At 39.7% G+C, this 269,780-nt stretch overlaps 6 protein-coding genes across 17 annotated transcripts; 3 read left to right on the top strand and 3 right to left on the bottom strand.

Moving 5' to 3' along the window:
• Window positions 1–49,376: 49,376 nt before the first annotated feature.
• On the bottom strand, window positions 49,377–53,646 carry LOC121358776 (N-acetylneuraminic acid phosphatase). The gene is made up of 2 exons (XM_041477223.1): window positions 53,404–53,646; window positions 49,377–53,206 (listed from the first exon to the last, which is right to left on the bottom strand). Exons 1-2 carry the CDS (start codon window positions 53,491–53,493, stop codon window positions 52,511–52,513), a joined length of 786 nt encoding a protein of 261 aa, XP_041333157.1. The 5' UTR covers window positions 53,494–53,646; the 3' UTR covers window positions 49,377–52,510.
• Window positions 53,647–56,600: 2,954 nt separating this feature from the next.
• Window positions 56,601–76,306, top strand: EIF2AK2 (eukaryotic translation initiation factor 2 alpha kinase 2). 2 transcript variants are annotated; one of them, XM_041477178.1, is made up of 16 exons: window positions 56,601–56,871; window positions 57,383–57,509; window positions 60,951–61,065; window positions 62,181–62,347; window positions 63,243–63,345; window positions 65,042–65,124; window positions 65,924–66,014; window positions 66,453–66,481; window positions 66,651–66,788; window positions 67,226–67,345; window positions 68,439–68,546; window positions 70,048–70,240; window positions 72,864–72,989; window positions 73,550–73,645; window positions 76,023–76,085; window positions 76,187–76,306. In XM_041477178.1, the coding sequence occupies exons 2-16, from the start codon at window positions 57,406–57,408 to the stop codon at window positions 76,304–76,306; spliced, it is 1,656 nt and encodes a 551-aa protein (XP_041333112.1). In that variant the 5' UTR covers window positions 56,601–56,871; window positions 57,383–57,405. The 2 variants fall into 2 exon arrangements, with proteins under 2 accessions (XP_041333112.1, XP_041333111.1); XM_041477177.1 differs by having other exon boundaries at window positions 57,315–57,509.
• Window positions 76,155–84,562, bottom strand: GPATCH11 (G-patch domain containing 11). Of its 3 annotated transcripts, none has more exons than XM_041477180.1 (9): window positions 84,169–84,559; window positions 83,838–84,064; window positions 82,938–82,979; window positions 82,738–82,858; window positions 81,937–82,027; window positions 80,683–80,787; window positions 79,833–79,914; window positions 79,181–79,266; window positions 76,155–76,539 (listed from the first exon to the last, which is right to left on the bottom strand). In XM_041477180.1, exons 1-8 carry the CDS (start codon window positions 84,213–84,215, stop codon window positions 79,211–79,213), a joined length of 771 nt encoding a protein of 256 aa, XP_041333114.1. In that variant the 5' UTR covers window positions 84,216–84,559; the 3' UTR covers window positions 76,155–76,539; window positions 79,181–79,210. The 3 variants fall into 3 exon arrangements, with proteins under 3 accessions (XP_041333114.1, XP_041333113.1, XP_041333116.1); XM_041477179.1 differs by having other exon boundaries at window positions 76,155–76,512; XM_041477182.1 differs by lacking the exons at window positions 76,155–76,539; window positions 79,833–79,914; window positions 80,683–80,787 and having other exon boundaries at window positions 78,722–79,266; window positions 84,169–84,562.
• A 71-nt stretch (window positions 84,563–84,633) lies between these two features.
• Window positions 84,634–140,289, top strand: HEATR5B (HEAT repeat containing 5B). Of its 4 annotated transcripts, none has more exons than XM_041476913.1 (36): window positions 84,634–84,892; window positions 87,371–87,539; window positions 87,964–88,175; window positions 89,749–89,857; window positions 90,791–90,940; window positions 91,415–91,586; window positions 91,950–92,107; window positions 93,071–93,320; window positions 94,805–94,960; window positions 96,373–96,623; window positions 97,074–97,185; window positions 98,353–98,505; window positions 98,796–98,895; window positions 99,662–99,771; window positions 100,683–100,846; window positions 102,891–103,066; window positions 104,317–104,422; window positions 105,813–106,003; window positions 107,522–107,681; window positions 109,921–110,110; window positions 111,401–111,570; window positions 113,875–114,019; window positions 114,747–114,986; window positions 116,824–117,075; window positions 119,019–119,200; window positions 120,286–120,354; window positions 122,522–122,701; window positions 123,374–123,611; window positions 124,248–124,508; window positions 125,442–125,569; window positions 125,756–125,900; window positions 130,374–130,643; window positions 132,326–132,550; window positions 134,549–134,634; window positions 137,549–137,762; window positions 139,338–140,289. In XM_041476913.1, the coding sequence occupies exons 2-36, from the start codon at window positions 87,414–87,416 to the stop codon at window positions 139,640–139,642; spliced, it is 6,156 nt and encodes a 2,051-aa protein (XP_041332847.1). In that variant the 5' UTR covers window positions 84,634–84,892; window positions 87,371–87,413; the 3' UTR covers window positions 139,643–140,289. The 4 variants fall into 4 exon arrangements, with proteins under 4 accessions (XP_041332847.1, XP_041332846.1, XP_041332848.1 ...); XM_041476912.1 differs by having other exon boundaries at window positions 134,483–134,634; XM_041476914.1 differs by lacking the exon at window positions 122,522–122,701 and having other exon boundaries at window positions 134,483–134,634.
• A 2,969-nt stretch (window positions 140,290–143,258) lies between these two features.
• Window positions 143,259–213,028, top strand: STRN (striatin). Of its 6 annotated transcripts, none has more exons than XM_041476917.1 (19): window positions 143,259–143,669; window positions 156,560–156,663; window positions 163,870–163,943; window positions 167,050–167,128; window positions 168,993–169,157; window positions 180,532–180,667; window positions 182,512–182,647; window positions 186,485–186,595; window positions 188,907–188,993; window positions 189,533–189,676; window positions 191,849–191,985; window positions 196,406–196,581; window positions 197,549–197,596; window positions 198,258–198,379; window positions 199,226–199,393; window positions 201,606–201,746; window positions 204,032–204,136; window positions 204,984–205,070; window positions 205,157–213,028. In XM_041476917.1, exons 1-19 carry the CDS (start codon window positions 143,364–143,366, stop codon window positions 205,324–205,326), a joined length of 2,496 nt encoding a protein of 831 aa, XP_041332851.1. In that variant the 5' UTR covers window positions 143,259–143,363; the 3' UTR covers window positions 205,327–213,028. The 6 variants fall into 6 exon arrangements, with proteins under 6 accessions (XP_041332851.1, XP_041332850.1, XP_041332854.1 ...); XM_041476916.1 differs by having other exon boundaries at window positions 204,029–204,136; XM_041476920.1 differs by lacking the exon at window positions 186,485–186,595 and having other exon boundaries at window positions 204,029–204,136.
• Window positions 213,029–218,452: 5,424 nt separating this feature from the next.
• Window positions 218,453–269,576, bottom strand: VIT (vitrin). The gene is made up of 19 exons (XM_041477100.1): window positions 269,364–269,576; window positions 255,201–255,270; window positions 253,411–253,476; window positions 252,289–252,445; window positions 250,277–250,410; window positions 245,614–245,691; window positions 242,244–242,324; window positions 240,297–240,497; window positions 239,748–239,798; window positions 235,020–235,058; window positions 234,862–234,918; window positions 234,192–234,254; window positions 229,917–229,964; window positions 225,464–225,526; window positions 222,662–222,809; window positions 222,365–222,468; window positions 221,646–221,872; window positions 219,048–219,561; window positions 218,453–218,716 (listed from the first exon to the last, which is right to left on the bottom strand). The coding sequence occupies exons 2-19, from the start codon at window positions 255,229–255,231 to the stop codon at window positions 218,538–218,540; spliced, it is 2,241 nt and encodes a 746-aa protein (XP_041333034.1). The 5' UTR covers window positions 255,232–255,270; window positions 269,364–269,576; the 3' UTR covers window positions 218,453–218,537.
• Window positions 269,577–269,780: the final 204 nt, after the last annotated feature.

The following is a 269,780-nucleotide window of genomic DNA, read 5'->3' as shown; positions in this document are numbered from 1 at the left end:
ATTTTATGAAATACCTTTCAGAGCATATTTTTCTTGACTTCCACATCTGGTCATTTTATGCAGTATGGAGCCCCACAAGGCTTGATATTGCACCTATTTACTTTTTATGCATATATATTGTTTCTCAATGCAGCTTTTCACTACAGAGCTACAAGGCATGGCTACATTAGTCATTCTTCCACAATTCTTCTTTCCTGATGTGTCACATTCTTCTCCTTCATGCTGTGCTTGAGAGAGAACATTGATAGCATGCAAGGTTTTGATCAAAAAAATACTGAACCAAACCAAAGTGATATTTTTCCACTTTTGTTGTTTATGTGACAGCATTTACAGTGTCTATTTATAAACTCTAATCTGTGGCACTGAATGTTGTTGGTCTTCCTTTTCCTTCTTCTCTCCAAGAAGTTTCTGACTGTCAGTCAAGTCTTCAGGCATGGTTCTTCCCAGTGGCAGCATCAGGCCCAGCTGGATCCTTAGAGGCTGTGGTTGGCAGGTCTCCTCTGAGCCTTGTCCCCTCTCAGTGGTGTGGTGGGGGCTCCAGCAGAGCTCAGTGCCAGAAGGGGCTGGCCTGGGGACAGACAGGGCACCATGAGGACACCAAACTTGGCATGCCAGTACACGCTGGTGTTGCCCAAGGCTTTGAGCAGTGAGAGGGCCTCGCAGCCATGCAAGGGCAGGCTGCTTCCTCGGATCATTTAAGCCTTTTCTAAGCTACTCAATCTGCATGTCTTGGATACCATGAATGTGCATACAGGACTTGGCCATTGCCTTGGGTTTCCAAAGCAGGTGGTTTTTCTGAAGTCTGTCACAGTCAGCCCAGTCTTTTTTCCTCATGGCCTCAGACTAGTGAATCCCAGATCCTATTTTTTTATAGTTGATACAACCTGGTCCTTGCTGGAGCAGCAACAAACTCATACGCAGCTATTAGGGAGAGATTTGCTGCCAGAACTCCTGCTCTCAGTCTTTTTTGACAACTAAGTGTGATAAAAACAGTTGAGATCCAGATCTAGACACATTAGGCTCACCTGCATTTCTTTATATGAAAACTATCTGTTTCTGCCCCAGCTCTCTTATTACATCTTCAGAAGTCTGTGAATTGTTTCTAGTTTTGGATGAAGCTTTTTTTGCATTATAAAACAATAAGAGACCTCTCCAACTCACTGATGTTGCTCAGATGGGTAGAGTGGCTCTGGGAGGAAAGATGAAGTAGGCCTGAGCTGTGGAGAATCCAAGTATTTTAGTTTTTGGAATTTGGGCCTCTCTAAAAATTATGTGCATTGCATGAATGAGACATTGGGTCCACTTTCATGCAAAAGTGTTCAGATGAGGATTCCCACTTACAGCAAGTTTTATCCCATGTAGTATGGCCCATTCACAGCAGTCTTCAGTTTTTCCATCATGTCATATCTATGACAAATAAGATTATGCTGTGAAATGCTGTGAAAAGTATTAAACACATCTTGACATTTGAAATCTGAGTCTTTGCTTTCACTAGAACAAAGCTTGTATTCTCCTTGGGCCACTGTAATCACTATTCCTTTTAGGAAATACGTTTCTAAGATGGATTTGAAATAGTAATGTTGAAACCTAACAATAACTAAAGAAAAGTGTTTGAACAATAATGATTTGCGCAGCTCTGCAACATTTGCCGTCAGCAATGCTTTAGAAGAGGAGTAAAGTTTCTGACTTGAAAGGAAAGAAGGCAGCACTGGATTTAGAAGTGTCTTAAGGTGACTAAATGAATTACTCCTGTTTCATCTATTGACATGTGAGGTGGGAGCTGCTTTTGTTAGTGACTGACAGCACAGAGTCACCTAGGAGAGCACCTGATAGTCTAATTTACTCATTGCCTTCCTCTACCTGACAACTAAGAAGTCTACAAGCAAACGATTTTCTAAGGATGCCTCAGGCTGATGCATAAAAAAAACTGGCTTTGTCTGGAACATGCTTGATCCAGCAATTTGATCTCCATGTCTTCAGATATTCCTCACCAGGCATGATACATCAGTCCCCTTCTGACTGCAGAGGTAGCAAAGCTTCCTCAGTTTCCCCTTATAGCACATGAAGAGTAGAAAGAGGCTTCTTCTGCCTCCTTCAGTGAATCCAAACTTCCACAGAGAATTAAAAGATTGATGCTTTTTCATTTGGGATGGCATAAGCAAAAGGGAATATGTAAAATTGGACAACATGGTAAAGCATTTAGAGCAGTTAGACTTGTTGCTTTTCTCGCAACACAGGAGCAAGGGAGATGAAATATGAGAAATCCCAAATAGATGAAAGGAAATGTATTTTATGTAGCATACAGCTGGAGCTTGAGACTCATTGCCAAGAAATAACAACTAGACTCAGGAGCGAACAAGACTGGGAAGAGGACTGGGTACTTCTGTGGGCAGTGGTAATTTTAGAAGTACTTTGAAAGGGCTCAAAAACAGGTTTAGAAGGGATGTAAAGCCTAAGATAATTGTGAAATTTGCATGGATCAACCCCCTCAGATTTAAACATACAAGTTCAATGTTCTTCATCATTTGATCTTTTGAGCCTGTAGGTAAACATCCCTGTAAACCTCACTGGTTGCAATTTTCCCATGTATTGAGAGCATGCATAGCTGCGATGGGGTGCTGCAGTTACTCAGACAGCACTTTGTCAGTGTCTAGTCTGGGTTTTTCCAATCTTTGGGTTTTCACTGTCATCTTCTGGGAATAATTCAGCCTCTCCTTCTTCTTCAAGATTTTAGACAGGTAGGAGAGCCTGTTCCCCTGTAGGAAATGTTTGTCTGGGGGATTTATTTGAGCAAGTCCTGAATGATCATAACATCACGTAAGTTTTGAACAGAATAGGATTTTTGTGGCTGGCCATGATTTGTATGTTAGTTGTTCACCTCCAGATCTAAGTGCTTCTTCTTCAAAAAGGCAGGTTCGTTTACTTGCTGGATCAGAGAATCACAGAATTTTCTGAATTGAATGGGATTCATAGTGATCATTAAAGTCCAACTCCTATCAGATCAACCCTAAGAATCACACCATATCTCCTCTAATAATGCAGAAGATGAGATTTATTGATACATTATTTTGTTCCCATAAAGATGTCAGCCTGCAAGTTTCTTCTCCCTCTGGGTGATTGCATGGTCATCGTTTGCACATTTCCAGCAATTTTTATCTCCTCAGGGCATGTCTCTTTTGAATGCAGGGTTGTGTCAGGAGGTTGAGACGGAATGTACAGGTAAGGTGAAGTTCTTGTAGGAGACAAAATACCTGGCTGTTGTCCCCATGTCCTTTTGGTAAGACAAGAGGGAAGAGTTGAGCAATGTAGACCCACAGTTGTATCATCTGTGTCACCCACACTGTGAAAACTAGATCCATGAGCAAGGAAAGAAAAGGAAAGCTTGTTTTGTCATCTGGGAAAAAATGCTTAGCAAACCACAGTGAGGCATTTCAGACTATCTTCTTATTTATTCTTGAAACACTTTTATTTCTTTTTAACATTAGCCATCAAACAAAATATTTGAAGTTTTTAAGGAGCACAGTTACTTTTTGCTTTGTAAATAGGAGCCTAACTTATTCAGCTATAGCTGTCTTTGTGATCTGTTTTTTGATTCAATGGAAAAGTGCTGACAGGTGTTGTCAGGCAGTAATTAATTCTTTCAGCATAACTGTCCAGGCTCTCGAATGATTTATTTTGTGTAAAGTATTTGGCAAAAATGGAATCTACTTAATCTGTTTAAATAACAAGAGAAAATCATTAAACTAAACTTTGCATGCTGCCTGCCTGGGTACTGTGTGCTGGAATGCAGCACCTTGCCACTACAGTGAGAGGTGCAGAACCAAATAATCTGATACTGAAAAAGGTCTCATAATGAGCGATTTTCTCAGTGAGAAAAATGACAACCCTTCTTTTAGGTCAGCACCAAAACCATAGAATCATAGAATTATAGAATTGTTTAGGTACCTCTAAGATTTTCAAGTTCAACCTTTAACCAAGCATTGCCAAGTTCACCACTAAACTGTGTCCCTAAGTGCCACATCTACATATCTTTTAAACACCTTCAGGTATGGTGACTCAACCACTTCCCTGGACAGCTCCCTTCCAGTGATTGATAGCCCTTTCTGTGAAGAAATTCTCCTCATACCCAATCTAAACCTGCTCTGGAGCAACTTGAGGCCATTTCCTTTTGTCCTGTCTCTTGTTATTTGGGGAAAGAGGTCAAGCCTCATTTCACTACACCCTCCTTTCAGGCAGTTGTAGAGTGATAAGGTCTACCCTGAGCCTCCTTTTCTTCAGGATAAACACCCTTGGCTCCCTCAGCCAGCTCCTCACAGAACTTGTGCTCCAGACCCTTCACCAGCTCTGTTGCCCCTCTCTGGACACGCTCCAGCACCTCAGTGTCCCGCCATAATGAGGGGCCCAGAGCTGGACACAGTCCTTGGGGTGTGTGACAGTCACTGTCCTGGTCCTGCTGGACACTATGGCTGATACAGGCCAGGATGCAATTGACCTTCTTGGCCTCCTGGGCACACTCTGTTTCATGCTCAGTGACTGTCAACCAGCATCCCCAGGTCCTTCTCCTCAGGCTGCCCAGCACTTGACCTAATTGAACACCATGCATTTGGTGTCACCCAATAGATCTACCCTGTCCCAATCCCTCTGCAGAGCCTTCCAGCAGATCCATGCTCCTGCCCACCTTGGTGTTGGCTGCAGACTGACTGAGGGTGCACGTGATCCTCTTGTCCAGGTTGCTCACAAGGTTATTAAACAGGACTGGCTGCAACACTGAACCCTGGGGAGCACCACTTCTGACCGGCTTCCAGCTGGATGCAACTCCATCCACCACCACTCTGGGCCTGGGCATCCAGCCAGTTTTTTACCCAGCAAACAGTGTACCTGTCCAAGCCAAGAGCAGATGCTTTCTCCAGGAGAATGCTGCAGGAAATTATGTCAAATTCTTTACCACAATCTGAGTAGACAACATCCTGTCCTGGTTTTGGCTGAGATAGAGTTAATTTTCTTTCTGGTAGCAGGTACAGTGCTGTGGTTGGGGATTTGGGATGAGAATGATCTTGGTAACACACTGATGGTTTAGCTGTTACAATGCAGTGCTTACTCGAACTCAAGGACTTTTCAGTTTCCCCTGCTCTGCCAGTAAGGAGGTGCACAAGAAGCTGAGAGGGAACATGGCTGGGACAGCTGACCTGACCTGTCAGAAGGGATATTCCATGGCAGGAATGCCATGCCCCATATATAAACTGGGGGTGTTACCTGGAATTGGGTTGATGGCTGCTTGGGGAGAATGGCTGGGCATCAGTCAGAAGCCAGTGAGTAGTTGTATTGTGCATTGCTTGGTTTTTTGAGTCTTGTTCCTTTCTCTCTTTGTGTTATCTCCCTTTTCATTACTGTTATTACTAGTGTTACTATATTTTATTTTCTTTCAATTATTAAACAGTTCTTAGACCATGAAGTTTTTTTTTTTTTTTTTTTTCTGATTCTGCTGCCCATCCCTCTGGGGTGGGGGAGGTGAGCCAGTGTCTGTGTGATAGTTGCCAGCTGGGGTTGAACCATGACACATCCACAAGGTTTGTGGATCCATCATTGTTCTTGTTCTTGTTGTTGGTTTTCACTGCTTTAGAACAGACTACAGCATTAAAAACAAAGGTCTTCATTCCCCATATCCATTACTTGGTTCTCATGAGAAGAAACCCGTGTCTGCCTGTTATAATAAACTGATGTACCAGATTATGGTGAAGTTAATTGGAACTGACAGTATAATAGGAGCAACTGCAGCTTAAGTTGCAATAAATTTGTTTGTTTATAGATGGGATTTTGCAACAAAGGAAGTGTTTTATAAATCAAAGAGATCTCTCACCAAACTTACCTTACTGAGGAGTAAAACGTTTAATACCTAGAAAACCTAATTGTTCTGAGAAAGCCATTTATCTATTTTTTTTTTAATAGCTGACAGATGAGCATTTTGTTTACTTGAGCCAATGCAGCACTGACACTCTTTAATTCAGTCCCACAGGACCATAATATGACAGGTGAATGCCAGTTTCTTCACTTCCTTTTTGCTTTTAGTAAATTTTAGGACTTTTCTGGTTTCAGGAAACACCTGGGCTATCAAACCAGGAGGAAAAAAGATCAGAAAATACTAAATAATTCCCACTATGCAATCTGGAGATTAACAGAGAAAATGGCTTATTTTATTAAAAACAGTATAACCATTCATTTAAACCATTCATTTAAAATTATGTTATGTATTTTAAAATATCACAAAACTAAAATAATTATTATGGCTCAAGTCCAACTCATGTTTTTTCATTCTTGGGTTGACAGTTTTGTTTTTGTTTATCAATCCTGACAAGATGAATCCCATCAGGATGGGATCCATGCTGTCCTCTCTACATATGTGCCAGTCTTGATTTCTAATTTGAAACTTGATCACAGAATGGTATAGTAATTATCATCTTTTTGTTACAGTTATTGGGCAAACATTCTTCTTAGCAAGGCATTTGGGACATGAACAGGCTTGGATATACACTTAGAAAGCACTACCGGGAATTTTCATATCACGTTTTTTGCTATTCCCAGAAAATGCATATTTTTCTTTTTGATGGATGGACTATGAGTGCAGGCTTCACACGTAATTGTGTTTTAACCTTCTCTAAATCTACTGGTATTGGTTAATGAATATTTTAAATTATTTTAACAACAAAATATTTCAAAATGTGTACAGCAGAAAGCAATGCTTCTCTACCTGATGGATTAAGAAATATGGAGCTATATTAATGCAACATTAATGCATTAATGTTACAGCATTCTCCTTTCAGTTAATAGACTATAGATCAGTAATTTGCAGCTTGACCATGAGAAAGTTATCATCTCTTGCCCGCTGCTTAGATGAAGTTGTTTGCTTTCAGCGCTGCTACAGGCAGGCTGCACCAGAGCATTCCCCTTCTGATGGTCAACTTGGCTGGATCTTCTCCTGCCATGGCACTTGCCCCTGGGCATTAAATTGCAGCAATATAATATCTCAGTTTTAATTTTGTCATGATAAACTCCTTCAGTTTTCTCTTGCATCAGGCATTCCCATTCTCTTAGCATCTTTGTTGTCCTTCCCTACCTGTCTCAGATGGAATCCATTTTTCCTGAACATACAGACAGCAAGATCTTTGTGCACCACTGTAGCTAAGGTTTTACTCATCTGTGACATTAGCAATAACACTCTTGTTGCTGGAAACTCCCTCAGTTTTTCTCTGCAGGCAATAATACCTGACATCACATTCACCATAATGCAGCGTAGCTGGCAGGACCCAGCCTAAAGTGTACCTGTTTTACAGGTACAATGTCATTGCCACAGAGAATCACTACCAAGAACCCACCTAGTCATTTTTAATGAATTTTCATTTGATAGATAAGACCTGTAATTAAGGACTGGATAAGCACTGTGCCAACAGGCTCTCTAGATGCCAGGAGAGATAGGTTGGGATAAGGAATGGGCTGTGCCTCTCTGAAAATCAACAGCAAGTTTTCCTCAGAAGCTCATTCTCAGGCTTACCTCAGGTTAGCACATTACATTTTGATTGCTGTGGTGTTTTGTGCTTGTTAAAAATCTCCATTGGAGGGAGCCTGTTCAAACCTGCCAGCAGCAGGTTTTTCTTTCTTTTCAGCAGTTTCTGAGCCTGGGGTGCTCTCAACTGGCTGCTCTGTGACTTCAGAGTGTTTGCAACTTGTCCTGGTTTTGCTGTAAACCTGCCAGGAAAGGGACACTTCCAAACATACTTTAAAATATCTTCTAAAATTCTAAATACTTTCATGAAAAGCAAGGTTTTGTACAAAGAGTCTGACAGTGGCAAGGTTTTATGGTCTTCAGGAGCAAGGTTCACTGTTGTGGAGTATCCCCAGATGGGGCTTGCGGCCTATCTGCGCCATGGAGTGCTGGCTGCAGCCTCCACCTCCTGCAAAGTGTCCCTCTTTCCTCCTTCCAGGACTCTCTCATTTAAAATGACTTAGTTTTGCTGGCACTAATTGAGCTCATTTGGACTGAAAGGGACAGGATGGCTCTCACAAGCCAGGAGGTGGCAGCCCAGACAAGGGAGGGCGGAGACATCTTGTCCCCACTCAGCTACATCACTCCGGGATGTCTGTCTGCAGCCAAATGTTGCCACATGCCAACGCTGTTGGGAGTCTCTTATCTGCATTCATTCAGGGCCTGCTCTCTCTTCCTTGAAACTGAGGTTTGAAATTAAACATCATGTTCTCTATAAATAATATTAATTGGCAGCAAGCTCATTGAATGTGGTCTTTTGCAAACAAATTAAAACCTGCTATAGCGAATTTGAGGCTGTCCTGAAACAGGTTCACTGTTGCAAGTGGACTTCAATTTTGTGCCACTTCACATGAATGAGTTTAAAACTGGTCTAGCAGGGCACTGCCTTTCTTCCAGGCAAACCCCTCTCAGGCTCTCTGTAAGGGTGGCTGAGTTCCACAGCCAACACTGAATCTGTATTCTCCATCCTACAGGGTATTTGGCTGGAGCTCTAATAAGAATCATTTAACTGAGCCTGCAGCAAGAAACTCAGAAGAACATGTCCCTTCATTAGTTGCCTCCAGGGTTTGTCCATGCTCTTACCTCTCCATGATAAATACATTATGTCTGTTGGCTGTGGAAGCTTAATTATGAACCTTACAGTAAGCACTTACCTGTAGCTTTGGAGTGGTGTTTCATCCCATCCACTTCAGTGAGATCACTTCTGCATGTCCTTCTAGATGTACAGAAATACTTGCAAAAGTCTAATCCATACTGGGATTTTTCTTTGGCTCTTTTTCCTATGTTACTGTCAGTGAACTGTACTGCAAAATCACCTCCACAATTTCAACACAGCAGAAATGGAATCACCTTAATAAAATTAGTGCAGTAGGTGCTGGAACAAATGTTTTTAAAAATGGGATATCTGCTCATGGGATTGAAGGGGACGGAGAGATTTGAACAATTAAGAAAGATAATGAAAGCTACAGTTCAATTTATTTTACAAATGTTTGACTCTTGAAAAGAAACTTTACTTGATTTTATTTAATGTAACAGAGAGCTATCAATTTATCATTTGAATCTGTAGAAATGGGGGTTAATGCTAGAAGCAGTTGGCAACCCTTGAAATTTCTCCATATGGGACTTCAACTTAAATCTGGAAAGAGACTATTTACACAAGACAATGAGGATCTTGCAAGCCCTCATAAATTCCTTTCATTGCCATTCCTCTTTTACCTTACCACAAACCTGTTTGTGTGCCACAGAGACTGCTCCAGCCTGATCAGAGTGAGCATCCACATGCACTTTTTGAGTATCTTATTTTGGTTTATTTTAAATATCTACTAAAAGTAAATGACAATTAAATGTAAGAGGAGGATACTGGCTGAAGGAGTGAGTCTTACATGGCTCCTTTTCTGCAGATTTTTTTTTTTTAACTGCTATCTCTCTTTATGGCTAATTCCTTTATAAATATAGGGCAGGAAAAAACCTATCAGCATCTACTGGTTAAGCATGAAGCACCTTTCCAGACTAGAAAGCATAGTGTTATTCCAGTACAAGCTTAGTCAGATATGGAGAAAAAAGTAAATATTAGGGGAAAAGAAGGGATTTCATTTAAAAATCTCTCTCTATGTCAGTTGATTTAAAAAAAAAAAAAAAAAACAAACCTTAAAAGATCCAATTGAAAACAATGTGAAAGAAAGTGCAAGAGATGTTATTAATGAGATTGTATCTGCTGAAATTGCCTAAGTACTTACACAGGTTGCTGAAAGAAATTCGATGCTTGATTCTTTTAGACTATTTGGATGTTGCCAGAGGTGGTGTTCTACCTGCCTACAGGACATGATCTTCAACTTCACATCTTAAAAATAAAAAATTAAAATTTATATTAATCATCTCATCTACAAGCTACTGGTACTATACATGTCACTGCAGATTAAATAACTCATTGGCTGGGTTTCAAATAGTAGAAAACAAGGCTCTGCTCCCACATCTTCCCTTTCTATCTCACTGATTAGACTGCTGTTTGCATTCTTTTTATCCCATCTGGAGTCTTCAGAGCAGAAGGGATTGTTTAGCTCTGGAAGATTAAAATTGGTCTGATGACAATCTCATGGAAGTTTGTCTTGTTTTCATGCTGGCATTTTAGAATGCACTAGGTTTCCATTAGGCCAGTGTGGGCACCACATCACTGGGGTGGGGTCAGCTAGCCAGAAATGACTCATCATGGCCACACTTGGTCTGGTGCTGAATGGTGCAGGCTTGCTGAGAGGGGTAGGTCCTTTGTATTTCCTGTGGTACGACCACAGGGTAAGACCATTTGACCACTGAGTAGTAGATTATATTCTTCTACTTCAGGCTTGGCTTTGCTGTCTCCTTCCTTTGATGATGTCCTAAAGGAGAAAAGAACCTTCGGGGCTTGAGAAACTAGAGAGGTGTATCCAGGAGCAAGGCAGGTTCTCCATCACTTCATGCATTGTGTACAGTTCCATGTTTGCAAAGAGGAATGTTCCCAGGGCAGAGGGGTTGGCATGTGAGCAGGGTCCCTTCTCATCCGTGTGACAGAACTTACAGTGACCAAATTGTTTTGAGCATCCTCTCTACTCTCCTGTTGCTTACTGACAAATCTAGACTACCACCTGCTGAAGGAATTGTCTCTTCATATTGTGATGACTTTCATTGTCTGATTATGGGCAGGGCTCTGGGCCTGGGGACTATTGCTCTGCAGACTCTACCTGCTAGATCCTCTAGGAATTTGCTCATCCATCCTTGAATCACTAATTTCTCATACATGTGGGTTTGAGACATCTGTGCAAGACATATAAAATAATGCAGATGTGTATGTGTATCTATAGGATACACATAAACTTCTAGGTGGCACCTAGGAGAAAAGAGATCCAGAACATGGTTTAGATGCTTCTAAACACTCATGTTTAAGCTACTGCATTGAAATCCAAGGTGTCTACCCCACAAAAACATCCTATAATAGAGTAATTAATCTGTGAAGGGCACAGGAGGGCTAATAATTACCCATAAATGTTGCTTTTGTTTATCTTACAGAGAATAAATCAGGTTTCTGACAGCAGTTGTTGTTCTTCCTGATGATCTTACTTGCTTTACATTTTTTTACATTTGTGTAAGTCTTTGTATCACTAAGCACATATCTGCAGCTTGACGTCAGTTCTTTGTGGGGCTAGAACCAGGCAGTGTTTTGTGCCCTTGCAGATGGAGATGGCAGCGTGCAAGGCTGTGCCAGGCTCCTAGAAGCAAAGCTGCCTTTATTGCATCTCTTGGACCTTCCAGGAAACATAGAGAAAGGGTGTCTTACAGATCAGTTGCTTCCCAAATAGTCAGAATAAGCAAACTGATTATTGGCAACCTGTCATTCAACTGTTGATGAAAGTACTAAATTGTATTATTTAATTTGGTTCTACAAGACAGTTATCATGATGATGTGAATCATCAGTCTGAGATGTATCAGACTGATGTGTCTTTTGTCCAGTCAGTCTTTTGACTGATTGTACAAAAGAAGTATTACAATCTTAGCTGTCTAAAACATTACCCTTTGCTTTTACTGCAAGTTTTATGAAGAAGCTTCCTATGAAGATTTTTAAAGAGAGGAGACTGAGACCTTTTTAGAACATTTAGGTTAAATGTTCTCTCTTTCTAGATGTCTGTACTGCTGACAGTTCCAAAAGTTAATATCCTCTATCATAAATTATAGGAAAGCGGACATCTTCCAAGGACATCCACAGCAAAAGCTTTGTGTTTCATGAATTGTTTTTGTATGCTACTTCAGGATCATAAAACACACAAAAATCTTCAGTCTCCTATGCAAATACTGGTTTTATATATATCTTTGCATAAATATTTTGAAAAGCATTGGCTACTGTTTGAACTTATTTCTTATTGCCTAGCACTGGCTATTTAACCACTCTTCCTCACCTCACTTTATCTGTGGTCCAACAATGCATTTTACTTTTCTGTTCTGAATTGCATCAGACTTGCACGTGGAAAACATAGTGTTTAACCCACCCCAGAAACATTTTTCTCTGAGACAGGAAGATTATTTTACTGTGGTTGAAATTCCCTTTTCAAATGTGAACTATTTTATTTTATGGAACAATGAAAGGAAACTACACTGACTCCATATGAGCACACAAGTTGTAAAAATGAAAACTGACAGGAAAATACAAATAAATATCACTGAGCATGTGATGATTGTTGAGTTTAAGATCATATTTTATAGGACTTGTTAAGGAGTACAAGAAGAGTAAAGGGAGAAGCCTACAAGTCAGCCTGCCTGGGAGAGCAGATCATTAATGCAGTTTCAGAGACACCTCTATGTGGAGTGGTTCTGAGAAGTACCAACAGAAAAGATATTGCTGGTGTTTACTGCAAACTGTAAATAGCCAGGGCAGAATAAAAATAGCATTTTAGATAGAAATGTGATTAATTTTTATCAAACCCACAGATCCCATTACATCCAAACTCAAGGACCTTCCTTGTTATGGAATATCACCTGAGTGATGCTTCCTAGCAGATTTTCCCAGGTCTTATTAATTTTGGTTGGAATCTGTGGGAAGGCAGAGGAACCTGTTTAGGCAGTAGGTAGCTGAGAAAGTCTGGAATGGAGGCTTTCCCCCTCCTTACCCAAGTCATATGGTGCCTCAGAAATGTTTTCTATTTGCTTTGAAAAGGAAATTGTTATGCACATTAAGTGAACCAACACACACTGCTGGAGAAGAAAGGTTAATAAAGGAGGGAATAAAACTTATGTTATCTTTACCATGGATGAAAATGAAGACAGCTGGAATATAAAATGTGATTAGAATACAACTTTGTACCTAAAAGTGTGAAATCAGTCTCTCCCATCCTACTCTGTCCTTCCTAACCTTCATCATTGCCCTGCTCACTTTGGGATTTTCAAATGATGGTAATCTTTGAGGATTTACTCCTCATTTGCACTGCTCCCATTCAGGCATTTTTTCTGTAATCTCTTCCCTATTTTACTGCTACTTCAGCATTCCTATGAAATCTTTAGTCTGGATGTTGACTACTCAACTTGTGAAATACTGAAATATCTTCTGCTCAGCCTCCATTTTTCACTTTCTTCCCCAAATTGTATTTGTCCACTTGTCCTGCCTTGAGCAGACATCCCTCCAGCCATGCACATACACACACCTTTTGGCTTTCTCCTCAGGCTGCCTTTGCTTTTTCCACCCTATTCTACAGTTTTGGTTTTACCTTTTATGGTCCTGCAGGCAAACATCCTGTGGCATTTCTTCTTGCTTCTTCATCTGTTATCAGTGTTTCACTGGTTCTCTTTTTCCACCCATGTCCTTCATGCAAAACTCAGAAAAGAGCAGCAGCCAAAGAAAGATCTGAATAAGGACTGTGGGTATTACCCTCTTATACCTTAAGCAGTGGAATGGTTCAGTCTAATAAATTCTGAATACAGACATGGGAGTTATTAGAGAAGAAAATAGCATTACAACATCCCCTTTAAAGGGGTACTCATTAGTGCAATGAAGACCTAACATGTGGGCAAGTGCTGATGAACCTGCTTTATCCCTTTCGAGTGCATAAAACTGTAAGAAATTGTAATAAATACCCATTTACTCATTCAGGCCTAGCAGACTTGAAAAATTGTAAATCTCATTTCCATGCAATGTCATGCATAGTGTGTTTTATGTGAAGCAATAGGCTATGTCATACCTCCTGTTAATTGAAGGTACAAAACCAGAGAGCTGATAAGGATTCCCATGAGCCTGCAACTCCACTAGTCACTATTACTTTTCAGGCATAATCTCTGTTACACATTCCATCACTAATATGGTAAAAAAAAAAAAAAAACCAACAAAAAAAACCAACATTTATTCTTGGAAAATGCCCGTCAGTGTTGCAAATGACTGTGATCAACAGCTCGGATATCCTAATTGCAGCCTATTAGAAATAATGAGATTTGCATGGTAGAACCCAGAGAATTACACGGATAAAGGAAATAATTCTCATCGTAAAGGTTAATATAAACATATACTGGCTGTGAGTGCAAGGGACACATAAATTGGTGGCTCATTACTGCAGACTGACCCATGGGTAGGAATGTCACCCAGCTCAGAGGCTTTCCCAGGAAGTTTGGCTGCAAAAGTTACAAAAGATAAGGACATGCTTGTGGAATCCACTAAACTAATGAGAGCTGAAAGTTGTTTGAAATATCCCGATGACCTCACAGATGGGATGCTTATTAAGGTATCTGCATCAGGCTCTTTTTTGTCTAACAGATTGTTGTAAAGCTTTGCTGAGGCGTAGCCAACAGTCCGTGAAGGTGTCTCCATGCTTTCTGACATACTAAGGACTGGGGGTTTTTTTTTTAGGTTAGGTTTTTTTCTGAATGAATTCAAAATGAGAACCAACATGCAGATGCAATTTTTGTTTGCGAGTAAATTTGTGGAATAGCACATGCGAGGCAGTCAGTTGTGATTACTTCATCAACACGGGGTCTGCCCGCTACCTACGTGCCTATCTGCTCGAGTGCGCTGGTCAGGAGCCAACTGCAAATTTAGGTCTTGGAAGTCTGAAGAAAAGCGCTTTATGTGCAAGGGTCCCATGAAGGCTTCATAATGCAATTAAGCCCCATTTTAACAAAAGCCTTGCCATTTTGCTGAGGCATGACATGAGTAATTAAAATATCATTTTAAAAAAGACAAATGGGTGTTCTTCTCTGCTCTCTGATATTGTTTGAGACAGATGGGAGGAAAAGATTATGATTTTTGTTTGTTCCAAGGTCCTTTGAGTGGAAATCACAGGCAATGCAATAAGCCTGCAGCAAAACATACCTATGCAAGCCCCTAAGAGGATCCTAGAAATGAAACAGTAACAAAACCTCTATCCTTCCCTTCTGGAAAGAAATAAGTTTTAAAGCGCTTTTTCTTTAGTTTGTTGTAGATGACTGTGTAAGTATACAAGTGTTTTAGTAAAATCTAGGCATGAAGCAAAAGGAAATGCATAGTACAAATCGGTACATAGATTTTGCTTTTAGTGAAATGGTGCTGGAATGGAATGAGACTATGATGGACCAAGCAAAAGAGTGAGAAATGACCCTAGGGTAAAAGAGGGGAACTGTAGCTTTAATGATTCCTAAAGATGAGAAAAGAAACATAAATTCAGGAGGAGAAATATTATGCAATGTGTGTTGAAGCACATTTCAGTCGCTCTTCTCTTTGACTGTTTTTGCTAAAACACCATGACATGTAACCGTTGCAGTGCTTTTGGCCAAATTATGATGGATATCTCATGTGAGGCAGAGGCGTGGTGGATATTGCATTCAGCTCATTTCCCTAGATTGGGATGGAGTTCATTGTTGCTATGAAATCCATTGTTTTAGAATATATTGTCATATTGCAGTGAGATGTTCACTGCAACAAGGAATTCAGTAATAGCCCAGGTGTTACCAAATCCTACTGCAATGTACTGCATGGGCAAACTTACATTCAGATTTAAAAGCCTAATTTTAGGTTCTCAGATGGAAAAGATAGGTGGAGAGAGAGAGTGTATGTGAGAGAGAGAGAAAGAGATAGAGATGGAAAATCTTGTTAGGAATATAGTAAGTGAAAAGAAATTGGAGACCCACTGAACACAGCACCAACTAGGTCTTTTTGGGGCCACACAAGTCAATAAATCTCTTCAACATGTGTCCTCTGACCGTCTGACAGTTTCCTTGGATCACTGTCAGAAAGGATCACAGCAGCAAGTCACAGACACAAACCCACCATTTTGCTAAATTACTCCAGTGACTCACTTGGCCTTTCCCCATGGGTCTGTTCCTTTGCTGTTCCACAAAAACTTCCATGGTTTCAGCTGTAGTGAGCAGGAGTTCTCCCAGGTGATACATGAGTGACCCTAGTCCTCTCCCCACACCTTCTTCCTGATGCAGGCTCTGCTCTGAATTAAAACAGCAGAGAAACTCAGGATTGGTGATAAAGCAAAAGTCAGGGAAGATTACTGTTGTGGCTCTGCTTGCTCCAAGCTGTGGAGAGGGGGTGAAGGAGCTGATGGGCATCAGGGAGTTCCATTTCCTGCAAATATCTTTAGCAGTGTGAAAACCATCACAAAGCCTTACCCTGGCTGAAGTGGTGCTTTCGGGGCAGCATGTTTGTCTCTGTGAAGGTGCATGAGTTAATGGGAGGAGGTGAACCCTGCATTCTCCATAGCATTTTTCTCCTTCCCACTCTTCCAGCCAACCTGGTAGCCATTTTGATGTAGGAGTGATGCTTCCATCCAAACATGGTGAGAACCTTAGGTTAATGTTGATTTTTCACGTGCTGAGGCATTAAAATCCAATCGGTTTTTATATACACTGTGAAGTATGTTCACATAAGCTATTAATACATGTGCATGCATCAGGCTATTGCTATGGCAATTCCATTATGCTAAAAAATAAAATTTAAAAGTATTCCAAAACTGATATTCTGTTGGTCTGCAACTTCCATAATTATCAGAAAAAGGACAAGGTTCTGGGTCTTTTGAGAAATTACTGAAGACAGTGAGGGAAGGGCAAAAATACTCAGACTTGAAAGTTGTCATTTTAGGCACCCCAGTAATTCTGCTGTAGGACACAAGACACCATGTGTGTGTGTCAGGGGAGTAGTTGCTCCAAGGACTCAAGTCCAGAAAAGGTTGTAATTCAGTTTTTATAACCCTGTGCAGGATCTGAACTTCTGAACTCAGTATTATCCTGTGTTTGTCCTCCTGCTAATGTGCCCATGAGCAGCTGTGATACCATTACATTTCCATTTTCCCCAGTGTGCTGTCATGCGGTTCCATATTGAAATGAAATGGAAAATGATTTATTGTGTAGGATCAGGTTTTTGTCCTCCACAGTGTATGAATGTAAATCTAGGGTGATTTCCCATGCTCCTGGAACTAGGTTTTGCTTGAAAAAAAAGTCTAGAATCAACAAAAGGGAAAACCACTCCGGAACACTAGAAAAATAGGAGCATTTCTGTGTGCCTTCCTTTGTTGGTCCAACAGGGCTTTGCTGATGTTGCTAATGACTGTGAAATATCTTACACGTAAATTCTCTAAACCCCTTCTCCTAATTACATTTCATAATTCTGTGGAGCTGAATACAAAAATGATGTTAAAATAACAGTCATATGATACCTCTAAATTCTTGATGTGAAGCTATTGAGAGTTCAAGATAACAGATAAAAAAGAGCTATTTTACAGAACAAAAATTCCTGAGAAACAGGAATTGATGATAAAACTTTATCAGTATTGCAGCAAAAATCTAGACAGTAGAGAAGATATCCAAGCACTGAAATAAATGGGCCAGTCTGGTGTTAACTGAGGCACAGATGAAGTATACATCATTAAAATTATTAAATGTATGGTAATTGATGTTGTTCTAAGCTCATATTTTATACTGTTACTCTCGGGGGATGAATTTCTGCCAATCTTATCCACAGACCCAAGAAAATCTCTCTCCCACTGGGACTCTTTAATTTCATGATATGCGATACTTTTTGTCTGCAATAACATCAGAGTTGTTTGTCTTCTTATTTTAGATTGTAAAATTTCAGGATGCCTAGCTGTATCCCATGTATAGCCCATGTCATTCCAGGGCTTGTGTCTCCACTGGGGCTTTCCAAACCTATTGCAGCACAAATCATAGTAAATAAATATTATTTCTTTCTCAGAAGAAAAGAAGTATCAACAGCTGGGTTTTCACTTTGTCTCACTCATCTAATGAGAACATAGTCCATTCTTGACACAAGAAAGTTACTGAGAGGTGAGTGATGAAAAGAGTTTATCCTCAGTAGAGGATCACAGAAGATGTGGCCAAAGTACTAAGACTTGGATAGATTTTTGTCTGTGATGTTGGCAGACACAATGTTCTTACAGCCAAAAAGATATCCAAGGGCTCATGTGGGACTGATGAGGAAAAGGTCATGTATATGGCATTTCTGGAGAGTTTCAAAAGCTTGGGAATCCATTGACTCCTACAAATCCTGACCACTGATTTTTGCTTCAACAGTTTATATTAGCAGTAAAAGCAGGAAAGGATGATAAGAACTTTCTAAAATGTTAAACCTTCCTTTCTGTTAGCCAAATAAATACTAAGAAATGGGACAAATGAAGGATGGTCATTTATTTGTGATTTTTGCAGCCAGTGCTATTTGTAAGTGTCCATCTGGGCTGATCAGGGAACCTGGGAAAGAAAACGAAGACAGCCTTTGCTGATCAACTTACTTTTTCCCAACTGGAACAAGAATGTAGGTTGACAGGTGAAACAGGATCCTGCAAAAAGATGGAATGGCTGAAGTGGCAGCAGTCAGTCTCCAGTATGGCAGGCAGCAGTGACTTTTTGCATCATGGCATTGCACACTTGATACTGTGCCTCCAAATTATTAATTTTGAGGATAACAACCTCCTTCATGGTGCTGCAACCTGCAGCACAGGGGTGATGGGCACGCCTTCAGACTGAATCACAGCACAATGGCTGAGTTGTTTTTTTAATCCTAAAGAGAGCTGTCATTAAAAGTTACTGAAGCCTGACTTTTCCTCGCTCTTTGTCAGCCCCCCTCAGCCTGGGCTGCAGATCCTGCGTCCTTTGAAACCATCTGAGCTCTTTTTGTTGTTTTTTGGTGCATAATGATGCCAGGCGTGTCTGCTGCTGAGGAGGCCCAGCAAGACCCAACGAAGCGTGACTGGTGGAAAGGCCAATACAGAAGTAAGCTGGGAAGCAATCCCCTGCAGCGTTCCTTGAGCTCTCTCTGCCTGCTGGGATTACAGCTGCTTGTGAAGAACCCAGTGCTCAGTGCTTCCTTTGCCAAGGGTAGGGTCCAACTCAGTATTTGGTGTCATGTAGGACATTGGATAAAGCAAGGGGTTTGAGACTTTATATTTAAGGTTATTGACATTATGTGACTCAGTTAATGACACAATGCTTTCAGCTGGTGAGGGCGGTCTTGTTAGCCAGGACATGTTGCTTCAAAATCACAGAATATATCATTTCTGAAAAGGTTGCCTGCTGTCAGAACCACTGCTTTCTTAGGTATTTACTTTCCCACTTTGCCACACTGCAAGTATTAATTGTTACTTCTATCACATATTATCAGCAAGAAGCTGACAATAGGATGTGTAATGAAGCCACTTTGTGTCAGCATTAAAATGGGCCTGTAATTGGTATTATACTCTAAACCCTGTGCAGAGAGAACAATTTCTGTCTTTATAGAAAATTACAGCATCCAAGGGATTTTTACTGGAAATTAAAAAAAGTTAAAGAAGCTTGGAGCATGGAGTCACCTGTCACAGACCCTGCCCATGCAACATCTGCACTGTCCATTTCTCTCTCTGCTCTGCAGATCCACACTTGCTTGCATCCTGGGATTGCCACTCATGGCTGTGCATTGTTACTGCTGTCTTTTCGTTTCTCACATGCAGGGCTGGTGCCATTTGTTGAAGGGGAGAAAAGAAACAAATTCTGCTAATGACTAATTCAAAGTTCATTCCTTTCAAGAGCCTTTATATTTTGTAAAATCTGGGTACAGCAAAGAGATGGTCACATAGAGCAACCTCTCCCTGTAACTGGGAGCAGGAAAACACTTGTGTCTGTATCCCTAAGGGCCTTTGGCAGTTTCCCTTGCATTTTATGACCCATTTGGTGCCAATGAGGAATCCTTATTTTCTGTGCTTCTAATGTGCTTTCTACACTGGCCACCAGCTGAAATAAAACAGGAATCAATGGGTTTTTTAACTCAGCTCCCTTTATCTTTTAATTATTTGCAGTGTGCTTCGTTCCGTGCTCCTCCCAACTTCTGCTCTTCCCTCCTGTGGACATCCTTCAAAAAAGTCAAACTCCAGAAACAATAATGATTCCAAGGTGCTCCTGCTGGCATGATTTAAATTGAATTAACCCAATAATTTACAAATCAGAAAAATCTCTTGTTTTTAATGGATGAAAGCATTGGCTATAAATTCTGAGTCCTTCTGTGCCAAATTAAATGTGGTCAGTAAAATCTTGATCTTTTCCTGAATTTACAGTGGTGTATGACAATATGCAGAGTACATCTGTCTACAGATTTATGATTCAGTAAATTTCATCTGCATGGTTCAATGGTAATTAAAATAATAAACACCATGGAGTCACCAGTTCACCCATATAATTTCTGAGAGATGAGGTGAACCGTCCAAAGTCTATCCAAGAAAAACAAGTATAGCCACTGAAGTCCCTTTTGCTGTTTCTTTAACTCCTGCTCGTTTCTCTGTTTCAATTCTTCATCTGTCCAAGCCCAGATCTCTTACTAATCAAATCACTGGCACCATTCATTGTGAAAAGCTTTTCAACATTACAAAGACCAAGTGGAGACACAGTGGGTGGATGAGGAAAGCATGTCTTTACTCCTCATCTCTCATCTGCATTGTCAGTGGGAGACCCTGAAGTGAGCCTCTCTTACCCATCCAGCCCCAACCAATGGCTTAAAGAATTACCCCTGGAAATTAAGCTTAGAGGACAAATAAAATCATCATTAGTAGGAGTATTTAAATAAATTTGTTTGCAAAACTGTATTTGTGCGTCAAATTGCCAGGATAAGTCTATAGCTGCAGCATCAGGCATCAGTGAGGTATTTCTAGTTAAAAGGAAGCAGCTGAGACTGCTCATCTTGTGTAGGGTGTTACCAAGTCAAGAAAAGTTGCCTTTACAGGATCAGAGCTGATAGTCACCTGGCTGAGATATAAGACTATAAGATATTCAGGGACCTACCACATTTATACAGACTAAGTAAGACTATAAACTTGCAATCAGTGCAGAATTTAACTGTTGCTGCCTTTCTGTCCATGCTACAGCCCATGCTGTTAGCTCAGCAAAACACAGGATTATCCATCATCTGCTCTGCTACCAGGTTCCCCCACTGTGGCAGCTTGATTTGCAATTTCATATTCACCTTGTATTTCTACACCAATCCTCATTTTTCACATTTCTCCCAGCATCACATATTCCAAGATTTCTTCATTTCATGGACAAGGTATATGAATATAATTTGCCCAACAGAAAAGCTAATATTTTTCTTAGTCATGTCAACTGGCATTAATCCCACAAATGTAATTTTTTAAGTTTGCATAGCAGAATAACCCTATTGATTTACTTTCTTCCCATTGCTTACTACTGCTGCCATTGTACTGTTTCTCAGCTCTCAGAGGTTATTAGCACAGGTGTTAAAATTGTTTTCCAGTATCTTTCATGAAAGTTGTAAGTTTAAATAGAAGAAAACGCATGGTTGTGTACTTGGTCCACTATGAGAAACATTATCAGATTATCATGTGGATAGATCTCTGAAGTTGGCTGTCCAAAAGACAACACGTTTTTTGCTCCAGTCATCTAACAAGATATTATTTTGCAATACAGTTATGTATACTGGACCAAAATACTCCCCTTCACAGTTGTATTATCCAGAAGATCAAGAATGTGTTTGTGCTCTGGGTGAGAGGGACAGAGATCTATAAAAGGGGTCTTATGGCTTTGAAGATGAAGAGGGATTACACTTCAGGTCAGGAATTAAGATGGCAAGGAACAGTTGTCTAATAAACTGTCCCAGTCATGGCCATAAGTGTGCCGGAAACTGGACTGGCATTACTGGCCACCAGGAGGTGGTGAAATCATGTAGAGGCACTTCTGTCCAGAAATGCTGCTCTTGGCAAGATCTAGGACAACTAGCAGCTGAGTAAATCCTGTGAGGACCAGCTTCATCCAAAAGGTACAAGGACAGGTCAAAGCCATTTCTGCACCTATTTTTTTCCTTTTTGAGTACTTTCTTTGGGGCTGTAGGATACATAGCACATGTCCTCACTATGAGTATCTTAAAATATATTCTATTCAGAGGCAGAATGTCCTAAAATATTAAAATTATTTCAGACATTTTAAAGAGAAAAAAATGGCACAAAACTAACTCATAAAGACACTCATGCCACCTCCTGAATGAACTCAGGGATAAAATAGTGTTGCTCATCCATAACACACAGCTCTGTAGATGTTTCATGGACAAAAATGTATTTGTACCACTGCTGAACTGGCTGATAGCTTGTGTGTTGGAAGGTGCACAATCAAACTGAAATTCCAACACAATTCCTCTCCTCTGAAAAGTGGCTGCAGACAAGAGGGCATGAGACCAGCAGGTTTTTTAGCTACCAACCTGATCTCTTTGGCCAAAAATTGACAAAATAAAGTAGGACTGCTCAAAATGTGATTGTCTGGGTTTTCATGACAACTCTAGTTGCTTGGATGGTTCTCTCAGCTTCACATTCAGTAGTGTTGCTCTGGCTTACAGGCTGGGATTTATACAAAGTCTCCAAACAGCAAGTGTAGCCAAAATGAGACAGAAGATTTTATACCATGAAAAACCATTGAATTTTGTATCTGTTCCACCTAAACCCATAAATTTCACATCTGAACACATCTGCATGAAAAATAGCTATGGTTCCATAGCAGTCAGCTGAAAATTGCTTTTGCTGTCTGCTATAGCACATTAGATCGAAGAGGTGTTAGGCCAGGCCTGACTGCCATTATTAACACTACACTTTGGCGAAAGATTTCTGCTCTAGGACAATCAGGAGAGCAATGAAAAAAATTAATTTACCATACATTGCTGGTTGTTTTCTCATTATTATCACTCTAGTTTTGTGTCCTTCTATTGTTTTTGCATCCTCTAATTCTAGCATGCATGTCAGTTTTTATCCGAAAGATACTTTAAATTGTTCTCCTTCAATCTTAGGCTTTTTCTTCCTTCTGTTACTGTATGCTCATGTGAGAGCAACACTTCACTCTCTGGATTCCACCTCCTAACTGCTGCCAATGTTTAGGGTCTGTGAATGAGGTGATGTTCAGTTTTTTGTAAGATCTGGCACAGGACAAGCAGAGATACTACAGGTAATACCTCTGTGCCTGTTCGACAAAGCCTGGTCTGTGATGAAAACCAGAAAGTCTGTGTTGAGTGAATAAATAGTGATGGTAGTAGCTGTAGTCTGTACACAGCCTGTGTACAGATGGTCATTAGGGTAGGTAAATGTTCTAAAAACCTAAGAAGCTTTATTTTATACTGTAAGGTTATATTTTCACTAAATGAGAACTTCACATTTACTTCTGGGGGAAAAAACCAACCCTGATTTTCACAAAATATTCTGTAGCAATCCAAACAGTAACAAAAGCAGTGTCGCTTAAAAAAGAGAATTAAAAATGAAAGCACATGTTAATGTAAGAAAATAGATAAAGTTAGCATGTAATGACTGAGATTAGAATTTATCTTTTCACTTAGAAGACATCTTTTTCTTACTAGTATTCAGCATATTCTATTCTATAAAGATGCCATACAGTATCAAACAGGTTTCTTACCAGTTTTCACAAAATACTGAGCAAAACTTCACATCTATGAATTATTTTTGTCAGACTATTGTTTCCCCTCAGCAGTTAAAAAAAAAAATCTTTAAATCTTAGAGGCATGTTCTTGGCAACCAAGATCTGATTTTATAGGGATGCATGGAGCTGTAAATGTACTGAATGCCTCTTAACAGTGATTCACATGGGCTGTACTCATTCAGTGGATTTTCAGTTATAGCCTGTAGGCAGTATCACAGCAAGGACAGCAGATACTGTAGAATCATCACCTTTCATACTTGTTTCCTCATTTACTGGTGGATGGTAGAAAAAATGTCAGTAAAGCATAAAAGGTCAGCATGTTCTTTGGCAGAACTGAGAACAGCAGATATCAAAACAGTCATACACAAATCAATGAAGTGCAGTGTGCAGGCCAGCTATGACTGCATATAAAGTTGACTAAATCTCAGTCAGAGTAAAATCCAGTAAATTTTAATATATATTTAATTTCAAAGATTTGCTACTTAAAAATGAAACTGTAGACTCAGAAGATCGTGTTTGGAAGAGGCCTTAGAGGAGATCTATATGAACTCCATTCATCGAGAAAGGGCGATCTGCATTTAGGCATTACCTGAAACGGTTTGTCCAGTGGGTTTCTGCAAACTTTCAGCATGCCTAATGAGTGTATTCTGGTATTTCAGGACTCCTGTCAAAAAGGTTGGGTTTTTCCCAATACATAAATTAAATCTTCTTTGTTACAAATTTATATAATTTCTTTTTATTTTCTCTGGGTAACTGTGGAGACAAGTTTATCACAGTCCTCTCTCTCAAATAACCTTTAGAGCAATCCTTCTGAAGATTGCTATCTAATCACCCTCCCCAAACCTGCTGGTGCCTGGGGTAAGCAAGAAAAATCTTCTCTCATAGTCAATGCTTCAGTGTCTTTTAACCCAGACTCTCTCTCTCTCCAGTTTCTCCATGTCTGTTATAACCAAACACAATGTGGCATTTGAGGTCTTTTCTGGGAAAGAGAAGAAAACTGTTGTTATCTCCTGTGAGATATTCATGATGCTGCTATTAGTACAGTTGAGATGAATTAACAACATGAAATTATTACTTCATATTCTGCTTAGAATCAGCCTCAAACCCCAGTCTCGCTTTTGGACCAAGCACTTACTTGCATGCTTGATTTTTCTTTCTCAAGTATTGCACCATGCAATCATTTAAGAATGTCATCCTTGTTTGGGTTTTGCTCTTTGTGATCCCTCACAGTTAGCTTGAATTGTAGCCCTTGATGCCTCACAAACCTCCAGCATGGTGTGTTGCATTTCAGCCCACTCTGTCCTCTCAGCTGTTCACTGGAATATTGATTACTTTGCTCAGGAAAGGCCCTTGCAGGAGCCCATATAAAGAGGGGCACCAAATTCCTGAGGTGTGCTCCTTCAAGCTGTATTTCCAACCAGCTGGGTGCATTATATTTCCACCAATGTCCATTAACTTTCTTTTGTGAGTATCATGTGATGCTACTAAAAACTGAAGTCAAGAAATACCTGAATTTAATGCTCCCAGCTTATCCACCGAGACTGTTCTTCGGATCCCCACACTGATTATTTTCAATCTTGCTGATGCCTTCTAAATAATTCCAAACTGATTTCATAGTTGCTTGTTTGATAACTCTTGCTGGTATTGAGTGTAGAATCACTGGTTTACCGTTTGCTAAGTCCTTGTCAAACACAGGCACAATGTTTGATTTTCTGTCACCAGAATGGGCACTCTTGCTGCCTCCCTTCTTTGGTGGTGCCAGTGTTTCCCTCTTAAGTGACACTGAAAAGGGAAAATATCTACAGAGCTATATTCTCAAGTTATGAACAGAATCTTGTTTTTCAAAAGGAAAAATAAATGAAAAAATATTGTGGCTGATTGATCCCAGTTTTCAAGGTGAGGGGAGAAAGGTGTGAGTGTACTTTGGGTGTGGCAGAAAAGACAGTAAGAAGACGTGTCTTTACACAGCACATTATTCCCACTGTTAGTCCTTGACTTCTAACAACCTTTTTCCACCTGAAAAGTCTCTCTTTCTCTCATTTTCTAGATCAGTTTAATTTCTCTAAGAGTGTCCTGTGAATGACCCACTTCCAATGCTTTCTAGAAACCCAGCTACAGAATATCAGTGAGATCTGATTTGTTTGCATATTTGTTGCCTTCAGATAACTCTAGCAAGTTTGTGACACATGATTTCACTTTGCAGAAACCCTACAGCTTTTCATCAATATGCTAAATTTATCCATATGCCTACTAGATGTGATCTTCAGAATGTTTGTTATTTTGCCTGGTGTACATCATATTTACTTACCTGATTTTCCTATGAATTTTTTTTTCCTTTTTTCATCTGCAGTGAAACAACCAATTTTTGCATCTAACAGCACCATTTTAATGGCACACCGTTTATTCACTGGTTTTAGCCCAAACAGCTGAAATTCATTGTGTTACAAGACTTTTACAGTAGATTCTTTACATTTTCTTAAGTGCTCAAGCACTGATTTAATGTGTTCACAGACATCATTCTGTAGTGTAAATCCAGATCCTGAAGTAGCAGAGATTAACATGGCTCTGGTGTTTTCAGCATTGTGTTAGAGTTAATAAAGATAACACAGGTGTTTACTAGTTCCCTGTCTATGTAATTAGCACGATGGCTTTTTAATTTGGGTATCGCAGTCCATCCACAAGACATCACGTTTGATTAATGCCTCCTGCTGGAAATTGCCCTCCCCCCTCCTAATAACCCAAAGTTGTTCTCATTCTCTCTCCCTTGCTCTCCTCCAGCCTGGTGTCCCACTAGAAACATGTCAGTGCAGTGTCTTTTCACCAAGTGTAGAGACCTCTGGTAATCTGCCTCCAGGATGCCTGGCTGTGGTCTCTGAACTCTTTATGTGTTTGTTAGTTCTTAAAAAAAGACGTGCAAGTGTTATATTCATGGTGCAATGGTTCAGGTCTTAGAAAACACCTTCAGCAGAGAATGGGCAGGTAAGAAAGGGAGTTGCAGTAAGCAGTATTTTCCTCCATTTAACACCTTTCATTCACCAGGAAGGGATTACAGAAAGGAGCATTACTTCCTAGCTCAGGGATTTACCTTGTTTCTGAAGCAGCTCCTGAAAGCCAGCAGAGATGATGTGTTGAGGACTAACACTCCAGAATTTCCCATTGTGTTACTGCATTATGGCAAAACTGGAGCCAGCATAGCGTGACTGACTCGCTAATCCCAAGGTGTAGCGTGCCAGGACAGTTGCCAAGTTTTCAGACTACGTCTTTGTTGTCTTTCAGGCTGCAGATTGCCAAGATATGTGGTTTTGGCTGAGTGGAAGCGCTTTTTGTTTCAGTATGTCAACATAGCAGGCTGGTAGATCAAAACATTCTATTACTGAGTTCCGACATGCATGGGATACTGGCAAAGAAAGTGGTTTCTTTATCACTTCAACAACCAGGCAGTACAAGATGTGTTCCTCTGTGAATGTTTGCTTTTGATTTGTTATACGTTTAGGAATAATGAAATGGTGGCAACTTATATCTCAAATGTGAGGTCATGGGCAAAGGAGAAAGTTGTTCATTGAGGAAATGTGGATATTGACTGCAGGTCCTCAGACCAGAAGTCTGCAGAAATGTGATGTTTACATATTCATTCACCATTCAATATGCACTTGCTCTCAAGACTGAGTGGCCTCTATCTATGTGCTGCAGAGAATTTCTGTTTTGGTTTTGCCTTCCTTGTCTGCCTGTTATGGCACTGGCACCAAACATTCTTGTGTTTGCTTTTTATTAATGCTTTGTACTCCGCATCCTCAGTGCCCTTGCTGTAGTACAATTGTGTGGGTAGCCAGTCTTCAGCAAAGGGAGACTTCACCATCTGCCAGTTCTGAAATTGTACGATGTTCAGCTTTATCTCCCAGGGAAGCCCTAGTTCCTTTTCTTCTCTGGACCTCTAAAAGGCCTTGTGTAGAGTGACTACATTGGCTAGAAAGTCAGTGCTCACCTTGGTCCTGTGAGTGAGTCTGGAAGACAGCCACTCCCCTGCCATAAGTTGAGACTGCAATTCTTCAATGTTCACCACTGAATATGCTGGATAATAAGAAGATTTAATGAACTCTAGCAATTTCTAGTCTGTCCCTTCCTTTAGGCAGCAAGAGGCAATATCATCCATAAATATAAGCAGTTTGGTTTTGATTATTCTTTCTGATACTTCTGATTTGTTTTGTTCAACCAGGATTTCCTTCTGAGTTTCACAGAAGGAAACTGTCTGCTTTTCAACTATGGTTGAAGCTTGTGTCTGACCAGGAAAAAAAATTATGTGAACTCCACTAAAATAAGAAGCAAAACCATAAAACTGATAATTTGAAGACTTGGGACAGCTTCTGGATATATGAGTTATAGAAAATAAATAAAAATACTGCCTGCAAAGTCTGGTGTGACTTCACTCTAAAGCACCCTGTTGGAGCTGACCACCCCCAAGCTACCCAAAGCTTCTTTGTAGAACACACAGCAAGGACATTCATGACCAGGTTCACCCAGGTACAGTGGAAACTTGCTGATCCCATGGCACTCACATGTACACCATCTTCTGCTGAAGAAAATTTCCTAGCAAAGACTGGATTCCAAGATTCAATGTCTGATTAAAAGGGAAAAAATGTTTTTGGTAAAGCAAGAATGTTTGTAAGAAATTAGAGGCAGACTTAACCCCTGGGGGGATTGACTCTGTTCCTGTTGCAGTCGCTGCCCAAAAGATGGTGGTCCAGAAGTCATCAGCTGATTTAACTGAAGGTCTGAAGGAATCACAAAGAGTTAGTGAGGAAATACAAATCCACAGGAGATTCTGGTAAAATGTGTTTCATGGGGAATGAATCACATGAAAAACCTGTCTGGAATTCAGCAGTGATATGGAAGAAACAGAGGATTCTGGCTTACTGAGGACACAATTGCAGATGGCACAAAAATCAGAGTAATAGGAATTAACAGCTAAGGAGGGCCAGAGGGGGAAAAAAGAGCACCCTCTGGCTCCTTTGTTGTGATAGAAGCAACCAAGTAGTGAGAAAGCCTGAGCCAAGGGGTCTGTATCACTTCTGTGGGTGCTCAGGAGGCTGGTACCAAAGGGTGTCCATGTCAAGGGTGGCTTGCCCAAGGGGACATATTTGGGGGCCACAGAATGCTGAGCACCCCAGCACCAGGAGTGTGGAATGGGAGAGGAGGGCAGAGCCCTCCTGATGACAGATGACAGATTCCTTTGCCATCAGTGCCTGCCACTGGGCTGGGGCCAGCTGCAAAGGGCTGGGAGAGAGCAGTGATTTGGGTGAGGGGAGGCTGATGGGCAGGGTACATTTAACTAATTGGAGAGAAAGGGTAGAGAGAATTCAGTAAATTCAGTCAGAATCTGAGTGTGTATGTGAAGGGGAGGATACCTGAAACTGTGGGGCTCTTTAATCTAACAGATAAAGGTATCGTTTCTCAAAGCTGAAACCTGCCAGATTTAACACTGGGCACAATTAGCTGCTGAAATGGGAGGAGTTGAGAAAATCTCCAGCACCTCGAGTCCCCATGCCAAAGCTTGATGTTTCTGCCAGGAACAGACCATTGCTCAAGCACAGATGGGAATCAAAGATCCCAGCTGCTGAACAAGAGTTCTCAGGTCACGCTGTTCCAGAAAGCCAGCTGTACCATCACCTGCTCTCTGCAGCATTTCTGTCTGGATTTGTGATGGGCATTTGAAACCAGGATCAAGTCTGTTGGTCACTGCTTGTTGGGACACTGCAGTCACAGCTGAAAGTTGTTATAATCATCATGACAATCACCATCATTGTCCCTATTCCTGCTCCCATTGTTAATTGTACTAATGTAGATCTGGATCACCTCGTACTGAGGGCAGTAGTAGGGACACTGTGTAGCAACTAAAGCAACAGTGTTTCTTGACCCAAAGAAAAGTTCTGTGCCTGTTAATTAACCAATGCATAATAGAAATTGCCTATCAAGCTTCCCTGTCCCTTCCCCTCTTCTCTTTTTTCATCAAATCCTTATGGATCACAATAGTTTACTATCAAAAAAACCCAAAAACAAACCTATCTCAGAAAAGTAACTACTTTATTTGTCTGTTTCACTGAATAGTGGAAAACCTAATCTTTACTGCCCAACTGGGTGTGTTTGGCTGTTCCTCAAACTAAAACAAGACTAAGAAGATTAAAGTGGAACTTGGCTCAAGATCAGGTGAATCAGCACATTTATAATGCCACAAAATGGCCTGCAGGATGGCCTTCTCTTCTGTAATTACACAGGGATTTTATGTGTACAGGCAAAGGAAGTAATTTGATTTATCTGTTCTAATTAAATATATGATGTGAGGAAGCAGTGATATGTCTGTTTAAAACATGCTTTAGGTTCTTTTGGTGAGAAAGTGAATGAGACTGTAAGTACTATGGTTTAATGTGACTGTAACTTTCCCATTAATACTCACACCCTTAAATGTTATTTATGTAAGAAACTGTAATGGCAGGTTTGGACTGGCATTTGGAATGAAATTTCATGCTAAGAACTGTACTCAGAATGAATGCATTTCCAACTTTTTGTATTACATGAGCTGATTTTTTAGTCCCTTGCGAGTCACTTGGGGTAAATCCTCCTATCCATGGAAATGAAATGAAATCCAGTTACTGCAGAACCAGACCAAGAAAGATATTTGACAAAATTAATTCCTACAAACTGCAGTGGAAGGCAAGTATGGCCCACATGTGGCCATGGTCTCTTTTATCTGAGAAACAGGCATGTTTCCTTAGGAGGAGTATTTGAACACCGACATTCAGTATTTTTTCTTATCTATTGGTGAATGCCTGATCACAAGAGTTCTGCCTTTGGTTTCAAGAGCCAAGGTCAGGCCCGAGCTCTAACAGTGTTAATCAGAAGTAGTAAAGAAGAGGAGGATTGTGGTGAGTTAAAGGAAAGGATTCATGAAGTCAAATTTTCAAATACTGCTTAAAAATGTAACAAGAAAGTGAATCAGGTTCTCTATTGTACCTGTCTTATCTAGGGCCAAGACAAGCTGAAGTATTGTTTGGGGAGAGTCATTAAAATATAGTGTCAGTGTTTTAAGACCACTAATGATGTGCTGTCTTAACAATACACTATGTATTTTGCAGATCTTTTCACATATTTATGTGTGTGACTTTTTGAAAAGGACTGGGATTCCTAAAACCTGCTCAGTCAGTGAAGAGGACAAGGGCTCTAGAGGGAAAAATGGTTTTGTGCTCCAGATGCCTGTTTGCTGTAAGCTGGAACTATTATTTAATTATGTGTTGCTGGTTTGTAGTGGAGTGAGTTTTGCAGAAGGACTTGATGTTCCAGCTGTTTAGGAATGAGAAATTATGGTGTAAATTGGACAACAGCTTTGGGGTTTTTTGTTCTTTTTGGGTTTGTTTGTTTTTTTGGGGTTTTTTTGGTTTTTTTTTTTTTTGTTTTGTTTTTTTTTTGTTGTTGTTTTTTTTGGTTTTTTTGGGTTTTTTTTTTTTTTTGGGGGGGGTTGGGGGGTGGTTTTCCCTTTCCTGAGGATTAGAGCTAGGCTTTGAGGAAGGAAATAGAATCTGAGCAAGCTTTTGTCCTGCTGACTGGTGTCATGCCCAGGGAGACATACCTGGCTAATAGCTTGTCCTGGGAACTTAAAATGAACATAAAAGAGAAAGGGTATTACCTGTACCATCCAGGAAGGCTTTGGCAACATTAGCCTGGAAAGCTACCAAGGGAAAATGATATTTCTGGAAGAAATTAATGACTTACTCAGCTCCTTAAGCTGGTGGTGCTAATGAGTCAGAGTGCAGGGCATCTTGGTTATGTAGTTGAAAGCTTTCTGCTGACTGTGAGAAATGGGTTTGCCAGGGCAAAGCCCATCCAAAACTTGCCAGCAAGACAGGAAAAGGATGAGGCAAGTACATCTGCTTCTGACTTTCAGGAATGGGGTGCACAAATACCCATGAAGGTGTCTGCTGGCTGTAAGTTTGCTCCCCAGTGCTGTTTGAGAGGTGCCCCATCTCCTCCCAGTGCCCTTTGTACCTCTGCTTCCCCAGGATAACAGCAAAGGCTCCCATCTTCAGTTTCACCCTGTACCCCGGGGTGGCTGACATACAGTTCATCCTCCACTGCCAAGAAACCTGTTGTTCTCTGGAAGGTGACTGTGACTGCCCTAGATTCCCTTGTCCAGGTTGTTGATAAAGGTATTAAACCAGATTGGGCCAAACACTGAGCCGTGGGGAGTGCCACTTGTTGCCTGCCACCAGCTGGATGTAGCTACATTCCCCATCACTCTCTGGGCCAAGCCATCCAGGCAGTTTTTCACTCAGCAAAGGGAGCATCCATCCAGGCCATGAGCAACCAGTTTTTCCAGGAGAATGCTGTGGGACACAACACTGTAGTAAAGTCCATGTAAATAAATCCACAGCCTTTCCCTCACCCACTAGGTGGGTCACCCTGAAATAAAAGGAGACCAAGCTGGTCAGGAAGGACTTGCCTTTCATAAATCCATTCTGGCTGGGCTTGATCCCCTGGCTGTTCTGTACATGCACTCAAGTTGTTCTGCTCCATAACCCTCCCAGGCACTGAGGTCAGACTGTCAGACAGACTTGTAGTTCCCCAGACCCTCCTTATGACCCTTCTTGTTGATGGGCATCAGATTTGCTAAATTCCAGTCAACTGGGACCTCGTTGGTAAGACAAAACTTCTGGTAGATGATGGAAAGTGGCTTGGTGAGCAGCTCTGCCAGCTCCCTAAGTATCCTTGCGTGGATCCCATCTGACCCTGTAGACTTTTTCATTTCTGAGTGGTTCAGCAGGTCACTGACCATTTCCCCTAGAGTAATGGAGGCTTTCTTTCTGCTCCCCATCACTGTTTTCCTGTTCAAGGGGCTGAGTACCCTTTGGACAACTGGGTAGTCCTCACTATTAACAACTGAGGTAAAGAAGGCATTAAGTACCTCAGCTCTCTTCTCATCCTTTATCACTGTGTTTCCCCCTCCATCCAGCAAAGGATGGAGTTTCTCTTTAGCCCTCCTTTTGTTGCAGGTGTATTTAAACATGTTTTATTGTCTTTTATAGCAGTAGGCAGATTAAATTCTAGTTCATGTTTGGTCCTTATTTTCTTCCTTCATAATCTGCTAATATCCTTGTAGTCCTCCTGAATTGTCTGCTCCTTCTTCCACAAGGCACAAATTCTCTTTTTTCCCCAAGTTCTAGCCAAATCTGGAGTCTGTTCTGAGTGTTGACATAGTTTTAACCTCAACTTTCCTTAACCCCTACATCACTGTGCTCCCACATGAGAAACTTGCCATTTTTTGCTTCAAAATTTGCTGCCTCGCACAAGAGACACAAAAGGTGAGCAGTCTATGTCAGCTGGATGCCTACCTTTTAACTGCTGAGAGCCAGAAGGTGTGGGAGGAGGTGGCCTTCTTACAAAAGGTGTGTAAGAAGGCACCAGCTGCCATCGGATAAGCAGGTGTTTTACACCCACTGTGAGATAATCCCTGAGGTACAGGCCATGAAACACCTTGCAAAAGAGCAGTGCCAGGGATTGCAGAGCTTCTCTGTGTATTGAGCAAAACCTGTTGGAAGCACAGATTTTTCTCACATCTACATGCTAGTGATACAGAGACCAGGGCACTCTCTTGTATGCCAGCTCTGAAATCCAAACGTGGAAAATTGCTTTCTCATTCTCTCAGCACAGCACACAGGGATTTCCCACACAGCCAAGTGAGAATCAGCTGTAATGGAAAGGCTGCTGGGGACTTTGTAGTTCAGGAGGCTCCCTTGTTTCCTCCTCTCCCTGGTCTCTGCTGTGTTCACTGACACCAGAGAGGTCCTGCTCACTCTGCCCTGACAGCTGATCTGGATCCATCACTTGCTTTCCAGGGCACCCCTCAGACACCGTGGTGTTCCCTCCCCAGTGTCTGTGGCTCTGTGACCCAAAGAGGGCACAGCTCAATGGCACTCATGCAAGCTGCTATGGGCAGTGCCTGCTCCTGGCTACTGGCTGCTTCATCCTCTCTCTTCCAGCCTCTCTGGACCTCTTCTGCTAGGTCTGTAAAACATCCTGTTCAATCACTTTCAGCTGGTTTTAACCTACCTTGCCATATATATATATATATATATATATATATATATATAACCTTGCCATATATATATATATACTCAAATCTGCCCACCTACAGCTTCTGGTAAGACTCACGTGACATACCAAATACCCTCCTGAAATCCTTACTTGCTGTACAAAACCTCTTCACTCTTCACCCCATCCAGTATAATCCTATTCCCCAGATTACTGCTCCATTGCCGGCCTCTGCTGACAGTGATAAAACATATGGACTGCTCACTGTGTGCACACAGAAAATGTGCTAGGGAGACTCACGGCATTGCTGCTTCTGCTGCAGCCTCCTGCTTTTAATTACAATTCCTAAATCCAAAACACTCCTTCCTGCTAACTTCTTCTTGCTACTAACGCATCTGACATCTGACAGAAGGCCTTCTCATATCACCTGTAGGCTGCAGGTTAGCCATACCTGTGGTTTTAGCTTTTCTCTGTCTTGCAGTGCTTCCTTTTCTTTTTTACTTCCATCATGTTAAGCAGAAAAGGCAGGAAATCTTAAAATGTGGCAGATCAGCGATTGTCATTCTCAGGAGCTTTGGTCAATTCAGCTGGACTTCTGTTGAGGTCTTGGGAGCATGAGCACAATGTTTGAGCTGGGGCAAGCTGGTATTCAAAAACCTGGAATTTTCATTGCCCCACAAGACCCGTAGGGAATGATAAAGTGAGTAAAATTACAGGTACACATTTCATCCCTGAACTTATCATATTGAACAGTGACACTGTGAACTGCATGATCATTCATCAGTGATCAGAAACAAGCATGGCAGTAAATAGTCCATCACTACTTTTCCCTACCAGGAACTGTGGGGCTCGTGACTCCTTAGAAGTGTTCTCCTACCCCTAATTTTAAGTTTCACCCAGTGGCATGGTCTGTTTGTGAAAAGAAGGTCTTGGAGAAAAAGACCATTGGGAACACCCAGTGGTCTTACAAAGACAAAGTGCTTTGAGAAAACCCAGCTCTGATGTAGGAAGCCATAAAAATAAATTGTTTAATTATGGAATCTGTCCATATGTATAGGTTATGTCTGTCTGTACACACATACAGAGAGAGAGAGATGGATATATCCACACCTTACACACTTTGCTCTTTCAGTTTTCTTGTTCACCTAAGGTTCTGTTTCAGAAATTTTCCACCTCCTGCTTAACCTTCCTCCTTCATTATATAATAAGCATTTGTTGCTGCCTGATGGCATCTAGTTCAAATACCTAGCAAGATCAAACTCAGGAGAAAATAAATGGGAGTCACAAGGCCCTCTATAAAATAGCCTACACCTTTCATGGACTGGAATGGATGTTTGTCAGTAATGAGGCACTGTAATTAAATTAAATAAGCCTTGGCAATACCTCTGCCATATCTGCCTGTACAATGCTCCCCTGAGCAGCAAAACTCCCACGGGAAATTAAATCCACTGTATGTGCATTAGCCAGCCTTATTGTTTGAGTATTCCTGCAGCTGAGAAACCCTCACTACTGTCTCCTAAACAAAGGGAGGGAAGGTTTTGGGCTTCTCTGAAATTTGGGTGCATTTCAAGAGCAGACACCACCTGGGTCGCTCTGACATGCCTGTCCTGGGGTGCAGGTGACCACGACAGGCAAGAAGGTGGAGAAGACACCTTGGCTCTTCTCCTTCATTGCCTCCCCTGCTGTGGGCTCTTTCCCCTCCAGCACATCTAAGCATGGGTATAATGTGAATGAAACAATAGTAATAATAGTAATCATCATCATCATTAAAACACTGAAAAATCATGCTGCTTTCCTAGGATGAAAAGGTGCAAACAAAAGTTGTTCTTTTCTCAGGAGATTACTTAGTCTAACTCCTCAAGTGGCCATGGTGGTCCTCCATGATCCATTGAAGTGGTGGTGAGCTTTCTGATTATTAGGAAAGTCATGAGTGCCTGAGGACAGCAAAGAGCATTCTGATGATAATGCTGTCATGACAACTTCTCTCTTTGTCACAATAGGTGTTTTGGGGGAACTCAGTGCTTCTCAAGGATTTTTTTTCTTATTAAAGGCCCCTGTCACCCTACAAAAGTGTTGTGGGGTGAGAGAGGAACTATTTTGTCAGCATGTTTTTACCTAAAAGCACTACCACTTTCCATATCCTTCTGAATTATCTGCAATCCATACTGTAGTAATTACTCACTTGTTTTTGTTGTCTTAATGTAGTTTTTCTTAAATTACCTGCATATTAGACTGGAGAAAAAAGACTAGAAATGTGTGAATTAATGATATCTAAATTCCCTCACTAGACAGGAAAAATGAAAGCACAGTTGCCTACACAATGAATGCAAAGTGTTGGTTTGACATCTTTTACTTTTTAAAAATAATTTAGCCAAACTCAGCTTCAGAGTTTTCTTTGGAAACCAAATTTTCCAAACTGTTTCCCAGATGTAATCAGTATTCTCATATCTTTTTCAATCTGTTAGTCTTGAGATCACACTTTTTTATAAACAAGGAGTTAAAAAATTGCTTGTATCTAAAAGTGATGTAACACTTCAATTATTTCTAAGACGAAAGCTATCAAACTGTTTTCTGCTATTAAATATGATGGTAAGGGTGACAACATAGCATTGTACTCCAGTGTAATTAAGTTCTTCCCATTTTCCCATGAAACTTAGCTGCTTCAAAGTGTATTCTCAGAAAATGCTAACTTGTTCAAGCCATGTAAATTGCTCCAGAGTGAAATAGCTTCTGCATTACCCTCATTTTCATATAATTAGCTTTTTTAGAAATTTTTGGTGGATTTTTAAAAGTAGGACAAAAAAAAAATCAAGAGAAATAACTGGGAATATTCAGTTCAGTAATGAGAATCTCAATTAGAATATAAGACAAATAAAAAATAAGAATAGTAGTAAAGGAATTAAGAGCCTTTCAAATGAAAGAAAAGTAGAGATGACTATATTGCTTCAGGTTTGAAGAGAAGGTGTATGCAAGGTGAAACACTACGGATACATGCAGACAAGTATGGTTTAGACACCAGTTCAGCATCTTTTCCTAAAAGAATAATGACCCAAAGGTATTTTAAAATTTCATTTGATCACTACTTTCACAGAGCATACGTACAGGAAACACTAAAATGAATGTCAGTTTGGTAGACAACTCTAAGAATAGAATTGACAGACAGAATTAGTAAAAACCAGAATCAAATCAAGTACTTACCAAAGAAAAGTAAATATTCCAGAGAGCTGAAATAGTCTATCTGTGTGCAAGGGGTCTGTGTCCTCTCTCTTCGCTGCGTTCACAACTGAGCGCTCCACAGCGTGGCGGGAGCTGCTGAGCGTGACTCCTTCCTTGTCCCCTACAACACCTGGTGCTGACAGCTGGTGGGAAAGGGGAGTGGACTTGGTACACTGTTCTTCTGATTTGCGGGGTAATTCCTGCAGTGCCATTGTAGAAGTCAGAAAACACCCGAATATCAGTTGTGTGGAGAGAAAGAAAGAGTGCAAGAGAGGAAGAAAGAGAGAAAAGAGGAAAGAGAGGAAATGTAGAAGAGAGATAGAGATTGAAATAAAGAGAAAGAAGGAGAGAAATAGGGGAAGGGGGAGAGATACAAAAAGAGAGAAAGAGAGCAAGAAAGAGAGAAGGAAGGAAAGAAAGGAAGGAAGAAAGATAAATAAGGAATGAAGGAGAGAGAAATGGAGAAAGAAAGAAAAAGAACCAGAAGAGACACCCCTGCCATGGAAGCTTGGTCAGATGCTCAGCTGATGTACACCAGCAGAGCTTATGTGGGCCTACTCCAGCTGAGATTAACTTGGATCTTACCTGTGACATTTACACTTCCTAATCAAGTCAAAGTTTAATACTGCAGGGATGAAGGAATGGTAAATGCAGCTTTCAGTTACTGTGGAGGAATTGGGAGTCCTGTTAAACTACGTGTCATCTTGGGACATAGCAGTCGGGCCACCCTCCCCAAGGTGTGCGGTGAGTGACATAGGAAGAGGTGTGCTCTGTTCAGCCTGGTGAGAGCTGAGACTGAGGGATGTCTTTTAGGAGCTACTAATTAATATAGTTAGCTAATTAATATGCACTGTTGCTGGTTTTCAGAGAAAACGCTTTGGGCTTTGTCACCAATGGAACAAGTTGGTTTTTCTAGACTGAAGCACAGAAGCAAATGAAAACATATGCAATGTGGGCACTTAGGTGACCTGAGCTCCAAAATAAAATAGGAGCTGCTTCACCTGTGACCTGGGCTATGGATAGGTGATCCTGCTAACCCCTGGCAGTGGTGCTGGTGAAGTCTCTGGACACACTAAGTTTGCTAAATGAAACTCCTCAGTTGTTAATTCGTGCAACTTCTTTCACATGCAACTTCTTTCACTGCAATTACTTGCATTCAGTATTGCTGTAGGATATTTGTCCTATCTGCTGGATTTCTTAAAATAATGAACAGTGTCTTGGCTTCAATGCCAATGGGTTATATAAAGGACTGTGCGGAGCTGCTGATTAAGGGGAAATCCCAAATACAGGCAAAATAATTTGAGACTCATTTGTGGTTGAACAGGCAAGGGCAAAAATATTGTTAATCATATCAGATTATAATTTTCTTTAAAAACAGATTAGGTTTTCATGACCCACGGCATTAATTTTAAATAGATATCCTTATTAAAAAGATCTCTGTGGGTAGATGTGTTTAGCTGAGTTTGAGGTCAACATGCTGTGAGAAAATAAGTAACTTAGTTAAAAATCTCAAAATATGAGATTTTCTTGCATCTGGGATAAGGAAGTTATTTTTCTCTTTTAGCAGAAGAATATAGCCATCAGAAAAAGGTATCCTATCATCATTAGGACAGTTCATCACTTTGAACTATGCTTCATAAATCAGTGAATTTTTCCTTTTGCAATTTAGAAAGTTTATTTAGAACTCTTGCTCCTTGGGGTAGGAACTATATCTCCTTAGATCCAAGTATAATTTAGTGTGCACATCTCTGCATTTTTTTTAACGGTGTATGAAACGGAAATGCCTGTCAGCTGTTGAGAACTATTGTCTTTGCAGCTATGCTGTCATGGCACACTGGTTTCATTTAATATTTTATCCAGTCCTTTTCATACACATTGCAGCTCTTTTATTTGTTACTCACTGATGCTCATCCTGATTATATTAACAGCACATTAAATTCCTGTCCAGCTATGGTTTCACAGTGCAAGGAGCAGCTCTCAGTGCAAACCTAGTCCCTGATGATCCTCAGCCCCAAGCTGGTGATTTGTGGAGTTCTTCTTTTGGTCTTTCCATGGCGATTCTGGCTGTCTAAATCCTCTTCCAAAACTGGGGGTCCCTAGCATAGGGAACATTTACCTTCAAAATTATGCTGTATCATTTAAATTTAGTCATATAACCTGAAGACATTTTTATTCAGTTTTAAGAGTTATATACACCAGTTGGAGGTGGTGATAAACTCAATTAACTAGCTGCTGTAAACCTTATTTAAATCAAATTAAGTGCATTTCTGCAGCAGTTAGCATCTATTTCATTAACTGTGATTAAAAACTGCTTGGGAGTTAAATTGGTGTGACTTTGAATATAGATAAAGCCAGGGGAAGACAGAACTGGCAGCTGAGCCTGAACCAGACTGGAAAGTCTGGAGTTCTTCTTTGTACCCAGAACACCAGGGCTTTGTTTCTTTTAATTAAAACTGGGATCCTACAGAATGTAATGGATGTTGTTTAGAAAAGCTGCCCACTTGTTTCTGATAATTGGATTTTTCTAGCCCAGATAAATATCCTACTATGCCATTTCACTGAGTCCAAGAGGATTCCTCCAAATAATTAAAAAATGAGTGCTGAAGACTATAACCACCTCATTAAGATAAACTTACAACAACATCTTGGGTTCAAATAAGGAGTTCTTTTCTTTTTTTTCTGGAGAGAGGCCACAGTTTGTTTAGCTTGGCAGCAGCAACAAACTGATTTTCATGTATGCAAAAAAGCCATTAATGCTGAATCACTGTCTCTCAAGTAACAGGAAATTGGACTAGTACACTTGTACAGGGGTCTGCAGAACCTAATTTTGAGGTGGTTACAGCAAACAAGTAATGAACAATAAAATGTAGGTGAAAGTGTAAATGTTTCAACAGAACTTCTGGCATGTAGTCTCACACCAAACAGAGACTGTCAAACACACCTGCCAATACTTGATGCTAGAAATAATAATTACTCTTTTTATTCATCAATAAATGAATAATAATAAATGTAATAATAATTGCCATTTTATTGTTTATGCTCAATATATTATGTAGAAATATATGTAGTAACACATATTAAGAAAAATGATGGATTGCTATATCAGCTGATCAGCTGATATTATAACGACAGATCTAATTCGTGAGCCATTTTTTGTTAGTCTGCATTTCTTCCTAAAGAAAATATACAGAAAATTTCCGATACAATTTATTCCTAAAAGATATACCTAGGAAAGCTGGCTAGACAATCTAGGAAGAAGTTGTTGGAAAAACTTCAGTGGAAAAGTATTTGCAGACACTGGAGGAAAATGGGAGGGTTAAAAATGTCCATGTGAATGTTTTAAAAATAAATTTAAATTACCAGAGCTGTAACAATGAACAGAGTCAGGGGGCCATCTGCATTTGGTAGCCAAGAAGGCCAATGGAATCCTGGGTCCATTAGGAAGAGCATTGCCAGCAGGTCAAGGGAGGTGATCCTGCCCCTCTGCCCAGCCCTGGTGAGGCACATCTGGAGTGCTGAGTCCAGCCCTGGCTCCTCAGGACAAGAGAGACATGGAGCCCCTGGAGTGGCTCCAGTAGAGGGTAACAAAGGTGACCGAGGCTCTGGAGCATCTCTCTGATGAGGAAAGGCTGGGGGAGCTGGGCCTGTTCAGCCTGGAGAAGAGGCACTGAGAGGGGACCCCATCAATGCCTGGGAGTATCTGAAGGGAGGTGCCAGGAGGATGGAGCCAGGCTCTGCTCGCTGGTGCCAAGCAATAGGACAGGAGGCAGTGGGCAGAAACTGATGCACAGGAACTTCCACCTCAACATGAAGAAGAATTTCTTTACTGTGTGAGTGACTGAGCACTGGAACAGATTGTCCAGAGAGGTTGTGGAGTCCCCATGACCAGAGATATTTCAAAATTTTCTGGATGAAATCCTGTGCCATGTGCTCTGGGGTGCCCCTCTTTGAGCAGGGAGGCTGGACCAGATGAGCCACTCTGGTCCCTTCTAACCTGACCCATTCTGAAAGCTGTGTGTGCTTGTGTTTATCACATAGGTGAGTGACTGAGGCTCAGCTTAAAACAGGTACAAACCTAAGTTTAAATCTGAGAGCAGATGGATAGTCCTTGCACCTGTTGAAATCTTAATAGTCTCACAGGGCCTTCACTTGCTTTGTGAAAGCTGGTTTTCAACTGGTACTTGTGCAGTGCATAGCTTTACTGAGAAATTCTTCTCAGTGTAATGTTCAATCAAAAGTTTTAAGTTTAGTAATATCACATTTGCAGAGGTGAATTTTTAGTGTGTACTTATAGAAATATATTATTTTAAAGCACTATTTTAAAAATGTCTTATTTCTGGCTCCAATCATCAGCAGTACCTTGTTTACTACATAGGTCATCTGTCTGGACTTCTGTGAGGCTTTTGACATGGTCATCCATGACATCCTTCTCTCTAAATTGGAGAGAGATGGGTTTGATGGGTAGACTGGTTCAGTGGATGAGGAATTTATTGGATTGTTGCATTCCAGGGCAGTGGTCAATGGCTCAGTGTCCTGATGGAGATCAGTGACAAGCGGTGTTCCTTAGGGGTCTGTACTGGGACCAGCATTGTTTAATATCTTCATCAATGACATAGATGTAAGAGATTGAGTGCACCCTCAGCAAGTTTAAAGACGACACCCTGAAAAATGGGATAACATTCAGAGGACTATGGACAGGATTGAAAAGTGGCATAAGCTGAACCCAGAGCATTCTGTTCAGCATATTTTTTTGCATGTTCCCTCCACAAATTAGTTTATCCTTTCAGAAACCATTTATATTTTGGAAAGCACAACATGCTGTGGGAATTAATTCTGCATTTAAGAGGTAGGATGTCCCTCTTCCTGAATTGATGTAATTCCCGCTTGCCTTGCACTCACCTGCAGAGATCCTGGGTGTCAGTGCTCAGGATTTCTCCACTTTCTTCCAAGCATTGTTCAGGCTAAAGCACTCACTATGGACTGTGTTCCTCTGCATGCCAGACTGCCACATGCTGACAAGCACCTGCCAGCAGCTATGGGTTTTGTCCTGGGAAATTCCAGGTAAACATGATCCCTCAGCCTCATGCAGGTAACAGCTGCTACTTTTGCTCAAAGGGAGTTCCCTCTGACTTTGATCTGTAAGAGAGGACATCACCCCTGCTTTGTCTCACTACAGTGAGGTAAGGCAGTAGCTAAAATGTTTGTCAAGGCCATGTGATAGCAGTAACTTCACAAGCAGCAGGTCAGATTTTTCCACTGCTTTCCTCAGTTATACACACTTTACTCTTAACAAAGATCTTCTCTACACACTCCACTGAAAGCACAACTGGAGTCTGAGCCAAAATACAGCAAGTTAGGATAGGACAAATGCCAGCTACTTCTCTGGTATGACCTGTGGAAATCTGCAAGCATGTTGGATTTTTGCCTTTCCACCTTCTAAATTTGCTGTCTTCAGTGCAAGGAAAAACAGTAAAGTTTTAGGAGGTGTGCTTTTCATTGCACAAAAAATAAATATTATTTATTATTTGTTAGTTATTATTTATTAACAAATATTATTTGTTAAAACAAAAAAAATTATTAGCTGTGATTACTTTAGGCATGATACACTGGCCACCCTTCTGTGCTTATTTTATGCTAGGCACTGGAGAAATGTGTAGTAAGACTGGTCACCCAAGGGAGCTTAACAAACAACTCCTGAAAAGTGGGTGAGATGAGAGAGTATCTGGATAGGCAGGCAAAGCAAAAGGAGGACAACAAATACAGCATGAGGCATGAAATTTCTAGTTAGTCATATGACACAGCTACACTGACCATTTATACTCACTATTCCCGACTTTAAGCACCAAAATTTTGATATTTCATGTCATTCTGGCCTGATTAAGGCACAAAGATCCATTAAAAGCATTGTATTCCCCACAGCTGGTGGGTGTGTCAAACAGGCAGCCACTTAGACAAGGTAGCATCCTGCCTTCTGACCATCAAAGAAAGATCCTGGGGATTGTGTAAGAGCATTTTCTCTGTGCAAACATCTGATAATACTATTCAACATTTGAAAAGACCTCCTCTAATACTAGGGCTATTGAGAAAGCCCCAAAATGTTCCAAGTGCTTTTAGGACAAGATGCAGCCAGTGCAGAAATGTGGGCATTCGAGTGTCTACTCTAATCCAGAAGTACTTGTCAGAGATGCTTTCCTGGAGGAATACTTCTGTACAGCTGTGCTCTCAGTGTGAGAAGAGCTGCTGAGTACAAGTGAATATTTTGAGCCACTCCAAAGCACTGCTTATTCTCATTTTATGGATAGGCCCTGCCACCATGCTGCTGTCCTTGGCCTTGGAGAGCTTCAGGGGAGGCTTTGCCTCATGTTCAATGGCCAAGGCCATTAACCAGGGCTGGACATATCAGGTTGTGAGCCATGTCTCAGCCCCAAGCTTGCTGTGTGTTAGCCAGTCACTATTTTGCTGAGTCTTGTTTCCATCTCTGCTAAGCTGGAGACAGCAGCATTTCTGTACCTCACAGTGGGAACACCCTTTATTCTCTCAGCATGTTCTCTTTGTCATCTTATAAACTCTGTCAGGATCAAACCTAGGGATTCTTATACATTTCCCTGCTCTGGTTGACTGGACAAGTAGCAGCAGGTCCAGCCGTGCTGCTGGAAGTCTGGCAGCCCTGGAGCTGCAGATGGCTCACCAGCATGTTGGGCACCCCTCCTGTCTACCCAGCAAGCATCTACTGAGAGCCAAGTCTGTGCTGTATAAAACCCACTACACCATGTGGCACGGATTTCTGAAATGCAGAATCCCACTGCAGACGTTGGTCAGTTCCTCTGTGTTTTCAGGGCCGGTGTGATGGCTGGAAGGAGGCAGCCTGTGATGGGGCTCTTGGCTGGGCTGTTGCAGGCTGGGGCTGGGTCTGCTGGGAAGCTGGTCCCCAGCTGCCACCTGCTGAGCCTTGAGGAAACAGCAGAAATCCCTGCCCGTGCTCCAGGCTTCCTCAGGCGGGGACCTAAAGCCATCACTGTGTGCCGAAATCGAAAACAGTAGCCAGGGACAAATGCTAAACACTCTGTCACTGGGCATGTGAAGAAAAATCAGCCACTTCTTCAGGTGTCCAAACAGGAACAAGGGTGCTGACTGTAGAACCAGCCTGAGTTGCTGGTCTGGGGGCGCAGATGAGAAGTCCAGAGTGAGAAAAATACAATGCAATAGAAGATAACAGCTAATCCTTTACACTAAGTCATAGAAATACAGTGTTACTGTGTTTATATTTATAGGAAGAGGAGTTCATCAGGAGACTTTTGAAATCATAAAGATTCTACTGCAGCATTAGCTGCAGGAGAAAAACTTCCTTTTCTCTTAAATAAATCAAATACCTTCATGATTTAAACCAAATTCAGCTTAAGCACAAGTGCACCGGTACTTTAGAGAGCTGAATTTTGTTTGGCACCATGATGCTATAATAAACTTGTTGCTGATCCTGATCATGATGCTCATTTTCAACTGACTGTTGTGTAGTTTGCAAAACACGCCACAGATCCTCATACTTAAAATAAAAATAATACTTATCCACCTATATCAAAACTTCTTCTAAGCAAGGCTATTTTGCCATATATGTTTACAATGCCCAGCAAAATGGGATCTTATAATAATTTATGATGTCTGGAGAGTAGTGTGAATTGAAAAGAAAACTGCTCTGACCTAGGTTATGCGTACCAGGTATATTTTTAAAATAGTGCCTGAAGAAAAAAATAAAGAACGTTGTAACAAATAAATAAACAACCACCGCTAACAACAAAACAACAGCAAAAAACCATGGTTTTACCTACATCTAACAAACCTCTAATGCCACCTGCTGGGGAAACACTAAAAGTGAGAATGAAGTCTCTAGCAGAGTACTAATTGCATTATCTTTGTTACTGATGTCTTTCAAAATTTTTATTGTATGAAAAAAAGCTGAAAAGATTTTAAGAAAGTTAGACAAGTAGTTGTGAGTATAATCAGGAGGGTGTACTTTTAAGTACCCAAATGATAGGAGTTTCTTTTCAACCATACTCCAAACACTGGCTACTTGCAATCAAGAAATAGTCCTATTATTTTCTCTTTCTTCACTCCTAAATTGTCAATCAAAAAATTCTGAAATATATTTGAATTTTTTAATATGCAAAAAATAGCTTATTAGCATCTCTGACTCCTTACGGACATCACTTAAGACTCAGCAATATAGAAAAAAAAAAGCCATTTTCTTAATCAAGCCCCATTATAGAGCGAGTACATACAACCTCAAATGCAGCACTGGTCCTTCTGAAGACAAAATAGAAATAGGAAACAGTGGGGCCTATTTCAGAATATCCTTAAAATGTTTTATGCCAACATGAACCTGCTGATATCTGACAAGCAGCTCCTGATGTTCAGGTGGAAGTTCCTGTGCATCAGTTTCTGCCCATTGCCTCCTGTCCTATTGCTTGGCACCAGCGAGCAGAGCCTGGCTCCATCCTCCTGGCACCTCCCTTCAGATACTCCCAGGCATTGATGGGGTCCCCTCTCAGTGCCTCTTCTCCAGGCTGAACAGGCCCAGCTCCCCCAGCCTTTCCTCATCAGAGAGATGCTCCAGAGCCTCAGTCACCTTTGTTACCCTCCACTGGAGCCACTCCAGGGGCTCCATGTCTCTCTTGTCCTGAGGAGCCAGGGCTGGACTCAGCACTCCAGATGTGCCTCACCAGGGCTGGGCAGAGGGGCAGGATCACCTCCCTTGACCTGCTGGCAATGCTCTTCCTAATGCACCCAGGATTCCATTGGCCTTCTTGGCCACAAGGACACACTGCTGGCTCATGGATGGCTTGTTGTCTACCAGGACCCCCAAGTCCCTGTCTGCAGAGCTGCTTTCCAGCAGATTCCTCCCTAACCTGTGCTGGTGCCCAGGGTTATTCCTACCCAGGTGCAGGATCCTGCATCTCCCTTTGCATAATTTCTCCTCTCTGCCCATTTCTCCAGTCTGCTGAGATCCTTCTGAAGGGCTTCAGAGCCCTCTGGGGCATTGGCCACTCCTCCCAGCTTTGTGTCATCAGTGAACCTGCTGAACTTGCTCTGGCTCTTCATCCAACTCATGGATGAACAAGTTAAACCTCTGGAGGACACCACTAGTGACAGGGCTCCACCTAGACCCTGTTCCACCAATCACAACTGTTTGGGACCTGCCATTGAGCCAGCTCTCAATCCACTGTCTACTCATCCAGTCCACACTTCCCGAGTTTGATTATTAGCATATTGTGAGAGACAGTGTCAAGTGGAGAATACAGGCCAGTTACAATTCTTCTTGGCAGAGTCTTTGAAAATCATTACACAGTATTCAAAAATATCTTGTTTCCTCATCATTCACTGGTAACAGAATTTAAGCTGCAGAGAATGATGTTAAGTCAACCTAAGAACTGCCAAGGCTTGTAAAATGTGGGAAATGCAAATCCTAAAGCCAAAGAGTTGTTTTGTTTTTTTTTTTTCTCCCTGTGTTTTGCCTACATCTCTTGCATGCTACTCACCCTGCAAATCTGTACAAACACTGCTGCTCTACAGAAAAAAAACAAATGGAAAGTCAGTTTTATGGACAGAGCACCATTAAGCAGGGGTACAGTTTTCAAAATAAAACAAATAGAAACTGTGAACTAGATAGATTTACCTCAGAGTAAAGTGTCTCTGAAGTAGGAGCTTGTTTTCATTTTGAGATACAGCCTAGAAATACAGTGTAAAATTATAATTATACAGTAGTAAGACGAACCTCTGGCTGCAACAGTAGCAGTGGCAGTTTTTAAAACAGACTACAATGTGTAACAAAGTATCAGGATAAAGATAACAAATATATCAAAGTAGCTTAGACATCAAGTTGTTAGGCACTTTTAAAGTACTTTCAGATGAGAGGGATGGAAGCAGAAAAGTACTTTTACCCAGTTACATTTACTGAAAGTAAAATAAACAAGCTGTTTGTGTCGGTTATGCATTTTCTTCCTGAAAGGAAAAAAAGGACTTGGAACATTCAGGACCCTTCTCATTTAAAAGTCTGTAACAAAACACAATGGAAGGCATCAACAGTTGGGAAAACAAAGGCTGTCAGTCCATCCACTGCAGACTTCCTGATAAATCCTAACCCCAGTGCAATTTAACAGGCACATCATTAACAGCAAGGACCACTCCACTAGCAGCACAAATGAAAACTGTTAAGCCTGACTTTATTAAATAGACAGACCTACGACACTTTAGTAAGCAGACAAAAACAGCACAGTAACTTTGAGGACACTCATTGACCTAATTAATGAGAAGAATAAAATAAAATAATTTACTGAGACTCTTAACACTCACAGAAGAACTAATAAAACAGATACTTGGTAGTTGATGTGTTTTGATATGTAATGGTTTCACTTCCAGATGGACCTTTCTGTTACACTGAAAGGTCACTGCCTCAGGGAGTCTGTAGATGACGAAGAGATTTTGTTTGGAGGTGCTTTTTTCTATTTTGTTTTTTCACCCCCAACATTTTTAGGTTTTTTTCTTTTTTTTTTTTTTTTAATGAAAAATTCTCCTAGTCTGTATGATATGAATGGAAGTTTGCTTGTAGGAAAGACCATTTAAAACATATACATGCTTGCAGCACACAGTTGCTGTGAAGCTGATATTTAAAATGACCTTGCATCAGAAGATGGCTGTGTTCCAGTGGTTTTATTGTGGTCCTCGGCCAACTTTATCCCAAATACTAGATATTGTTGTGATTCAGAAAGATATGGAAATACAGCTGACAAAACAGTTGATGAAGATGAATAAGCTGAGGAAGGAGAAGTGGAAAGCAGATGTCACGTGCAGATTATCTTACAGAAATGAGCATGTAAATCTTACTTAAATTTGTGAAGGTCCACTGATGTAAATGACAATATATTTCCCATGTTAAATCAGACCCTATGAGACATTATCTTCTGGTTTTTGGCGAAGTGTTAGCTTGAGAAATATGGTTTGCACTTTTGAAGAACTGTAATTTCATATATTAACACCATAGATTAATTTCATATATTTTAAGTACCTTTTTTTTTCCCTGGCATTTTAGGGCTGTTCAGCAGAAGGCTTTCATGCAACCTTGCTTCTAGTAGATGAAATGAAAGGTCAAAATATGATATAGGAGCAGCAATGTGATTCTCTGTTCTGGGTCCCTAGCAACATAGGCAAAAAGTTGCAGTTTTAGCTTTAGGCACAGCTGACATCATCTCTGCATTGTTGTGTCTCTTGTATGTGCACAGCATGATCTGGAAAGCAGGGTATAATGGAGACAATCCCACTGCAAGGCTGATGGCAAAAGCCATGCACAAAAGAACGGTATATGCTACGTACAGCACAGATACATCGCCTTTCTCTTTGTTGTATTTCTCAACATGTTCAAATGATTTCCAGATGACAAGTTTTGGTAGTATAGAATTAAGGTGGGATTTTAAATTGGTTTTTAGAGGCCTCACAATAACCTGGCACATTTTAGAGCTGAGGCTGAAAAGCAAATCGCTACATATGTGAAGAGGAGAAATTGCTGATGGGCCAGACTACTTCAATTCAGTTCAAAGCCCTAACACTGGTGTCATGTAAGAGAAACTTTAGAGGAAAAGACAAACTGAGTTGGTTGTGGTTAGCTGGGGCACAGCAAGTTGTCTGTTGTCTCTTTTTCAGGAAATAAGAAAACCTTACACTGCAGGGAGTAGGAAAATAACCTGAATCCAAACATCTTACCTCTTTGCATTAATTTAGTACTCTAATGAAAAGTGCTTGTTTCCTGTATAAAACATTCAGGTCACTTTCTAAGATGCCTAAGAAAACACCCTCACTTCTGAGGCTGTCACTGTCCAGCTTAATGCCTTACATATACAAGGCTTTCTCCACAAGGTTCTGCTGTGCAGGTGTGTGATGCTGCAGACAGCTTGCTGCCATGGCCAAGTGCCTGTGATAGAAGCTGAGCCCTCCTTTACTGTGTTTAATGTCCTTCTCTTATCTGCAGTGACTTAAAGTACCTTCTACTTTTCCACCTATCTCCACAGGTCCAGAAGATGGACTATTTGTTCCATTACCCAACAGAAAACAATAAGGGAGCAGCTTGCTTTTTTGCAGCCAAAAAAAACCACAAGGTGAGCTTGCTTTTCTGCAGCCAAAAAAGCCACAAGGTGAGCAACCTCCCACTCTCCTCCTCGCCTAAGTCACGGAGGTCAATGTAGCAACAGCTCAGATGTGGCTTTGTGCACCCATAACCTGCCAGAATGGGTCCCCTGGACTTGAGATTTCTGTATTTACTGATCTTCTCTGTCCCTTCTTATGCAGCAGGCAATGCCATGACGTCAGGACACGTAGGCTTCTGTGAGCTGGCATTCAGCTTGGCAGGTCAGGTTCAACTACCACTGAACTGCAGCTGGCAATTCAACATACACAGTCTGGCTATGAGTCTTCATAAACACGTAATTATGATCCAGCCTCTGTTTGAAATTACAGAAACTATACCAGTGACCACATCTAAACTTGAGGTCATGGATTTCAAATCCTAATTCTGTGTTATTTTAACAAACAAACAGAACTCTTCCCTCTCGTTGTAAATCAGGTCTCAAACGTATTTATCCACAGCAATTCAGAGTGTTCAAACATACATTTTATAAACAAAATACTTTTATTGACTAGTACATGGGTTATTTTAAATCAAGAATTAGAATACAGTTGGTATTAAACTATTGTTTCAGTTCATTTCAATGAAGTCAAAGTTACTGTAGATTAACCTCAGGAGGTAATAGTTATCTGGAAAAAAAAGGTTTTAAAAATATAGATGGAATTTCCTTTTCCTCTTTTTATTTTTTGTGTTTTGGCAATATAGTTTAAGCTAGAAAACTTATCTAAGAGAGCATAACACTAAGCAAAACCAGAACTTAATGAGAACTGTTACTAGTCTGTTTAATTGTTTTGCTCCTGCTTCTGATGTGAAAATTATCCCATCATTACATTTATGTTTCCAATTTACTAGATATAATTATTTTTCATTATCCTTTCTGCAACAGCTCTATCTAAGAGAAACATCTTGAGTATTTAGGGATACTCCAGACACCTAATCCAGTTTATTGGGTAACTGCTTTTAAGAATGGCCCTAGATAGAGAAAAGTCTTGTATTGTTTCTCCTTGTTTTATAGAAGCATCATAACAGTGTTTCCCTCTCTGGACACCAGTAGCCACACTCAGCCTGGTACAGAACTCAAAAATGAAAAATATACTCGGGTGTGGCCTCTAGAGACCCCACTGTCATCTGAGTATGCAGTTACTGTGGTTTTTCAGAGTCAGAGATGAAAAGAAATGGCTGGCCATGTGCAAAACAAAGATCAGTCTCTTCTAAAACAAGAGACCCTTTATACAATAAGCAGGCTCGGCATGCCACTTCAGAATGATGCAGTGGCAAGAGAATATGAGCCTCAACCTAGATTTAAAAATGGTAACCTGGTGCAATATATACCTATATATTTATGTATCTGTATCTCCTTCTGTCTCCACAGACAGACTTGTGAATTATTACTATTTGTTACTTTAAATATCAGCTGTATCAGAAACCTCATTCTGACCTAAGTTCTACTACCCTGCTGCTGTGCAAACAAGGCAGAGTCAGTCACCCTGTAGCTCCTTTGGGATGCTGTTGTAAGCAAAGTTGTTGCTTTTGTATTAGATGGTATAGTCAGATTACTTCAGGGATCCCTCTAATATTTTGGATACTTTTCCATTTTTACACAGTATCGCTGACAGGATCAATGATCTTTATTATTCTTGTCTCAATCACCGGTTCTAAGAAATGTTACTAGAAATGCTTTGCTCATCAGCTAAACCAGTGACTGCTTCCATGCTCTTCAAATGCAAACCAAAGTCTTAACTTAGGCCTCTTCCTTCAGAAGGTGTGACAAGTCAGTGCCACTGGTTCACGTTACTGTACTGCTGTAATTGGATTGTTTTCAGTATATGCCCATTTCCTCAAAGGAATAGGTGGGGTCTGTCTCTGTACTCTTCCTTGACCTGATGTCTCAACAGTCTTGGCCAGGTAAGACAATGAATGTGGACTGCTTTACCTTTTCTAATGGACAGTTGGGAAAGGGGTTCCAAATTTATTGAATATTTATTTTCTTTTTTCCCTCCTCCTCAATGTAGGAACAACATATTTTGATCCAACCTAAACTCCTTGTCAAATAATTTAACCCAAACCAGTAACAGCCTTCTCTAAACTGACTGTCATCCTATGCAAGACTCAACTGCATTAATTTAGGTTCCTTTGTTTAATTTGACATGAATGTTTTTTGTATATAGAATTTCTTCTACACACCCATTTCATAGTAGATTTCTGTACTTCTAATTGCTGCCCACATGCCAGACACTCTTCTGCCAGTAGCCTAATACCCCTTTTCTCAAAAGATCTGTCATGGAATTTTTCTAAAATATAAAATTTGATTTCTCATATATGGTCTGATACTCATCCTGGTGAATATAGAGCAAATAGGGCTGAAAACCACAGACTTGCCAACAGGTGTTTACATTTCCATTTAATATGAGAATACTTCCCCATTATGTAGTAAGAATATGAGGCACAGAAAAAAATTAATGTAATGATCTGGGAAAGAGAAACCTTACTGTTTCAGACAGTCATCTCCTACATGTAGTGGAAATATCACATATACCTTATGAAGTTGTATACAGTACTGTAATACATAGGACATAATTTTCCAGTTTCCTGGAAGAGAGTAATGAGAGCCATTTACAGACAACTAGCTTGTATTTTCTCCAGAATAAATCACATGAATTACACATGCAAACTGGAGTAAGGAGGGATTATACAGCAGTGCCATTAAAACAGTCAGAAAAGCCACTGATCCTACAGTTGAATCTGAATAGTCATACACCTGAACAAGACCAAGAACAGTTTCTCCAAGAAGTCTGATCAAAATTCACTGATAACATCAGACAGAACAACGATATTAGCTTCTGAAGAATCTGACAGTACAGTAGCACTACTGAAAATATCCCTATTTTATCCATTTCAACAAAAATCATAATCTGAATTACAAGTATACTGCATATCTGCATAAGCACCAAGATATTATAAAGTAGAAGCTTATTAATCAAGTTCCTCTGATAAATGGTCCCCGATAAAAAAGCAAATTTTTTATGTATGTTTAAGTAGTTTTGGCAAGAGATACAAGTTCCATAAAAGAAAAACCACTGCAAAGTCTGAAAAAAAATCTAAAACTTTTAAAAAAGTTTAAAGGTAGAGCATTTCTAATAGTCTGAGAAATAATAACATTCACTCCAGTTCCTGAGATAAACTGTAGATCAGTTGTGAGGATTTACCAGATTGTACCACACTCTCTTTGTCACCTTCTCTTACACACCGCACACAAGGTCAGAACTGAAGCTTCTGCCAAGCTTACATGTCAGCAAAGCATGTGAAAGCTCAGAACATCCAAATTTTCTTTTCCACTATATATACAAGAGACTGGCAACTTCGGTCAGAGACAGACAGACTTCTGTCACGGTCTGTCAAAATAATTTCCAGACAGAGGCAGTGCCTTTAAATTAACTTGCATCATTTAAATTAATATAATTCTGTGCTTCTGTCTGGTTTTCACTGACAACTGTGCTCTTATTCGTCCCTCTGCTGTTTAAAAGAGACCACAGATGAGTTCAAACTCCTAGGGTCAGACTTTTAAAAAGAGCATCTGTCACCTAACAGCTCAGCAGGTCTCTGTATGCTGGAACCATCATCAATGTGCTTCATTTCTACTAGCCATACGGTCAGTTTCTAACTTAGCATTAGCGTTGTGCTCCATCTTCTGTAACACTGCTGGAAGATCCAGTACAGAAGCAATAACATAATGAGGTACAGGGGAGGTATCTACTGGGGCAGTCATTGCTTTGTTTAACCAGACCGTTGCTTTCAAGCCAGCATTCAGGCCTCCTTGAATATCTGTGTCTAGAGAGTCACCGACCATCACGCACTCTGCAGGCTGCACCCCCAGGAGATCGCAACAGTAATGAAATATGGATGGCGCCGGTTTCTCCTCTTTCTGCTCTCCCCCCACAACGATGGCATCGAAGTAGGGCTGGCAGGCGCACGCCTCGATCTTCTCCCTCTGCGTCTGCCGGTCGCCGTTGGTGAGGAGCAGCAGGCGGAGGCCTTTCCGCAGCTCGGTGAGCATGGCCCGCGTGTCCTCGGCCAGCGTCAGGTGCTGCAGCCGCGTCGTCTTCCACAGGTAATAGCACTCGGCCGCCAGGTCGCGGTTCGCCTCCCCCCCGATGGTCTCCTGGATCGCCTCCTCCCAGTGCGAAATCCGCAGGTCTGTGATGCACATCTTGGCGGGATCGTGGCACTCCTTGAGGAGCTTGGCCTGGACTTTATCGCAGACGGCGCGGGCCTCTCCCTCCCCGTAGTGGTGCTTGGACTGCAGGGCGCCGATCACCTGCAAGGGACGCGGGGGCGCGCGTCAGGGCGCTGCGGGGCCGCGCGGCGCGCTCCCGGGAGCGGCGCCCGGCCGCCTGTCAGCGGGGGAGGCAGCAGGACACGCGCGGCACCGCAGACCAGACCAGACCAGACCAGACCGGGCCGGGAGCCGCGGTGGCCGCGGGCCCCGCGTCGGAAGGGGGACAAGGGCAGTACCTCCTCGATGGCGCGCCGCCCCGCCGCCGCCGTGTCGATCAGCGTGTTGTCCAGGTCGAAGAACACCGCCTTGACGCCGTGCAGCCCCATGGCGCCGCCTCCCGCGAGAGCCGCCCCGCTCGGACGGCGGAGGGGAGCACCCCGGACCGCCGGCAGAGCCGCCCGGACCGGGCACAGCGCGGCGGGGCCACCCGGGCCCGCCCCTCACGTCAGGCCCGCGGGGCGGGGGCGGAGCTCGGCGCTCCCAGGTGCCCCTCCCGTCCCCCAGAAAAGGAGGGTTGGAGGCGCGCAGGGCTCTGCACTGGGCTATGAGGAGAGCCTGCCCGAATCCCGGCAGCCTGTGAGGGCTGGGGATGGCGCCGGGCAGGGAAGCAAGGCCGCGGGAGCTGCCGTGCCCCGGCTGCCGCTGGCAGTGGCGGCGCGCCCCTCGCCGTGCCGGCCGTGGCGGGCGGCGGCTGAGCCCGGGAGCAGGAGCGGCTCTGCGGGGCGCCGGGCGTGGCGTGGGAGCGCCCGCGCCGCGGTATTTGGGGTGTGTGTTTCGACGTTCGGTGTTCTACTTTGGATTTTTCCTTCTGTGTAGGAATGCTTCCTGGATGAGGCAACGGGGCAGCTGGTTGGAAAATAACCTGTTGAGATGCTGCCAGGGAACAGCTTTGGCGTGAAAGAATTCCCCCGCAGCGCTTCCACCCGGGCGGGCCTGCCCGCTCCAGGCTGTTGGCGGCAGTTTGGCCGGCTGTGCCAGCCCCGGGCCAGCGGCTGCTGCCGCTGGGGAAGCCTGTCCCAGCCTTGGGAAAGGCCAAACAGGACCCTCCACGGGGTCGCAGCGTGGCGCCCAAAGATGCCGAGGTCTGTAGGTTTTCACTCCGAAGAACATTCCGTGAACAGAGACCTGCACGAAGGAGGAGGAGGACGCGCCCGCAAAAGATTCGGTTCAGTTCAGCTTTCCCAGCTTCCCTGTTACCTTCTGGAGCATGTCCTTCTGTAGTTACTTCTGGGTACAGCAGCCACAACATGGGGATTAAATCATCTATCAGCCAAGTGTTCCTAATAAAGCCAAAGTCAATAACTCCTCTGTAACTCCACTATTTTGAGAATCCGTATAATAATGGATCATTTGAAAGTCCAAAGGTCAATATTTTATAGAGCAAATGAATCTCAAAGGCATTCGAATGAAAGCCTTGTCAGCTTTATAGAACAAGATTTTTAGGTGTATATACCAAAGGCTGTTTCAGAATTGATGATTTTCCCCAATGTGAAGTTTAACAGGCTCTTGTTCATTGATAATGTTTTGAGAAACACAAGGTATTTTTTAACAGCTATCTAGCAAATTTTCTTAATTTGATTTGTGTTTAATACTGCTAATGTCAATTTACTGCAATGATTAATGTCTATTAATCATTAACTGCAGTTCACGAAGCTGGAGGAAAGTTTCTTTTACCAAAAAACTGGAAGTTCGCTGCAGGTCACTTTCAGTTCTAAAAACCACACCTTTGATAGTAATCTCCTTATCTGATAGAAGACACTGAGTCGCATGCAAGGCCAAAGTAATTATGCCCAAAATCTTGGTGTATGGCAAGTACAACTATGGAAGACAAGCCTTCAAGGAGAGAGGTGGATTCTGAGAAGAAACAGAGATGGCTAATGATCCTGTAGTTAAGGCAAAAAGAGGATTTTTAATGACTCTAGTTGTTTCCAATAAAATGTGTTAGTTTTGCTTGAAAAGACAGAAAAGGCATTAGGCATGTGGATTTCATGTGCCTCTACTGAATTACTGTTTTTCAGAATTTACATAGAAAAGTGATTTAAAAATAGCTGAATTTCTAGGATTTATTCTATTTAGGAAGATGGCGTTTGACTCAGAGAGCCCTGCATTGCGGACAGTGAGCGGTGGATCCTATGTGTACTTTAGGGAAAAGGAACATTTACATAAGGTTAATGTTTGTGCTCTTAAAGATTATTTGGACCATTTATCTATCAGCAACTTTCTCCTTGTTCTCCTGTTCCTTGTTCTGCAGGCTCACTAGAGGCTGGAATTCCCTTGCAGAAGCTGAGAACCAGGAAAAGAACAGTCACTGGAAACCTGAGTAGGAGACAAACTGAAACATAAGATAGATGCACATTCTAGAAGTGATAATGTAAGAATGCCAGTTTGGTATCTTTAAACAAGGAATTGCTCTGGGTATCTTGTAAAAAGGAAAAACATCATAAACACTTCCAAAGAAAACTTGTTGTCCATACATAAATAATAATTTGTGAATTATTCAACTTGTATCACAGTTTGTCCTTTTTTTGCTACAAGATGTTTATGTTTAGGAGTTCAACATTTGGAACTCACTGGTGGGTTTTTCCTGCATCTCCACTGGCGTCTCAGTGGGTTCCTTTTTGGTTGTGTTAGCACTATGTGAGAGCAGGTGAGCTTCCTGGGTGCCCAAGCTGTTTCCTCATATTGAGGAAGACCTAAGGCTTACTGCTGTTTTCCTTTTCTACAGCTGTCTGGTTTCTGCTGCAGAGAGACCTTGCAGGGGGTGGAAGTCAAATCTGGGTGATCAGGAGTAGGTGACCTGTGTGCTCAGTGGCAATAATTTGCTCCATCCTCTACATCTAGCTCTGGAAAACTAATCTTGGAGATTTTTCTTTCCCACTTCCACAGAATATATTAATTTGGTGGCTGATTTTTTTTCTTTATCCCAGTAAGAGATTTTTTATGAAGTACATTCATGTTCAGTGATGCCCATAATATATTTCAAGCTCAATGTGTTGAGGAATGCTTCTCACCCAGGTGTCTTGGCCTGCAATCCGCCGATTGAAATACAGATTGGGCTCCTGGCTGGAGCTGGAGACAAGCGGCCATGAATTCCCAGCCTTTGGGATAACAAAGGACATGAAGACAAGTGACTGCAGCCAGGTGAATGGACAACTGAGGGTAACGGGTGGCCGGTGACTGCCGACCTTTTGGATAAGGTGACTCCAGTGCGTTGTATGAACACGGAGCAGGGGGACAGAAGACGAGAAGGAAGAGCGGGACTGACGCCCCGGGGGAGACTGAGGATATAAAACTCTGGGGGTTCTTGGGCTTGAGGGATTTGGATGTATTTGTGTGCGCGCTGCTCTCCGCTGGCCGGGCTGCTGAGCTGTAGCGTGTGGTTACTGTAACAGGAAAAGGCGCCAGGGGGTCAGGGGCAAGGCCGGGGGTCAGGTCTTCGCGAAGGCGCTCGCTTGCCTGGGAGCCCCGGTTCCCCGTCAGCGCAGGAGCGGAGGCGCCGCTCCTTGTGCCGGCAGAGCCCGGCTCCCCCCGCCTCGGGCCACATCCGACCCGCTCCCTGCGTAGCTCTCCCGCCCTCGGCTGCCTTTCGCTTTCGTTTTCTTTCTAACGCGGGAAACGAAAGTGGGCGGGGTGTGCGCAGTGTGCCGGGCCGGGCCGGCTGGTGGAGCGCCCGCGGGTCCCGGAGCGTCGGCAGCGGCTCGGAGGTACCGGCGGGGCGGCGGCGGGAGGAAGGGCAGGGGTCCGTGCCGGATGGGTGCCCGCAGCCCGGCTGCGCAGGCCTGGCCCGCCGCGCTCGGTGACGGCAGCCTGGGGTCATCTTGGGTCCGTGTGGCTGCGCCTGGCGTCATCGCCGCTCCAAGGGATATGTTCCGTGCCGTCCGGCTCTCTTTTGCGGGAGCCGATTCTAATTCTGGAGAAACGTTGCTGATTATTTTCTTCCCACAGAAATCAGTGAATGATTCAATCTTTTTCTGTTACGAAATCTGCTAAGAAGTCTCTAATCACTGAATTCTCCGCTCTGCTAGCTAAAACTCTTATTCCAAGCAATGATTTCCAAAACTTTTGGAGACAATCACTTGAATTCGAAATTCGAATTCGTTTCCCATGAACTTTGTTACTGGCACCAATTTTCTATTTTATATCATAGCAGTGACCATCTACGAAGATCAGGTACTATCTAGAGCAACAGACACATCTTTGAATGTTACTTTGCAGCACCTATTGAAGATTGTGTCAAAATGGATCGTGAGTGTATGACGAAGATCAACCATTACTGTCAAATGCATAAACTTTCACTGGTCTATGACCCCGTCAATATGACCGGCCCATCTCATGATCCTGAGTAAGTTTACTTTGTATGTCAATAACTAGCACGGCTCTTCCTGCAATGAACAAACTGTAAAGCTTTAAACTGTAAAGTCAGAAATATTAATTTGCTGAAAGCACACGTGTAGTGGGAAAGCTGGTTGAAACCATGAATTGAATGGTAGGTGCACGGGGAAGACATCATGTGATACAGTTTAAGGAGAAAACTTATTTCAAGGGTGATGGCTCTTTTTCAGAAAGTGCCAGCAATGCACCTGTTACTTACTAGTAACTATTGTATGTTATGTATCTCCTCTCAGAAGGTGGATTGGGTCACAGCAAGAATTTAAATTATGATTTGAATGCTACAAAGCAAAGTGTTTACAAAGCATTGTTGATTTCTAGCCAGAAAGATTGGATGTATTAACTGATTGTGTACTAATATATTTAATATGTAGTATATTTTTTAACATCTCTTACAAGAAAAGGATCTTTTGATTAAGAAGTTTTGCTTTCCCTTTTAGAGACAATGACAGGTGGTGGAATATATTTTATCTTTTAACATTGATACAGTGTATTTTTTCCCTTGCCAAAAGTTGTAGGTACTCAAGATCTGTAATATTTCCTTGTGTGATTTTTTTTTAAAAAAATTTTTTGCTCGTTTGCATGAAGACAAGCCTTATGCTAATAATTAATACATTTCTTTTGATGTGTTGCATGTTGTCAGATAGCACTGTCTATGCAGATTTATTCTTAAATCTGTCTACCATCCCAGAATAAATTAATAGATATTATCTGGATCTCAAATGTTAATAGTTATCTTATTTTTTTACCCATGTGGCTCATGTAATTCAAAAAAGTAACTCTTATTTCAGTAAAGACCACAGCTCTGATCACACAGCAACACCTTCATTCTTCAAAAGTGATGGCATGGAACTGACAGAACATACATTCCAAGTTGTTTATCCCATTTGTTGTGGTTTTTCATTGTTTTTCTGTGGGTTCTGCTACATTCACAAATGAAATTCAGCCCATTGTGTGACAGTGGTATCTCAGAAAATCCTGGATAACTTGGGCTATTCCAAGGATACAGTAACATGTCTGGCCGTAGTGATGTGCGCTGTAAACCTTCTGTCCCCTTATGCTGTCCTTTCCCGGTGTTCTGCCTGCTAACTGGATGCATTGACCACTGCTGGTTGTGAGCTAGCTCCCTAACTGCTGTGCTGTGTCCCATCTCATGAGTCACCTTGCAGTTGTCTGAGGCACGTGCAGAGATACTTCCCATCCTATCATGGTTCTGGTGCTGTGGCTGCTTCCAGTACTGTGTCTGACAGGGCCAGTGCTGGACACAATGTAAGAAGGTTAAAGGAGACCAGGGTGGCTCAGTCCTGAGCTTTCTTGGTCTGGGAACACAGAGAATGGACAATTAGGCCATTCAATCCTGCCTAAACCTGTCAAGTCTGGGAATTACTTATTAACTTGGGGTTCTGGTGAGCTCTTCACTTGTGACCAACTCATGTAATGTTCCTGCAGGTAATCCTGAACTTGGTCATGGAGACGCACTGCAGATTTCCTCAGGATGCTTAAATAAAATGGTGTATTTTTGATGCAGTGTCATAGCTGAATGTGTGTAGTATTCAGCACTTAGGTATGGGTTGACTGACAAACTCCTTCCCAAAGAACAACCTTTCTTACATGTTTTGTTTTTTCTTTGTTGTTTCCTATGTGTAGAGTATATGGCACACTAAGGGGGTGCCTTTTCCTACTGTTTGCCTCCTTAAGATTTCTTGTTAAGCCTTGCTTACACAATGAGAGCAAGCACTTCATTCTGCATCTTAATTGTTTCCCACCCAAATATTTAATTAAAGGGAAGTGGAAAATGAGGTTGGAATAATGAAAAAAGTGAGTTCCTAAAGTCACTACACTATTTGAGACCAATTTTCCCACAGAGGAGCTCACAGTGCTGTACCTTGACTGTGTGAATCCATCCTGTTGGCTGTGTGCTGCAATCTGAAGCAAAGAGATGCTCTGAGGCTCTAATGATCACTTTAACTTGGTGCAAGTGTGTGCTGCTGCCACAGGCAGAAATCCAGTTGCTGTTTTCTCCTCTGTTGCCTTTTGTGCAAAGGCAGTAGCAGAAACATCAGAGGATTTGCAGCTGCAGGACAAGTTGGATCTGTAAGGACTGATTAGTTTGAAATCCAACCATTCGTTATTAGGGCACAGTGGTGGGTTCACCCCAGGAGGCAGTGAAACCCCCAGCTAACTACTCACTTCCCCCCAGTGGGCCAGGGAGAGGATCAGCAAGGTGAAAGGGAGCAAAAAGTTGTGGATTGAGATAAAGACAGTTTAATAGACAAAGCATAGCTGGATGTGTGACCAAAGCAAAATAAGGAAGTTGCTTACTCCTTCCCATCAGCTGGCAGATGTTTCCAAGAAAGCGGGGCTTCATCATGTCCGATGTGTACTTGGGAAGGTAAACACTATAGCCATGGGTATCCCCTCTTCCTTCTTCATCTCCCAGCTTTTATTGCTGAGTGTGATGCCATAGGGCATCCCTCTGGCTACCTGCCGTGGTTGTGTCTCTTCCCAGCTTCTCACATATCCCTCCTCTGCTTGCTGGAAAGCCAGACTGGGAAAAAGAAAAGAACTTTGCTGCAAGCGCTACTCAGCAGTAGGTAAAACATTAACTCTGTGTTAGTTCCAAAGCCACAACACAGCACCATTCTGGCTGCCCTGAAGAAGGGTAACCCCATCCCAGCCAGATCCAGTACTGTTGGTCCTGAGCTGCATCAGATTGCCATTCTGAACTCATGGAGTTGCCATATGGGAAGCAGGACATGCACAGTTGTGGAATGGAGGGACAGAGAGGGAAGGGATCAGCAGTTGAGCAGAGAAAGGCAGGACTGGGGCCTGTGTTTGTTTGTTGGTAATTTTTGTTTGTTTTTTTGTTTTGGTGGGGCTTTTTTTTGACTGCCTTTAAATTCATGTCTCACAAGCACCAGACGTGGTTTTTGCTCTTATTAAGCAGTGTACATCACAGGGTGTTAAAGGTGAGTGTAATGTCATGTCTGGTTTCAGGAAACCAAAATAAGCTAATCTTTCCTCTATGTTGTGTCACTACTGAGATGTGTCTTGGTGTTAGGGCTTTACAATCTTGCTTGTAACAGTGCTGACCTCATCCATTCTTATGCTTTTAAAAAGTAAATTATTTTTATTTTAAAAAGCAGTTAAGCAGTTAAAAGTACTGTTGGAACTAATCAAGTGTATGCATTTGTGACTAGAAAGGAAAATTTTAGAAGTATTTATACTGAAGATTATGATAATCATAGGTTTGATATTAAAAAAACCACATTAATGCTTCAGTACTTCCCATAGTGTATCCTATAGTGCTTTGTAGATAATAAACCCCAAAGTTCTGATAAGGTTATTAAAGTATGTATGTAGCAATGTTTTAGACAAGTTTCCTTCATTGCAGGTTCACAGTTGTTGCCAAAATAAACGGTAAGGAATATGGTAGAGGCACTGGTAAAAGTAAAAAAGAAGCAAAAGCAGCAGCAGCAAAAGAAGCATGGGAAATTATTAAGAAAGAGGTGAGTAAATAGTAGGATTAAGTTTGGGGAGTTACTATCACATGTAATGTAGTAAATGTTAAAGATTAATATCTGAAAGTAGACTTTTGATAAAATGTTGTTTAATTTGAAACAGTTTTTAATTATTCAAGCTGTCTTTTTCTGTTTTATTCATCACTTTTCTACTTTTTATCACAGATTTTTTTTCCTTACTTTTTTTTCCTATAGGGTTGATATCTAATACTGTGTTTCCGCCTCTGCTATTACAGGAGGATAAGGAAATGTATTTGCATTTGTTAAGCTGCCTTGGTTTATCCAAAGTGGGCAGTGGTCCTTTTATATCTTGACAATTGTTCAGTGATTCAATGTCTTGAAAACATTTGTAGGGAATTACTCAGTGTGTCTGTTGCCACTCTGCTAAAGAAATTGCTTGCTTTCACTTGTTATAATTAATCTTTTTTTCGTTTTTATTATGTTCTTTACAGTAGAGCTAGTTATATACTCTAACTTTCCTTGATTAAGTCTAGGTTTGAATTTTGCTCCTTGATTTTCTGCCAAGTGTTTTGCCCTTCTTTATTTGCTGTTCTTTATTTTTCTTTTTGACTTTGAATGCTTCTTAGCACCTTTTGAGTGAAATCTTTCCTTACCTTTTTCTGTATGGCTTTTGTTGTGTCACTGTCATTACTTTAACACAATTGCTGCATGTCTACTGATAGGTTACTGATGTTGACTAATCATGAGACAGCTGAAAATCCTGCTTTCCCCTCTTGTACATGCACAGGAGTGTTTGCAGCCCTTGCTAAATGGGAGCATCAGCAGCATCCTGCTGCCATCCCTTCTTCACAGCTTGTTCCCTATATTTTCCTAAAAAGGGTGGGATGAGGCATGGTGAGAGGTTGTTAAAGGCAAAAGTGTAGTACTTGGAAAGCCAGGTTTACATTTATTCAAAATGTAATAATTATGCTTGGTATGTCTGTCCTTTGCCACAAAGGACTCGGTTAATGGAAACTTGGGATTTCTTAAGAGTGTTTTGAAATGTGGACAAACCTTGCAGCTATATTAGTTCTTGTGCACTGTTTATCTTAATGTATTTTTAAGCTTAAGTTTTCAAGTTACGCGTTTTGTTTGTTTTATAGCATAAGAGTCCCTCAAATGTGGAAGCTGCAGAGTTAATGACAGCTCAAACAACCTCCTCACCTGCACTGAACAAAGATTATGTCAGCCTATTAAATATTTTTTCCCAAAAGACGCGTCACATAGTTCAGTATCCTAACACTCGTACTGGAGATGCCCATGCTCCCACGTAAGATATAATTTACCTTCCTGCTTACTTCTAATACTTTTTGTGTTTACTAATGCTCCCATTAGTTATCCTTGGTCATGTTAGCTGAATCTTTAGGAGGAGTAACACCATCTGCCTGAGAGCATTATCCAAAAGCTTCTTGAGCTCTGTCAGGCTGGTGCTGTGACCATTTCCTTGGGGAATCTTCCAGTGCCCAGGCACCCTCTGGGTGAAGAATCTTTTCCTGATATCTGACCTAAACTTATCCTAACTCAGCTTCATGTTCTCTCTTTGAGTCCTGTCACTGGTTACCAGAGAGCAGAGATCAGCGCCTGCCCCTCCTGTTCCCCTCAGGAGGAAGCTGTAACTGCAGTGAGGTCTGCCCTCAGTCTCCTCCAGGCTGAACAGAACAAGTGACCTCAGCTGCTCCTCATACGGCTGCTCCTCAAGGCCTTTCACCATCCTTGTTGCCCTCCTTTGGACACTCCCCAATAGCTTAATGTCATTTTATATTATGGCACCCAAAACTGCACACAGGACTTGAGGTGAGGCCACCCCAGAGCAGAGTGGGACAATCCCCTCCCTTGCCTGGCTGGTGATGCTGTGCCTGATGCCCCCCAGGACAGGGTTGGCCCTCCTGGCTGCCAGGGCACTGCTGACTCAGGTTCAACTTGCCAGGGACCAGGATGTACAGGTGCCCTTCTGCAGTGCTGCTCTCCAGTGAGTTATCTTTAAGGCACAACAAATTAGTTACCTACCATAATTAATTACATTAAATGTATATGGAAAATGCTGTCCTGAAGATGTATACTTCAGATTTCCATTCTGTAATGTCACTTGATTGTAGTGTTTAAAAATCATAAATTGAGACTTGTTATATGGGATACAAGACTCGATTCCCTGTTGTATTTTACAGGTATTTTGTTAGCTGTACAATTAGTGGTTGTTTGTATGGAAGGGGCACTGGACCTTCCCTAGGTGCTGCAAAACAAGCTGCTGCAAAGGAAGCATATGAGAAGGTAAATAAGGAAAGCTCTCTGACACTATGTGCTATATTTAAACTTTTCACAGAAGTTTAAGTCTTTGAACCAATTTCTTTGTTGTATTTAAAAGCATATTCCATGTATACCACTGAAGAAGGAAACAATCCATATTGTTAGTAGAATTTATGTTGTCCTTCTTTATTCAGTTCTGGATTAAAAAACCCAAACTGTTAACAATCAATATCTCTCTGTGTTTCAGAATAGGTCTGATATGTTGTCATTCAAGGATACACACATTTTAAAAATTTTAAAATTCCAACTTGTATACCAGTTGTCTTCTGTGAGATGTGTTGTTAAGCTGGCAGGCTATGAACATACTTCTTTTACTGTGTTCTGTTGGATCAAAAATCTGTTGTGTAATGTGAGAGGCAAAAGCAGGAGTCAGAATCAACAGGATTTGCCTTCTGTAGTGTTCCAAGGCAGAGTCCTATGAAACAATTGCTGACACCATCCTCTGGAGAGCACAGCTGTTGTCTTCATGTTGGCAGCTGTTATTTCCACATGTGCAAAAAACTATCAGAATTCCAGTAGTGATTCAAACCCACTTCTGAAATGTACAGAACATATGAACTAACTAAATGGAGGGTAGTTTAAGGGAAAGAATGGCAGAATAGGGGTGGGAAGAAGCCTTTTTTACTTTTAAGTACTTTTAAAATTATTTGGATATTACTGTGAATTTCAAATGCTTTTAGAATTGTTTTTAAGTCAACCACGTAATTAATTAATGTCGTATTATAGCTCTAGGAGCCTTTATTAATATCTTCCTTTGTTGCAAACCCATGGATTTTTTTGTTTTCATTGAAGTCTGAAATTTATTACCTCAAACAGAACCTGTATACTATATAGTCTAAATTTCAGTTGAGTTGTTTTGGGTTGGTTTTAATTTTTATTAATTCTCAGTGATGTCTGGGTAACAAACAAAATGTAATCTGGTAAAAAGTAGTAAAGGTCCAGTACTCCTGTATTTAAGAAAAAGGGGGCTTTCATTTAAACATAAACCCTGTGTTTTTGTGTCCATGATACTGTGATGGAGTACCAGGAAGCATGAAAAAAGAAAAGAAATTTTGTTGACTTTTTGTGAGGTGGTTGTCTGTGTCCATTGAGGTTGTTGCTTTTAATGTTACTTTTGTGCTCTTATGACATCGGTAGTGGGAGGAAGGGGAAGAACCTCTACTAAGTATTTGGGATATCGTTTTTTTAATTCAACCCTAATTTAGTTATGAGTTTTGGAGTGTTTTCATGCTGAAGACATTGAATGTCAATTTGTACTGACTCAGGTTTTCAGTTCTGCTGATTACATATATCAAAGGCTACATATGTCTCATTTTCCACACAGCAGTTGCACATGCAGCAGACAACAAAGATGTTTGCTTTCCATAACTCTTACTCTTATCCTGTTTTTGAATAGAATCCAGACTCTATTTTGTAAATGTGTCTGTATAGTACCCTCACTGTGATAGGTTCCTGTGTTTTCCTTTCTCTGGGTGGAAATTGGGCAGATGCCTTTCTTCTGCAGGGCTTTGAATGTTTAGTGCAGTTGCCAACTTGCTCTTAGGATCCTGTAATCTTCCCTCTGCCCTCTCTGGACAGCATCTTTTGCACTAGAGATTTGTTTATGTGATTTTGTTAAACATTCTTGGCTTTTTTTTTTTTTTTTTTTTTTTTTCCCCAGATGGAAACTGAAAGATCTAACGGCAGTTCTACATTTAGCAAAGACAGCAATTCCTCTCAAGTGCCAGCTGAGTCTGACTCAGAGTAAGTTGGGTTCACTGCTAAAGTGATAACAATGTATTTAGTCATCTTATAGGGTAATGTAATCTAGTTCTAAATAAAATATATAATTTTATTGTTTTATTGCAGTATAAAGCTATCTAATTTTAACTTCTGTTCCTTAAACTTCAGAGCAAAGTTTGTTCTATTTGTGCAGTTTTATGTGAGTCTGTATGGGATAGCTTATAGTAAGTTTAGAGCTTTCTGATTTGTTCACATTTTATGAAAGCATTTCAGAAGCATTTTTTCTGTGATGTAAATACTCATTCAATCGCATTATTTCATGCCATTTTAACACTCATTTTCCTATTGTGACACTCTTGTGAACTCTGTATAATTCAAATTCAGTACTCTCCAGTGCTCCGTATTCTGCTTGCTTCTCTCCCTTTTTTTCTTTTTTGTTTTCCCCCTTTTTTCATTCTACATGAATCTTCATTTCCACCAAAGGGAAAAATTTGCTTAGCAAAAGAAACTGAATATGCATTAAGTTTGATATGTGATTTAAGAAACAGCAGTTTACCTGTAGTGCCACTGCCACTTTTACATTCTTCTATCTTCTAGATATCATAGGCTCATTTTATAACAGAAATAAAGAATATTACAAAGTCTTGTTAGTTTAATAGCTTTCAAGCAGGATGTGTTGTAGTTTAAATCAGTCATAATTGTTAATGCTTTTTCAGTTTTGCTTTAAAAACCCTGTTTTTTTTGGTATTTCTTTTCTTGTGAGAATAATTTTATTTATTGTTGTGTTACTTTCACCTAAAAATAGTCCATTATTTTCCAGTAAAAACAGCATTGGCTTTGCTGACTCATCTGCAAAGTTGGTAGAAAAAATGAATGACATGGCAATATGTGAAAAGCCTTCACCTTTTCAGGTATAGTATGAAATACATATATTACGTAACTACATTTTAGACCCTGAATAGGGCATGCTTCTTGTTGGAGTGTAACATCAGTTTGTTGTTTTATCCACTAATCATTGGAAAATACATGCATTTTTCCTAAGAATGTTCAGTAATGCTAACCATTAGTCATTTCCTTCTGTATCAAATTTATGTAGTGTTTAAGAAATGCCAGTACTCCCAAGAAAAGGGTCAAACTAAGCTCATTATTTGTAACGATAATGTTATGCATGTTTTTGCATATGTGAAAAACACTGAGCTAAAATTCATTCTTATGACATTGTTTACATAAGGTATGATCATATTTATAGGCAATTCCTAGATACAGTATCAGACATGTTTTAAACAGACTGCAGTGAAAAAATTCAAGATACCTCAGTTAGGCTTTTTTTTTTTCTGTTTTCCATGTAGAAAAATGCACAAAGTTCGAAGGCCAAAAGGTATGTGTTTATTTCTAGATTGCTATCTCCTGTAAATAATATATACCTTAAATAAATTTATTTTTTCTATCTCTAGTGAAGAAATGCTGCTATTGGCAGGTATATTTCTTTTCTCATCATGTGTTAGAAAAATGGCTCATTATAAATTTTGCTTTTGTCCTCGTTAAAGAAAATTGGCAGCTAATTTTGCTTATTTTGTAAGAAACAAGAAAGAGGGAGCAAATATATCACATTCAAATGAAAGTTGGCCAGATGTGGACACAAATACTGGAGAAGAGAAGGGGAGTCCGCACACTGTCAATAAAACGTAAGAAGGATTTTTTTTTAATTAATATTTATAAGGCAAGAACAGCATGTATGAATCTAGGTTTGTTTCTTTATTTGCAGTAGAAGGAGGGAAAATACTGCTGTGAAAAGAACTTTCAAAGAAAATTGATACTAGACTTTTTTCCTAGAAATTTCAAATCTAGCATAGGAATTGACAAGCAATGGTATTTAAAGCATTTAAAGCAAATGTCATTCATGTGAAGATGTGAGGGTAGTTACCTGACATGCCTGGAAAGGTCAGTTTCCCTTGTTTTCATCTCCAAGGCTGTGATTTAGACCTGTAGATTGGTCAAATGATGGCTGCAGGATGATATTGCAGTAGATGCATTAAATCTGTCAAGATTATTTTTATATCCTTAATTGAAAATTAAGTATAATTGTGGTTTTCTTTTTTTTTTTTTTTTTTTTTTTCCAAAGATTCCTCGAACATTTTGAAAAAATAGAGCCTATTGGTGCAGGTGGTTTTGGGAATGTTTTCAAGGCAACATCCAAGTGTGATAAGAAAACCTATGCAATCAAACGAGTTGAATTCACAGAGTATGTACTGAATGCTTATTTCTGTGTTTTAGGACAACCTTAATCAATATGTTAATACTTTATTTTCTCTCTTCAACAATACGAGGAGCATTTAGGTGATTTTCATTATTAATTATCTGTCCTTTCTAGTAAATTGTTTTCTTTATTTGCAAGTGAACCTGCAAGTGGTCCTGAACCTTTGTTAATTTTTGCATGTAATGGGTTAATTTCTGCTGGAGCTGTAAAACGTTAGGTGTGTTAAGTTCTCTTTTCCCTGAGCACAGCAGTTATCTGGTTGCTAATATTGCAAAATGTGTGTGAGGGAAACCTGATGATTATTAAAACATTGAAAGCAGCCCTGTTACTTTTGAGAGGCTATATGGAAAATTTCCATATCAGTAATACAAAATAACTATAGTTACAAAAAATAGAAAAAAATCCATGTAATAAATTTTGTGGTTTGTAATTGGAAAATGCTTTATATCTGACCCATGTAGTCATTACTCTTATGCTGTGTTACTTGTCTTTTATAAATCTCAACTGAGAAAGATGATCTTAATTTTTTTTAAGATAATTTTCTGTTACCTAGTGGAGTATTTTATCAGCAGTTTTTAGGTTTTTAATTTTTTAGGTTATCTATTGAAAATGTTTTAAATTGTTGGAGATACTCGTCCCTTAATTTGTGTAATGTGTACATTTCCCTTTGGATTCTTGTGTTCTTTGCAAATACATGTTATTTTCATTGGTATTGTTATCCTGACAACTATACTGAAAACTTACTGATTCTTCAAGTAATGACTGCTGCTTTGCTGGTGGGTTTGCAGCTACCTGCTTTTTCAGCTTTTTTTTCAGTGGGGATTTAATTCCTAATAGGGTTAAAACACTTTTTGCACTTTGAATAACTGAGCAGATGAAAGAAAACCTGTCAGATTTGTAACTTCAGTTTTGACCTTTGAACTTATATGAAGGAGAATATTATGCTTTGTTTCTAAATTAATATAAAACTACCTGTATCCTGCCACTTGATAGCCTATCTTTTATTTAACTTTGTATTACACTGTAATAGGGAAATGTCTTTTTTTTTTTTTTTTAATTCTTTCCTCCCTCCTGATAGGAAAGTAGAGCGTGAAGCACAAGGGCTTGCAAGACTTACACATGAGAACATAGTGCGCTATCATTTCAGCTGGAAAGGGGATGACTATATCAAGTACCCAGACTCAAGGTAACTAAAATAATAGTTTGCATTCACAAACTTTTTTCACAGCTGTAGTGAACTTCATGCTATTGATAATTGGTTATCAATTATTTTACAAATATCTTCTTTTCCTTGATTAATAAGGTACATAATATAGTTTTATAATTCACTCCTCTTTCAATATATGGAACTTAATGAATTTATAGGCAAGAGTAAGAATGCAGAACTCGAAATTTGGGGCAAGAAATAACAACAGAAAAATTGTATGACAGTTGGCTACCAAATTCCTGATCAGAAGTTTCTTTTTTGTAATAAGTTAGTATTTTAACTATGATGCCTGAAACAGTTTTGATTGTTTAGAAAAGGAATACAAAATGAAATACTCTTTAATTTAGAGGTAGCCTTTTGACACTGAGACTTGTGATAAAACAGTAGTGAGAGTTTTACTTGTAAATTAGGCTATTAACATTTCCAAGCTTCTGTCCTTAGCTTTTTTTCACTGGCTGTGAATTCATACTCTTCAGATAGGCTGCCATACTTACTTAGAGCCATAAAATATTAATGGATTCAAAATTATGGTTGGCATGATACCTCTCCATTACTATGCTCATTAAGGAAGCAGTAAAACAGGGGGGAAAGGTCTGTCAAAACGGAACCATTAATATGTTGGAGCCCCAATATCATGTGTATATTTTACATTAAACAGTTACTGGGTAAAAGAAAAAAAAGTCCTCAAAGCAGAGGTCCCAGACTGTAATTTGTGCCCTAACCTCAAGTCTACAGAGTCCTGAGCCATTTAATGCTTGTTCTTTCAGTGCTTTGAGCAGCTTTATTCAAGGGCACTCATCACACAGTGTACATAATAAAAAACAGTGCATGCTTCTCTTTCTATTTTCCTTCCCCTCGCCATCTCCAGCCTCAGCCTATCTTATGGGCTTCTCTGGAATGTGGGAGGCTGCCAGATGGGTGAATATATTTCATCTAGATTTCCAGTTCTCAGAAGGGTTTCTGTGACTAGCAGACCAATGTCAAAAATGGTCACTGCACTACCTTCTTGACAGGACAGAGTTGGAAAGAACATGACCATTTTGGGCAAGATAGGAAGGCTGATGCTGTGTCTCTTGAGCAGAATAGAGAACATGTGTCAGGGTCTTGCAGCAGTTCCTACAAGGCCAGATGGAGCCAAGGACAGTGGCATTTCTTCCTGGATAGGGCATGCTTCTAGGTATGAGGGAAATAGAACTTGGGCTTTCAGAAAACTACCAGTGTGAAACTAGAAACTTGCTAGAAAGCAAGCAAAACTTCAGAAATATTCCAGGAATATGTAGCAACTGAGCAGGGGTTCTTTGGGTTGCAGTCCTTTTTATTTAATACAAATTGCTCTAGTATCTTCCTTAAAATTAAGGGATTTGCAGATTTTGTTTTGGGTAACTCAAAAAATAATTGTTAGCAAAAAGGGCTTTTGAAAATTACTTGGGAGGAATTATATCTTGCCAATTTCAATATGGTATGTAATTTTCTTTTGAAGCTGGAATTCAAAACAGAAAATTCTCTGTCTTTTCATCCAAATGGAATTCTGTGAACAAGGGACATTGGAAAACTGGGTTGCAAAAACTAGCAAAGACCAAAAGTATCATGAAATGGCACAAAAGAAATTTTTACAAATAGTGAAAGGAGTGGAATATATTCATTCTAAAGAGTTAATTCATCGAGACCTCAAGGTATGTAGAAAAAAAAAAAAAAGAAAAGGTTAAAGGTAGTATACTTACTGGAATTTCAGAGAATGTTAAATTGTTGTAGTCTTTGCTTACTCTGTTATGTACCCTACTAGTGTGCTTCTTTGGATATTGCTAGTGATTGATTCTCTTTCAGCAGCTGGCTGAACCTCATCCTAAAATCAGGTGAACTTGGAAGATCTCAGAACACAATAGTTCAAAGAATCAGTAGTCATCAACTAACAGGCATTTTCAGTGTGTTACTGGGTCACAAGATGCCTATTGGAAAAAGAAAAGTTGAGTCTAGACAGTGGCTCTTGTCATATTGTAAAGGGATCTATCCTAATACATGCTGTGTTTGATAATAATGTGCTCTAGATACTTTTGTCTTGTGTATGCATATGAATGATTGAATGCTACAGTTTTGGATAGACTTTCAGTCTCTAGATGTGCACAGTCATAAGAAGATTTTATTTCAATATAAAGATTCTAAGGGACAAAGCCTTCATGGCCTCAGGATAGAAGCTATAATGTTGCTTACAGAGATTTAAATCACTCACTTAGTAAAAAAAAAAATCATTAGTGTGGTGGCATTCCTAGGGTTAAGTTAACTTCCCTACCTGACTACTCAGGAGCCACTCTGGCAGTCAAATTCCTACCACCAGAGACCTTCACAGCTGGGACTGAAGTCCCTTCACAGCAGGCAGCTCCAGTGAACCCACAAGTGCCTCACTTGATCCCCGACACACCCCGGCATATTTGATGCTCAACATGGGGCTCAAACCCTTGACCCTGAGATTAGGAGTCTCATGCTCTACAAGCTGAGGTAGGAATGAGGCTGTGGTCGATCAGGAGTGGTATTCTCAAATTTAATGCTCCTACTGAATCCACATGCTGCTTGCTCACTTGCCCTTCCCCTGTGGCAGGCTGGAGAGGAAAACTGGATGCACAAAAGGTAAAGAGCACAGGTTGAGATAAGAACAACTTACTAGAAACAGCAGAAACAGCAATGACATAAGAAAACACAGGAAAAAAATAGTAACATTAAAACCAGAAGTCTAAAACCAGGGCGATTCACATGCAAAAAGTTCACTGTGGAGCCCTACCTGATCATGCCATGCTCCCATGACCTGGAAGCGAATCCTTCCCCCATTCCCAGAAAATGACATGAGGTGGTATAGAATAACCTCCTTGTCCTAGCCATGTATTCCCGACTGATTACTGCACAAATTAACCCTCTCCTGACCAGAACCAAGTTATACTGCTAACTCTTCTACCTGTATTTGAATTGAGGAGCTCTCCTCTCCTCTGCTCTGCTGTCAGCTTAGGTGCTTGGCCATCTGAGATCTCCATAGCCCAGAATCAAAGTTGCAGGATAGGGTCAAGCTGAGATTAAAGTAATTTGTGCCTGGTAGGAATAGAGTCATTAAATAGTGTAGCCAGCTACAGGTACTATATTAAATATGGGTACTCATGGCCAGACTTGAACAGAACAACTACACAGAGCATTCTTTACATGAAGATCTCCTATTGACTATTAAGTATCTCCTGGCCTTATGGACCACTGGAGCTTCTTTGAGTAAAAGACAGCATGAGGCTATTTGGTTTTGTTTTAAAAACATTCAGAAGTGTAGTTTCTTTATCTTCTTTGGGAAACTTCATTGAAGCATATATAGTTCTATTTTTAGTTGTTTGACTTCATGTTCTGGTTTTGGCTAGGATACAGTTAATTTCTTTTCAGTAGGTGGTACAGTGCTCTGTTTTGAGTTAAGTATTATAGCAATGCTGATAACACACTGATGTTTTGGTTGCTACTAGGTAGTGTTTATTTTAAGTCAAATACTAGTTTTTTACATGGAAGAGAGGCTTATCTGGGCTTAGGAAGGAGATCCGGCATCAGTCAGTGGGTGGTGAGCAATTGTACTGTGCGTAATTTGTTTCTCCTTGTTTTGGTTTGGTTTTTTTAATACTTTTATTATCATTGTTTAACATTATTATTAAATTTTTCTCTTGTTTCAATTATCAAACTGTTTTAAACACAGCTTACAAGTTTACTTTTGATTCTCCCTCCCATTCCACTGCGTGGTGCTTAGTTGCCAACTCACCTTAAGCCATGACACTGTCAAATTTAAAAAGGGGAAGTTTAATGGAAATGTAAACATGATACTCTGAGATACCTGTAGTAAGCCTTGACTCTGCATTTGATTGAGTGCACATGATCCTTCAGTGCTTAGGAGAAACTCTGATTTGAGTGGAATTCCATGTAAGACTAAATGCTTTGCCTAAGTGTATCAAGTTCTGGCTAGGACTGAAGAGTGAAAAGTACTTTGGGATATAGACTGTTATATGAACAGTGTATTTGAAGAGCAGTTAAAGCATGACACATTTATGACTGAGCTAGTGGAAAAAAAGTGCAGTTACTGCAGAATGTACTACTTGAAATCTAGTTTGTGTTTTTAAAAATTCATTTAACTTACTCCTCTTTTCACACCATCAGTTTCTTAATGGTACTTTCTGAACAATCATCAAATTTTATGGGAAACACTTCTGTGGCTGATTATGCTTGATGATAAACCTTGGTCATTTGGTGATTATTTTTTTTTCTTTTTATTTATATATATGAAAATAGCCTCAGAATATATTCATATCACATGATAATAAAATAAAAATAGGTGACTTCGGTCTTGTGACTTCTGTGACATTTGAGACTCTGACTGAGAACAGAGGAACAAAATCGTATATGGCACCAGAACAGGTAATTATCCTGCTGCATTAGTGTCTCTGTATTTAGACATGCACTATAAACTCAGCACTGGATGTTTGCAATCCTAATCTCAGTATTAAAGCAAGTTGCCTAAAGTTCCCTGGTATGACTGTATGAAAAGCTAGCTGTACTCTGGAGAAAGCTTTACCACAAGTGTGGTATAGTTTTTTGTTCTCTGTGAACATAGCGTCTGACACTGCTTGCTGTAAGGAATGCTCTTGTAAAACCAGGCTGCCAGACATATATTTAGATTTTAATTTAGGGGCCCTGTTAATTGCATAATTTGAGTTTCTGTCTTTGTTTCATTATTTGTCACAGGGCAACATTGACATGCTTTATCTGTATAGGTCTATATAAGTCTTAATTTCAGGGTGTTCAGTCACTATTTAACAGGTCGGAGGCAGAAAGGGTTAACAACTAAGAAGGATATTGAGTAGGGCCAGTCCTGTAGCCTTGGGGTAGAAATTTCTGTTGACTTGCAATTTTGCTTTAAGAAGTGCTGTTCTCCAGTTGAATTTGATACTTACATTGTTCTATTTGAATCTTTCTAGACTGGGGCCAGATATGGAAAGGAAGTAGATATTTATGCATTGGGATTAATCTGGTTCGAAATTCTTTCGGCATTCACTTGTCATGAAAAAACTAAGGTATGTAATCTTTAAATTGGAAAACTCCCTCTGTTGTTGTTTTGCCTTGCTTCTGGTATCACTTATTCCATTCTAAAAGGAATCTCTTTATCTTGAGTATTATCTCTATTTACATTTTTTTACCTTAATTCATTTCTATAAAGCCTGTAAGGCCTCACACCTCAGTTGAAATGTCATAACTGAAGGAAAGAAATACTGCACTTTATTTCACTTCTGTCCTACTACATATACACTAAAGCCCAAGCATGCTAAAGAATAAAGTCAAGCACAAAAGGATGTCAAGTTTCTTATGTATCTTTTTCTTTGATCAGAAACTTAAAGGGAGTATTTTTCTAATTTTATTTATATATATATTTATATATATATTTTAGGTGAGTTTTGTCTCTGCCATGCTCTTGTCTTCACTGCACAGTGGAGCAAGAAGAGTTTCCACCAAATCAAAACCCTTGCAGTTTTCCAAGATGAAAACAAAAGTGATTTGGAACAGGTTTCTTTAAGTGAAACAGATATTATTTCAAAAAGAAACCTCTCGTTACTTAAGCTTTTTTAGAAAAGCTGTCCTGTATGTGCTTTGAGCTTTTTATGTGCAAACCTACATATTGGTAGGACAGTGATGTAGCTGCTGGGCATCATGTCTGAAGTAATTGTGGTTGGACTCAGATTTTGAACACTGTTAATCAGATAATTTTTCCAGTGAGAAGATCATACCAGTGTGTCTGTTCAGCTTGGCTCTCTCCAGCCACCTTGCAGTACTTCCTCAGTCCTTCTGTTCCTGCTCACAGTTGACTGCAAATGCATGCACAGTTCCATGGTGTTTACAGTTGGAAAAGCATAATTTCCTTAAACTATAAAAATCTTGTGCTCTGCAGGCAGGTGGAGAAGTTATGTGGATGGAAAGTCCTAGGATGGTCTTCAGTTGCTCCATTAGCTTAGAAAGATTTTCATTTAATGCAACATGATAAACTTTAGTGCTGGCAAGCCCTGCTGTAAGAGCATCATGCAAAAGCAAAGTGGATTATTCTGTGCTGAATAACTGGTTCATTTGATGATCACCAGCATGTAGGGTCACAGGCCTAAAGCTACTGCTAGAGTAGGGGAAAAAACTCCAAGTTCATGGGAGCTGTTGTTTTACTGGATAGTGGTTGTAAAGGGCTTGCTATGCCAGGCTTATAGGAATAGCTGATGATTCAGGATACACAGCTAAGTCATGAATGTCATCTTCAGGCAGACATTACACTAGTTAACAGCAAATTAATTAAGCAGACTGCTCTGTTTACCCAGAAAGCCACTTGCAGAATCACAGAATGGGTGAAGTTGGAAGGGGTCACTGGAGATCATCTAGTCCAACCCACCTCCTCAAGCAGGGTTCCCTAGAGCATGTTACTTGGACCTGTATCCTGTGTACCTCCAGTCAGGGGGACTCCACAACCTCTCTGGACAATCTGTTCCAGTGTATGCTGGTGCCCAGGATTATTTCTGCCCAGGTGCAAGACCCTGAATTTTCTTTTGTGGAATTTCAGAAGGTTCCTCCCTGCTCGGCTCTCCAGCCTGTTGTGGTCCTTCCAAAGGCCTGCACAGCACTCTGGGGCATTGGCCACTCATCCCAACTTTGTGTTCAGTGAACTTGCTGAGGAGGCATCTGCCCCTTCATCCAGGTCATTGATGAACAAGTTAAACAATATTGGGTTCAGTACTGAAGCTAGGAGGACACCACTGGTGACAGGCCTCCAACTAGGCCCTGTGCTGTTGAGTGTGACCCTCTGGGACCTGCTGTTCAGCCAGTTCTCAGTCCACCTCACCATCCATTTGTCCAGCCTGCTCTTCCTGAGCTTGCCCGTCAGGATGTTGTGAGAGACAGTGTCATATAAAAAAAAAAAAGGTTAACCAAAAGCCATTTCGTTAGTTGCTTTGAAGTCCGTGTAGCATTTTGTACAATGACATAGAAATAAATGTGTGGTACTGAATATGATAAAAAGGAGGAAGCACACCTGCTTGGCTTGCAAACAGAAATTCAGTTGTCTTGCTTTTTTCTTTTCTTTCAATGTCATTAGACAATATAAATCCATTACTTTTAAATTAAAGAAAGATAATGGCTCCGAAATAGAGGATGATTGAAACAACATGTCATTGTTGTGTGTGAAGCTTTTAAGATTAGAAATGGGTAATAGTTTATGAAAAGTCCATAAAACCAAACCAAAGCACAACTAAATGAAAAAAGCCCCAACTTTCAAACTGTTTACAGTTACCTTTTGAAGCTTTACATTTCCTGTAGATTTGTTTTCCTAACTACTTCAGTAAACTATATGGGCCATAAAGTGGAGATGCAAAACATAACAAATGAAAGCATACCAAAACTATTCTCTTTTAATAATTTCAGGTATGGCCTTCTGTTAGAGAAGGTGTGCTTCCAGCGCACTTCAACTTACAATTTCCAACAGAGGTATGGGATTTTAATGTATTTTTTGAGTACTGTATTAATCAAAAAATAAACAAAACAAAAACCCAAAACCCCAAACTATTGACATTTATTTTTTTTTGCAGGCATCCATAATCAGAAAGATGCTTTCAACAGCCCCTTCAGGAAGAATCACTGCATCTCGTTTACTTGACCTTGTTAAGTCCGCTGATAAAGAGAAGGCACCTAGAAATTTTTCTTACTGAATGTCCTTTCACACTGTGTTTAAATCCAGAGTTTGATGAATTTATTACAATTGATGAAATGACAAGAGATGTCAGAAGTAACAGCAAGACTTGGGGTGTGTCTTTTCCTTGGCCACATCACCATTCATGTCTGCTGGCTGCAACCAGGACGAGGCAAGAAGTCTTCATCTTCATCTGCAAGAATCTTCATCTTCTTCAATCTTCATCTGCAAGGAATCACACTCAGTTTTTACCTGGAAACATAGGTTGTAGCTGAACTGGACTGGTATGTACAATACCAGTCCTTTTCCTCTCGAAGATCATGTTGATTTGCTAAAATGCTAACTGGGTTGTGCCAAATCCCTGCATGTGCTGAATCCATTATCCCTTAAGGTTATCTATTGCTTTCCATGGAAGAACTGCTGTCTTGGTGGTATGTGACTCAAACCTTTCTGATTTGTTCAGTGATATTGTTAATTATTACTGGAATGCTCCTATTAGTACCAAGAGTGGTTTTGGCAGAAAAGATACTAGGAATAGGTGCATATTATTCTTCACTGAATTTCAGTACTTTAAGTTTTCTTATCTCTTCACAGTTGGTGATGACTTACCACCTTCAGTGCTCTGGAATTTCAACCTGTAAAATGAGGATTTCTTTAAATGTTAAACATTCAGCTTCTAGGAAATCTAATTTAGAACAATTCTCAATTTTGAAAACTTTAGGTTTTTATGGTTGTCTTTTTTGGAAAGGAACATTCAAGGTGATATTAATATAGGAAACTTCTCGTCATTACAGGAAAATTGCCTCAGTAGTAACCATTTGAAATCCAAGGCTGAAAGAGCACTTTAAACATTCTCATGCTTCTAGGTTTTAGTCCCTTATTGTAATACTGAGGCATGCCTAACCCTTAGTAACTGTACTTAGTACCGCTGGTGTGCCCACTGCCAGCCTCAAAAAAGGGAACAGCAGGTTCTCTGCTACTCTTCATTTGTATCCTTCAGAGTTCAGCCTTGCCTGAACTTGAAGTACTGAGTGTGGTGTGGGGAGCAGGGTGAAAAGATAGGCACATTGGACCTTCAGGTGCTTGTCTGTGAGCTTTATCTTGTCAAACTGTTCATTGATGTGGGGTCCACATAACTCCATAAAGGCAAATGAGCAGAGATTTCTAAGCAAAAAAATAGGCAAATATGTAAAGTACTGTATGCTTTTTCTGAAACGATAATGAGTTAAAAGTGGGTGACTGCTCTGAAATAAATAAAACAAAAGAAGGTATTTGTATTCTTAGGGAAACTACTGATGTTCTGGTGCAAGTATTTGTTGCTAAATAAGAATGTGATTTTACATACTTTTGTAAGGCCTTACACTGCTTTCTTTTTTTCTCTTTTATCATGAATGAAATATATAGAATCATAGAATGGTTTGGGTTGGAAGGGACCTTAAAGATCGTCCAGTTTCAACGCCCCTGCCCTGGGCAGGGACACTTTCCAGTAGAAGACATCACTCAAGGCCTTGTTTAACCTGGCTTTGAACACTGCCAGCAGCAGGGTATCCAGAGCTTCTCTAGGAAACCTGTTCCAGTGCTTCATCACCTTCACAGTAAAGAATTTCTTCCTAACATCTTATCTCAACCTTTCACTTTGAAGCCATTCCCTCTTATCCTGTCACTACATGCCCTTGGAAAAAGTCCCCTTTCAGCTCTCTTGGCAGCCCCCTTTAGGTACTGAAAGGCTGCTCTAAGGTCTCCACAGAGCCTTCTCTTTTCCAGGCTGAACAATTCCAACTCAAGCAACTTCATTTGCCAGTTCCCGCAGGACCAGTGGATGCAGGTCAGCAGGTCCCATGGACTTGTGCACCTCTAGGTTCTTTACATTTTCTTGACTCTGATCTTCTCCTTGACATCCCTGGCCATATGAATTCCATCAGGGCTTTATGCTCTCCTAACCTTATCTTTGACTGGAATTCACAGAGTGTTTCACTATGCCAAACTAATTAGTATTTCTTTGCAGTGGTCCAGATCTGTGAGAAATTTTCTATCTTTACAGACAAAATAGTACTATTTCTGCTTTCTCTTCTCTTGAATCTATTGGGATAAAATTAACATATAGTTGGACTTGATGATCTTAAAGATGTGTTCCAACCTAAACAATTCTATAAAACTATTCATAATACGAAAATGGACAATCTCTTGGTAGCATTTCCTTTACGGTTTTTGGACAGAGCAAAGTAGTGTCGTTACCTTCGTGCTGTTAAGTAATACTGTACCAGTTTGTAACAGTAGCTTGTTCCAGTAGTTTTTGATATATTTTCCCTGCATAGTATTTGTATACTTCAGCATTAACTTTTTATAAATGGCTAGTTAGAGTAGCAACTGCTGTTACCCAAAAATAAAATATCAATTAAAGTGTACTTTTAAGTAAAAAAACGAAAATCCACCATCATGATCTAATTCTATTTTATTATGGAAAATATGCATCTTTATATACAACAGAATATTGGTTCAAGTACTGTCACTGTCACGTTTCACAAGTTTGTTTTTTTTTTTTTTTTCCCCCACCAAGTTTAAGATAGTAAGAAAAATCAGTCTGGTATTTAGGCATCTCTGTAAAGATGAAAAAACCTGATTTAACACATTTTGTAATAAAGTGATTGGCCAATATTTATGCCTTTACTCATACTTGAATTTCATTACCAGTTGGCTAACACATAAAGTTGTGAAAAACTCAACCTACCTCTCAATTACAAATACCAAATTTTAATTCCTATTAAATTGTGCATCAAACAGAAAATATGAATTTAGCTTGTCAACTTAAACTCTTCTTCTGCATACTTTGGTAAGAATTCTTGAGTATGGTGCAGCTCCAAGGCTTTTAAAAGATACTATGAGTTATACATACTTATCTAGGGCTTCTTCCTTTAGACTGGCTTTAGTCATGATCTGCAGCACTGTCTCCAGGACAGTTTGAAGATAAATCTTCAGAGTCTACAGGATAAGCAGGAAAAAAAGTGAGTAATTGCAGCTCAGGGAAGGAAAAATGGATGCCAGAAATATTTCTAGAATCCTTGTAGAAGAGATTAAATAGAATTCAAGGTTTACAAGTTAGTAAGTCTCAAATTTGTTTTAAAACAGCAAACACAAATTCTACTCTCTTTAGTGTTGTGAAACTGGATGGTGTTCTAATTGTTTCAGAAACATGTGCCAGCTTTTGCAGCTTTTTATGATATTGGTTTTAACATCTGAATTATGTTTTCTCAAAACTAATTAAATTTTAATATGAGTTTAAATAAATTTCAACATGGTTTGCTGTGTTTTGTTGTGTGTGTGTGGGTTTTTCTTGTTTGTTTGCTTTGGCTAAAAACCTAAAAATTGGCTAACAGTCATAATAACATTATGTACCAAGCTTTGTGCAAAAACCAGTGGCCTGGAAGATAAATTTTCTCTGCAGATTCAGAAGCTGAAGTAAGAGAAAAACAAAGGATATATTGTACAGCTGGAGTCTAGCTGCATAAGCAAAGTAAAGCACCTACAAAAGCTTGGTTCACTCTCACCTTCATAGGTTGTTCCACACCAAATGCAATAGAAATGCTCCTCTCTCAAATAGGCCGTCAGGATGTGTAGCTTTTCTGATACCTAGAGATATGTACAGGTATGTGATGACTTGGGCCTCACATGACATAAACCACTTTGATACTGGTTTGTTAAAATGAAGTCTTTAACCTAATGCTATGAAAAAGCTACACAATACTGCAGCTCAGTAAGACATGAAGTTTCCCACATTTGTAGAAGAGTGCACAGGAATTAATGATCTCTGGAAAGTTAATGGCTGTTGTTTGCTTATCCTTCTTTCCAGCTAAGAAACCTGCACTGAAGAGAAAGAGCTAAAAATATTACTTAGCTACCCGACTTCATGTATATGGTATCTTATGTGGATTTTTTCACACCTAATCTCTGCCAATCACACACATAAGGCTAACAACAGCTGTGTAATCTAGTTCTTAATGTATTTCCAATGCCCATCTTGAGATATTCTGTAAAGCATTTTCAGAAATTATTGACTCTAAACTTCAACCAAAATTAACACTCAAAAGCAAATAACTGTGATCTTGTGCATCTTGGCCAAGGCAAAAAATGTTTAAAATTTATTTTCTAGGCTAATTTTTTCAAAGATCTTCCTCAAAACAGATGAGCAATATATCAGTGGTTTAATATTTTATAATTTATCATGTAACTGCTATAGAAGTCACTGCTCTGGGATTGCAAAGAGGCCCTTTACTACAGTGTGGGAAACATGTATACATACATCCTTTATACATGTATGTATTCATACATACTGTTTCAAGGAATATTAAATTTAATTTTGAATTGAGCAATTAATTCAGTTGAAGAGCTTAAACTTACACTTAAGTCTGAGCTTGTGCATTCATCTTCCTTGTCTTCCTCATCCTTTTTGTCTTCCTCTTCAGGTTCTATCCAAAACCAAGTCTCCTTGGGAACACCAATATCCTTAAGTAACAAGGGATTTAAATGGAAGTTATCTGTCTTTGTAAGTTTTCTTGTAAAATGATGGATAAAACTAATTGCTAGGGAGTGAGCTGTTAGCCTTTAAAACTTGCATGTATAGTATAACCAAGAATTACTAAAGCTGTAGCTAAGTATAGCAGTTCCCACAAGACTTTTTTCACTTTTTTTTTTTTTTAAACAATGGAATGCATGCCAATGCTAACACCTAGTTCTATTTCATCTATGTTTGGTATGTGCAAAGCTACACAACAATGTAATAATCTCACACCAAGCCTGTGAGCAGATACCCTTACTATCAGTTGAAGACATGCCCCAAGTTATTTTATCCAAGAGATCACATGGTGCTTCCTAATTCACCTCAGGTAAAGTTGAAGGAAGAAAAGTAAACAAGGATGACCTAAGCTTAATTCAACTGACTTCATTTGAAGCAAACTAAGTAGTATAGAACAATCTCAGCAGAACTTGTGAGGTGTTCTTGACTTCTACTTGGTTAATAGAGGAAGAAAAAAACCTTTAAGTTTTCAAGTGGCAAAAATTTATAGTACTTTACTGCTACTACCCACGTTATTCCTTGCAAGTGGAAGGTACTTAGTTTTGTGGGATTTTTTGCTTTTTTAACTCTACTTTAGTGAATCTGCTGATTCTCTCAATGATGATCCCCATTCTTGGAGGTACTAAAGATCTGCCTGGTCCTGGACAACCTGCTTTAAGTGACTCTGCTTGTGGAGGAAGGCTGAACATGACTTCCAGAGTCCATTCCCAATGTCAGTCACTGTGTGATGATGTTGCTCCCTCACTTGAGGCAAACAGCACCATTATATAGGAAGGCCTGATACTGGCTACTGGAAGATATGCAAACAGCTCAGAAGTAACCAGAAAAATGCAGAAGCAAAACCACAGGTCCTCATGTAAATTACCATGAGGTTGCTGTGCACCTTCAACTATCTTGATGGTACAAACATTGACTTTGAAATATTTTAAGAGGGCTCAGGTGTTGCCAAACATCAAAACTTAAGCAAGTTACCCCAAAATTTTAGAGAACTTCCAAGAACTGAACCACTGCACTACAGCCTGTATCTCTAACCTCTGAAGTCTTCCTTCCAACCCTCCAGAAAATCCCCCAGGTCTCACTTTTTGTGTATCTAATTGCTGGCAGGCCCTCTGGCTTTTTCGCAGGTCCCCTTCCATCTTACGTTCTTCTTGTTTGGTTTTGAATCTTATTCTGTTAAGAACAAGCAGAGGTAACTAAGCAGACAGACACACATTGACAATGCATTACAGTCCACAGCTTTACAGAACCCAAAAATCTAAGATTCTATTCTTACTAATTTTCTGAACAACATTAAAGCTAAGAAGTCATTCTGACATTGTTTCTGTGGGAGCACACTTGTATTTCTTGGGAATGATACCTTTAAGATACTTTTTCTGACCATGTTTACTGTTTCTTCATTAGGTTTTCTTAAGACATAAAAAAGTGGCTCACTAAACATCTGCAAAAGCTACAGCCTTCCCTCAGCTTCTCTTCTCTATTACAAGCAAATCAGGAGAAAACCAAAATAATACCATCTTTAAAAATGTGCTCTGACTTTTAAAACTATTGTACCAACAGTGCTTAGGAGTATCTGTGGATTTGATATTTCAAAATATATGTTTCTCCAATTAAAAAAGCTGTATATGACTTGAGAAAAGTTAGTATATATATTATTTGCATTATTAACAATTAGAAAATTAAATAGTGCAGCACATGCTTTTAGCATTACAGTGTTCATCTACTTTTGCTTTAGAACTGAGAAACAGTTACTCTGTATTGTACCTCTCACCCTTCATTCAAAACATTCAAAAATACTAGCATATTAAAAGAATAACCAAACATCAAGCATAAAAATAACTGCTATTTAGACATTCCTTGGAATATCAGTTGTATGACTTTACCTGAACTGATCTGCAGCTTGTTCATTTGCTTGTTTTTTCATATGGAGTTTTTGTCTATAGTTTTCCAGTTTTTCTTCAGCTTTTCGCTTTTTTAATTCCTCGTGACCAAGCCCACTTCTGCCTATGTAAGTTTAAAAGATGAATGTAAGCAGTTGAGAAGCTCTGATATCCACCTAAATAAATCAGAAAATACCACAAACCTGTTTTTATGTTCAGAGGAATAGGTTCAACAATGCCTTCTCCTGTGAGAGAAAAAAAAAGTCAATTAAAAAACCTGAGTTTTTCTCAAACAGTGACTTGTGCAGTATATTCAAGTAGCCAAGCTGCTTTTGCCATTATTGTGATTTTTTTGCTTGGAAGTTGAAAACTTCCCAATGAATATACATTTAGTGCACTACAAATGACACAGCTGTACTGGAAACTGCCTCTCTTTTTTGGCTCCTCTGCTGGAATCCTATGTAACTTTTTCGTGACAGGACCAAACTGAAATAAAATGTGTTGATGTGGCAGGTGTAAGATACCTGTGATCAAGACTGCTTTGTTACTGCCTTCTGGAGCCTTTTAATTCTGCAATCTTATAGCAATGATGAAGAATAAAAACAATCTGTCTGGGCCAGTTCATTGTGACTGTCTGCCAGAGTCGCTGAACTGGCACAGCAGTTACTGATTTCTTGTTTTACTGATTTTACTTTGCCTATTCAGGCTTCATAAGGGTAGGCCAGTGCGCACTGTTTCTTTTTCAAAATCCAATTATAAGTTTCAAGAGGGTCTGAATGTTTTTTTGAATGCTATTAGCTTTGCAAAACCATCAAAACATCCTTAATGCAATTCCTGTAGGCATGCAGGTACACAATTTCACTTACTCAGCTGCAAGTGCTGCTCTTCCCTTGCATCCCTCAATACCCTGTACTATTTTTACTTCAGTTTTAGGGATTTGCTCTCATATTTTGTTCTGTCACAGCACCCTCACAGTTCTGTAATGCTGTGGCTCTCCAAGAGGCACTTATGGACCAGTCAACAAATGAAGTGACAGCTGCAATCTATAAAATATTAAGGCATAACTGAATGCAGACACCACTTGCAGAGAGTGACAAGCTTACCACTTTTCCCAAGGGCCTGGCCGCTCTTGTAGCCCATCTTCTGGAGCAAAGCAAAGCCTTTGTTCTCATTGCCCAATGCACTTTTCAGTACCAAGTCACGTCTCTCTTTTTCTTCTTCTTTTATGCTTTTTTGTCTGTTCTTCTCATTGGCTTCTTTTTGCTTTTCTTCCTTCTGAATAGCTTCCTTCACCCGCCTCACCATGGGCAAACCCGGCCTGACATCCTGCCTGCGAGTTAGTAATTCCAGCAAACATTAGCGTGGGTTTGATTTTTTTTAACAGGTTTACAATCACTTAAGAGGGGTAGAAAAAAACCAGAACTACCTACTTACTTAATAAATAAATCAGACATATAGTCCTCCTCTTCATCTCCCTCCATGCTTAGCACGCCTCTACGCCGACGCCTCGCCTATGGACACCGTCAGTGCGTGTTACCGAGCTTTTTTCTCTGTGCGTCCCCTGCGAGGTGGGGGACGGAGGGGCCGAGGGACGAAAACACCAGAACCCGCGGGGCCGGGCTGCCCCCTGCCAGCGCCGGGGCACCCGCGCCCGCCCCCAAGCCCACAGCGCGTCTTGCCGGACTCCGCTACCACCGACCACGGGAGGCCGCGACGCCGCTCCACGCCCGGGAGCCCCGGCGAGCTGCAGCCAAGCGCCAGGAGCCGGGAGAGCCGCGGGAGCAGCCCGGGAACCGCGCACCCACCGGGCCCGACCCGGCCCGGCAGCTCCGCGGCGCCTGCGCGGGGCCGTCCCCGCCCGCCGGCGCCTGCGCCTCTCCCGCTTCCTGCTGCGCGGCCGCGGGGCTCCGCGCGAGCGGGCTGCGTCGGGGCCGCGCTTGGGGCAGAGCCGCTCGTGTCCCCCTGAACGCCTCTCCTCGCCCGCCGGACCCGGGCACGGCGGGGGCTGAGGCGGCCGGGCCCGCCGGTGATGGTGCCGCGGCCGAGGGCGAGCGCGGCGCAGCGCGCCCACGCCTGTCCGTGACCGGCCCCCGGGGCCGCGGTGTCGCGCCTGGTGCAGCCCGGAGCTGGCGGGACGCGGCCGCCGCTCGGGAGGAGCGTAAGTGACCGTGAGCGGCCCGGTGGGGACCGGCGGCTGCGGCGGGGCGGGGGCAGGGGCCGCGCTTGCCCTCGGGCCGGCGGCGTGCGGGGTCGGTGTGCGCGTGTGCGTGCGGGCTGCGCGCTCCGAGGGCTGCGGGCATCGTTCCCTCGGCATCGGCTCCTCGGCGGCATTGCCTGAGCAGCGATCCCTGACGGCCGGCGCTGCGCCGCTGCAGTGCCTCCTGAGGGGATTTCAGAGGCAGGCGTGATGCACTGAGAGCTGCTACAGCTTTTTACAGTAGCCGATACGGGTAGGGGGACCCAGGCGCGAAAACCTTTTCACCTGATGGAGTCCTTCGGGAGTGTGTGACTTCGCCTAAAGTTGCCTGTTTCTCGGCTTTCTCACTTCACTGAAGCGCACGCGTGATGAAGATACAAGTAGTTGATTTAGGCATCGGAAAACAGCTGGGGAACAGAAAGGGGTTGTAGTCTCTCTGAACATTTTCGTATCTCTGTAATGCTGCAACATACCTCCCTGGCTGCTGGTTGACTTTGATCGGTTGGCTCTGCATCCTGTGGGAGATCACAGTGTATTTATTTCTTGTAACATTCACAGCAGGATCCTTGCCAGGATCGGTAGAACTCCGTATGCTTCTCGCTGCTTTTTGGAGCAAACCTTTGGCCAGTGTCAGTGAGCCTTGGATCGTCTACATAAGTAGCTCTCTGTTAGACTGACTCTTCAGTTAGCTGAATGTCAGTGTAATTGTTCTTGTGTCTGATGCGTTGTGCTTCACCAGCACAGCTGAGTGTATGTGCAGGTTTTGTTGCTTAGAGCCTGTGTTTCCTACATTTTCGATGAAGCAGTACGCGAGTGTGGGGATGGTGCATAAGGTGTCCGTGGCTCTTATGGCCAGGGACAAATAAAACCTTTTATGTGGGGAGGAAAAGGAATAATGAGCTGTGCTGTCCAACAGTGCTTATGGTACTTATGTGCTGCGTGGGTGTGACAAGCAGTGCAGATCTCTGGGATGATATCCAGAGAATCACAGTGCCATCATTCACTGCATCACTCTCTGCTCTCATGCAAAGGTGTTTTGAGGTGATGTGTCTGAGTTATTGACAAGCAATGCCTTCTCAGTTCTTTATAAATGTAAAGACAAAAACAAAACAAAACCAACATAAAATGTCTTTGGAGGAGTTAGGGCGGGCTGTATGTGCATCTTTCTATATGTGGCTCTTCCATCTTTGCGGGAACTGTATGCAGAAAAATACGCAAAGTGCTGAAGTGCAGGGAACAACTTTAACATATAGAGATTGTGATGCTTTGGTTTCATCAGGACCAAATCATTAAGGTGAATTTAGAAGTATAACACAGCATTGATATGTCACATTACTAATGTCTCATTTGGGACTGTTTAAAAAAATCAGTTTAAGCCACTTCATTTGACTTTAAGAATTTGTTGAGTTTGATCATGAATGAGGAAGCAGCTGAGAGCTCTTGAGAGCAAAAGTGGAGCAGTGCAGCTGTCAAAAGATGATGCCTGTTGAAAACTGATGTCTTACATAATACTCTGTAGTTGTGTTGCTTTCTCTGTTTTGCCTGGGATCCTGGTTTCAGCATCTCTGTATTCAGGTTTTGAGGTTGGGTTGCTTTTTTGCTTCTTGGGTTTCTTTTTGCTGAGGGTGGTTGATTTAATGTTGTGATTTTCGATAAATTTTGTGGGGTTTTTTCCTTCTGTCAGCTCTGCATTCAGTAGCTATGCATTTCTTCAGGTGGTTTGCTAAGATGAAGTTGGCAGTGTTTGCTTACACTGCCAGTGTGCTTTTGGTAGTGCTTTGATGCCAGCCCCCCTTGACTGAGCAGGATCACCAGTGTTCCATCTGCAGGAATTTGCCTGCTGGGGAGACCTCCAGTAGTTTGGCTGCTGCTTGTGTTCTGGGCTGTCACCCCTCAGGCTTGCTGGATTTCAGGGTGCTTGCTTGTCCAGCACATAAAGCAAAGCAGGGAAATCATAGGTCAGTGATGCCAAATCCTATCCCTGTTCCTGCTTCTCCCAAACTTGAGTTGGCTAGAAATTCCTACTTGTGGTAGGCTCATCTTCTCAGCTTGTCTGTTGAAGGGTGTTAGAAGGGGCCAGATCCATGCCCCAGTTTTGGGAGTGTGCTCAAGGGTCTTGACTTGCAACAATCCTTTTTCTCTTTCTTCTAAGTGGAGACAATGAGATGATTTCTTTACCTTCTTTAAACAGGGACTTTGGTATATTTTTCTTGGCTGAGAGTTTGTACCCTTAAATTGCCTGTAGGTGCTCTTTTTACAGTTTACAGCTCCATTCCCTGAAATACTAATGAATGGACTCAGTTTGTAAGTATATGAGTAGCTTTTATGTGGGATTGTTTAGCTAAGACAAGTCTGAGCAAGCTGAATATTTTCATTTGATTTTCAGAGCTTTGTACTGATGTACTGTACTTTATACTAATATTTACATTTTTATTTTAGAGTTTCTACACAAATTTGCAATAAAATTGGAATTCAACCCATTATGGAGCTGGCTCATAGTTTGTTACTGAACGAGGAAGCATTAGCTCAAATCACAGAAGCAAAGAGACCAGTTTTTATCTTTGAATGGTTGAGATTTTTGGATAAAGTGCTAGTAGCTGCTAACAAGGTAATTTAATGGGTTTTTCCCCCCCTTATTTCTAAATAAACTTTCTTTTAAAAAGCATTTGTATTAATTTCATGCCAAAGAAGGTTTACAGGTAATGACCAGATGGTACCTGTGTGGTTTCAGATTCAGCCTGAAGAGTCTGTGCTAATTTGTAGGTTTTAAATGTTTAATTGTAGGCAGTCTGTAGGCAGCTGGTTAGTGTTTTTAAAAAGTAAAAATTAAATAGGACAGCAGCTAATTCTGAGCCTTTAGCATCTGTCTGCTGTCATTGAATGTATCTTATAAATCTCTGAGACAAGCAGTTTGCTGAGTTGCATGCAATTGGGAGTGGTATAAAGTTTACTTCCATTTCTTGTAGATTTTTCTGGGTGTTAGAAGCAGCACAGAGAATTAAACTACTTATTTATTTTTGGTCTGTTAACAGACAGATGTCAAGGAAAAACAGAAGAAACTTGTGGAACAGCTAACAGGACTCATCAGCAGTTCCCCTGGGCCACCCACACGGAAGCTGCTTGCAAAAAATCTCGCTGCTCTCTACAGCATTGGAGACACATTTACTGTTTTTCAGACGCTTGACAAGTGTAACGACATCATCAAGAGCAAAGATGATACTGCAGCCTACCTGCCCACCAAACTGTATGTTTTGGAGAAAGGGGAATGATTTTTAAGCCAAGTGGTCCTGGATATTACAGAAGAATCTGCCTATATATGTGCATGCTATGTTTACTTATATTTTTTGTGGTTGTTTGGAGTTACGTGCTTGATATAGATAGCAGAGACAAGTGCTGGATTGAGATTGTGGAGGGCAGGACTCAAAGGTGACACATACATGCCTCTGTGAAATTGAAATGGTTTTCTCTTGGCAAGGTACTGTGTTATGACTCTTCACCTGCTTATGGCATGGAGAGGATAACCATTAATGAAGGCATTCCACCAGTGGAATTGCTGCTGATTGTGCTCAGGTATCCCATTAAAGGTGGAACCTGCAGATTGTCAAACCAGAGTGTTATCTGTGCATAGAGAATATAACCAAATATACAAGTTTTATTTCCCCATCAGATGTTGGCTTTTCTATTCCCCTACCATGCTAAGCTGCACAGGTCTCTCAAGCAGATTCTCTACATGTGGATATGTGTGTGCATGGATGTGTGATCCACTTTGTCTTTAGTCATAGGAGCAGTCCCATTGGTAGGAATTTGGTTAATGCCACAAACAATTTCCACTGAAACTGTTTTTGGTGCTTTCCCATGTACTGCTTCATATGTTTGTGATGACTAGTGAACCCAGATGTGGTCTTGCCTTCAGACATCATGGCAACAATAGGATTTGACAATAAAATCTGAAATAGTCACTCTTTGGGCAGATACTGTCCTCTTATTTCTAGCTCTTGCAGCTGTGTGAGGATCTTGTGTAAGTGGGAAGTGTTTTCTACTATAATATGCTCTGAAATTTATGCTACCTAGTCATAGTCCAAAAGGTTTTTAATGGACATATGCCCATTAAAGGGGAGTCTGTAATGAGTTTGTGATGTAACTTTGCTAAAAAACTATTTAGCCAGCAATAACAGATTTTTAAAAAAACCTCATTCCTTTGTAATGAAAAAGTGCTTGTGTTCAGGAGCTGCTTCTGTGACTGTCCTGGAACAGTTTGTGTATATAACTGCAATGTGGTGATAACTAAATATTTTTAATGTCAGATGGCAGAGTAAGAAAACGTGTGGATAATTGGATCCAGAGATTTTACAGTGCCTGTAAATTTTCCTGTGTTATGCAATAATTTTTGCATTTTAAGTTCTTAGTCTTGAAAAGCCCCATAATTCAGTATCTACAAAAATGTGTCAGGTTATATTACAGGCTAGAGGCTTTCTTGCTTGGGAAAGAGACAGTTTATTGAAACACAAAACCCTAATCTTGCTGAGATTTCAGCCTATCTTGTTTTCTCCAGAATTTTCCACTCTGTGTGTAGATCCTATAGTAATACCCTTTCAAATACATTTGTATTCTTAAAAGGTGGTGACTTTTCTGTTGCTTTTTTTTGGTAAACAGAAAAATTATTTAAATGGACTGTGTTAAACAGCCAGTATAAGTAGTGCATAGCAAATAGATTTTTATTCATCAATGTTAATTAGAACATACATTTCTGTTTAACTATTTGTTTTCACTTGGATGATACATTAATATGTGTATTCTTTTTCTCTGTTTTCTCATAGGGCTGCTGTGGCATGTGTTGGAGCATTTTATGAAAAAATGGGGAGAATGCTGGGTAGTTCTTTTCCAGAAACTGTGAATAATCTGTTAAAGTCTCTGAAAAGTGCAGAGGTAAGTTTCAGTTTGTTTATGTGGTCTTAATTCCATTTTAGACTGAAACCTGCTTCCACCAGTGGTGCTTGCAAAATTGCCTAGTTTGTTTTTCTTCTGCACTGAGGGATGCAAATCACTTACCTAGACAGTTTCAAGTCTACTGCAGAGAGTTTAGACTTTATCATAGGAATATTGTAATAGTTACTTTATAGTGGCATCAGTAATCGAAATTCAGAAATGACTGTATTTGTCATTTCTAACTACTGTGTTAGGATTTGTGTCCATGTACTCTGAATAAACATTTAGTTGTTAAAAGTTAATAATGAATACTTAAATATTGTGGGGAAGTTGTCACTCTGCATGTGAGCATAATACATTGTGCACTGAAAAGAGAGAGTGTCATAATATTGAGAGAATGTATCCTGGGCTGTCAGTGGGTCTGATTTTATGCAAATAGCTCTGTTGGGACAAATTGGAATACTGACTACGTGGATCTTTTGGTGGCAGTTGTTTTCTTCAGCTTTGTTGTACCTGTGTGATAATTTATTTATGTGTGTGTGCTCTCAGATTCTAAGTACCTGCCTGTGTGCAGGCATAACATGAAGCTGCTAAATTACTTGGGCTTCCCATTCTCTCTTATCAGCTGCTTTTTCTTTTTTCCCCCCAAGTCTGCAGTTGATAAACAGTGGGACAGTACAGAAGCATTTTACACAGAGCCAGTTTGATGGGTTGCCTGGGCTCAATTTATGTCACAACTGAGGGACTTTGAGTAAAGCTGTGTGTGGTATTTACTTCTATTTAAAATCAGCTACGTATCAATTATATGTGCCTTCGTTTTCAATGTTTGCAAAAACATTCCTGCATAGAAGCAGGAAAATGCTTAAGTATACACCTGGTTCTCAATGTAGCTGCTGTGCCCACATTTTTGCATCAGTGTTTTTGTCTGTGCAGTCTCAGGGCCGCAGTGAAATCCTGATGAGTTTGCAGAAAGTCCTCAGTGGACTTGGAGGAGCAGCAGCTTCTTGTCACCGTGATATTTATAAGAATGCCCGGTCTCTGCTGACGGACAGATCCATGGCTGTGCGGTGTGCCGTGGCTAAGGTGGGTGTCTTCTCAGCAGTCACAGAAATTCCTGTGCTGTGACCAGGGAGTGCCTGCAGTTGAACTGGGACCTGTTGTTCAGGAAGAGAAATTTAATAATTAGTTGGACCAGTTTACGCTGCAGGCTCAGACATTTGACTAATTTTGCAGGTACTGTAGTGGTGTATTCCCCACTTGATAAAAAAATACGAGATAGAATATGTTATCTGTGAGCCTCAGTGGGAGAAGTTTTTGGTAACATGGTTCTTGTGTAGAGCTTTCTTTTAATTTTTAAATTTGCGTATTAGCCTCTTCCATGACTCTTCTGATTGTTTACTCAGCTAAGGTAGTTGGCATGTGGAAGAGTGTGTGTAAATTAATTCTTGAAATTTTCCTATTAAAATATTTTCTGAATAAAATTCAGATTGCAGCCTGATACTTAGATAAAATGTAAGAATGGTCTCCTGGTGCTTAGCAAGTCTATTTTTCCTACAGTGTCTGCTGGAATTACAGAATGAAGCGGTGTTTATGTGGACAGCTGAACTAGAGAATGTTGCAACGCTGTGCTTTAAAGCTCTGGAAAACTCAAATTATGGTGTGCGAGTTGCAGTGTCAAAGCTTTTGGGGACAGTCATGGCTACAGCACTGATACCAAAACAAGCAACAGGTACGAGCCCTTCTGGATTCCCTGTCTACATTAGCAGTCTTAGTTGCACCTTCAGTACCATGTTACATGACAGTGTTGTTCCAGTCGATGGAAGCTTGTTGGTGGATTGTTTGTTTTTACAAACAACAAGCTAAAAAGAGTGCACAATCTCTGTTGTAGTCATACAAAGAAAAGACAGAGCAAACTATTCAAGAACCACTTGGGAGAAGTGGCTTATTTTTTAAGCATGCAAGTAAATTGTTATCTGAAATATTGGGTAGATTTGTTTTTGCAAGACAGTTTTGAATTAGTGAGTGGTTTTGAGATCATTTCTTGTATTGGTTGAAACTTTAGGAACAAATTAATACTTTTCTTTTTAAAAAGTGATGCGGCAAAATGTCAAGAGAGCCACACTTGAGGAAGTCTTGGAGCTCATGGCCACAGGATTTCTGCGAGGGGGATCTGGATTCCTGAAGAGTGGTGGAGAGATGTTAAAAGTAGGAGGTTCTGTCAATAGGGAAGTGCGAGTTGGTGTTACCCAGGTGTGTAATTTTTTTAATGAAGTAAAATTTATACATCATTCCTTTTAGTAGGAAAAATACACATTTCTGTTCTCTGTTTCTGTATAAGATAATTTACAGGTCTAATTTGACTCTTCTGTTTTGTGAGATGTACATGAGATATTGTTCCCCTGCTTTCTTCTAATATTGATGCGCAGTAACAATGGATTAAAATATGAGCTAAGGAAAACTTACTTGATCAGTGTATATTAGGTGAGATTAACTTGCAAAAATATTTGAAAACTTACTATGTTAAAGACTTCAGTTCCTTTATAATTTAGTTTCTTATTAGAGATGGTGCTCTGTTACCCTTTTGTGGCTCCATTCTCAGCTGCAGCTCAGGTTAGTTAAACTACATTTCTTCTTTCCATATATCTCTCATGAGCAGGTGAAATCTGATGAATGTGGAAGCTCCTCTTGTCTGAGAGAGAAAGGTGGTGGCAGCATCTCTTCAAATTCAGATATTCTCCTGCTGACATATATTTCAGTATGCTGCAGTACCTTCCCAGAATCCACATTCTTTGATCATAGGTTATTTTGTGAAACCCTTTATTTTTTTCTCAGCCTTTTTCAGGAGAACTTGATGAATATTCCAGGTTTTCATTGTGAACTGGAACATTTTGATGTTGCTTTTATTTACATGATGTTCTTAACTTTTTTAAAAAGAGGCACATTTAAAGCAATGAACTGGGTTTTTTTGCTGTCATTCAAAGTATATTTTATGCATCACAGTGCAGGGGCTACTCTTGGTACAGGAGAAAGTTGAATTCAGCAGAAAAGATGTGAATACTGAATTGCTTCATGCTGAGTAACTCATTAGATTAGAGTTGCTTATTGCTAACTGGTGTTGCTACTACTGTGCATGATGCTCAAGTCTGGCTGTAGTTTCACATAATATTTTGTTCCTGTTTTAATTGGGTTGCTGTGTGACTTCTGGATCTGCAGGCCTACGTTGTCTTTGTTACAACGCTGGGAGGGCAGTGGCTGGAGCGCAACTTTGCTACGTTTCTGTCTCATGTGCTTGATCTGGTCTCCCATCCTCGTGCAACTCAGACCCATGTGGAGGCTGTTTACTCTCGAAGATGTGTGTCCTTTATCCTGAGAGCAACTGTGGGCAGCTTGCTGGGGGAGAAAGCACAGATTGCAGCTGCCAAAGAAATATGTCAAGCCATTGGTAAACAAATGAAGGCAGTGGGTGAGAACCATTTTTCTTAATTCAAGACCACTTGAAAGTTACTGTCATTTTACTGAAGCAGCCATTTTTTAGCTTTCTTCTACTGTGAGGGCTAATTTTGTTCTTATGGGGAATGATAGTTCATTTGCTTTCTGTTTCAAACGTCCAAAGGTTGAGTTCTGCTTCAAAATGATTGTATGACACTGGCTTGTTATCCCAGATAACAAATGCATTGTCAAAAGCCTAGAATGGAAGTGGAGAAGAAAACTACACATTTGCCATCTATCTTGGGATAGGTTGTATTGAAAGTCATGCAGAGTTCTTTACTAACACTGTTAAAATCTTGTGGGTCAAGATCTTGTAGATCCTTGTGTCTCCCCTGTTAAATATCCATACTAATATCCAATTCGATTTTGTGACAAAAATGATGTAATGTGAAGAATATGACCCCTTGGCAAAACTTTGCAGAATATGGAATCACTAAGAGGGCTAACAAAACTCTCTTGGCATCTGTTCCTTATGAAAGGAAGTAGCTCAAGCTGGGGATTTAAAAGAGTAAATTGGAAATACTCATCATTTTATTTACCCAACATATCTTTCTTTTCTGCTGCCATCTAATTGGAGTTTAAAACAATACTTAACATACAGAAATTAATTTGATTTAGAAGCTTTTGCGGGTTCTTCTTGTAACAGTTTTTTGATGGGGTGGGCATGGAACTTTAAAAAGTTTCTCATTACGTCCAGGAAAACAAGTCTATTGAAAATGCTGTTTCTGAGAGGAAACAGTTGCAGAAAATACTTCTCCTGCCACCTTGTCAAAGTTGCAGGAAATCCAGTTGTGTATTTGGATAGTTTGAAGAACTTATATATTTTTGAAGATTTCTCATGAATGTGATGAAAAATGGGATGGGTTTTTACTTGGTAATAATTGCTTCCCTTCATACACAGCAGACCATTCTCTAAATTTCTTCTGCAGCAGACACCATTTGACAAATATTAAGCTGGTATTCAAGTCCCTTTTTGAACAGATAATTGCTGCTTCTGGGATATTTTGTAGGAGAACGTATTATGGGATCAAGGAACTCAATTGAATAACAGTGAGATGATTAGAAATCATCTAAAGGTCCATTTTTTAGTTTCACTGAACATACATGCATGCAGGTTTGTGTGCAGAACCTAGATATGTCAAGATTGTATATGTTGTTACTGTGTAGATGCACACATACAGTTGCACTGGTTGTCCTACCTCTTAGTGCTTTGCTATCCATAGTAATTGCTGGGCATCTGTTTTTTATGGTCTTTGGACAGCTATGTTTGGCTGATAGCTGTAAAACTCTTTCCCTGCTGAGTATGTTAGTTTTGTTAGTTCTCACTATGACCAGACTTGTGGTTTTGTTTTAATGTAGGATTGATGTCAAAATGAAACTGTCACTTTCTGTCGTGTGAATGCTCGGGTGTGATTCTAATGGTAGTTAAGCAAGACACTCTTGTTTTCTTTTCTGCAGAAGCAGTAGTGAATGATGCTAACAGTGAAAATAAATCAGGAGCTGCTGATGTAGCTGCAAGCCAACATGTAATGGTGTGTGCCCTCCAGGAACTGGGTAGTCTGGTTCAGAGTCTGAATGCCACTGCATCTCCTCTTATTCAAGAACCTTCTATTGGTATGCAAATAAATGGAAATAGATTAAGTGAGGCATTTGAGCAATGAATATGAAATATCATTAAATCTAGCTAAATAATAAATGAATATGAAAGAAATAAATCTATGAAATTGGTACTTCCTGTAATACTCCAGATGACTACATTTGTTCACCTCATTGTGTGTAGTACCTTAACTTTAATTCAAGTTTGACCAAGTATTAAACAGCTGTTTTGATTTGAGTCTTTCTGGAGCTCTTTCTAAGGGTGAGTGAAGTGGTAATTTTTGGTATTGGTTTGTTTACAATAATGGTTTTGTAGGAAACACATTGTTTTGCTATGTAAGATCTGAAATATTTACTCCTGGAAAACATGGCCTTTAAATACCAAATTTCTGGGGGGAGGCAAAAGTATTTTGTTGAGATGAAGCTGTTGGTAGGTCCCTTTAAAAATAGTTGTTCTTTGGCTGAAGTTGACTAGGGTTGGTGGGGGATTTTCTTCTTGTTTGGTTCAATATCTGAATCCACATTTATTTTGTAGTGCTATAGCTTTACTTTTTTTGAGTTTGTGGATGCCTATGCTTTTTTCACTGGAATATGAGCTTCTTTAGATGTTTCATCATATAGATTGTTGTCTTGTTGCATATGACAGTCTTCCCATACTGATTTTATGCCAGCTTTGGATTAGAGAAGACTGCTCATATTTATTCCTTCTGGCAGCTGTGTCCCATAAGAGCAGAGGGCACTGTATCTCAGTATTATTTCTGTTAGCTGCCGTGAACTCAGCAGGTAGAAGCTGTTCACTAACTCCAGAGAAAATGAGAAGCAGTGGGGGCTTTGAAGAAGAAGTTTGCCAAGATTTGGAGTAAAGAAAATATTTGTGTGGGGACAAATGGGACTGAAGGGCACAGCTAGAAAGTGGGATTAGGTAGGCACAGAAATTTGGAGAGTGTAGAAGGATGTGAACTTGCTGCGGTGCGGACAGCACTGTGTCAGAAACAGTCAGTGACAGCAATCAGTGGCATCTAGAGCGTGTGCTTGGCTACAATGTGAAGCAAACCCAAAGATCAATGTTATTGTTGCTCTGTTATTGGCAATCTGTAAAATATTATGGGAATTGTCTCTTCCGGTGCCTGTTCTCTTATCCAGCACTGCTGCCTCTTTTCAGTGTTTAAGTAGTGCGAGTCAGTGCTGTGGCTCTGGTGGCTCCACCTTTGCTGGCAAAACCTGATGGGGAGCAGCATACTGCTAGTAACAAGTACCATCTTTCCTGAAAAGGCCAAGTCTGCAAATTTAAGTACTTTAATTCTGACTTTCTTAACTTCCACATTGGCTGTCTAGTATTGATTCAGTTTACTTGTCTGTGTATATTAAAAAGGATATGTATATTTAAAAGTGCATCATAAGCTAAAGACTGCAACCTCTCGTTTCTGTAGGTCTGTTGGAGACAGTAACTTCAGTTCTTCTTCATCCCAGCATGGCTGCTCGACTGGCTGCTGCCTGGTGCTTGCGGTGTGTAGCTGTGGCATTACCCTTTCAGTTGACTCCATTTTTAGACAGATGTGCAGAAAGACTCAACAATCTGAAGACCTCCCCTGAAGCTGTTAGTGGCTACAGTTTTGCAATGGCTGCTTTGCTAGGTGGTGTGCACCAGTGTCCTCTAGGCATTCCTCATGCCAAAGGAAAGGTGAGATAGTGAGTGTTTCATCTGTGGGTGTACTAAAAGATACCTTTTTATCCATAAGTAATAGCTTTGCAGAATGGGTGCCATGCTAATCAGTTAAAGCATTATTGAAATTGAGTTTGCGCCGTGTGCGAGAGTAGTGGCCAGAGCGCATGCTCTTTGCATCTCAGTTGCAATATTTAACAGCTCTTTTCCTCTCTTTCAAATTTGATGAAGAGAAATTCAAATATTGAAAAATTGCTGAAATAATTGCTGAAGAGAATGTTACTGGCTGTGTTATCATATGAAAAACACTAATCATCAGCATGAAATGTAATCTGCATTCATTCTTTATGGAAGGCCAGTTCAAATGATTTGAGAACATCTTTAATCTGTAAGAGTGAACAAGTAGAAGTAGCTTGCAGTGGCTTCATGTGTGTTTCTAAGACCCGCTGTGTTTTGCTGCTGGTGCAGATGGTGGTCAGTATTGCTGAGGATCTGCTACGAACTGCTGCGCAGAACAGCAGGCTCTCCTTGCAGCGCACTCAGGCTGGATGGCTTTTACTTGGAGCACTTATGACTTTAGGTTTGTAAAAATGCTTTGATTTTTCTTTTTATTTTAAAGCTTGTCCAACACTTCTGATTATCCACTCTGGCAAATGGTCTTTACACATAATGGACTCATTGTCCAGCACAAGAGTATACAGGGGAAGCAGAGTGTAAGTGTACTTACTTCAGCAATGCTGTGCTGGGGAGAAGTGAAGTATTAGTGCTTATCTAAGCTGAAGTGTGGTAGAAGGCATCATACCTGAAAAAAATTTCTATTCTGGTTTTAGAAACCCAGCCTTTAGTTATTCTCAGAAAGGACAGTAAATGAAACCCAGTGAGCATTCCAACAAGTTGCATGTGTGTCTCTAGATAGGCAGCAGCAGAGTAGAAGTGTTGTCAGTTTAAAAAACCTTCGGTTTTGTTTTAAAAAAGCCAGCCTCATGTTTGTATCTGCCATTACAGAAGTACCATAAGCTGCATTTTGAGAGGTTGTAAGTATACTCTTGAATTTTGCAGCAGTGGTGTTCTTTTCTGTTTTGTTTTGAGTTTCTTTTATACTGGAAAATATGATAAAGTTCTGATGCAATTTGCAATATTTTGATCTCTCATCAAAAATCATTTGTGTTTCATCTCGTTTCTCTAAATTGTCTCTTCTTCCAGTTTATTGTCATATTTTTCTAACAGTGTATTCTTATTGTGGTTGTCCTCCAATATATTTTTAATGTACTTGCACTGGATCTTTTTCAAAAGTTGCAAAAAAAACTTGACTGTTAAACTAGTTTGCATAATCCGTAGCTATCAGTTATTTTCCTGTATCATTAAACAGTTGTATCTGTTTAGTGGACAGGGTAGAGTAGGCTAAAGAACCTGCCTTCAAAATTAATATTAAAAAATTAGAAGCCAGAATAAAAAGATAGTAAAAAGACAGTTGACCATGGTTCTGTATAACGTGACAGTGGGTAGGGTAGTCTATTTCCTATTTTAGGAGTGATACCCACAAGCAGATGTGATGTATAGTACTTATTTGCCACACTTTCAACCTAGGAAAGAGAAAGAATTTAATTTGGTTTTCTTTGTTCCAAGTAGGGCAAAAAGGGAGAGAAGTGAAATAAGACGAAAATAGTTTGAAGAGCAAAAGCCTTCACAGCAGATTTTTCACACTTAAATACACATTTTTGTTCTACTGTCACTTTTTTTTACTTAGGTCCTTCTGTTGTCCGATATCATCTGCCTAAGATGTTGCTGCTGTGGCGAAACGTGTTTCCACGTTCTCTGAAGGAGCTGGAAGCAGAGAAGGCAAGAGGAGATTCATTCACCTGGCAAGTAACACTGGAAGGCCGTGCTGGAGCTCTGTGTGGTAAGAAATTCAGACTTGGAGATTATACCTGCACAGTAAACCAAAACGTGATTCCAAGTATTGTAGACAGAACTCCTGTGACTTCCCCTCTTTCTTTTCTTTACTCTGAAAAAGAGTAAAATGTGTCAGATTTTCATCAGTATATCTTGGCTTTGACATACAATTTTATTAACAGATCACACAGCAGTTTTTAATTGCTGCTCTTTTGATATTCTCAGAATTTGTATCTTGTTTATGTCTTATATTTGTTTGTTCCAGTGAAAGTTTAATTTAAACTGTTCTGTTATTAGCTATGAGAAGCTTTGTTGCTCACTGCCCTGAGCTCCTTACTGAGGATGTGATCAGGAAACTGATGACACCCATAGAATGTGCCATGACAATGATGTCACAGTAAGTAGGCAGTTTCTGCTCTTTATTCACTTTAGTCTTTTCCTGGTCTTGAAATATTAGAATGTAGCCATGATACTTTATGAAAAATCCTTTGCTAGGATTTTTCCCCTCCTGAGGACCTGAGGGCCTCGGGAAAGAAATGTAAACAGTAACTATCTGCTGCTGTGGAATGCAGCAGGTGCATCTGTGACTGGTGCATGTTGGTTGTTTCTAGTTAAGGGCCAATCACAGATGCAGCTGCATCGGACTCTGAGAGTCACAAGTCTTTGTTATGCATTCTATTCTTGTTTTTTATAGCCTTCTGATCCTTCTTTTCTCTCTATTCTTTTAGTATAGTTTTCATGTAGTATTTTAATATAATATATATCATAATATAATAAACCAGCCTTCTGAAAACATGGGGTCAAGCCTCGTGTCTCCGCACATGGGGTACCAGACGCAACACTAGAACTTATTTGGAGTTGGGTTTTGTGGTTTGGTGTCTGCCCCTTCTCCCTGCCCACCTGTAATTAAAATAGGACTTCTGAGGAGGTGCATGTCACTGATTTATGACAGTGTATGTTGTGGGTTTGTTGGTTTTGTAATAGAAGTTTTCTTTGTACAATTACTTCTGAAAATGTATCATTGAGAAACGTTGTTCAGAGTAGTTCTCTGAACACTGTTTTCTTGCCTTGCCTAGAGTTATATCCTGTGAAAAGAAATCTGAAAATACTCTTTTCTGTAACTGCAACATTTCTGGTTTCTCTTTTTCATTTTAATTCTATAGCATTCCATCAGTAATTAAAGCCCATGGAGCTCATCTCAAAGCCAGTGCAGCTATGGTTCGTTTAAGACTTTATGATATATTGGCTTTATTGCCTCCAAAGACATATGAAGGTACATAAATTTTTAACAGTTTTTGTTGAAGTAAAAATTCTACTTTATACTTGTGATGCATGTCTTTGAAGCAGCTTTAAGAGTCAAAATGCAATTTTAGAGATCTCCAAGAATTTTGTACTGTATTCCTCATCTTCAGTGTGTCGTCTTGACAGTATAACTACAGAGTATGAGTATTGCAAAGCATTCATAGAGTAACACTTAGAGTGTAGCAGTTATGGTCCCCTTTGTAGGACTGAGAGGTATGGAGATAATGGTCTGAGATCAAATAATGTTTTTTTAAGTCACTGTTACTTAAAAGATAGAGAACTTTATTTTTTAGTATACTGAAAAACATATGTGACAGTGGAGGTTTAGTTTTGGTTACATTTGGGGTGGTTTTTTGTTTGATTGGTTTGGTTGTTTTCCTTTTTAAACCTGATTTGATCTATTACACATATCTGCTATGAGTAATTTGCTAACCACGGTCACATGGTCTGACAAGATCAACTTTTTGGGTTTCTTTGGTTTTTTTGTTAATTCAGTATGTTTACATGATCATGTGGATGAGCAGGTTTTTTTCTACATCTGGATTGTCATCCTGTAAGGATGTCCTATTCTGTTGTTTAGAACAGGACACAATTCTGAGTAATGTGCTTTAGTGGACCCTGCTTCAGCAGAAGGTGGAGCTAAATGGCCTCCAATGATTTCCAACCTTACCTGTTATTTAGGTAGTTGGGTACCCATGATTTGGGAATTGAGAGCCTACAGTTCCATTTGAAGCCTTGTTCTCAATTCTACTATTGTCAGATTTACTTCTCTCTTAGCTACCTCTAAAATTGGAGTAATGGTACATTCATAACTTCTGATCACTAGCTGAAATGTTTTGGCTAAGCAGCAGTGGTAATTCTTTTTAATGTCTGTCCTTCTAGGATCATTTAATGCACTTCTTCGAGAGCTGGTAGCAGAATTTACTTTGACAGACAACTCTGCCAACACAACCACATCACTCCTAAGGTCTCTTTGTCATTATGATGATAGTGTTCTGCTTGGCTCTTGGCTGCAGGAAACAGATCATAAATCAATTGAAGATCAGGTAACAAAAAAGCTAGAAGAATGAATTACCTACCCTGTCTGTGTGATGTGTGTGTGGGGAAGCCTTCTAAAACTGGAGCTTCATACCCTGTTTTTAGTCTTATTTCCAAGCTTTTTTGGATGTAAGTACTTCCATCTACAGGGTACTGTTTTGATTAAAAACCACCTACAGCTGAGATATAAATTGCGTAATGCTACTCACAGGGTTGTGCTTAGTGAACCAGCTTCATTTCTTTAAAAAAAAACAAACCTAATTCAATATCTCTTCCTGTCCGCCAATATTTGTAGCTTGGAAGTTGTTCTCATATAGGTTTTTTTGAGCTAGGAGAAACGTAGGTTCCACTTACCATGTTTTATAATGAAACTGCTGTCAAAATATCAATATTGCAAATGGTATTATAGCAAAACAAGATTTAGCTGGTTTTGTAGGTGTAGTAAGAAATCTTACATTTCATTTGAAAGTGTTGACACAATGTTGTTGGCTGAAAATTCCTCTTCTGCAACAGCTATGTAATAGTAGGAGGGTATCTCAGAAGGTTTGATGGAGTTGATCCGAAAGCCAAGACTGATACCAAGGGTGTGGGAAGCTTTCTGAGCCAAGATCAGCATGTCAAAGCAAAAAAGAGTTTTACAAACTTTCTTTGTTTGTTGTGAAGGACATAGTAGGCTTCCAGTGCAGTCTTCAGTCCACAGAGCTTTTTCACTCCCTCCTGCCCCCTTTTTTTTTTTCCACTTCCTGCCTGTAAAACACTGGCACTCTTGGGAAGTGGAGATCTGTAGTCTGTCACAGGACACTGGCAGTGTGTGCTCACAGCCCAGAATCCTGGGCTGCATCAAAAGCAGCGTGGTCAGCAGGGTAAAAGAGGTGGTTCTGCCCCTCTGCTCTTGTGTCCCCAACATAAGAAGGACATGGAGCTGTTGGGAGCAAGTCCAGACAGGGGCTACAAAGTTGATAGAGGACTGGAGCACCTCCCCTGTGAAGATGGGCTGAGAGAATTGCGGCTGTTCATCCTGGAGAAGAAGAGTAGGTTGCACAGAGACCTCACAGCAACTTTCCAGTATCTGAAGGGGCCTACAGGGAAGCTGGAGAGGGGCTCTTTATCTGGAGCTGTAGTGATAGGTTAAGGAGTAACAGGTACAAATTGAAAGGGGGAATTTAGGTTAGTTTCAGAAAGAAATTTTTCACTGTGGGAGTGGTGAGACACTGGAATGATTGCTGTGGGAGGTTTTGGATGCCCCAGCCCTGGCAGTGTTCAAAGCCAGGATGGATAAGGCCTTGACCAACGCATTCTAGTGGAAGATGTCCCTGCCCATGTCAGGGCAGTGCTGGGACTAGATGATCTTTAGGATCTATTCTAACCCCTAACTTTCTATCATTCTTTGGTTCTCTTGTGCATAGTCGTGTTTTATTTTTTAATGATATAGAGGTGTCAACAAACCTTGCTGTGTTTTCTGGTCTTCTAAGAAGAATGCAGATGTACTAGACTTCAGTTTTGTTTCATGATTAAATAATTGATAAGAATATAGAATTTTCTTCAGAGAAAATAATGATTGTTTAATAGTGTTTCATGAAAGAATGATGGTTAGGAAATTTTTTCTTGATAATAGGAGAGTTTATAATTTTAGTAGTGTTTCTGATTCTTTTTGTGTAGGGCATTATTATAGCCAAAACTGATCATTTAATACACTGTAGTGTAACTGTGCTCAGAGAGTGACTGAATAGCCTTCTTTCTGAAATGATACTTCATATTCAATGGTTCAGATGCTACTATTAGTACCAGAATCAAGCTGTTTTTCTCTTAATTGTCATCTTTTAATACCAGAAGTGACAGTTTGTGTATTTTTCTAGCTGTTAATGGTTTTGACCGTTTAGAATTCAGCTATAAATGTTAATGTGTATGCATGAGGACACTGCACTTGTATTCAGGTGCTTGTGAGCTATTCTGTTGTTTTAACTACTGCATATGTGTTTTGGTTATCTGTAGTTCCAAATGTTGTGTGCAAAGGTATATTCAGAGGTATTTATGTTGTGTGGAATTTTGCAGCTTCAGCCAAACAGTGCGTCTGGAAGTGGTGCTCTGGAACATGATCCCTCCTCTATTTATTTGCGCATCCCCGCTGGTGAAGCTGTACCTGGTCCCCTTCCTTTGGGAGTATCTGTCATTGATGCATCTGTGGCTCTCTTTGGTGTGGTTTTTCCTCATGTCTCTTACAAACATAGGTCAGTTTACATCAGTGTTCAATTTCAGAACCTAATGCCTTGTTTCTCTGGGTACTGTTGTGTTGGAGATTTTTTTGTTTATTTGGTTGTCTTCCTGAAATTAGAATTGACTGAGGTATTAACTGTCTTTAAATTCAGAGTTAAGTATTTGATGTCCATTTTGTCTCAGGATTCCAGAATATGTGTAGTCACTTTAGAAATAAAGTGATTTCCTCAGTTTTATCTTTTTTGAAGATTAATATTCAGAGATGTAGACTAGATTCGTCTCTTCTCATACTGCATTTAACAGTAGTAATATCTCTGCAACCAAAATTTCCTGCAAAAGTACACATTGCAATTAACTTCAAATCAACCTTGAAAACTGCAGGGGCCTCCACTGAATTTCATTTAGCTGCCACAAGAAAGACCATTTGATTTATAGTCAGCAAGGAATTGTATGCACAATGAAAAAGAGGAAATGGAATTCAACGTATTTTCCTTTGTGTTTCACATTACCTCTACAGAGTTATGAGTTGTCTGGACTAATTTTGTTACTCAGTTTAGGCAATTTGTCCGTGAGCACAGAGTGAAAGCAGCTCTAAGAAGCATTTCAAAGGAAAATCAGCTTTCAATGCAAATCTTTTGGGAGCAGATTTTTTTGTAGCAGTCAGCCTCCTTTTGTAGTAAGTGCAGGATAGACTTGAGACCAGCTTGAGGTAATTCACCTTGGTCTGTACCTGTTATTAATGGTGAAAAGATGTTGCTTGGGAACTGCTGAATAATTAAGAATGCAGATTATTCATTACATCCCTGGTTTTGATATCTTCAAGGGTATGTTCCTCCTCCCAGTAATGTTTTCTGGGGAGGAGTTGGGGCAGGAATGGATGATAAATGGGAAAAACAATAGAAACAGAACAACAAATACGAAGGGTAACACTTTTAAATGGTAGTGGAAAGACAGCATTTTTCCACTCTGGTCCTCATAGCTTTCTAGTTATACAGCCAAATGCACCTGAAGATTCACTTCCTCTTGGTGGTGTTTTCTTCAAAGGAAGAGTAAATATTTGTGGATGAACTAGAAGAACCAGCAAAGGGATGTTCAGAGTAGCTCTGCAGTTAATAGCTATAGTGAATACCCTCTGCAGCCCCTGAAGCAGAAGTTCTGTTACTGAACTTAAAAGGCCCTTTTGTTTGTGTGGTTTTTACCAGCTGTGCTTTAGTTTGTATTTTGAAAGGCTATCACTTCAATTACGTTCTTTCCTTTGCTTTAGATTACAGATGTTGGATCACTTTGCTGAATGTGTCAAGCAGGCTAAAGGTGTTCGCCAGCAAGCTGTGCAGCTTAATATCTTTACTGCTGTTCTTAGTGCCTTGAAGGTAGGATTTGTAAACTTGTATTGAAAGCCCAAGTTCATCAGTTTGTGTTCAGCACAAAGGACTGTTAGAAGAGTGCTACTAAAGTTATTCAAGAATTACTTACTCAAAAGTTTGGAAATTCCAGAATTGAGCTAGCTTGAGCTCTTGTCTTCATGTGCCAGTACAGAGAACAGATGAGGCTTGTGACTGCATTGTACAGTTGTCAGCATTCTATAGTATTGAGACTGTCTTTTCATCTTCAGTCCTGTGGTTTTATTTACCCTGAACTAAAGGATTTAAGTACTTTGTCATATATACTCAGATAACCCCTCAAGTCACAGAGTATTGTGCAGATGTGGCTTGTGTAACTGAATACAGAAATAGCTTTGGGTTTACATTTTGGTTGCCTTATTGCACAGAATTCTAGGTGCTTATGTCCAGTCCCACTGACTGCAGCTACTGCTGTGTGCTCTCTGTCTAGACTTGGAAATGCAGCCTGGTGCTGTCAAGTCAGAAAGTAAGACAGCAAGTCACAAATAATGGCTGCCCAGTTTAAGCTGTTACTGGAGCTCCATGTATTTGGTTGATTGGCAAAATACATTGTCAAAACAGCACCTCAGTTCTTTGCATTGTTCTTAAAAACTTGATCTACATTGCTACAAGTTGAAATGTAGGTTCTGAGGCAGATTTCTGGAAGCTCTCGTGCCATGCCAAGTGGTCAAAAATTTGTCAAAATTGAGCTGAAGTTAAGACTTCAGAAAATTTGAATCTAAGGTAGAGCCTCTGACTTCTTGCTCTATAGCACATGCACTGTTTTTACTCTAAATGTGTTTAATTATTTCTCCCAGAGTAAAAGAAGCTGCAAAAGTGCTTTAGTGTTACTGTTTTGTAGAGTGTTCATATAAGAGGCTGTATAAATGTTTGGAAAGATGTGAGTATAAAGAAAAAAATACTTTCGTGTATCTATAATGTCTTCAATTTAAGTGATTCTTGTAGAAATGTAACTGGTCTGTGATTTTCCTATTAGATTTTTGCTGTTAGATTTTCAAAGCTTCACTTTTTTTCTCTGAGGTGTCCTGTCTAAAGCTAGATCAGATTTGGTAGGACTAGGGTGCATGTAGATAATGCATTTGATAAAAAAGACTGGTGCAGCAGGTCTTCCTGTATGTGAAATAGGTACAGTATTGGCAAACATAATGAGACCCAGGATGTTGTTGATAGTGAGTTTCAAATGCTTTCAACCAATGTGTTTTAGGATAAACTACCACAAATTCAAACAAAAGCAAAAGCGCATAGTTTTCACTTGATGGTCTCAAATATATTTTCTTCTTCTTTACATTGGGGTGTTTGGATTCTTCTTCTTCTTTTTTTTTTTTTTAATTTTTTTTAATTTTTTTTATTTTTAATGTAGGGTTTAGCTGAGAATAAAAGCACATTAGGACCAGAAGAAGTCCGCAAATCTGCTTTGACGCTTGTAATGGGTGCCCTTGATAATCCTAATCCTATTTTGAGATGTGCAGCAGGTGAAGCTCTTGGCAGAATGGCTCAAGTGGTTGGAGAAGCCTCTTTCATTGCTAGAATGGCTCAGTACAGTTTTGATAAGTAAGTTGATTTTAATTCGGAAAATGAAATAAAATTGCAATTAATTGTAATTTGTAATGTAATGTAGTTTGGAAGATTCCTTTTCTAAATACCATATTCATTAGTGTCTTCTTTCCTGCTTGATCCCTATGGTTACACAGATCTAAGAAACCTTTAAACAGATTCTTCTGTTTTGGATTTATTTCATGTGAGGAATAAAAGCTGAGTTGTTAAACACTTGGAATGTGAAATGATACTGGTGAGCAGCTTTTGATGAGTTTCCCGAAGGTGACTAAACTCTACCAGATAGATGAGCACAGCTTACATTAACTATGTCTGTAATGTGAATTATGTAACAGTGGTTCTGTTTCAGTCTTTACACATTGATTTAACTGATTTACTGGTCTGTATTTTTTTCATATTCTGTTGTTTATCTTGGGTCTTTAGAAAGATATCTGGTAGAAGCAACAAGACAGTATGTTTCCCAATTTCTTGCTTAAATTTAAGGCATCAGCATATTTCTGAATCAGAATGCGACCTCAGGGCTGCAGCCCGTGTTTTTGCCTGGGCCAGGTGCATGCACATAGCCTCAGTCCAGCTCTCTTACCTCTGAGTAATTAAATTTTTCTCACCCTTTCATCTTGTAATAAAGTACATCATCCTTGCTTTCTTTTGTTGAATTTCTATTACTGGGACTTTCCTTGGTTTCTTATCTAGATTAACTTATAAGTTGTTAATGGTTGTCTTTATGTTGACAGTCAAGTGATTTTTTTAATATTTGAGATGTGCATTTACTTTGTTGTTCACTGATAGCCAAGAGCATGCATGTCTCTCATATACAGTTAACTAGGGGAAAAAATTTTTCTTTGTCCTTGTTAGGAAATCCCTTCTTTTATCTCTCTTCCTCACCCACTGAAAAGGCTTCTAATTACCAAGTGATGTTATGTGACATGCATTCAGAAGCAGTATTGTGGAAAATACTCAATAAGTCAATACATAAAATTTCATACAACCAGATCATTCAAAATGCTACTCATTCTGTTTTAGTTTCACTATAAAAGGATTTATAGTAAAAAAAATAAAAAAGGCTCTCTTGGAAAAGCCAGAAAAATCAGCTGTAGAATAAAACAGCTATATAAAAAACTGGATTTGCCAGTTTGTCATTTGTGAGAAATGATTCTTGAGTCCTTTTTACGTTACTGGTTTTGGAATGATTATTAAATTAATCTGCTATGAAACACTTGTAAAATCTGGATTTTTTTCTATATCCGTCAAAACTCTTCTTCATCTAAAAGGTCATGTTCTGACCAGAAAAAAAAGAAAATAATTATTAAAATACCTTATTTTCCTCTTGTTTTATATGGAACCTGGATTAATAGCAATCTAGAGTGAGTGCATTATTTTTGCTGTTGTTTAGGCTTCTCAAGATTTTGTAAGATGGCCTGCGAAACTTCATTAGTCTTTTACACTGTTGTGGTACTTCTAAGATTCTGTGTAACAAACTTACTGACTGATTTCTTTATATTTAAACATCGATAGGTTAAAATCTGCTCGAGATGTTGTATCAAGAACAGGCCATTCCTTGGCTCTGGGTTGTCTCCATCGGTATGTTGGTGGAATAGGTTCTGGACAGCATTTGAAAACTAGTGTCAGCATTCTCTTGGCTTTGGCACAAGATGGAACCTCTCCCGAAGTCCAGGTAAAAAAAAAGCAGTCACCACAAAGTTACTTAAAATGTTCAAGATGAAGATTAAATATTAAACTACCTGTTCAGATATTCTTTAGTAAATGTTGTCACATGTAAGATGTGTAGCATGTGCCAGGGAGCATGGAGAAGGTGAATCCATGTGCCCGGGAGCATGAAGAAAGTGAATATTTTCTTGTAAACTCCCAGGATCCCAAAGAAACAGTGTAATTAAAATGTAACTCCATAGCTATTTAGAGAGGCAGTTGGAAGTGGTCAGGTTAATTCAGAAGGATGTGTGTCTGCTTGTCAGCTGTGCCAGTGATGCACTGTGGGCATATTCCAAACTGCCTTTAAAGCAAGATGTGTTAGTATTGCCTTAGCTGCCTGAAAGGAAGCTTTTAATAGCTAGCTGATGGCTGACGTGTAATCTCTTACTGGGGTCTCAGGTGATGAGCAGTATTTCCTTTGTCAAGTAATTCCTGTGTATGTGGTACATACACAGGACATCATCTTTGCAGGGTTGTATTATGAACACAGAAATCTTTTGCAAGCTAAATTGGAGTTGGGGGCAGAAGGGGAATCAGTAGGAGCCAAGTCTAAGATAGGGAGGGGTTTCTATATACTCTGGACTATAGATTTGTGAAGTCTCACAAGAGGATGACTTGACTGCTAAAAGTTCCTGGTACAGTAGAAAAGGGACTGAACATGCTGTTGAAAGAGTAATGGTTTTGGAGAGTAGTGGCACTTTATACCCACAGCCTGAGAAGCTGAAGCCCCCAGTAACTATAAAAAATCATACTTACACCTTAGTTTACTGTTTACTTGATAGAATATGTACTTGAGTACCTTCTTATTTCTTAGAGTAATTAAAAAAAATTCAAAGTAACAGGGGGGGTTTATCAGTTGGGAAAACAAGCCTAGTGTTTTTTGGAGATAATGTTAAAAAAATAAATCTATAAATACAATTTTAAGTCTCTTTTGAATTTTCTTAGTTTAAGGAAAGACAAAGTTCAGTTTGCATATGTAACCAACTTCAAGTATGAGTGGGTAACTTGAGGCATATAATTGTGCACCAGTAATTTAAAAAAGAAATTGAAAAGGTTAATGTTTTATGGAAAAAAAAAAAAAAAAAAAAAGAAAAAAAGTATGAAGGGGAAGTCCAGGCTGAACTTGCATATCTACCTTACTTTTTGTTGAGCATAGAGCACCCAGCCACTGTGAAAAACCAAGCTTTTAAACCTCATCCCTCACTGGATCATTGTGGTTACACAAAAACCGTATGGAAGTATGAATAATGGAAGTTTAAAGGAATGAAAGGATAAGCTGTAATATGCTACCACAGGATTAGGACTGTAGAGGTAGTTAGATGATTGCTAGTGCTAATGGTTTTTGGATTGCATCAGAGAGGATTAAAAAGTAGCAATTTTAAAGGCAGGTTTTCCAGCTTATTCCTAAGAGTCTAGCTTTGTAATAGTAATACTCTTAGTCATGTGTTTAATGTGAGAAAATTCTGAAATAAGATCATTTAGTAGGGTGTTGTGGAGAGATAGCTAATGCTTTCAGGTGTGTCAGTGGAATTTATTTCCAGTGAAACGTCAGTATCTAAAAGGACCGTCCTCTTGCCTGCTTCTTACTTTGACAATTACAATAAATTACTTTGCTCTTTTGTTGTTTACTCACCTTCAACTGGAATAGGTCCGTCTTTCACCATTTTTTCCCTCATGCTGACTGAACAACACTGATTTTTTCTCTTGTACCCGCTAATAAGAAACTTAGAAGGATTCATGTGAACCTTTCAGCTTGTCATGAAAATCAGTTCAGATTGGAATATAAGAGACCACCTCTGCTAAGGTGTAAGCTGCCCATTTCAGACTGCCTCTGGTTTTATAGTGGAATGGTTCTCTCTTTCTCCTGTCTCAAGTCAGTGTTCTTTTTCCTTTTTGTTTTAAGTAGATGTGTTGTTTGTGCTTGTATTGTTCTTCCTTGAAGTGCTTAAGTATATTTTTTTGTCAAAAAATTTTTTTTCTTATTTCTATTTTCCCCAGACCTGCTGGTAACCAAAGAATATAAATATATTTAAGCTCTCAGGTGGTTGCTTGAGGTCTGGAAAATTTGGAAACACTTCTGGAGTCAGAGTAGTAAATTAGATGTGCTTAAGAACAGAAGTACAGAGCTAGGCCCCAGCTGAGTAAAAAGACTGTTTAGTTTCCTGAATACATTACTGAAAAACATTCCTTTGTGTTTTTGGTAGACCTGGTCTCTCCATTCACTTGCCTTGATCGTGGATTCTAGTGGACCAATGTACCGTGGGTACGTGGAGCCAACGCTCTCGCTCGTTCTCACGCTGCTCTTAACTGTCCCGCCATCGCACACAGAAGTGCATCAGTGCCTGGGCAGGTGCCTCGGGGCTATAATAACTACTGTTGGGCCTGAGCTGCAAGGTTAGTGGGAATTTGAAGTGCCAAAAAAAAAAAAAATCTACATTGTATAAAGATGATATTATAACCTTAAATGGTAGAATATAAGTTTTTGTTGATTGCAGGTGGGGGAGGCAATGTTGATTGTTTCAGTTACAGTCCTGCAAACTGCAGTTTGAGATTTGTGTAAAGAAGTTGCAGTGATGTATGATGTTTTGGCTAATGGTAAATTTGCATGGTAGATAAGCCATGAAATCCTCACTGCATATTTTGCTGTGTGTATTTTTTGTGGAGCATGAGACAAAGTTTTTCCCCTGTTTTTTTAACATGTGTTTATTTTATTTTAAACATATGGCGAGAGCTTAGGTTTGACACAATTGATGATTCTATGAGCTACAACTCATTTCCGTTCATTCTTGATACCCTTAGATCTCTGTACCTTACTGTAGAGACTTAAAATCTTGTCATGCCAAACACTGTGTCTGAAATTCTGTGCCTCGGGTGTTAAAACCATGGATTCATAACTTTGTCTAACTGGGATTTTTAGGAATATTTATAGGATGGTCTTTGATGCAGTGCCAGAGAGCCACTAATGGAATTTTAACTCTGAATAGCTAGACTTAAGATTTTAGTTATGACATAGTTCTAGATGGTTTAATTGAACTTGTATATCTGTGTGTTAACCTTTTGACCTGGAATATGGTTAACTTTTAAAATAACAACTTGAGTAGAACATCTGCAGGTTATATTTCGGTACTTGAAAATGTTTTTATAAACCTGATGTGGCTTAATTCTTAAAATGCTGAATGGGATTGTTCTTCAAATCAAATGCTGTTCTTTTAAAATGCTTGTTTTAGTAGAGTAGTGCCACTCATCTATTTGAGCTAATTAAAATTGTCTGCATACATAGATACCAGCTTAAGAGTTACCTGATATTTTAGGAAATGGCTCGGTGCCAAATGGCTTGGTGAAATATTCTTATACATATATAGAGTGAAAGAGACTTCTAAAATCTAACTTCAGACAATTAAGTGGTTTTGTGACCTGGGAAGATAGTCTCACAATATTTCTGCCTGAGATTGTCTGTCCAAAAATTGATTTGGACAGCATATTATTTAACTGAGCTAAAAAAGAGATACTGAAACACTCTGTAGTGTTTCTAATTTGTATGGCAAATCAAAAAAGTTGCATGCTAATTTGAGAACTCTTTTTTGTGGTGTTGAAGCTTTAATAATTCTTGCTTCTCAAAGGTTTAAGTCTGCAGTTGTGACAGAAAAGTTTTGCTGTGCTAAGGATATCCTCTTACATGATTAGGTAACGGAGCTACGATTTCAACAATCCGTTCTTCCTGTTTGGTGGGATGTGCAATCACACAAGACCATTCAGACTCACTTGTTCAGGCAGCTGCTATATCCTGCCTTCAGCAGCTTCATATGTTTGCACCACGGCATGTCAACCTGTCCAGTCTGGTTCCCAGTCTTTGTGTGAGTATCAAATGCATCCCTTTTGGTTCTCCAAGTTTTATGCATGTGCTTAGCAGAGAACAGGGGAAATACTTAGCAAGGAGAACCATATGTAATAAGCAAGTTATGTTTGCAAAAACGCTGGAGTCCCCAAGCCATTTTACATATTTTCAGAATGCTGCCCAAACTGAAGTCACAGGGGCTGATTCTCTTTCACCCTCAACAGTGTAAGATAGCAAGCATTTATGAATAATATAAATGAGTAAAAAAGATGCTGAAATGCTCTGTTTGCTCCAGCTAATTGTATACAAAGAGGGAAGTGAATGAGTTGGGGAAAGATTTTTGATTTATGTTGCTACTGTCAGCATATTAGGGGTTGACATAAAAATTCTTGTGCTGCTGCTGTTAAAATGTTGCCACCTTCCCTCATTAGTGTTTTGTCAGCAAGTCCTGGCTTAAGCCTGAAAGTAAAGCAAAGGCTTGAACCCAAAACATACCAAATACGAATATAAGAGGAAACGTGGTGTGGGTGTGGTTTTGGTGTAGGTTGGTGGGAGTTTATTCAATAATTATTATTGTAAAAGTTATTTTTAGAGGGTTCAATACTCCAATACTGAGAAATTTGAAAAGCTTCTTTGTAATGTCTGTTAGATGTTTTGCAAAGTTGTTTATGTCAGCCTTTGCGGCGCTGATGACTCAGTGTTACCTGAAGGAATGCAATCCTACTTATGTCAACACTGGAGCTTTTTCTTAGTATGCCAACCAGATTTTCCCTAGGGCATCCTCTCATGATTAGGTGCTTCTCTTCAGCCCTGTGCACACCCAAGCCCCACCCTGCCCCAAGCACTCCTGGGAGTGCAGTGTATTTACAGAACCTGTCACTTGTCCCTTCACAGAATTTTGCATGAAAGGGGTGTAACACACCCAGAAGTAGATAAGCTCTTTTGTATGAATATCATGTACAACATGAGAGATAATTCCTACAGCCATTTACTCTGTAAATACCAGTGGGTGATGTTACAGACAATGAAGTTCATACATGAATAATTAGTGCTGTTTTGAAACCTTTTCCCATGGTTTTCTACTGTTTCTCTCCTGTTAATTTATCATCTTCTGCTAAATGAAAGCCATTTTTGTTTTGCTTTCTCATATTCCTTACTTTCAAGTTATACTTAGTATGTTAGGACTTCCTCTGAGTTGTCTTGAGCATTTCTTCATACTGCAAATGCATAGTTATGTAGGCAAGGTCTGCCTTACCTGCACCATTAGCCAACTCTTCAGAATGGAATTAATGCCAGGTATCAAAATTAAACCATGCAGTTCCACACTCTCGTTTAAATTTCTTCTTCCTGCATTGGCTTCATAACTTGTAGTTATTTGTTTTGTAACTTGAATCACAGAATACCCTTTACATTAATAAATCACCCAAATGTTCTGTGTTTTAGGTCATTGAAACAGCCTCACTTGTGATATTTAGAAATTCTTTAAAGACTGCCTGTTTTTTTAGGACTAAATTGTTATATATTCATATATGGAATAAAGATGTACTGTTAAAATGCTTTATAAACTGTAGAACCCTTTCATTTAGGAAAGCATTTTACATCCCCATAATAACCTAATACCAAGAAAGCAAATGGATATTTTGTTTATTAAAACCAAATTACCCTGGAGTAAATAAAGAGTTAGAGTTTCTTAAAGGGCACTCATCACCTCTTCCACTGTGGAAAAAACCTTCACTTTTTTGTGGAGCTACTTCCTCTCAGAAAAATAGAGACCATACACAATTCTTCTGTAAGGAAAATATTTGCTTGTGCTTTAGGTGATTCAGAGGAATTAGAAGCCAGTGTTGCTTAGAAAAGAAATCTGATGCTGTCTTATTGAGAGGCATTTTTAAAAACTTAATGCTGTAGATTCTATTACTATTGTGAAATGCAGATTTTATTATAGCTGTCATGTGCAGTGCACCTGATAATGGCTTTTTTGTTTAAAAGAAAGTGATTTACAGCTATAGCAGAATATGAGGCAGAGTAGTACTGGAGTCTAACAAATTGGAAACTAATTAATCTAAATCACCCCGGCACAGTAGTTCCAATATTTAAGCTTTTACCTCTTTAGTCAGGTAACAGCTGTCAGCTCTGTGTATGTCAGCTTTATTTTGATATTTGTGTATTATGAAAAGTGCTTACTTCTGAACTTTCAGAACTTGATTCCCAGCAGCTCACACATGGGCTTGTAACTGAAAAATGGAATGTTTTTAGTCCTTAGCAACATTGATTTATTGCTACAGGGTTCAGTTCCCTCACCTGTAGTGGTTTTGACTTTCAGGTTCACCTGTGCAGCTCTCACTTGCTGCTGCGCCGGGCTGCAGTCGCGTGTTTGCGGCAGCTTGCTCAGAGGGAAGCGTCAGAGGTGTGTGAATACGCCATGAGCTTAGCAAAGAACGCTGGAGACAAAGAGAGCACTGCCATCAGTACGTACTTTCATGTGGCCTTTGTGTGACAGTTGAATGCACATGTGTGCATATGTGTGCTTTGCCTTCAGAAAGAAGGGAAAAAGCCCAGAACCCCCTTGTACCTTTAGTGAGGGGTACCCTTAACTGTCCCTTCTGACTTCAATAATTTCTGGCCACACCCTTGCTTGTACTGCTAGAATTTTGTTTATGATTTAATTATTTGTGAAATTCAGACTTTAATCTCTCTCTCTTGTTAAGGCTGGCAATCAAATAGAGAACACAGTATGTGTACAATGGAAGCATTTTACAGTTTTTCTGGTGTTATAGCTCTTGTTATTTTGAAAATTCACTTAATGGTGTGCTGTTTGATTGAGATGCCTGGTTGTGTTATATTCTGTTAGCATCATATCTGCAATGCCTGTGGACTTTGCTGGCTGGTCTAATTCTTATATACATCATTTTATTTTGAAAATAGGAGGCTCAACAGTGTTGATCAGCACAGTCTTCCCCTTGAAGAGAGGGTTTTTTTTACTTATTTGATACCTAGAGGTGTTATTTACATTGCAGATGGAATTAATTGCTGTATTAGAATCTTTGTAGCATTGGTTCAGAAAAATATCAATAACATCTTGGTGATCTTTGACTGAACTATACACACACAGGTAGAAAATGTCGAAATCTGTTGCTCCAAATTTTAAAACTGAGTTCCTGATTTTAGAAAAGCTTTCTCGTTTTCATTTTGCAGACTTGAATCCTTTTGCACCAGGGGCCGGTTCTCGGCGAGACGCTCATTGCCGGCATCAGGGGGTTAATATAACAGAGACCGGCCTGGAGGGCGTCCTGTTCGGAATGCTGGATCGAGAGACCGATCGGAAATTGTGCTCAGATATCCACGATACTCTGGGACACATGCTTTCATCTCTGGCAGTGGAAAACCTTTCTCACTGGCTCATGCTTTGTAAGGATGTCCTTGCAGCTTCCAGCGGTAAGTGTTCTGTTGGGCTCACATAAATGACAGTACGTCCATAGCGTTAGCATGTTTGGGCAATATTGGTTTGGAAATCCTCCTTTATCCTAGTTAAGATCTGGGTTATATTGTATACACAGTTTGATTATAGTGCAATTAAACTGCCATAGAAAGAAGGAATTACTGATGTTAAGTTTCAGAATATTGCTCGTAAAAGTAAAAAGTTAGCTGCTTGAAGCAGGATTTCTAATGGAGAAGAATGGTGTTTGTAAGTCTGACATTTCAGTATCTTAGTGAAAGCAGACATCCTTTTTAGCCTGTATACATCAGGATTGTACAGGGAGAAGACTCCTGTGCACATTCTGAGCTTTCTTTTATGAGGTTTTGTGAATTACTGATGTGATGCTGTGTTACCATGGTGATGAATTTTTTGTTTGTTGTTCAGCCTTGCAGATTTGTTTGCACAGATTTTGTCCTCTGAGACCTTATTCCTGTTTTTCAGCTTGTAGGGTGGTTATGACGCAGAATCTGCTCATTTCCCTTGCATTTATACTTGTTTATTGGCATGTGTGAGTTCATCCTGAAGCTGTTTCTAAATACTGCCAGCTTTACATTTACTGATGAGTAATGCTACCAATAATTTCTTTATGCAATATAGTTACCACAAATCTGCCCAGTGAGAAAGACCTCATTTCCTGAGTTTTAAATTGGCATGTCTTTTTGTTATTTCATGTGGGATGGGTCTTAAAATTTTTACATGGTTGTCCAATTTCTTATTTATTTATTAGTAAGTGACAGGTCTCAGAGAAAACCATATTTAAATAAATTTCTCTCAGGTGTATTGTAAGCCAGCAACTTGACTTTGATCTCCTTTGATCCAACTAACTGGCATACAACCAAAATGTGGTTTGCTTTTAAGCAGAGATTTATAAATCAGCCACATGAGGTCCTGGATGCCTTCTCAAAATGCTGTTGTTATGCATTAGCATCATCCATGTTTGATTTGCCATAGCCTTTTTCTTTATTGAATGTCTTGGCTCTTCAGTTGCTTAAATTTAGACTTTCTAAGAAGCATGCATTGTGATAATTTCCTTTAATTCTCTTCTAATTATTGCTGAGGTAATTTTTGTCAGTATTTTGGCATTTTGCCAATTTAGACCGTGTCATTGAGGATTTGTTTTCATTTCTGAATAGCAAAATATATATGCATGTTTGGTGAGGGATTTTTTGGTCCATGTTCGGCTTTTGGTTTTTTATGTAATCCCTGAAATAATTTTTATTTTCTGAAATGAAGTCTCTAACCTACACCTAGAGAAAATAATTTTTTGAATGTTAGTCACATTTTTGGGTACTATCAGTGACCTACTTGGCTGCATAGCTGTCCCATGGCATGGAGCTTTCTAATTTTGCTTCAGTTTAACTTGTTTTTTGTCTTCCACTTGAAATGGAAGTTGAATAGTTCAAAGCTAAGCTGATTCTTTTATTCTGAGCCTGATAATTATTTTAATTCTGAGCCTTATCTTGTTTATTGGCAGTTTAATGGGTTTATTTACAAAACTGGGAAATTTAGGTATGGTATTCAGCTATAGTTGGTAACTGTCAAGAATTAATATTACAGGAATTTATCTCATATGGTGTAAGACAAATACAGGGTAATTTAACCCAGAACAGAGGTGACAGCCATTTCTTTTAATGATACACTCTTGCTTTTGGACATTTGTCAAAAGTTTCTACAGAAGAATTAGTCTGTTCTGAATCTCAGTATAAGGAAAGACTTGAACTCATGTCCTTAACTGCCTTCTGTGGATTTTAACAGTGGCATGTTTTTCTTCCTTTTAATTGTTCCATGTCATAGACATGAGCACTGCTGCTCCCTTGGGAGGAGGGAAGGATGAGGAGTTGGAGAAGAAGGATGAGATGGATGATGACACAATGTTTACCACCTTGGGTGAAGAGGACAAGTCCAAGCCTTCTGTAGCACCTCGCTGGGCCACTCGAGTGTTTGCAGCAGACTGTCTGTGCCGGGTTATCATGCTGTGTGAGAATGCCAACAAGGCACACTTCGACCTGGCACTGGCTCGTTCAGCCAGACTGAAAAACCCAAAAAGTAATTGCGCACTTTGGATTTGTTCTTAATTTTTTACTTTCATTTTGACACCTCTTTACAGCTTAAGATTTCACAACCAAGAAAAAAAATCATAAGCGCTTATTCTTTCATTCAAATGGTTAAAACCAAAGGAAATGCCTAGCAATAATTAATAAAACTGTGTCTTTATAATCACTGTAGTTACAGTACCATGAGCACAAAGAATGAGGTTTTCTGGAACATACCAGTTCTGAAAGACTGGTGTGCTTAGGGGAAAAAACCTTGGAGATGCAAAGGTTTTCTCAGTTCTGGAACAGAAGCAATGAACTTCTAGCTAAGGGCAAGTTGGGAGTGTTTTCAGAGTTTAATGCAATGACAGCAATGAATTAAACTTGAGATTATTTTAGCATCTCCAATCTGAAGAGATGCTAGAAAAAAAAAAAAAGAAGGGATCAAGCTAGGTAATTATTGCTGTGGCATTGGTTGCAGAGAGAGGGGGATGTGGGAGGGAGTTATAAAAAGACATGGACTTTATAAGGTTTGTTCTTTTGGTATCCATGAGAGTGATAAATCTTGGTTTTCAAGCTCATGTTCCAAAGATAGTTTTATGAGTTAGAGGATCAAAATTGAGAGGTCCTAGATGGCATACTAGTTTTGTGAAGAAATGTTTTTCAAATAGTGTGAGGTGTCTGTCCTTGAGTTGTCCATGTTTGTGGTTGTTTGGATTCACCTGTGTAGTGCTCATGAGGACTTTGTGTATGTAGGATGAATATTTTGAGCATCCTAGAATGTATGACATTAATGGATTTTGGTGTCTGTGTTGTTGAGGGTGTCTGTTGTGATATGGAGAGTTATCAGATCTTTGCCTGTGTTGCTTTACTGCAGCCTGGTTCCAGCACTGTGCATTGCTTTTGTGAGAATCTGGTTTTTGACTTGATTTGAGGCCAAGGCCACTGAAGACTAGGAAGGAAAGTTTATTTTGTCATGGCATTGTATGACAAAGAAAATAATGAAATAACTGCTGTTTATAGGGTCCTGCAGAGAGTTGCGTATCATAATCTGGAAAATTTTATCTCTAGTAATTTAAAGTGAACTTTGATGTGTTTGGTATCATTGTAAAAAGGAAAACTCAGCAAAATTCTGCCCCCCACATGCAGCTGCTAAAATCTTCAAATTTTACTATTGTCTCTGATTGTTTGAAAAAGGAAGTGCAGACTTTTATCACTGTAGTTTCAAAGTGATTTTCAGTCTTTCTTTACTCATATGTCTCTGAAAAGTTTCAGCCACAAAAACATTTTCCTTTTTTACCTTGAGACTTGAAAACAGCTTAGGCAATTTATGGGTTTCATTAGTCACAGTGGATGTTGTTAAATAATTTATTTTCATGTTAGTTGTACATGTGGTAATTTCAAATTGATAGTAAGAAAAGAAATCAAATTAATATCTAGAGAAGAATAATCCTTTCAGAATTGTTACCAAGCTATGTATTTTTCCTGTCTGTATGCTTACAGCCTTGGATGTGGTTTTTGGGAGGAGAACCAGAGGCAGACTCAGATTTAGGTGTTGGCATCAGCAGGGGTCACTGTAAGCACAGGACTCGAGCTGGAATTGCCTTGAAGATTTTCTATATGTTTGGGGTATCATTCAAATTAGCTTTACTAAATGTTTTAATGTATTCTAAGCTACTTAGCCACATTTACATACTTCATGCTACACAATTTCTGTTCAGTTTTTAAGGTTGTCTTAGGAATAAAAGTCATAGAAATCACTTTGTGGGGGAGGGGAGGTGGAAAACAAGAAAGCAAACTAGGTTACATTCTTTCCTGCTTCTTCCATGCATTAAATGTGGACTTGTGCAAACAAATAGGTAAAATTCATGCATGTCAATGAGGATAATGTTGCAAGTATTCATCATGTTAGCTATCATTTAAGTTACTAAATAGTTCTTTCTGTTTTGTTCTAAGATGACTTCTTAGTACTGCATCTCTCTGACCTTATCCGAATGGCATTCATGGCTGCCACGGACCACAGCAACCAGCTCCGCATGGCGGGGCTTCAGGCTCTTGAGGACATTATCAAGAAATTTGCATCCGTTCCTGAGCCAGAGTTTCCAGGCCATGTGATACTGGAGCAGTATCAGGCGAATGTGAGACCTCCTTCATAAGTGCAGGAAATTGAGTATTTATGCCAATATACCAGTGTTAGCTTTGAGAACATTTTGTAATTTCAAAAAATACTGTGAGAAGATGTTTCTCTGCGTGAAAATGTGCTACAGAATCTCACTTGCCTCTTCAAATTTTATTTTTGTATCTCATTCTATCTATTGTAATTTAGTAGCTGATAAAATTAAAATTCAGTAGCTTGAAAGCCAAATATTTTAAGTTACACTTAATTTTTGGCAAAAGTAGCTATTAGTTTGTAGAGCTAAGAATTGGAAAATATTGTTCACTCAGTTCTAGATTTTCTTGGGAATTAGTGAATGTGCTTCTGTTTAAATGAAAACAACAAAAGTATATCACTGGGAAGTGGCAATTAAAGATTTATTTGGGGATATTATCGTGCTTTTTTTGTTGCATAGCTTAACTCTGTCACCCCTTTTGTTTTCACTCTGTCATCAAGATCTTTCCAAGATCTTTCTAAAGGCAGGCTTTCATCCTTTTCACTTCCTGCCTTTTTTTTCTTCCTTCTGTAGAGCTGTAACCATTGCTTCTTTCTCTTGGACTTGGTTCCTTTTGTTTCAGAAAAATATTGCCATATAGCAACTGCCTGAAAGGCATTTTTCAGTCAGTATTTGTCACTTTGCGGGCTTGATGCAAATCCAGCCATAAACATTTAATTTCATACTTCACATCTTTTGGACATGAAATTGTCATTGGTTTATTGATCCTTAACAGAAGTTGCACCTGTAATACTGTAGTGATTAAAATGATACTCATTAACAGAGGGAAGATAATACCACATATTTCACAAAGATAGTTGAGACTTAAAAAGGCAATGGGGTAAGCAGGAAAAAAAAAGTAGTTTAAGATTTTGTTGTTGTTGTTTAAAGACTGCTATTGCAAATGTTTGCTAGACAGCAAGGACAGTTTTGGTATGTAACTACGATGCCAAATTTTGGCAATCTTGTCTTGCTTATTCTGTACTTGTCCTTGAGCCTTAAACAAGATGAGATAAACAACACTGTGTCCCTATTACTGTAGTTGGATTTTTAACTTTTCTTCTTATCAACAGGTTGGAGCTGCTCTGAGGCCAGCCTTTTCCCAAGATACACCATCTGATATAACTGCAAAGGCCTGTCAGGTACAGTGGAAAACATTCACATACTATAAGCAGAACTAATTTTCCTTCTTTTTGGAAGAAGGATACAAAAGAGAAATAGCATCAAATGGCTGGAAGATGTTGTAAACTTTAGCTGTGATGTTTTCACAACATCTTTTGAGTTTCTTAGTAATATATTTTGTTCCTCAGATGTGTAGAAGTCCTTTTTATGGAGCTACATCAAAAAATGTATCTGGAGCTAACTATGTCTTCATATCAATCCTGCAAGAAAAAACAAAAAAAAAAAAAAAAAAAGGAAAAAAACCATTTGCTTAATGAGACCAGTAGAAGTTTATTTATTGTCTTTCAGTCTGATCAGATATTTGGATTACTGACAATTTACCTTTAAACACTGAACTTCTGTTCAGTTTAATGCTCTGTTTTAGAATGTAGAAGATCTGAGCATTCTCATTACAGTCATAGTAACAACTTCTCAAATTGAAAGTTTGCTAAGAGATTTTTTTTTTCTGAATGTGTGCAGGATTGTTTTCTTGTGTACTTCCATTTAAATCAACTATCAGCCACATAGCTGTAGTAGTATGTGGTTTTCACAGCCAAAGAAACTACTGTGGTTTAAAGAAGCAGTTTTGTTAGCTATGCAAACATTAGTTTTAAAATGGTGTTTCTGAGTTTTGTTTAGTAAATTTGAGTCATCAGGAGTGTGATTTTGTGTTATTCTTTTACACTCGTAATTTTCAGCAAAACTTGCAAAGCTTGCTCTATTATGGCATAACTTGGTATCTACTTGTAGGAAAATATATGTTAATCCTGATTTACAGAATGTTTCTGCACATTTCAATGAAGAGGCATTTGTGTGAAAACATTTAACATTCCTTATAACTTGTCGAAATCTTCTCTATTCAACCATTTTCAAAGCAAATGTATTCACTTACAGGATCCAATGGTTGGAAATTAGGTTGGATATTTAACTCACTCTAGAAGTTACATGGACAGAGAAGAGCTTACTTGAAGGAGCTGGATGTTTTTATAGTTTTATGTCATTAGTGAAACTGATGTTGACTTGCTCAGCAGCAGGATTGAAGCTAGTATTATTCCTACTGTGACAGTTTTGTGAGAAGTTTTCAACAGCTTTGTCCTGTATCTGTTTGGGACACTTCTAGTGTTTGTGTTTAAGTTGGTTTTTTTTTTTTTCCTTCTAAGTATGTCTGTCACTGAGATCATGAGAGAGTTCCTTCCCCAAAGGATGTCATGGAACGGGTTCTTTAAAAGCAAAATAAATAAATTTGAGATAGGTCAAAAATGGCTTGTAAAAAGAGTTTGTAAAACCTGAACTGCTTGAGTTCTGTGAGTTTTTTTGCTTCTGATCCTCATCCTTGTAGAATAATCTCCAGAATAAGAGCAGCACTTCTGAAAGGATTTGTCCCTTTTCCTCTTTGTAGAAAAGCAGCTGCACCAGAATTATTCTATTGCCTGCATTATGTCTGGCATGAATATGATTCAGAGGGTGAATGCCGATGTATAGCATGAGTCAGGAGCAGCCAATCTGTGTGATGTTTGTTACTTTAAGTACCTGTTAGGATCCATTTAATTCAAATGGAACATTGAGAGGCACCCAACTGTCTGTCCACCATTGTGGACAGATTGTTCTAGGTATAGAACTGTGGGTTCCAAATTATAGCTCAATCTTCCAAATAATTTCTAGGTGTTTTCTTGACATAAATAATTTGAAAACTTCGCACTGATAGGGAGTCTTATATATTGACTTGTGATGTGAGGGTTTTTAAGGTATACTGTTGTTGATTGCTGTCCAGCATATTCTTCACAGAGGATGCAGTGACTCATTACCTGAATGATTTGACTAGACGCTTGGGAACAAAATAAAAAAATCGTTACAATCTATTTATGAAGGATTGAAAAAATTTTAAAATATTTTCCATGTCTCTTAAGTTCCCTTGTAATAGGCATTGCAAATATAGCCTCTATAACCACTCACCTGAGCAATTCTGTTGTCATGGCTGGGGAGAAAAAAAAAGAAAACCTGATTTATTTGTCTTAAGCAGGAAAACAGTGGCTAAGTTTTCCTGTTGGTTGTTTTGGGTTTGGTTTTCCTACTAATATTTTATTTTTCATTTAGGAGGTTGTTGGATTTTTTTGCTAGTTTAGAGTGATTCTAAACTTTGTTGTCTAGGTATGTAGCGCTTGGATAGGAAGTGGGGTTGTAAGTGACCTGAATGATCTTCGCCGAGTTCACAACCTTCTTGTCTCTTCCTTGGATAAAGTGCAAGCAGGAAAGGGATCTTGTAGCCAGCTTTACCGAGAGAGCGCAACTACTATGGAAAAACTTGCTGTTCTCAAAGCATGGGCTGAGGTAAACCACGACCATTAAATCTGTCAAAGTTTGGAAAGGTTTTACAGTGTCATAGCAGCATCATAGTGCCTGTACATGCCTTTCTCCTAACCTCTTGCAGTTTTATTCCTGGGATGTTTTAAACTCACTATCCTTCTCTGCCATTCTGTTGAGCCATATTTAAATTGATTGTTCTTTGTTGTGTTGCACTTTCCTCTGTAAAAATATGCACTCATTCCTGATCAGATTTTGAATTTTTTCCCTTCTTACTGCTCTTAAACTTGAAAAAAAACCCCACAAACAAGAAAACAAAAATCCCTAAAAATCAAACAAGCTTAAAATATATTCTGGGGAAATACTGCACTTAGTTGACTAGTGAACCAACTAGTTAGTTAACTCTGACAAGTGTTTATGATTGACACATTTTTAGGAAGAAAGTATGTGGCCAGATTGTTTTAGGAAAGTCCCATTTACGAAGCTAAGCATTATATATACTGGTAGAAATAAAAGAAAGGATTTAAATAAAATGGAGTTGTGTTGAAAGTCTCTTTTTTCCAGTCATTTTCTGGTGAATTTTATCTGTGTAGAATCTGTTACATTCACAGAGATATTACATCCATACATAGGAAAGGCTGCTGCTTTCCTTTCTTTTTAGAATCTCACAGCGCATACGTTGACATGTTTTACTTGTAGGTGTATGTCGTTGCCATGAAAATTAAGAAAGAAGCAGAAACCAAACCAAAGTGTGTTTCAAAGAGCACAGAGGAGGATGAGGATGATTTTGGTACCGTGGATGAGTTGCCACCAGACAGTTTGATAACGCTTGTACAACCTGAACTGCCGGCACTGAGCCGTCTCTGGTTGGCTGCGCTGAAAGATTACGCTCTTTTAACTTTACCAGCTGAATTTGCTACCCAGCTTCCACCTGATGGTATGCTCTGAAATTTCTTGTTGTGTTCTGCAAAACAGAAAGAAACTATAGCTGGACATTCAGAATTATTCTATAAATTATTTGGTATACATGTTTTTTATGCAAGTGATAAATTTCTGTCTGAGAATGTAATAACAATATTTTCTAACTTTGAATATTTTTCCTTCAATTTGCAATGAATATACTCTTTATTCAAATAATTGAGATCATTAAAATTATGTCTTTGTGGAATTAAGAGTACTTCTTTACCTCTAATACTTTGGTATCAAATGCAAAAAGATTTTGGCTGTATGAAAAACAGCCCCTGAGATTAGAGCAGACACTGTTTTACAGTATTTTACTGAATTAAGAGTGAATGCTCTATATGAAAAATGCTGCAAGATCTGATGACTGTGTCTGTCTTTTTTGCTCTCTTCTTACTGCTTTATTGACATCAATGCACTTTCTCATGAGAGGTACTAATATTGCTACTACACAAGGAGAGTTGGAATGTACTGCCACTAGCAAGTGTTATACCTGATTATGTTCGTATCAAGCACACCCAGAATAAATGTACTAATAAATTCTGAGTGCATGCTTTTTATCTGTTATTTGCAGAGAATTTTAGAATTTACCTTTGCTTTGTTAATTTAACAGGAGGAGCATTTTACACTCCAGAAACAATTGACACAGCTAGACTGCATTACCGAAACTCCTGGGCTCCCATACTACATGCAGTGGCACTTTGGCTAAACAGTACAGGATTCAACGTGTCAGAGTCAACAGAAGAGACTGCTGCAGCAATGCCCAGTTCCCAGAAACGTGCTACATCCATTATGCTAAACCAGACACCTGGAACTCCACCTAGCACTAAATCATTGCCAGAGATAAACAAAGATCGAATGCACTTAATTTTGGGTAAGAGTTACAAGTTTAGAATTCAGTAGCAGCATATTATGGTATGAAACACGATGAAACTGAGAAAAGATACTTTGCTTGAAATCTGTGACGTTTAAAATTCATTACATGTTTGGACAGTAAAGTTTTGAAAACCTCTGTCTCATCCTCCCTCTTATCTTTCTGCCTTCTGTGTTCTTTGTAGCTTTGACAGAATATTTGTCAGTGTGATTATTGTGATTTACGTAATTGAACAAAATGAGTAGGAACTGTTCTACACTGCAGTATAATGCAGGTGATACAAAATGTTATGCTTCAAAGATGCAAAAGCTGTGAGGTTAATTAAAATACACACCCCTATAAAACACTGCTTAGTAGAGACTGATATTTGGCAAATCACATGGAGTAGCTTTTTCATCAGTTTTTCGTCTGTGAGTAGCATTTGCTGTTTCCCTTCGGTGTTACCTAACAGCTTTAAAAGGTGAATGTAATCTCTTATTCTGAGGAATGCCAGAAGTTTGCTGAGATACAGACAATTAAATCTGGAATTAAGTACCGTAAAGAGAAGATGAATATTGCATGATTTTTGGAGCTTAACTTCATTTTGTTTGTCTTTACATTTAAAGGAGTTCAAGAAAATGAAACTCAATTTACAACTGAAGAAGTCATATGTCATGTCTGACTTACAGATCTTTAGAACAAAGTATGGATTTCTGTTCAGTAATCTTGCTTATTGTCGCTGTGTATTATTTATCCTGCCAAATTTTGGGGAAGACGTGATGCAGAAGAGGAAACAAATACAATTCTTCTGCATGGAATCTTTTAATTGAAAGGAAGAATTGAGAAAAACAGCTATCTTTCTAAAGTTTTTAAGAACCTGCTATACTTACAAAAAATTTTAAAACTTGATTTTACGATGATATGAACATTTTCTTTAACTACTGCTCTTTTCAGGTGTTAGCATACAGTTTCTGTGTTCCCCACGACCTGAAGAGCCCGTAGAGCATGTTACGTCTTGCTTACAAGCACTACATACTTTATTGGATTCCCCTTGTGCCAGGATCCATATTGCAGAAGATCAGGTAATGTGTGAGCATGTTGTAACAATCAGCTTTTTCCAGGTCTTGGTCTTTCATCTATGATGATTACAAGAGCTGTAATTTTTTTTTGTGTGAGAAAAGTATTTGTTCATCATAAGCAAGTGACATAACAATTAGAAATTGTTTAGTCCTAATTAATGTGTTTCTATGTATTTTGTTTCACTGCAGCTCCTTGGTGTTGAACTTCTTAGTGTGCTTCACCGGCTCCTCCTGACCTGGGATCCTCCTTCAGTCCAGCTACTGGTTACAGGAGTTGTCCAGCAGATAGTAAGAGCAGCTCAAGATTATTTGCAGGAAAAAAGGAACACACTAAGTAAGATTCTGTAAACACGGCTTGCTTTGCAGAGTAAATAAGCAACAGGTTTTCGTATTGGGAAAAGAACTCGGTTGCATTAGAGTATGGTTACACTGAGGAGGAAAATGCTGTGTATTCTACAGATGATTTTGATTGTGTTCATAATTACCTGCTGACTTCTTAACACTTGTAAGCTGTATTTTTTCTTCCTCTGATCATTCTCATTTCGTGTCATGATTTTCATTCATTTTCCTGGAACAAGAGTGGTGAGTGGTGCAATTCATAGCCAGCACACCCCTTATTAATACCTTAATGTTTCTCTACTGACTGCCTCCTTAGCACTTCAGTTACCATTTTTTGTGAATTTTAATGGTTTAGCCACCAGTACAGGGTATTGTGATGTGTCTCTGGCACAACTGACATCCATGAGGTGAGTGAACTGCTCCTGAAACCAGTATGGAAAGTTGCCTGCCCAGGAGATCTTGCCAGGAAGTGGAGCAGACTTGCACCTGGGTTCTTACTTTACTTATTCAGGGCACTCAGGGTGTGTCAGCTACCAGGATCTTTGGGAACAGGGTGTGCAACAGGAGCAAAGCAGTTGGCAAGGGAAGGCATGCTCATGCTGCCCAGAAACACTGCTCAAGACTGTACAGTACTGCTGGAGTCAGCATAATGGTGGCAGTGACATACAACAACAGTCTGCTGACTGAGGGACAATCATGTCTGCTACATCAGAGGTGTAATGACCAGGTTTGAAATTCAGGTGAAAACGCTGATGTGCCTGTGCTCCAGAGGCTTGTCTGTGCGGCCATGGCTGGAAGTGACATTGGTCCCACCTGTGAAGGAAATGCTTGTGAAGGTGAGCAGACTTTGTGGTGTCAGGAAAGGTAAATGGGGGAATGAAATGTTCTTCAGAGGTCCTGCACGTGCACGAGCTGAAGTCTCATGTTTCTCAGAAGGAGAGGCAGCCATAGACTCTGCTGGAATATGGCCCTAGAGGATGATGCTTGCATGAAGGTGGTGGCTCCAATACTGTGACTTCCTGCAACAAAAGGCTCTATCTCCAGATATCCGGTTGGAGAACACTGTAGAGATCTGGCAAGAGACAAGGAGCCAGCTGTCTTGCTTTGACAGATCAGAACTGATAACACTGAAAGGAAGTGAAGGTGATACTAGTCAGGAGCCACAGGCTGCCTTATCAAGAAGAGGAGGTGAATGAAGCCATGTTAAACCCAAAGAAGCATTCCAGTCAAGCTGTGGGAGTCTCATGAAAGGCTTTTACCATCCAGTCATGTGCTGGAAGGGTGACACTGCTGGAGACTAACACTTAGAAGTGTATGAAGCACAGACTTCTTCAGTCCAGATGCTGGACAGTCCAGATAAGGGTGGGGCTCAGTGGATTTGCTCTGCACTTACACAGAAGAAACAGTTACGAAGGTTAATGGTAGTTCTGGCTGTACCAGCTGTGTGATAGTGGAGGTAATAATTTCAAGGGAAAGAAAGAAAGAAAATGAGTAGCAGAGCAAAAGCTTTGGCCTGACTTGGCAGACTTTGGCTTGTTCAGGGAGCTTGTAGATGAGATCTTGTAGATGAGATCTTGTGGCAAGCTTTCTTGAAGGGCAAAGAAGAGAGAGATTGTTCATCTTTGGTGGCAAAATAAAGCTCATTCACAATGGTCATGGCAGGAGGCTGACTTGGCTGAACAGGAACTTCTGACCGAGCTCAAATGTGACATGGAAGTGCATGGATGTTGGAAATGGGGGTGAGCTGCCAAGGAAGACTACTGAAATCTTCCTGAGTATGGAGGAGTGGAACTGGGAAAGCACAGTTCAGGTGGAGCTGAGAATGATGATGAACATCCAGTGTGACAAGAACAACTTCTATGGAGATATTGTCCTCAGAGGAAATTTGGACCTGCTGCTGAATCGATTGGGTGATCTAATGACAAAACACACTAGAGGAAAACTAAGGCATTATGATCTTCTTTGCTTACTCCTCCTGTGTCTGTGTCTAATCGGGAGAGCAGTGCTAGCGAAAGCTGGTGAGCATCCAGTTAGGGACTGCTCACAAAAAAGCTGGCCATACCCTGGAAGCAGATGTGGTGCATCTGAGGGAGCTGGCTGATGACCTGCTGTTTGTTGCAGTCATCTTTGTAAAGCTGTGGTGCTTAAGAAAGCTTTCCAATGAATGGCAAAAATGAGATGCTGTGACTAACTTTGAGTAAAGCATGAGGTGGGGTTTGAGTGAACTTGCCAATAAGCCTGCTATGCTTGTTGAAAGGTTTTTGAGTAAATTTCTTTTGAAACCACTTCTTAGTACATCAAGTAGAAGAATGTGATTTGAAATAGCACAGACTTACTGAGGGCAATTAATGTCTCATCACCCTCTGTGATGAAATAACTGGCTTTGAAGGTGGAGTGGTGAATATTGTTTACTTAGACTTCTGCAAGGCTTTTGACACAGTACTCTACAATATCATTGTCAAGTTGGAGTGATGTGAACTGAAAAGTAGGAGGATAATTTGTTGGGCTGCTGTGCTTGAATGGAGTTTAGTGACTCAAGTGTGACTGGCAGCTGGTTGCAACTGGTGTTCTTTAGAGATCAGTATTGGGTCTGCTACTGTTAAGCCCATAGGACAGATAGAAGAGAATGTACCCTCAGCAAATTTGTGGATGATAACAAACTGGGCAGGTGGTGGGTGTGTAGGAGGGTGGTGCTGCCTTTAAGGGGAATTTTGAATTGCAGGTCTGAGAACCTGCTGAAGTTCAGCAAAGGCAAATGCAAAATCCTGCATTTGGGATGGAATGTGCATTGGTATAGGCTGGTGGGCTGACAGACTGGATAGCAGATTTGCCAGAGAAGGAGTTGTGTGTGGGAATCTCTGGTGTGAAACCTGTGCAATGCTGACACCTCTGTTATTGGGCTGTGTTAGAAAAGCATGACCAGTGGATTAAGGATACGGTTATGAAGATGCATCTGGAGCAGTGTCTAGTTTTCTTTGCCCTTCCACCTCATTCTGAGGAAGACAGACTTTGACAAACATGAAGTTGGAAGTCCACTAAGTTCAGTGGAAGTCCACTAAGCTGCTTAGGGAGGTGAAGTGTGTGACCTGTGAGGAGAGGCTGAGGGAGCTGAACTTACTTAGTCTGCAGAAGAGAGCGTTAATATGGGATAGAGCAGCAAACCCCCTTCTTAGAGGAGATTTAAAGACAAGGCCAATCCAGAGTCTTCTGAAGGGTGTGTGGTAGAAGGACAAGAGGCAATGGACACAAACTGCAACAGTGAAATCCAGATGGGATACCAGGAAAAAATTGGTCACTGTGGGAGCGGTGAAGCAGAAGAGCAGATGATCAGGGATGTGGTATCTCTCTGCTTGGAGATACTCAAAACTTGACCACCAGTCTGAAAGCTACTTTCTGAGGTACTTTTAGTGACATCTTCCTTTTAAGAGAGAGTCTCCCTGTTCAATCATTCCTTTACCATTTTAAAAAAATCTCGTATTAGATATACTGTTTCCATCTTTGCTAGGTAAATTACTTTCCAAAAGGCAACATGGGAAATAGTTCATTGGCACCTGGTTAAGTTGGGTAGGTGTGCCAGATTTTCTGTTACCTGAAAGAAGTGAAGTAAACCCCAGAGAATACTCTCTTATTAAGGAAAATTACTATCTTAATGTGGCACAATGTGCTGTTGATAGAAAAACCCCCAACTGATAGCTTTTTCACGTTTTCCATGTAAAAACGGGGAGAAAATTTTGCTGGAACTTGAGGAACCAGCACAACTGAAAATGCAGGCTCTGTTCCTTCATATGAATTAATGGAATTGTTTACTGTCAGCCCAGTAAGCTGCTTTTTTCAGATTGATGAATGTGATAACAGTAGCAATCATTTAAATTCATAGGAGCTCTATAGGGGTAGTTCAGGCCAGCTTTGCCTTACTGAATCTCTGTTGCTGTTTAATGGGAGAAGGAAAGACTGCAGCTGGCCAAGCTGCCATCAAAAGAGAGACTTTTTGAACTGAATACACTCAGATAGACATAGACGTAGAATCCTACAGTGCTTTTCTGTTCTCTTATTTCATAATCAGTTTAGGCTAGAATAAAATTTTGTCAGGGTGGAACATTTAATTAATAGCTATTAAATTAAAAAAAATTGTGCTGGCTGTTTATTTGTCATTGGTTGTTGTTAATTTTACAATCATTTTTAAGATAAGCAAGACAATTAGCTGTAGTTTTATTTTGTGCAATACTACATTTGTTTTCTAGTTCCAGAATGATTTTTATTAAATATTGTTGCAATCACAGTACTTCTAAGGTATTTTAAACCCCTTTAAGTCATTCTAACTAAAACATTTAGTCTGACATGAGCCATGTTTGTCCTATCTTACTGTAAAGCAACTTTTCCTTCTTGATTTTTAACTCTTGATTTTAACTTGTGAAGAGTGTGTCATGTAGTCTTAAGTGTCTTCTCAGAGATTTCTTTCCTTTTTCAGATGAAGATGATAATGAAGAAAAAGAAAATCCTCTTGCTTTAGGAGAGGGAGGCGAGAGTGGTGGTCTTGTGCCTGGCAAATCTCTAGTCTTTGCAGCCATGGAATTGCTCATGTTCATCCTAGTACGACACATGCCCCATCTGAGTTCAAAAGTGTCAGATTCTCCAAGTCACGTTGCTGCCAAATCCCACCTCTCTGAGGAAAGTGCTCGTCTTGTGGCTGCCACAGTTAATATTCTGTCTGACCTGCCTTCTCTGTGTTCTCCAGCAGGTAAGGCATTGTAACAGGATGAGTGAGTGGTAGCACAGTGAGGATATCATGCTAAAAACAAACTGTAAAGATATTCCTATGAATGCTTTAAGGGCCATCTATTAATAATATTTAGGTAATTAACTAAATAAAAATTCAGGTTTTTCCAGTGAGCAACATAAAGGAAATTTGATTTTAAGTTTGCACGTGTGCGCTGCACATTTGCTGAGGAAATTAGCTCTGTACCAATCTGATTTCATTGTTGGTTTTTTTCCCCTTTTTCATGCTTTTGAAACCTTTCAGTCAATTTTTAATCATATTGTTAAAGAACACAGACATTTTGGAGATAATTAAATTCCTGAAAAGTTCATGAAAAGCAGCAGCTGTATGAAAAGACAATCCTACTGAGGGAAAAACAGCACAATTCATCTCTGGTACCCTTGGCCTTGCAGCCGTTGGCTGTCAGTTGTTCCCAATGTGATTATAAACTAAATAGAGCTTTCTTCTGCCCAGGAAGACTGTCACAAAGGATGTGTGTAAGCTGGGATAATTGCACTGAGTGAAGTTCATGGGTAAAGGACACAATTACATGGGAAGCTGTGCTCTTTGACTTCTGTGTTTTGGAGAGCAAATTACTTGACTGTTGTCTCAAGAATCTTTGGGAATTTTCACCCACTCTTATAGATAAGATATTTTAAAGTTGGTCCCCTAATGAGGTGCGCTGCAAATAACATATTTGGACAAAGTTATAACATATTTGGACAAAGTTATGCTTAAAAGACAATATGGCTTGTCTTCAAACAGAAATTTATGAATTTGTGCCTTGCACTTTTTTAAGGAACAACAGATTTTGAGTTGGAGTAATGTCCTGTTTTTATTTGATTCCCGATTTTGGGGGTTTTTTTTGAGAGAGTGATGGGAAAGAGGGTGGGCAAAAAGAGTAACAGTATTTTGTGTTGTCGGGAGTGAGGGTGTTACTCCCACCATTTGGCAAGTGGGCACTGCAGGCAGCTCAGAAATGACTGTTAGTTTAAAGAGCAGTCCCTTCCTGTTGTAATTGTTTTACTTCATGTGTTTATCCTCACAGTATTCCCAGAAGTGGGAAAATGGCAGGATTTGTGTTTCCACAGATGTGGGAAAATGAAGCATAGAAGAGATATGGGAAGAGGCTTGACTGTCTGAAGTGATCTGTAGATTGATTTTGCATGCCTAAACCCAACAGCACTCTTCTCTTAGTCCTATAGCAGCTTAAAGTCTGTCAGCACGTGTTATTGAAACACCACCTTACTTGAAAAGTGCAGTAACTTAGTTTGGATTCTTGTTTCCAGACCTCTTATTTTTGCTCTTTATAAGACCCTAGTGATATGTAGATCCTTTTCTGAGGTGCTTACAAGGTATGCCATCCAGATTGCTATCACATGCCATGTGGGACAAAGCTTCAGTAGCTAAATCATCATTCCTGAACTGACAGCAGCATTTCAATTGTTGGCTTGTATGACTTCTGTTATGATACACTTCAGTAGCAGTGATGAATGAATTTGGTGATAAAATGTTGAAGGACCCATATCACTTGTTACCTGAATTGCAGTTTATCTCATCTCCTTTGTCTTAACCATATGCATCCATATTGGGAAAGACAAAGAGGTTATCTACTACACTTCAAAAATTCTGTTTTATCTTTTTTTCCCCTTTTTTTTTTTTAGGGTGTATGACAATCTTACCCACGATCCTATTTCTGATAACAAGGGTATTGAAGGAAACAGCAGTAAAGTCAGCAGAAAATCAGGTCCCACCTCCAGTCACTGCAGCTCTTCAAGGGATAAAAACGATTGTTACTCTTCCAACAATCAAGACTGATGAGACTCAGAAACAATGGACAGGTCTTATCCGCAGCACTCTGGCATCTATCTTGGAAGACTCTCAGCCTGGTAAGTGGTTTCCCAGTGCAGGAGTTAAAATTCAAGAAAAATTAGTTTTCCTTAATGAAAATGCAAGTATGGTATCTGCCTATAACTTAATGTAAGACCTGAATGAAGAAAACTCCTCCGTTGCTTAACAAATTTTATTGAAGAAAAGCACAACGTTGGCTTTAACAAAGTAGTTACATCTCAGGAGCTCTTACCTCAGATTTGTCTTTGGTCTGTCTTCTTTGACCGTGTTGATCATAACCTCCAGTTGGAAGTTTTCCCTTTTGCGATGCATCTGGCATCAGCCTCTCAGGTTTTATGCTGGCACAAGTAATTTAGTCTTAATGACAGTCAGTGTTAAAGTGAATGAGTGGGAAGATAGCCACATGTAATTGTGGAAAGGTTCCTACTGGAGTAGGATACTCCCAACACTGTTAAAAGCTTTCTTTGGTGAGTAAGAAATCCTGGCCAAAAAATCCCAGTTACTCACCAGCACAGTGGTTACTGTCTCTTTAGAGAACTGCAGACCACTTATGGTTCACATAGATGCTTTGCCTTGCCCTTCAAAAAGTGAAAAAATGTACAGTCTTAGCTGTGTAGTTAGCAAAAGAGAGACACAAAGATTTGCCATTTGCATAGTGGTAGTCAGAGACAAACATCCCATTGCATTGCCAAGGAGCCATTTGTAGAGAGTGAAGAGAGGCTTGAATGGAGTTACTCATGTGAGAGATAGGGAATGAGGAGGTAATTGCAAATGATTCTGAAATGTCCAAAGGGAGAGGATCACTAGGTTCATTTTAACCAAGCCAAACTTCTAATTTGATTTGTCACATCAGCTCTTGTTTTCCAGCCATTAGTTACTGTTGAGATTTCACAGGCCCTCTTTCCAGAGACATCACTGGCTGGAGACCTTTTTGCAGGGATCAGAAATTTTTCTTGGTTCCTTGCAAGAGCATATGTTTTCTTTTCTAATCTGCTGTGAAGTGTGATAGATCACACATGCAAAAATCTAAGCAAGGCCCACTGCATTCAATTTCAAACCTCATCCTTCAATAAAATTTAAAGAATGTAAATTTAAAATACTTTAAATGATGTAAGAAAAATTGTCAGTTAAAATGCTGGGAATAGTTTTTTTAAGTGAGATTTCACGTTATAGCTAAGCCAGTTGAGTGACTGACTGACATCTGTAAAGGGCAGTTGTGCTGTTTTTCTTTTTTGCTGACTTTATATATGCTGTTTCTTTGTGCCTCTCAGGGGAGAGCAGAACCAATGTGGCCAACCAGACCAGCAGAACAGTGCTTTTTATATATATTATAATAGTTTATATATACATGTTTCTGTTCCTGTTATGAATTCATGAATGAGATCTGTGAAGACAGAGCTTATGCATAGAAAAAAAAATTGTGACAATGGCAAATACAGGCTATTTGAAAAGCCGGAAAGGTTAAAGTAGGATTATTCCTGTTGGTGACAGTTGGCTGTCAGATCAACTATTCTGTTCTGTGAAACCTCATGTTAATTAAAAGTTGTTGCCATGCTGGATATCTGTTTCTTACTCTGCTGTATCAGCTGAAGATAATAATTTTAAACAGTGAAGTAGACCTTCAATGGGAAAAGGATCTAAAAATATATTTTTTCTTTTTGTTTACACACTGAAAACAAAAAGCATGATTTGGTCCGAGAATGTGTGGGTGGTGATGTTTTCCTTGATACTTAAGTTTCAGAAAGATTGACTTACTTTATTAAAACAACTGTTAGACTAGAGTTGCTCAGATTTTTGTCAGTCACAGTCAACAATGATACTGTAAAAAGTAAATGCATGTGCAGTTGCAAATAATTTCAAGTACATATATTTCCTATTTGTGAGTTTTATCTGTGTTCACTGGAATTTAATAAATAAATGCTAAGGCCTCTTTGGAATAAGCTAACAGCATGTTTGCTTTTGTTTTTCAGAAGCCTCTAAACCTATTCTTGATGAAGTAAGCATACTTACAGCTATTACTCTCTTCCTCTTGTCAGCAAGCACTGAAATAATTGGAGTGCAGTCTTTACAAAATGGATGTATGAACAGATTTAGAAGTGCATTGAATTCTTCTGATCCTTGGGTAAGATCATGTTATAGGAATGTGAATGATATGCAGCCAGCAGAAACTAATTGTGATATATTTAACACATTTCCTGAATGTTTTGTGATGCCTTTACTTCAGGGACAGGTACTGCTGTCAGGATAACTAGAATTTTCATCAATGCATTATTGAAAATCATAAGCAAAATAACCCAAACTTGGTGCTTCTAGATAAAGTGTTCATGGCCTTGTGCCAGGTTCTTGACTTCAGCTTTTTTTAAAAGGCAAAACCAGTCTCTGGTATATGAGCTTTTATCAGATTAAAAGATGGGTTGCCATAGAGGGGTGACATTTTTACATTAGTGTTGATCTTTTATAATACAAACTAAACCATTCTTTCCACAGATAAAATTACAGCCCATATTTATGATCAATTTTATATTTGTTTGTGCAAAACCTTTGCTTATTTTGTGTGTTCATACAAAACTCAGTTTGTGAGCAAAAATATAATTTTGTGGGAACCATCAGAACATCTGTATATCATGATTCATTTATTTCATGATTGCACTTCTGCCCTTTGGCTTGCCTTTGTGAAATGCCTTCTGAATTATTTTGTCATTGAAGAGGAAAGTTAAAAAGTTGTAGACTGACTTGGTTCAAGCAGGCTAATGCACTGTATGGGTAGTTAAGCTTAAGTTTTCCAGTCATGTATGTATCAGTTTGAGTGGGTATACAAATCTGTAGGTGGGAGCTAAGGAGAAAAATCTGTGATGCTTCCAGAAGCAAACACTGCAGGGATTCCTGAGAAGAAAAACATGCATAGGGTCACAGTGAAGCATATAAAATCCTGTTTAGACTGATAATTCTCCATAGCAGGGCAGGTGTTTTCCAGCATGAACATAAAATTCAGTTGATTTTGAAGTCTGACTCTGGATGGAAAGCTACTTAGAATTTTATTGTGTGAATGGAAATGTCAGTTGTATTAAGTGAAACTTTTATGTCGTACTCTCTCTGAGCTCTGTATAAACACATGAACAGTGAGAGAGAAGTACATGGTCCCCCACTACCCTGCTGGAAAGCTGCCCGTCAGCTGGAACTTACCACTATTTTTGTAACACACACAGCAAGTTTGGAGAGCAGCCAGATGGTGTCCGCTCTCTTCTCACCAATGTGCAGAGCAGATACTCTGTAATACTTGTGTGTTCATTCTGGCTTTTTAAAAGTAAAATATTCCTTGTTGCAGTCAGCTACGAGACACCTGTTTGTAATAAAAGCATGATCGTGATTGTACAAAGTGCATTGAACTGATTAAGGAGAAGACTCTTCCAAAGAAACTACTGATGCCTTAAAAGAAATATAGGAATATTTTTGAAACTATTACCACATGAAAAGGTCAAATATCATGTATAGTAATAACCAGAAGTCTGGTGAGCTCAATTCCGTTTTGTTCCAACAAGATAACTCAGTTGAGAGATCCAAGTGTTTCAACGCTGTTGGGCAAGTTCTACATGAGAGTGTGACTCTTAGGCTTTGAAGAAGTTCCGATTTTACCTTTCAGGAGTTTTTGTAGACTTCCGTGAATGCACAATGGTCCAAAGTTTTATATTACACAGATCAAAGGAAAAACACTTGGATGAAATTCTGCTGTCAGATGCAGTCATAAAACTCCTTTGAAATATGGCTGCATTTGAGAAAATACTTTTACTCCTTATTTCAAAGGTTAATCTAATCATCTTTAACAGCTAATAAGGAATGAAGTTTAAAGAAAGACAGAAAAGGAAGAGAATTATTTGTAACAGTATGGAGAGATAGAGATAAAATTTGTTGAAAAGGTCAAAGATGATAGTGAGTAAGGCATTAAGGAAAAACGTTCTTCTGTGGAGCTCTGTTACAAAGCATACAAATGATATGAGAAGTGTTATTATTTCAGACCTTAAATATTGAATTGTATAGAAAACCTGCAGCTGTATTCTATTGAATTAACAGTAATACGAGCTGCATAACTCATATTTTCTTACGAGTAGTTTTTATAATCTATGATTTTTATTCAATATTTTTATTTCTATATCTGTGTTTTCACTAATCCCTGGATCTCCTCACAGATCATTTTGTTCAGTAGTATTTCCTCTAGAACATTTCTGTTCAGCATGTGCTCAGTAACTCATCCTGTTTGGACTTGAGTGCATTTAGAAAACATGTGCAATGTTTTATCCTCATATTTGTTGTGAGGCTTCATCTTTTCAAAAATGCTGGGTTATTTGTGGTGGATTTTGGAGGAAGATCTTTGTATGCCCCAAAAAATGTATTCATAAATTCATCTGAACAAGATCATCAGTGGGTTATTTTCCCAAACCTTGGCTTCAGTAATCTCTGCTTTCCACAGAGAGGGCGGAGGACAAAAAATAAAATAGAAGGATGACAAGGAGAGCATTCTGTGATCAGCCCATATAGTCCTAGGCTACTATCATCACAAAATGGAGAGTGAGAAACAAGGATGGAAAGGCCTGACACTTTTGGCTACAGCCTTGGCTTGTATTAGAACAATAAGATCACTTTGTTCTGAGTCATTTTTATGGGAGTGTTACCCTTCTGGAATTGGAATTGCATATCAATTTTGAAGATAAAACTACTATTAGAGCTGATAGTTCTGAGACCTAAACATGCAGTTCACTGTGAACTAGTGTGACTGACATTAACTATGTCTTTATTTTCTCAGGGTTTATATTGTTACTACTACTTAGTACCTGCATGATCTTTCTAATTGTCCTTCCTTTTATTGAACACTGAGCTAATACTGATTTATTAGCAGCCTGTGTTGCTCCTTTCCTCTTAGTATGTTTCCTTCCCATTTAGTAGTCTTTTTTTTTTTATTTAATCAGAGATAACAGAGTTTATTAGATTCCCTTAGTTAACAAATAACTTTGAAGACAATGTATTTATCTTAATTTGATTAGGTTCAAGCCAAGTGTTACCAGCTTCTGCTTTCTGTGTTCCAACACACCAATCGTGCCCTGTCAACTCCATATATTCATTCATTGGCCCCTATCATGGTTGAGAAGTTGAAAGCTGTGGAAAGGAGCCGGCCAAACAACAATCTGGAGCTTTTAGCAGTCCAGGAAGGAATTAAAGTCCTTGAAACATTGGTTGCCCTTGGTGAGGAGCAGAATAGTAAGTATTTAGGTTTTCTAGAGAAATGAGTAATGGTAAAATAGAATATTGAACATTAGAAATGTTGCAGTTAGGAACTTGATGGCATAGTCACAAATGGACTGTGTGTGCTGCATGCTTTTGTAATTCCAGCGCTAGAACCTTTGTATACATGAACTTGCACAGCATGATATGCTGTAACCTTTGCATTTCTAGTGATTGCAGGAAAAAAATTTAAACATGAACTGCAGTAATGAGTGATATTTTACTCTGTTTGGAAACTTGTATTTCATGCGGTTTCAATTTACTTTTCCTCATTGTTAACTTTAATTATTTTAGTAGACTCTTATCAGATTGCTTCTACCACAGCAAGTTAAAGAGCCCAAGAAACTGAACTATACTGGTCAGAGTATATTGATTGTAGATGAAGCAAGATTCACTAAATAGAATACATTCTTTATAGTTTATCTTTGACTTAGTTATTCTTCAACTGAAACAATGTGCATTCTGAAGACTTACTGTCTTTGACATTTGACTTCAAATGCTGAAGAAGTTCCCTGTAAAAATACTACTATTGGTTTTGTGTAGGGGTTTTTTGATTTTTTTTTTTTGGTTGGTTTTTGTGGGTTTTTTCCCCCCAATGCACTCCTTGTTGGAGTTTCTCCCTTTTGATAGAATTTAAAATTTCTTGAGCCTCATTCTGCTTCTGGAACATGTGAAATGAAAATGAGAGAGTAACTGAAACAAATGAGGAAAGAGATCATCTGATTTGCTGGCTGGAGACATTCACTCCATGCGTATGAATTAGTCACAACCTATAAGGAAAAATAATTAATACATTGGTAATATAAAACAATTTAGATAAATGAGTTACCATTAATTTTTAAGTTCTTCGAGCTTAAAATGTACAATTACCAGGTTACACATTTCAAAGGTGTACTTAAATTCTTTCTAGGTACAAAAATTTGCCTTGTTGCTTAAGTTTAGCTGCGTTTTTTGTTCTCAAGGTCAACCCTCTTGATCCTTTTGCCATTTTGGGCTGTGGCCTTACTAGGTCATGCTAGCTGAAGTATAGCTGCCCTGCTAGTTTTTGAATTAGGATCTCCCAGACCAGTACCACATAAATAACAGCAGAGAACTGTCCCTGACTTTTTTGTGAGCACTTGCATTCTGGTATCCGTTCACTTACGCTCTCTGGGGAGGTGGATACTCAAATTCAATTGAATAACATTTCTGTCTGCCTGAAAAGTGTTTTGGAATCCTTTAATATGATAGGCACTCTACATCTTAAAATCTTTCATCAATGATCTGCAATTGGATGGTGCAAAAGCATCTCAAAATAAGCATCAGGATCAACATAACTGTAATGAACAGTAATAAAAATCTTAAATCCAGTCCTGGTAAGAGAGATTGGACTGATCAAAGCACAGGAAGCCATCTACATTTCAGTTGTTTTAATCTGATAATTTTTTGATTGCAGTTTCTAATGTCCGTTCTGAAAACAATATTACCCTTCCTTACCTGGTTAGTAGCTGGTAATTTCTTTTGTTTCCTTCTCTGATATGGTAATTACATTTTTTTTCCTTTCATTTTTAGGAGTACAGTTGCTTGCCCTTCTCGTTCCCACTCTGATCTCGTATTTACTGAATGAAAATGCCTTTGCTTCTGCATCTACAGCATCTAAGGATCTTCACGAGTTTGCACTTCAGAATCTAATGCACATTGGTCCACTTTACCCACATGCTTTCAAGACAGTAATGGGAGCTGCTCCTGAATTGAAAACACGTCTAGAAACAGCAGTCCGAGCAAGTCAGGCCAGCAAAGCAAAAGCAGCTGCTAGGCAACCACCACCCACAGTACATTCCACCCCGACAATTAAACTGAAAACTAGCTTTTTTTGAATTACTTTTATTATTTTTGGATCATTAAGTAGTCAGAAGCATTACATTATCCCTGCATACATGTCTAATTTTGTGTAATTTGTATGTGAAAGGCTGTCTGATGGAGCTTTGTGTAATTACTTGAAATCCATGCATTACAAGGGAAGTGGTGTTACTTGTATTTGTATAGATTTTTAGGAAATTGTGATCATATTTATGAATTTCTGTTATAAATTATCCACCAAAAATTATTCTGTATCTAAATAGTTTTATTTATTTTTAAAAGCTATCTCAAACCCTCCAGTGGTTTTTGAAATCTGGTGATTGTTATCCCACCATTGTGCCAACACACTAACACAGTGGGGATGGAGAGAAGAAGAAAAACTGTTAGGAAGTACTTACCCTGTACCATGGGGAATTTCTAGTGTACAAGTATGAATTTTTTCCTTTTATTAAAAAAACAATAGGGAAAGGGACTTTGTAGATTGCTTCAGGTTGCATGAAATAATCCCCAAAACCCCACAACAAAATAATTGAAAATTTTCAGCCTTTCTTAAGGTGAATGATCAAGCATGCTGTCTTAATGAGTTGTCCTTATTTATGTGGTGTATATCTCTTTCAAATCCGTTTCCGTGCTTGAAAATGAATAAAGGATGCAAAGAATCTAATCCCCTATCTCTTCGAATATAAATTTTAAAGAATGCACTGGAAACTGAGTTTATAAAGAGAACTGCCTTCTTATCTGCATTTTTGTAGGTGTAGATCTTGGCCCTTGTAAGGTGTGTTTGCAGTCTTCCTGTTCTGCCAGCAACTGGTTGAATATGTGATGAGTCAGTGCTCTGCCCTTTGTCCAGACTCATAGGTATTTAACCTTCCTGCTAGATTTTATTTTCTGGTTACATCATACCTGTAGTCCTTGATCAAGTTTGCAAGCAGAGGTACTGGAGCACTTTGCACTGTACTGACTCAGTGGACAGAACACAAGTGAGAGCCAGGCTCCTCCAGTTTTTCCTTCCCCTACCAGGCTTTTTTCAAAAGCACGTGGCTCCCCTCACCTCTGAGTGAGTCTGATGTGCAGATTTTGGGGCTCAGGGCTCACGTGCTCTGCTAACCTTGCATGCACAGCCAGGGACTCCCAGTGTCTGTCTGCTGCCAGGCATCACCCTTCCTATTGCCAGAAGTGTGGAACCATGTATTTTCTTGTGTATATAAGACTGACTTACATGAATTTTTTGACACAGCTGTTGAATTTATGGGCTTTTATAGGGATCTTTCTATACATTTTGCTTTATAGAGAGAAGTAACATAACCAGAGGTCTCCACTAGACCTGCTGAGTTTCATCTCTGATGTTTCTCTGTATACTCTGTAAAAACTGCATATTTCAGATGCTTCAACTTCAAATATAACAAAGGGATAGTAAATAGAATTGAACATGACTAATATCTACTTAAAATATTTGTAGATCACTATTTTTGCATCGATACTTGCCTCTAGGCTTTCTATTTTCCTCTGAGACTTTACCTAATATCCCTTTGAGTACCTATGCAAAGTGGTCAAGATAATGCTCTTTCGCCCTGTGGTAAGTTGGCTGTGTGCAAAATATTTAACATAAAATCAGAAATGCTTTTATTTCACAGTGAATGTTTTAGCACTGAAGTGAGGACACGACAAGTGGTGCGTACTCTAATCTCAATTTTTTTTTTGTGAAGATGGTAATCCAGTCTTGTCCCATTGTTCTGCAGGAGTAAAGATATATGCAGAAGTAAAAACTCATGTGCTGTACATGAGAAGGAAAGTAACTTCACTAGTTTTTTCATCTTACTATAGGTAGTGGGAATTAAATTGATTTAAATACATGCTTTTCTAATAAGTCTTTCTAGCATTACAGATCTGTTTTGCTTAGAGGTTCTGAACCAGTTTAACATTTGAAAGTATTAAGGACTCTTCCAGTTCAAAATTCAACACAAATGTTTTGCAAGTAAAACAGAGAACAAGTTTATAGCCTGTTTTAGATTCCTACCCCTCCACCAGGTAGTCTAGGAATTAATGACTTAGAAAGATTTTGTCTATAATCGTGTTTTTACAATGCAGTAAGTTTTAGCACTTTTAGGTTTTGGTTAGACTCTAGTTGACAAGATGTCTGAAAATTCGGAACGGGGGAGGGTAGTGTAGCAATCAAGCATAACTAAGAAGTCAGTAGAACAACAGAAAAAAGTTAGCAAGAGAAAATGGCAACAGATAGATGTAAAGGGAGAGAGAAGGGAGAAGTTTTTCTTTGTATTTTGTGTGACTGTCTACAACATGCACAACTCTTGTTTGTATACATCCTTCCCCAGTTTAGTCCTCGTTTGCTTCTCTGCTTGCTCCTGATATTAAAGTTATAATCATGTGGTTTTACACAAAATTTTGGCATCAAATTCCATTTGATTAAAAAAACTGAAGTAACTTGAAATGGCCTTAGTGCTTATTGTTGTTTGTCACTGTCCCTTTCATCTTTGTCAATAGCCTTTTAAATGTGCTTTTTAAACTGCTTGCTCCGCTTCCTCTTCACATCTTTCATCTCTCTCTGCTGTTTCCTTCTTTTCTGGCTGAGCCTTGTTCTACCCGGGTTCCTCTCCCAGATCATGCTCTCTGTCCCGTGTTTTCGCTCCCGTTCCCCGCTGCTCTCCTGATGCTCTAAGTAAGCTTCCTCAGTGATCTTTCCCAGAGAGATCGTCCACCGGCCGCAGCTCAAACTCCGCGGGCAGGGTTCCGAAGCAGGCGGCTGTGGTTTCGGAGCGGCCACAAAGAAACAGGAACCGCTGCTCGAGCAGCCAGCGGCGCTGCCGGAGCGCCCGGGGCACGGCGAGGGGCGCAAGCGGCCGGCGAGCTCGGCAGCGCCGTGGCAGCGCCTGGGTGGCACACGGCGTGTTCGACACGGTGCTGGCCCCGGCGCGGCCCGACGGAGCAGGGCTCTGCGCTGCTGGGGAAATGCATGGCGTGGAAAGGGCCCGGGCTGCCATGCGGAGAGGGCAGTGCTGCCGACATCTTCCGCCCTCAGTCCCACGGGCTCCTGTTTTCCCTTTCCTCGCGGAACGGGCAGCGTGGCAATTCCTGAAAAATGGTGTGTCGCTCTCCTTCCCAACATTGCAAACGATGTCCAAGAGCCCCCTGTAGCCTTGGGCAGGGTTTCCAGCTTTTGGCAGTGAGAGGCCGAGCGCTGCTGAGAACTCGGAGGAAGCAGAAAAGCCGGAGCTGCCAGGGCAGGGCCCGACCGGAGCATGTGGAACGGCTGCGGGACCCCCGCCCTTCCCGTGTTCCTGGGGTGGGCTGCGGGAGAGCCCAAGCCGTTTCAAGCCCGCTCGGAGATGGAGGTGACCATTAACCTGTGCTCCCGCTGCAGGGACTGCCTCTGCCCTGCCCCTCCCGCCAGTGCCCCCGCCCAGCCGACCGGACCGTACGTCCCGGCGCTGAGGCTCAGCCGTCCGAACTCCATCCCTGGAATTACGGACGGCGCGGGAAGAGGGCGGCCACCGAGGAATCCTCCCCGCTATCCAGCGGAACTACAATTCCCAGGACGCCGCGCGAGGCGGCGGGGCGAATCGCTGCCCGGCGCTGTACCCGCCGGGCCACCGTAGCAGCGGGCGGGGGCGGCTGTCAGGCGGTGACGGCGGGCGGGACGCGCCCAGGTTGTTGCTGCTGCTGCTGCTGCCGGGACGCGGCGGGAGCGGCGGCGGCGAGCCAGGCGGACCCGGCCCGGCCATGGACGAGCAAGCGGGGCCCGGCGTCTTCTTTAGCAACAATAACAATAACAACGCCCTCCTGCTGCCGCCGCCGGCGGGCGGGCCGGGGCTGGAGCCCGGCGAGGCGGCGGCAGCGGCGGCCGCGGCGGCGGCAGCGGGAGGAGGCGGCGGAGGAGGGGGAGTCTCAGCCTCCGGAGCCGCCGCGCCGCTCTCGGCGTCCCGGGCTCAATACAGCGTGCCGGGCATCCTGCATTTCCTGCAGCACGAGTGGGGCCGCTTCGAGGCGGAGCGCGCCGAGTGGGAGGCGGAGCGGGCGGAGCTGCAGGTAACACCCGCGACCTTCTACCCCCCCACACCCCCGGCTCCGACAGCCGCTCCCCCTCCGTGTCCCCCGTCTACGCAGTTGGAGGGGAGCGGCCGCCCTGGGCGCTGCCACGGCTTGTCGTCTTCCCCGGGAGGGAGCGGCCGGCCGGGCTATTTCGCTGCCCCCGAGGGCGGCCGCCCCCCGCCGCGGCCGGGCCGGGGGTGGGACGTGGCGGCCGGCCCGGCGGCGAGCGGGCCCTGCGCGCTGTGCCGCTCTCGCCTCCTCCCCGGCGTTTTCCGGATGCCCCTCGGGGTCGGCCGCCCCAGCTTGTCACCAGTTTCGTAACCCCCGTGAAGCAGCCCCCGGCGGGCTGCGCGCCCCCGTTGTGCCGCGGTTGCCCCCGGCCCTCGGTGCCGCCCCGCCCGCGCAGGGGCCAGGCCCGCGGGACCGGCTGGATCCCCGTCGGTACTGGGGGCACGTTATGTAGTGTTTTCGTTTGAAAAGCGGTGGGGTTGATACGCTCATTAATGCATGAAAGGACTGATAGTGATCTTGTGGTGAAAGAACTTGTGAGCTGCTGGCCCAGAGCCATTGCTGTCAGATACTTCAGTGATGGGCACGTTGCATTAACTCCAATAACAGTCGATAATGCAACCTTCGTTCCTCTTTGGTGTTGTTTACAAGAAAATCCCTGTGTTAAGCCTCAATGCTGGCCATGTTGCTAGCAGCCCACTGTTTGGTTTTCATTTGGCCATGTTTGAGACTGAAAAGTGTCTGTCTATGGGTTTCTTTTTTTGGTCTCCTTTCTTTGTGTCTTTCTTCCTGTCCATCTCTTCTTTCTATGGCTTTCCTTGAAAGTACAATCTTTGTCAAGAGAGTCTTGAGTCTATTTAGTAATGCAAACCACTTCTTTGTTTTCTTGGTTATTGGGTTGGTTTTTCTGTCTTTTAAATTTACTTTCTACATACATCAAACAACCACTCTGAGAAGAGTGGTAGGTGTGACGTTCTTTAATGAGAGTTCCCTTGTAGGAATTTAAAGGAAGTGGTCATGAGAACAAGAGAGTAATTTTAATTTTAACTTCCACGATTCAGTGAGAAATTGGTTAGTAGCTGAATCGTATTTCTATTTACTGCATCCAGTTAATACTGTGTAGAAAGTCAGTAGCTTAGCTATGTATAGGAATAACCTCATGTGTCATATATCCAGTGGAGGCCCATAAATATCTTGACATATATTCATAGCTGATTCAGATATCAAATATTGCTTTGGAGAAAAAAAAAATCTGTTTTACAGGACCTAGGAAATTTTGCCAGTTTATTAAAAGTAATAGCACTTTGCATATTTATCACATCCTTCAGCAGCATGACATCCTTCCTCCTCCCCCAGGTATCCCTCAAAAGCTTGGTGTTACGGATGAGAGAGGAGGAAAGAAATGGAGTATTTAGACTATTTGCAGAAGTCATGTATTATCAGTGGCAGATAACCCCATCACAAGTTGTTTGCTTGAATGCCTTTGACTCTTGCCAAAACATCTCAATAAAGTTATAATTAGCTGTGGCTGGCATTGCCACGAGCTGTAACAGCATTTATCTGCTGCAGAGTCATGTTCAGGAAGGTGCAAAATTCTTGGCTATCTCTACAGACATCAGGCGTTAACGTCTGCTGTGACCATTTGCAGATGAATGTTCTTGGATCCGTGTGGAGGTTTGTGGTAGGGGTTCAGCAACTACAGGGTGGCTTTTAGAAATTGTACACCTGAAGCATGAGCAGTGTTAATTAAAGACCTGCTCTGTGCTCCTTCTGAAGCCTATTGTTGTCCTGTATATTTGGAAATGTTTAACAGAATAATGGAAATTTGAGGTTGGACAGTTTCTCTCTCCTGAGATAAAGATGCAGTGCTCCTCATTGTACTTTTATCCAATGCAAATTCCAGTGCTAGATTATCCATCCACTTTTGGGAAGCTGTGGGGCAAAGGACCTATTTAGTGTGGTGGGCTTAGTATCCCATAATTTTTTCCTGCAATTCATCTAGTTTCTAATAGGTAGACTTCTTTTATCTCTGGTTCCTTACCTGCCATGATATTGAAATACTTGGGATACCTTATGCCACAGTATTACTGTGCTTGGCTTCTGCTCTGTAGTTGTTGGTTAGTTCCACTCTACCCTCTCTCCAAAAAACACCTTGTAAGTTAGTCCCATTGTGATTTCCTGACTTCCTTTTCTTCCTCTCTAGGCTTTTTATTTTCTCTTTTTCTTACCCTTCTAATTAACTGTGTGGAACTAAATGTGATGGTCAGGTAGAATACCTTCCTGTTGTGTTCTGTGGTGCTTGTTCAGGGGGCACACACCCAAGCTCATAACATATGTGAGTTAGCAAGCCAGGCAGTTTAATCTGTTCTTAGTTACTGGTCTAGTACTGCCTTTCCAAGGTTTTTCTCCCTCTCAGTGCCTGTATTTTGCTTTCCCTGGCAAATACTCATGTTTATTCTGATTTTCTAATTATTTTTCTTGAACCTTTTGAAATTATTGTTGCCTCTATTATATAATCTTCCTCATTCAAGGCAAAAGAGGACTTCAGTATTTATATCTATGTAAGCATCATTAGTAAGCTGTGTATATCAAATAAGAATGAAAACAGATTAATATGGGGTTCCCCTAGATGCTTATCTGCTGATTACATATTTAACTTTTAATGCTTGCTTTCTGTTTACAGTACTTTGACATCTGCAGATTGAAAAATTATCCTGAGAATAGACTTTCGTGATGCCCTGTGAAGTAATTAGCTAGGATGAATACTAACGTTATTAATCCTCATTTAAGTAGTCACAAACAGTGCTTTATGGCATTATAATCTATTTTCATATCTTTTCAGAAATTAGTGATTTTCCTTTTCTTAGGCTCTTCTAGCAGCTGCTTGGGAGAGTTGACAAGACGGGGTTTCCTGTTCTGCAAGCTTTAAACTTCAGGTTTTTTTTGTTCTGCATTTTTCTGGACTGACACAGAGACATTTTGTAGTTGTCATTATGTGTTGGACAAGCCCATCCGAAAATAGCAAAGGGTTTGATCAAATGCATGTGCAGGGCACTGAAATCCATACCTTTGCTTGAGGCAAGCTGGGGTGAACTGCTTCTCATACTGGTGTCTTGCCCTAACCATGGGTCTTTTGACTGGTTGGGAGTGACTGTCTTTTTCGGATGTTATTTCCCTTTTAGTTAGCCATCTCTCACCCCTGGGGGAGAATGGGGACTCTGCCCCGGGGGCTGGGACCCCGCAGAGCCGAGTGCTGCCAATGCACGTCCTTGTCCCAGCAAGCAACAAGGCTGGATATGAGCTTGGAAGGTGTGTGTGGGTGGGTGTGTGTGTGTGGCTTTTGTTTTGGCTAGAAATGTTGTCTTTGCAAGCAATGCATATGTTGCTGTGGAAAGTTTTGCTTCTGACAAACATTTTTCTGGCAAAAGTGCAGATTTGCAGATATTGGCGTTTCTCCGCATTTCACAAATGGTCTAAATTGCAACAAACTGCTATGCTGTAACTGTGTTTATGGACAAACCCCCATCCTGCTAAGGAATTTTCTAGCTTTTGTCCTCATCACTGCTGAAATTTTCATTTCCTCTAACCAGTAACTTGTTTCTTTGGAGTAGTAGACTCCATGCGAGTGGTGGGACCTGATAGCATTACATGAAAATTATTTTTCCTGGGTAAACTTTCCTTTGAAAAGGTTTGCAAGGAAATTAGGGAGAATGGGTGGATACAATGTGCTTGTGTTTCTACAGCTTTGTTAAAAATAGTCCTTGTAAGACAGTGCCAAAAGAACAAGAAAACACCACCCAAATGATAGGGAAGGAGATAATGAAATGAGATAAAATGTGGTTAAATGATAGCAAACAGCTGCAATAGAAGGAATGTGATGAAAGTAATAGATAAGCACTTGAGATCGGGTATGGAAGTCAGATTTAGTAATGTTAGCTCTCTGGGGGGGTCACGGATGGGGATCTTGCCCCTTGCTGCTGCTTTTCTGCTGCAAGAGGCAGGCGATGAAACCAGGCATGCTACGTGGTAAGATTGTGTCCTTGGAGATAGACAAGTTTAAGCAATGAGGAGAAGGGGCAAATCAGACAGATGGCTGTGACTATTTATAGTGTGGTTTAGGACATTTGTTACTTGATTCAGAAATTGTTGATATTTACAGTTTGTTGGCTTTTAGATAACGGTCCTCTTGTTGGATTAAATTTCTAGTTAGAAGTTGTTCTGATAGCTGGATAATCTGAAAACATTCAGAAAAAAAGTAATGAGCAGTGAGTTGGTGAAATCAGTTATTAAGTTAATAGAAAAGTCCTAAACATACAGTTTGACCAATAAAATTGAAGATAAATAAAATTCAAAGAAGTTTTGTATAAGATTTTCAAGTATGATGATTTAGGTCAAATTTCTGAGTTTCTCAGTCAAAGATGAATTGGCAGAAGTGCTGTAAAAGTCTTCTATGAAATATTTTTTCTCATAAAGCAGATAGTACAAAAGAACCACCAGTGATTAATGTTACATACATCACCACTGCAGAAAAGCAATAATTTCAACTTTATTGTTTTATATATATCAGATAAATCAAAAGAAAGGCAGAAGAAAACAAGCTGTGGTCACAATACTGAGGTGTATTTATTTGGGAAAAATGCAGCCAAATGGGCCTTGGTGACTACCAGATAGCCTCTCTTTCACAAGGTTTCTTTTGCAACCTTTATATTTGACAGATTCATGTGAAGCAAACTGTATTCTCCTCTACTTATATGCATGTTTTCCAGTTAATTCCAATATAATCATTGATATGCTGTCATGGCTTCTTTTACTTAAGTGAGGAGGACCAATGAGAACAGATGTTCAGTGATTTTCAGAAATTCAGAAGTTTGTAGATGTAGAATGTCAGTACAAACTGATGAGACAATGTTTTTGCAGGTCTGTACCTGGTTTTTATAGTTTGTTTTTTTTTTTCATAATTGATCTGATAATTTGCTAGCATCAGATGTTTCAGTTCTTCTCATATCTGTCAAACCTGTAATTTAGTTTAAGTGTAATGAAAATGTGTTTCTTAAATAGCCTAAATGCTTTAGGAAAATGACACTGTAAATATTGATGTAGTATGAACTAGGAGAGTTTTACAATGTTACATTGTCTCCAAGTGGTCTTTAAACCTTTTGAACTCCTCTCATGGAAAGTTATACTCGCAAAAAGAAAAAGGCATTTTCCTGGGTTTTTTTTGGTCAAGCAAAAATGGAATAGATAACTGTGTTCTAGGCGGAAAACTGGTTTTCAGTGTCAGGTTACCATATGGTGAAAGTGTCTTTGTTGGTGCACACTTTTAATTAAATTGATATCTCTGTCCTACTCAAAATGTAACCCTTCTTTTTCTTTTGAGGTTCTTGGCTTATGGCAGTATAATTACATCAGAGATAAGTAACTTGGCACTGTTTGAACAAGTTGCAAATATAACTTAGCCTTTATTGACGTTTAAGTAGATAGACACGGAAACTTTATTTACTAATTTTAGAATGGTCTGTGTAAAATTCCCCAAGGAAGATCACGTGAATTGCCTAAGACTTTTGGTTCATCTTAATTTAGTGCTAAAAGAAGTAAGACTGTACAAATACCAAGCCGTAACTAAAACTGTTATCAGTAAACAGTTTTCTGAGAAAGTAAGTATTGGTCGGTAACCCACTCATGTATTTGGCTTAGCAAGGCTGGTGAGCCTTGTCATTTCTACGTTTCTTACTTAAAACGTGGCAAGAACTGAAGTAGATGAGGGATCCTTATGTTTTAGATGCTGAGAAATGCTTGGATACCTGAAAGAGTTCTTTGGAATAATTTCAGAGTGCTCAGAATTCAAGCTTTGCAGACAATAAACTAGAAATAAAAATACTCTGAAGTGTGAAAACAAAAGTTCATTTTATTTGAGTGACCTGTTCTGTGTGGGCCTGTAGATGAACTCATTCAGGTGTTCTTTTCCTATTTGAAAAAAGTTCGCTATATGCTCTCTACCGTTGAGTGGTTTTGAAAATAACCCAGTGATAAAGAAGTTAAATTAAGGATTGCAGTGAGGAAAGACTGCATTTTTTTGGTCTTAGCCAGGAATATGTTTCCCTTTAGTGCAGTCACATAGGGCAGGATTGCAAAAGCATTGGAGCAAAAATGGCATGCATGATATTCGTATCCTAGCTTGTAAACAGGAGGTAAGAACAAAATCACTTATTTTTGTATTTGTTTCACTTGATGCCCAAGTCAGTTCAGAGTGGTCACGCATGCTTGAATACAAGGAGTAGCTGATCCTGGATGTAGGAGTGAGGAACTAGAGTATGCCAGTTGCCTCTGCAAATGCTTGTGTGGTCAAAACTGGTTCACTCCTCTTTCTGTTACTGAAGCCAAATCTAAAAATCTCCTCCAGAATTTTTTGTGCCTTGTCTTGCCATACCCCAAGTGATTCATTCGGCCTGTGAACTCCCATTGTCTGTTTAAATGTGGGCCATGAGTCTGTTTATCAGTCCTGGTGCTGACTGCTGTCGCTGCATTTCTGCTGTTCTTGTACAGCAAGTGGAAAGGAATTTGAGCATTTGCAATTTAGACTCCAGCTCATAATATGTGATTATTTTGTGACATGCCATTGCAGTGTTGCTTATAGAATTACATAATAGAATTAAGAGCTGTGATCTTTTTGTGCTTATATGAGCGTACATGGCACGTGTTCTTGGGTTGAAAAAAAGTTAATGTTCACCGCTTAAGTACGTGTACCACAGAAATGATTGGTGAGAAAATTTTTGCTCATGAGGAATGATTAAGTAACTTCACTATACATTGCTTGGCAACTGTTTTGATGCTTAAAATTGCTAGAACACTGAAAGGCAGCACTGAAGAGAGAATAAAATCTCTGGATATCTGAACAGAGATCTGTGTAGTAGAACACTTCGAACTGCAGAAAGACAAGTTTTCCTGTTTTTAAGATGCCTAAGTTAGTATTCTCTTATTGCCAGGTATAAATTGTGAATACATTCTGAATAATTTATTGGGAGTTTTTCAGTCTTACTGAATTTGTTTTTCAAACAGTGTTTTCTCTTTGAAAACACTGTTTGAGAAACAGAGACAAAGAACGTAAGTCAGTGGCATTTTCATCCATAGTTTTTTTACTGTAAACTAAATCTTTCATTTCTTTTGGATGGTTTTTCTGGGTTTATCTCTGATCCTAGTTTTAGGGCATCTCTGAGAAGTTCAACAAAAACAAGGTGCCAGTAGCAGATCGTGCTTTGCCCTGTCTCATGAGGTGCTATCATCCAGTGAGAGCATGTGAGGGATAAATGGGATGAAGTACCTTCTGTGTGGGGTGAAGTTAAATATGTCTTGGTGCCTGCCAGTCGTTTCAGCCTGTGGCCCCACTTCAGTTTTGTTATCTTAAGTGGCTGCAGGAATTACAAAAGCTTCCTAGCCTCTCTTGGCACAGAGTATGAGTAGGTGTGTGTAGTGATGTGAAGTATGGTGCCTCTTAAAATTGTTCCCTAGTTGTACTAGACCATTGATATTTCCCTTCCCCCTTCCCTGTCTTTTCTTCTCACCCCTGGGGCATGCCTACACTTATTTACAAATATACTTAAACATGTAGTGCTTCAGTGAGCTGGGCTATAATCTAAAACACTGAGTGCGCTGGCAGCCTGCAGAATCCTTCTGGCAGATCTTGGTAGACCGGTTAGCACAACTGTTCCAGATTGATTCATCTTTTTAATGTATTTAGTTATTTTAGCTATCTGCATATTTTTTGCAATACTTTCCCTGCAGTTTCCCCCACCACCCTTTTGTCCTCTTTCCTCTCAACCTCTGAAGACCTGGTTGTTGAATTATGGAAGCATTATGTAGAGAATTGTGTGTCTTAGTAGCTCTTTGTCAAATGATATCTGTTGACCTTTAAATGCCCATAAATTTGAAGTGAGATTTACTTTAAAATATTATGATAGATATTTTAGAGACGACTAGAAAGGCTTTATATAATTTTTGAGTCTTACGAATTTAAAAAAATAAATTGCCTTTTAACTTGAAATAGCTGTAAAATCAGTAATTGATAGAAGCTGATACTAAATGTGCACCAGTTGTTTAGCAGTCATAGTATGTTTATTTTTTAAAATTTCCTGTTAAAGAAGAGAATTTTTTTATCTCCTGCTCTTAGGTAGTGTCAAGGTATAAGCCTAAAAAGATGTCTAAATATAATATACTTTAAACAAGCTTGTTGTGGTTGCTGATTCAAGGAATTAAAATTTTCAGTGTAAATTTTTAAACATTGGTGAAATCTGGACGTACTAAGATGTGATTTCATTATTTAATTATGTTGTTATGCCTGCTAAGCCAGTATTAGGAAGTCAACGACATTTATAGAAAGAGTTGTTTCTAGCCCAGTGCTACCTAAAACATTTTATCACCTTTTTGTTTGCTTCAAAGTAATGTGACATTAGAGTCCTTTGGGGAATTTTGTAGAACAGTAATGTTGTCTCTGAAATTTTTTTTAATATAAGAATGATTGTTATTTTTAAAACCTCTTAGGAGAGAAGTGGAATAGTTAAGGTAACTACAGTGCTGTAACATAGACCGGATGTGTATGACACTTCTAGGTTATGTTGCAGTTGGTCATACAAACAAATTCCGTGAGGTGAAGTGAAAAAAAAAATGCTGGGTTCAACAATTACAGCTGAAATAGAGTGTTCCAGGCATGTGTTTTTCCAGTGTTCTCTGGTTTTGTGGCAGCTATTTTTGTTTGGTTTGACTTCGGGTTTTTTGTTTGTTTTGTTTTGTTTTCTCCTTCTCTCTTGATCTTAATTTCACAGTTGAGTTGGAATACAGTAACTTGTAGCACTTAGCCTGGAATAAACTCGAGGCGGGTCCTGCCTTGATTCTTGCTGTGGAGCCAGCGGGGCCGGGTGCTTTATGGAGACGATGTGCCCCACCCATGAGGCAAGGAACAATATGAGGTTTTGCGTGATCCCCATAGGCGATTTTGAGGTTTGCAAAGACTGGCTTACAACTTGATGCATTTTAACCTTATTACCTAGAAGGTCAGTTGTCGCAGAACCTGTTCTTTGGGAATATTTGCGAATTCTTGAAATTTTTGGCAAACTTTCCCAGGAGTGGCCAATACACCAGTGTAGAACAGCGTTGCAGATAGTTCAAAGTGGAAGAGAAACTCCTTTGCTCCTCTACTCCGTCAGGTGTAGCTCAGGCTGCAGATTTGACTTGAGTTAAAGCTGCAGCCGTGGGAAGTCACCTATGGAGTCTCAGTCTATTGGTAAAATTCTGTCATTTATGCCTGAAGCATAAGAAGACTGTAGTTGTGCAGTAACTGTACAATTTTCATCATGTTTCAACCCAGCGTGTAGAACAGCGTTGCAGATAGTTCAAAGTGGAAGAGAAACTCCTTTGCTCCTCTACTCCGTCAGGTGTAGCTCAGGCTGCAGATTTGACTTGAGTTAAAGCTGCAGCCGTGGGAAGTCACCTATGGAGTCTCAGTCTATTGGTAAAATTCTGTCATTTATGCCTGAAGCATAAGAAAACTGTAGTTGTGCAGTTCAGTTACAATTTTCATCATGTTTCAACCCAGCCCTCCTGCACGTTAAATGTTTGCACAGACGTTTAGACAGGTGTTGTCTATGTATTTTAATTGGAAATAGTGATCCTGCAGTTGCCACTGTATTGTTCTAGAGACTGCGAAAATCCTGCTTCATGCCATAATTTGTCATTTTAGATATTTAAACCCATTGTACTTGTTTATTCAATTTACATTTATCTGCAAAGTGTTTGCTTTATGGTATGAACATTTAGGTTCCTTTGCATATTTTCCGTGAATTGCCAAAAGAATGAAATTTTAAAGAATGAAATCTGCTTAAGACATATGAACTGTTAGTATACTACTGTTAATATAAAATTTCAGTTATTATTTTAATATTGTCCTTATGTGCAATATAAGCAAACCTGAATATCATCATTTCTCAAATCACATTTAAGCTTACATGTCTAACTGATTTTTATTGTCTTCTGAGGCTGACGTAATCATAATTACTCAGTACATGTATAAATGAGGGATAAGGGTTGCTAACATCTTGTGGAAGAGAGAGGGAATACTTCTCTATGCTATAAAAATGACCAAATGCAAGTATTCTCATTTCCAGAGTCAGAATTCTTCAAAAATAGTGAGTATTAGGCATAAGGATGCTACTGTGAAGAAAAGAATGAACAAAATATGCTAGAAACCATGCAGCCTCCAAGGAGAGAGCAAAATTATTCTCAGTTTCTGGAAGTACCAGTAAAACTTCCTATCTGTAAATTATATATTTATTAACCTTGAAGGATCCTAGCAATAAGCTTGTGTAGGGCTGGAGATTTGTCTGTTGTTGCTGCATGCATTTTAATTAAGAAACACAAGTATTTCTTGAAAATCCAGGAGAAAGGAAAGTTCTAAGACATCATTGTGGAGGTATTACTGACAACAGAAGATGATCATATGAAGAGGTGTCGTATGATAATTCTCAATCATATCCATTTATGTCTCTCCATCTTACAAAAGGAAGCTGTTAAAACTACTGAGAAGTTACATTTTTTGATTTAGCTTAGGCTGTTACCAGTGGAAGATTAGCCTCAACTATTAGCACAGTAATGCTGTTTGACCTTTGTAGTGTAGCAGCACGTGAGCTGCGTTGTTTGCCATTTAAGCTGTTACCAGTGGAAGATTACTTTAGCCTCAACTGTTAGCACAGTAATGCTGCTTTGACCTTTGTAGTGTAGCAGCACGTGAGCTGCGTTGTTTGCCAGCCTTCTGGGTAAAAATGGTTCATTCCAGCATGTTCAATCAGTTCATTCTTGGCTAGAAATTGCTTGCAGACAGCAGGTCACATAATAAAGATCACTTCAGCTTGTGTCCTGATGGCGTTGGATGATGTTCTTCATTGCAGCCAAATACATATTTACACCATGATTTCTGTTTCTAAAATTTTGTTTTGGTGTTCTCTCCCTTTTGACGAGAAGAGTGTGTGTTCAGTTCTGCTGGGCCTGTGTGGAGATAGGGAGTGAGAATCTGTGTGTCTGTACAGTTACTGCAAACTAAGTTATATGTGCCTGAGATGCTCCTCTTGGGAGGGATGCTGACCTTGTTGAGCTGAGATGCTTCTCGCTCAGTTACATTCCTCAGGGTAGGAAATGCTGACTCCAGCATCAGCATTTGTTTCTCCTGTGCCTTTCTTTAAACCTGAGCATAAAATTGACATTAGAATTCAATTCTAGTTGATGCCAGAGTGAGAGATCTTTCTTTTGATTCAGCTGACTTTTTTTTTTTTAATTCAAATGTATTTCCCCTGTTGAAGGAGAAGAGTGACTTCGTTGGAGAGCAGCCAGTGTTTTTCTCTTGTCATAAACTGGCAGGTCTAGTTGGTGACTGGCAGTTAAGGATCCTTCAGGTGCCTGTCAAGCTATTTACTGACTGTACTTGAGCAATAATATTATGTCAGCTGGTGTGATATTTTAGAGCAGCTGCTATTGCTGGCCACCAACAAATGGGCTTTTGGTGTAAGATTCATCTTGCCTGGTCACCAAAATTCAACTGAGTTAGTTATGTGCCTTCCCTTTATAGTTGCTGGAGAGAAAATGACATTTAGAGACTCTGTTTTTTTCTCACCTTGGGGTAAAAATCTGCAGTCTGATTCTTTGGAAGCAACTATCTCCATTAACTAAAATATCTGGGGACTGCTTGCAAGATTTTAACAGGTGAGGATAGGATATTCCTGCTCAGTTTTAATCCCTGACTTTCCTGGGCATTTATTTAAATGAAAGGGTTATAGCTTGTCATGCTCCACAGCTGATGGTGTAGACCAGTTGCCATTTATCCTGTCTGCTTCTCAAGAGACAGATGAGATGTGTGGAGACTTAGCTGTAGAGGTGCAGAAAGCTTCTGATCCTGGAAATGGCAGGTGAGGCTGAGGCATGAAGTGGTGACTGCCTGTAGGTATTTTTGCCTAAAAGTGTATTTGTGAGTTGAGCAAGCATACGAACTTGCCTCTTGATTTGAGCATTAGGTAGAAAAGCAGGTAGTTCTTCCTTTATGGTTAGGAATTAATATCTTGTGTTTGTCATGATTTTCTATTTAAAGGAGATTTTTCACAGGCAGCTAAATACTTGTCCTGGAAGTTGATAGAGGTTAGCTGTCTATTTTCTACTTTACTCTTACTTACTTATGTACCATTTCTCTCCTTGTCTCCCTCACCAAAATACCTTTCCCTGTTTTCCCTTTTCTTCCTCTCTTAATTACAGTATTTCTGGAGAGCTTTCCTTAACCTAGTTTAGTAAGTATCATAATTAACACTTAACCCTGTATTACAAACAGGGTTTTATTTTTTTGTTCTTATTTTAGCTGAACATAGTTTACATCAGGTTTTTTTACTAATGTCATGTATCTGACATGTGTCTATAGAATTATACCCTAATTATACACTACTTCAGTTAGTGAGCAGAAATACTTTATCATCTTCTCTTGCTTATTGTTGGTAAATACTTTTATCTGCTGAAGGCTTTTTGTATGCTTATTTTATCCATTCCTTATCCCTTATTGAATCCAAGAGAGAAAACAAACCCTGTCAAACAAACCAAAATTGCTTTATTTCTTATCTTTTTCTTTCCTTTTTTTTTTTTTTTTTTTTTTTTGGATCTGTAGTGAGCATGCTGTTTAGAAGGCTTATCTATGCAGTGGTTTTTGTGTTTAATGTTTATGAAGCATAGTAAGCCAACTCCTTTTGAACTCTACAAATGAATATTAAATTGACTTCGGAAGACACACACACACACTTAAGAAGTAAGCTGAATAATTTTGAGCAAGGAGATAATAAAGTGAACACTTGCTTTTGCAGGCCCAGATTGCCTTCCTTCAAGGTGAAAGGAAAGGACAGGAAAATCTGAAGAAGGATCTAGTGCGAAGAATCAAAATGCTGGAATATGCGCTCAAACAGGAAAGGTATGCTGCTTTTGTGATGAGTATGTGTGAAGAAATACTGAAGACAGAAACTTTGTTTTTGCCTTTGTATTTGGCAAAACCAAGAAATATTTTTTCTGTCTCTACTCAGTTCTCAGATTGACAAATTTTACTGTACTAAATAAAACCACTACTCTAAATGTCTGCATTATGATAAGAACAATAGCTAAAATAGTATGGCTTGAAAAACATGCTAACAAAACCCATAGCTGATCAATAATGAATGCTTTCCCTTGGTAAAATTCTACTGAACTGTATAGATTATACTCCAGAATTACAGTGTATTTTCATTTTATTCCAAGTAATAACTCTGTTTATTAATACTGAATCAACTGAAATCTTGAATAACTGTCTTCAGTGTAATAATTACTAGTTTTTAATCTTGCTAAGTTTTTAGTCTTTTCAGTATGAGAGATTCTACAAGAATATCTTCTGGAGGTTAATTGTGTGATTGAAGAAATGTTTATGTTTACCAGTTAATCAATGTCTATTTCTTTGTTCATGGACATTTTAGTACAATTCCTAAGTTTACCATTTTATTCTTATGTATACTTTCCTGTTATTCTAACCTTTGAGGCAAGCAAGTTGTTTTTTATCATGTTTTCAGAAATCTCTCTGTTCAATTGATTTATTTTAGGCCAAGTTTAGTTTAAATTCTTTTAATTAGTGAAATGTCTTTTAAAATTCTTTAATAAAGAGTATATTTATGATACTCTGCAAAGCAGTCATTGTTTACATTACATTATCATTTTCCTATCAGATAATTCTTGCTTTTCTTTAATAAAATAAGCTTCTGAAATAGTTTGTTTAGTAGAAATAAGATTTAAAATGCACATATATGCAAATGAGGAACAGAATATCACTGGTAGATAATTTTAAAAGGACACCATTAGTTACATTCCTATATTGCATTCAGATTTGCTCATCTTATGTGGGCTACTTTAGCACAGGATGTGTCTTCTACTATCCAGTTTGTCTCTTTCTGGTAATAACCAGTTAAGCCACTAGCCCCAGGACTCCAGTGTATTTTCTTCTGCTTTGGGGAGTTCTTGGTGGAATCCTTAAGGTAGATACTCTTTTTGCCCAGGCCTCGTTATAGTACTGATATTACAGCAAAGAGCACAGAAAATTACAAAATGTATGCATAATGGAGTTTGAAGTTTCTGGCTCTGGAAAGGCTTGCATTTGAAGCATAATTACAGAGCTTAGTGTCATTGGTTCAGATAAAAATATAGTCTAAGTTATATATATGTGTGTATATATATATATATGTACATTCTGTGAAGACTTCTTGTATTTCAAAACTGATGGAGCTATTCCTGTTTACATAAAAGTATAAAAGTATCTCTAACTCTTCATGTTCATAACCCACAGAAGTTAGCAATTTAAAATCATCAAACTATGTAAATACATTTTTGTGTACTGTCAGAGAAACTTTGTAACATTAAAAAACCAAAAATCAAACTTCCATATGGATAGTGAAAATGTCCCTTGGTTTTATTGTGTAAAATCCACCTAAGTTATGAAATTTAAAACTTAATGCAGCAGTCCCTGTCAAGATTAGGAAAAAACACTTGATGGCTTCTTACTACAGTTTTTGCATCTGTATCTTTTATGTTGCGTGTTTTTCTGCAGTGTGTGGCATTAGCCTTGGTTACTCAGGTCAGTAGGCTACAGTCAGCTGATCTGATCCAGTGTGACAGTTCCAGTACGGGTGTGCAGTGGTTCTCTAAGCAGATGTGATGCTTGTGACCGGTGTGTGTGCTGGTGACAGCTATTTAGGAGTTTGTAGTTTTAAACAGCAGTTTCATTTGCCGGTTTCTAAAGAAAGAGTCTTGTATTTCTGCTGGAATTATCTCCCAGCAAGTGTTCTTGCTTGATGCTTCAAAGAACGGCAACATACTGAGCTTGGAAGCGCTGCTCTCTTTCCCAGCATTTTCCTAAATCAGCTGTCAGCCCGGGCAGGCAGTAGTCAGGATGCTGGCATTTTCCATTGGGTTCTTAGAGCTGGAAAATGAGACCCTACAAAGTAGGAGGAAGACATTCCTATCAAGTTTGGGAAAGGTTGGTGCACAGTGAGGGGGAAGGGATTCATTGCTGTATTCCTTAGTTCCTGCTCTGGCTGTGTAGCATTTCAGATCTTTCTCAGCTGGACGAAATAAATCGTGAGTAACAGAACACAATATGAAATTGTGGACCAGAATACTCCATGTTCACAATGCCCTCAGGAAACCATGAAAAAGAAATGAGAAACATTGTTTTCTCAGGTACATGCTTCTATGAGCTGCTGTTATTTATAGTGGCTGCTCTGCATTTCTTTTATCAACCAAATAGTTTCAAATTTTCGTATAAATTAACAACTTTGGGACCACTGTTGTTGTTCACTATTTCATGTCATGTCATTTTAGCGTGGGTAAGGTAGAAGATAAGTTTTACTACTGATTGTCGTGTTTTTCTGGCAAATTTAGTTTAATGTTTGGTCGTTTTGTCAGTAATTGTGAGGTTATCTGTGTATAGCAGGCCAGATTATTTCTGCTGAAGAGTCTTAGTAGGCAAAATAGCGAGGAGCTTAGAAGGAGCTAGTGTGTAGTTAAGTGCTAGCATTTTTCACTAGCAGTTTTGATGTAGTTTTGCCAGCATCCAGTAGATTGCAGTGTGAGGCTGTTCAGAGTTGAGGGTTACTTTTTATGACTTTATCAATACTTGCTCCACCACCAGTAAATTGCGTTGGTGCCTTTGGATTTTCAGGAGGTAGCTGAAACATAGTACTGTTTCTTTCAAGTACATGTCCTGTTTCGGCTAGTCTAGCTCACTTCCTGTCTTAACATATTTCAACCAAAGAACTGGACTCCTGAGCCATGTCTCTAGTTGATTTAATTTTGTGTTGTTTTCTGCACTGGTGTGTCTGATCAGTGTAAGGCTGGCGCCTTCTCCCCTGGGTAGAATATCTCGCCGTGCTGTTCCTGGCAGTCGTTCTTGTTTATGTCTCTTGATTTGGCGGCAGCTCCCAGATCTTCTACGGATGTTTTGGCAGGCTCCCTCAGCACAGCTGGATCAGATGCTTCAGGTCTGGCGACAGATATTTCCAAGAAATAGTGGCTTTTTTTGACTGGAATCAAATTTGTTTCTGTGTGAAGTATTCAGAAAAGTTTCACTGCACTCAGTTTTAGGAAATGCAGATGAAGGCTTTTAGCATTTTCTTAAGCAATTCTTGTGTGGCAGCCATGTTGAATGTTTCCTAGCACTAAATAGAAGACACATAGTTTAGTGAAAATACTGCTAAGCAAAAGAGGAGAATTGTGTAATGAAGGGCAGAAGCCAGAGCAGTGGTAATATTCATACTTACCTGAGTAAGGGCATCTACCTAGAAACATAGTTTCACAGTGCTAAAATAGCTTTCTTTCAATAAATGGAAGAATAGAAAAAACACCAGATAGAAAACACCTTCTATTAAGTTGTATCCTTCAGGTAGTCATTTTCAAGTAATATTTCTAGCTCTGCATACTGTTAATAATTCATATGTAAGTTTCAGACATGGAAGGTACATTGAAGTTGAACAAGTTTCAGATAATAAATCTTTGTTGCTTTTTCTCTCCTTTTTCAAACCTCTGTCCTTTTTTTGACCAGATGGTAAAAAGGTTGAAAAAACTTTCATTTTCTTTATGCTTTTTTAACGCAAAATATACTTTATCTTTTTCTTGTGATGGTTGTATCACACTACTGGGATGTGTCAGCTAGAGTTCAAGGTGAACTGCAGAAGGCCTTTTTAAAGCTGTTAATAAGCGGGCCCTGTGATTTCTGCAAAAGTGAAAAAATTAAGCATTATAGGTGGGCAGGAGATATTCTGTCATTGTAAAAACAGAATAAATTAAAATGTGCTAATGGAATAAGTGATATTTTGAATTTGTGTAGAAAAGAATTAAAGGTTATTTTGTGAAAAGTTTCATACCCTTTGATTGCAATACGTGTAGCTGAAGGGTCAAGACTCCCCTCTAGTCCTGGAGTCTGAATCATGATGTTTAGCCCTTTTCTTAGTGCACTTTAGAAAAAGATTGTTTATCTTTCATACCTGTGACATTTTCACCTGCATCATAAAAAAGTGTCTAATAATAAATCTTATACTGCCTGAAGAATTGTAGAACATATTTCGTAGATGACCTATTAGCGGTCTATATTGATTTTATGGGAGTTTTTAAATATATTTTTCTGAACTTTAGAAGCTGACCACAACTGAAGATGAGTTCAGTGTGTCACATACTCTGGCATGATACTCATGTTTCTGTTTCAAGTCTTTGTCCTGCTCAGAGACCTGAATTTATACCAATTGAATTTAATTTAGTTGGTTTGATTATAGCATCAGGGTTTTTTTATCGTTTTGTGCAGTCAGAGCTCTATAACTTTGTTTTTAACTTTTCCAGCAATATCGAAAATAAGGATTATTTTTTGGGGCTTTTCATCTCTTCAGTTGCCTCTTCATTAGAACATGGTTCTTTTGCCTTTTCTGTAGTGCTACTGGTCTCTGCCTGCAATATAGAAAGTTAGATCCTCTAAAAGATGAAATCTTAGTGCAGCTTGGCCCTAAAATAAATTTAAAGGGCCAGTGGTACGCAAGACCATGTAATCTACATTATCCTCTTGAGGTAAAGGATAACAACAAAGGCTTTAAAAGCTGTTGCGTTGTGAGGTGGAGCCAGTTACAAAATCCTGGTTATTAACAGTTTAAAATGGATTTACAATGAGTAATCTCATTTTGGTGAAATGATTTTATAATGCTTTTGATGAGTGGGGAAAACCTGAGTAAGAAAAAAGACTATTTTTATTTAATAGGGAAATGAATTAAAAAGTGAGCAAACATGGATTTAGGAGATGGAAATAAATATACTGAGAAGTTTAAAAAACTGCAGTCTGAATCTTTGAAGGATGGATTTTGGAGAACATGAGATTGAGGAACAGGAAAGGTCCAAAGAATGATCCTTTCAGTGAACCTAGCAAACATTTTACTTATGCTGGAAATGATTAACAAAACTTGATAAGAAAATTAGTGAACGCATAGAGCATAGTGGAACTTTGTATAAAACCCATGAACTAAAAGCGAATGTTGACTGCTGCAAAACTAACTTCTCCCTGAATTCTTTGAAGGAATGAAGTAGAACACAACGTATGTCAGTAATCCAGATTAGAGCAGAGTATTAATATTTTTTCACTTCGGATAAGTCAGATCAAAATAGATTACATATTAAGGTCTCTTGATTTCATGACTGCATAAAAATTTGTACTGTTTAAAGTTGGTGACAGAGTGGAGGATTTCTTAATTCCTGATTAATCATTGCTTTTTATTTGTGGTGGTAGGGGAAAAGAATACATTGCATCAATATTTAACAATAATAAAATGCAGTTGTTTTATCAGAGTAACATGTAAGAAATTGATAGTTGGAAAAGGAAAGATAAATATTTTGATTGAGCGTTCAGCTTTGATTTTGTTCTAGTCTCGGTTATTCTTTTCTGTACTGACCAAAATGTTTAACTTCCATCTATTGCTTTTAATACATTTCAAGCACATCCTTTCTCCTTTTCTTGTTGATTGCTGCTCAGTTGAGTTAGAGCTTAGTGCTCTGGCTCTTGAGAGTTAGTTCCTTCATCTGTCGATGTTGCTATGCGTAAGAGGCACTTCTTCACTCTTCACTTACCTTTCTCAGTCAGATTTAAATGTTTATTATAATTAAAATGTAGCTGGATTAGTAGGAAGCTATTACTGTTGAAATTGATACATGAGAACTACGAAGCGCTCTTCAGCACTGTTTTGTTAGAAGTAACGGGCTTTCTTGATGAAATAGGAAAAGGCAAAAGGAAACAGTAATATAATGATGTTTAAGAAGCAATCTAGAGGTGCAGGTAACTTGAAAACATTTTCTGCAGCCATTCTTGATATGGTCATGTGATTTTAGTGAAAACTTGCCTCATACAATTACAAAGTGTCAAACCCATTAATTTTTTTTAAAACATATTTTAAGTGGAAGAACTCCCTTGTGCCTAGTGGAACTAATGAAACTCCTTTTCATGTTGTTGCATATGAGAGGTTTATTTTTTTTGTCTTTTTCAGCCTTTTTCTTGCTGCCCTGTGCTGCACTTTGTACATTTGCATTTGAACTGTGTGTGTGTGTATGCTGTTTGATTGTCCCACCACTCCCAGCATTTCCTGAGTTCTCAGCCTTTTGTTTAGGGTAGGAACTGGTGTAAGTGCCACTCTGCTACCCAGTTGTGAATGTATAAAACTTGCAATTTTGTACTTGAAAAGTTATGGTGAGTGTCAGAGAAGGAGGGAACAGATTGCAAAACTAGTAAATGCTCACTTTGCCTCATTTCTCTGTTGCAGTGTTATAAGACTCCTATAATGAGTCTTGAATAACTTACATCTGCATGTGTAATACTGTAGTACTGTGGTGTTATGTGTATTTCAAAGTCTGTACATACTGAGTCTTTAGGATGAAGCCTCTCAAATTAAAAAGCATTTCCATTTTTTTTGGTAGCTACTCTTGTTCATTGTATAGCATGCTTTGTGGGGCTTATTACATTAGACCTTCTGAAGGCTAAATATTTTTGGAAGAAAGTCTCCATTTTTGCACTTGGTCAAGTGGCAGACCTAGCAGCTTTGAGAGAAAGTGGTGTGGGCGAGCTGTCATTGCTAAGTCTTATTTAGAATAGTTCTAGGTGAGGGCCTGCTGCTGTTGGAGAGCACAGCATTTTGGAGAAAAAAGCTAAAGTTTGCTTAATGGAGTGACAATATGAGATATGAAGTAGATGGCGGTGAACTGACATGGGTAGTAAAAATGTTTCATAAACATTGGAAAGGAAAAGACTGGGGGGTTGGGCAGGGAAGCAAGAGTTGCTTCTGTCCACAGGGAAGGAGCCTTTTCTGTAGCAAGAACATTTTGTAAAATCTGCAGTCAACTGCTCTGTGTGTTGCCTCAGTATTCACTATGCAATTACATGTAACCTTTGGAAAAAAATATTTCAATAAAATTACCTGTCTGAAGTCATGGTAAAATTACTTGGTTTGCTTTGCTCCCAGCCTAGAGGAAAGGAGTGGCTTTTCAACTGAAAACAGGTGACATCTGTGTGTTTAGAGATATCCTTTAAATGTACTAATAGATTTAAGTTTTTTTTTTTTTTTGTTTGGTTTCCTTGCAGGGCTAAATACCACAAATTAAAATATGGCACAGAATTGAATCAGGGAGATATGAAGCCACCAAACTATGATTCTGGTAAGAATGTAATGAGGGTGAGTTTATTACTGGCATAAAAGCTTAACTGTTTTATTTTAAGCTGTTACGTTATGTTCAGCAAATGCTGAATTGATAGTATTGATAAAATAAGTATCTTAATGGATCAGTGAGAATAGAGATAATTATTAAAGCCTATATTTTACTCTTGTATGATTAAAAATATATCCTAGTGCTCTAAGTGTCTATTAATAAATCAAGTTAGTTTAGATTTTTTAAAAAAATCCAAACCTGAATTAGCAGACTGCTCTTGGAGAGAGTAGTTTTTCTGTCCCTTAGTGATGTATATATATATTTTAGAACAGGATGATACTGGATTCACTGCAATAGAATCCATTTATCTCTGGATAATTCTTCTGAATGAAGTACATAGTTCATAATTTTTTTGTTCAATTACCTCAGTGGTATTCCAGGAAAAAAATAATTAGAGTGCATTTTAGACATAAGTGAGAGTTTTTGAATGGGAGATTTCTCTGCAGAATTCAAATTATCATTGGAGATGCATTTAGCTAATTTCAGTTTTTTGCCTTGGTCTCTGGAAAGCTGATTTGTTTTCATCTCCTACTTCACACAAATAGATTTAAGCACTGAATTGGGGAAATTAAGAATTTAAGTTACTTCCTTTTCTTCCTTTATCTCCCTATCCTTTCCTCTGGGGAAAAACAGTATAAAAAAGAGATACAGAGATCTGTCTAATGGTCAAGGCATTGAAAAAATAGGTAATGTTTTTGTGTCTCAGTCTCCTGATGCTTCTACTACAACAAAATTGGGACCACCTGTATGTAAAGGCAGAGCATAGAATGTCTGCAAATGTCATCTCTGTCATTTCGTTTATGGAAAGGATGGTCTGGCTGACTGTCATGGTGATTTCTTACCTCATTGGGTTTAGAAGGTCATTAAAAGACCCCCAAACAAACAAAAAATCCAACCCCACACTAACTAGCAGAGCTTTACACCAGACTTTTCTTGTCCAAGTTTTAATGAGTTTTTTAGAAATTTTATTTCATGCAATTATCAGCGTTATTTCCATAACTGGAGAAATACTGAATTTGGTGCTACTAAGTGGAAGATCTCAATCTGCATCTGGACCTTTGGAAAACTTTGTCCTGATCATACCACAGCCCTAGACAGCCACGACTTTTTTTGTAATTTCTCAGGATGCAGCCTCCAGCATGTTGCTCCAGTTTCCAGCTGAGGAGTGTAGTGCGAGGTCTGGCTTGTCCAGCAGAGTCTAGACTGTGCATTAATTCTGCAAAGTCAACATTGTGGAAATACTTTAGTTAAAGTTCCATTATCCTCATTTATCCTATTGTATTCTATATATAGCTATCAGAAATGTGTATTTTTGTTCTGTATCAAATCTGGACTGATGACTTAAAATAGAAACTTTGTTCTAATGCTATTTTGAAGTTGTCTTTGCTAGATACTTAAGTTGTGTGTCCATATGTTCCCCTCCCCCTGTCCCTGTTTTTCCTGCCCAGTCATGAAAAAAAGTCGAAATGTTGGAAGTAGTTCTTCCACATGGGTCCTTGTTGTTTTCTTTATGATCTCTTGGTGAGTCTGTAACACAATTTTAGGAGAAAGATTTCAATCTCCTGGTAAAGAGATACTTTAAAAATAAAATTATTTATACATTTTATCTATTTATACTATATATACTATATCTTCTGCTATAATTTCCTCATAATGCAAGTCTCTTTTTTCTTATCTGTAAACCACTGCTACTGCTAGCAGTCATCACTTTTGAGGAGACTAAGCACAAGAGAATTCTTGCCTCTGGATATACTTAACAGTGCCTTTAGAAGAACAGGTTTTGCTTTCAAAAGGAATTTTCAGGCAGATTTACCTCAGTCATGTTTTAATAATTATAGACTGAGCTTTGGTAGCTGTGCATTGGATCCAGCTGTGTCCAGTTGTCATTGGAAAATGATTATGCATTTGGTTATTTCCTGTGGATGCTATTAAATAGATTTGTGAATATGAGATGTCTAAAATTCGTATGTCTCTCCATGTGAATTCTGATTAGTATTTGAGAGCTTCTTTGGGTTGTTTGTGGGGCTTTTTTGTGTAGTATTAATTGAGTTGTTGAAATGTAAATTACTTCCTGATGAAAATAATAGCTTTTCCATGTCACATATCACATTACTCATAGGAGTATACCACAGGTTTTTCTGGTTCTTAAGACTTGTTTACACAGGAAGTTTGTTCATCCTTCAGTGTTTGGACCACAAGGTTTTAAAGTTTTGTAGAGGCTTTCATAGATAATAAACCAAGATCTTTTATCTTGGGAAGCATATGCATCTCCTTGAGGAGAGGAAAAACCCACCATCATGTGCTGTGAAGCTATATATGGAATAAACATGTAGCTGTTGGTTGCCAGCATTCTGGTAGTTTTCTTAACAGAATAACCGCATGGTTGTTTTTTTTTTTTTTTTTTTTTTTTTTTTTTTTTTTTTTTTTTTTTTGGTAGCTTTTCCCAGAGTTGTAACATTTGGTTACAAATTTATGGTTGGGGAAAATGTGCTGAAAATTTTTCAACAACTTTTCAGGTTAAAAAATAATCCCTATTGTTTGTTTGTTTGTTTCTACAAAACGAATACAAATAAGGATTAAATTGATATAAGTTGATCTGTTGATTTATGTTGTACTGTCAAATATTAAGGAAATTGGGAAGTTGTAAACAAATATTGTGCTGCAGTTAGCAGTTAAAGATATTTGTATTCAGACTTAATGTGAGCAATTATCTTGGAAGGCCAAAGCAAAAATTGGACTGCAGACTGACTGTCATTATGTGCCCCTAAAGGAGTTAGGAACTTGCTCTCATAGAGTAGGACTGTTTAGGAGTTAGGACTAGTGGAACTTGCTCTCACAGAGTAGGATGTACCTGGAAATGTCTGTGTGTATATAGCACTACAATTCTGTGCTGTGTGCATTTTTTTTTCTCCCTTCATTATTTGCACTTTGACTTTTGGTATTAAACCATTCCTAATAATTTTAAGACAGATCACATTTGTCATTTCAAGTGGATGGGCATGTTTTATGCAAATAAAAGAGCAGGAAAAAAATGTAATTAAATAATCTTTTTCAGATGAAGGGAATGAGACAGAGATTCAGCCACAACAGAACAGCCAGCTAATATGGAAACAAGGACGACAGCTCTTAAGACAGTAAGTGTTGAAAAAAGGACTCAAATACTGAGTGCAAAGAAAGCATCTGCTAATGAAATATGATGGTGATGGTATTGATTTTTTTTTCAGTTATGTTTTACTGAAAGAAAAGTTAGTGTGTGTGGTGAAGTTCCCCCATGTCCCCAATGCCCATCCCTGTGTCTCCTCATGAAGTTCATTGAGCTTCTGCACTACTTTTCCTTGGGTTTTGAAAAAATGTAATATTTCATAACTTCAGATGAGAAACCTTGTCAAGTCACAAACACCTGATCTCATTTGTTTTTCTTTCATGGAGTATAATAAGCCAGTCTGCTTGGGAGAACAGTGGGTCATGACACTTTGCAATTAAAAAGCAAAAGACACAAGCAATTCTGCTAAGAACTGTGTAAAATAAAAACAGCTGGAGAAGGAAAAATTTTATTTTGGCTTGCTTAAGTTGCAGAAAAGACTAACATCCGGAAGGTTAGACTAGACGTTTTCTAATTCTTTGTTCATGTCAATGAAACAAAAGTCTCTTAATCTAAATTAGTTTTTGAATTGTGATCATAGTAACTAAATTAATTGCCATGATATTTAGTGTGTTACAGAGGATTAAATGAGAGAGGACTCAGACAGTAAGGATGGTCTGGAACTTACACTAAAAGACCTTTTTCCAAGGAGTTGTACAAAAGTTAAATTTGCTGGATGGCTTGTACAGGCTTCTCTTTTGCAAGAGCACAAATCTTTGCCTGCATGTTGAATAAATGTAACTAGAGTGGTTTTGACTTGGATCAGTGATTTTGAAGACAAGTCATTCTGTCTCAGTGCAGTTCATGCAAGAGTGACACATTGCTGAATATAGAGTGCATATTACTGACAGACTCTGTTTTGCATAGGTGACTTGTTTGATTTTTCTATAGCCAGCAATCGGTATTTCTCTCCTAATGTGGTTATGTGAATGATATTGTTAAATAACCAGAGGAGAATGTTCTTGCAGGAGAAATGCACGTCCCTGATTTGTAGCAGCTGTCACTGTAAAATAGCATTTCCCTTCTTCAGAGTTGTCTAGAATATTGACAATTTAATCAATTCACTGCTATTAACTCCATGTTCTAGAGGGAAGAATGCAAACCAATTTTTGCTTTTTCTTTTTGAAATCATTATTTCCCTCCTGTTTCTCTCAAGGGCAACATGGTATATTGGTGAAAGAGACAACTTTAAACCTACAGAGCCAACTTTGAGCTGTGGGGATTTCATACAAGGGTTTTTGCTGTTCAGTCTTTACGTGGAAGACAAATTTTTTCAATCTATTGCAGAATAAAGGAAAGGCAAGACAGATTTTATTAAGCCTAGTCCATCATAAATAACAACTCTTACCAATAGCCACAGCTAAAGAATTTAGTTTTTATTCCATTTTCTAGGCTTCTAATAATGTTTACGTAAGGAACATATCTGCTGCTTCTTTTGTCTAGTTTCCATGTGTCAAAGAATAAAATGACCATGCTTGTGCATGCAACTATGGTGATTTTTATAAAGCAGTTGTAAATATTTTAATTGAAAGTGCTTTTCCGTCCATTTTAGTAAATGAATGAATAACGTATTGTATAACCTCTGACTGCTAGGCTCTCTGATTTTTTTTTTTCTCAGTGACTGTACAGGCTGGTACTGCAAGAGGCGATCCCTCTGCAGCTGGTACAGGATGATTTACAAGCATGTTTCACTAGCTCAGCACCATAGTTTGCTAAGCTAAGGGATTGAGGATGAGTTCAGGGAGAAGATCAATCAGTTGCTAAGCTAAGGGATTGAGGATGAGTTCAGGGAGGAATTTCATGTTTTGCAGAAGTGACATGTGCAGAGGAGATTAGCATGAGTTCTCTTCCTTCAGGTATCTACAAGAAGTGGGCTACACCGACACAATATTGGATGTGAAATCAAAACGAGTACGAGCTTTGTTGGGCCTCTCAAGTGATGCTTCAGACAAAGACAACAGAAATCAAGAGCCAATGGTAAATGGCACAGAGGGCCAGATTAAAGAAAACGCAATGATCGGGTAAGCATCAAGATGACTTTGTTATAATTCTGCATAAATGCATTTTTGTTTATTGAGAAGATTTCAGGATTTTTTCCTAGTTTGAGATTAGAGCAATTCTAACTAATTTTATTATATTAAGCAGTAAGTATGGAAGTATTTCTTTAGATTCACATGTTGAAAGCACCATAATTTTTTTTCCAGTTGGATGGCAGCACTAAGTCAAATTAAGCCTCTTTAGAGGTATGATTGTTAGGTGTTTAGAAGTCAGTGTTGTTTCAAGTTAATGGTTTGTTTGTATTGCTGGACACTTTACTCTTTGCTCTTCTGGTCTATGCTGACTATGACATGATAATCTATATAAGAGAAGGATTTTTTTTGCTAAATCTGAAAAACAAAGTCATTCATTACATTCTGAAACCTAAAAGTTTTTGGTTTTCTACTGATACATAGGCATCTGTAAATGTGACTGAAGTGTAAGGTCTTAATTTCTGTGTTTTAGTGTTTCTAATACTATGGAAAGTTCATCAAAGACAATAAAAGCTTGTTCTTACGTCTCTTAAGTAATGTTAAAACTTAAGAGTTTAACTCCATGCAGAGTTAAAAAAGAAAAAAAAAAAAGTAAGTTAATCTTAACTCTAAAGGCTTCAGAAAAACAATCTGTTCATTCTTGTTTAAGATACTGTAGTTGCAAAATTGGAAAAATAATGAAAAATATGCAGAATTGTAGGAACAATAGATGAGGTAGCTGTTTCTAGTAGTAGCACAGCTTTCCTCAGAAATCCTCACTCTTTTTTCCTTTTCTATATTCATGGAGCAAAATTCAAGGCCTTTATTTCCTAAGACCTAATACTGTTATATATGCATCCTATCTTCTAAAAAGCATTTGTAGGATTTCATTATACCCTCCTGGTAGCTGCAGCAACTTCAGGCCAACAAGTTACATAAGGGCAGAAGTTCATTGTTATGTAAATATAATGCTGTGAGATGGAAAACTTGAATGTGTGAGAAAACCTGTAAGCTACTAAAATATATTGTGTTGCTACGTAGTTGACAAGTCATGTCGTTTATGTACAGCAGCTTTGTTTTGAAGAACAAGGAATGCTTGATAGCTTGCAATAACAGTTCTGGTTTGATTTCTGGTGGAGGGGAAGTGTGTAAATAAAGCTTCTCCTCTTACACTTCAAAATTTATTTATGTGTATTTACATAGTTTTGAAGAAGGTGGATATGTGTATAAGGTAGTTAGTTGATGGGTGAAATACTGGGACAGTGGTTTTGATATAGCAGTTTCAGATATATTTTCATTTCTTTCCTATCTGCTTGGTTTATGGATAGATCTGAAATTAGGTTTAACACTTTGTAGTTTACCCCATGGCTGAGGATATTCGCTGATGGAGAAAAATGAATTCCCTTCCATTGTGGCTGTACCAGCTTGTCAGGTGCAAGGCTGCTCACGCTGTACACTTTGAAAAACTGCTCTTGCTTGTGATGCCTTAGACAGCAGACTGCATTATAGAGCTCGGGGAAGTGTTTTGATAACATAATGAACAAGAAGGGACTCCAGGGCTTTACAGTGGAAAAATTTTCCAGGGTTCTTGTTCAACATGGTCATGTCAATCTTCATGATTTTTGAATTTCTGGATGTCCACTGAGATCTCCCTCACTGGAAGGAAAGAAGTCAGGATTTTACTAGAATTCCTTGATCAGTCTAAGTACAGGACTACCTCTTAATGCTGTGATTCTTCTGGGTGCTTCAGTCACATTTGCAGACCACCCCTTTCAGTTTTTCTTTTAGGAAGCATTCTGTGGCTTGCTTCCTGCAGAGACTGCCTGTTATTTAACAGCTATTTCATCTTGTGCTACCTCACTGTTTCTATGACGTCTGGCACTGTTCACCTTCTTCCAACTGCATCATTACTTACCTCTGAGATTTCAAAGTGCAGCTTTGTGGTAGATGCAAAATCAGTAATAAGCTCATATTTACCTGTTACCTCCCTCATGTAATGCCAGCATGACTTCAGCCCATATGGAGCAGCTTCTCTTTGAGAAGTGTAGATGACACAGGTCTAAGGCATATACATAGGTCTTGCTCCTGAACTCAGGATGCTACTCCTGAAATCAACTGAAATTTTTAGTAAGTGTTTGAAACCCTAATTCAATGCTTTCCTAACTTGTTTGTAGAACTGGGAAAAATTCAGGTGACTCAGCTAAATTCTGGCTTACAGTTGAGGAAGGTGCATCCTTGAAGCAACCTCACCAGGCTGCTTACTATGAGGGCAAAAGGACTGGCGCTTCCTTTAGCAGCCTCTTATTATTCCTTGTGTGCATGTAAAGTGAAAAATGGATTTGGGCTGCAGCAGGCTTCTACAGCTGGAAGGAGTGCAGTGAACAAGTGTCTGTAGTTTGGTAGTGGTAGAAGAGGAAAGTTATGGTGAGAACTTGGAAGAACAAGAAACCAAACAAAACCTTAGTGCAATTCCAGGAAGTTTAAGGACATATGTGAGTGTCTGCCAGGACCATGAGACATTGGGACAGCTGCAAACTAAAATGCAGGCTGAAGACTCTTGGTGACTGTATGGGTACAGTGAAACTCTTCATAGGAGAAGGCTTTGCTAGCTGTCACCAGAGAAGCCTGTGAACTGCTCAAGCCAATGCAGTTTGGCAGATTTTCTTGTTCCAAACATATAATGAACACTGATGTCAAAGATTTGCTCACGAGTCTGAGGACACTGGTCAACCTGAAGATGTTTTAGTTACATTTGAAGAGCAGAGCAATGGGCAGAAAGTAACGCGTGAAAATGGATGTTAGTCTAACAAGTAATACACCTCTGTTGAAGTGAGAAAAGACTGCTCATAGCATTTTTGATCTGTTTGGTCTTGGAAGAACTGCATAACATGCACCCTGCTGTGCATTTTAAGCTTGTGTTTTAGAAAACTGTTTACATGGAGTAAAAAATGTGAGAAGCGGAGTATAGGACTGGAGTAAAGAGAAACCTTGGGAATGGGAAACGATAAAGACAAATAGTAGGAGTTTGGGAAGAATGTGGATATAGAAAAAATGAAGATAATGTACAATAGAAGAGAAAATGGTACTGTGAAAAACAGAAGGAGTATGGATTTAATGATGCATTTCCAGAATAGAAAAATGGAAGGCACACTAGCTTTTAATTTCCTTAAAGATTTCTCCATATAGCAGTGTAAATTGCAGAAAGAACAGATTGGATCCACTGCCTTCTGTACAACTGAACACTCATATGATAAATTCCAAAGAAAGGAAAGAGATGGTATTTGATGCTTTTATGCTGCCATATGGTTATCTCTTAGAGAGGAGAGAGGGAGTAACGGCAATAGGAAACAAACTTCCTTTATGTTTTCATTATTTGTTTGATAGTCAACCAATACTTTCTTAGTGAAATGAGAGTGGTGGAGCACAAAATAAATTAGTATTGCAAAAAATTCCAGGGAAAAAATGGAAGAGCTGATATACTTCTCAACACAGTCTGATTTTAGCACAGTTTTTGTGTAAGTATATTCGTCTGTGCATAGTGCTTTTTTCTGCTATTCAGCCTTCCTCAGAAATACATCTGTGACTTGCTCTGACTGTACTTCTGAGCACAGTGGAAACCCACTCTTTGCTTATTTTTAGATATCTTTAAATGCATTTGATTGTTTTAAAGATAATTCCTGGCATTTTTCCTCTGACCTTGTGGATGTGTGAAGTGTATACTTCATGGTAGGTAGGGAGGATGTTTTTCCTCTGTTCAGCTGACTACAGCTTTTACAGATTTTTAAGTTGTTACAGCAGCACTTGCCTATTATATGAGTTTTATCTTGTTGTCTGTCCTTTATACTTATTTCAACAGCCGAGGTTTGGACACTCAGTGTTTGGGCTGCCAACATTGAGTTGAGCCTTTCTGTGGGAAAGGCTAGTGAGAATGTTTGGGGTGATTATTGTGAAGCTGATGCTGTTTGCTTTGGTATGTAGAAGCATATGATGGGTAATGTAGTGCAAATACTGAATACAATAGTATTTATTTGCAGCATGTAACTTGAATTCTGCTAGGCTCTAATTATTTTAGAAAATTGCTGTCCAGTCCCTCATAACTTCTTAGCTTAGTTTTGTATATCCTAAATTATTGCAGTTACATCAGAGAAGTTCCCCTTCCTTTGGTACAGTGATGAACACACTACTGTCTGTCTCTGTTTTAAGCCAAATCAGTTTCTTTTCATCCTTAGGTGAAGTAGCTTCAGACTTTGTGTTACTAGCTGCTGCATGTTTGGCCAGACTTGTATTCTTACATTGCCTATTTATTTGCTGATGTACAGATCCTCTTGAAAACTTTAGCACTCAAGAAAGACATCATGTGGATTTTGAATGCACCCTGCAAGATTTTGAATCCATAAATGAAATGTTAATATGATAACGTGAGCTAGATATAGACCTGTTTTCACTTATTTCATGGAATTTAAAAGGGAATCAGTTTTCAGTTTCTTCAATCAGCTCACTTGCATTACAACAGATAAGTACCACTTGGCATGACTGGACTCAAAAATAGATACTAAAATAATAACCTCATAATAATGGTTTAAATTCCTAACACTTGCAGTGAGAGAAATGGGTGCTTTCCCCCAACAAACTGAAACAAAAATGAAAGCTGCCTGCAAATGTAGCTTGTAGCCTTGAAAACACGAGAGTACTTAAGTATCTTTAGTTCATTTATTACCTCATTTTTAGTAGTTTTATCTTACTGAGTGAAACCTAAACAGTCAAATTAGTTTACCTTCTTGAAGGTGTGTATTTGACTACCATTTAGTATGAGTGGAAGCAAATATAATAAAGGAATAGAGCTGGAAGGGAATGAGGATATACCAAATGTGCATATAAATGATATAGATACAAATGTCTATATATAAAAATGGTATAGATTAGTTCTTGCTAAGGGTTTGATGATTAAAACTATAAATAGCCAATACAAACTTCTTAAAGAAAAATGGTCCTGAGTGATGTATCAGTCTCTCTCTAAACTTCCCTGCTGCCTTTACTTTTCTTATTGAACTGCCAAGGGCTTCCACTGCCTATACTTTACTTGAGCAAAATGGCATCAAACCTCAGCATTTGAGAGCAAATCTGAAGACCGTTTCAGAAATTAAAAATGTTGAAAACTTGATCTTTCTGATATACATCAGGTCATTCCAACTGACACTTCAGTGAATGAACGTCTTTGTATGCCAGAAGACCTTAATAACTCTTTTGCATCTCTAAATCCTATTAACACTGGCCCAAGTAATGAAAATGCTGCATACTGGCTGATGAATGTTGTTTGTTGACTAGCTTATAAAATGGTTTATTTGGGAAAATACCTCTGAATTTATAAACCTCAGGTAATAGCTGTCATAAGAAAGATTTCCAAAATAGTATGCATTTAGATGTTGATTACAAAAAGAAAAAAAAAAACAAAAAACCAACCAGCAGTAAAGGGAAAAAAGCAAATAGATTTTGGATTTTTTTTCACCTTTTTTCTGTTTCTCCCTGCCTCCATCTTGCAGTGACCTAACAGGCGTTTCAGAGGTACCTGATTTAGGCCAGGTCTGGACACTTAGAACAGATGCACTAAAGCAGAAAAAAAAAAAGTAGATGAATTGGGGTTTTTTTGTGAAGAAAGAAGTACAAATGGACCATGCATTTAATATGCATCATTCTGTGGCTTAAGAGTTTGAGAGATGCTTCTTGGAAATGTCACATAAGACTCATGGTACAGAAAGAATGGGGAGAAAGAGACAGAATTGTGCAGTTGGAGAGAGAGAGAAGCAAAGAGAGGGGAGGTGAATGGCGAAATAACTTACAAGAGTTACTCTGGTACCTGAAATATTGGGTTTTTTTATTCTTTATAAAGCTTATTTGTTTGATATATTATAGTTAGCTGACCAGATCTGGCAAGAGAAGTGGTCCTTGCTTTTTAAATGTCATTCCTTTGCAATTCCAATTTATATGCAAACCATTTTGTAAGTGTTGCTTACCAGTTGTAATACATATTGCACTAGTTCTTGCATTGTGTGGTGTGACTTCATAGGAGATTTCAAAGGTTGTGACAGACTGTTAGCCTGGCCTGTGTTCATTGTGTGTAAATGTTGATGATTTTAACTGTTCTGTAGTTTTATAAAATATTTTGGTATTTTCTATGCTGCATTATGAAAGATTTTACAGTGTTGAACATCTAATGAACTGTTCTTAAAAACACTCCTCATTGAATTTGCATGCATTTATTTAATGAGTACAGTTTGATAGAATTTAACTAGCTACATTGAAAAGACTGTTTCAATGTGATAACTAAATTCTGTGGGGAATTAATAAAACTTATGAAGACTATGCAGTAGCTATTTTGATAGTAGTAGGAAACTGAACCAAAGAATATGGCTCAAGAAAGAGTATGGTAGAACAGCTCTGAATCCTGGGTCACAACAGGTTCTTTCCAGCTGTACAAGCTCCTAGGAACATTTCTCAGCCTAAGCTGAACTTGTATTTATTTAACTTTATTGTGGTATTTCTTCCTGCTTCTGAATTTATCAATAAAATCCTGGTTTTATTTAAGATAACTTGTGTATGTCTTGGATAAAAGAAACAAACAAAAAAGGCTTGTACTCTTTCCTTTGAGGCTGTGAGTAGGACTGAGGCAGTTAATGGCCTTGTGGTTGGACAGTTCATGGGAGAAGTTTGAGACTCTCCCTGGACATGACCACAGACTTTCAAGGTTATTATCAACAAAGGAGAAGGTAATGATAGCAATATAGAGTCTGTTAGTTACAAACAAAATACATGTCTATAATGTGGCTTTAGTCTAAGTTGAACTTGACTTTGTGATTTGAAATGTTCTGGATCATGCTGGGAGCTGGAAAGGTATCATCAGCATGCTGTTTTAGTTTCCACAAAAGAATTTCACCTTGCATGTAGGTTATGGCTTCTGCATTTCGCTCACTAAGGAACAGCATTTGTGTTAAGATAATGAATATTAAATGTTAAGAGCAGATACGTTCAGTGTGAATATACTGAACATGTATATGATACTATACCTTTTTTAAAGCTGGTAATATTTCAGTGTCAGAACCAGCTGGGTTTTTACACAAAATAGTGTCTCAAGTCCTGTTACTGTTGGGCAGAAAATGAAGAGTTGCTGTTATTGCCTGCAGAGCCCAGCAAAGCCAGGCTTGCTGTATTTAAATAGTATATGTTGAATATCCACAAATCATATTTTTTCGATTTCATGGGAAGATATTATTATTTTTAGCCTTAGAGAGGCCAAGGGGTTAACACAAATCTGGATAATTGAACAGCCTGTAAAATACAAATTGGGATCAGATTTTCACAGCCATCACAACTGCTCAGAATTTTGTCAGCTTCTCCTGAGGAGGAAAATACTCATGTGATTTCAGTTTCATGTTGCTTTAAGGGACGTAAGTACTTCAGTTACCATCCCATTTGTAACAAGAATTTTATGTTTTAAACAGGAAAACATTTCTTATCTTTGGGAATCAGAAGTTCCCTGTTTCAAGAGTGATATTCACAAAATCTGTGCACTGCCCAGCTGTTGCAGTAAGATGGAAAACCCAGCAGCATTAGTCCAGCTACAGTTACCTTCTGGCAGTACTTATTGTTATGCTCACAAGAAGCTGTTAGTCCTGTTGTACCTAATTGTGGGTAGGCAGGAGTGGCAGGGTAATATGTCTGCCCCAAAGAATTGCCTGTCTACATGGATGAGGCTACTGGAAAGGAGGATGTAATGGACAGAGTTAACAGTATAGTTAATGATAGAAGATACAATACTGTTTAAATTATTTTGTTGGGTTGGTTGGTTAGGAAGTGTTCAGTCACCTGGGATGAGACCTTCAAGGAAAGAAGACAAAGGTGCTGGAGAGAAAAGCATGCAAGAGTGCTGTTACAGAGTCCAGCTGAGGAAGGAGCAGTGGGAAAGAGATTCAGAACAAGCAGCTGAGGAGCACAGGTTGAGGAAGGCCTTGCCACAGTTTGGCTGCTCTGTGCTTTCTGCTTTGGCAGGTTCCGTAGCTTCTCCTGCTGTCTGGGGTTCTGGTTCATTCTTCCCCAGCTGGTTTTCTTTAGACAGTAAGTCTGGGGAGGAAGGAAAAAGCTGCACCAAAGTTCTTGCACTTTGAAAATTATGTTCTTCGTTAAATATGTTGTGATACAGGACAGTCCAGAAAAGACGAATTGTCCTTGTTGAAACCTTTTTAGCGTTTTTGGTCTCTCTTTATTTGCAACGGGTCCTGAACCTTGCCTCACTTGTGCTTGTAACACCACAGTTTGTATCAGTCCCCACTTTTGGAGCTTGATTCTATTGTTTTCACCCACTGATTTTTTAAAAAAAATATTCGAAGCTATAAAAGCCCTGGACATGTCAATTTGTGTTTCTTTTTCGAAAATGGAATTTGAAGTTATTTATTTTACTACTCCATCTCTGAATATATTTTTGACCCTTGTACTTTTTTGAGTAGCTTGTGAATGACCCCCTAGGAGAAAACATGGAAAAAAAAAAAGGAAAATTAATGAAGTAAGCAAGCTTGAAATATCCGTCAAAGTACATAGCATAACTTAGCTAAGGCCAGACGTTTTTCTTCAGTACATTTTATGTTCTTCCAAAGTATTCATGCTGACAGCATTATCCAAAATACATTATGTTAATATGCTGCTAAAGGATGACAAATACCTCAAATTGTTAAATCACCTTTGATTTGATGCTAAAGTTTATTGGGGTACAGTATAGGAAATCAGCCTGTCTGTCAGCTTGAAACTATCTTCCTGTAGAACCCTTGGGTAGTTTAAATATTCTCTCTTATGTTTTCCTTTTTGGTTTTTAAGAATTCTTTCTTGGAAGTTTTGTCTTAGCACAAATAATCTTCTGTGGCACTATGCTGACAGTACATTTCTGTACTGTGCAGAAGTTTTGAAATACATGCTAAATTAGCTACCATGTTTCCCAGTGCTTGAGATGGCCATTTACTCCTGCTCCCCATGTAAATGCAGATACGTTATTATGTGTGTATATATATATATCCTGCTATCTATCTATCTATCTATCTATCTATCCTGCCCACTAAAATGTGTAATAATTAGTAGAATATTTGAAATCAGAGCAGTTAATAAAAAAAAAAAAAAAAAAGAAACAACCTCTTTTGATAGTCACTTTGAACTTCAATGTGAGAGAGCCAGGTTTAAGAGCAAATGAGTACAGAGCCAAGTCTGGTATGATTTACTGCAAATACTTGGACCTATAGAAGGATATCTGTTTCTTAATAGTAAGGTCTCTTAATTAAAATTTTATATTTCATGTTTGGTATTAGTTCATGTATATCTGTTTACCTGGAGTATGTCTGATAATTGCTATTATAGGTATCACCCATAGTGTTTTTACATGGCAAATTGTTATGTGGTAAAATGCAGAGGAAAAAACCCAGAAATAGCTGTGGTTGGATGATTTAGTCAAATAAAAGTAGACACAGACTCTCAGAATTTGCTGGAAGTCAAGAAGTTAGTCAAATGAAGCACATTATAAGTGTTGTCTTACCAAGATTTTTCTGTTGGAAACAGCAAGGCAACCATACCATAGGATTTCTGTGAAAACGTACATTATTAGTACAGATTCATTAGGTGTTACAGGTTGCCAAAGTAGTTTGATTACTTAAGGAAAAATAAAAATATTACAGTGGTTTCAGGTTTGTCATAGAAATGAGGGTCACAACACTGCTGGAAGCAGGGCAAATTTGAAACATGCTTAAGATTGTTCTTAGATCTAAGTTAAGATCTAGAGAAGTGGAAGGAATATTCTTGGAAAAAACAGTGACCATGAAAACATAACTAAATGTTAATTAAATAAAGTAATTTGAGATATATATATTATAAGGCTGCTGTGTATGCAGAATTTCTAATGGCAAGTGAAATCTCTTGGTATTTTTGGGCGATAATGGTGAGTAAATGAAAAAAACGTGGAGTAGCAAACTGTCTTAATGAAATACAGATATACTGGGGCTATGGAGAAGCCACTACTGCTAATTGTTGTCATGTAAGTATAGAACTGCTTGAGCAGAGAATTTGCAAAGAAGGAAGTGTGCTGCTTATCATGCCTTATTGCACATCAGAGCTTTTGCCTATGGATGCTTCCTGTGATAGACCTTTGGAAAGCGTTGTGACGAAACACTGGAGTAAGTGGGTGATGGATGGCTGATCAGGTGTTCACACTGCAGGGGGATTACAAGGCCTTACTGTAGAGGTGTGTTAGCTGATTGAACCTTTGGAAAAGGTTAGCAGAAGCAGGGCACTTGCTGGTACTAAGGGTGACTACATAAGACAATTTAGAGCTACAATTCTGAAAACTAGAGAGGGGGATACTTCTGCTGTTTCAGTGGTTGTGAGAATCAAGATGACGTGCATTTAGTGATGAACTATGAAAAACTGTCTACTGATAAAAGGTAAGAAAACAGTAAAGCTTGTCTTCACTGCTTCAAAGCCATCTAAAGAATGTACTAGATTTTACTGGAAGGAATTGTAACAATTCAAAATGAATGAATTTTGTTCACTGTGTTTTTCAGGGGTTGATGGAGAAGTGCATCTTCTCCGTAGAAAACACAGATCCTGTTGATAATTTTAGGACTGCTTTATCTGTACTTTTGTCAGAGTTTTAGTAATTGTTACAGTCCTGTTTCTTGGATTCTTCCTCTTCGGTTGTTAATATAACAATGCTTATGCTTCCTGTTCTGAGGCACTGCCTAAATTTCGGCCAGCACAGTCATAATCTTACCCAATCTTCATCCATTTCCTTATTTGTTTAATGTAAATTCAAATACTATTTAGTCATCAATTATATTTTCCCATTATATTCTTTTATAGTGGCATATTTATCATATCTTAAAAGCTATTGAATGATAGATCTAGAGTTTGGTGTTTCCCAGCAAGATGAGAAACATCAGCTAGCAGTAGCAAAGTTTTCCTGTACCCTGATGTACATGTGGGAGCCCAGCTTGGTAGCTGTGGCTCATGTCCTTGTTGCTGAGGCTTTCAGTAATGGCATAGCAGTATTGATGTTATTTTGGGCATGTGTCAGATGAATGTTGCTTTAAAATGCTTTTTGAATAAAAAATTGAAGTCTCTGTCCTAGTAATGGCAGCCATACTAAGAATAATTGTTGGCTCTAATAATACACTTTACGTCTATTGTTTAGTTCTTTAGCCACAAGAATTTTTAGCTGTTAACAGTCCGTTTTTACTTGTAGGCTTATTTTAGTCTTATATATTGTTGGACATAATAATACAGAACAGCTTAGTAATTGCAAAAGAGACTTCATTGGGATTTCTTTTCTCTCATGATGGTGGTTGTTGTTGTTGTTTAGGAAACCTGAATTGACTGACTCTGCCTCTCTGCTAGAGACATTCAAGTTTCTTGAAAATGCAGCTGCAGACTTTAGTGATGAGGAAGATGAAGAAGATATTGAAGGAAGAGAGAAAACAATCATTGATACTGCAACAGTGAGTGGAAAAAATAATTGAAAAAGTTACGAAGAACAGAAAAAGTGAGATTAATGAGGTGCCTATAAGCAAAGTATATGACTGTGTATGTACACATGCAAATCATTAATACATCTTTATGATGTTCTGTCCCAGCATGTGTGCATAAGAGGAATTATATATGCATTTTTAAGTTTTTTTTCTAAAGCATACAAGTTATGCTTTTTTGCGCTAAGTTAGATTAAATTTTTCCAAAATTGTCTCTTTACTCTTCCATACTGACTAGTATTTTTGATATATACTGGAACACAATTTTTAAGGTATCAGATGTCCTTTTTTACAGTTCTCAGCTTCGTTTGAAGTTATTGTTCATAACGTTGCATGTCAATAATTATTCTTGAATATTTATTAAAAAATTAGTGATACATAAATTACCTGTAAAAATTTGTTGTAGAGTACAGAACTGAAATACACTTGTATTTATAGCTTGTGGAAGGAAGAAGTGTAAGTGGAAGAACTCTACTGTAATTAAGAAATGTTTTTGTTTGTTCAGTCAAATGTCTTAATCTCACTTGTGATCTATACTTTGCTATATGATTTGTTCATATGATCACATAGATACATGCAATCAGTATTCTTCTTTAAAATTAACATTTATTCAGTGAATTGTGGTTCCTAAAAATCGATGTAAATACGAGATGATGGATGTGATTGTTTTTATGGTCAGTTTTAAGAATTAACACTAAAAAAGCAATTAGTTTTATGGCATTTTTAAAGGGGATCTTTTCAGATATTTCCTGTAATTCATGGACTGTGAACTAATGTCTGAGACTCTTCTCTTAAGTCTTGTATAATACAGTATGCTCACTAAGCTTGCTGAAGAAATGAAGCTTGAAGTTTAGAATTGCTTCAGGTTTAGAAATTGGTTCACTGTATTTTGAGGAAATACAATCAGTCATCCTCATGAGCTGTGAGATGTTGGACTATGTATTGGAGTCTTTACAGACTAACTCTTAGCAAGGGTCCAAGTCAAAACATAGTGATTAATGTAAATTTTCTATTTCTGTAGAAGTAAAAATTGTGGTACAGTTTTCATGTGTGATGGTATCAGCTTACCAGTTGGTCAAATAACTGCAAAGAATCTAGTTCGTTTTGATTATTGAGGGGAAAGTAAATTTTCTGTGGAAAACTTAAAATGAAATTCTTCATTAAATCATATATTTTTTTCTTTTACCAGAATTTGCTTTTGAATCTGAGAGGGAAATGCAGTTTAAACATGAAAAACAACATGATTAAGTAGCAATAAGATCTGAGAAAGCATTCAGGATGGATTGACTCACAAAGTCTAAGAAAATCAGCTCTTGTCAGTTGTGGGGTTTGGGGTTGGTTTATTTTTTACCTGGAGTTGAGTCTTGGTCCACATAGAGAATGATCTCAGAACTGAAAGTCAGCTATTTTTAGGGTAGCAAGAGAGTTTGGTTTTGCTGAAGTCTTTTCTACGGCATTCTTGAGTTTTTGTTTGTGTGTTTTATGTGTTTTTCAGAAATGTTTTAAGAGACAGTTTGTACATTCATCATATTAAAGAACAAGACAGTAGTGATGTAGATTAGTGTAGGTTCATTATCTACGTGATTGATTATTGATGGTCACAGGAAGAAAGAGTTACACACAAGTTTCATTTTCACTTAGAAATTTGAACAAAGTGTGTGGACTATTCCAGATTTGCTTATTAATGTGTACTTTTCTGCTTCCTCTTCAACTTCCTGTTTGGATTTTGTGTAGAGGACAAGACAGTACTGCTTGGATTAAAAATGTGTTTGTAATTTAATTCAGCATTTTTTTCCCTGTACTTTCTGACCCTTCAGATTGTAAGGAAAAGAGTGCTATCTGACAGCAGTGAAGACAGAGATACAGAAGAAGCTTTGAAAGAGTTTGACTTTTTGGTTACCTCAGATGATGGTGATGGGGAATCGAGAAGTTCGGGAGATGGAACAGACTGGGGTAAGGAAATTTGATGGATCATACCAGGAGGAAAAAAAAAGTGTGCTAAGAGCATATTGTGACTGATCAGTTTATTGAATGATATGTGTGTCAGGATCACAGCATCTTTTGATTATTTCTACTATTTCTATTTTATTATCAGTAAATAATTGGTAGACTGAAGTCCTCTTGATACGGTATTCTCATTTTTTCTATAAACTGCTTCAGTGTAAAGATTCTTCAAGGTTTCTGCCTCAGGTCATTTTTCCTTTTCATTAATTCTAAGGCAGATAGAATTTAAATTTTATGAGTGGTATTTCAATGTATTTTTCCAGTGACCCATGCATACGAAGGGCTCTGATAAAGCTGTATTTTACAATTATGATATGAAAGTTATTTTGTCATCTTTGCTTTCTGCCACTTTGAAGCAGAGAGTAATGTGAGTCATAAAATCCAAATTAGTTGTACTCTTATTGTGGATTAGTAATTTAGTTAATATGAACTCTTCTGCTGCTCAGACTTTCTTTTATAATTTAGCAGAATAATGTATCTTTAGGGCCACTAGTCATAGAGAGACATTTCACAAACTGCTCTCTGTCCTTTGAGGTTCATGTCCTGCAACCTGAATTGCCACCATCTGCACTTTACCTTGACATAATTATTCTGCCTGAATAATTATGTATCCTCGGTATAGAGAAGGGGAGAAAGAAGAGAACTGGTTAAAGATCTTCATGGGAAGTTGATTCCTACTTAAGATGCTCTGGAAAATCTTAAGGATAGGTGGACATGGAGCTATTGAAGATGATGGGAAATAATTGAGCTTTATAATGGAGCTGCAACTGTGACAGACCGATAAGTCATGGTAGCTGTGGCTCTCACATGAGCATCTCCAAGATGCCGTATTTCACTGAAGCCATGTCCATCTCCTGGTTGGACTCCAAGTTACTGTTCAGTGTGGTATAGTCTCTGCTTAAGAGGATGTTATAATATCATTAGATCCAGCAGTCAGTATCTGCTGATCATTAGATATCAGCAGTCATTTGCCAAACAAATCTAGAAATACTGCTCTTAAAAAAAAAAGGATACTGCTCTTTAATACTAAAATTTTATCCATTTATGCAGGGTCAGTGCAGCTATTGCTTGTGTCACCAAAAAGTCAGTATGCCAACAGGAGCTTTTTGTTCTCAGATTCACACTTCTGGTTTATTTTTGCTTTCACTGATGACAGCTGAGTACAAGTGGGCAGAAGTCTTAACATTTCAAATAAATTGTTATTAAAAGTAGTCCTTTAATTTCCAGAAATGCAAAAGAGTTTTTTTTGGGGTTTTTTTTTGAGTTGGAGGTGTTCATGTTTTTCAATTATTTCTTTCACAGCCTGTGTCTTTTATGGTAACTATATAAGACTTAAGCTTCTTCAAGGCACTGCCGTTGCAAATCACTTAGGTCAGCTTAAGTGAAACTGTTAAATGTAGTACAGTAGAGTGATGTTGTAGTGAGGGACAGCAGCAGCAGAGGAAATTCTTTCTGCATTTTGGATTCCAAGTATTACTGTTCAGTTACAGTAATCTGTTGAACCCATTTGGCTTGAAAGGTCCTCCGATGTTTTCTGGTAATTTTTAAGCCATTAAGCACTTGAATATCCATAGTTAAGGATCCACTTCCGAAGTTGAATAGTATCTGTGGGACATGTGGGAAGCATGCTGGGACAGTCTGCAGAAAATTAATATATTGGGTGTTTTCCTGGCAACAACCTAATAAAAATCTATTTAAACTTTTTTTCTTTTTTTTTTTTTATGCTGGAGGAGGGAAAAAGTCTTGTCTAGCCAGGGAGGAAAAGCATGATTAAAACTTTTAACCTGACTCCAGAAAGACTAGATACTTGTTTCTCTGAAGTATGATTTTCTCATATATTTTTTGAATTCTTTATGCAGTTCTTGCTCATTAGTGGTAATTGAGGTATATGTATTAAGAGGACATGACTTAGCCCATATACAAACTATTTTAGAGTCTCTCTTCAGCTTACTAATGCTTGTTTTCATAGCTTTTCTTAAAAGACTTAAACTGCTAAACTTTTTCTTAAGTTAATCTGACATTCCATGAGTGTAGGATCATGACTGAAGGGGTCAAAGGAGTGAGAGAGCGCCTTAAAAAGTATCTTCTCCCTCTGTGATGCAAATCTGAGCAGAGTCAGGCTCTGTTTTCTCAACATCTGTACATCAGGTAGTTAGAAGAAACCATACTAAGATGCCTTTTTTTGGCATCACTGAAGTCTCACAGTAGTCTCAGCCCCTCCTTGAAGCTCATCTGCTCCAGCTGCCTGAGCAGTCTTAGTGGCTGCCTTAGACTTGCTACACTATGCTTATAACAGGTACGTAGGACTCTACCTAAAAGGTTTCTCAGCATTAAAAATATTGTCTTGGATACAGTACTCCAAAATATGGTCGGTTTCTCAGCATTAAAAATATTGTCTTGGATACAGTACTCCAAAATATGGTCGGTTTCTCAGCATTAAAAATATTGTCTTGGATACAGTACTCCAAAATATGGTCTCACAAGTGCCCAACACAAGGCCTTCACCCTCTTGGTTACATTCTTGTTAATACAGCCCAGGATATTGTTGGTTGCTTTTGCTGCAGGAATATGTTGCTGAATCCTATTGAATTTGATGTTGCTAGAGGATCCCTAGGTCTTTTTTAGCATTATTTGTTTTTGACAAGTCAGTCACATTAATAACCTCTGTGTGGTTTTTATCTTCTGGCCAATCATAGTGACTCCTTCAGACTGTGATTGATAATATTGTGCTTCCTCTACAGACATTTAAGTTCTGCAGCTTAGTCTGAGGATAAGTTTATTATTGTTTGTATTTTGAAATATCTAGAATAGCTTATTGATGTAAAAATCAAACTTAGTCTGAAAGGAATTAATCTTTAAATAATAAAGTTAAGATTTTAATGAGAAAAACAAAGCAAAAAGATAATACATTTCAAAGATTTTGGAGCTGTAATGGTCATGAAAATATATATGAGGAAGACCTGTATTACCTCCCCTGCTCTTGCAAATTATTTTTCTAAGCTGCCTCAGGACAGCATCCATACATGGAAAAATTGCTGGGGGGATTTGAACTCACGTAACATGTTTTGTTCAAAAGCTCTAAATACTGTAGAATTGGAAGGATTCTTCTATTCTGTCTCATGTCACAGAGGAAGCAATTTGAGGGAGATGTTTAGGAAAAAAAAAATCCAAACCAAAATGTGGGGGTTTTTTTCATTAGGTACGCTGAAATGTTTTGGACTTTTTTTTCCAAAGATTACTACCTCAGGTCTTCACCTTTTTGTGAAGTTTCATGGCTTTAGTGCTCTAAGGGGTTTATTTAAACCATGATGACATGAATATTGTGTTCCAAAATTATTTAAATGTGCTACTGCTTTGTGTAAATGACAACATAGCACAAAAACAATGAAATGAGAATTTGAAATGCACAATATCTGAGTTGTAAAGTTATGTTGACAAGTAACATAGCTGTTTCTTCTGGATATAATAATTCTTTCCCTGGAGGAAAGAAAAAGATGAAAAATGTGTCCTGATTTATTGTAAAGTAAATGTTGCTTACATTTATGGACAGCTATGTGCTTGGTTATGGGAATTAAACATGTGAAATTTCATTTCAATTTTTAATAAGAACATTCTGAGCAAACAAGTGGAATGTGAGTAGCAGTTTTACAGCTTTCACAAGCTTGGTGCTATTTCTGTCTGTTTAAAATAAAAGACAAACGTTGACAGCAGCTGTTGCCTCCTTCAGTGGAGATCACTTGGTGACATTATTGAAAAAGGATGTTTCATTTGTTTCACTTTGTTTAGAGAAGGAAGACCAGTGTCTCATGCCTGAAGCCTGGAATGTCGACCAGGGAGTTATAACCAAACTCAAGGAACAATACAAAAAGGAGCGCAAGGGGAAAAAGGGGGTGAAGAGTAAGTGGAAAACATTGCACCTTAAAATCATAAATCTCACATCTTTCACACCCTTAATTCTATCTCTCTTTCAATGTTTTCCTAAAATTACTTACTCTTTTACTTTGCTGCTCCTGACTGCTTTCCTGTTCACCAGTTCTCAGGGGTTGAAATTAATGACAGACGATCAAGTTACCTGACAAATAGTTGGATTAGATATGACTTCTTCCAACCGAGTGTTGGGTTAGTTAAAAATTCTTGCTTTGAGCATGTTTTGTACTTTTGTTATTCAGATATTTAAATTGTAAAAGGCATTGTTTTAATACTTCACACTTTAATACAGAAGACTTCAGAATCCTTTCTTAGCTGGAAACATGCCAGTTTCACGGGAAGAGTTAAAGTCTGGTATATAAATAAAGAAAGAAAGAAACCAAACTGGAAACTCTCTTGAGTATCCTATTAGATGACAGTGGGAGAAAACAGGTTAATTTCTACCCCTGTTTATACTTGACATTCACAACATGAAAGTCATGCTGTCATCATAAGTTGTTATGCAGGGCTCGAAATAGGAAGCAACTATGGCCATCAGTTTATTTGTAAATCACAGGATTTATTTATTGACTTTCATACCTCTGGGACTAGCCTTCAAAAAAGTTGGGTATTTTTATTAAAAAAAACCCCACCTGTGAACAGTATCTGAAATACAGTTTCTAGCCCTGTATTTTTATTTTGTTACATTTCTTGAAATACAGATGTGTTTTGTAAAATCAATGGGTTTTGATAGGTAAGCCATAAAATTTTTGAACTCAGATGGAGAGTTTTAAAATTAAACACTGTATCCGTGGCTGTGTTTCAAATACCTAGCCATATTGAGAATTCATGTGTGAAAGATGTATATTAATAATATTGCATGTAGCCTGGTAAGAAATTTCAGGGATGTTTCTCCCTTTGTGGTAAGATGCTTATGAATACCAAGGAAATTCTCAATTCCAAAGAGATATGCATAATGATGTCAATATGTCAGACCCTCACAATGAAGGTGACTTGTTTTATTACTTTTTGTATTGATACTCTCATTGGCTGCTGCTCAGCGGTTAGTTATGTGGCTGAAATTATGTTATGAAATACAAAAACTAAACACCTCTTTTTTTCCGAATCAAAAACAAAAAAAAAGGTAAATAATTACCATGCTTTAAGTTTCTCAAGTGATATTTTTGTCATCTTTGTAATCATTTAATTTACTTGAAGTTAATTGCAAGTCTGACAAGAAGCTGAGCTGGCTAACTAAAGTGTTCATGTTTAACAAAATTGATTCTAAATTTCTTTATGGTTCAGATAGGCAGGGCATGCCAATATATGACTACAGTGAAAGTGGTTTTTGTAACTTGTCTGTTATTTTTAAAATATACAGACATGTTATGTAGTTCAGGGTAAATAGCTGTGGGGTTAATTTAGCAGAAATTATTTAATCCAAGTGTTGAGATTCTGTTCTTGAACAGATGTTGTCTTTTTATTTTTGATGATAAAACTTAATTGTTAATATAGATGTAGACGTTATTGGAATGTGTTTTATATCATTATGATAAAAAAATCACAATTTAAAGGCAGCACTTGGACATCCAGTGCTCCCTCATGAAGAAAACTGCTGCTCAGTACTTTTGGATTTATTTGATTGGTTTGATCTTGGGACACAAAGTGGTTTACTGTAGCAGTGAAATTAAGCATCTTTCCATGGACAAACCATCATTGGAGAGGCATCAATGCAGAAAAATCAGGAAGAATCAGAGCCTGTTTTCAGTTATTCATAATATTGCACATAGTGAAGAAGAATGTGAGGGAGGCTGTCTGGAGAAAAAAAGAAGGGACTAAATAACATTAAATTTTACAAAGTTTGTTTCTGTGACTTTAATTTCATCATATGTGGTGCTTAGCCACTGAACTGCTACTAAGTAAAATACTGTTTTTATAAAGCAGATATTATAGTAAAACAATCTTGCAAAATCCTTCATAGTGTTTTTCTGGATTGAGTAATATTTTGTTGACAGACAAGTTAAATACAATTTAGTTTATTATCAGTCCTTATCGTTAGGGTGGACAAAGTAGCATTTGCAACTGCATTAGTAAACTCATGATTTTGCAAGGCTGTAGTAAACATTCCTGTGAAGTAATAAGAGAATAGAATCATAGAATGGTTTTATGAGAGAATACATATATTAGAGTACACTACTGTGTTAAAGCTGCTTAAAAATAGCTGTATTATTTACTGGTCTAGGAAAAAACATAATGGACTATGGGTAAGACATTTTCCCATTCTTAATTAAACTTACAACAGGAAAAACTACCGAAGATATGTTTCAGCCTCAATCCTATATAAAACAGTCAAAACAGGGATGTGGGAAAATGATGGAGCAAAGCACAGGTAAGTGTCAAGAAGGGCATGGGTCTTCACCATATGCAGCTTCAGGAAGTAGGCCAGTGAATCCAGTTGCATTTTTATTTTAATATAAGTATAACTTTTTGGCTTATATATAGTTCACGATACTACACTACTGCACAAATAAATTTAAATTATAATATTATCATAAGAATATGCTGCACAAAGTACCTGATGCACATATTCTAAAATATTCATGGATGTCAGCTATTGTTTTAGCAAAGTAAATGTTCTAATAAAGTGTGACTCAGTTGGCGGCATTCTTCAGCATCCCGTATAAGTAGCACTATGGGGAAAATTGTGTGTTCACAATTCTCAGCTGCTTCCGTCACTTTCTTCTCGAAATTCATTTCATGCTGGATGATTAGTTACTGCTGAAATAAGTGCTCATTAGTTTTTCTGTGGTAATGTCATAATGCGAGGTAGGATCCATTGTTGCATGTGCTGCTGTAGCATACCTGATATAAGGAGTCTCACCGTGAACGATGCCTAAACCCTTTAATTTTTTGTTTCTTTCTGGTTAGGGCCCAACAGGTCAAAGCTGCAAGATATGCTTGCAAACTTGAGAGATGTTGATGATCTCCCTTCATTACAACCATCTGTTGCACCTTCTTCTAGGCCCAGTAGTTCAAGGCTCATTGAACATGAGATAAACAGGACGGATGAAGGTAAATATTAAAAAAGTGCATACGCCTTTGTAGAGGGTGGATGTTTATAGTTATTTCTTAAGGATTATCCTCTATGACTTTCCAAGCACTTGACAAATTCTGATTCAGTATTGCAAGTTCCAGGTGTGACATTGTAAATGACATTCCCATTCCTCCATTATGGTCACTGTTAGTAAGGTCAAGACACCTACCTAAGTTCAAATCTTGGCTGAATATCTTTGAGCATGATGTAAAAAAATAATTTGGCACTTAGTGGCTTGGTAATATGACCATCCTAAATCACTCACTTTTGTTTGTGCTCAAGCCTGGCAGACAATTGTGGACCATAAACTCTGAGGACTTAAGAGCATCATTTTTTTTCCCCCATTGACATAATTTTAAATGTATTTGTGTATGTATACGTACACAACATACACAAGCATGTCCTTTTTTCCCAAGTGCAAAGATAGAGGCTCTACAGGTAAGCACAGATGCCTTACTATAGCTTTCAAATGCATTTGTAGTGAAGCATGATTGTATAGTGAATTATATTGAACAACTTGCAGCTTGCCAGTGTATTAATTTCCATAATGTGTTCTAAAAATTAGGAAAAATTCTCATAGGGGCTAGTCCAAGTATGGAGAGCCACGCATGCATCTTTGTAATGAAGCATTACTATTCTGTTTGAAAAATGCTAAGTCATCTATTTGATTCAATATTTGAATTGCTGTAATATAGAGCATAATAACATATAGTATATGGGGCTATATTCATTTGTCAAATATGGCAGCCTTCCAGTACCTAAAGGGAGCCTGCAAGAGAGCTGGAGAGGGACTCCTTGCATGGGCATGTAGTCACAAGGGAGAATGGTTTCAGACTGAGAAGAGGGCAGGTGTAGATTGGATATTAGGAAGAAATTCCTTACTGTGAGGGTAGTGAGACACCGAACAGGTTGTCCAGATAAGCTGTGGATGCCCTGTCCCTGGAAGTGTTCAGTGCCAAGCTGGATGGTGCTTTGAACAATCCCATCAAGTGGAAGGTGTCCCAGCCCATGGCATGGGGCTGGAACATGATGATCTGTAAGGTCCTTTCCAACCCAAACCATTCTATGATTCTGTGATATCATGTGCTCTATTAAAATGGTAAATATGTGTTTTGAAAAATGTGCAAAGCATGAGTTCCATCTAGCAGTCTTTCCATGAGAGTGAAAAAGTAGGTCGGCCAAGTTATAATTAAGATGCATAAAAAGCCCTGGTGTGTGGAATAGCTACCAAAGATCTCAGTAGTTCTGCTTCCTTCATGCTCAGTGATTTTCTTCATGAAAGAAGGGGGTAACTTAGCAACGCTTTGTGAAGTGGAAGAATTTTTTGTTGAATGTTCCCTTTCCAACTTTTCTCACATGTACTGAGAGCTGTTTTAGCAGAGCTCTATTTTCATGTCCTTTCAGTAATGGGTTTTTTAATTCAGAGACTCAAGTGGATTCTCACAAAAAAGGACAGCTGATTGTTACCAGTCTGGGTTTGGTATTATTATTAGCTGTGTATTTGTTTAAAAAGCTGAGACACCATATTTTGGGCACACATTTTTTTTATGCTAGTAGGTTTTCAAGTTTGATGTCCTGTACATATTGTGTGTTGAGTGAAATATTGCATTGTGAGTTCAAAAGACCGGAAAAGAGAACAGTAGTGTGGACTTTGGGGTGGAGAAGGCAGAAGATATTTGTGATGAAAAGGTAATAACTTTAGAGACCCAATCAAAGAGCAGTGCTTGAAGGGCTTTTATTTGGACTGCTCCCACCAGCTGTTTTTATCTACATTTTTATTGTTTCTTTAGCATCTATTTGCATATTTTGTAGCTGAGTTGGGGAAGGTGTTTTATGTGTTGCTTGTGCGTTATATATGGATGAATGGTAGCACACCCTTCCTGCCTGTGGCTGGCTCCGTTTACTGGCTCCGTTTACTGTCCGGAGTCGCACACTCCTCAAGTGTAGGTGTGTTCAGAATGTTTGTTGGTAAGTACAGTGATTATCTTTAGAATAGCTGTTTTTCTATGCATCTCTGTGTATCTTTTTGCCCTCAGCTACTTGAGAGATATGTAGCATTCTGAAAGAGGAAAATGTGTTTTTATTGTACACTGTATATTGTACATAAACCTATGTTTCAGGATTTTTTTGTTTGTTTTGTTTTCTTGCAGTGGAAGCTTTAACATTCCCTCCGTCCTCAGGGAAATCTTTCATTATGGGAACAGATGAAGCCCTTGAAAATGAGCTGGGTCTTGGAGAACTGGCAGGCCTTACTGTAGCAAATGAGGCAGATTCGCTGACTTACGATGTAAGTGGTTATAAATGGTAACTCGACGTCCTTCTGTCTTGTTGAAGGCAGATGCAAGTTACTTGTGTGTAGACTCAGCTGAAAACATTCTCCAGTTAAAATTATGCTGCCAGAGCATGTCACAAAGTTTTCCTTCCCATACATAGCAGCATTCAAGTTCTCTGCAAGCCTCTCTCCCTCTCATTTGCCTGCCATGTTATGCAAGTAGTTGAAAGTAAATTAGTGATAGTGGTACACCTGGGCACATGTAACCCCAGTGACTGAGCAAAATTAGGAGTGTCATGGCCAGCAGATTGAGAGACCCTTATGTCCCTTTTACATGGGCTCTATGCAGTTTTGGGCCACTCCACTTCAAAAGGGTTGTAGAGAAATTGAAGAGAGTCCCATAGCTTCTGACTGATGAGTAGATGTTAAGGGAGCTAGTCTTGCTCAGCTGTTAGGAGGATAAGGAGTGCTTGAATAGCAGCCTGCAGGTATTAGAAGGGTGTTTGTAAGGATGGCAGAGCCAAGCTTCTCTGTAGTGCCAGGTGTTAAGGCAGGAGAAAACAGCAAATTATGGCTTGGGAGGTTCAGGTAAGACCCTGGGGGAGAAAGTTATGTAGTAGGTGATACTGAAATAGCTTACTCAGAGAACCAGTGGAATCCCTCTCCTGGGAGATATTTAAGACTTGGCTGGGGCGGAGCTGTGGTTTGCATTACCTGGTGTGAGCAGTAGTTTCATTTCAAACAGGAAACTGGACCAGGACTCTTAGGAAGGGTATTATGGACAGCACTTCTGTGGCTGTGTGTGTACCTTTATTTTTCTTGTACTGTTTAGGAAAAAATCATTCTTAAAATTGCATCTTTTTGGTTGTATGCAATTTTTTTTAATGTAGTTCTGATTTCTTGGGAAAAGAGACTTCAGGTATTAATTTAATCATCTGCTTTTGTGTGATCTGTCGGCTTCAGATTAATCTTGCTGTTGCATTGCCCAGCTGTGTCAAGGTTGAGGGATTTCAGAGATAATTTTTAATTCTCTGATGGGGAAGAATCCTACCCTCCAGTAAATCTGATTCTTAAATAATCATTGTCTGGGATTTTACCATGACAAATTAAGTCTGAGACTTTGGCCATAAGATGCAGGTCCTCACTTGGAGGTTCTACCCCTGTATGTACCTGTAAAGCAATGAAATACATAGTTAATAAAAGCTTAGACACGTTTTGGGAGTGTCACTGCAGAGATGTGCCCTACCACTATAGCAAGTTTCTGAACATGTGATATGCTATGAGTCATCAATATTGCAATGCATGCAGAGCATTTCTGCTAATATTCAGTATTTTAGTATTATCTCCTAATTTGGGCTCAGTTCTTAATGTTTTTAAGAACTAATTGTCCCTAACTATATCTTCAGAAAGGGGTACTGTAATGTACAAATAAATTTCTGTTACAGATACTCCTGAAAATCCAAGGCTGGATTTTAAATTCAGAGAACATGACAAAGCTAACCTATCTGTACAAGATGCTTTCTTGTTTGACTTCATTGTGCAAGTGTCCATATAAATGTTGTGTTTGTTCATGTCTCTGTATCCTGAACTAACAGCTTTTATTTATGGAGTAGCACTTCTTTATCCACTCCAATCTTTTCCTGCATGGTAGAGAATACTAACTTCTGTTTTCTCATTTGTCCAGTGCCTGTATGAAGTCCTGTGATCAGGAATTCATAATCATAGTTACCTCGTCTCTTACCTTTTTCTAGTGCTGACAGATAAAAAAAAAATTTACAAAACTGTTTGCTCTGGTTACTGTGCACTTTATTGAAGCAAAATGAAAGGCTGGTGTTCATATTTCAAGTTTTATTGTAAGTTTAGTTTACAGATAATGTTTTTATTTTGGACTGTTTTGTACATCTGGCTGCCAAATGTGAATCAGGTATGATTAGTGAAAGCTTAGTATTTATTTTTAAGTGTCAGTTTTGAATCATATGGAGAATTAAGTTGAAAGATCACGTGAATCAGTCTTTAAATAGATTTGCTTTCAAGAGTGGCAGACACTTTTCCCATTTTTGGCCCCTTTCATCTCACTGCCATTTTTGCTGGATTATTTTCCTCTAAAAAGTGGCAGCATTAGCCTACCTCATTTCATGGTTTCAGTTTTTTACATAGTGCTTTGACTATAAATTGAAGAATGGTTTTCACTTGGTAATTAAGATTATTAATTTATTACTTAAGAGACAAATTTTTTCTTTTGTATATTGGTTTTTAGAGTAGCTAACAAGATTGAATTTTCCAGATTGCTAGCCAATATACTTAAGTTTGCCTTTTCTTTTTCCTTCCTTTACACATTCTTGACATACGTTCACTTTGTTTTGCTCTGTTTTTTCCCCTAGTCTTCTGCATAGATTAATCATCTTCATAAAATTATAATAGATTTTAGATAAGAGTAAATGAACTACAAAATCATTGCATTTAATGTTAAGTACTGATTTGGAGGTTTTGGACTTTGCTGTAGGCCCTTGTTTGATTTCTTACTACTCTGAACCAGAGAAGTACCTGTAATTGCATGTCATTGCTGTCTTTAGTTTTCAATTTGTTTTCAATTCATTTTCAATTTTGTATAGACGCAAATATTATTATAAGTGGCAAATCCAGATCAGGTGCTAATTTTGGGGTTGGCATCCCCCCAAAGTGCTTTTCAGGCCTCGGGTTACCTCACTGTTGTTCTTTGGTGGGGAGAGACAGAAGGAGGTTGTGTGCTGTGTGAGTAACCAGCCTCAGAGCTTGTGAGACTGGTGGGTAGAGTGATGTGGTGCAGCCAGGTGGGTGATGTGTCAGGGCTAGAATCTCTTTCCACCTCTGCTGCTGGTCTGCTGGCTGGGACTGCCTTCCATCTACTTTCCAGTTTATGAACTGCCCTTCTTGGTCTCCCTTTGGAAGGACATTTTTGAATGAAAGACAAGCAAATGGAGAATTTTATCCTGCCAGGACTGGAATTTACTGTTAGGCCACCTGAGGTATCTTTGTGGCTTTTGCAGATGTGGCACAGAACCTGTGCTGCTGGTATGGCAGCTGGAAGGCAGGCAGGTTCCCTCCACCACCTGATTGGCATTAGGTGCCTCTGTTGAGGCAACCAAATTTCTCCCCAGATATCTGTACATCTTGTACCCTTTTTGCTGAGACTTTCTTGGCCAGTCCTCAGAAAACCTGCCAGAGCTGCTAACTGTGCAGTCCTGTCCCATCCTTGTACCAGCTCGAGCATTTGTCTGTTCCTTCACTGAGCCAACTTGGCTCAGTAAACTGGCAGAGAAACTGACATGTCTCCCTGAGCAAGGCAATATGTCATTACTAAGAAATATGATGAGACTAAGCCTGTTGGTTTTTGCGACTCCTTCCCTCTTGTTTAAAATCTGTAGAACCTTTTAATTTATGTAATTTTTTTTTTGTTAAACCCAGATGTAACAAAGCTTAGGAAAAAGCACTTCTGTTCTTAAATCTCTTTTGCCTCCAGTCCCCAGGATAAAATGTTTCTTGAAGTGGCTCAAAACAGCTCTCTAATCCTTGCAGTTAAAGATACAAATATTTTGCATTATCTTTAGATTTCAACATGATAAACATCAGTACAATTGTTTGTTTTCTTGGTTTTCCATAACCACCATCAGCAGCGGTTATGGAAAGGTAAATTTAACTCATGACATTGTTGACTGACAGTGAAAAAGTCTGTTCAGCATTTTGTGTCAATATTTGTTCAGAGGAGCAATATTGAAATAACTTATTTTATTAAAAGGCTTTCTTTTTGGATCTTCTAAAATGCTTTTATTGCCAAATTATTGTGTCTGTATACACGATACCTTATTGCCTGCCAGTTAGATTCTTAGTGTGTAGCCAAGTCCTTTTTGCCTTTTTTTTTTTCGTATTCTGGCAAACTTTACTTGTCATGCATTATTACAGAGATGTGTTGCCTTAGCTGGGTAAGTTAGTTGTGTTCCTTTCTTTGCTTCTAGAGACTTTTCTGTTTCTCTCAGATCTTTTTTTTAGAGGTGTTATGTCAGTAGTACTTTGGATATTTAGGGACTGCACCTTGGTGAGTCAAGCCTAACTTTGTGTTTGTAAGAGCCATAGTTCAAATTTTAAATACTTAACTGAATTCATTGGAGTATCAGTGCTTTTGAAGTGTGTAATTTCACAGACATGAGAGTATTTCAGATTTGCATAGAATTTATCACTGTGGATGCCACATTGCTTGTATGGAATACATCTGCATTGGTTCTCGTTTTGAAGTGTCTGGTTAGTGTTAAGAGGTCTGTTGTTTGAGAGCAGGTTACTGTGAAAATTGGGTGAGGTAATTTGACATCTTCTGCAAATGCCAAACTAAATTTTTGATTTCTTCCTTTTGTTGTGCCTTCCAGCTTAATTACAAGTTTGGCATTTTTTTTTTTTTTATTAGATAGCCAACAAAAAGGATGCATTGAGAAAGACTTGGAACCCCAAGTTTACGTTAAGAAGTCACTTTGATGGAATAAGAGGTCTCGCTTTTCATCCAGTTGAACCAGTCTTAATAACAGCTTCAGAGGACCATACATTAAAAATGTGGAATTTGCAAAAAACAGCCCCAGCAAAAAAGTAAGAATTTTTCTTTATTTTCTTCAAAAACAATTTTAATTTATGAAGGAAAACAAAAACCTAGATACTACTTCACTGAATGGCCCTTGCAGTTAATGGAAAGTGTTCCCTGAATTTAGGAGTAGGAAAACAAGCTCTCAGAGAAGGGTGGAGATGCCTAAAGAATGCCAGAAAATATCCATGTGTGTTTGTTAATGTGTTTTGTTTGTGAAGATGAAAACCATTCACTTTTATATATATTCCTTGTAGATAACATAACAAATTAATTTACCAGTGAAAATATTTGGATGTGGCCTGTTAGTGTGCTTGCATGTGTATATAAATGTATAGGATGCATTTATATATATATATATATATATATATATATGCATATGTACACATACATGCATATACATGTATACAGCTTGAAACTCTGAGATGTTGCCAGGTTCCTTTGTTAACTGTCTCTTGCAAATTGCTGGGAATTTGCAGAAATCAGAGAAAATTCGTAGCAGGACTGGTGTTGTGAAGGGAGTACATCACACCTTTGGGGAGAACTGGGCATAACACAGTCCTCCCTTGGATTGATAAAGTCCAGAGCAGCAAATTTTGAGGCTCTTCATTATTGATAGAAAAAACGATGAGTCCAAATCTCCTTTGCTCCAACAGGAACAATTAATGATGAATTCCATGTGATGCTGGTGTCTCTCTACTCCTGCTCCATTGATGTACCTAGCTCTTTGATTGATGGCTCTGTGAAGTACCTTGAAGGTCTTCAAACAAAAATCTAAACAACCAATCCTATCATGTTTTGAAAAACTGCAAATAGTTCTTAGGCCCATGAAATATTATGTTGGGAAAGGAAGTTGTGGGAGAAACACTGCGAAAGATGTAGCAGGGATTTTAAGAATTTAGCGATTCTGGCAAATTTTTGTAAAGCATTGTATAAGATGGTATACATGTTAACATTTTTTCATACTTCATTTAGGAGTGCTTCTCTTGATGTAGAGCCAATATATACCTTCCGAGCACATAAGTAAGTATTTCCTGAGAAATACTGTCATATTTTGAGAAAGAGAAGATTTTTAAACAGAAACAGAATTGTTAAAAAACGTAATTTCCACCTTATCAGCTGCTGATTTCATGTGATGCTTTTAGTTCCTATGTTGTTTAGAATATCTGCATGTGTTTTCTTCCTTCTGTATAGTTATTTATGTCTGATACACTGCAATTTTAAAATGAAAAACCTACAAATGATACAGTTCAAATTTGGTTAGGTCTTCTGTTCATCATTGCAGCTTTTGCCTTTTTGACACATACTTGCATGTGTGGAATGAAACTGAAGAAGAATGAATGCAGTGAATTTAAATCTACTGAGATGATTTAATGAAAGAGCCTTAAATTTTTCGAAAAGAGAAATAATCTGCTTATGTGAAATATAAAATCCTAGAGTTTAAATTGTGATGTTTTTCACATTTCATGTGCATAATGATTAATTGTCCTGGTTGCAGTTACCAGATATTGGTGGATGGTATTTTTGTGGGAAGTCTTGTAGCATATGATTTCATTATGCAGAATTTTTGTTGCAATCCATGCAGCAAGTGAATTTTATCTAACATGGAAATTCTTAAGATTGACACTGCATTGCATGTAATGAAAATGTTAACAGTCAGTGTTTCTTTGGGGCTTTCTTCCAGTGGACCAGTGCTCTGTGTGGTGATGAGCAGTAATGGTGAGCAGTGCTACAGTGGGGGAACAGATGGCCTCATCCATGGCTGGAACACAACCAACCCAAACATTGACCCCTATGACTCTTATGGTACGTTGCTGTGGCACGCAGCAGTGAAATGATAAGTTTAGTGACTGTAATGTTATGTCACTAAAACAGTATAGCTTGTAGATAATGCTTCTGTGAGAGTTTAAAACAGCAAATGGAATGTTATCTTCAATTACTTAAGTAACCTTTTGTTTTAATGCTGATACTGCTTGATGGCAAGATAAAATGTCATTTTCTTAAAAAATGGCCTTGCTCTCATCACAGTTTTTTGAAACAGCTGGTCTGAAGTACAGGTTTTAGAAGTACGGGACTAAACCTGATCATTTGGAAAGTACAGGAAATGGGTATTTTCTTTGACAAGTTTCTGTGGAGTTGAGATAAAAAGGTTTTATAGTCTGAGACCAAAGCTGTTAATGTTGGCCAGAAACAGCTTAAAAGGCCCAGTTCGGTAAAATTTACTAGGTCTGAGTGGATTGTCAGCCTTGTGTCTGGATTTTATGATTTATTTTGCACTTGTGGTAGCCTCAGATGCAGTTGGCCTCAAAGCTAACTTCTGTAAAAAAGGGACTGCTGTGGCATTAATAGCTGTTTGAAAGTGAATTTTAACAATTAAGTGTGTTTTGCCAAAGTCAGTACTGTCCCTTCTGCTGAAGCATTGTTTTGTTCTTTCAGTTGTAAATTGGGTAATTTAATGTCACATATGCTGCTGAAATTCAAGGCTCTTAATGCCAAAATAATTAAGACTTCTATATTGATATGACATGATTGATCTTGGGGTTTATTATCAATTATCTTCCAGAGGTTGGTGACTAAACACAGGCTAAGATACAGCTATTAACTTAATTCAGATTTTGTTTTGAAATGTGTTTTGTTGTGTTTTGTTCACAGATCCTTCTGTTCTAAGAGGTGCTTTTGTAGGCCATACTGATGCAGTGTGGGGTCTGGTTTACAGTGGAGCTCACCAGCGTTTGCTGTCCTGTTCAGCAGACGGCACTATACGTTTGTGGAAAGCTACAGAAATTGCTCCAGCTCTCAATATCTTTAATGATAATCAAGGTACAGAAAATTGCGCTACCCTGAAGTTCATTAGCATCACTGTTCAGACTGACATAATTTTGGCTACTGAATAGAAATACTTCCTATGCTTCTTTCTGAGTTCTGTATCTTTATGAATGTTTTTGGGAAAAGTCAATTTTGCAACCCTTCTCTGACATTACCTGAATATATACCTACATTCAGGGGGACAGTTAGATACATCTGAAAGCCAGCTGCTGCAGATGATCTGCTGATGTTACTAGCACTGTGGAGGATGATGTATTAGCTCCATAATTTACATTCAAACTTGAGTTTCCACCAGGCCCTTGCTTTTGGTTTCTCCAGAATAAAAAGCCCTTTCTTCCTCAGTGGAAGTTTGGAGTAACCAGTGTTTCATCTCAGGCCAGTGCCATTGTACCTTCCAGATTTGTTCCTTGTGCCTCTAACACAGAGATTCCAATTGAATTTCTGAGTTTGCAGATAAACTAAATAACAATAACCTAGTGATCTAAACACTACTAGTTGAAAAAAAATACTCCTTTAGAGTTAGTTACTGAAATGTCATGCACAAGTTAAAATCTCACTGGTTAGAATCTAATTTCTGGAAGTTGCTGTCTGTCTGAGTCAGAGTGCTCCAGAACAAGCCCACTAGTGTGGTCAAGCTCTCTTAGAGCTGATAGTCATTAAAGACAGCCCATGAGCTGAGACAGTTCAGAAAAAGTTTGAGGCAAAATAAACGTTGTCACAGCTGAACAGACATGTCAAATTATAGTGTGAAGCTGGTCAGATAAGCCATTGCTTGTTAGTTAAAACTGACTGAGCAAAATAAAAACATTCCATGTATTTTTGTTTGAGCAAAACTATGTTTCTAAAGGTAAGCAGGCTTTTTATTGCCAGCTTGCCTATCTGCCTGCTTTGAAAACTTCCTGGTAGAGTTTTGGAGTTTGTTACTGTGAGTTGTTTTGTTTTTAATTATTAAACTAAGGGGGAAGGAGGAGTAGTCTTCTCTCACAGAGGCTATATAATAGCCCTAATATCAGGGCTTTTTTTGTATTCTAAACTGGAATGAAGCCCAGTTGTGAAATCCAAAGACTGAAAACTCAGTTTTCCTATGGCTTATTGATAACCTTGAACAAACCCCCTAAAATATCTGTCATTCATTATTGAAGTCGTTCAGATTAGCTATTGTAGGTTACCAGGAAGCTGCAGATAAGCATGCATGGCAGTGGTAGAAAAGGTCACTTGAGAAGCAATTTGTTTTCTTCTCACACCAATCCTTTTTTGGCTTTTTTTTTTTTTTTGAGTACTTGTAGGTAACTACTGCCATTCCTGAGAAATATTCCTAAGGTCCTGTGTCTCAGAAAGATATTTCTCCCATGAATCTTTAGAGAGTTTACAGGGATGTGATGGTATTTCTGTGTTATCTGGATCTGTGATCCAACCTTAGGTTGCTTAAAATTCAGTTTCTCACTCTCTATCTTTTCCTCCTCCTCCTGACATCTGTTGCAACTGGTGTTGTTCTTTCACATAGCAGGTGGTGAACAGGACATTTGAAGAGAAAAATCCTAAGGAATATATCCTATGCCCAAGCTTTGCTGATTTGACCTTCTGTCCTGTAGTGTGCAGATAGCTGCAGTATAAGGAGATCAAATACATACCACAATAGGCAGGAGCTTTGAAATACAAGTTTACAATGTATTTATATAACTGTACATGAGGACAGTTCCAGTATGTAAAATCTGCACCTGGAGAACTTTGGTGTTTCATTAAGCTCTGACTTTGTCTAAGTTAATTATAACAACATTAATTATTTGTCATGTCACTTGTTGTACACTTCAGTTTCATGTCCTTTTATTCAAAGCAGTGGAGTTTGGTGGAGTTTTTTTTGAGAGTTGCTGTTACAGTTAAAGGAAGGAAAAGGGGCCAGGGAGTTCTTGCTTTCTTAATTTTAAAGTAGATTTCTGCACAGCTGCAGTTCCAGATACAGCATCTTAGTAAAAAAAGTTGTTGATACACATGTCCAAAGCAATAGGATTAAAGTAGGTATCATACAGGGAAAGCTATTTAGATTGGCATAATTTATATTTTTTATAATATAAATATATAATATATAATGTATTGTAATTGTGGCCCTTTTGGTGTTGAAGAGCTTACTTTTTTGTAACAATTTTTTTGTTTAATTATTTAAAAATTTTCTTTGCACCAACAATATCTTCTCTACATTGTTTTCTAGAAATGGGAATCCCTTCATCAGTAGACCTTGTGAGCAGTGACCCAAGCCTCATGGTAGCATCATTTAACAGTGGGCACACTAGCATTTTTAACATGGAGACACGGCAGCGAATTCTTACCCTGGAGTCCAGTGTGGATACTAGTATGTATCAAAAGCCCCAAACCAACCAAAGGAAAAAAAATTGCTTATTTAAATGGATACTGTTGAAAATCTTTTCAATGTTTCCAAAGAATCAGGCAGTGTCATGAGAAATTATAAAATGGATTATGTTAGAAGATGTTTTCTGAGTTATAACAGTAACTTGTTACTACTACAACGGATCTCACAGGTATTGCAGTAGCAGAAGAATGTGCATACTTCTGATATAAGATAGAAACAAGCTCACACTCCGAATTCCTCTTCAAGGCATAGTAGCATGAAAAAAAGCCCAAGTTTCTTTAATACAGCTTTGTGATTTTTGCAGATTTAATATATATTTTTTCTCTTCAGTCCAAAATTGCAAAAAAGAGGCAATATCGGGAAAATTTAACATTAACTTTATTAAAAATTTGGGAGTGCGTGTCAGTTCTTTTTTATTTTTCCTCAGAGGTATCCATCTTCTAAGCTTTATTGCACTCTTGACTCATTTGGACTTGGGCTTTAGTTGAAATTTTCACTGAAGGAGGAAAGAAAAGCTCCAGTGAAAGAGTATTAATTCACAGGGTCTCCTTGTGATCCATATAATGCCTGGCATCATGGCAGTGACCAATACTAGAAGTTCTAGAGGACACTGTGAAGAGCCTGCTATCAGTACATTATTTTACCCTGACTTTACAAAAGAGACCAGAGTGAGCTGAACCATAAGGTTTTATATCCAGGCCACAATGGTAAAACTTACAGTCTTTTAACATTTTGATATTTCTTCCCTTACTCTTAGGGATTTATGTCACTGAATTCTACTATTTAATTATATTTTTTAAAAGGACTAAGCCATTCTTGTTGGCTTTGCTTGTGTGTTTTAAAATATTTAAATGACTGTAATTTTATAAGAGCAAATGGAAAGTGCCATATCTCTTCTTTAGATTATTCCTTACTGTTCTGGATTTCTTCTTTTAACTCACATCTTTGTTCCTGTATAAAAAAACCAGTTCTAAATTAGTTAAAGCAATTCAGTGGAAACCACCTTTCTTCTTCCCTCCCCTTCTCCCTTCTATTTTTTTCATCTACTCCTTGCTGTAATTCCATAATGTTCCTTTAGGAAAACAAGACCCTCGTATGGCAAGCAGCACTCCCTGTTTAGTGTCTTTAGTTATGTAACAGTACTATAAAGTTTACATGTGTTTCAAAGAAATAAATTATTATTTCTACAAGAACTAGACAAGAGGAAAATGTCACCTGAAATGCCCTACCACACTATTTAGGGACTCTTCTGCTCAGTATAAGGCTCCTCTTGGCATTTTCAAACTGTGAGGATGGCTGGCTGTGATGAAGGTTCATGTGCTTTTAGTAATTTTAGGGGTGTTTATTTATATGAATGTAGAGTTTTTTTCCCTTAATTTTTACTTTCATAATTTCTAAGTGTCCTGTGGATGCTGACATTGCTTTATGGTTCAGATTTTTATAGAAAGGTGTAAAATGAATCTTTACCATTTTAATAGGAAGTGAACCTTTGGTAGTATTCTATTTTGTTTATTTTAGTAGGAATTTAGATTAAATTATGTGAATGCTCTTTGGAAGCAATTTAGCTAAATACAGTCAACATGAAAGACAATATCTGTATTTTTATGTTCTGTGTAATGACTGTGGGTTTTTTCATAATCTGTGCCTCTTAAGACACCTCTTGCGTTAACCTGGGCATCATAGCAATACCTGGATTTCTAACCAGAAAATTTCTATACTTTTTTTCTCTGTGTGTGTATATATATCTATATATATGCATGCTATTTCAGAATTACTGGAGGCAAGAAAATTGGATCTTCTATGAATAGTCTGACATCCTTTTTTAAAATAATAATGTCAATATATATATATATATATCAGATAATGAGGTAGATTTTGTTTGCTTCAAACATACTGCGTGCGGTGTTTATTTACCTGTCCTGTGTGTTACGAAGAAAGTTTGACTTGGCAAAAGGAGGACTGTGTGTGAATGAAGTATTTTTACTCAGTTTTTGGTTTCACATTTTTGCCTGATATGCCTATCTAAAATGATGTCCAAAAGCTGGACCTTATTTGGCATACATATGTTTTATGTAAGTCTCTGTCTTGTGTAGTTTGGAAAGTATTTTAGAGGAAAGTGCATAACATAAGGTGCTAGCTGAAAGTTGCCAAGATATGTATATAAGAAGTATTTTGCAAATTAGATTGATTGCATATTTATTTCTTAGTAGCAGTCTTTCAAAGAACTTAGCAACTTACACTGATTTGTGTGGGTTTTTTCTTAGCAGTCAGTTCTTCCTGTCAGATAAACAGAGTCATCAGCCATCCAACTCTTCCAATTAGTATCACTGCTCATGAAGACAGACACATCAAATTCTACGACAACAACACAGGTACGTGTCTTTCCAGCAGGTCTTAGCCATAGCCATTGTGTAATATAAGTCATATTCCCAATTTCGTTTTGATCAATATTATTCACACAAATGCTGAGGGATGTCAAGAATTGGATAGCGTCTGAAGCAGAAATCTCTCATCACCAACACAGTATAAAGATTGCCAGCTCACTTAAAGCTTTGTTGGCAAAGTGATAAGGAAGTTGGCTCTCTCTGTCCATTCTTTTAGAACGCCCTATATATGTGGGGCTTATAAATATTTAACATAAAAGGTGTCTTTTAAAATCTTCATGCTCTTATGTTTATGTTTCTTCTGTTGGTTGTCTGTATTATTTTGCTCTTGAGAGCAGGAACCTCTGGCACTTCTTTAGTGCTTCCTGGATGTCTGCCACATTTGACCCATGAGTTCTTATTTTTAACATGAAATTGTTGCTGTAATTATAATAAGCTGTGATAAAACATTAATCTCTGTGAGACAACAAGCAATATCCCCTATTCCCATGTAGTTTATATTCATTGCTTCCAGTATGCCCAGCCCCTGCCTTCCTACCCATCCAGGATCTTACCTGAGAACTCCATTAATACACTTAAGGGGCAGATATTTAAAATGCATGGTGATTGCAGTGTCAGCGTGGCTTAAAGCAAAGGTCGTGTAAACGTTGGTGATACTGTTACTGTGGTTCTTGGGAACTGTAAACATTAAGATACTGACTTGTATACTTTTTATGATTCAGTCATGGGACAATATCTCTTGTGTTTATATCAGCTGTGGTAGGGTCATAAGCAGTGAATACAGATAACAAAGTTAACTGCAGAAAATAACCTAAATAAATCTTTTCTTTCAAAGGAAAACTGATCCACTCCATGGTAGCACACTTAGATGCAGTTACAAGTTTAGCTGTTGATCCTAATGGCTTGTATTTGATGTCTGGCAGTAAGTACATTCAGATTTCATTTTCTTTTTCTCATAATGGTGGCAGGCATGCAAATTATAAAGAAAACTGTTTTCCCTTTCTTTAGGCCATGACTGCTCGATTCGCTTGTGGAATCTTGAAAGCAAGACCTGCATCCAAGAATTTACTGCCCATCGCAAAAAATTTGATGAGTCCATTCATGATGTGGCTTTCCACCCATCCAAATGTTATATTGCCAGTGCAGGAGCAGATGCCCTGGCTAAAGTGTTTGTATGACAGAGTGCTTCCCATTCAACTTTAGCTTTGTATATATTTAACCAGCTGCACAAAAGAGAAGAGGAGGGCATGAGTTGTTTTATCTTGCCCTATAATTCAGAGAATGTTTGTAAGTGTGTAGTTTTGCAGGGTGCTGTTTTCTAAATTGACGTTCGTTCTGGTTTCTGTGAGCTCAGCTGGTGCTGAGAGCTTGGAATCTCTCAGTTTCAAATAGTTTAAAAAAAAAAAAAAAAGCTTTTATTTAGAGGGTGTGAATTTTCGTCCAGGCAGGCCTTGGGTGAAACTAGGTCTACGTATTCTCTATTAATAAAATGGAGTACTGGAAAGAAGGGGTCTAATTGCATCAGGGAGTAGGAAAAGAGGGAAACTTCCTAGGATGCTTCTCATTGAAGAATCTTAATGTACTCAAATCACCTGGAAAAAATGATTCAAAGTCAGTTCACATGCTCTTTACTGTATCATGTGAGAGGCACTTTGTCATCCCTTTGGTGTATGAATAAAGTAGATCTTGTTCAGAGAGCAGTAGCAGATAGTTAATCTCAGCCACCTGGCTGCTAGCCTAAGATAAATGCAATTAAAGGAAGGCAAATTACTAACATACATTAAAATGCAGTAAAGTTTCTGTTACATCTTCTGTGTTTCTCAGTAAATATTTTGTTTGCAAAAAAAAGATATAATTTTTTCAAGACTCTGTTAGCATATGGCTAGAAACTGAGCCTTTAGTCTAAATCCCAGTTAACAACAGACTGACGCAATCTGTCTATACTGTAGTAGCAAATTTAACTTATTCAGATTTTAATGCTGTTTATTCTTGGAGATCTGGCACAAGAAATTATCACAAAGCTTTCAAAAAAGCTGTCCTGCAGTTTTAGCTATCAAACATTCATCTCTTTCTGTTCCTGCTAAAAAGGGCATCATTCTGGGCATTATGGATAACAGTGAAATACTTTGAAGATTGAATCTAATGCTTTCTATGAATCCTTTTAGTGGAATAGGTGGAAACTGTACAAAGCTCCATCAGTTTGAGAGATTCTGCTACTGCTAGAATATTTCCCAGCTGCACCATTTGAGGGACTTTGCCTTGTCCACTTCACAGGGTGTATGTGCCATTGATTGGGTTACCTGAAGAATGAGTGCTTCTTATAATTACTCAACAGATGTGCTTTGATTATCTGTTCGGAGCTTCTCTGTTGATTTGACAAATAACTTTTAATCCAATCTGTTAGTCTTTTTATCCCTTCTTAAAGGATGGTGAGTGAGTTCTTTTCTGTTATATGTCATCATCAGAATTATTATTATTCATAAGCACGAAGTTGGTATTTTTCTCTGATGGGAATGGAAAGCAGAATTTTTTCTGGGGTTGATTTCTGGTGCTGATATGAGTAGGAAAGAACTCAGTGCAACTCTTCATGTACCAGCCTGAGGTTAAGACTGGAAACTGATACTTAAATCCTTACCTTTAAACTGACACTTCATAAGCAGGAGTCATTGAACGATACCAACATGAGGTTTGACTATGTTGTTTTTAGAGTGCCATTTGGGGATGGGACCATATTTGAAGTTGATCTCAGAGATTAAAGCAAGTATATTATTTAGAATAAAAGGTTGACCTGTGCTATTTGAGCCTGCTACACATTATATGTACTGCTAAAATATTCTGGAATACCTTTTATTGCTCAGAATATTCACATATGTCACTTCATGATATTGATATGCAATATATTTCCTTAGATAAGATTAGAACTTTTACCATGAAACAGATGACTACAATAATAATACAGATTATTTAGTTTTTATAAAATGTTTTGGTTATGATGAAAAGGAGGAAACTTGGCTGCAAAACTGAGCATTCAACTTTGTGAGAGTTTTGTGTACTTGACTCATATTCTTTCAGTGTCATTATTTTATTTCTTTTTGAAGAGAAAATTACAAAAATTTATTTGAAAATTCTAAAAGTTATGTATATTATATATGTGTATATATATTGTAAACATGTATTAAATGTGTCTAGTAAGGGAAGACTCCATGGGTGCATTTTAATGTTTTAGTATTAAGAGTTCTCTTGAGTTTGTGTGTACAAAGGATAATGGTGTGAGTATGAAATGAATGTTGTGTTTTTGCTTACACAATATAATATGTAGTCACAGTTGTTTAAATTGCTGTACATAAAAACTAATAGGCCAGCATGCTTGTTTTTAAAGACTGTCATTCTGATTACAATTGGAATGTAAGAAGTGGCTGTTCAAATGTGAATTGAAAGATGTTTCCTTCTCACTATTGAGCTCCTGCTCAAACCGAAAAGTGATTTTTTAAAAGCTGGCAATAGCTAGAGGATGAGGTGCCTTTAAAAAACAAAACAAAACAAATGTAGCCTTACAAAGAGGTTGTGGAATATATATATTTTTGTGCTTGTCTTCATAATTGATGTCAATGTCTTTTTACTGTACTTGCTCACATACTTGTAGGACTGCAGGGTATTGTGCATGAGCCTGTCAGATCTTCTGAGCATCATCGTAGGAGATAAGGTTGAAAAAATTATTTAGGTTATCTAGTCCATCTGCTTGCTAAAGCGGGGTTGTAGACTTGTGCATTCTAATATTGTCTTGGCCAGTGAGATTTTATATGTTCTAAAACAATTAGGCTTCCTTTTAAAGATTATTTCAAGGATTGCATCTCACTGGCAGGAGGATTTATGTGATATTTAGTAGCTCTTTTTTGTAACTTTATGTCAGTATTCCAAGCCATCTTTTGTGCCATTTTATATATTCTTCATAGTCTCTGTAATTTGGAACCTCCATGCACACACTGGTTCTGTCTGTATATTTTCATTCCTTTCTGCTTTCTTCAAGCTGTTTTTTTAGTCTGCCTTTTTGGACAACATTTTGTTGTTTTCATCCTTTAAGCTCAAGTCTCCAGATATTGGTGTCCATACCACCATTCCACATGCAAGATTTGCTGGACTTAGTTTGAGGGTCATCAGTTAAGTGTGGTTGTTATTTAGTTGGGTTTATCCTCTCTAATGCAATGCTTTTGTGTAGGATGACTAAGCTTTTGATGTCTGACAAACTTAAATCATATTTCTTTATTTATGACAACTCCTTTAAATAACATTTGAGCATTGCTGCTTTTCAAGTTTCTTCTTCACTTTTAGTATGTCATGATACTTTTGCAGCTAGAGACTGAATTCCTGTTTCATGATTATCCTGGATCTTACAATTTTTGAACTTCTGACCTCTGAGGGCACTAAATTATTTTTGTTTGTTCCCCTTTTCTGTGCAGTTCTTCCTGGTTCAGTGTAATTAGTAACTTATATTAGTGTGATATATATGTTTATTCAAAGTATAAACAAAAGTGGACCCAAGGCTTATTCTTGGAAAAAAACATTTTTCTGCAATATCATTAGATAGCATTTTACCATTCCTATTTTCTCATATCTAATTTACATGGTAATTTTTTAATGCTTAGCTCATATAATTTTTGTGTATGTTAGCCTGTGCTAATGATTTTCGTTTTACTAACTAATTTAATGGGAGAATTTTCAGTCCTTCTGTATGTTGAAAATTGGTCCACCAGTTTAAATACTCTCACTTTTACTCTAATTTACTTCATTGGGCTGTTTGCTTTCACATATTTGATTCAGTTACAAAAACACTTGCACAGAATTATTTGGAGTAACTTGGAAGAAGTTCTAGATATATTGTGTCATCTTACAAAATGCTAGTGTCTGCATTTATTTTTGGACCTCAGAGAGAAAACTTCCACATAAAAGATTCACTACTTTCATCTCATTTATCTTTATTTTGATAAAATATGTTCTTTAGCAAGAAGCCTGTAGAACTATATGCCATATACTGTAGCCTATTTTTTTAGGACATGTATTTTCAAATAATGTTATGTTAAGGCAGTCCCATGTAATTTGGTTGAGTAAGTGTGTGGTGTTCACCATACAGCTTTATGACTAGGTCATACAACACTGTTTTTCAGTTTTGAATTTAAAGTGACCAGAGATTTGTTCTTCTGAATAAAAGTGTGAGAGATAAAGGACTTAGTTACACTATCTTTTCAGTACATTTGTTGGATCACAGGTGTGTTGCCTTTCCCTGCCTCCTTAGGTTTTAACAGTGTAATTTTGGAGAGCATAAATTTCTGTAAACTCATGTATTCTTTGAGCAGTGTTTGATGGGCAGAATTGTGAAAAGAAACAGTTGAAAAGTGGTCATAACTATCAGATATCAAGTCTTGGTTTTACTAATATCTTTCAAGTATTTGGAAACATTTGCAGGCTGTGGCTTGACAGTGTGTTTGCAGGCTGTCTGTCCCAGGTATCCAAGAGCCTGCTTGGTGCCTGTATGAAATACCTAGTCAACCTGAGATGCATTAAGGAAGAAAATGCAGCCATTGTGGTTGTCCTGTGCTGAAATCTGTGGCTGTTTAGTGGAAGTTGGTTTGGACTACACTGTTAGAAATTAAGAAATCAAAATATGATAGTTAACCTCTTCCATATGGTAAATTGATTTGTATAAGATGTGGCAATCTTTGACATGGCAATATGAGTTTTCTTGGGCAGCTCCTGTTCATGAGCATTGTAGAGATGCTTAGCATAGATGTTACTACTGAGTGACTAAGAGGATGAAAAGATTTCCCTGAAAAAAGATGCTCAGATGTTTCAGGAAGCTCCTTTTTTCAATAAGGAAATGAAGGTGTTGAGAATATTTGATGTGAATCTGATAACTTGTTTAGTTGAAGAGAATTACAATAGGTGAACAGTCTTGACTCTTTCATCATCAGTGTCTGTAGGCTTAGAGACAGTTATGGAAATGATTTACCTGTAAACTTCCAGTGAAAGACTCTGCCACATTCCTGCTGAGCAGCAGAAAAACTTATGGACAGAGGTGTTGCTCCATCCAGTTATGTCAGGGGTGTTTTACAAAAAATAACCCTTATTGTAAAAGATAAGGTTAAATACAGCAGAGCAAATGAACAAACTCCTGGAGAGGGTGGGGAAGGACTAGGATGACTCTTGTGTAAATAGTCCTTGTTTGGGCAAACGCTCTTGTTCAGTTAGGTGGGAATGTTCCCAGGTGGGAGGATGATTGGTAATGTGACCTCTAAAAAAATGTCTGTGCCTGCGCTAATGACCATACCTGTGCAGGTTATCTGTCCTTTTGGTATGTGCTTTTTATCATCACACTTAAATTTCCCTTTAGGATACATTTTCTGAGAATCTTAAAATCTCTTCTGCAGTGAGCTTACTGCAGGATAAATGTCAAAAAGAACTTCTGATTTTTCTCTTGAAGTGGTTTTTTGAAGGGTGGTAGAGCTTCAGCTTCAGCCCAGCCCTCTCACCACCTAAAGGCTGATTTGTACCTCCTTACACCCAGTTTATTTAATTTTGGTGTGTTATCTCTTAGCCTGCCTTCTGAATTGGTTTTGCTGCTCTGTAGTCGGTTGTGAAAGCTTATAAATTGCTGTATCATTTAAGATATTTTTGAGAATGTGAATTCCACTACAGAAGGCATAAATCCAATTGAATAGTATAATTTGTGGATCTCATCTGGTTTGTTGTCAGGAGAGACTTGTTGTTAGACTACAAAATCCAAACTGTGGCTGAGCTAAAAAGGCATTTAACGATATGATATTCTTAGCCCAACTTCTTCCTGCCTAAGTGTAGATTGTGGTATTTTGTGTTAGACTACTTTTGCCCTGCTCATGCTGCCAAGCCATGCGGTGATCCTGGGAGATCACACCAGTGTTTAAACCATAACCTGTGCATGTGTTTCTAAGCTGCTCAAAGCTTTGTATTGACGTGGTCCTCCAGGCCAGTCTTTGGTTCCCTTAGGTTTGAATTGCAGGCTCCCAAGATTACTTTCTGGCTATTTTGAGTAACCCTTGGTCTTCACACCAGAGTATTAGACTGTGGTGTTGAGAAAAGATTTATACAGCTGGATTTGTACTGTTCTGAAAGGGAAAGGATAACTTATTGCCAAGCCAAATATTGTCATTATTTTTGGATTACTTGTGAAAAGCAGCCAAAAACATTGTATAAGGGACAAATGATGGACTTCAAGCTAATATTTTTCCATTAAGAATTTATTTTTTTATGCTTCCTATCATCAAGATACAGTGCTTTCGAATGTAGCTTGTTTTCAGATGTATGGCTCCTAGAATTGTTTCCTTGCAGTTGGACATTTGCAAATTTGCATTGGTTTTGAAAACTGTCTCATATGTGTTAGCACTTCTTTTGGATATGCAGACTGAGCATGTTAGCTAATGATTTCTTGTACCTTTATATTCCAAGCAGACTGAAAAGCAGTCTTGTGCTATGTTTTGCTTGAATAGTGCATCTGAAAAAACTTGTAGAAGGAACTCCATGATGAGATGACTTTTGTTGTTGTTGTAAGGTTCTCTGTTAACATTTGTCAGCTTTTCATTGTATTTTGCCTAATTATCTGCAGTTAACTGTCAGGTTGAAAAAGACAAATTTCTTTGCCATATGGACTGTAGCTTGGAATTTTTTTTTTCTGTTGTTGTTGCTTATATTAATACACTTTTTTTCTTTTCTGATAGAACTTAGAGATACCTGATAGCTCTCTTTAGGAGAAGTTACTACAGGTGATAACCACTAACATGTTAGTAATTACAGTGGCTTCCCTTCTGTTTTGGGTCACTTCCATGGCAGATTGTTGATATGAAAAGGCTACTGTGGCTGATATACAAACAGCTTAAGGAAATTAAGATTCCCCTTCAGAACTATGGCTAGGTTATGATTTTATACACCAGTTGTGAATGACTACTTTGAAACAATGTTGGGCTTCAAATGTCTTGCAGAATTTTGGATCCAAATGAGAAGTACCTACTTGTTGAGTAATAGTCTACTTGTCAGTTTTTTGTGTATGGCTCAGTACAAGGCTATGTCAAAATTGCAGTACCACCAAAATTACCTTGTTTAAATGCAACTGTTGTACAAAAGTGAATGTTATTTTGAGTGAGAAATTCTGTTTTCTAATTTATCAAGGAAATAGTTTTCTTGGGAATAAGCATCCATAAATGTAATATATTTCATGATTTTGAAAAGGCTTATTAATCACGGGACATGAGAAAAATGAAAGTGATTCAATCTCCAAAGATTTGTTTAGCGTTTATTATTACAAGTATAAATTTTTGCTTTTAATGGAAATGCTTATTCAGAAACTTAGTATTAAACTTCTTACTAAAACTCAGTAGTTTAAAATGCTGGATAAATATCTAAAATGGCAAAGATAGAAAATTCAGAGGGAGATTATTTTGAAATACGCCAGTGTAATTTTGAGCTTCTCAAGTGCAGCCCTGAATTTTCTCTTTTTCACTGCAATTCATATTTTGTGAAACTTCTTGGATAGGTTATATTTAAAGCTACATTCACTTGCCTGAACAAGTCAAATAAATATTTTGTCATTTAAAATTATATAGATCTGCTTATGTTAGTGTGCCGTTTAAAATGAGACCCCATTGAGGTAACCATGCAGGTATTTGTGTTGGTATGACAGTAGTGAAGTGGGGTATCTGTGTACTGTACCCGCATTCTGTGCTGAGCAAAATCACACGGACTTCCAGAAATAAGCAATGGTTTTTAAGAGCAGCTTTATTTAATGTTGCAGCAGCAAGTGTTATTTGTACCATATAATTATGTAAATTGGGTGCTAATAAATACTATTTTTCAACATTTTGTATTGTGTTCGTAATTCTGCATTTTATCACAAGATATGTGTGGTTTTCGAGTGAGTGCTAAGAGAGGAAAGTGCATAAGAGTAAGACAAGTAGAGTTGTTTGGAGGGGCTTGGAGTAACTCCATGAGAAATTCCTGCTGAGCTGTGCAGTGTGTTACTGTTCACAGAAGTGCCTTGGTTTTTCTGTTCTCCGTATGTCTTGGTTTTGTACTGCTTCGCCAGCTTGGCTCTGTTGACACCCCACATCCTTCCATGTGCTGAGGCACGTGGTCCCTGTGTGGGGGTGAATGTGGGGTGAGCAGACATGTGGAGTGGGAGTGGTTCTGCAGGAGCTGGTCTGTCAGCAGGCCTTGTTCACAGCCAGACACGTGGCTCTTCCCAAGGACAGCGTTCATTCAGTGTAAAAATAAACGTGTGGTTCTGCCCTTGGGGAGAGGATGAGGGAGAGCAAACCACACATCACAGATGGCAGCTGTGTTTCTACAGGAAGGTGCTCAGAACGGCACTGTGAGCGGGTGGCAGGAGAACCTACACAGACCTGCGCAGAACAAGTTGTTGTCAGCGAGCCCATTCTGTTTTTTCTGAGCTTGTAGGTGGGTAAGTGAAGTTCTCATCTTTTCTTGGTAGGTATAAAATAGCCTGATTTGTGCCTACTCATCTTCCTGCCTCATAGGAAAGGAGGAATCGCTTTATGAATTGACAGAACAATCTCATTCACCCCAGTGTGAATGCCTCTATAAGATTCCTGAGGAAGGGGGAAAGAAGATTTAGTGACTAACATGAGCGACCCTCACATGGGGGAGGCTTTCTTAACATGCTTATGGGTTTGCCTACCACATGGCCCCATGATGATTTGCATCTGAGAAAAGTGAGTATACTTGATAATACAGTGGAACTTCTACAATTTCTTGTGCTTAAAAAGAAGTAATTTCTGTGTGTCCTGGAATTCTTGAACTGCACTATCAGAGTTCTCATTAGAAATCAGAGAATGGGTTAAACTGGTGTTGAGGAAAATAACATGTTTCTTGCTATTCAGACTGACACAGTTGGTTGTGAGCAGTGTTGCTGATGCAGTGCTAAAACCCTCATCTCCCTTCCTCCCCCAGTTTAACAAGGAAAAATTATTATTTTGAGGAATTTGAAGTATCCAGCTGCATAGATGTACATATGTAATGTTTCCAATATGTAGGTGATGTAGCAAATATAAATGGCCTGATACTGTCCAAGATGTCTCAAAATGAGATGGGAATGGAAAGAAAAGGGATCAAGTTGTTTCCATAATGTTGCTCATGGACAGAGAAAAATAGCTAGCAGAATGATAGTGGCTTTGTTCAACCATGAAGTAATTTAAGGTATGTATACCACAGAAAAGTGACTTAATTTGATGTCTTGGTGATATTTCTGATACTGCCTACTGCTTGCTTTGGCTTTCTAAGTGGATAACATGGATGATTTCCTGTGGGGTTACAGGTAGGATGTTGACTCACTAAGTATATTTAGATTGGGTTTATCCTGGCTGGATGCTTAACTCCAGAGCTTTTCCTGATTACTGGTATAGTTCCCCCTGTGTGCTGGAGAGCCATGGGGGAAGGAGTGTGAGGAGGAAGGGGAAGCTTGTCTGCCCCCTGTCAGCAGCAGCCATGGAGAATCTCTTCTTGCCAAACCAGCAAAGCAGCAGCAGCTGAGGAGCAGGAAGTGCACACTGTGGACAATGCCTTCTGTGCCAGGTGGCACAGTGGCAGCAGAAATGCTGTGACCTGCTCTGGAGAAACAGGACTTTGAGTTACTTCTCTCTGAAGAGATGGCTGAATGCCTAATTGAATTTGGTGACTCACTGAAAATGTGAGTGGCTAATGCTGGAGTTGGCAAGAGATGCTGAAACGGAGCTCTGCCAAGGCTTCCAGAGCATGGACATCAGGCAGTATTTCCAGGTGGGTGTTCTGCATTGTGGTTGCTGAGCACTGATAAGCCCCCAGCCCAACTCTGAGTGCAAAGAAACTTATTTCTTAGGGAGTGATCAGACAACACCCTCTAGACTCTGTATGCAGCAACTAGTTCAGACAGCTCCCATCTATTCTCGTGGGCATGCCTCTGCCAGACAGCAAGTTCCACTGAACTGGTCAGACATCTGAAACTAAGTGGCCCAGCATCAAGTGGCTGGACATCTAGATCCTCTTTTGATTCAGTCCCACATCTACAAAGTGTGTAGAGCTGGTGTTATATTTTTTCAGCTTCCAAAGGAAATCTGATTCCAAATAAGACATGATCTTGCAGACCTTGGAAAGTACATATAATTTTGATGCCCTTCAGTCATTAGGCTTTGCTTCAGTTGACTGATGCCTCTGACAGGTAATTTTGTGGTAGCTCACTCTAAGGATCTTTTTCATCTGAGCATGTAGAAGGACAACACTGAAACATCCAGAACTTTGCCAACCTTGCTAAGTCTTCCATAATGTAGTAATAATCTCAGATGTGTTTCAGAAACCAAAATTTCGTGGGCTGTATTTGCTGTTTATTTTTTAACCCCATATGAGATGACATGCACTGCATGTGCTTTTAAGACAATTTTATTGCAAAAGATATAGCAACTTATGTTGATAAGCTCAAAATAGCTTGTATATGTTACAGAAGGAGTTCTGCTTTCTTCAAACAAATATATCCCTTTGAACATTTATCTGTATATGTAAGTTACCTTGTTTTTAATAAAACAGTATTTAGAGACTTTAGTGGGCGGCAAGTGATTTGATTGCTATGGAAGGTAAAGGTGAAAAGAAGTGTGTTCTGTGATTGCATGGAAGGGTGTATTCAAAATTTTGAGACTTCCACTTAAGTTTACGGTGCTTATGAATAGGGCATCTGTGTTTAGACGAGAGTTGGATTGAACCCCTTTCACAGTTTGAGTTTTGACAATTTCAGGATCATCCCAAGAAGTAAATAAAAATGCACATTGAGAAACAAGCACCATAGTTGTTCTGTAAACTTAAGATAAACCATTTGAACAACAAACCCTGAAGTGTCCCTTATAAATGCTTAACAAAAGATAGCTGTGCAACTTTCCTGTGAAAAAGCATTTGAAAGCTTAATGTCATTGCTTAAACTTTAAGCTTGAGGAAAAAATTATATCCCATATGCATATATCCCTTAGCACATCCTAAAGAGCATGTGTGCTCTAGCTGCTCCTAATGTCTGGGCTGCCACTGCACAAGTGAAGCATTGGGGAGCCTCTGCAGGGTACCAATCTTTGGTGCTGCAAGAGTACATTCAGTATGGAGAACAGTATGTGGTGGTGAGCTGCTGCATTAAAAATTAAACCACAGTATTAAGAGTAACTATAAGTTAGGGTTTAGGCCTTTTTCTCAGACAGCCCCAAATCAAGCCCCAAACAAACAGGTTTTCAGACAATAAATCTGGTGCCTGAATTGAAGTCCCCAGTAAATTCAGCTTATGGGTTTGAGTTTTGTCCATGCAATGTCCCATGTTGACAGAGAAGTGTTCAGCAGAAGGGTAGTGAGGATCTGGGTCAGGAGATGGGGGATATCAGGAGTTGCTCTGCTCATGCCTCATGCCTAGCTCTCTATCCTTAATCATTTTTTCAAGCCAAAAGCTATTGCTGTGAAGTGCAGCAGCAGAGATTAGTGGTAAAAACTCTGCATACAAATATATTTATGGATGCTGACAGTGTCCTGTGCTTTCAGTCTGGATAGAATGGTTGAATTGGTGATACTCAGTTAAAGCTGGAACTTAATGTTTCTTCTAAGCGGAAGTGATGAACTTTCACTGGGTAAAACCACTGTTTCATCCAAAATTGGTTTTGATAACCTCTTGAGAGGACCCCAGCCTGGCTTATGTTACCCCACCAGGGGGATCATGCAGAATCTGCTGTTTTCATTAATTTGCGTTTTGCTTACTTAGTTGACAGGTTATAAGCTACTTCAGTCATATTTCCAAACATAATGATTTAAAAAATTGTGCTATTTTTGCTGATGAGTTTCCCTTATGGCAATTAAATTAGAATTTATGTGGCTAATAAATATCTTGGCTCATGGTTATTAAAACTATAAATGCTGTTAAGAGCCTGATTTGCAAGTAATATGGCAAATCTGAGTTTTAATTTCTTTCCATTTCCTGTTAGTTTCACAAGCCTGGCACAGCATGGCTCTGATTGCTGTAAGGAGTGTGAACACTCATGGTTTTTATTGGCTCCTTTGATAACTTTGCTTAATGAATGTATTTTCTTTAATGATACTGGATGGAACATAACTAGCAACTGCTGCTTCCTAAATAGGGTGCAGTTATTTTGGTCCCTCCTTCTGCACTGACTAGTGACATGGGTAGTTCTCCACTTAAACTATTGTGTGTTCTGACAGATCCAGGGCTGTAATAGGTACATTTTGAAATCAGTCCATAAAAGAAAAGCCAGTCCTAAATTTGAGGGAGAGTATCTCTGTAAATGCTTGAAATTCTGCTTTTCCCAGTGTATAATACAGAACTTCAGATAATTTCCTCTTAAATCCTGTTAATGGCTCTTGAATAGCTCTCCTGACACTAGAGACTGCACTTCTGAGTGTTGATTTAATGACAGTGATGGGGTCTTAAATGCTTTAGTGATTGTGAGCAGCTTAAACCTACAGTTTTTCTGGAAGAGTCTTCTGTGTCCTGGCAACACTCTTGTGGCCCTGCAGGCCTTGAACCATCCAAGAGTGAAGGATGAAGCTGAGGGGTACAGACACTTCTCAAGATCAAGTAATTAATGCAGTGTTGTGGGAGACTAGATCCCAGTTCCTGCGTGTTGGCTGCCTTGTGGATTTGAGACTTTAGTGGGGTTGTAGGGTTGTAAAAGAGGCAGAGTTGTAGGGTCCTGGGGTTTGAACCTTTCCTCTCTCTTGCTTTCCAGTTTCTCAGGGTTTGGATAAATCTCAGTACTTGAGTTGATACTAGCTGAAGCTTAACTTACTGACAAGACAGCAGTGTGGAGAGAGTACCTGCTTTTAAGGTACTGAAATTGTGTTCCCCCTCTGTCTGGTATTTGAGCCCTGATCTGTGTGTCATCTGGTGGGCAGTGCCACATGAGGTGTTTCTACCACAGCAGCTCAGCAGCTTGGCCACTCCCTGAAGGGACCTGGGAGGTCACTTCAGGGAGCAGGTGGCACGTGTTAAGGAACTTGTGTGTGTCCAAAGGTGAGAATTGGGCAAGCTGGGGCTCTATGCTAGAAGTAACTCTTCAAAACAGCTGCAGTTATTTCCTCCATGTTTACTGCCTCTTCTGCTATCCATCTAAATCAGTTTCTGATGCCCACAATGGGAAAAAAAAATAAAAAATCAACAGTCTACGCAGAGCATTATCATGCATAGGAACAGAGCTGCAATCAGCCTTGCTGACTGGAAAGTGCCGGAGGGAAACACTTCCAGTGTTTCTTGAACTGAGGACTGGCATTGTTTCTGTGGCACAATGTGCTTGTCATGCCTTTAGCACAGCACCCAAGGGTCTTGCCCTGCTTGGGTCCATCAGTTCCGTGGCTGGGAATTAAACTCTGTGCAAATGTTTTGGATGAGCTGATTAACATAGCGGTAGAGGTTGTCAAATTCATCCACAAAGAAGGAATGCTCCTTAGGAGGGTCTGATGCAATGGCTTCCAGTTCATCTGGAGCTGCCCAAGCAACTCCAACGGAATAAGCGATGACTCCTGGAAAGAAATCCAAAGTTTAGAAAAAAGCATGAAAGTTTTCACTGCGGTAGATCTAATTAAGACCAATACTGCAAATGTAGTTTGAGATCTCCTAGACATTGCTGCATTTGTGATGATTTATAAGTTGTTTTTTTTTTTTCCTGAAGTTCCTTATTCAGCTATTAAATGATGCTGATCTGGCTGGAGCTCAATGGGAACCCAGAGAAAAGTACTACTCTTCCTTCATAAGGTTTCATCCAGTGCCTTCAAATTATAGCAAACTGCATTTATATGACCTGGATAAGTGCTGAGGCATGAGGGGAGAGCAGGCAGTGATAGAAGACCTTACCATTTTGGTGAGCTGCCATGGCTGGCACGCTGACATCATCGTAAGACCTGCCATCTGTGATGAGAATCATGATCTTCCTTTTGTTGGGTTTGGACTTGCTGAACAGCTGCTCTGAGGCATAGCTGATGGCTGCTCCCGTGCTGGTGCCCCCACTCCAGTAACTGATCCTTTTGATGGCGTTCAGCACGTCCTGCTTCGTGCTGTACTTGTCAAAGCTGAACTCCAGCCTCTGCTCATAGGTGTACTGCACAGCTCCGATGCGCGTGTCGGTGTCCGAAATCTCAAACTCCTTGCTGATGTTGGCCACAAACTGGAGAACCGTGCGGAAGTTGCCGGTGCCAACACTGCTGGAGCCGTCGATCACGAAGCCGATGTCGGCGGCGTTGAGGCACGTCTTGCTGCAAGCCAGCCTGTCCGTGTCGCACACCCGCTTCACCAGGGGCTGCACCACCTTGTGGAGGCTGAACCAGCTGGGTACGTTGATGGAATAGAAACCACTTGTCCTGCACACTGCCTGCGAGGCAACACGAGGATAAACGCAATGGAAATTCAGTCTGCCTGTTCCTGCTAGGGTATGTAGCTAAATTGTAAATATAGGCTCCTGGAAAGAGCAATGCTGGAGTCTGAAATGGCCTCTCCTGAAATCACCATCTGCTTCCCTGGGAAATGATGTCAGTGTAACATCACAGATACTTGTGTAATGTGACAGTTTTTCCTGCCTTTTTTTTTTTTTTTTTTTTTTAACTGTGGGATGGAGCTGATATTATAGTAGTGAAAAAACTGTAATAAGCAAGTTTGCCACCTGTCAGGCTTTTTTATGTGAGTCACATTGTTCGTGGGGAAAGCATCCAAATCACAGAGCTCCTCTTAGCGTGGCTCCCATGGACATTACAGGAGCCTGTGTCTTTGCCAGGTAGCAACTTTAACTCCCATCATTCAGGACAAGAAAGAAAGTTTTGCCTGCTGACAAACCCTACTACTTTGAAGTGAAACCTGGGGCTTAAGCTGAGGATAAGTTGGTTCATACCTTTCTAAGCAGAGAAAAATCAGGCTCATTGTGTTGGCTCTGCGAAATAGTAAACAAAACTAAAACCAAACCCATTAACCTTTATAAGTAAATACTCATAAGGCCAGATCTGTGGGAGGCTTCTATAGGGTTAGTGGGAGTCAGGTGAGTGTGGGTAGGAAGTAGGACTGGCACAGAAGAGGATGTGGGAAGAGTCAAGGGGTGGAGGAGGGGAAGGGTAGGGCAAGGAGGGAAGTGGTGCAAACAGGCTGGATCAAATTGTCTTTGGCTTTAGTGCTTCTTAAAGGCCAATTACTCAGTTCTCTGTGTGAGAATATTTTGTTAAGCCAGGCTTTATCTGTCAGCTTTGTGATGGTGTGTGTGTATCTGACTGTTTTAAAAGACCAAGGCACTGATCTTGATTTGCATAAAGCCTAACAGCTCCAAGGAAGATAACAGTTGCCTCCAGTCTGGGCTCCCTGTGGTGTCCTGCTCTCATTTGCTCTTCTTACTGTCTCACTTCTATTTTAGTGTTATGATGCAGCAGTGTCAAGCCACCACTCCCTTCTTACCTTGCTGTTCTGAGCCCACTCTACTCTCACTTCTGCTGTGTCTCTGGCAGGTTTGCAGAGACTCACTGTAGCTTTGTTCTTTTAAAAACATTTTATGCAAATGAGACTACAATCCAATTATATGCTGACCAGAGACAGTGCAACTCTCTGGAGCAGCTCTGAAGCTCATGGGAGATTATTTTATGGCAGAACAACCCAGCTCAGGTGGGAATCTGTTTTCTGAAAATACCAGATAACCCTGTTTCCTAGGCCCAGCCTGGTCTGCCACTTGGTAGGTATGTCCTGCCTTAGCAGAGTACCAGCTTGTTCTGAAGCACTGTTATTACACAGCTAGTGTTGGTGCCAAATACAAATCAATCAAAGCTTGCATTCTCTTTTTTTTTTCTGCGTATGACAGGGATTTACCATTTTTCCAAGGGCTACCATGAAGTCCGTAGAAGCAGAGACAAATCACTGAAAAATAGCCTTCATCAACAGTAAAAAGAAAATGTTTGAGTTATCCAGTATAGCTGAAAAACTAGTGCTTGTGTTGGGACTGTGCCAACCTTTGCTAGTGTGGGACCTGTTCGTAAATGCATCATGTACATTAGGTTGACAGGACTTCTCACCCTTTCCCTAGCGGGAGATGCACAGCAGGAGGTTTGTGGAAAAAACAATTCCAAATTGCTCAAGCTGCAATTGTACTTTGTCATTTTCCAAATACTGTGTGTTGGGAAAGCTGCTCATCTCAGTACAACTGCAGGTGTGTGCGAAGGTTTAGTCGGTCAAAAGCCATTTGCTTGATGATGTACCTCAAACCAGAACTTTACTGACTTCATCCCTTTTCTGACCTCAGCATTACTGCCTGGTTTTTGTGCAGAAAAACTGAAGACAGTATGTACGAGAAGGAAAAGGAATAACCATAAGTGGTAAGAAGGAAAAGGAAATGCCCTGAATGCTAAGTAGGTTGGAAAGTTTTGTCAGACAGAGTCTGGTCAAATGCTCAGACTCAGTCCTGGTCAGACTCAGGCCACAAGTTACCTTGTCCACAAAGTTTGGTTCAATAACATTCTGCTTTTCACTTTGAGCAGCTGCTTCAACAGTGACAAAGAAAATGTTGATCCCTGATTCTCTGGCCAGCCTGGAGGCCTCCTCCACTCGGTCGGTCGGCCACCCATCCACCATCACTACAACCACATTGGGTGCTCCACCTCGGTTTCCATTAGCATCCAGAAAGAAGTTTTTGTTAACAAATGAAAGTGCCTTCCCTGTAATAGAAGAGGAGTTGATGAGGAGTCACAGATCTGGGAGCACTCTGTCTGATAATATCCCATGAAACAGGAGGCAGAGAGCTGACTCAAGTGTTGGAGGCTGCATAGAGTTGGGGAAAGCAGTTTCTGTGGCTGTGTGAGCAGGAAGAGAGACTACTGCTACTGGTGCCAGTGCTTCCTGAGCCCTCCTGCACTGAACCCCCTCCCTGTGCCCCAGAGAGGCTGGGGGTGATGAGCTGGGTTATCAAGGATCCCCAAAGCATTGATGAGAACTGTCTGTATGTCCTGTCAACTTGTGATGGATTTGCAGGGCCTGGGATCAACACATGCAGGTCATGGTGGGAGCAGTGCTCCCTCACCAGCCTGGCCCTAGCAGTAAGCACTGTTTGGTCCCAGCCTCTGTATCCTCTGAGGAGGTGTGGGCTTTCTATAGCCAAGGCTCTGAAGCCCTCCCTGAGTGGAGGATGTGCAAGCAGCCCCATCACCTACCAACATTGGAAAGTCCTCCTTTCTGTTGAATTTTCTCAATGGCATTCCGTAGATCCTTGGAGTTGGCATAAGTTTTTAAGTTAAATTCTGTGGAAGGGTCATCACTAAAAGGAGAAATTATAGCAAATGTCAGTGTTTTGCTTCACGTACAACACAAAAGCCGTAGGGCTTGTCTGTGCTGCCTGGCTCCTCGGTGCAAGCTGGAGTGAGGCCTTTAGCACGTATCAGCTTAGAGCTACAGCTGCCAGAGTGTGCAGTCATGGCCTGTGGCAATGGGAATGTCTGGGAAACTCTTACCCGTACTGAACAATGCCCATCAGAGGCCCAGCACTGCCGATGCCAAGGGCTTGCGCCATGTTACCAAGGAACCGCTTCTGGAGCTGAAAGCGGCGTTTGCCAATGCTCCAGCTACCATCCATTAAGAAGGCCAAATCAACCTTGCAGTCTGAGGAGAGATAAGGAAACATGGAAGATATTTTTAGTCCTTTCTGATTGCTGTGCTTCTTGCAAGCAGCAAAGACCTAAAAAGTCTCCATCCAGTGAATTGTCCTGCTGTGTAAACTCTACAAAAAGCCTTTGACAAGGACAAGTCACAGTTGGCAGCTCAAGTCTGTCCTACTGGTTAGTAAACACAGTTCTTGGCATGACTTTGTCCCATACAACATCTAAGCTTGGCTGTATGAGAAAAAGACAAGAATCTTTTCATAGGGGTCAGTCTGGGAGCACTGCATTTTGGGGGCCAGGGAGGTCAGCCACACAGGAGCAAGCTGACTTGTACATCCTGTGCCCTCAGAGCCATGTCTTGGGCTCAGCACACTTTTTTTGCAGTCCAGAGGTGATGGGAGTTTGTAAAACCAGCCACGGTGCTAGGATTTTGGGTGCTTGGATTTTGTGGTCTGACCATCTGCAGAGCACAAACTAAGGGAATTTCCTTGGTGACGCTCTTGTGGACTTAATTGATGTCACAGACATAACAGGAACATTTACTGTGTTAATATTGCTCAGAAGGCAGGGAAGTTCCTGAAATGTGTGTTGGGGATGTGCCTCAGGGGAAGAACACTGTGGGGTCTCTTCAAGGTGATTACAATCCAGATTACTGACAACAATCCTGGCAGCTCTGCACTTCTGAATGAGAATTGTTCATCAGTTTCCTTCTGGGCTGGAGCTAACATCAAGGATGATGATTGTGCTTGGGATGTTCAGACTGAATGGGGGCTGTTCTTTCACATATTGTTGTAGCCTTGTACCCGCGTGTGCAGCAGCAGCAGCAGTGTGCTGTTGTGTGTTTCCTCTCTGGGCTGAAAGCAATGTTCTATAAAAGGTATGCCTGTACCCAAACTAACTCTTCCCTTTCATTACATAGATGAACCCTTATCTTTGAGCTGCAAATGCTGTCTTCATCTCTGCCTTCTGCAAGTTAGTGGTGAAACATTCAACTTTGGTCTGCGACTGAGAGTGGGATCAAAATTTGGCTTAACTAGAGCGCTAATTAACATTTTCCCCCTCCAGCATCTGGGTCATCCCCATCTCTTGATTTCCCTCTGATGATGCCTCCTACCAATCAGACTGTTCAAACTACTGTGTTTTAATCATTAGGTAGCCTGAAGGCTACAAAGCACCAATTGTTCTTAGTGGCTTATGCAACTGCCTCCCATCTCATTACCTTCAATTTTTTCTCCCATAGCTGTCTCTTTTTTCTAATTCTAATAATGCTGAATTACAGGAGCGTGACTGAGAACCGTGTCCTCTCACAGCAGATCGTGAGGCAAGGTCGGGAACCCACAACAAATACCTCAATTAACAGCCAAGTTTTCCTGAATTTCTTGTCCTTCAAAGGAAACTAGTTCATGAGATCTATGTGTGGAAAGTGGGCAGTTTGTTAGCCAGCAGGGTCTGGGGAGGCAAAGATTTACATACACTCATAGACAGACTTGGTTTCTTGGAGGATTCCGATTCACTGCTGGGACATGAGAGGGACACTGCAAGAGCACAGGCTAAGGTGCTTCATAGGGAGGTGAGCACTTTCTGATTTGCAGGGAGGCAAGATCTGAAATGGGACTTTTATGGTCCTAGAGTTATCAGTGGAATGAAAATTTTGTTTCTGGTGCGACTTATTTCAGTTTAACTTCTGGAAGCACAGCTGTCCTTGCTGGCGTCTCCACTGCACCAAGCTCTGTTTTTCTGCAGTGCAGTGGGATCTATAGGGCAGAGCCTTCCCTTTTTCTTCTTTCCCTTATTTCTGTATCAGTTTCAGGTATATTTTTCATCTTTGATAGGCAAAAGAATTCTTTAAATATTAAGAGAAATGCCTGAGAATACATAGACATTTGGTTCAGTAGTTACCGTAAAGAGTCCAGACAGTGTTCAGCTGCCCAAGGATGGGCAAGAGAGGACCCAGGCACTGTTGGAAGGGTGAACCCTCTCTTTGGGGTGGCTTCTAATGAAGAGGTGGCAGGTGACCCCATCTCTCCACTATGAACTTGCTTTCTCTTTCTTCTGCTGCTTTGGGCCTCAACTAAAGATGGCTTAATGGATAAATCTGCCTTTATAAAGGGCTGTAGAAAATTTCAGAGTAGGGGAACCTGCATTTTTTTTCTCTGAACTTGGGTGGTTCTTGATGATCCCTCTGCATCCTCTCCCTCCTGGCTGTGCAGGCGTTGGGTCCCTTTCTCAGGTGGTTCCTTCCCTCCCACCCACTGCTGTGGGAAGGGTGCCTGCACACAGCATAGCCAAGGGAGCCTGCTCTGCAGCACACTGGATTGCTGTCTTCTGCCACCAAAGTACCTGAGTGAAGAAGCTCTCCTGGGAGCCTGGAGCTGATACTGCCTGGGAAGAGGTGGTAGGGAGCAGCCACCATCTCGCTGCCCAGGTAAGCTAAATTTTGGCTGTTATTTCCTTCCCTGTAGAAGCAAAAACCAATTCTGTGTATAAGAGGGGTCAGCAGAGAGTGCTCACTTTTTCTCTGCAAGGGAAAAATGTGCTCCTGGATTTTATTAGGCTTTCTTGAAAACTTACTTTTTGCTATTTAATTTGAATGCATTCTAGCAATATGTAATTAATAATGTTGCTTAATTATGAAGTTAATTCTGAAGTACATACTCTGATTCCCCTGGGAGATGGATTCCAGTGGCTTTGGATTCAATTCTTCCTTTGAACTGAAGCCTAGATAGAGAAAGGAAAGGATGTATCAGTGTGTGCTTGATGGCTGCCCTTCTCTTTAAGGAAATGGGGAACAGGGTCACCTCAGAGACCCCCTGGCCTGAGGATTGATGTGGGAGGGAAACAGGGAAGGGGAGGACATCCTTGGAGCTTGCCTTTTTTCTTCTACGTCACTCCTGGGGTAAAACAAGAGCAGAGACATTTCTAGGAATGCCACCAAAATCTCTCCTGGCACCTGCTTTGAGGTGTTCCCATTTGGAAGTCAGTTCCCTAAGTGCCAGGGCTTAGGAGCATCATGCACAAGTATGAGCTCCTCGAGAGCAGAGACTGGTGGCCATGGTGTTGCATGGTGACTCCCAGCAATCTTCTGAAAACCAGCACTGCCACCCCGCTGGCTCACTGTGCCTTAAAATGAGCTGCACAATGTCTGAAGTGGATAAGCAGCAGATTTATCATGTTGTTTTCTGTCTGGAGGGGAAAGCATAGGTAGCAACTAACTCCAGCTCGTTACAGCTGGGGAAGCAATGCAAGCCACAGCTCCTCAGATGCCCTCAGAAGTCTGGGTTGTTTTGCAAAGCACAAAAGAAACAGGGCAACAGAGAGCTATGGTTAAGTCAAAGGAAAGTCTCACGGGTCACTGCTGGATTCTTGTGAAGTATTTGGGTGGTAGCAGCCTTGAAAAGATGAGTTTATGTCCTTGTGAAAGGTACTGACTCACAGGACACCATCAGGCTCCTGTCAGAAGATCTAAAAATGCTGAACTTCACTCATGACTTGAATGTCTGTCAAGACTCTCCTACAGTCCAGCATCTCCCTTCCAAGCAAGGGGAAAGAGCTGTGTGTTTTCAGTACAGCATGACAAGATTAAGGGGATTTATCTAGGATAATCCTCAGAAAGGACAGCAATGATCAGACAAGCTACAAACTGAACACTCACCAAGAAAGCAGTTGGTCTAAAGAACAGAAAACAGCTTATTATTTTTGTAAACTGCATGTTAGATTTTTAAAGAAAAGTAGGAAGAAGATTTCCTTAAAATCTTCATCACCAAGTAAGTTAAGGAAAGATTACTGACTTCAGAGACACAGTGAAAAGATAATTTTAGAATGTGTGAGCTTTATAAAGAAAAGTATGAGAAATTACTAGGTACCACAGACTTTGTCTCTCCACAGCAGCCAGCCATGAGCAAGCCAAGCATGAGAGCATCAGTAAAGGGACATCAGGGAAGGGCACCACTTAAATATGATGGGAGATGTAGCAGCCAAAGCTGGCTGCTGAAGGTATTAAGGACCAAGCCATAATAAGGCAGAATAATGTGAAGAAAATGAAGGGAAGTACCAGGCTCCATCCCACTCTGTAACTACTCCTGTTTCTTTTCCAGTTAAGTCTAAAATTTTACCTCTCATAATTGTCAAATGCAATATTTTTGAGGCCTTCTAGCTACATGCTAAAAGCTGCACATAGTTTTGGGTCAGGAGCCATGTTTGTGTTAAGTCCGAGGAGGCAGGACCTGGTGTAAAGCTGACCTGATTGGTACCTGATCCCTGCTTGGAGGCTTCAGCACATGGCAGCATCCGTACCAGGCAGGGGTGCTTTGGCTTCTCAGTTTGAAATTCAGCTGCCAGTGCAGAAAGTTTCTTCTACAGGGACCAAACAGAGCTGCTAACAGCAGCACCAAAGCAGTGATTTCCCTCTGCTTTGCTTGTCCCCAGGCATCTGCTGTTGCCTGTTTCTAGAGCCAGGACATGGAGGTAGCTGGGGCACAGGGCTTGGCCTTGTATGGGAGTCCATGAGGCTGCCTGTGAGTGAAGCAGGCAAAGAGCACAAAGAGTTGCCCTACTTTGTTTACAGCAAGTGTTGGTGATTGCTTTGTGTGCTTTGTTTGAGAATTTCCCTGCTATGTCTGGCCAGGTTAGGAGAGCCCCAGGGCTAGTGCTGCTTTTTGTCACTGTGTATGTGGTGCCTCCACTGTGTATGTGTTCCCTGTGCTCCTGCCCAAATTTTGGACAGGATACTTTCCGGACTGGGAATAGGAGCTCTCCACCCATCCTGGCACTGGCTCTTGTGACAGAAAAGCCTCTCTCCCACAGTTAGTGGAGCTGGCCCTCTTGTGCCAGAGCAGGCTGAATGCATTCAAAAGCAGGCTGGGAGCAGCTTAATCTCTTATAGCTGGAGGTGTTGTCCAGCACTCTGCTGGCTTGTGCCTCTTGTCTTGCACACTGGGGATGAGCTCCCAGGCAGGGAACAAGGAAGAGTGCACCTGGTGTTGTGTATTTGCCCATGGGAGTCCATTTGGATGGGGGAAACACCAGCAGGGAGAAGTAAAGTGATGGTGCTGGAGCAGCACTGCCTGAGGCTGGCCACCTGTTCCTGACTGAGGAAAAATGATGTGGGACAGGGGTGACACCAAACAGTTCCATCCAGTGATATCTGCTGCAGGAAACATTTCTGACCTCTCTCAGGCCTGAAGGTCTTGCTGACATGAACCAAATCTGCCTTTGAAGAAAGGCAAGTATTGTGGAAGCTTATGGTTAGTTTATCTGATGTGGAAGTTAAAGGCAATATATCTTGGCCATGCACAGCCTCTCTTTGTCAACCACATGGATGAAAATGATTGGTTTTTTGTTTTTGTTTTGTTTTTTTTTTTTTTTAACCTGAGATAGTCATCAGCCTGCCTTCCTGGCTGTGTATATTCCAGTACAGGCTTTAATTACACAGGCACATAATAGTTCCTCAGCAACAGACCAAAGCCATGCTTCATCCTGCAGCCTGCACACTGCATATCTCACATGTGCCAGCTTGGTATCCCATATGTGCATTTCCCCCCCACCTTGTCTTCTTTGCAGAACAGAAAGTAGGTGGATTTAATACTGTAGTGAAATTAGAAATGAACATGTGCCATCCATTTTAGCAACTAAATTGTATATGAAGGATAATTCACAGATAACTATTTGCCTCATGCCTTTATCTACATCCTGTAAAATCCATATTCTTTTCCCAGGCATACAGCTGACATTAGCTTTGTCAGCATGGAAAACTCAAGTGTAGGCAGTGCAGCATTTTTCATTTTTATTTGCCAGTGCAATTATTATCAGTTCTTGAAGGTTGTGGGTCAGCTGGCTGATCAGTGCTTAGTGGAACAATAAGGTCACCCACCAAGTACTCTTGCCCAACTAATTGGGGAGGTGGTCAGTTTCTATGGGCCTTCCTGTTTTGCCAGTCCAATTTATTGTTGGTATTGCCATGGGAATTTCAACTCGCAGTATGGGCAGTCTACGCCATGCTAATTAAAGTTCCCTTCACTGATTGTCACAGCTGTCCATACTGATTAAACTTCCCATTCATTTAAGTAAGACAGCAGTGATTACATCCACGCCAGAAACCACTCCTTTGAAGTGACAATCTGAATTCATTAGACTTTATCACACTAGTCTATGCTGGCACTTCAGTTGCTGAGAAACTATTAATACAACATCCCTTCCCCCATGCCCAACCTTTCATTGTATTTAATGCAATCTGTCATCTGCCACAAAATATCCCTCTGCACCCTGGTCCTCGTGTTGTAGCTTTTCCTGAATAAGCACACAAATGGTTTTGAAGTAAGAAGAATATTCAAGGGAATGGCCTTTACAAGGGCCACCAGCACAGCCCTCTCCAGCATCACAACCCATGGTAAGAAAGACCACTTGTATTGGATTGTAAGAGGGAGAGTACCACGTCATGAATTGGTCTGTATCTTGTGCAGTCTGCTTTTAATGCTCCTGAGGAAAGGGAGCTGTTAAATCTGCAGTTGGAAGCTGCTCCTGATTAAAGGTTGCCCAAGTCTTGGTCTTGTTGCTGCTAAAGCCTGTTACAAATGTAGGAGTTTTTTCCTTCTACTCATAAAATATTCTTATCTCCATATTGTCAGTTTTTAAGGATAAAATGTCAGAAAATTTCAACAATGTTCATTATTCTTTACGTTTGACACAAGCCCTCTTTTTCTTATCTGAATGTCTTCCCTAAGTACATTGACATCAGAATAATCTGTCATGTTCTTCACTGATTGCAGCTCTAAACTGTAATCTCAGCTGTGGCTTTCCCAAAATACCTTCTCATTTACAAGTGGATTTCAGTAGCTAGAATCCCTTTCCTGTAGTGTAGCTGCCAATTCTTTCCAGAGCTCCTCTCTTCTGCTTCTGCTTTAAGCAGGAACTCAAGAGTGATGAAAGCACAGAATAATCTGCTAAGATGTAAACAACATACCTTATTTACAATTTTGAATGCTGTAATTACTACTTAAAATGAGATTGTTATCACCAGTGTTGTGGGCTTGAATAAATAGATTTAGCTTTACCTGTGTGTGATGGAAACCACTTATTCCCAGACTAGTTACTAGATGCTTTAAATATTTACCTGTGTCAAAAAGGCTCAGTCCAGGTTTCCATGAGTCTATTTCCATTGCTTTCACACATGAAAAAGAAAAAAAAAACAAAACCTTTTACTGATAGTAGTTCAATTACTAGAGATTACACAGTTCTGACTCATTGTAGAGAGGTCAGTTCAGACAATAACTTAAATTAACAACTTAGGAGGTGAGTAAATCAGTAAACCTAGGAACTTTTACATGCACATTTCAAGCCATAAATAGGAGCCTTGTATCACTGCCCTCAGAGCACTAACCTTTTTAAGGTTTTAAATACACCTCACTACATCTGTTTTGGTTTTGTTCCTCTACATTGCATTGATACTGAGGCACAGATCACAGTATTTTTGTTGTTGTTGAAGTTGTTTTTCACTGAAAATCTGTGAGGACCTCTCACCTACTGATTTCTCTATCCCCTCAGCCCACCAAAACAAAAAGAAATTGTCTAAACATTGCTTGCCACTTATTAGGCATAGATAACTTCATCAAAATTTCTGCCCTTATAAATAAACCCTAAAATGTCTTTGTTTTTGGAACCTGCTGAAAGATGTTCCCAAAAGTGATGTTTTGCTCTGGGTTGCAGCCAGATGAATGCTCTTGCATCATTCTGTCCTAGTCATTCTGACTAGGACAGAAACAGTTCCTGGGAATCCCAGGAAGAAAAGATTTAACTCTATTGAATACCCAATAAGCTGCCCAGAGCTGGTGTGCTCTTGACTAGAGCCAGTGGGTGAACTACAATGTAGGCTTCAACAAAGTTGTGATGGGCTTGCCAGTGTCCTCCAGCCTAGAGAGCACTGACCTTGTCCTTAGATTGCCTTTCCCATGAGCAGCTGTCAGCTTCTCTTTGGGAGGGAGACTTGTTGGATGAGTCTGATGGCTGAATAAGGTGTGTGGTCTCCCTTAGGGCAGGAGGAACTTTGCCATGTTTCATTGCTAGGGTGATTTCCCTCCTTATGCTGAGCACTACTTAAGCAGCCTGTGAAGGATCTAAAAACTGAGGACAATGAAGGTCTAAGTCAATCTTGAAGCACACGGAAGATTTTTGTGATTTTGCTTAGGAGGAGAAATTGGGTAAAGGAAGGGCAGGCCTGGGTAAATGGTAAAGAAACAAGAGAAAAACCAGGAGGAATATTCCTGTATTCTGGCAGTGTTGTTTGCCAGTTTTATGCATGCTTCAGCAGAGTCATGAAAAAACAGCACCAACAGGAGCTGGGGGTGATGGTTGCAGAGCACGGGGACCCTACCCACAGAGAAGAGCTGATGCTCATTTGTTACCAAAGTGGCCAACAGGTCTCCTGAATGCTGTCACTGGGAAGAACAAATTTCAATGAAACCAGTTTGTGAGTATATAATCTCCAAAGGTGTGCTTCCTCCTCCCAGGCTGGAGGAGCACCCTGTGAGAAAGGAAGATTCATATGAGGCTGCTTTTCGTCCTGACCAGCTGAAAAGAAAAAACAGACAAAGAGCAAATTATGAAGAAGACCCTGCACTTCTCAAGTACTCTATACAAATATGGTGCTCTGTGAGTTGCAGTGGCAAGCATGTTTAAAGCAGTAGGAACTCTATGGCAAGTGGAACCAGGTGAGGAGCTGCACAAAGAGTTGCCCTCTTTTCTCTTCTTCATATGTAGGGATGTGAGCTGAAGGATCAGAGCAATGGAATGTGCCCATCTCATGTGTCACAGGTTTGTTTCTGCTGCCACCTCATTGTCAGGGAGCATCCTAAGAAAGCAGGCTTCTTTAACATCTCTGACTGTTTACAAAAGACAGGCAGATGCTGAAAAAGACTGGGTTTTATCACTGGGAGAAATGGTGAGGTTTTTCTGGATTAACAATTAACAGCTTCTTCAGCTCAGATGTCCACAGGTACTCTAGTCTGTCCAAATCCCTGTGGGTAGGAGCTGTCTGATGTTTCTTCAACCAGTCTTCTCAGTTCACCCATTTAGAACTTTGTGGCAGTTTACTATTCTAATGAAGAAGATAAGTACCAAGAACACAGGATAAGTACCAAGAATTTGGGGTAGCTGGCTGCAAATATGCAAAATATACAGCTTTTTTAGTGACCTGTTTATCCAGGAAAAATCGCTATTTCTTGCATATTTTCCTAGATACATAATGAAGAAAGCTGTCCATGAAATGTACATCTGAAAGTGATATGACTATTTTTATAACTAGGCTTTTTTTTTTCCTCACTTGAAGATGCCCATTAAAAAAAGGGTTGATTTTTAAAATCCTCCAAGACTGGTCTCTTTAAAAAAAAGAAAGACACCACCACCAAAACGACTCGCTATAATTGCCTTGAAAAACATTCTTGAAAATGCAAGACTGAGTATGGGATTTCAAGGGAATTAATTTAATTTAATTAATTTAATGTGCATTGCACAAGTAACTGGTGTGTTGGGGAAGGCATTTTCCTAGTACACTTTTCTGGCAACCTGAGCTGATGAGAGGAAGTTCCTCGACATCATAGCCAAACTCTCAGAACTGATTGCTGCTGTTTGCACACTCTTGGTGGGATCAAGAAGAACAATCTGCCTTTCCAAGAAAGCAAGGACTTGTTCAGGAATTTCCCTTTGATTGTTAGAAAAGTTTGCTGCTAGAAAACAACACATCTGAGCTGCCACATTCTGGACTGAAAAAAGGATCAGGACTTACTGGGCAAAGTGTGTTTGTATTTCTTTTCCTTCTTGTTCTGTGGTAAAGAAAGTAGAATATTTTATGATGGAAAATTTGTGCCTTTTAATCACTTTAGGATGACCTTAAGGTGCCTTAAGCAATTAGGTGGGGTGAAATACTGACTTTGATTTAAGTAAGACTCAGCAGTATTCTCCTGTTTTTCTGGCAAAGATTTGGCTAGCCTGAGAATTAGCCAGCACAGCATTTGGTATGGACAAAGGTGTATGAAAAAGACAAACACAGATGTAAAACAGAAAGACGAGAAGGAGATTGAAATGAGAAGGAGTAGAAAAGGGAGGAAATTGAGTATGTCTTAGGACAAGTGCATTTTAAATATGCTTCAACAAGGTCAACTACAAATGATCATTTTGACCAGGAGACTGCTGGGTGAGATTACTTGTCTGGAATTATCTGGAAAGATAATAACATATCCTGCATAATAACATCCTCGAACCTCAATGTGAATGACCACTTGGCAGGAAACCCTGCCATAATACTCCTCCTGTGATTCCCAGTTATCTCCAAAGCCCTCAGGGCACAGGGACACCTTCATAGCTGCAGTTTCTCCCTCCCCAGTGGGTTTGGCTGCCCATGCCAGAGGTCAGCAGTAGCACAGGGCAGCACTTGCCTTGGCCAGGGCTGTGGGGAGCATCCATGGGACAGACAGACAGCACAGAGGTGCACACCCTCCCTCACCTGTGCTCCTTGCACCTGGGCCTAGGTTTGTGCCTCACCATCTTGACCCAGACCTTGCCTCCCTTACCTGGTGCCCGGCCTCAGCTGGTCAGACCTGCCTCATTTTTGGGGACTTGCCTGGCAGCCTGGGCTGTCCGGTCATCCTGGGCACCACTGCTGGGCCTGCTCTGCTGCTCTTGTGGGGACGTGGTGGGCCTGCAGCCTCGGTGCAGCCCTGCATGCCTTGCACTGGGCCTGCTCTGCTGCTCTTGTGGGGACGTGGTGGGCCTGCAGCCTCGGTGCAGCCCTGCATGCCTTGCTGCAACCCAGCTCCCATCCTGCACCCCACCCTGGGTGCGCCCAGACAAAATCTGTCTCTGAGAAACTCTGCTGTCCATCATGGGAGAGTTGGTGTTTGGTGTGTGTGCTGAGAGCTCTGCAGCCCCTGGGAAGTTGCTGTAGGCCTGCTCACTGGGCTGCTAGCTGGGGAAGGGTCAATCGCACTTCCAGGAAGAGAGAACAGTACAGGTGATGTTTCCACCCTCAGTATTAAAAGCAACCTCTACTTTCACTGTCAGCCTAGAGGTTTCTGGGAACAACAGGAACTATCTCTGTTGAAGACCTGATAGGCTTCACAGAGCTGGTTGTTTGTTTCCTGTTTTGACTAACAAATAAGAAAAATTGAAAACACTTTGTAGATGTTATTCCCACGGCCTGAAACAACAGGTCACCTGTGGCTGAGCTTTCCTTTTCCTTTCCCTTTCAGGAAGCTGCTAGTTGGTGTTCAGTGCATGAATCTTGCCCTGGTCCTCCTCCAGGATGCAGGAAAACAATGTGCAATACAAATGCTAATTTGTGGTTGCTAAAACTGTTAAAGAGAGTGGAAAATCTGCTGCTAGCAGTCTTGCTCACCCAGGTGGACTGGAGAGCTGGCAGCCCTCTGGAAGGTGGCAACAGGCTCTTGGCGCTGAGCACCTGCATGATTGGACAAAGAGGCAAGAGGTTAAATAGGTGCCAGTGGATGCCAGTGGGCGAGGAGAGAGGAGCATCATCGCAAGGGGTGCAGTGGGCCCACACTGTCTTTCTGCATGTTTTCAAACCACACAGAAAAGGAAGATGGAAACCATGAATTAATTGGAAAGGGCTGAAAGAGGCTGGCAAAAGAGTTTAAGTGTTAGCAGGTGCTGCACAGTGCAGCTATTAGCACTGGAACAACTGGCAGTGGGTCCTGGGATGCTGACCATGCTTGGGGCCTGTGAACTGGGTCAGGCCTTAGTCCTGCAAACTTACACAGACACAACGTTCACCTCTCAGTTTGCAACAGCAAATGTTAAGAAGACCTCTATAAATTAGTTTAGACTACTGTTTTGAGAACAATTCCATGTTTAATCAATCTTGTTTACTTTTTCCCCTTTAAAGTTACACTCTTGTCACACAGTGACCATTGTAATATCTACTCTCACTGCAGCCTGCTATGAACATGTTTAGGAGGGAAAAACAGTGTGTTACTGCATGACTTGGTAGATGTAAGTGGTAAAAATATCTGCAGGGAGGAAATAGAGGAGGATTGCTATGTCTTTACCTGCATTGTGTCGTAAAATATTCCTGTTATTTGCAGAGGTGGAAGCGCCCCTGAATGCTTTGAAAATATTATATTGGTTAGCACATGGAACTTAAACACAAGGTTTTCTAGTATTTGAGCAGTACAAATCTACTGGTTGTTGTTAAATTAAAACATACCTGTATTCTGTCCTCTTCCTTGTGCGGCCTGAACCTGTCCTAAGTAGACATTAAAGTGAAAAAGTGTGATTTATTACACCATGTTTGGTTCAGTACTACTGCTACCTAGCTTTTTCACTGAGTCTTACTTTATAGCTGCCAGAATTAATGGTTCATATATAGAGTTGTAATTAATAGACTTTCTTAGATGTTAACTATATATTTTGAGCCTGCTTAAAAAAAGGATTGTCTTGCTCTGTCATGCAGATCTGTCTGTTCCCTTTAGTTATGGATATTACTTCTACAAGTCTCTGGTCTGCATTTAAAAGATCTGCAGTTACCTCTGTGATTTGCTTTCCTTTGTAATTTTCTTTCTCCCACTCACACTGGTGATCTGTGTTTATGTCTATTTCTGTACCATCCAATTGTCCTGGTTGTGCGAAGAAGGTTTTAACCCCAAAACAACCTCCCAGACCAGATAGTACCCTTTCTGCAGAGATTAAGTGGATATGAGCAAACAGGCAGACTGTAAGTAATTAGACAATGGAAAAATAATGTGGGAGAATTCATGTGTCTGACATGTCTTCTACACAAAGGCTTTTTTAAAAGGTGATTGGGTTATTAAACTCCCATTGTTCAAAGATACTAAAGGCTCAAATCATTTGCAGATGAAAACCATGTCTTCAATCATGCCTTTCATTTCATTAATTATTCTTAAGAAACCTGTTAACAAACTTATCCTTTAACAAGCCTTTATTCATTAGTTTTCCCAGAAAGATTAATTTGAAAGCCTGGTCAAATCGGTGGGAATGTTCTACTGGACTTTGTGAACACTGGCAAGGGCCCAGGAGGTTATTTTATCAATAAGATGTCATCAATGAGACCATTTTGAATGGTTGTCTCAGAAAACAGGAATTGCTGCTTCTTGGGAGCTTGACATTGCAAAATTAGGTGACAGTAAGCAGCTTGTGTTTGACCCAAACTTGAACCTTCCAGGCCACTAGAAGCCATTTGATGGGATTTCTAGGAGCTGTCCTGAGAGACCTTGTAAACTCCAGATGCTAAAGAGATCCTGTTTATGGAAGTAATGGGCTCATCTGCCAAAACTGGCAAGTCTTTTAAATTCTAAGCTTGTAAGGCTCCAGATGGACCACAGCTATACCAGGCTGAGTATTCAGATTTTGGAGGGAAAAATCTGTGTGTGCAGCAGCCAGTGTTGTATGGGATTGTGTAGGGCACGCTTTACACACAGGAGATCAGTATGTGCCAAAGTGGTGGTAGAAAATTAACTCTGAGTCTCGGAGCTGCTCTTGTCTCATGTTTGCCATGACTGAGCCCCAGTAGGTATCTAACACTCTTTACAAGGTCAGTGGAAACAGAGTACAAGAGGGTAAAGGAGAGATTACCTCAGTATCCAAGTATTTTATGGCACTTTTAAATTTTAATTTGATGTTAGCAATGTGGAGTTCTCTCTGTGCACCTTTTGACTGTGCTGGGCCACGGAGCCACTCCCTCTTGCTGTACCTCCCAAAGGCACATTACCCCCATCCCTGCAGTAAGCTGCTTCCTGCCATGCTTTTGTTGGCTGGGGCAAATGTGGTAGTGGTAGAGAAGGAAAAGTTGGAATTGCACTTCCAGGTTGCAAGGCTTGTTCTTCCTTCAAATCTGAGATGCCAGTGAGGCTGTGACATGGGAATATGTGTTCATTAGAACAGAGCTCTGTGCAAGCTGGAGGCTGAACAGGACTAGAAGTCTGTAACAAACTGGAGATGGACAGTCCCAGACAAATTCCAAGAACTGGGTCAAAAATCAAAGTAGTGAAGCAGAGAACCCTTGGTTGGCAAGTTCTGTGGTGAGCAGGGAGGCATGGAGGCAGGAAATGATGAGAACAGCAGTTTAAGTGCAGTTTAGAGTGAACCTTGTGAATAATGAGAACTGATTTGACAAGAAAAGGAGCTACTCTGTGCACAAAATATACTTGGCCATCTGCACTTTGGTCAGCACCCTTGATAGGTTAAGTAGTCAGGGATAACTTGGGGAGAAAGGCAGCATCCAGAAATAAACACCAACTGTTCTCCCTGGTGCCAGGATGGAATGTTTGTCCAGTGCTTCCTGAAGGCATGAGCCCTACTGGTCTTCCTGCTGGAGAAGAGCTTTCAATGCCCTCTCTAGCACTTAGACTACGTCTGTCTCATGTCCTTTCAGTATTTTTCTGTTTACTGCCCTATTAAGTCGCAGCTGGGAATGAAATCTGTGTAGTGTACCATGGTAGGCAGTGCCCAGCTTAGAGTCCCTGTTTGAAAACAGATGCAACCATTGACCCCATCTGGACACAGAGGGCAGGAAAGCACCTCACCTGACGACGCCCAGGCAATTGCTACCTGATGCTTGGCTGCCAGTGCAGTGCTTCAACTTGGCACCAAGAATCATGACATGATTTATGATTGCAGTGTTCACAGAAGCACTGGATTTAGACCCAAGACTCTTCTTGGGTCAAAACTGCTGTGCAAGAGAGGATTGCTTGAAGAGCTGGGATGGGGGGAGAACAAGTGAGCCTGTGGCCCTTGGGAGTGTGCTGGGTTAATTGCTGTTGGACAGAGGCAGAAGTCCTAGTAGGGCAGGCAGGGACCAGCTGTCATATGGCATGCTAGTCACATCTGTGTTTTTCATTTAGCAGTTTTGGCACATCAAGTCTTTGAAGCAGGGGTCTGGCAATGGAGCAAGGTCTCCATTATTTTTTATGTTACTCGGTCTTTGACAAGCAGAAGATAAAGGGGAAAGAACAGCAAGAACTAGGGCAGCAGTTTTGCCCTTGCTCTCATGCTCTAATCTGCAAGTCCTGCTTTTCTTTTGCTCCTGTGAACTATTGCCAGTGCCAGTGGCTGGAAATGGAAAGGATGTGTTCATTCTGACTGTGCTCTGTTTCATAGCTGTTTACTTTAGAGGTGTGTTTTGCAAGCAAACTACCAATGCACGGTGAGAGGTAGATCTGTGAGTGTCTGTGAGCCAGGATGGACAGGAGAACATCTGATTCTGTTCAGTCAAGGCAAACTCTGGGTAATACCACCAACGAGAAACACTGAATGATAGCAGTGGGTCCTAGAGGCTCCTCAGACAGAGAAAACAACTTTATGTATGGTCTTGACATCAAAACTGCATTTGCACTTTCTGTATTTTTTAATTTGTCCAGCTCTTCTCTTTCAGAATCAGGAAGGGGTCAGGAGGATTCAGGAGTATGAGGTACTGACATGCTGGACATAATCCTAGAAATATAGTCTCTGAAATCAGAAGTGGGTCTCTACCACTCCAGCTCAAAATAACCTGTTCTTAGCTCTGATCAATTTAATATTTTGGGAATTAATTTATGCTTAGAATTTCAGTAAAGAAAATTGTGAAGAAGGATGGATCCAAATTACAATTGTCTACTGAAAACATTTGAAAATTTGAGAAGTTTTTGTTTTGGTTGTTTTTTTGTTTTGTTTGGGGCTTGTTTTAAATTTTTTTACTAAATTACTTGTCTTATTAAAGCAAATACCACCTTTCCACTGATTTCAGTGCTGCCAAAACTTTACTTTCAACACACATCTCTTCCTGACTGGGGAACCTCAAACAGGGTTTCCTAGTTGCTAGTAAAGACAGTAAAGGCCTCCTCTGTGCTAGCCTGCGGGAATAAGAAATAGAAAAGAAAGCAACAAGCAGAACCAAGTTAACCGGCACATTAGGTACTGAATGATGCAGATTTCCACAGAATTGAAACCCTTTTGAAGTGTGTGGTCACCTCTGTAAATCCTGCAGTGCACATATCTAGATGAATATTTGACTTGATATGATTAACCCCTCCAGCCCCTGCTTTTATTCTACACTCACAGCTAAATTTTACTTAATTGTGCTTCCCCTCAAGACCTGAATTACCCAAAAGATACTTGCCCTGCCATGTTCTTGGCTGTGAATTACTTGGCACTGGGGATGACTGAAGTAATGTGAGAGGAAAGCTGACTTGAAAGCACTCAGAAATAGCTACGGAGCATGAAAGTTAATGATAGCCCAGCTCCCTTTTCACTCAAAAGCAATCATATCCCCATGCTCAAAACCTTTCAAACAGTTGAAAATATTTTCCTTTTCTTGCCTGCACAGCTGAGCAATTGCACAGTGTATGGAAAAACACCTCTATACACTTGAATTGCAGGCTGTGGGCTGGATGGGGAGCAGGCTCCTGGACTGAGATGCAGAGCTCTGAGCAGCCGCCATTCTGCTGTCAGTAACAAGTGGCAAGCCAGGAATAACATCACATGTATGCCAGCCTCAGAACCACAGCCCGAGATTTTTGAGAGAAAGTGCTTTAACTAAGTATGTCAGCATTTCAGAGCTTTCAGCCCTAAGCTTAGATGGCTCTGCAGCCCTCTGCATTGTGTATTTTACAACTAAATCAAGCCTCCCTTTGAAAGAGTGCGACAGGAGGAAGTAAGAGGAAAACATGATTCAAACAGCAAAATCTTTGTCTCAGGTTTTGCAAAACCCAGCTTTTGTCACAGCTGAAATGGGCAGATACTCACTAGAAATGCTTCCTCAGAACTGTGGGGGATCAGCACCCTTGACATTCAGGACAAGTGTCTGTTTTTTCAGTTTAAATCCAAACTTGTATTCAGTCATTGGGTTTGCTGAGGCTTGAAAATTTATTGAATCATTGCTGCCCTAAAACACACTGTGCTGCATGCCTTGTGGCATACTTACTTACTTCACCATACTTACTTGCTGCTGCAGCTACCACAGATGCATATGCTGGGTGGACACTGCTAGAACCTAAAAATAAGACATTTTAGTTTTCAGCTATTGAAGAAAATCCCCACAATGCTAATGAAGAACAATAAATGAAGAAGGAAAGATTAAGGAAAATCAGGTGTGCAAAAAAAGGATGAGAATTCCTTCACAGAGTTTTAATCTTAAAAATTCAAAAGCTGTTACAAAAAATATGTCACAGCTTTAATCTATTGAACGTTATCATAAAATTAATTCTAAAATGAGTCTTCACCTATCTGTTAATCTCTCAGTCTAGATGTGAGAATCAAAGAACTATTTATTGACTTCTATACCTGAAAATCATCGTAGCATTTGGGGATGGAGAACTTACTCTCACATGAATTGGTCTGCTGGACTTACATATTTTTTTTCCACTCCTAGTATTTCTACATTGAATTATTGAACTCACGATCCTCTAAATCATGGTATATCCAGCTCTATATCGTTCCTTAAATTTTAGGAGAGCTGTCAGTCTAGAGGAAAGCAATGCAAACTACTGACCCATATCTCTGACCCTGTGCAGTCCAGGTCTCGTCTTGGCTGGAGGTGCTGTGGTTCTGGTTGCTGCAGGTGTTGTGGTTGGCTGTGGCACTGTGGTGGAAGGATCTGTCGTCGTGGCCATCGGTGTGGGGGTTGTGGTGGCCATTTGTGTGGCTGGGGTCGGCACCGGAGCTGTCCAATACTCTTTGCGGACTGTGTCCCCTGTAGGAACATTGACACATCACTGTGGCTGGATGTGGGACATGTATGGGAGTGGCAGCAGCAGCACTCAATGTTTAAGGCAACCCAGAAACTGGCATTCTCTTCAGGATGCCTACAAGCACCCTCATCTGTGGAGCCATTAGTGCCTTCATTGTGGATGTGTAGTGCAGGTGCCTCCGTGACACTCTGCTCTCAGAGGGTGCTGACAACAGACTGTTGCAGCATTAATGTTCCCCCTGCACTATTCTGCTTTGGCCACGAACATTTATCAAAATGACAGATGTCTCAGACCTATGAAATGGTTCAACCAGCCAGTTGCAGATTCTGTTTTGGCATCGCCTTTTCTCAGTGTAATTAAGCACTTAGAAGGCCCATATAAATGGAAATCAGCTGGCATCTGGTAGTAAAGATGGCCCATCTGAGTCATAGACCAGAAAAAAATTGTGGCACTGAAATATTTTTGACAGAAAGACAATTTTTAGATAAAGATGATATGGGGGAGAGGGTCAGAGCCAGAACAGGGAGCGTCAGGGCTTTGGCTGAGGAGAGTGGGGGAGATCACCACCTGGAAGGTGCCAATCTCATTTAAGATTGACTCATCTCACATTTGCTACTACTTTTAAAATGTATCATCTGTTGTGAGAACAGTGACAATTTTAGTTGCACAATATACATCCTAAATATCCTTATAAAAATAGTCAACAAGCTTAGATTCTTCCAAGTCATTTTCTCAAAAAAGGCTCTTCACTGTTATCTTTTCCATCTAGCTACAAAAAACTGCCCTAAAATATATTCCATGTTAACCTTGGTTTGGTTACTTTCCTCCCTGCCGATAGCCCTGGGGATGGCCTGACACACTGTTTACATTGAAAGGGAATGGTCCACACTCTATTCACTGCTGCACAACACAAGCTTGTGTTCTACTGCTATTTCTGGATGTTCTCCTCTTGGAAGGCATAGTTGTGAAACTGTCTGGTGGATTAATTATCACCTAATGCTAGGCAGTGAAAAACTCAGATCTCAGACAGTTTTAATGGAATAATGCTGAAAGAGGGCTCAGAAGAAAAACAAAACAACTCAGCTGAAAAAATCAGCATGAATGGCTCTTTTTGGGCTGAACAGTGCACTGCTCCATTAAACTGTGCTAAAAGAAAGAAAACAGAGGGCACAGTGAGTCTTCCCCTGTCATCCTGTGCTGTTGGAGTACGGAGCAGGCACGCTGGCCAGCTTTATACCCCAGTCTGTGAGGAGCAAAGAAGCTGGAAGCTAACAGTATTAGTAGAAAACCTGAGGAAGCAGCATAGTAAGAGCAAAGAAAACTATTGCCTTGGTGCATGTTGGCTGGGTTTCTTGTGGATCCTTTAACACAAGAGGAAGCTGTTCCCAGTGCTCCTGCAGGCAGGGTACCCCTCTCTTTCACAGCATCTTCAAAGGGTTTGCAGGGCACGTGCCCTGCATAAGAGATTGCCAAGAACCATAATGCAAGATTTTCAAGTTCACAAAACCTGAACTCATCCAAAGCACAAGCAGAAATTAAACTCTGTGGATGCCCTCTTCTCTGAATTAGCAGAAGCCCTTCGAGCTCTATTTCAGTTTGGTTTGGTGGGAAAGGGGCTGTGGAGAGGAGGTTGGATGGGGGAGGTAAAGCTGTCTGTGTAACCAGTGTCAAAAAGCTTCCTGTAAGCACTCACAGGCAGATTAGGTGGGTTGGATACTGTAAAGAGCACCAGGATTCCCAGCCCTTACCTTGATCTGATGCTTTTTCTGATGTGTTAGTGGTGTCTGCACTCTTCGTACCTTTTATGTCTTGCTCTGGTTTTTTAGGCTCTGAAGCAAAATTGAGCACATTAGAAAAGGCAGCTCTGTAAAGAAAATAATTTCAAATCTCCCATTTAGAGATTGCCAGTCCCCAAAGGAAGGCATCCTGTCACATGCCATTAGGTATGTTTGGCAGTCCAATCAGAGCTTTATCATCTACTGGGAAAAAGTGAGAGCTAGGGAGGAGTCACCCCCTATCTTTCATGCCAAACTCTGGCATTTTTACAGCCCAAAAGCTCCTGCCAGTATCAATAGAATTTCTGAAGTGAGCGAGAAGTATGGGGGTTTGCCACCAATAAACCAATACTCATAAGATTTAATGCATCGTATTTTTTTCCTCTGAGTAGTAGCATGTTCTGAGAATCAGGGTCATGATGTGTGTACATTGTTTGGGAAATACTTGCTAATGTACAATCTTTCAGTCACTAATTCATGTTCAGATGTATTTTTTTCTTGCCTGACCGTTTGAGATCATTATGGGGCCAAATCCTGAATGTCACGGACTGGCTTAGAATGAAAAGGGAATTTTTATTTTTTTAATTTTTATTTCTAAGACCCAGAGACATCAACATAATTGGAATACTTATTATAGTTTATTTACTGCTACCTCACAAAATAATCTGCTTCTGCTTTTTTTTTTTTTTTTTTTTTTTTTTTTTTTTTTTTTTTTTTTTTTTCCTCTGGCTCTTTTGGCAGCATCAAAATGTTTGAGAATTTACTGCAGTGTTAATGTTTTCCTAAAATTTTGTACTGTTTTTTCTAAATATCTTTTAATAGTTTTGAGCAGCTGTGAAGAGTTACAATTTTGGGAAGGCTTTTCTTGCCATGCCCAGAATTTGAGAACCACTGTAACCACCAGGAGCATTTAAAGAAATGTCAGGGACTATGAATCTCTGGCATCTCTGGGATGAGGACTAAAATTGCATCTCTGACAGCTGATCAGGTATGAAGCAGGATTTTTTGTTAATCTGATAGCAGTGAGTGCAATACTCAAAGGAGGATTTTGCCTCCTGCAGATAATGGATTTAAGTATCAAAATGAACAGTGTAGTCTCTGTAATTAAAATTAAAAGAAAAAAGTTCCTTTTTTAATATTAAAAAGTAAGTAGGAAATTCTCTTTCACAAGATGGCCCTGGCTGCATATTACAGAGACTTTTATCTTAAACACAAGGTGTTTCTAACAGAGAGCAGCTGAGAGGGCTGAGTTGAGGTGGCAGATTTAAGGAGGGCTGATAGGGCCAAGTAGGGCTCGAGGAAGATAGATTGTGAGCAATGGATCTCTTTGCTACCTGTGGGACAAGGCTGGGCAAATCAGGCGGTGACATTGGGTTTGATATAACAGTGGCTTGCTCCTCTGATAATCATGGACTTTCTCTGCATTAATGCACTGTCTTTGTTGTTAGAATACTGGCATTTTATTCACTAATTATATTATATTCACACATTATATTATTCATTTATTATATTATTTTATTTGATTCAGGAACAAAGTGAAGACTTGTGTCTTTGGTTTGCTGCAGAAACAAGCTCCTGGTATTTTGCTTGTGTGACAGACCCTGACTGATGATGCTCCCCATTTCTAAACTGATTCTTATATTACATGGCTTTTGGCACTGGTGGAAAAGACCATTGCTTACTGCCTGCTAAGATCAGTTCTGACTGTGATTGTCTCTAGTCTGCTCTGAAATGTTTGGGCTGATGAAGTGTGGCTACAGTTGGGAATGATGAGCTGTGATTTAACAAACATTTCTCAGAAAAAGTCAAGATTCCTAAGGTAATGCCCTCCCTTCTAGTAGAGCATAGTGTTTGGGTCAAGTATTTTCTGCATATGTGGTCAAGAAATATACAAATCTGTGCCTATTTGATTGTAAATGCAAAGGTATTACAAATTAAAGGCATGGAACTGAACAACACATAATTGGTCTGAACAACTACAGCTTTGAGATTTAAATTTGCTTTTGTTTAAGTGAAAATATAAAGGTGAAAATATAAAAATGAAGCTGGTGAAGGGGCTGGAGCACAAATCTTATGAGGAGCAGCTGAGGGAACTCAGTTGTTCTAGCCTGGAAAAAAAAACCCAAGGCTCAGAGGGGACTTAATGGTTCTCTACAAGTACCTGAAAGAAGGTTGTACTGAGGTGGGGGTCAGTCAAGAGGAAATGGCCTCAGGTTGCTCCAAGGGAGGTTTAGACTGGATATTAGAAAGAATTTTTTCACAGAAAGTGTTGTCAAGCATTGGAGCAGGCTTTCCAGGGAAGTAATGAAGTTGCCATCCCTGGAGATATTTGAAAGATGCGTAGATGTGGCACTTAAGGACATGGTTATGATAGACTTGGCTGTGCTGATTTGTACTTGATGACCTTTTCTGACCATAATGATTCTATGTTTCTGTGAGAAAAGAGCTCTGCACTTTTCTTCCAAGGACCAAACAATAATGTACAGGAGAAGAGTAGGTCTCCAAGTAACCTCTCTGTGGTCTTGGATGAATGCACCCAATACCAGGCATTTAAGCTCATGAAGATACCGCATGTTTCCTTATACCGCAGCTCACAGTGGATATGCCCAGGAAGGCTCAGGCTCAGCAATCAGCAAAAGGACTGTGTAAGGGAAGTGCACTGTAGTATGGGACATTAATTTTCTTTTTGTTTGCATCCCCAAGGAAGAGTCTGAACCTTACATAGCTGTAACAGGGAGCAAAACCAAGTGTCATTTCAGTGACAGAGGTAATCCATGTGCACTTGAATGTCAGCTACCCACCTGTGTGAAACTTGATCAAAGACCTCTTCAAATGACTAAATTATTTAAACTGAGTTGAGTCTTACAGAGTAGGATGCTGACTAAAATGATTATACAGAGTATTTCTTTATTGTAGCATTCTTATTTAAGCTGCTGTGCATTACCGTCTCTTTCCTTTGTATTATATTACTATTTAATATCATACTCTCAGCACTGACTATCCCAAGAGATAACATGAGTAACACATTAGGAGAAAACCAACCTGTATAACCTCAAATGCTTGCATATAACCAGTACACCATCATATTCAGTAACAGATCTAAAGCAAGGGGGAAATTATTTGGAAATGGAAGTCTGTAAAACATTATGACCAAAAACCAGAAATTGTCTGAGATGATTTCCTTATGCTTAAGATAAAAAAATACCATGAGTGATTTGGATTACATACTAATGGATGCATGAACTTCTGCCTCTGAATAGTTATGTCTTTATACTGTACAACTGAGAAGCTATGACAGATAGTTGTTAATGGATATAAGCGATAGTCAGTCACAAATACTTGCCTGATTTAACAGCTGTACTTTTTGTAGAAGAGTATTCAAGAGTTGATGGATATGTCACACCTTTTCTTGGCTTGCCCTCTACAAAAAATATATATTAGAAGGCATCACAAAATATTCTAAGTTTTCTTGATAAATTTCTCATCTAACATAGGCATTCAGAATCAGACCCCTCTTGTTTACTGCCCGGCTCATTTTCATGAAGATTTCTTTCATCTGATGGTAGAATCTCAAAACCATACCACTAAAAATATTGGTGCCTAAATCCAGAATCATAAAAATTTGGTAAGAAACCATGAATACACAGTACTGGGGAGGATTTGCAGAGGCCAGTTAGTTCATTTTTTAAGTTCATGCTTAAATGATATTAAGCACAGGGGGACCATTCCTGAAAGACATCTGTACAACTTTTAATTAAACCCACAGCTTCCCTAGGCAGCCCTCTCCAATGCTTGACTATGCAGTTGACTTGGAAAGCATGTTTGATGTGGGATTCATTTCATCACACACACAGCATTCTTCTCTGACCTCACTTCTGCAAGATACCATTTCTGGCAACAGTCTTTTGCAGTAATAACAGTGAGAGAAGGCAGTGCTTGTGTGTGGGAACATATGGTACCTATATTTAGATCTAAAATGAGAGTCCTGTCTTGAAACAATGAGGTATGTTTTCCAGTTAAGCTTTAAAGCACAAATCTTTCTAGTGCCAGAGCAGATGCCATCTCTGTTGGTACATGTGGCCATGCAATTCCATCTCTTGGGACAGTTTTTATAATCACGTACATCACTGAGTGAAAAGCATTGCAGAAAACCCCAGCAGGGAATACTGCTTTGGCTTCTAGGAGTTGAGGGATGTAGGTCTCCCAGATCCTGGTGACTGTCTCTGTGAGATGCTGTGCTGTATCACGTATCTGGACCACCTCTGGTGAGACCTACCTCCACCTCCTGCAAAACCTGAGTCATGATGATCTCTCCTCTATTCCCTTGGGGGATTCTTTAAGGAGGTACATATGGTACTGCAAGCATATTAGTTGCCATCCTGGGTGATTAATACAGAGACCAACAGCACTGAACAGAATTAATGTCTACAGACTGAGCCACTCCTGGGAACTGGGGACTGTTTCTCCTGTGATGGTGATGCCTTAAGTTTTTAGGTTTTATATTTTTCAGATCCTGTATTGAATTAGTGTATAACTCTGAACTCCATATAGAGTATTAGTAAGCTCCCTTCACAGTTTTGTCAGGTAAAACAATTCTTCCAGGCCTGAGAACCAAGGACATCTTCTGCCTCAGGCCCTGAAAAGTATAAACAAAAGTGAATCAGGGGAGGAAGCAAACTCGGGGAATATGACTTCATTACCTGAAGCTATGATTGGAAAATTAACCTCTGATATGCAAATAGACCAAACTTATATCTGTCTTAGAAACTGGGACCTGTTATCCATCTGGGGTGTAGCCTCTGCAAGGCTTTTGCACTACCCAAGGTGTATCTACTGAAGGCCTTTAATAAGTACCTACTTTATTCTCTTAACTCTGCTTAGCCTCTAGGTGGTGACTCCAAGGCATCAATGGCACACAAAGAAAGGTACATGCTAGAGGAACTCTAATGAGCAGGGATGTCCATGGAGCTGGAGAGTCCCTGTCTTTTGTCCCTTTTCATGTCTTTATGTCCTTTGTTTTGCTCTTCTCTGAAATTTCAGATGTCCTTTCAAAACCACAGATAAAGAAGTTAGAGTTACTAATGAGGTAATGTAAAAAGCTATTCTATTTCTCATTACAGTGATATAAGCTGAGAGCAGCTCCACTAAAGTCAACACTGATCCACCAAAGACCAGAGCTGGTAAGTTAGATGTGTGGGCAAAGTGGAAAGAGCTTCCTTCTTGCCTTCTGGGCTTCTCTCACAGAAGCTGTTTAAGTGAAGGGCAGCAGGTTTTCACATCCACTTCTCTCTGAGCTAAAACTAGGATCGAGAGCCAAGAAAGACTAGGGAGATCTGCTAATTTGGTAGAAAGACAGAAAAGGATCACAAATTATTCCAAAGGCTTTCCTTTATCCCAAACAGAGAATGAGTTTTCAGTATGAGCAGTTATACATGGATGCAGCAATGGCATGATAATCTGATCTTAATTTTTTTTCTGTGTTTCTGTGCTAAACTGATTTCTGATGCAAACCTGAAGCCTGCTGCTGTGAAAATACACCAGCAAGGGTAGGGAGACTGGATTCTAGGATTTTTGATCAACAGCAATTTGCATCCCATTTGTGACCAAGAGGTAGGCCTGAGGCCTGACCTGAATGTGGCCCTGTTCTCTGGGACAATGCTAATATGTCTTTTTCACTGTTGGGAAAAAGTATCATCTAGGTTGGAGTTTGCTTAACATACTTAAAAATGTGTTTTCTTGTGGGCTGAAAACATCAGCTTTGGTCATTGAAATACAAGCTATGGCATGGTGGCTGCTGTAGTGCAGTGGCTGTTCACCCTCTCACACTTATTTGTGACTAGCAAACCCAGAAGTTCAGGACTATTTTCTTAACCCACTAGCTGCAAAACTCCCACTAAACTGAATGGAGTCATTCAGCTGAGTGCCAAGGCATTTCACTGCTTGAAAGTGAATACCAAAGTGTTTGCATACCTCCTGGTGTGCTGGCTGCTTTAATCGCAGAGGACAGACCTCTTTCTCCACTGCCCCTAAATCATGCCACATTATTCCCAGGGTCCCCCAAGGATTCCTCTTCTGTGCTCTTTTGTGTGGATGTTCATTCACAATTTAAACATCACAAACTCGGTGACAATATCCTAAATAGGAATAAGCTGTTGGCACATTTCCAGGGTACAGTATTGCACTTAGGTCTGCTCTGATGAAAGAGAATTCAGCTGGAGAATAGGGGACTCAGTTCTAAAGCTCTAAAGCCATCCTGAAATTAATGCCTTAGGTGACTTTATATTTTTATTGGGCAATGCTTTATGCAGCTCTGGCTTTTTATGACTCATAATCATAAAAAATCCATGCACAACTCCTCTCTGAGAAGGAGATCTTTATGCATTCAGCCTACAGATCTGCTGAGATGAGTAGCACAGCCTTCCTGGTTTTTGTATTCTAAATTTCTCTAAAATTCTAAATTTTTCACATTTTCAGTAGGAATAGTGAAAGTTTTCTTCTTGTTCATATATGAAATACAGAATGTATGTTATATGATATATGAGCTTTACATTTGAGCTAGTTTATAAATTAAGAGTTCTACTGCCATGAGTGAGAGCACTCAGTGTGCATAGAATTAAGTGCACAAGGGACAAATATCATCATGCCTACACATACCCAGGTTTCTCATAATCTCCTTTGATGTGCTCTTGTAACTTTGTCTTGTATCTTCTTTTATAGTGTCTCATTAATTAAGAATAAAGACTTATTATCATAAATAAAAAATTCCTACACTTTCATGAAATAATTTCTACAGTTTTAAGGGATGACAACTGAGCAGCTGCTGAGTTAAAAAAGAAACAACCTATTTCCCACTTATATACCAGAATTACAATGTGCTGTTTGTTGGAGAAAAAAACTGCAACAAGTACAAGTAGCAATTCAGCTATTCCTGGAAATTCCTACTCATCCAAAATAGATCCTTCTCATAATATGGTATATCCTTGGCAGACTACTGTAAAAAAGTGCATCCAAATACATTAATGCAAAATTAAGATGACAGTTTGTTTTGGTCAGTTTCTGGGACCTCTTTTGCTGTCTACAGATTTTCACATGAAAAGAACATTATTTTTAGTAGCTGTTCGGTTGCTTGAGCTATTGATTTTTCCAGGAATGGTGTAGTTGACTAACATCAATCGGTTGTACCTATCTTAAACCTCCAAAAATGCAGACCAGCAAGAACTGTTCCAAGGTATCAAGAAGTTTGATTTAGAATTTTTATGTAAGGCAAGGTCAAGAAAACCCTCTTTCACAAAGGTAGAATGAGTGCAAATAGGTTTAAGATAATCTGAAGCTGGTGTAAAGGGGATCTAATTTGCAAAAAAAAAAAAAAAAAAAAAAAAATCTGTGAATTTAGTTGGTAAATGCAAGTGAGTTCCTATATATACTATGGAGAGGAAAAAAGAATGAGCATCAAAGCAAGATGGATTTACCTGCACTGATTAGATATCAAAATTATTTGGCTAACAGAGGTGGATAGAGTTCCTGACATACTTGGGATGCACCAGTCAAATTGCTTAATATAAGGTTTGCATACAAACAGTAGGGCTATGTGGGGTTTGACATAAGTCTGAAATAATTTTGGGAGATACAAATTCAGGTGCAGGATGAGGATGTTTCAAATGGCCAAAAGGCCTTTCAGTTCCCTCAGCAGCACTGCTTACCAGGGTGAAGAGCAGGAGACTTTATGCATCAATAGCTGCAGTTAAGGTGCCTTCCAAGGCTCAGTCCAGAGCAGCCATCACCTTTTGCACTGGGCCGAGCCGAGCAGAGCACACCCCTGGCAGGGCGCAGGTCTCTTTGCAGGCTACAAGGGAAGCCCGGAACAAGAAGTGTCTCAAAAGCACCATTGCTGCCAAAGCTCACTGGGGTGGGCTTGTTGTGATTAACCAGGTGTGTTAAACGAGAGGCTGCTTCCCCCTCTGCCCTCAGCAGTCAGTGGTGGGGAGTGCCCTACCCCGGAATGGTACCTGACACGAGGAAGGACTCCCTCCAGCGTGGCAGTGACAGGGAGCGGACACCATTGGAGAAGCTCCCGCGGTAACCAGAGTGCCCGGCGACTTTCTGGACAAGAACCTTCCCACCTGTGTTGTCAATTATACCGCTGCAAGGAGGAAACAGAGTGTCTGAGGGTAGAAACACCACAAAAACCTTCAAAACTGTTCTACAGTGCAAGAGCTATGAAGTGATTCCTTTTACCTTCAAACCAGGGGTGGTGGTGGGGCTGTGATGTTACTACTAAGCCTGCTGCTAAGAAATATTTGTGCTCCTTCCACATAAAGAAGAGCAGTTTGTTGCAAAGTGCTGTCAGGATCTGTTTGCTCTTCCCACTGATCTCCTGGTCCTCTGTTTAAGCTTGACCTAGTTGCACACAAGAAAAAGCTACTGCCTTCGTTACAATTCCTGCAAGCTTGATTGAATGACTGAAGATACAGGCAGAGGTTCTCAGAGGAGTTTTCAGGCCAACCACGTGACAGAATGTGTTTTCTTTGAGTGTCAGTATGTGTTTTCTGCAAAAACCCAAGCATGGTTCTGACCTCAGCCTGGAGTAACTGGACACAATATAGCTGGAAACTGTAGAAAACCTGGCAGACTCCAGGTGTGGTGCGCACCAAATGGTGTTTAACACACATCCTAACATGTACCTCCAGACAAACAGAAATCCTTCAGTGTATGCAGCCTGCTCTGGCATCACTAGGACAGCAGGTCAACTGGGAAGCAGCTGCAGCTGTAGGGGTGTTGTAGGGCTGGCAGTAATGACCAGGCAGGAAAATAAGTACTGGGCAGCAAACAGGATTGAAGAGTATGTTAGAAGTGTATTTTGCTGTGGTAATTGTGAGAAGCTGCTGTTAAAATAAATATGTGGAGAAGAAATTCACTGTCTGTGGAACTGCAACATAAAAGCTAACAAAGCCAAAACGAGCTGTCAAATAAGAAAAACTGAAGACCTCACTGGAACAGTATAGCCAGCCAGACTGCAGGGAGATCGCAGTTGCTTCCAGTATTTTTTAACTTCCCTTTGGGACTAATTCTGTATGCCAAGACAATTTCCATTGTGCACTAGTATGTGGGGGAGGAATCTGCTGCTGGAGAGCTGTCACCGGGCAGCCATCTCCCCAGCGAGGGCAGAGCTGCAGCCAGGACGTGGCAGCCCTGTGTGCGCACAGGTACCTCAGCCTGGGCACCGAGCAGGGCAGAGGCGAGGGGGGAAGTCCCAAAGCCTTAACTATCCCACTTTGCCCGAGATCCCAGGTATTTCACAGAACTGGAAGCACAGCAGTAGCTCAAATAGCTCCAAACTAAGTCAAGTTGTCAATCACGCTTTAGAACTTGCTGCATTTTTGGCTGGATACATCCTGCCTGTGCATCCCACCTCCAGCTGCAGTGTGTTTTGGTTGTGCAGTTATTCTCCATTAGAATTTTATGCACATTTTTACATGGCTAATAAAACTCTGAAAAACTTTTGCTACAAAATTTATGTTACTCATTTCCTTATGCAGTGTCCTTTTATGTAGCAGGAAAGCACATTACTCAGTCTTTGATGTCAAGGACAATTAAATTCAAACCCAGAGAACCAAACCAATCCCAGAAGTATGTGAGTTATATGTATTCATCACTGGTGATGTGCCTATTTTTTCTGAAGATTTATTAGTAGTAGCAGCTCCATCTCGATCTTCCACTTGAATAATAATAGTACAATAGTAATTTGTTATGCATGAATGAGAGATCTGGAAATCTCAAGACACTTCTCCAAAGGTTGAGAAACTTCTTCAAACACAACTAATTTCTATAGGAATACAGGATTGACAGCACTTTGTAAGAATGGATCCATTCCATCACACATGGACTTTCTCTCAGGTTTTCTACAGCAGCCTGCAATCAATCCTACAAGTGGGAACCGTAAAGCATTTGAAAAGTCAGAAGCTCCCTGCACTGAAATGACAGTTTTGTCTGAGTGCCTCACTCATTTCAACTCACTCACCTGTGAATTGCAGCATTGCAGACACTGGAAAAAGAAGCATAAATATCTGTGCCATAAACACGGTATTTTACATCTTGACATCCAGGAGGGCATTTTGCAATGAATTCTGGATTGATTATCTTCCCCGCCTTGACATCACAATCAATCTGGGGTACATCTGTAAGTGCAAAATCTTGGTAAAGTCAGATTGAATGCTTTCATGGCTGAGTGATCTTGTCATGAAAACAGTGAATAACTGGGTGACAGGGATGCCCTCCTCCCAAGCCTTCATATGAATGGTTTTGGGATACCAGACATCTGTGTCTTCTCCATCTACAACATAACACATAACAACCCCTCTACCAAGGGATGTGGTAGTAACTAATGATGGAATAAAGAAGCCTGTGGGTATTTCTGACCTTCAGTGTTTGCTTCTCTGAAGGAAATATCTGTTATGACAATTTGCTGGAGAGAGAAAGAAGCGTAGTCACCCAGCCTGTGGTTAACACGTGGGAAGGAGGGGGTGGGGATGCTTCCCAAGCCTCCCACTGTGCTCATGTAGCTCCATTCCATCTTTATGTCAGGCTGAAGTCACAGCCCATTATCTTGCCCTTAATTTTTAAAACTTCTGCCGGGTACAATTTACTTTGAACAAGGGATTTAAGTGTGCATTTACAACCTCGCAGCAGGCTTGTTTGTCAACTACGTGAGCAAAATAATCTGTGAACAGAAGTGCTCCTGAAGCAGAATAGCTGAAAGTTAAATATCCTCGTGCACAGAGATGCAGCACTTGTCTCACACAAATCAGCTATGTGTGCTTTGTGTTACAGCTGGTCCATTTCACGTGTTTATGCCTCTCTCTGTGAAAACTTTAGTGCTTGCTTTGATCCTTGTGTGGTACCTAATAACCTATGAAGATACATTTTAGCAGTGAATTACAAAATTTTCCCTTTATAAATGTTAAGTGGCACACACTTTACTCAGTGATTTGTTTTCAATAAAAGAATCTTTTGGCTAACATATAATGCCATTGACCCTAGACAATTGTGAAGAGTTACCAGAATATAATCTCACTTTGCACCTTTCTTATGTACTTGACATGTCTGCTGTAAAACAGCCAAGAATTCTACTGAGATGACTTACATAGCTTAGCCTTTTTTGTCTTCTTTGTGGCCTCCTTGGCTGTGTATGTACATGTAAGAAACACACCTAGAACAAATAAACATAGTATCAGGAAAAGGTGGACTATCAACATCAGTCACCACAAGCTCCTCTGCATGAGATTTCTCAAATTTAAATCAACGGGATGAAAATCTGAAATAGGAATATTCTCAGCCACATCTAGGTTTCTACTTGGTGGTTAACTTTGCAGTCAAGATGGCATCTGCTGTGGGGAAGTTCTCTGAAGGGTATTAAAGATCAGTTCAGTTCACATATTCATCTGTGGAACTCACTATCTCAAGATGCCATGGCGTCCATGTGGTCCAGAACACCACAAACATATTTCCTCAAGCAGTGGGAACTCTTTGTAATTGGTGCAGTATGGATGTTAATGAAACAGTGTGCTCTGTGCATAAAGAAACTAGGAATTTCGGGAGCCAAAGATTCTTCTTAATAACCATTTGGGGAGGTTATTCTGTAATTTTGTGTTGTGACATTTCACTCACTGGTGGCAGCAGGTGAGGGATACTGGGCAGCACTACAGACTCTGTGAGGTTCTAGGGTGGCATGTCCCAGCAAGGGCACCCATTTTCTTCAGTAAGCAGGACCATGATTTGAAAAGTGAAAAAGAGGCATATGCTGTTACTTTAAAAGTTACATCCCAATATATGCAAGTAGCTTACCATGTTATGTTTACTTGCTAAGTGATGACAAGCAAAATCTCTTTATTCTCTCTGCTTATTTTAGAAGCACTGTATTATGGGTAATTGATAACTTCATTACAAATATCTTGACTTTCCTGTTCACCTTTCCCTCCTCTGAGCTTTCAAAGGGAATTGAAATTCTCTATGATGTGTCAGCTGATCCTTTTATCCTTTGGTAAACTAATCTTACTAGAATATGCAACAGAAGCTATTTCCTTCTTTCATGCTCTTCTCCCCCTGGACTGATTGCAGAGAGTTTGTAGACTTAATCACACCTAGAACTTGCTCAAAAGTTAAAGCAGTCTCACACTGTCTGAAAGGACAGTGCATAGGTGCAGCATTTGGGCCTTTTGCCACCAGTGCAGCTGTGTAACCATGAAAAAATTGTAGTTAGTTAAAAAAAAGGAATGCATGAGAGGAAAATAAAGTGCAATATCTCAACTACTTGGAATGTTGCAGCATAATCTAATGTGGGGAAAGTAATCTGGTAGTTTATGTAGAAGAACTACACAGATTGCTGTAATTTGAACTAAGAACAACTGTTCTGACAGACTTGAAGATAACAGCTGGAGGGAATATTGCCTGGGAATGTCACAACCAGAGTGTTCGTGTGAGATGAATTGCAAGTTCTAGAGTTTCTATGTGTCTCCAAAAAGTGATATCCTGTCTGACTGCCAGGGGAAAGACAATAAGACACATTTATAACCTTTTGGTACCATCTTGTTTATGGAAAGAACAAGAACAAGAGGGAGAATTGAAACAGCTGATTTTTCTTTAGAGGGAATCTTTACATTACAGACACTTTTCAGGCCCACCTGATATGTTCTGCATATAACTGGTCATATAATTGGAGATCCCTGCAAGTAATTAATATTTTTTTCTATGCCAAAGTCAAGAAGTTTGTGCAGGCCATTTCTGAAAAGCTGTGCCAAGGCTTACACCTGCCACCGAGAGCTTCATCAGCCGTGGAGTCCAAAGGGAAGAGAATTAGTCAGTAGCCCCTAGGCATCCAGGATGGGAGAGTACAAACCCATAAACTACTAATTGCAGCACATCAACTGTACTTACCAAAGAAGGTTGCAATGATTGTGGCCTTCATGGTGAGTAAAGCAAAATCTGGATGCGTGACTGAGGAGCACTGAAAAGGAAAAGAGCAGTACATCAGGCTGTGTTTGGAGGTGTTGCAGATGACACTGGAATGGTGGGGGAAGAGGAACTGTGCACTCTTCTTTAACCTTTCACAGTCCTCACATGCTGAATCCTTTTATTACACTTTTTAGAACAACTGATATCCCCAGAGGAGGTGGTGTTTGGTCTATCACACTCCCATGAACTAATTTTTACTTCTCTCCAAAATTTGTCTTTTGCTCCAGCAACCAAGATTTCACGTACTTGTTTCAGAAGCCCGTGTCAGGAGAGGGCATGACGGGCATGGACATGCTCTGACATCTATTCAAATCTGTTCACTGCTCTAAGAAATAATCAAAGAATCATATGTTCTGCACATCAAAGCACACCAGGTAATCTCACATAGATATGGGGAACCTAAAGAAATCCATTTACTCCTGAAAGATGTTGTGTGAAGTATTTTGCAATTGTTCCATCATTTGTGAGCCAAATTAGTGGTTTCTTTCCTTTTCTGAGGATGTGTGTGTGTACATGTATGTGAGCACCTGAGATTAAGAGGATTCTGTCAGAACATCTGGAAAACATTTTTTCTGGGTCTGCATACATGGCTCATGACCCCTGCCATCCCTGAAGCTCTTGGCCAGGCTACAAGAATTCAAACTTATCAGAGATAACCCCTCTCAGCCCCTCCTGAGCATTACCTGCTGCTTTTGCTAGTATTTCATGCTTGTTGAGGGAATCCTGTGTTGGGCACTCATAGTTAATCATAGTCATTAAAGTACTGCATAATGTTTGACAAATAAAGTAAAAAGTCTGAAAGGGAGAATATATTTGTCTGTTGTACAGGGAAAATCTCAAGAATCAAAATAAACTTGATCTACAGAGAAACTTATTACATGCTTACAAGTGGAAAGATTAGTTTACAAAAAAAAAAAAAAAAAAGAGCTAGCTATCTAGAAAGAAAATATGAATGTTAGATAAGAATGAATGTTAAAGCTGCATATGACCAGGGAAAGCAAGATATCTGCCTCCTGGAAAAACAGCAGATTTCATCTGATTTCACATAGCAATTCATATACTCAGAAGCAGGGCTTTGGTAATCCCAGAAAGAAATTTAGAGAAAAAGGCAGATGCAGGAGAATAAGAGAAAAAAAAAAAAAATCTGCATTCTGTTTTCATATAAAATGTTTCCATATTTTTACTTTAATTGCTCTTCTTTTTCAAGCAAGCCACATGCTATGAATGAGGATAACTAAAATAGTATGCTAATCTAAACTGAGTGCAGCCAGTTTTGGGTCTTATAATTTATAACTCTTTTTACATAGAGCAGATCCACCTCTGATTTTTACTTCTGTGCTGCAGTTGGAGAACTTCAAGTGCCAGGACATACTAACAGTGTCACTTCCTAATAGCACAATGTCTTTCCTTGGTGATCTCCCTGAAGAAGTTTCCTGCTAGACTGCTAAAGCTGAAAGTGGCAGAGGTTTTTCAGAAGCCCCTGAATTGAATCTGGGGGATATGGAAAGTGGCTCAACACAGTCACTGTGTCTTTCTGAAGGACGATGGGCAGTGCAGTGGGGGTGACCCCAGGCTGTACAAGCCATATCAGCAAGAGCAGTTAAGTGGTGATATTCTGCTGTCATAGTTAGTTTCTATTAATAAGAGTTGTCCATCTTTTGGAACAAAAATACATTTTAAGCATTTACTGCAGTTTATTTCTACTGTGAAGCTGTTAAAAAAATAGCACCAAGATGTAGAAGAGCACTCAGAAAAACTTAGCTCAGATGCTTTATCTCCTTCCTTTTAAGTTTCATCCCACTAACACATCAGAGGTATCAAACAATTGCTCTCCTTCAATGATTTCTCACTTTAGGTCAATCACAGAAAAAGAAGAGGCAGAATAAGAGTTGCAATTCATTTGCAGAACTACCATGCACCATTAAAGATTGTACTGACGCTGGCTTAGACTTTGCAAAAGACATCTTAATATGAGCATTCCCAAAATTTGCAGCGAATAAATTCAGCATTGGCATTTTTATTTAAAGTCAAAGAGATCTGTGTGAATTTTTCCTGATGGTATTCGGCTTGGTGCTGAGACGTTTTTCATCACCAGTTTAATTAGAGTAGAAGAGGTAAAGTAGAATGGTAAAGCATCTATGTAAAATCTGGCTTCATGGGTGGGCTGCTGTGTGTTGTGTGGAGAGAATCCAACACTGCCTAACTTTTGCAGTCTTACAAAACGTGTAACCACCTGTATCACCAGGGCTGCACAAGACTTCCCACTGCTCCTGAAGGCCCTGCTGTCCCCCAGCCCTGCTGTCCCCAGGGCATGGCCAGCCACCCCAGGAGCCATTCCAGTCCTCTTGGATAGTGGGACCCTAGGCTTGGCTGCAGTTGCATTCTCTGCCTAGCTGGCTGGTGGGCATTTCTCTTTAAGGCAACAGAAAGTGGGCTTTTGTTCCTAAATTATTATGAATTCACTGTGGAGAGAAGCCAATAAATCTAAAAGGATTTAAGACTTAAAGCCTGTCAGGGGTTCAGCGGAGTTCAGCAGATCCCTTAGCCTGCAATAACAGATGTTTATCAATAAGAAAGATACTGGAAGCATTTAGACAAGGCTGTTAGATTTTCTTAACAGTTTGTTGTCACAGCTAAACAGAAGTATATCTTATTGTGGACTCTGTATCTTTGGTAGTGCTAGTATCCTCATGGAAATAAATTATAATAGTAAAGAAACTCGGTTTTGCCACTATATTAATTTCTGTGTTAGGCACTGGCATATCACGAGAAATGCACAGACATCCTGTGACACAGCTCTGGTGACAGTACTCCAAGGGGTGGTCCTGGCCTTCAGACCCTGGGCTGTCACATGGGGAAATGCACAGGGGGATTTACATTGCTGACTATTAAGTATCAGGCATAGAAGCTCCAGGCTTTCTGTAGTGGGAAGTCTGTGTGCATTCATTGTATTTGGGGCCTAGGGTGTCACCTGATTAAAGCTGTGTGAGATCTCCTATACTGTGCACTAGCATGGCATTTGCTCCTTCAGACTGGTAAAGGGAGCAACAGCTTGGAAAAAAGCAGTGGGTTTTTTTGTTCCTCTGGGAAGGGAAGGGAAAGCAGGGCTCCAATCCATGCTTACAACAGACCTTTTAGTCTGTGTAGATCCTGAGAGGTTTGGGGATGTTTTGTCTGTAGATCAAGAATGATACTTTGCTATTAAATACAAAGTTGTACTTCCTTTGTTCCTTTACAAAATGAATAGGTCCCATTAAAACAAACTGAAAAGTTTCTACTTCGTATTAGTCTGGAGCATGAGTTTTGCTGAGATTTCTTTGAATTAGATTTCTGTTAAGGCAGTATTTTCAGTCCCAGTCAGAACTGGGAAATAGTGACTACACACGATAGAAATCTCCTATAAAAATATATTAAAAAAAATCTTCTAAACTATATGCTGGATCTCTGTTTATCAGAGTGCCTTTTCCCATTTGAATCTTTCAAACTGCCATAAGAGAACTTACCTTCATGCCAGAGAAGCTACTACATATGCATAACATTGACATGTGCTTCAATTCCTGCTAAGTACAAATGTAGTAAGAGGTATCTCCTTCAGTTTTTCCCAGTGTTGCTGATATTTTACCTTTTAAAATCAGAGTTCTTTTTGAAAGAATGTTGATTATTTTTCCCTGACCACAAATACCTGAAAACTCTTGAATGTTAGTGAAGAGACAGAATTAGCAACCTATTCTTTCTGTGTATAAAGTAAGATTTTTATACTGACCTTTTATTAGCAACTTGACTTTTATAAAGATCTGAGAGAGCTGCTACATACTACAAATAAACAGATGGTTTAAATGCACATAACTGTCACTGCATGGCAAACGGTAACATTTTCTGGAGGAAGTGCAGATTATAAGCCCTTGATTTTTGGTGTCAGGCACTGCTGTCTGTTCCATGTGGAAGTTGAAATTCTTTGCTAGTGCCATGTGCTTTCCCTCTGCAGGAGTAAGCAGTTTATCTCCTGTAATCTCCTGTGCTACAGAAATTAATTTTTATACTGTCTTTGTATCACAATAGTGTGTGTCATTGCTTCCCTTTTCAAGGGGTTCTAATATCTCAGCAACACTGGCACCATGAAGAAAAACAGAAGTGGACTTTGTCTGAAATCTGTTTGAGCAAGTAGCTTGGAATTAGCAGCAGGATCTCTAAGCACTGTGGGTTGAGTTAAATATGTGCCCTTTATGGGAAATTCAAGTGGGCTTGGTGTAGGTGTGAGTAAACTGGTTCAGATAAACAAGAGCTGATCACCATCTTCTAGAGGAAAACATTTTAGATTTTTGTTGTTGTTGCTTTTTAAATTTTTTTTTATTATTGTTTAATCCTTTTTTTTTTAATGCTTATACTCTGTACCTATGGTATTGTACCTTGTTTGGCAGTGCAAGAGCTGTTTGGTTTGGAGCACACTAGATGATATGACTAGCACTTGCCACATGTGGTTTGGTTTCACCCCCTTTCTTGTCAGAGGGATGAAGTTATGTACCCTCAGTGCACTGCCTTTCTCTGAAAGTCTTCTCACAAAAAGAAGTATCTAAGTGGCTGTTGTTTGAAAAACTGGAGGTACTGAGTTTTGCTGAAACAGAAAGGTTGAATTGATAGCTATAGTTCATTTCAGAGGCTTAGACTGACCTGTAGGTATACCAGGCCAGGTCACAAAATATAAGATCCAAGGTGCTACTTTGTGAGGTGAGCTTGTCTGCATGGGAGGATAGACTTTACTCTTTGTGTGGTCTGAAATAGAATATATGCATCCAGGAATTTGAAGATATCGTAGACTTCATCACCTGCTGCTATAAAAAAAGGTGAGTGAAAGGTGAGCTCACCTTTCACATTTCTTTCATATATGGAAGAACCCAGAAATGCTTCCTGGAAGCAGAGCTGAGCTTCAGAGCACTGTAGTACACTCTGCTTAATTAATCAGTGTCTCAGAAAGCTGACAAGGAAACCCAGGCTTCTGTGGCTGCAGGTCTTTCCCTTGTGGTGGAGGGGTTGTAAGAAGCATTGTGTGTCACACATTCAGCAGTTGTGTGTTTAGTAAAACAAACAAGGGAACCAGTATTAAAGGAGTCTCTGGGCCTGGGGTCAGCTTTGCTTTTCCCTTGAAGAGTCTTTGCATTACCATAGTCCTTTACCTCCAAGACACAGCAGCCACAGCCTGTTTGCCAGATGCTCTCCATGGCCATGTGAGTCCCACACCTGGGCAGGGGTGGTCCCCCACCTCCAGGGCAGCCACTCCTTGCTGCAGCCCCATGGTTTGCACATTCAGGTGGGGAAGAGGAGGCAGGGAGACTCTGGCTCTCCTCTGCTCCCAGGCAAGTGGCAAGTTGGTCCCCGCCTCATTTGCATCCTTTCTGACCCCATGTTTGTAATGAGTGGTTGCACAGGGGCCCTCCTTTGTCACAGAAAATTGGGGTCTCCTGACCTTTTGTGCCCTGGAGTCTGATGACGTGAGACTTCTTCTGTGATGAGGAAAATGTGAGTCCAAATTCTCTGAGGCCATGGACAGTTATCCCTGATTAAGGGTTCTCACCACTTGCTTCTTATTACAAAACCTTGATTGTTGTGGCTGCCACATAATGTTTTAAATAGTGCCTGCTCTGCTTTATGAAGTTTCTGACTCACAAGAGGGCTGTGGGGACTGCTGGTAGCCAGTGCCTCTTGTGGGGTACCTGTCAAGTCACTCTCAGATCATTGAAATGAGGTGTGGGTGGATTCAGAGGTCTGAATTCTAAGTTGCACCTTGGGCACAGGAGTAAGTTTTTTCTGAGGTGGTTGAACAAATGTTTATATGCAGGTTGGCAAGAGGAATTTACTTCAAAATAGCTGTCATTCAGGTAGGTACAATGAAGAGATGATATACCCAAAAGTTTGGAGACAAATAGAAACATGCAAGCAGCCCTGCAGTACTCATTTTGTGTTCATGCAATGCCTTGAAATTAAAACATAAGTTTGAAGTAACAGTGATGATGACTTCTCTACTTTCCACAGAGCTCTTTCAGAAGAAAGTAATTTATTTAAGACTACAGTGTGATTTAACTTGCCAGACTTTTCTCAGAGCTAAAATAAAACTGCAATGATTATACATTTTCATCTGTCTCAGCAAGAAAACCATCAGTTATGTTGGTCTGACCTGCCCCTTCCAGCAAAGGAAGAGATACATTTAGAACATGTCACCCACCCACAGAGAAAATATAATTTGGACTGTCTGGATTATGATTTCATTGGGGGCCATTACACTGTGCTTTCCTGATTTCTGCTAATGTATTGTGCTTTATTTTTTCATTTTGATGCACAGCTTTCATACCTCATTGGGAATTGCTGTTAGCTTAAACTGTGAATCCCTGTCCATAGAACTTCCTCCCTCTGTTCTCCTCCCCACCATGGCTTTTGTCTGCTCGTGTATCTGTCCCACTCACTCTCAGGCAAACTTTTTCCACTTTTCTATTTTGACTACTACTTCTGCTTAACATCATTCAGACCCCAGCCAGGTGCCATCAATCTCTGGCACTGCCATTTTCCCAAGAAATAGAGGGCAGAGGAAAGTACTTGCAATTCAGCAGTGCTGGAGGGCTGTGCTAGCTTTGAGCATGAGATTTGTGGCCACATTTCTTTCTTTTTTTTTTTTTTCTTCTTTTTAAAAAATGTGCCATTTTCTATTTCCAAGAAATGGTTTAAACAAGTCAAAGTGACTTTTTAAAGTGCAATACATGGATTCTCAGATTGGATGCACAATAAAGAGCACTGAGTAACCATGCTATTGTGCTGCCTGCAAACTAAGAATTAGTGTCATGTGTCAGAATTCCCCTGAAGGTACATAGTCTAAAAGCAAAGAATTTCTGTTAAAGGCACTGAAAAAACTGCACATAACCCTGGGGATGGTTTTGGAATTTCTGTAGCATGTTCAAACAAAACAACATTTTTTTTAGGTGGAAACTTAAAAGCAGAAATTTAGAGAAACTGTAGGATGTTTACTGTCTGCTTAAAACTACATGTAACCCTTTACTACAAAAGTGAATGATATGTCTAGATCAAAAGCCAAACTCATCCTTAAGCGTGCTAATAAATTTATATAACAGCTCACAGAAAACTTTTATTGATCCAGTGTCTCCTACAGTTTGTATTACTAGTGATGTCCCATTCCAAATCCAAGGACTGGTTGGATAAGGATTCAGAAAACATTATTCAAAAAAAAAAAAAAAAATCTGGAACTACCCTGGCATTTGGCACTTGTTTGAAGTCAGGCAGGAAGTGATGAAATTCATTTATGTCTAGTTGATTAAGGAAGCATCTTTCACAAAAGGTCTTCAGCAAATCAGGAAGCATGGGAATGCTGTAGAAAGCATTTTGAAAAGCTAAGCTGAAATTCACTTCTCTGGTGGAAACAAGTAAGCTGAAGTCAAGAAATTAGTTTCAATTTTGCAATCTCTTAAAAATGATAGTCTCATGCCCCTTGCACTGCATAACATTTTCCCATATATATTTTGTACTTTTGAAAAAATATTATTCCTTCGTAACTGCATTACTTCTATTTGGAAATGTTTTTTCCAAGCCTTCTCAGTTAAACATCTTTCTGATAACTTTAGTTTAGAAAAAACTAACCTGTGCAATAACCTGGAGGTTGCTACAAAGCAAATCAGAAAACAGCCCCAAACCACCTTCTGCCCCTCAGTCATCTTCTACTGCTGCTTTGTTGGGACCTCCAGACCGCTTACCTCCTTGCAGGGTCAGCTGCTGGGGGCCAGGATGCCTGACCCCACATCCCAGGATGCTCGGCATGGCCACCCTGCCCATGACCCTCACCAGGCAGTGGTCATTGCTGCTTTGGCTTTGCTACAGATGGTTCCAGCTGTATCCCTCCCAGCTGGTGCTGGTCTGCACCCCACCTGCAACCCAAGAGGTGCACTCATGTGCTGACATCTCCCTGATGAGGCCATTTTCGGGTGCAATTTTAAAACTGTGGACCTGTGAGTAGCATTTCCATTTTTTAATGACTGAAGAAGACATCTCAGGGCTCCAAGCTGCTTTTGGGAGGAAAGTGAGCTATGGATTTGAACAAGTGCCAGCACTATAAATGAGGCTTTTACGGGTTGTGCTGGTTTCCTGAAGACAAGCTGTTGGTGGAGGTGCTGGTGGGAGACATGACACAGTGAGGGCCAAGCTGTGCTGCCTTATGGCACGTGTGTTGGCAACTGGCAGGAGTGGTCTCTCTAACATATGGGCCATGTGGACAACATGAGGAATAGCTAAGTGTCCAAAACTACATTCCTTGGTATCTGAGTGCCCTGGAGGGGAAATGAAAAGCTAAAAAACATGGTGGCAGAGAAAGTGGCCTTCAGAGCCCAGTCCTGGATACTGTGACAGTGTAGGTGCAGCCAGAAATGGCTGAGAAATGTGTCTCAGAACCAGGCTAACACTTTTACTAATTTTGCATTTTAGAGTGTTTTAAAACCTCCTGTTTTGCATAGAGATGGATCACAGGATTCTGTTTCTGAGAGACCAAGATCAAAAAGGGAAAACACTTGGACTGAGAGCAGGAAGTTGTAATTTGTGGTCTTTTGTTTTGAAAACAAACTAAGCCTACAGTCCTCAGTATTGCATAATCTACTTCCATACTCAGGAATTTTGAACTTTGGCTCCAGGAGATTACCATATGAGCTTCTACTTCAAATCTAATTATTGCCTAACCTATGTATTTCTTTCTACATTCAGATTTCACTAACAAGAATAGAAGATGTAGACCACAGAAGACTGAGTTTCTTTCCCAAATCACCACCTATTTTGAGATGCAGTTTGGTGGAAAGGCTTTCTCCAAAACAGGGTGCAAGTAGGCTTTTATGACTTATGCAATGTCAGTATTTGCCCTCATAACATTTGTACAAAGTTGCTCTGTTGGAACTACTCTAAATTTCTCTAACCTCTCACCCCCCTCATCTGGACACTCCTCTCCTTCCCATGCAGCCTCATTTCCAAACAGCCTCTTTCTTTCTGTGCTTCGTGTCCTAAAACTTCTTCAACCAAACCCAGAAGGACAAAATTTTCAAGTGTTGAAGATGCATTGCAGAAGAGGTGAGAAGGATGGGCTCCCACCAACGCAAGCAGGATGGACTCCCATCATCCTCAGCTGGCTGGCAGCTGTGAAAATACCCCTGTAGTCAGGGACTCCTTACCCTTTTGTAGCTCTGACTCACTGAGGTTGTCCACAGCCAGAATACACAGCCCTGCTGCCAGCTTTCCTCTATGCCTCACCCCTGTTCTATGGGCTGAAGGGTAAATGATGTATTTGGGGGAAACAAGAAAGAATGGAGCCTTCTGAGTCCCTAAAGGAACCTGGCAGGGAGATGGAGAGGCACAGACATGGCCGTGTCCAAACTTCCCTGTAAATGAGTGATTTTTGAGAGGTAAAAATTTCCACAGTTTTGTGTACAAGTCTGAAGGTGTTGGAAATCCCCAGATCATCCTGGTGGGGACATTGAAGGACTGCATGAAGCTACACAAGAACATTCAGAATCTTCCCAAAAATTTTGGCACTTGTGTAGCTGTCACTTGGCAATTATGTGCTTTTTTCATATGAAACAAGCTGCCAGCTGAAGGACTGTTGGCTGCTGTGTTACATGTGTTATATTTACAAAGATATTTTATAAGGTGATAGGCTGAGCAACAGTTTACAAATGCAAGCTGTATGTATTTTTTATATCTGTGTCTGTGGGATGTTCTGTAGAATGAGGCGCATTAAGGATGACTGACACAGATTGTGTTCTTAATTTGCCACTGACCTCTTAATGCACTCTGAAGTTCTGGAGATAAAGCAAAGATGGGATGAACTTCATGGGTGTTAGAAAGTTGGTTCAGCCACTGCAGCAAGACTGATGTTAAGAACTGCTTAAACCTAGATAATGTGAATGGAGCAGAGATGGTTATAAATACTCTTCCAAATGGGAATGTGTTTCCATTCAGGAAATGAGATATAGAGTTTGGTTTTTTTGGGGGTATTTTTTTGGGGTTTTTTAATTAAAATGAATTTTCATGAGAAATATCCATGCTTCCAAGTCGTCAGGAAATTTTCTTTCTGATCAACACTTTCTGGCTTTTTTTTTTCCCAGGCCTCAGTCACTGAAAAATGAGTCCAAAGAGGAAAGGCAGCCCAAGGCAACCCAGCTAAGTCCTGCTGGAAAGGAGAACAGAGAAGATGGCAAGAGAGCTGAGGGTGAGCTGGCTGCAGAACGAGGGAAGGGGCTCTGTTCTCTGCTGGCAGGGCAGCTGCAGAGGATGTGGTGGCAGCCCTCAGACAGCACTAAATGTAGGTCTGCCCCAGAACAGAGTTGGATGCAGAATGTTTGTGGAGCCCAGAGCAAATAGTTGGGTAGCTAGCCCATGACTGCCATGCTGCCAGGACTGCCCAAAGCTGGCAGCTCCTGGTGTTTGCAAGGGGCAGCTACACCCACACAGGCTGCAATCACAGCTGGCCAGTACAGCCACCCCACAGATGCCTTTGGAGCCTACAGAACTTCAGTAGATCCTCACTTGTCTATGGGCCACAGTGCTGGAAGAAAGGTTCATCAGTACTACACGCTCCTGTTTTATCTGAACAAGTCCCTTCACATCCCTGTTTTTGCATCAGCTTGCTTTCCACCGGGCTTTATCACGAGGCAGCACAAGGCAGTTTTACTCCTGCCCTTCACAGCGCTCACAGCGCTGCCTGCAGCCCCTTTGGGCTGGGGGCTTAGAGTTCACAAGGGCGATACAGGCTCTGGCAAGACAGTCAGGCAGAGTTTGATTTCCTAAAAGAGATACAATCTAAACAGCTACAGATTTTCTGGGCATTTCTGCACCTTTCTGAGCCTCTTGTGTGGCAGCAGGGAGCTGCACTGCCTTGTGCAGCATTTACCCAGGTTTTCCAAGAGGGAAATGCACAGCAAATAAAGAACTGGGATGCAAAAGAGTGGCAGCTGCTATAGGACTGTTAGAGAGGCTCTTTTACGGACGAATGAACCGTCAATTTGTAGTAAGACATTGTTTTCTAAACATAGCATGAAAACTGTTATCTTGCCTGGCTGGTCATTAGAAGAGAGATAATTATAGTCTCTGTGCCACAGCCGGGCCAGAACAGGGGCTGCATTGTCCCACGTCCCAGCTGAGCTCTAGCGCAGGCTCCCCAGGCAGCGCTGGGACAAGGGGGCTCCTTGTGCCCCGGCAAGTTCAAAAGAGGAATTGAAGTGCTCTAAGTAGGTGTTAAGCACCTATTTCTCTCTCCGACTCTGGACTTAAAAATCTACTCCACAAGAGAAAGATGTGGAGGGCAGATCCGTGACGACTGTAGCTGCATCCTCCCTACTTTTTGTACAATACATGCTATGATTATTATTTTTCTTTTATTAGAAGAAGAAATCAAACCCCAAACAATCAGTTCTGCGATTCTGCGTTTCTGTCTAACACAGATTAATGGAATATGTATGATGGACAGGTTTTTAGATAGAAGGACACGTTACATGTTCAGTCTCCACTTCCTGAGCCCTGAATGAGAAACCTAAACCTCAGCTGATGCTGCAGCAGGCTGGAGGAATCCTGGTGTGTAGCCAGAGCTTCAGGGGCCAGAACATCCCTCCAGGACTGCCAGGAAATTCCAGACTTTTGTTTTTCATTACCCATCCAGAAAAGACGCTGCCACCCCAGCCAATTGCAGTGGGCCAACAAACACCTCGCTGCTCTGGCCCCTGCCCATGCCAGTCCCACTATACAGGCAGTTTGTGTCTACAAGTGCCACAGAACCTTTTTTTTTTTTTTTTTTTTTTTTTTTTTTACAGGAATACAGTCATAGTTGCAGGTAATAAACTGAGTTATCCCATTTTCTTGCTCATTTCAACCAGGTGCCTTGCCTGACTTACCTTTCAACACTTAAACTGTAAGAGAATAGGTTTAGATTATTAGGAAGATATTAGGAAGAAATTCTTTATTGTGAGGGTGCTGAGGCACTGCCACAGCTTGTCCAGAGAAGTTGTGGATGTCATGTGAATTGTTTTCTGACTAGAGCTTTATTTGTGGTTCAGAGGGGGAAAGCAAAAAGTTCAAAATTCTCCAGGCAGGCCAGATACAGTCAAGTTTTTGATGCCATTGTTACATAAACATCAAGTTTATTTTTAGCAATGTTTTCTAAGAAGCAATGGCCAGAAATAATAAATAATTCTGACATTTCACATGAAGTAATTGGCCTGGTTTTCAGCTTCTGAGTTCACCCTGTGGCTCACCCTTTTAGAAATACTCCAATTAATTTTGACAAAAAGGAGTGTAATAATTAATTTCCTACTACTTCTGTGAAAGTCAGTAACTAGGTGAAAAGGCTTGAGGAGGTTTGTTAATGCCTCTTCTAAAGGAAAGGCTTTTAGGATCTTATCCTTATTAGACAAAAGAGAATCCAAGAGGAGTATCTTTTTTGTATTCCAAGTGTGAGGAATTGTGTGAGGTGTAGCTAGTAAAACTGCTTGGTTCAGCCAGTCAGGGGTAAGTGCTAGGGAAAATAGTAAAGGTCAGTAAAGTAGCTTTAAAGTACCTTTACATTAAGTAAATGTAGGAACAATTAATGACCAAGTTAAGAACATAATATTACTACTACAGGTGGAAACACAGTATTGGCAGTACATTCAAAGTTTCTTCTTAAAAAAAAAATACTTTTTATGTACTGAATAACTAAAAGACAGGAAGTCTTTTTTGTCATCCCAGTGAGAACAACCCCAGCAACTCAAAGGATTAAGTAAAACATGCAAGTGAAGTAAGTCTGTTTAATATAAGATACTAACTTAGTATTTGAAAATCAATGTGTTTGTAATGCAGTTATTTTTGCTTGAGTTCTCTTTACATCTCTGAAAGAGATCAGTCTTACAGCCACAACTATCATTCAAGTGATGAACTGAGTAAAGTCTGAAGAATATGATAACAAAGAAAAACATAGATTTTCTTTGAGTATAGACAAATGCAAAGTGTTTTTAACTTCAGGATGTATATAGGAAAACACAAGCCAGAAACATATACAACTCTATGGCTTTTCTCAGTAAAATGTATTTTAAAGAGATCTAACCAAAATTTTCTCTGTGTGTGTTTTCTTGTTTTGATGTTTTGTTTAAATTTTGGAGAGGTTAGAGAAAAAACAGTGTGCTCGAAGGAGGACTTGCATCTGTAATGTGTAATTTTGCTTTTTGCTCTGAATGTGGTGTAGTTCCCGCAAACTCTAGGAACAAAATATTAACTGGAGTTGATATTTAGCTTGGGGCATTTGGTTCATGTTTGTACTGGTTGGAGAGAAATCACATTTTGAAGAGACTATCAAGACTCTAATCTCTCTGCAGAGAGCTGAGCGGCTGTGGCAGGCTTGACAATGCTATTCATTTTTGGAGCCTCACCACCAAAACAAGCACTCAGCACGAAAGGATGTATGGAGTCTAGGCTACTCTACTGTTCATACATCTCTATCTATCCATTACCAAGAGAGCTCACACCACAGAAACACACATCGCTGGAATGATCACCATTTTCCATTCTGTGCCTTGGAGATTAGTATGCCCCAGTGTCAGGCAGTGTTTATTAATGATACAACACACACCTTCCTATTGATCAAAAAGACTTTGTGAAAAAGTCTTGAAACCAAAACAGTTTTGAACTGAGGAACAAGTTTGCATTATCTATAACAAACTATTTGAACAGAAGGCTTGAATAAATGTCTATTAGTGTGTGGCTTATATACATCATTCTTTATCACATATTTAAGCTCTTGCTGTTCAGGCAGTGAGTATATGTGTCCACTTTAACAGTAGGGGCTTAATGCTTTCATAAATACTTTATGAAGTATATATGAGTAAAGTACAGTTTTATTCTACATTTATGTCTTCCTTTTCTTAGGTCTTTGATCCTAAGCACACAGCTGGAATGCTAAATAAAACATTATGTCCCTACAGTTTCTCAGCAGTGAAAATATTTGACTATTATCAACAGGCAAAAAACACAACTTCCCCCTCTCCCCCCTAAATAAATATAGCAGAAAAACAACATCAGATTTACCTTGTTTGAAGTGTGCAACTTTTTATTCCTTTTCTCCACACAGTAAGAAAGTGGTTTTTTTTCCAAGCTTTTCTGTATCCCAAACTCCAGCCAACATTATTCTAGAGAAGGAGAGGCAGGCAGCAGAGGGAGGCCTGGACACCTTTTTTCTTTCAGAGAGGAGCTAATCAAACATTCCCATCAAGCTCTGAGCTCTGTGAAAGGCACATTGCTCTCTCTCTCCCCCCCTCCCTCCCTCTGCTCCTCTCTCCCTCTCTGTCTCTCTCTCTCTGTCTTTCCCTCTCCCTCCTGCACACACAGACTACAGAGCTCCTTACACTGATTTAGCAGCCGAATTAGGCGGTCCTATTTTAAATACACGTTCCCTCCCACATATTTTTGGTAGGGATTTCTACACTCCTTTTGCACTAGCCTGTC

The sequence above is a fragment of the Pyrgilauda ruficollis genome, unplaced genomic scaffold (genome assembly GCF_017590135.1).
Source record: "Pyrgilauda ruficollis isolate IOZ18807 unplaced genomic scaffold, ASM1759013v1 scaffold4, whole genome shotgun sequence".
Taxonomy (NCBI): domain Eukaryota; kingdom Metazoa; phylum Chordata; class Aves; order Passeriformes; family Passeridae; genus Pyrgilauda; species Pyrgilauda ruficollis.
This window is presented reverse-complemented; position numbering and strand designations above follow the sequence as displayed.

What these genes read in the sequence shown, in the direction of transcription:
- GPATCH11 (XM_041477180.1), bottom strand. Translation starts at nt 84,215, where the DNA reads ATGGAGGGAGATGAAGAGGAGGACTATATGTCTGATTTATTTATTAA. An exon ending in ATGTCTGATTTATTTATTAA is followed by an intron (nt 84,065 to 84,168) that starts GTAAGTAGGTAG and finishes ACTAACTCGCAG; the next exon opens with GCAGGATGTCAGGCCGGGTT. An exon ending in TCCTCTGAACATAAAAACAG is followed by an intron (nt 82,859 to 82,937) that starts GTTTGTGGTATT and finishes AAACTTACATAG; the next exon opens with GCAGAAGTGGGCTTGGTCAC.
- VIT (XM_041477100.1), bottom strand. Translation starts at nt 255,231, where the DNA reads ATGAAGGCCACAATCATTGCAACCTTCTTTG. An exon ending in AATCATTGCAACCTTCTTTG is followed by an intron (nt 253,477 to 255,200) that starts GTAAGTACAGTT and finishes TATTTGTTCTAG; the next exon opens with GTGTGTTTCTTACATGTACA. An exon ending in AGAAAAAGCATCAGATCAAG is followed by an intron (nt 240,498 to 242,243) that starts GTAAGGGCTGGG and finishes ATGTTCCTACAG; the next exon opens with GGGACACAGTCCGCAAAGAG.
- STRN (XM_041476916.1), top strand. Translation starts at nt 143,364, where the DNA reads ATGGACGAGCAAGCGGGGCCCGGCGTCTTCTTTAGCAACAATAACAAT. An exon ending in GGGGAAAAAGGGGGTGAAGA is followed by an intron (nt 186,596 to 188,906) that starts GTAAGTGGAAAA and finishes AACTTACAACAG; the next exon opens with GAAAAACTACCGAAGATATG. An exon ending in AAAACAGCCCCAGCAAAAAA is followed by an intron (nt 196,582 to 197,548) that starts GTAAGAATTTTT and finishes TACTTCATTTAG; the next exon opens with GAGTGCTTCTCTTGATGTAG.
- HEATR5B (XM_041476912.1), top strand. Translation starts at nt 87,414, where the DNA reads ATGGAGCTGGCTCATAGTTTGTTACTGAACGAGGAAGCATTAGCTCAA. An exon ending in AGTCTCTGAAAAGTGCAGAG is followed by an intron (nt 89,858 to 90,790) that starts GTAAGTTTCAGT and finishes TTGTCTGTGCAG; the next exon opens with TCTCAGGGCCGCAGTGAAAT. An exon ending in GATACCAAAACAAGCAACAG is followed by an intron (nt 91,587 to 91,949) that starts GTACGAGCCCTT and finishes CTTTTTAAAAAG; the next exon opens with TGATGCGGCAAAATGTCAAG.
- LOC121358776 (XM_041477223.1), bottom strand. Translation starts at nt 53,493, where the DNA reads ATGGGGCTGCACGGCGTCAAGGCGGTGTTCTTCGACCTGGACAACACG. An exon ending in GGCGGCGCGCCATCGAGGAG is followed by an intron (nt 53,207 to 53,403) that starts GTACTGCCCTTG and finishes CGTCCCTTGCAG; the next exon opens with GTGATCGGCGCCCTGCAGTC.
- EIF2AK2 (XM_041477178.1), top strand. Translation starts at nt 57,406, where the DNA reads ATGGATCGTGAGTGTATGACGAAGATCAACCATTACTGTCAAATGCAT. An exon ending in AAAAGCCTTCACCTTTTCAG is followed by an intron (nt 66,015 to 66,452) that starts GTATAGTATGAA and finishes TTTTCCATGTAG; the next exon opens with AAAAATGCACAAAGTTCGAA. An exon ending in ATCAAGTACCCAGACTCAAG is followed by an intron (nt 68,547 to 70,047) that starts GTAACTAAAATA and finishes TTTCTTTTGAAG; the next exon opens with CTGGAATTCAAAACAGAAAA.